General features: G+C 49.2%; 5 protein-coding genes and 2 long non-coding RNA genes across 25 annotated transcripts; 4 read left to right on the top strand and 3 right to left on the bottom strand.

Annotated features, from left to right (window-relative positions):
* The first annotated feature begins 19,672 nt into the window (after positions 1 to 19,672).
* Positions 19,673 to 56,413, top strand: HDAC7 (histone deacetylase 7). 8 transcript variants are annotated; one of them, XM_047865146.1, is made up of 27 exons: positions 20,097 to 20,447; positions 30,290 to 30,407; positions 36,394 to 36,444; positions 39,932 to 40,119; positions 40,257 to 40,347; positions 40,560 to 40,671; positions 41,313 to 41,428; positions 41,646 to 41,771; positions 42,106 to 42,197; positions 42,399 to 42,509; positions 42,651 to 42,831; positions 43,047 to 43,243; positions 43,480 to 43,653; positions 44,791 to 45,010; positions 46,357 to 46,490; positions 46,660 to 46,780; positions 47,041 to 47,090; positions 48,316 to 48,423; positions 49,445 to 49,500; positions 49,674 to 49,761; positions 50,838 to 50,957; positions 51,186 to 51,283; positions 52,476 to 52,594; positions 53,075 to 53,208; positions 53,520 to 53,604; positions 54,876 to 55,014; positions 55,187 to 56,413. In XM_047865146.1, exons 2-27 carry the CDS (start codon positions 30,356 to 30,358, stop codon positions 55,230 to 55,232), a joined length of 3,009 nt encoding a protein of 1,002 aa, XP_047721102.1. In that variant the 5' UTR covers positions 20,097 to 20,447; positions 30,290 to 30,355; the 3' UTR covers positions 55,233 to 56,413. The 8 variants fall into 8 exon arrangements, with proteins under 8 accessions (XP_047721109.1, XP_047721105.1, XP_047721103.1 ...); XM_047865153.1 differs by lacking the exons at positions 20,097 to 20,447; positions 30,290 to 30,407 and adding an exon at positions 19,673 to 19,734; XM_047865149.1 differs by lacking the exons at positions 20,097 to 20,447; positions 30,290 to 30,407 and adding an exon at positions 19,902 to 19,986 and having other exon boundaries at positions 40,290 to 40,347.
* A 994-nt stretch (positions 56,414 to 57,407) lies between these two features.
* On the bottom strand, positions 57,408 to 65,101 carry SLC48A1 (solute carrier family 48 member 1). Of its 3 annotated transcripts, XM_047865168.1 has the most exons (4): positions 64,852 to 64,936; positions 61,303 to 61,413; positions 59,264 to 59,431; positions 57,408 to 58,637 (listed from the first exon to the last, which is right to left on the bottom strand). In XM_047865168.1, exons 2-4 carry the CDS (start codon positions 61,349 to 61,351, stop codon positions 58,501 to 58,503), a joined length of 354 nt encoding a protein of 117 aa, XP_047721124.1. In that variant the 5' UTR covers positions 61,352 to 61,413; positions 64,852 to 64,936; the 3' UTR covers positions 57,408 to 58,500. The 3 variants fall into 3 exon arrangements, with proteins under 3 accessions (XP_047721124.1, XP_047721122.1, XP_047721123.1); XM_047865166.1 differs by lacking the exon at positions 61,303 to 61,413 and having other exon boundaries at positions 64,852 to 65,101; XM_047865167.1 differs by lacking the exon at positions 64,852 to 64,936 and having other exon boundaries at positions 61,303 to 61,485.
* A 6,996-nt stretch (positions 65,102 to 72,097) lies between these two features.
* RAPGEF3 (Rap guanine nucleotide exchange factor 3) lies at positions 72,098 to 101,707 on the top strand. Of its 4 annotated transcripts, none has more exons than XM_047865156.1 (28): positions 72,098 to 72,187; positions 80,294 to 80,506; positions 86,127 to 86,180; positions 86,265 to 86,371; positions 86,735 to 86,856; positions 87,002 to 87,170; positions 87,726 to 87,810; positions 88,144 to 88,204; positions 88,313 to 88,389; positions 88,580 to 88,726; positions 89,253 to 89,365; positions 89,672 to 89,760; positions 90,067 to 90,145; positions 90,352 to 90,502; positions 90,587 to 90,669; positions 91,490 to 91,529; positions 93,982 to 94,063; positions 94,396 to 94,542; positions 96,456 to 96,553; positions 97,024 to 97,149; positions 97,240 to 97,421; positions 97,653 to 97,743; positions 97,861 to 97,911; positions 98,838 to 98,925; positions 99,284 to 99,348; positions 100,222 to 100,276; positions 100,383 to 100,454; positions 101,281 to 101,707. In XM_047865156.1, the coding sequence occupies exons 2-28, from the start codon at positions 80,414 to 80,416 to the stop codon at positions 101,397 to 101,399; spliced, it is 2,646 nt and encodes an 881-aa protein (XP_047721112.1). In that variant the 5' UTR covers positions 72,098 to 72,187; positions 80,294 to 80,413; the 3' UTR covers positions 101,400 to 101,707. The 4 variants fall into 4 exon arrangements, with proteins under 4 accessions (XP_047721112.1, XP_047721110.1, XP_047721111.1 ...); XM_047865154.1 differs by lacking the exon at positions 72,098 to 72,187 and adding an exon at positions 79,431 to 79,812; XM_047865155.1 differs by lacking the exon at positions 72,098 to 72,187 and adding an exon at positions 79,431 to 79,812 and having other exon boundaries at positions 80,153 to 80,506.
* A 6,023-nt stretch (positions 101,708 to 107,730) lies between these two features.
* ENDOU (endonuclease, poly(U) specific) lies at positions 107,731 to 135,840 on the top strand. 6 transcript variants are annotated; one of them, XM_047865164.1, is made up of 12 exons: positions 107,731 to 109,270; positions 109,613 to 109,746; positions 110,142 to 110,220; positions 118,110 to 118,232; positions 120,532 to 120,600; positions 121,160 to 121,294; positions 121,769 to 121,940; positions 122,345 to 122,544; positions 125,733 to 125,846; positions 126,454 to 126,560; positions 127,301 to 127,443; positions 128,596 to 129,726. In XM_047865164.1, the coding sequence occupies exons 4-12, from the start codon at positions 118,115 to 118,117 to the stop codon at positions 128,714 to 128,716; spliced, it is 1,179 nt and encodes a 392-aa protein (XP_047721120.1). In that variant the 5' UTR covers positions 107,731 to 109,270; positions 109,613 to 109,746; positions 110,142 to 110,220; positions 118,110 to 118,114; the 3' UTR covers positions 128,717 to 129,726. The 6 variants fall into 6 exon arrangements, 5 of the variants coding, with proteins under 5 accessions (XP_047721120.1, XP_047721118.1, XP_047721119.1 ...); XM_047865162.1 differs by having other exon boundaries at positions 107,731 to 109,746; XR_007153746.1 differs by lacking the exons at positions 107,731 to 109,270; positions 109,613 to 109,746; positions 110,142 to 110,220 and adding exons at positions 112,756 to 113,144; positions 135,829 to 135,840 and having other exon boundaries at positions 128,596 to 129,000.
* Positions 135,841 to 136,345: 505 nt separating this feature from the next.
* LOC125169639 (uncharacterized) lies at positions 136,346 to 140,815 on the bottom strand. Its single transcript, XR_007153747.1, has 3 exons — positions 140,554 to 140,815; positions 137,140 to 137,259; positions 136,346 to 136,389 (listed from the first exon to the last, which is right to left on the bottom strand). It is a non-coding gene; the product is annotated as an uncharacterized LOC125169639 (long non-coding RNA).
* Positions 140,816 to 140,850: 35 nt separating this feature from the next.
* Positions 140,851 to 184,267, top strand: RPAP3 (RNA polymerase II associated protein 3). 2 transcript variants are annotated; one of them, XM_047865159.1, is made up of 17 exons: positions 140,851 to 140,941; positions 143,819 to 144,002; positions 145,015 to 145,155; positions 149,065 to 149,187; positions 150,003 to 150,130; positions 159,395 to 159,516; positions 160,233 to 160,303; positions 161,428 to 161,553; positions 162,493 to 162,620; positions 166,487 to 166,608; positions 168,008 to 168,078; positions 168,196 to 168,297; positions 175,104 to 175,324; positions 176,585 to 176,771; positions 177,597 to 177,694; positions 178,415 to 178,515; positions 181,106 to 184,267. In XM_047865159.1, exons 2-17 carry the CDS (start codon positions 143,850 to 143,852, stop codon positions 181,189 to 181,191), a joined length of 1,980 nt encoding a protein of 659 aa, XP_047721115.1. In that variant the 5' UTR covers positions 140,851 to 140,941; positions 143,819 to 143,849; the 3' UTR covers positions 181,192 to 184,267. The 2 variants fall into 2 exon arrangements, with proteins under 2 accessions (XP_047721115.1, XP_047721116.1); XM_047865160.1 differs by lacking the exon at positions 140,851 to 140,941 and adding an exon at positions 141,220 to 141,369.
* A 19,763-nt stretch (positions 184,268 to 204,030) lies between these two features.
* LOC125170353 (uncharacterized) lies at positions 204,031 to 209,376 on the bottom strand. The gene is made up of 3 exons (XR_007153994.1): positions 209,105 to 209,376; positions 208,528 to 208,677; positions 204,031 to 205,657 (listed from the first exon to the last, which is right to left on the bottom strand). It is a non-coding gene; the product is annotated as an uncharacterized LOC125170353 (long non-coding RNA).
* Positions 209,377 to 226,919: the final 17,543 nt, after the last annotated feature.

Raw genomic sequence — 226,919 nt, 5'->3', positions numbered from 1 at the left:
CGAGGAAGTGAGGTTTATGATACAGGCAGCACCCCCCAAACACAGCACGCAAAAATAACCGACCAAAGACACCGCGCTGTGATCTGTGAGTGGGGAAATTGTGCTCAATCCGTGTGTTTATTTCAGGATAAGTCTGCTAGTCTGGGGACCTGTAGACGTGATTTACTTTAATTTTTCAGCAGTATCTGACAAGACGTCAAGTGAAAGGCTAAAGTGTGTCGCCATGAGATGGAATAGTAGGAGAAGAATTAGGGATCGAGCTTGAAGGCTGTTTTGTCACGAAAGACGAACGGGCTTAGAGAAGGAAATCGCCAGCTACATACAAGGGCGTCCTCTGGCTGGAGAAGTGTGAAGAGAAGGGGCTCCTGGGTGGCTCAGTCCTTTACGCGTCTGACTTCAGCTCAGGTCATGATCTCACAGTTTGTGGGATCGAGCCTCACGTCGGGCTCCGTGCTGACAGCTCGGAGCCTGGAGCCTGCTTCGGGGGTCTGTGCCTCCCTCAGACCTTACGGTTACAATAGAGCGATTTTAAGTTCTCACAGTGCAAGCTTTGGTTCTATACCTGTGCTCTTCAGTAACGTCACCAGAGGTGACTGTTTAAATTCCAATTCATGAAAAAGTAAAATAAAAGCAGACGTTCAGCTCTTCCATTGCACTGGCCGCGTTTCCAGCGCTCCATAGCCCCAGGGCTGCGGGAACGGACAGTGCAAATTCAGGACGCTTCCCTCGTGGCACAAAAACCCATTGGGCAAGTGCTCGTCTGCACAGGGCATTCCCGTCTGGTACCAGCCGTGGGTGATAGGCTTCTAAATCACAGCTTTATCCAGAAGCTTCCCTTGACATCGAGCAAGGCTGTAACCGGACTGCTGTGAACAGGTCTGCCCCTTAAAAAAGACACAAAGGGAAAACACTCACAGGCCACGGGGTCGAGAGCTCGGAGCTTTACGTGGCATAAATAGGCCAGCGGTGTGCCGGGAAATATGGATTCCTTTGGCCCCGGGGGGGTCCAAGCAAACGGGGCCCGTCTGGACTGGCAGACAGAACCCACCAGTCGGTGGCTCCTGCTTCATGTGCCAGGGTGCCTTGGAGTTTCTCTGCAGCTTGGGGCCCACCTCCCAGCGTGGCCAAGGGGATGCCTCATTCTGCCGATGCCCTCTCGGGGATTGGTGCCGGGTACAGGCAAGGAGCCTGGGAGGCTCCCGGAGGAGCCTGTGCTCCAAGTGACCAGGAACCCGGGGGGGGGGGGGGGGGGGGGGGGGGGGGGGGGGGGAATGTGGAGCAGTGGCCGGTGGGGGTCACTGCTCCAGACAACTGCTTTGAATCTCCGTATTCAGACACGTCTTACAGGATATGTGAGAGTGCGACTGGTCAGGTTCCGGGGGAAGCGGACCCTGCAATGCGGTGCGAAGTACAGGGACTTTCCTGAAGAGTGGCCTCAGGATCGCCGGCTTTGGCGGCAGGGAAGCCCATAGGATCGGGGAGAGGGAGAAGTCCGGCTGCCGCGCGGTCTCAGTCATGGCCTCAACTGACCCTTATGGGGAGTTCTGAAACTGGGACGACCCTTCACCTTGCCCCAAGTTGGGGCGAGGAAGCCGGCTCTCGTATTCTTGCATTATTAGGTAGTCATTGGATGCAGGCGGTCTCCAGGAAGGGAGCGTGACCTTAACGGGACCTTGAGTTGAGCTAGGTGGCTCTTTTCAGCCAAGGGCAGGTAGGACGGGGTGGGGCTGGGGGGGTCTTCACATTCTGTACAACCAGGCAGGTCCTTTCAGAGCGGTTGCTCTGCCTCGGGGTGGTGGGGGAGGGGGGCAGAAGGCTTAAAGGCCCTGCCTTTTGGCTCTCTGATAGTTCCCGAGGTCCCTCCGGGAGGAGGGTGTCCCCAACCTCTCCCCAGCTAGAAACAATCTAGTGCTTTCTCCCAAATCATCTTGATCTTCACCACTAGGTGGTGCTACTGCCCTACAGGGACAGGTTTGAGCCACTTGCTTGGCTTCTTCTCCCCCCCCCCCTCCCCCACTGCTCCTCCCTCTATCTCCTGCTCTGCCTTTATCTCTGTGAAGGTGGCTGAGATCCAGCAAGGCTCTGGCTCCCTGCTGCTGGAGGCACCTGGTGCTGTTTACATCTCCTCATGCCAGGAACTAAGCAGGACGGACCAGGGACCTGCTGTCTGGCTTCCCAGACTGCCTCTGGAGTCACAGCCAGGGGAGAATCTGACACACCTTAGCCAAGAGCCCCCCCAAGGTTGAGCTCTTATGTCCTCTGGACACACTCGATGATGGCTCCAGGTTCCCTCTGAGATCCAGCCTGGTTGTGCAGTCCCCTTTAGTGCTTTCAAGCACAAGCACTGAGCTCAATGCTGGGGATACAGAGACGAATGACAGTCACTGCCCCCACAAGAGGTACAGTCCAATCAGAGAAGACAGACCTACAAACAGACCATCCCCCAGCGGCACAAGCAGAAGCCACCAAGGAGATGTCAAGCAGAACATTCGATGTCATGAACTGCTGGGTCCCTGTCCCAGCTCTGCCACCTGCTACCTGTGGGAACTTGGGCAAGTTCCTTAATGGTTTTGAGCTTCAGAATCTTCCTCTATAGAAGGGCCACGAAACGGTGTCTACTTCTAGGTTTGTTGTTGCGATATGATCTGGGTAAAAAGCTTATCACGCTACCTGGATGCAGCCATGACTCAGAAATGCCGGGCAGCATCATTACTACTTTGCAGAGCAGAGGGATGGTCAGATAAGTTTTCATTAGGAGCTGACATTGCTCCCACCCTCTGGCCACTCATCCAGAGGGACTCTCTGACCCCTCCTCCATATCTCAGCCTCTGGACTTGTGGGCACCTGCTCCTCAAATAGCTGTTAGAGCCAGGGGAAGGCATCACCGCCATCTGGCCACCAGAGGGCGGGTGTGCAACTTAATAAGCCAAAGCTAGCCCCTACCTACACAGTCGTGTTGGAGAGAAAAGTGTGGGGAAGAGATGGGAAGATAGGCACGTAAATCTGAAACTCATGGAACTCTAGTTATACTGTCCCCAGCTTCTTTCCATTATGGTCTTTCTTTACCAGTATCCGTTAGACACTTGCTCCTTTGGCAAGGTCCAAAGCCCACGGTGATCCAGCCTGTCTGCCTCCCATGTGTCACCGGCCAGATGTTGAAACTCAAGCTCCTACTGGGTCCAACCACTTGCCGCTCTCTGACCATGTGCCTCGGTGGTCAGCCTCCCCGCGAGTGGCTCTCAACGTCTTGGTCTTAGGACCCCCTTACCCTATTAAAAATAAGGACCCTGGGGCACCTGGGTGGCTCAATCGGTTGAGTGTCTGACTTCGGCTCAGGACACGATCTCGTGGTTCATGAGTTTGAGCCCCACGTGAGGTTCGCTGCTGTCAGCCTCTCAGCACAGCACAGAACCTGCTTTGAATCCTATGTCCCCCTCTCTCTGCCCCTTCCTGGCTTGTGCTCTCCCAAAATTAATAAATATTAAAAAAAAAAAAAGAGGACCCCCAGGGAACTTCTGTTTATGTGGGTTATACCTATCAATATTTGCCATGTTGGAAATTTAAACTGAGAAAATTTTAAACTATGTATTAAATTTTTAAAAACGTTAAATAACAATAATGAATGTAAGTTAACATAAATAATACATTTTTTTATTAAAAATAAACTTTCTCCATTGATGCCTGGGTGGCTCGGCTAGTTAAGTGTCTGACTCTTGGGGCGCCTGGGTGGCTCAGTCGGTTGAGCGTCCAACTTCGGCTCAGGTCACGATCTCACGGTCCGTGAGTTCGAGCCCCGCGTCAGGCTCTGTGCTGACCGCTCAGAGCCTGTAGCCTGTTTCCGATTCTGTGTCTCCCTCTCTCTCTGACCCTCCCCCATTCATGCTCTGTCTCTGTCTCAATAATAAATAAACGTTAAAAAAATTTTTTTTTTTTTAAAAAGTGTCCGACTCTTCATCTCAGCTCAGGTCTTGATCTCAGGGTCATGAGTTCAAGCTCCGCGTCGGGCTCCGTGCTGGGCGTGAAGCCTACTTAAAAAATGAAATGAGGGGCGCCTGGGTGGCGCAGTCGGTTAAGCGTCCGACTTCAGCCAGGTCACGATCTCGCGGTCCGTGAGTTCGAGCCCCACATCGGGCTCTGGGCTGATGGCTCGGAGCCTGGAGCCTGCTTCGGATTCTGTGTCTCCCTCTCTCTCTGCCCCTCCCCCATTCATGCTCTGTCTCTCTCTGTCCCAAAAATAAATAAAAACGTTGAAAAAAAAATGAAATGAAATAATAAACTTTTTCCAAAGGAAAACAAATTTAGTGGCGAGAAGGTATTGTTTTACCGGTTTGCAAATCTCTTTAATGTCTGGCTCAATAGGATGCAGCTAGATTCTCATACCTGGTTCTGCATTCCATCTGTTAGGATATCACACATCATGGAACCTCTAGAAAATTCCTGTGTACCCAGTGAAAGAATGAGAGTAACAAGGCAGACAATGCCTTAGTATTATTATGAAAGCAGTTTTGACCTCGCAAAGCCCCTAAATGGGGCTCAGCGGCACACAGGGATCCCCAGACTATACTTTGAGACCCTCACTGTACATTCTTGTACGCCCTCCACGCCCTCCTCTCATTGTTTATCCCCCCAGTTTTCTCATCTGAGCAAATTCCTACCACTTCTTCCGTTGCCAGCTCAGGCTTCACGTCTTTCACACGTTCTTCCTGGAACTTCACCGTGCTGTTTTACCCTCTTTTCCCAGAGGGTAGAAGGGTGCACCTCCTCCCACCCCCGCTTTGTAGAATGAAGTGTCTCTTGTAGTGGGTTTGAAATTTCTGTTTTGCCTTTGGGGCTCCCTGCCAGGCTGGAATAAGGGAGCGATTCCAAAAATGCAGCCAAATAAATGGACACATGAGTGAATGCATCCGAGGCAAGGTGCTGCCCACCTTCTGTTAGCATCTAAAAGATCTGATCTTCACAACAGACGTCAAGTGAAAAAAATTCTGCTCGGGTCCCTGCTGGAAAATGAAATGCAAACGGACTTATGCAAATTTAAACACCTTCCCTTGAACTTTGGAAACTGAGAAGTTAAGTCCCTGTGGCTTCAGAACCCATACGCTCACTAACCACCTCTCCCTAAAGCCTCTGCCACGTCCCCCTCATTCTGTGTGTGGACAGTTTGTTTTTGAACCAAAATGCAGAACCTCGTACTTGCCTCTATCCATAGGTATCTGACTTGATTTATCCCACATCTTAGCCTGCTCAAGTCCTTTGAATCCTCATTTTGTCATTCAATATTCCGACCATCTCCCCTGGCCTTATAGCTTCCAAAACTTAGGTCGGCGGACCATGTGCCAAATTAACCAAGGCAGAGCCGAAGACTACGCCCCGCTGCGGTGGACGTTAGCTCGCTGACCAGGAACGCTTCGGTTCAGTTGCTCACCGGGAGCGAGAGGAGGGGGCAGACAACGAGAGATTGTGTCTCGGGAGACGGGAGTGGTTGGAAAGGCTCAGGCGCCCGCAGGAATTGGGGGAACTCGTCAGTGCTTCCGCAGTCCACCCCTCTTTGGGACCCAACGTTATCACCCAAGCCTGAACATACCTGATCTGAGCCCTGGATCGGAGATCCCGGGATATCTGATATCAAGAATGCAGAGATGGATCACATATCAAATTCCCAGCTGGTTTGTTCTGCACATTCCGTCTGAGCTGGGCTCAAGGCAGAAAGGCCTCGTCTCCCAGGTGCTGCTTCTGAGGAGAGGGAGGCTGGAGGCAGTGGGCAGAATTCTCCTTCGGCACCCACACCTCAGTGGAGAGTGGAGAAGTCACGAGTAGCCCCGTCCCACATTCCTCATTTGGCTTCATGAGGCCACCCCACTGCCCTTTTCACCTGCACACAGAATCCTACAGGACACCTAGAAAGGCCCGGGCCACTCTGCTCCAACCCCACCTCATTGAAAATCCTGCCCATGCCTGTGGACATCTGCGGCAGCAGGAGGGTCAGGAGACGGCTGCCCTTCTGTGTCTGTGCCCGGCTCCCTTCATCCATTCGACGGGCAGGATGGGCCGGGCAGCTCAAGCAGCCCATCAGGAAAGGTTTGGCAGCCCAGGTCAGCCCGGCCTGGGTGCGGAGGACCGTGAGCACCAGGTTCAGAGTGCCAGGGAAACCCCTTCCGAGAGTGTCGCCTCAGTTTCCTCCAGCTACCCCCAGCCCCACCCCAAGTCCCTCGGATTTAAATGTCTTCCCCTCTCCCACCATGGAGCCCTGGGGCGAGGGCTGCAGGGAGGGGAATGTGGAACAGCCAGCCGTGGGTAGGGTGGGGATGGGGAGAAGTGATAAAGGGGATAGGAGAGAAGCCAGCCCCACTTCCTCTCTGATAGGACCCACCCCAGGGGCTCCCTGCCTTCTGCCCTGTGTACAGGCAGGCCTCCAGGTGGCAGGGGAGTGGACGGGAGGAAAGGCAGGATACCTGTGGCCTTTGGAGGGGACCCGTGCTCGCCTGTTGGTTCATTCTTTGAGCAAATGCATACCCAGGTCCTCCTACCCCAAACCAGCACAGTATTAGGCTAAGGGGGCAGCATAGACACAGGGAGCTCAGGGGCTCTCCCGCCCTCTCTCCTGCCTTCCTGGCTGCAGGGAAGCAGCCAAGCTAGTGAAGCAGAGCATCCTCTTCTGTAAGCAAAGATAATAGTGATACTAACCGCATAGGTGCTATGAAGCCTGAGTGAATGAAAACATAGCATTTAGAATAGTGCCTGGCGCTATCCTCTTCCTTGAAAGGAGCACCCTCCCCTCACCGCGCATCCGTGGCCAAGTCGTGGCTGGAGGAGGCAGAAGTTGGAACTCACAGGTGGGCCTGCCAAGGACCGGGCTGGCACTCCAGCGGTGCTCCCGGTCCTGCTCTCCCCCCTGGCTATAGCACCTGCTGGCAGGGCAGCTTTTGCTTGAGTGGAGCGCCCCCCCCCCCCCACCAAGGCAGGAGGAGCTGATGCGGGAGAGCCGGTTGACCATGCCTGGCTCGAGGGCACCCTGTTCCAGACCAGGGCTCTGCTCCACCCCATTATCTCCTCCTGCAAAGCCTCCTCCACCCATCAACCCCCAACCGAGATTATAGACCCTCAACTGTCTCCAACTGCTCTGATTCCGGGATAAGGGCTGGACACTTGTCCCCACTCCACACACTCCCTAGCAACCCCCACCTCTATCACGGGGTGTTGAGAGGAGGCTGCATGTTCTCTGGGAGCTAGGGAGCGGGGGGGGGGGGCAGATGTCCCAGGGACTGCCCCCGCCCCCCCCCCCATGGGGAGAGATCTAAAGTCTCCCTCGGGTCCTCCTCTTGATTCAGGGCTGCTCTGTCTTTCTTGTCCCTGCCTCTCTGTGTCTCCGGGCTGCGTTGGCAGTTTCTGCCTCTCTCGGTTGCTCTTCCCCCACCCCCAGAGCACACCTGGCTCCTCACATCAGATAACCCAACCACAGCAGCTCCCCTCACCCCTACTCGGCTTCCAGTAGCCCCCTCCTTGCCCCTTGCTCTCTTTCTCCACCTCTTCCTCCCCTGCCTCCCCCACATCGTAGCTCCTGACTCACCTAGATTCTGGGGTGGGGACAACAAAGCCTTATGGCCCTACTGGGTGATGAGGGCGTGAGAAGACAACTCTTTCTATCCCCTAATACACTCTCCACATTCTCTCTCTCCCTCTCTCTCCCTCCTCTCTCTCTCTCTCTCTCTCTTTCAATCACACACACACACACACACACACACACACACGGTGGAAACTCTATACCCCTGTGCCCTGAAGGAAACAGAGTGGGGGGCAGGGACTCAGCCTTGAGGTATGAGGAAAATCCAGCCTGAGGAAGTGAGGGGGTGGAGTGGGGGGTCGCAGAAAGGGGCTGCCTCTGGGGCTGGGGGTTCTACAGCTTTTAAGCCAGAGAAACTTCTTCCCTTTTCCAGGCCTTCCTGTTTGTGAGAGGTCACCTCTCGTCCTAACACCACAGGGTCTTCCCAGCAGGGCTTCCTTCGGGCCAGGTTCTGGGCTGGGGACCGGGGCAGGTTCCGTCTGGGCCATTCTCAGCCCCAGCCCCTGCCTCCCACATACCCCACCCCCCAACAAAGGCCAAGTAGGGAGCAGCTGGGGTGGGGGCTCGGGGAGAGCAGGTAAGTCATAGTGGGAGGGAGCAGTGAGGCACAGGGGCAGTGGGGCAGGGACTGGTAGGTGCCTGGGAGCTGGGGACGGACGTTTTAATGCCTCTCGACAACAAGTGAATCATAGGCAAATTATGTGGAAATGAGGGCATAAATAAAGATGTGTTATTTCAAGGCCCCAGTGTGCCGATGTATTAAGAGAGCCGAGGGGGAGGAACAGCGGGCTGCCCGGGCCGGATGGTGCCTGTAGGTGGGGCCCAGGTAGAGTTCCTGTGGGGGCTGTGGAGGTGGTGGCCCACTCCCATCTCCTGTCACCTTCGAGGAGACATGAAGCGGGTAGGTGGCAACCACAGCCCACCAACTCCTCCCCCAGAGCAGAGCGGTCCTCCCATCCCCTAAGCAACTTGGTGATCCCCCAACCCTCCCCTAACCTCCCCGGGGCCACCGCTACCCCCACACTCTGCTCCCTTTCCCCAGGGCCCTCTCTGGACTTCTCTGGGTCCTGTCCTCCGGGGTCTGCCCCTCCACGCCCAGGACGAGGCCCCTTCAGCCGCCCAGGGGCCGGTGAAGCTCCGGGAGCTTGGAACCCAGACAGGGGATCCGAGCTTCGCCCATGGGAAGAGCGCTGTGTGAACGTAGTGGACAGCACCTGGCACGTGCACAGAGCGCCATAAATAACCCCGCTGCCTGAACGGATCCGTGACCTCCTTGCCACAGCCCTCCTGGTCGCCCAGTCCAGGCTCAGGATCAACCTTCATCCCCACTCTCCGTCCCCACCGTGTTGACGATCAGTAAATGACCGGAAAAACATGTGTACTCACTCCCCTACATAATCAGCTCCTGCTGGGTATTTCCTTTTGATCTTTGTCTTTATGTCCCTGGTGGGTTTGTTTTTTTTTTAATACAGTTGCCACCACAGTGCATAAACAAATCGCTATTCTCCTGTGCTGCTCTATTGCGTTCATAAACATCTTTTTAACAGCTTCATAATTTTCTATTAAGTGGAAATATAATTTGCCTCACAACTTTCCAGTTGTAGGTGTTCAAATTGTTTTGAACTTTCCGTCTTCTACAGTGTGCGGTGGTGAGCATCATTATTCCACGCCCCCTCCTGAATTCTGGCTGTGGAAATCTAGTTGAGGGTACATTGGGCGGCATAATTGAGCAAAGGTGTATAGCTCTTACTATATATTGCCAAATTGATTTCAAAAGGGTGAAAGTCATGATTTCAAAACATGTCAATGTCACCACACTCTCACTAATGTTTGAAAACAGTGTCTACCTTCGTCTTATTTTATTTTTTGTTTGTTTTAAAGAGAGAGAGAGGGGGGGGCGCTCCTGGGTGGCTCAGTCGGTTAAGCGTCTGACTTCAGCTCAGGTCGTGATCTCACGGGCCGTGAGTTCGAGCCCCGCGTTGGGCTCTTTGCGGACAGCTCAGAGCCTGGAGCCTGCTTTGGATTCTGTGTCTTCCTCTCTCTCTGCCCCTCCCCTGCTTACAGTAATTCTCTGTCTCTCTCTCTCAAAAATAAATAAACATTAAAAGTTAAAAAAAAATAAAAGAGAGAGAGAGTGAGAGTGGGGGGGGGGGGAGGAGGGCAGAGAGAGAGGATCTTAAGCAGGCTTCACGCTCAGCACAGAGCCCGATGCGGGGGCTCAATCCCATGACCATGGGATCAAAACCTGAGCTGAAACCAAGAGTCAGATGCTCAACCGACTGAGCCACCCAGGCGCCCCAGCCTTCATCTTATTTTAATTGGCATTACTTTGATGACAATTAAGCTGAACATTCCCCTACCTCGCCTACTAGCTGTATTTCCTCTTTCCCTGAAGAGCCTTTGCTTTGCTTTGAACTTGAGTCTACCACTGTTTTAGCGTTCATTAGCAATTTGTGTGAGCTCTTTGTGTAAGAACAGCTTTAAAGCATCATCAGTTGCGACTGAGTGCTGATCTCTCCTCAACCTTCTCTTCCACTCTGGATTCTGACATGGCACTTCCTCTTGCTTCATTTAAATCTCTGACTGCTCCCTCTCAGCCTCCTCCCCTGGCTGCCACCCCCCTGCCCACCCAAAACCTTTGTTCTCTCAAGTTTCTGTATTTAGCCATCTTTCCGGTTCCCGTCCCCTTACCCCCCTCTTTTCCCTGCTCTTATGATCTCATCCACCCCTACCTACAACTCCAGCTCTCACTGGTGATCCCAGATCTTTATTTTGCCCTCCCCCCTCAGACAACTGTCCATCCAACATCCCCTGAGTGTCCCACCGGCCTCTACACACCACACATCCACAGCTTGACTCTGTATTCCCTCCAGATTCACGTCTCCTTCCATGTTCCCTAACTTTGCCGACTGAATTGCTTTGGGTTTGGGGTTGTGTTTGGAAGGGGAGAGAGGAGGGTAGGAGGCTAGCACACCTGGAGAGGAAATAGGTTTCTACCAACCTGCGGCTTAGAGCAAGAGGTCTAGGAAGAGGAGGAGAAGATTGGCTGTCTAGAAAGAGGCTCCTCTGTGACTCAGTTTCCCTGCTTGCCTAAATGTTAGGACTTGGTTCCAGGTCTAGCGGTGGATGCTTCAAAATCAAAGTGGGGGGCCTCCCTCATAGGACAAATTAACCCTTCACATGGACCTCACTGGCCCCCTCCTCCACTTCTGGGGCCCCTTCCCCAGCAAGGGACTAGAAGGGCTGAAGAAGAAATTCAGCTACCAGCCATCTAGACCTCTTCGGTGCACTATAGCAGCCGCTGCCAGCCACATGGGCCATGGAGCACTTGAAACGTGGCCCGTCAGAACTGAAATGTACTACTTGCACGTGTAAAATACACATTGGATTCCAAAGACTTAGTATGCAGAAAGGATGCAAAATAGCTCATTAACAATTTCTTGTTTCAATTACATGCTGAAATGATAATATTTCACATATATAAGGTTAAATAAATATAGTATTAAAATTGACGTCATCTATTTATTTTTACTTGGTGGTGGTGGCGGTTAGAAAATTTAAAGTTACACACATGGCTCACATTCTGTGTCTATCGGATGATGCTGGTCTAGGCTGTTCCAGCAGGAAAAGCAAGGGGCTCCAGGCTGAGAGGCAATGGTAGGTCATGACAGATTCTGACACGGACCCCACTGGAGATGTGGGCCAGCCAAAGTTCCAAACAGATGTCATCAACCGGTCAGGCGCCCAAGGACAGACTCTCAGTGGCCAGTCTCCCTCAGGCAAGGCAAAGCAAAGCAACATTTCTGGGATAACTTCTTTAATCCTGGACTTCATGAGGCCCTCTGACCTAGGCCTTGGCTCTCTAGAGTACACCCTTTTGGATGCCCCGTTACTCCAGGAAAACAGTCACCCAGAGCCACCCCAGCACTTTGGATCGCCTCACCCCAACAGTTCATGGAGAAGTTCTCCATCATTCCACTGGGGCCAGGCCCCGGACCCCTCTAGCAGCCCAGAGGCATCCTTCCTCCAGTTTAGAGTCTTCTTTCCCACCCACTTGGGCTTAGGCTCAGCCCAAATGTGGTCTGGGAAGGGATGAGAGAGGAAGGTGGGCTTGACATAACACTGGGCCTCTAGATACACTGCCTGCCCCGCATACATATTTTAAGCTCAGTTTCTAATGCCTGTCCTTCCTGTTGTCCCACTGATAGGGGAACAGAAAGGGAACAGGAGGGGGCCGGGGTGGTGGACATTGCCCCCTGGGCTGCTCTTGTCTGTCTCAGTCTCCCTTGCCTGTGCCCCAGCTGAGCCATAGGAGGGCACTGGGAGCGGGGCCTCAGTCTGCGTGGGTATGCCCTTCCCTCCCCCCTCCTGGATGGCTCCACCTCTCCCAGGTCCTGGCTGGGATCCGAAGGCCCCAGGCAAGTGGGGGAAGGGAAGCCACTCCTACTTTCCCAGCAGCTGCTGCTGCCTCTTCCTGTTTTGCTAAAAGCCTGGCTCTGGACCCAAAGGGGTGGGGGAAGTCGCCAGCCGCTCCCGCACCCCCCCCCCCAAGGTCAACCTCATCCCCCTGGTCTTCTTAGCTAGTTATTTATAGCCCCCTAGGCCCTGGCTGAGGAGCTGCATCTCTCCTCCCTCAAATGTCAGCAGCTGTGAACATTGCCCCAGGGATGCAGCCAGATGTGCGGATTGCTCCAGATGCACAGTGCCAGGATTCGAGAGAGGCGGCAAGGCCCTTTCTGCAGTGCGTTCGGGCATTCTCTGCAGCACAGTCCAGACTTCCCCCAAGTGAGCCGCCTCGGAGCCAACACCTGTATCTCGGGAAGGTCAGGAAAGGTTCCACATATTCTCCCCATTCCCACAGCCCTGCCAAGCTACTCTGTACATTCCAGAAGGGTCAGCTTGGGCTAGACTATCTGGATTTCTTTGCATAAATTAGGGCAGTATTTATTTTAAGCCTGAGTTTGTAGGGGAAAACTGTGACTGAGAGGGCCGGAGGGACAGGACCCTGTCCTTTATTACTAAGGTCCGCGTTGAGCTCTACCCGGAACAGAGCCCAATGTGGACAGACTCTTAATGAAGCGCTTCACCGGCCATCCAGTCGGTCCTCATGGCAACCCTAATGGGGCAGGCACTTTGGACCCCCGTCTGAGGATGAGGACATAAGCATCCCAGGGGTCAAATAACAACTCTAAGGTCGTGCAGTGGGCCAGCAACGAACTCCCGCCCAAGCAGCCTGACCCCAAACCCTTGCTTTTTGAACCACAACACAACATGCCCTCTCTTTAGCTGTTCCTTTACAGGTTTTTAAATGTTTCCTTGAAAGTTCAGTGTAGAGGAGCGTGGAGCCCAGCCTCAGGATCTGCCCAAGTGGAGAGGGGTGTCTTCTCTGCCTCCTGTGCCCTCCCACCCCTAGCCACTCTGGAAGAGCTAGAGTAAGGGATGTGAGGGAGACAGAGACTTCTAGAATCACTGCTTTAGGCACAGAGGGCAGCAGGTCAGAGCAAGGCCACTCCCCTAGCCCACCGGGACCCCGTGGTCCATCAGCACCCTTCTAACATGGAACTTCTGGGACTCAGACCCCAGCACGTCCTTGACCACATGGGTGTCAGAGACCCTTGATGGTCAGCCAGTTTTCTCCACTCCGGGCTCTTTTCGCCAGCCATATTCTGCTCTCCAGGAGACGCAGAATTCCTCAGTGATGGCGATTGTGGCTCCTTTGGCCTCTGTGCCCAATAACCTGGCACAGAGAAGATGCTCAATATACATGAAATTATGCTGGGTGAAAAAGAGGGTAGTGGTGGTCATATGTCAGTGGGGGTACTTCAAGGTCCTAGCAAGGACACTCCATTCACATCCTGACTAGCTAGCCTCACCCCAGCTCCTCGCTCCTTTCTTGCCTCTACACCCCTGGCCCACAGGGACGCAGTCTAAATCCTGAAAGACACCTCTAGGGAAGATTGGTATATGTCCCTAGGCCAGGACGTCCTTAAGGTCTTCCTAGAGATTCCGGTGCCAGCGATAAGTGCTTCCAAAAAAGAACCATTAAGACTTGTAAAAGTCGGCCCTGCCTTCCAGCCAGCACAGCCACTGGGGCTACAGAAGGTCCGGCTGGGGGCATGTGGCAAGGCCAAAGCCCCAAACTCACCAGTGGGTGGACCACAGCATCCCTGCGGGGGCCCACTGGAGCGAGTAATTGTGAGCTGGCTGCAGAAAGGCATTATGCAACTCAGACGAATTTCTTCTTGCTCATGATTAGAGTATGGCCCAGTGGCTGCCTCCCTGACCATAATCTCTGTTGGCACAGGCATCTCCGGGCCTGGGCAATGGGGGCTGTTAGAAGAAGCACTGATCTAGAAGCTGGGACACCTGAATTCTCTGCCTGTTCCCGTCACTGATTAACCGTGTCATCTCTGGCAAATTATTTCCCCCTTGGGTCCTCAGTTCCCTTATCTGTAAGAGGAATGGTGTGGATTCGATAGAGCACCCTAAACCTGACCATATCTTAGAACTGCTTGGGGAGCCATAGATTACTGAGCACCCCCCGCCCCGAAGAGTCTGATTGAGTCCGTGAGGGGGCCCAGAGATCTGTTTTTCACAGATTCTTCTAAGTGATTTTGTTATAATGTCAGCTTTGGGGGGCATCCTATAGACCAGATAGATAATCTTATAAATCTTATAAGGAGCAAAGATCCTAGTCAATGGAAGAGTCATACCAAGAGGTTCGAGGGGTTTGTCAGAGAGCAGGTGGTGGGGAGTGGGTCTCATCAGGATCCTCATTACTATAATTGCTATTTTGTTGCTGGTATTATTGCCACGGGGGGGGGGGGTGCTCAGTAATGCCCCACGGGGGGACGAGGCAGTGCCCCCATCTGCTTGTTCCCATCACTAATGGAGGTTCTGGCTTCAGGGGGCCCTGGCTTACCTCAAGGTTGGGAGTGCGGCTGGGAGAGGAGGGAAGGGTGGGTGGGGCCTCTTGGCAAGGGAACCTTTCTTTCCTTCTCTCCTGGGTGGAGTTTGGCTGGATGGGCTTTGGCACCCACCTCTGGGGCTGAGAGAGTGTCTTCCCACCCCTATTCCTCCCCCACTTTCTCATCTCAGCTGCCTCAGCCCGGTGACTGCCCCTTCTCCTCCTCAGGTCCTGACTTCCTCTCCAGATTCCTTCCGTCCTTACCAACCTCATTCCTGAGCCTCGCTAATCTGTTTGCCACCCCCCTGCTTCCTCGCCTCGCCCTGCGCCCTGCGCACGCCATTCACCCTACCTGGAATGTCACCCCCCTAACCCCACACTGATTCACATCTCTGGGCTCCTCCAAAACCCAGCTCAAAATTCCCTACTTCATTCGGGCCGTGATCTGCTCAGGTCTTTCCTCTTTGCTGCGTACTCACTGACGCTTGGAGTAACAGGATTAGAAAACTGCTTTCGACTCAGAAAAATAAATAGACGTGACCTAAACCCGCTCCCCTCATTGGATAGATGAGAAAACTGAAGCCCAGAGAGGTTGTGACTTGGCCAAGATCACACAGACAGTGAGATTTTAAAAATAGTTGGCTTCACCAGAAGCTTTCAAGGATTGTAGGTTTGTTTTGTTTCCTCGACACATTGTGATCAATATGAGGGCAGAGGCTGAGTTTTTGTTTTTGCCTTTAACCGTTCTTTATCTCCACTGTGGTGTGTGTGTGTGTGTGTGTGTGTGTGTGTGTGTTGTGTACCCAGGGGCAACTGTAATATTTCTTATGCTATCAGGACAATAATTCTAAAACTCACAGTGGTACAAATGCCTGAATAAGTACTTCACTTGCTCTCAGAATCAGCCCTGCGAAGATACTGCTGTTTTACACAGCAGAAATCTGACACTTAGAAAGGTGTGACCCAGGAAGTGAATGGCAGAACGGGGTCTAGAACTCAAGTCCCCTGACTTCCAGCCCAGAGCCCTGATTCTCCTGATATTCCCGGTTGGGGACCCAGAGTAGTCAAGGGGGGACCTCTGCCATCTTCTGCATTCATTCCGCTTTCTTTATCTTGGTGTTAAGGAGACCCTGTCTTTGGCTTCCTGCCCCTCCCCATCCTGTCCCACCGCTTTCTCCTTATGTCCCCCCATGTCGCTGTTGGTACATAGACACATGTACGTATACTAAGAACTGCAGGTGTCTAGGGCAACAGACCACAGGGGAAACCACATCACCTTTGTTGACACTGGAGGGAGGCAGGGGCCAGGGTAAGGGACTTGCTTAGTTCTCTCCACCTGCCTTAGTCCCCAGCATCATCTGAGCCATCTGGGCTTGTAACCATGCCCCAGCCTCTTCTTGACTTATCTATCCACCTCATTCTGGCCCCGGAGGATGTATCACCTCTTCTCTCGCATCCGGAAATCCCACGTGGGGGTCTGGCTGGCTGCACCCTAAAGCCCCACATACCCCCAATCCTACCTCGAATACTTACGTAGCCCCTCTAATCCTGCCTGTGCGATGCCAACAGAGACAGTGGGAACCAGGCATGGGACCGCTCGGCTGGGGCCAGGAGGGGGTACGTTTAGCATCTAGAATGTCCCCCGTAGGTCAGCCGAGTCCTCAGGTAACCAGGTTTACACTGGGGCAGGAGATCTGGCATTAGCTCCTCCATTGTTCTGACCTGCCACAGAGACTGCATAGGCTCTGAATCAGACATTCAGGATTAAGTCACTTACTGGCTTTGTGGACTTAGGCAAATCATTTTGTCTTTCTGAGCTTAAGTTTGCTCAGTCCAACAATGTGGGCAATAATGAGATATGAGTGAAAGGGCCTTGAATAGCACACTCTGCTAAAGGAGACGCTCAAATCCTAATTATCTTCCCTCCGTCCTTCCTGCCTTCTTGCCTTCCGCTTGTTATATCTGGTCCCCTGAAACCCTTTCTTTGGAGTTGGAGACCTACCTCCCCCATCAATCGGCGAATCCCGAACCCCGTGAACTGGCATTTGATCCCAGGTTTGGAAACTGGAATGCAAGGCCCAACCCAGTCCAATGAAATGGCCGTCCTCTGAGATTTCACCGAGGCCTTGGGGAATGAGCACTTTCTGACTGGCTTTGTGGGGAGTGTGTGGGAAGTGTGGGTTAGGGAGGGATCGTGGCTTTGGCCACCGCATCTAGAAGGCTGGGACAGGAGCGGTCTCAGAGCCCTGGGGTTTAGACCAGATAACTGTTTGGAGCTTTGAATCCTGGCACAACGGAGGCACCCAATGATATTTGTTGAATGAATGGATGGCCCCATCACTTACCAGTTGGGTAACTTTGGTCAGGTTTCTTAACCTTTGTGGGCCATACTTTAATCATGAGCATAACAAGGATTATTAAGGATAAATGATCTAATGTTTGCCAAAGAGGGTAGCATAGGGCTGCTACATGGAATATAGTCAGTTAAAGGTAGCCAAGTAAGGGAAGGAGAGGAGAAAGAGAAGGTCAAGTAGGCCCAGAAGCCCGAAGAGAAGCAGAAGGGGTGTGTCCTCGGGCTTTGTACTGGCCAGAGACTCTGGGAAGACTCAAGGGAACTAAGGCAGGTCCTATGGGGCTAATCTCTTCTGCTAGGTGTTTGGCTGAGCAGCCTGGGAGAGGCCTGACTCAAGAGCGTAGCAGAGAAACTTCCCATGGCAACCACGGTAGAGAGAGAGTGGTAACTTACGCTTTTCTGCCTCGTGTCTCTCAGGACCCCTGGAGGCTCCCTAACATATCCTAGCAAGGGGCATGTGACTTAGAAACTGGCTTAAGATCCTGCCTTGGGTGGGAGGGTGGCGATGGAGTGAGAAGTAAGCTGGCTGGTGAAGGAGGGACACAGTCCGGCTTCCCTGAGGCAGGTCTCACATGCTGTCTTCCTGGCCCTACTTTGGGGACAGAGAGTCCTGGTGTGTGTAGGAAGGTGCTGGACACTTGGGGGATAGACAGAGGCAGGGGGAGATACCCTTTTTGCTCAACTCTCTGAGAACTCAGTGATTAGGTCAAAAAGAAAAAGGAGGCTCACGAACAAATACATGAATGATGCACATGGTAGAAATGAGCAAACAAGGGCCCGATTTCAGTCCAGAAATAACTACGGGAGTCCTGGCGGGGGCATTAAGGTGGGGGGCATGGTGGGGCTAAAAGAAAGAGTTGGTGAGGTGGGGGGGAGAGGCTGGGAGTCTGAAGTAACCGAGCAATTTTTCTGGAAGCCGTGGGCACAGAGGAGAGATCTGGAAGGAGAGTCATCTGGTTTGGAGGTGAAAGCTGGGAAGAATGCACCTGAGGGAGAACGTGTGTCTTGCAGAGTCAGCATGGCAGTCATGGGAAAAAAAGGTGTCCGGCTAGGGGGATGGTCCTTGAAGGTCATGAACATCTGTCTCAATTCAACAAATAACTCATAGGGAGCTTGAATTCCGAGCAAGGCACTTAGCAAGACACTAAAAGAAATGCACCCATGACTAAAGGCAGTAGCTGGGCTCAGGGAACGTCCACTCTTGAACATTCTTGGGAAGGAAGAGAGTTGAGACACGTGGATGAAGGTCAGCGTACAGAGCAAGACTGTTGGTGGTGTGGGGGTGGGGTCCTTTGAAAGAGGAGAAGAATTCCTCTGGCTACGTGAATCCGGGAAAGCCTTCTAGAGATGGTGGTATAGACCCTGAGGATGGGAAAGATTTCAACAGGAGCAGCAAGGGACTGGGAGAGCATCACTTTTAGAGGAAACATGATGGGCCAAAGTAAGGGAGTAGGAAGGCACGAGGGCGTGATGCGGAGCAGGCAGCAGCCCAGTTTAGCTGAAATAATAAGAGAAATAACAACTAACATTACTGACTACTAAGTACCAGGAGGCACTGGGCAAAATAGCGAGAAAAAAAATGAAGAAAGGGATGGGGCACCTGGGTGGCTCAGTCGCTTAAGCACCTGACCCTTGCTCGATTCCAGCTCAGGTCATTATCTCACGGTCCGTGAGTTCAAGTTGGGCTCTGCGCTGACAGCTAGGGTCCTACTTGGAATTCTCTTTCTCCCTCTTCCTCTGTCCCCTCCACCCCACCTCGCGTGCACACACAGGCGCGTGCTCTCTCTCAAAATAAACGAACTTTTAAAAAGTTCATTTTACTTCTTTATAGAAGTGAAGAGAGGGAGGCAGGGTGAGAGAGACAGACAGAGACAGAATGTGCACAGTGTGTTGCCATGCTGTAGGAGGGCTTGGATGCCAGGCAAGGAGTACGTGAGGGTAAGTTAACATGAGCCGAGAGGCTGGATCTGCTGCCGAGTGAGCCGTGAGACAAGGAAAGCAACCGAAGCAGGAAGGCAGCTGCTAAAAACTCCAGGTAGCAACAAGTGCTGAGGCTGGGGCTGGGCTCACGCAAACAGGGGTCTGTGGTCAGAAGTTGGACCGGGCCATGGCCAGGCCCTCCCAGGCCACTGTGGACTCTTGCTTCCTATGTGGCATGGTGCCGCCTCTTCTACAGACGTTTCTCCTTCTGTAGAGTCATGAGACTCTTGGGGTTCCTAGGATAGAGGGAGGTAGGATGGGTAGGAAGTCAGAGGGAAGCTGCATCCTGCCTTCCAGAGGTGAAGCCTCACACTACAGGAGAGTCTAGTGTTGTGGGTGGTGGACCTCTCCCTGTCCCAGAGCCATTGGCTCGGTCTCCCACCCAGCAGATTGCCAGAGGCCACAGGGCGGATAGGCTAGGCCAGGAAGCACAATGGAGAGGTCCTCAGCCCCTGACCCCCGAGTCTGACCTTCTGGTCCTGTTAAGAGTTGAGGGTGGGGGGGAGGGGGGGGGCGCAGAGACTTGCTGCGCAAAGCTGGCCCCGAGCTGAGTTTATTAGCTGAGGGAGGGCTGGAGGCGGCTGCATTCCGACTCACAGACTGGAACATTTCTGTGATCCGCTGTAATGCACTGGGAGACACTGGGCACATTGCTGAAGTTTGACTCATAGGGACCGGGAGGGGGAAAGAAGGGGGGAGGGTTGTGGGGGGGAGAGGAATGGGAGGAAGAGAGGAAGAGGAGAGGAGGGAAGGAAATCCCTTGAGAAATTTCTTTAAAAAAAGAAAACTTTCAAAATCAGCACCACCCCCAACCCCTTTTTCTTTTAATAGGAACAGGCTGGACCCTTCTGTTCCCCTCAGCAGGCGTGGGGGGCGGGGGGGCGCGAGGGGGAGGCCTGGGCAGTGATTCAAATCAGATCCTGGAACTTTCCTCAGGCAAGTCGTGTTGGGGAGGGGTATGGGGGACGGGGGGGGGGGGGTGTCCGTCTGGGATTCCTTGCCCGGGACTTCGGAGTCCACGAGCGTCCCACTGTTTCTGTGTGCGGCTGTTTGCTGGTGGGCTGTACGTGCACGCACTTGCGAGCGCGGGGGTCCCTCCCAGAAGTGTGTCTGTGCGAATGATTCTGCCCTGTGTAAACAGGGCTGTGCGCTCGTGTACGCTGTGTATGCAAGGCTGCGTGCGCTCAGGTATCTGGGTTTCCGGGAATTGTGCGCGGGTCGGCGCGCCGCGCCTGGGGCTGGGCTGCAGCGCGGCGGCCGCGCGCGGGTCGGGGCCGCGTCCCGCGTTCCGGGTTCGGCGCTGCCTCCCGGGCCGCGCGGTGTGTCCGCCCGCCGCCCGTGCGCCGCGCCGGGCAGTGTCTGCCGGGGTGGTGTGTCCCCGGGCCGCGAGCGCCTGCCCCCTCCCTCCCCTCCCCCTTGGCCCGCTCTCAGACTCAGATAAAGCATTTCCTTCCATTGTCATCCTACCCGGCCGGCCGGGCTGCCAGGGCCCTCCCCCTCCCGGCCCCCTCCCTTCCTCTCGCCGTCTCTCAGTCGCTCTGCAGCCGCCGGCGACTGGGGGGATGTGAGGCCGGCGCCCCAGCCCCCCGCCCCGCCATGAGCCCCCGGCTCTGAGGGCCCCGGCCCCTGGATGCACAGCCCCGGCGCTGGTGAGTACTGGGCTGCCGCCCCCCGCCCCGCCCGCCCCGCCCTGCGCGCGGCACCCAGCGCCGCCCGCCCGGGCTCGGGCTCGGCTCCGGCTCCGCGCGGCCCGCGGGCCCGGCCTGGAGTGCGCCCCCCGACCGCGCCCGCCCCGCCCGGCTCCGCGGGGCTCTGGCAGGCCCCCGGCCGGGGCCGGTTCCGGGCCCGGAGGGCTCGGGCCTCCCGCGGGGCGCCCACATCCGCCCGCCCCGGGGCAGCGACAGGCCCGAGGGAGGGAGTTGGAGGCCCCGGGCCGCTGGCGCGCAGGCCCGGCGTCCCATCACCCCCAAGCCCGGGGAGGACCGACCGGTGGACCGGGAGGGAGGGACGGCCGCCGCGGCCCCGGGAGGGGGCGGTGCTCCGGGGCGGAAGGTTTGGAAGCGGGAGGGCAAAGGGCAGGACCCGCTGAGTTGGGGCCGGACTAGGGGCGCTGGACATCAGCGCCCCCATTCCGCGGGTCCGGGGAGGGCCGTACTCCGACCCCTCCGCGGCGGATTGGGGGGGGGGGGAGTGATCCCCGGGAGGGAGGGTCCGAGACTGTGAGGTTTCGCTGAGCACCGCCCCCCACCCTTGCTCACCCATCAGGGCGAAGAGACACCTGTGCCCAAGTGAGCTGCTGAGGTGCGGGCAGCGGTGCGGGAAGGTGGGGACCGCAGACTGTGTACTGAGGGGTGGGGAACAGGATGTGCGCCCCCCCCCCCCCCCCCAGGCCTGGGGTCTGTTGGTGCTAGGGAGTGTGAGCAGGGGGCAAATCTGGCAGCTGGGCTGGGCTCTGACTCCCAGAATTTCTAGGCCCGTGGCTAGGAGAGAGCCCTCTGGAGCCTACAGGCCCCCCAGTTCCCCCAGCCCCATTTCCTTCTCTCTGGCTGCCCGTTTGGATCTGACCTCCCCAGCCACTGCTGCCCCTCCCACCAACTCCCCGGCCATTCCCTCGTCTCTGCTGGCTGTCCTGCGTACACAGAGGCCTCCCGCTGCATCTGGACACTGGCTGTCTTGCTGCTGCCCATCCCATCCCACACCCACATTCAACATCTGCTTGAGGCCCAGCTCCGCCTGCCAGTTTTTAGGTTGAGAATGAGGCATTGGCCCTCAGTGGCCCTGCTGGGGACTCGACATCTGGACTCATCAGCCTGTTCCCAGAACTTGCACCAGGACCCATGGGGACCTTCCTCAAGACCATTGCCCAGCCACTGGGCTGAAAGAAAGGGGACTGTGACTCAGTTCCCTCCCCACTAATGGGGTACTTTGGCAGGCCATATGTCCCCACTAAGGACCCCATAGGCCAGGTCCCTAAAGTGCTTTGGCCGCCACACACTCTTCTCTCCTTGCACCGACCCCCTTGTACTTGCTGAGCCCCTTCTCTGGCTTCTGCAAGCCACTCCTAGCTCCTCATTGCTTATCATCTCATCCTCCTTACTGTCTGCTCTGTTCTCTCCACCCACCTCAGTAAATAAGTAGTTTTCTTCTTCTCTGGAGTCACCTCTGAGGGAAACTGAGGCACGAGCAGTCCTGCTGTGTTGTACCCAGTGAACCTGGACTGAAACTAGGTCTGGACCCGCTGCGGCTCCTCCCTTGCCTTTAGTCCTCTGATGTTCCTCACGGGCCCCGGGAGAGACAGGCTCAGTGTGGCCTCTTGGTGTTACATCTAGAATGGCCTTGGGGCAGTGTTCTTCTGAGGCCTCTGTGTTCTTAGCTTCAGTCTCTGGGCCCGTGTCTCTCTGGCCACTTGGTCTTCGGCTGGGATCCCGAGTCTGGCAAGATTGCATTCAGGTCTTGCACTGACCCTCCCAAGACTCTAAACTGATCGCTCTGCTTTGACGCTGAAGCTTAGTTTCCCCGTTAGTAAAATGAAGACAAAATCTCAGTTGCGCTTCCCAGAGCACAGAGCAGGAGAGGCTGACCCTAAGGAAGTGGATTGGCATCCAGTGCGAGGGCCATTATGCCACCCCCAACTTTCTTCAGGCAGCCGGGTGGACCCCAGCTTTCATCCCTGGTGGCTTCTGGGAGTGAGAGTTGGGACTTGGCCTTTCTCCATCCTCTCCCCCATCCTCACTGAAAACCCTTGGGAATGAGAAACTCCTGTGTGATGGGGGTGGGGAGTGGGGACCCTCATATAGCTGTGGGGACCCTCGTATAGCTGTAGGCACGCTTGTCAGGGACCAGGAAGGCAGAAGCTGGTGTAACCCCCAACCTCCTCTTTGTCTTCTTCCTCCTGGCCTCTCATTAAGAGCTGGGTAATTCTGAAGTTGGCAGGGGCCCGGGGGAAGATCAGCGAAGGCGAGGCCCAGGGTCACCCAGCCAGGGAATGGTAGGCTGAGTGGGGCTGGAACTAGACCTTACCTGACTCTGCTGGTGCCCATTCTCCTGGCCTTCCCCACCCCTGGCCTGGCTTAGGTCCTGCCCATGCCCACCTCTCACACGTTGGCCCTGGCGTGTTCTTAGTCATACTTGAGACTGGGGCCTATATTGACATATGAGCTATTGCTAGAAGCACGGCCAGAGTAAGGCCTGAGAGCTGGGAGGAGGGCATCTGTCCAGGACTGTGCATTTGTGTATGTTGGATTTGTTCACTAGATGGGGCACTTCCTCTGGGGCAGGAAGCTTTGATTTCCTGTGGTGGGGGCGTTGGTAGGATTAGGAGTAGGGGGCTCAGCTCTGGGCCATCCCTGGTGTTGTTTAGAACCACAGAGGGGCAGACTTTCTGTATAAGGCTGCTTCCCCTAACCCAGGGGAGGCAGGAAGGAGAGCATTGGTGAGGAGGCCCAAGCTGAGGCCAGAGAAGGAGGCCATGAGGGCAATGAGATGGTGTGTGTGTGTTGTGTGTGTGTGGGGGGGTGATAGTGGTGGGCAACACAGCAGGAAGCCTGGTCAGCAGGTGACCCTGCCGGGTATTGTGTTTCCCTGTGATATTTCCCCCCTGTTTCTGTGGTAACCTTCCCGGGGGACCCAGGCCTTCAGACTGCAGGAAGGTGCCCCCAGACAGCCCTTTCCTTAGAAGCCTAAGTGTTAGGAGGAGTCCCCAGATCGGGCCACCTCCCTAGCCCTTTTGGCTTCCAAGAACCGGGACCTGGGAATCTAGGTGAGTAGGCTGAGTGAGCACCGATAGGGGTGGTAGCTGGGTGTAGGTCCTTTTGCATCTCTTGCAGGGGGAGGGCAGGGACGAGGAGGGGCTGCTGGACTTGGGGGAGGGCTCAGAACCTCCCCTCATTCCATCTCTCCACTGTCCTCTTCCAGCAGCCCTCCCTCTACAGGGGGAAGGTGAACAGCCTGCTGCCTGGAGCAAGGGGTGAGGGTGGGGGTGGCAGAGGCGGGAGGGATGTTTTCATCGGCAGAGCATAGCTCCTTTGGTCCTGGATCGGTTCCCAGAGGGGAAAATAAGTTCAGGATAGTGTCTGTGTAGCGTGGGTCAACATGTGACGGGTGTGTGTGCACGCCGGGTGTGTGGTGGGGGTCTGTTTGTGTGCCCCTGGGCTGGGTATGTACATATGGTGGTTCTGTGGCAGTTTGGGATCCATGTGGTGGCTCTCTGTTGGGTGTTTTGGGAGTACACACACGTGTGGTACAGACGTATGTCATCTATATAGTTGTGCACCTTTGCAATTTGTGGCTCTGTGTGGGAATATGGACATGTTTTGGGGGAACGTATACCGGTGTAAGCGCGGCTTTTTAGTAGAAGTCCAGATGTTTGCTGAAAAGCACGATCTCATCCGTGGTCCTCAAATGCAAGTTCCTGAACCATTTGCTTCAGTCACCAGGGAGGATGTGAAAAAAAGTTCCTGAAGCCCCATTCTAGACCAGCCCAGAATCTGCAGGGTTGGGGCCTAGGAATCTGGATTTTAGCATGTGCTTCAGGTGATTCTACTGCAAAGCTGTGTTTGAGGACCACTGATCAGGCTAACCTTCCCATTTTTTCTTCTGAGGAAGCTGGGACCCGGAAAGGTGTGTGGTTTGTCCAAGGACACGGGGCTATGAAGAGGAAGATCTAGGACAAAACTCAAGCCTTTCGAGACCAGCCCAGGACTTATCCCTGCATCCTCTCTGTGCATGTGTGCGCACATCCACGCTTGGGATGATGCAGTGGGCCAGATGGGGCTGATGTGGACGCTAACTGGGGTTTGACCCCCCCGCCCCTGCTGCCGCCCCGGGTTCTAGGCTTCCTGACCTTTCTCTTTCTGTTACATCCTGCTTTCTCCTCCCTGACGAAATCCTGGAACTGTTGAGCATCTACCATAAAGGTGATGTTGGCAGCCAGGAGGCCCCATTTACTGAGCCAGTCATTCAGCTATTCATCCATTCATCGGGAGGCTTACTCGCCTTGCTGGGTGCCAGGTACTGGGCACTGAGATGCAGTAAACACATAGGCCTGAGCGCCTGACCTCAAGGAACTTCCACTTTAGTGGAGGAGACAGACAGTAACAAGTAAGCAAGTAAAGAAATGAGTGTATATATCTAGTTATACACTGTGATAAGCCCTAAGAAGGAAATGAACTGGGTGCAGCAATAGACAATAACAAGGTGGGATGTCCTTAGGGTGGCCCGGAGAGGCCTGAGAAGGTGACATATCAATGTCTTCTCTCACCTCCCCAGACTAGAAGAGGGCCCTCAGAGCTTCTGAGCAATGCTGGGGAACTGCCTGGATCCAGGTGGGGGACCTGGACTGAGCGTTGGCTCAGGGCTGAAGCCTGTTTCCCCGGCGTAGAGGGCAGCAGGGTCTCTGCTCCCCAAGCAGCCCCCAGAGGTTGGCCGAGGGGGAGAGGAGGAGGGGAAGCTGGACAGGGCCGAGATCGAGGCTGCTCCGCTGCTCCCAGGAACAGCCTTTTCCCTCCGTGGGGCAGAGGCCAGGGCCCTCTGTAAGTGTTGGGTGTTGGGAAGGCGGCACCGTCTCCCCAGGAGCTCTCAAGCACCACCCCATTCCTGACAGCAGCCTGCCTTCCTCCGGCCTCGTCCCCTTCCTCCCCATCTCCCCACCTGGGAACTCCCGTGCCAAGTCCCTCCTCTCTGGGTCTAGCCTGGCTGCCTCGGTAGCCGCTGGGATTTATTTGCCTGGCTTAGGAGTCACTGTGGAGGGAGAAGGTCAAGACTTAGAGAGGACCAGGCCCCGGAAGGGAGGATAGACCAGAGAGAAGCTCTGGGGTGCAGGCATCAGAGAGGACAGGGCAAGAGAGAGGGCTGAGGCTGGACAATCAGGGGTGCAGACAGGAGAGAAGGCGTGAACGAGTCCTTTGGCCGGGTGCCCCAGAGCCTCTCCTGGGCCCTTGGCATCTGCTCCCTAAGCTGGATGAGACTCTCAGCCCAGGGGGCAGACACCAGCTAGTCCCCCTGCAGGTCCTACCCCACCCCCCTCTCAGGAGGCTAACTTTCACATCCAGGAGCCTCAGACCCTCTCACCTCCACGCTGTTCTGTGGGGGAAGGGAGAAAGTGGGGGTGTTCCCTGGTGGACCTAGGAGCTGAGGCTGCAGGGAGGTACAGCCCTTTCCTTAGAGACCTAGTGTTAGAGGAGCCCCCAAGAAAGAGCAGAGCCCCTTCCTGCCCCTTCCCCCTGCTGCCTCCGTTGGCATTCTACTCTGGGCCTCCTTCAGGCTGCTCAGTGCACAGACCCCGTGGACGCCTTGAGCCTCCCAGGCCTTCCCTCTCAGGCTTAACCCAGGCCCCTCCATAACCCCCACAGCAGGATGGGGAGGGGACTTTTAGTAAGGAGGGCCTAGGGCGAGGCACGCCATTCCCACCCTGCCACCTCCCCACTTCCTTCTCCTCCCCCCCCTCCCCGCCCCCAGCCTGCAGGGATTAGAAACCCTGGTGGTCAGAGATGTTGGGCCTTCAGGAAGAGCCTCTGCCCTGGGAAGAACCAGGGCTACCCTCTCCCCCCTCAGGAGTACAGCTCAGCTCACTTCAGAGCCCATTCCCAGGAGCCCAGCTCTGGCTCCTGCTGTCACTCCCAGCCCAGGAAGTCCCATTCCTGCCGCCCCCAGCTCCCAGGAAGGCCGGGAGAGGCGGGGCAGGCTGGGAGCCACAGGTTCGGAAAGAGTCCGGGGTGGGGGAATTCGGCAACTGGGCTGTAACCGTCTTGTTTTGCTTGCCCCACAAACCTGCCGGGCATCCGCTGCACCCGTCGGGGCGTTCAGGTTATAGAACTGCTCTCAGAATGACAGGCTGGTGGCACCCGGTTGGGGCAGGGGGTGGGGGTGGGGTGAAGGGGGGAGCCCCAGGCAGGGGGGGAGCTGGAGGGTTAAAAATAGCAGCAGCCGGGTTTCGGTTAGCAAATGTGGAGGCGGGGAGCTGGAGGCGGGGCAGGAGGCAGGCAGTGTTTGCCCGCCGCACAGGGCTGTGTTTCCCCTGGGTCCCAGGAGTGAGTCACGGTGGAGACGCTGATGAGGTGCTGGCACAGCACCCCCCTCCCCCACCCCCACCGGACGAGGGGCTGAGTGCAGGCTGCATCTCCATGGTGCGAGGGACGTGCTTCTCTCTTCCAGACCGGCCGGGCCGTCTGGAGAGCGGGATTGTCTGATCTAGGGGCAAGAAGTGTACCACTCTGAGGCCAAAGACCTGGGTTTGATTCCAGATGCTGTGGAACCTTGTGCAAGGCTGTGAAGGCCCCTAAGCCTTCACTTCCTAGTCTTTCAAGTGGGAATTTTCTCAGATGCACACGTAAACACTTGGTGGATTCTAAAGCCCTCCACAGATGTGAATTCTCACCTGGGACCCTCCTGTGCCCATTGCAAAGCCCGGCAGAAGAGCCTTCCAGTAAGGGCGCAGAGGGAGCAATGGGATGACCTTGGCAGAGTCCCTATTTTTCCTGCAAACCGCTAAGTGTAACCTTGGGCAGGCACTTGGCTCTCTGTGCCTCAGTTTCTCCATCTCTGTAATGTGAAGGTTGGTAATGGTTTCGACCTCATGGAGTTGTTATGAAGATTAAGATAAATAATGTTAGTGCCATGCCTGGTATGAAGCCAGTGCACACAGAATATTCATCATTATTATTAATGTTATTGTTCATATTTTTGAAGGTCAGGGATAGGAATGTTAAAGACATGAAGAACAGAAACTGGGCCCAGCCCCAGTTCACAGAAAAAAACAGGCCAAATTCACTCTTCCAGATTCCTCCACCCATAAGGGCCTGGGTAGCAGGAGTCTGTAGCCAGAAGTCACAGGGTGGACCCCTTCTTCTCTCTTTCACTCCACTGCCCCGAGGCTCCCCCAGTGAGGCAGGGTGCCAGAGGACCCAAGGGTCTCGTCGCCAGCTGGCACTGGGAAGGGTCTGGGATGGGACCGCCCTGATGGCCCTGATGTGGAATACCTTGGCCGCGTCTGCTGGAGTGACCTTTATTTGAGCCCCTCCCTGGCAGCTCTTAAGACGAACATGAGGCAGGGGAGGGATGGGAAGGTCAGTGATGTCAGCAGTGAGTATTCCCAGCACTGTGGCCCTGGAAGAGGCAGGAGGCATTTCTTTCAGGAAATGATCATTATTCAGCCTACAGGCATTCATTAAGTAAGTCCTGACTTGGTGCCCAGCCCTGTGCTGGGCCTTCTGTGTGATTCAGAAGAGGCAGGGGATGCTAAGCTGTAAATAATGCAGAACCTCAGCGATCATAGGGTCCGAGAATACACTTCGTCGAGTCCATGAAAGCCCGCTGTCCTGGTTCTCATGGGAAGCAGAAGTTGAACCTTGACTTTGCTCCCCATTGGCTGTGACATCTGTATACTTGGGTGTGTACCTGTACATATACATTCGGTTTTTTTATTACAGAGGCAGTTCTTGTGCATCACAGGTGGTCAAACAACACAGACAAGCAACAATTTTTAAAATGAAAAACATCCCAGTCCCAGCAGTCAGAGACCACTGCCACAATACCTCTTCACACCTCCCTGTTTCCTGATGTGCCTTTATATGTCATATTTTCTATGAAAATGAGATTATGCTGCATACGCCGGTTTTTCAGTCTGTGATCTCCACCTCCCACTACAGTGAATTTTCATCGCACCAAATTCCCAGTTGGCCAGAAATTGTCCTTCACAGCTGGTCTGTCCAAATCAGTACTCAGGACCATACATCTGGCTATGGAGTTCCCTGAAGGCTGTGTAAAGCACCCTGGCTGGATTTGTGATCTGGAAAAACCCCGGCCGACCAAATCCCAAGGGCAGCCCTGGCCGCAGAAGGGAATCATGTCATTGGGAGAATCGTGGCCCGATAGACCTGTACCATCTTCCCAAAATAACAGGCAAAACCAGGGGGATTCCCGGGCACCACTGGGATGGAGATCTCTGGGTACTCAACTGTCATTATTAACGTGGGATCCCTATGAGTGCCAGCATTCATAGCTTATCACTATTCATGGACTCCTATCCGTGATGCCCCCAGGCCATGGTGCAGGCCAGGGGCTCCACAGTGGCGCCTGCTTTCCCCTGCCCCAGGTCCAATGGTACCGATGGCCTTCCGCCCTGTTCCTAGTCCCCAGGAGTCTGCCCTGAAGGTGGGTGCTCTGTTCCAGCACTGGTGGGTGCCTCCTTGTCTGCTCCCTGCCCACCGCCCTGCCTGTGTATGAGGCCTGAGGGAGAGAGGGAGAGAGAGAAAAAAGAGAGAGCTTTTCCTCCCAAGGGAATTCACTCCCACGTAGCCACTCCACGGGTGACTTCCTCTGGCTATGCAACCTGCCTTTTATACAGCCCTCGACGGCTTCCAGAGCGCCTTCACACAGCGTTTGACCCTGCATGGCAGCCCTGGGAGGTTTGCTTGTTTGGTTGTATCCTGCTGGAGGCTGCTTACAGGAAACAATAAAATAGTAACGTGTACATTTCAAAAAAAAAAACAAAACAGGGAAAACACAAGATGAAAAAGGAACTGAAGATACGGTTGGGAGTGCCTCCTGGAAACAAAAGGCATGTGAAGGGCACAGGCAGAGATGATTATCTCTGTTTTTATTTTTGTTGCCGTTGATGTTTTCTGGGTGGAATACTAGCACGCTGTGGGAACACGCTGCCCCTGGGAGTCACGCCCAGGCCTTCAGATGCTGCGACCCACTGTGTCCTGTGGCCCCTCGGTGGCAGCCCCTCACCACCTGGGGACGTGGTAGACCTGTGTGCTGGTGTAATGGTTACAAGCTTAGGCCCTAGAGCCCCAGAAACCCACTTACGCGAGCTGTGTGGCCTCTGCAAGTTTCTTAAAAACGCCACGCCTCAGTTTCTTCCTTTGTGAAAGGAGGTTGCTAAGGGTACCTACCATACAGGGTTTTTGTGAGGACCAAATGAGATAGTACCAGTAAGGTGCTTAGCATGGTGACGAGCACACAGTAGGCATTTGGTACACGGTTGTGGGTCATTACTGGCCTTACTCATTAATAATTATAATTAGAAAATAAGTAGTGATCTTAATCTTATTAATCTTATAACTTCAACTTCCCCCTGGCAGTCTCTGGAGTGGGCTGAGTGGCCTCCTGGGTGGCATAGCTGGGCGGAGCCAAGGAAGACGCATCTCCTGGCTCATGTGCAGTTGGGCAGAGGCAGAAGCAGGGGGCAAGCAGGAGTGGGGGACACACGAGGCCGGATCTGGCCAAGGAAGGCCCAGAAACGGCGGGAACAACAAGGAGGGCAAGGGAACGCATATGAGACCACGGAGGGAGAAGGAGCGGCTCCGAGAGGCAGCCCCAGGGCGGTGACCGTGCTTCCTGTTGGGGCAAGCGCTGGCCCTTGAGAAAGACTGTCTGGGGCTGGCTGCTAAGAGGGAGCAGCTGGTCTAAGTGGGGCGGCAGGGGCTGGGGGAGGGGACAGACAAAGGCAGAAACTGACAGAACCTCCACTCCTCTCCCCACATTACAGATGGGGCCCCCATCTTGACTGCTCAGGATGTTTTGCTTACGATAGGAAAGATGGTGGTTAGATACCATGGTGAACCTCGTATCTCAGGGATTGGAGCTGCTGGAGCAGGGGAGTGAGGGTAAGTGGGAACTTGGTCTTTGAGGGCTTTCAGGACCTGAGAAACCCTAAGGCAGTCTGACCAGGGGGCTGAGACTCCTGGAGCCTGTCAGCTCAGGAATTCCCTAGGTGCTGGGGGCAGGCCTGGCTGTAAGGAGAAGCCTATGGGTGACCGGAAGTGAATGCAGGCCCTCAGAATCCAGCCACTCTGAGCGAATAGCTCCGCCCCCACCTTTGCACCTTTACCCAGGACAGGCAGGGGAGACTGAGTGGTGGTCTGGGAGGCTCCCGAGGTGGGCAGGGCTCGGAGGGGCCCCTGGTTCTCTTTGCCAGAGGACGGCGAGGTTCCCCAGAGAGTGCCCGTCTCGGGACAGCTGCACACAACTTGGATGGCTCAGCTCCCCTGCCTCAGCGTCCAGTGGGTCTCCAGCTAGGAGGAGGCCACAGGGTGGAATAGAGGACCTGGGCCGGGGGGCGGGGGGGGGGGGGGGGGGGGCAAGGAGCCAGGAAGGACGCTTTCCCACCCCCAGGGAGCTCGAGCTGCCGCTGCCATGGTTACGTCTGCTTCCTGTTTGATTCATCTCAAACAGCAGAAGGGGGGGGGGGGGGGTACCGGCTCCCAGCTCGGGCCACCGCTGCGTGGGGCTGTTTACAACAGCCGCATGTGGGATTCCCAGAAAGAGACTCCAAACCGGACATCCTGCGGCTGCAAAATACCCAGGTGTCAAGAGCTAAAAATAGCTGCCCCAGGGCCCCAGGCGAGGGGAAAGGGGCACGCTCACCGCGGGGGTGGAGGGCCGGCCTGTGGCCTCACATCCAGCCTCCTGCGTGGCCCACAGCTGCCGAGCCACAGGTCCTCGATCCCCTTGCGGGGGGGGGGGGGGGGGTGCTGACAGGGGGCCTCTGTCTGGGCAGGCCGTGGCCCAGGCCACTCACCTGTGAGCCGGCCCACCCCCCCCCCCCCCCCCAGCCCCTCTGCCTGCCCAGCAGAGCTTGCTCTGGGACGCTCATAAGAGCCTCAGAGGGAGTTGGGAGCTCCTAGAGAAAGGGTGTAGCCGGCAGTGGAGAGCAGGGAAGATGAAGCCGATGCTCTTCTAAGACCCCAGTCTGTCACCCCTCCTCGTTCCCACATGCAGTCCAAAATCAGTGCTTGGAATCTTTGAAGTCAGCGGTTGCCGTCTATAAGTGGTTCTTCAGGATTGTCTTCACGGGGGCCCCAGAGAGGAAACAGGCTGCTTTTGCTCCCTAACCTCCCACAGGGCTGGGGTGTGTCGCGGGTACTGGTCTCTGTGGCGCTGTGTGATTCTTCTGTCTTTCCCTGGGCCCAGTAAGTCCCGCATTTGCTCCCTACCTGCCAGGCCTGCGGCCTGCGGGAGCGGAAGTGTTGGGGAGAGCCCTGGAGGGTATTGGTTGACAACACGGATTCTGGAGCCCAATTGCCTGGCTCAAGTCCCAGTGGCGCCACTTCCATGTGATGTGACTTCAGATGAGTTCTTTAATACTGCTGGGCCTCGGTCTACTGTCCTGTGTAATGGGGATAAAAACAGTAACCACCTCATACCTTTTGTTTTGTCTTGTCGTGAGCCTTAGATGAATTAGCAAAGGTAAGGCTTAGAACAACTGTCACACGGTGAAGTGTGTGTTTACAAAAGTTCAGATGGAAGAGAAAAGGAGGGGAGTGTGGTCGGGGGAGGCAGGGTATAGGAGATGGGGCAAGGAATGCAACGGGGAGAAAATGGACTGTGGTAGAACTAAGAGCAGAGGGTGCCACTGGGACCAGATGCTGAAATGCTTATGCTGGGAGGGAGGCAGCAGGCAAGTTCAGGGACAAATGGTATTAATCATGACCCCTAACCACATGCTAGGTGCTTCACACACAGTGTTGCTAATCTCAGATGGCCACTTCCAAGTAGATGTGATATTCTTTTTTTTTTTTAATGTTTATTTATTTTTGAGAGAGAGAGAGAGAGAGTGCAAACAGGGGAGGGGCAGAAAGAGAGGGACAGAGGATCTGAAGCAGGCTCCAGGCAGACAGCAGAGCCTGATATGGGACTCAGGACTCTGAGCTCTTGAACTGCAAGATCATGACCTGCCCTGAAGGACGCTTAATGGACTGAGCCACCCAGGTGCCGCCCCCCCCCCAAGTAGATATTCTTATTAACGTTACCGATGGGGCGACCAAGGCTTGACAGCTTACCTTGTGTCCCTGGCTCTCCCTGCACGTCACTGAGGGACCAGACTTTGAACCCACGTCCATCTGACCTCAAACCCAATGTCCTCTGTGCTGTGGACCTTCACGTTCCTCACTTTATGTGGCAGGAGTTTCTAGCCAGCGTGCAGCCCCCTGGGTTCTGGATAAATCTGAGCAGTAAGCAGCTTCATGCCAAGATAATGAGCAATAGAATTAATAATGAACAAAAGAATTTCTGGAAGGTGGGGGAGAGAGAAACTGTTCAAAAGGGTTGACTTTAAGGGAGTTCTGGGGAGTTGGATGACTGAGAATGTTCTTGTCTTTTACCTTTGGAGACTCTGAACATTTTTAGTATCGGCAAGTAGTCTACGTTTTAATTTTTAAAAAACTGTGGGCTGCATTTTAAACTCCTTGAAAGTGAGAACCAGGTTTCATTCATGTTTCCATCTCTTCAACCCCTGGAGCAGTGACTCACATGAAAGTACTTCATGCCTGCATTTGGGATTGACTTCTTGAGTTTCCCCTGCCCTGGTCTGGCCTGGCTGTACCGTTCACCTTCTGGGTGACCGTGACCTAGCCCCTTCCCCTCTCTCTTTCCAACTCTGTGAAGTGAGAGGGTTGGCCTGAATAATCTCCGAAGCCCCATCGGCTCCTAATGTTCTCAGGTTCTGTGACCTGAATGCCTTCGAGAGGCGCTTCTCCTTCGTGCTCAGCCCTCACTCTGTGTCAGAAGGGCCTGGCAACCATGATGTTCTTTCTCATGTTTATTTATTCTTGGATCTTCCTGAAGCCGTTTCACCCCCAGCTTTCATCTTCTCTGCCAGCCCCCATGCAGAGTCTAGCTTTGTCCAGCTTGTGTCAGGGAAACAGAACCAGAACAGTAATGTGGGGTGTGGAGGGAGCCAGCCCTGAACCCAGGACCTGGCCTCCTGCCGCTTCCTGCTTTCCTCTTGCCTCCTGGGGCCCAGGCCTTCCTGCGACTCCTATTCAGCTAGTCGACTCCTATTCAGCTAGTCGGGAGATCTGGAAGGTGGGGACGCCCTCACAAAAGACATCAGAGGCATTGGCAGGGGGCTTCTGGGTGGCAGTGCTCAGGAAGCCCTCTTCCTGACAAAGGGCCTAAAACACCTGGGAGAGCAGGTAAGCAGGCAGGGCTCAGGTTTCCAGCCACCTTGTGCATGCCCTGGGGCACGGTCACATCTGTGGGGCAGGTGAGGCCCAGGCCAACCAGATAGGAGTGGGAGACCAGCTGGCACAGGTGCTCAGGGGACAGAAGAGTGGCCCTGTGTCTGCTCTGGGGGGGGTGCAGAGCACCGGGATAGACTGGCATTTGGGGGCCCCTTTGGTCAGGTGATCTGGTTTGGGAAGGTAGGCTCGGGTGCTCATTGCCAAGTAACCTGCCTCTTCAGTCTGATGGCAGCTGCTTCCAAAGAAGGGAGAAATGGGGTGGGGAGGGCAGCCAGGATTCCAAAAATCAGAGCTTTCCACCCTGACTGGGAGCTGTGTGGAACAGGGTCCAGGCCTAGGCAGTGTTCTCAGTCCCTTGGGTCCATTCAGTCCTGATTTCATTTGTCTGGCCCCAGATTGGTGGTAACAGCACCCTGAGAGGGGACAAGGAGAAAAAGCATCCCCCAAATCATTGCCAAGCCTGGGCCATAGGATGTACACCTTTTGGTTTTTAATTCAGCCGTTTGCTGGGTGCTCTTAGATGCCATTCCTGTCTCTGGGACACGGGAGAGCTGCTCCACAGGTCTTATCTCTGTTGCTTTGGGCTCTTCTGCACTCATCGGCCGTCAGCACAGAACCAGGGAGTTGGGGGAGAAGCGGAATTTTTTCCAGGAATTGCTTTTGGAAGCAGCCGCTGTTGGCAACACACGCACACACATGCGTGCATGCTCCCTGCTTTTCTGAACAGAGTTTATATCATAGATCATCATCACAAAACATCCCTTTTGGGCCCGGTAACAAACACTACAGAGTTCAGGGCCATTAGTTTTTCTCCTATCCAGAGAGTGCATGGTGTCCCGAATCCACGGTTACCAGGGGAGCAAGGCTTGGCCCTGCTCCCAAGCGTGATTGCCACTGACCAGCCCTCAGGCAGGGACTGAGAGGAGGTAGGAGAGAATTCCCACTGGGAAGGGCTGGAGGCACAGGACTCTAAGCCAGGCACAGCCTGTGGGAACACACCCAGGAGCCCAGTTTAGAAACCTCTCTTGGGGAATCAGGTCCTGCAGAAGAAAAGAAGAGGTCCTAAGAGAGCCTAGGGTGGGGGTTACCATGTTCTGGGGATGGGCTGCTTCCTCCCACACCAGTGTTCCTTGGGGCTCACAAACCTTGAGAAATACCCATGCCACGTCCTAGGCAGGGGGCCGGGGAAGCCATTGCTGTTGAGTCACTCATTCCTACCAGAGCCTGTCATGCGCCCAGCAAGGTGTTAGGTGCAGACTGGCGTGGCTTCCAAATGGCAGCGTGGAGACCGTGATTCGTAGACTCAGTTGAGGTAGTGGACACAGAGTGGGTGCTCTGGGAAGGGAGCAGGAGGAAGGTCAGGGTGAATTTTGTGAGGAGGCCCATCGACTTGTGCTATGCAGACTTTGGGTAGGTGGACTGGCCATTCCCTACCACCTGGAGCATGGGACACTAGGGTTTGAGGGCAGTGATGGGAGGCTCCCTGTGCCTAGAGTTCTCCCTTCCCCCAGCGGTGCCTGCCTACAGGGAGTTCTCCTTTTTTCAGCCTCTGGAAGAGGAACTATGACTGCCCCTTAAACACAGACCCAAAAGAGCAGCACCCACCAGTTGCTATTCAGAAAATATCCCTTCTGCCCTGCACCTGGCCTGAGGAGGTCTTCTGTGTGTCCGTCAGGTGTGGCCTTCCGGTCTCCTAGACTCCTGTCCCCTCGGCCCTGAGCTGGGATAGCAGTAAGGAAAGGTGTCCGTCTTGGACAGGGGACCTCGGATCTGAACTCTGTCTTTGCCTACCCCAGTGGGCCTCTGGGCTCCTCAGGGCCTCCTGCCACGGAGCTTCATGGGTTCTGAATGGGACAGGGGGGCTCTGGGCTGGGCTTATGAGCCTGGGAGAGGTGACTATTCCCAAAAGAAAAGACTTCTGTTTCAGAAGTCCAAAAAGAAAAAACTGAGAGCTTCTTTTCTCTGGGGGAACAGAGGCTGCAAGACACAGGACAGGGCCTATGCGTTCCAGACGCCCCAGTTCACAGCTCCCACCATTTCTGACTTGATCTTCAGGCCATGACCCCGTCCGTCCCCGACTGTGGAAGCCTCCCCATTTCCACCTGCTCCCATCTGCTCCCACCTGGGAGGCCTCTGAGCAGCCCCCAGCTACCCTTCTCTGGGCCAGCTTCTCCCCATCTCCCACCTGCCAGCCTCAGCAGCCGTGCCCTCCCACCTCTGGCCACCTCCCCTTCTAGTCCTCTTTCCCTCAGGGTTGTGGGAGCCTGGGCCCTAGGAGGATGGTGTCTGAGCACATCCAGGAGGGCTGAGGGCACTGTTGGGGGAACTCGGGCCTCCTTGGGCCTGCTGTGGACCCGGCTCCAGCAGGCTGAGATGTTTGAGTCACTGGGTGAGTTGAATGAGGAAGGGAGGGCTGGCGAGTGCTCTCATTCTGCACTGGGAAGTCGAGGAAATGAATGGGATGGGGTCCTTGCTTTTTGGTTAGATCCTGGTGCAGATGCCAGTTTGGGAGCGCCCAAGCTGGAGTGGGACCTCCTGTAGTGGCAGGGAGCCTGCATGGCCTGGCCCTCTCATCCCTTCCCCACCCCTCCCCTGCAGCCCCTTCATGCCCTCTCTCTTCTCTCTACAGATGGGACCCAGGTGAGCCCGGGTGCCCACTGCCCCAGTCCCCCTGGCACAGGTAAGAGTCAGGCCCGAGGGAGCCCGTGGTGGGGAGTGAGGATGGAAGGGACACAAGAAGGGAGAGGAGCTGAAGGGGAGGGAAGCAGGGTAGCTGGCTGATGGGCCAGCGGGTTGGGAGGTTGGGGTTCTGAGGGTGGGGGTGAAGTTGGCGTAGGGGTGGGGTGAGGAGTGGGATAAGAGAGGCAGCCTCGGACCTAGGCTGGTCCCATTGCTAGGAAGCAAAACAGGAAAAGGAAAGGCACGATGCTCTTCTTGTCCTTGCTGGCTGCAGTGAAACAGGAAGGCAAGTAGGAAGCTACTGTTTATCCTCAGACCCCTGCCTCACATGAGGCTCCGGGCGAGGCGCCGCGTTCTTGTTTGTTGGCTTCGGTCCTCACACGGGCCCTGCAAAATGGAAAGGTGCCTCCTGCTGCTCAGGCAGGAGGGGAGGGTCCCCTCTCCTTGGTTCTCTCACCTCTCCTTGCCTCTGCCGCTCCCTGTCCCCTGTGCCGGGACTTCCGCTGCGCTCCCGTCTAGGCACGCCCGTGGGGCTGGGGCTGGAGGGGCTGAGGGCTGTCTTCCCCTTAGTCTCAGCCAGCGTCTGCAGAGGGCCTACTGGGTGCCTGACACCTAATGGCTACAGATGGTGGGGACAAATGGAGTCCGGGGATCCTCTGCGCCTCAGTCCTGGTTGTCCGAAAGATTACAGGCAGGTTGGGGAGAGTGGACACGCCAATAAAAAGGGAAGTGATAGGAGAATGTAGTATGTGACCGGTGCCACGCAAGGGACAACTGATTGAGTTCATCCCTTCATTCAAGAAACAAATTCACCACCTGTTGTCACTTAGTCCTCCTAGCTATGGAGATATGGAATTTTTTTAAATGTTTATTTAGTTTTGAGAGAGGGAGAGAGAGAGAGGCAGAGTGCAAGTAGGGGAGGAGCAGAGAGAGGGAGGGAGACACGGAATCCGAAGCAGGCTCCAGGCTCCGAGCTGTCAGCACAGAGCCCGACATAGGGCTCAAACTCACAAACGGCAAGATCGTGACCTGAGCCAAAGTTGGACAGTCAACCGGCAGCCACCCCAGCACCCCTAGACAGGTGATTTCTTTAAAAAAACACAGAAATCGGAAAAAGAAACAGAAACATTGATGAGCCCCATCTCTGTGCCAGGGTAACTTCCTAGGTGTTTTAGGGGGACGGACACAGAGATTTATTCATCGATTCAGCCGGTATTTATTGGGTTCCTGTCCTGTGCTGAGTACCGTTCTAGGCGCTGGGATAGTGAGAAGGAAACAAAACCAAGTTCCTGCCCTTGGAGTTTACCTCAGACGGTACCTGCCCACACTGTGCTTATAGGGCACAGAACTTCCAACGTGATTGGAGTCCAGAGGAGGGAGGGACACGGGGCACTGGGCTGAGTCCCGGGAAGAGGGAGGATTCCAGCCGGACTTGGAAGAAAGGGTAGGATTTGGAAAAGTAGAATGTGAGGGGTGAGGACAGTACCACCAGGGGGTCGTTGGGAGCAAAAGCTCAGAGGACAAAAGGTACGTGGGCTTGTAGCAGGACAGGAGCTGATGGCTGAGACGAAGGCTTGTGTTGGGACGTAGGAGACCACGAGAAGCCAGCTTAGCACCAGACTGTGGAGACCCCCATGTGCTAAGTGACCTTCACAGGTGTTCTCAGGGTTGCTGGCAGAGCCCCTCCCACATTCTCAGCTCAGAGTCAATCTGCTCAGCGTAAAGGATGGGCCCTCGCGGTCTGTGTGATGCTGAAGCGGCCAGCACCTCGTCCTGTGGCCTGCCTCAGGTTCCCTGAGGTCCCTCTTGCATCATCAGGGGAGTCAGCCCAGGAAGCCAGGACACCAGATGTGGGAGGACTGAGACCCTTCCTGGCAGGAGGGTGTTAGCATCAGAGGCCTAGACTCCATCAGACTGAGAATCTGGGTTCCCTGGGTGGATGCATGAACAAGGGGTGGGGACACGGAAGCCATGCATTGCCTGCTGCAGGGCACATCTGGGTACACAGCCGTCCCCTCCGGTCTCTTAATATCCAGAGAGTCGCGGTGGGCACCTCCCTGCTTGTCTCCATCTCCCCCGGTCAGGGCATGTTAGAGCAGGTGCCCCTTAGCAACCTACCGCGAGCCCTTCTTCCTTCGTCCACTGAGAAACTTCCATGAAGGCTGGTGACTTCCTGAAAGTCGATGGGAAAAAAGAGCTAGAGCAGTGGCCTGGGTGGGACCAGAAGCCATGCTCGCTGTCTCTGTTTCCTGGGTGGCTTTGGAGAGGTCCTTTCACCCGAGCCTCAGTTTCCACATTTGGGATAATGAAATAGTAATAACTACCTCCCAGGGCTTATAGGGGATTTCAGGGTGAAAGTGTTTTGCAGACATGCATACACATGTGCCATAGGTTTAAGGTAATGAGTAGTAATGGCTAAGTTGGGCCTGGAGACTGTGTTCCCTGACTCCCCAGCTGGTGCTTTGTCCCAGTGCCTTCCAGTCCCCCTCAGCCTTGGGCCAGGAGGGAAAGTCATCCCCTGATGAGGGATGCCTAGCATTGGATGAGCGGAAGGAGGCTTCTCCAGAAAGGTTCCCCCACTTGTGTGCTCTGTCCTAGGGCACCTGCTCTCACCCCTACCTGCTTCCCTTTCTCCAGGAAAATCACCCTGCAGACACTCCACCTCTGAGCATCCGCAGCTGCCCCATCCAGCCTGGTCCGGCTGGCTGTGTGGGCACACAACCTGGTCTGGTGGCTAGTTATAAATAGGTCCTGCACCCACGGCCTTGGGAAGGTACTCCTGGCCTCGGTGCAGAGGGTGCTTGAGAAGAGGCGGCTGAGCCTGCGGTTCTTACAGTGCCAGGCCCAGAGCTGGCCTGAGGGTGCCTGGAGGCAGGCCCCTGCAGATGGGCCCCGAGAGCTGAGGAAGCTGCCCTGCGAATAGGGCCGTGCAGGCTCAGGATGGCGGGGCAAGGCTAGCCGCAGGTTCAGGGCACTGCCTCTTTATCCTGTGGCCCGGGATAGAGTACCGGAGGGTGGCTGCTGAAAGAGCCCATGAGGCCCTCTAGGGCTGGTGGCTGAACAAAGGGGACCGTTTGCCCGCGGGCTAGCTGTTTTGAGTGCAGTTCATTAGGGGGCAGTCCGGCCAAATCTTCATTCCATCCGGGAAGAAGAGAAGGAGATGGCAGGGCCCAGAATGTTCCCCCATAGGGCTTGCAGCCCGTCACTGAATCCTCCCAGCACCCAGCCCCTGCTCTGGAGAGGCAACATATTTAGTGGAAAAGCACCGTGCTTGGAGTCAGAAGGCTCGATTGGAGCGCTACCTCGATAGCCTAACCTTGTATGGTTACATGACCTCCTTTCTCATGGGACCGCGGTGAGGACTGAAGTGAGGAAAAGGCACCTGAGGGTGGCTTGCCCTTGTCAAGTGAGCCTGGAGGAGGCTGCTTAGGTCCTGACCTTCTCCCTCAAACTTCCCTGCCGACCCTGCCCTCTCTGTGTGCCCCCAGGCCGCCTCAGGCCCCCAGCGGACACGCCAGGCCCTCAGCCCCAGCCCATGGACCTGCGGGTGGGCCAGCGGCCCCCGGTGGAGCCCCCGCCAGAGCCGGCGCTGCTGGCCCTGCAGCACCCCCAGCACCTGCACCACCACCTGCTGTTCGCAGCAGGCCTGCCTCAGCGCTCAGCGGAACCCATGAGGGTAAAGTCAGAGCTCCCCGCACACGCGGTGGCCTCGAGCTCCGCCCCCAGCCCCCCTCCCTCCCTCCCGCCTCCCCCAGACCCTCGGCTCAGTCTTCAACTCCTTGCCCCTTCCTGGGCGGCCGGCCCTGCCCACAGCTCCCAATGGACACACCGGTGCCCCAGTTGCAGGTGGGGCAGCAGGAACAAGAGCTGCGGCAGCTTCTCAATAAGGACAAGAGCAAGCGAAGTAAGGACCGCACGCGGGCTGGCATGGTTTTGCAGAGTGTGGGCGGGGCCTCGCAGAAGGGGTGGGGCCACGGGCTTGGCTCTCGCCTGAGCAGGCCAGGGCCCCTGGCCGCTTCGTATTACGCCAGGGGACGGGGGCAATGGGCGGAGGATGCGGCAGGGAGGCCACTGTCCGTCCACCCCCAACCCATTCGTGACTTCCCACCCCCATAGGTGCCGTAGCTAGCAGTGTGGTCAAGCAGAAGCTGGCAGAGGTGATTCTAAAGAAGCAGCAGGCAGCCCTAGAGAGAACAGTCCATCCCAATAGCCCCAGCATTCCCTACAGGTAACTAGCTCCCTCGCGTCCTCACCTCCTCTTCCCTACGGGTCAGCCTGTGCACGCTCGCTCGTACTCTCCCCCTCTGCCTCCCAGCTGCCCGTCACCTGACCCTTACTCCTCGCCTCTAATTATAATGCTGTCCCCAAACCCCTCCCCCACCCGACACCTGCCCCCTTTTCTCCTTGAATTATCTCTCCCCACCCCACCCCACCCGAAGCCCTTCGTACTCCGTCACCGAGACCCCGACATACCACGCTGGCTTTCTTCTTCCGTACGCGAGTCCCTTTTCTTTTTATGACTTTCCCTAAGCACCAAAAAAAATGCTGATTCCTGGAGCAGGTTCCTCCTGCTGGGACAAAGAGTTCCCAGTGTGACTGGGACCCAAGCAAGCCCTGGGACCCTGGCTCCTAGGCCTAGATCTGAGGCCTGCGTTGGAGGCTGCCTATAGGAAGGGTGGCCCAATGCTGCCACCTGGAGATGGCCCCTGTTCTTGTCCCGCCACACAGTGCCTGGCCCTGTCAGCTGCTGCTGCCTCCCCTAGCAGGTCCCGGGGGCCCCTGCTCAGGAAGAGCCCTTGCAGAGCCTTTGGCTGCCAGGTCTCTGGGCCTCTCCACCCCTCTGAAGCAACCTGTGCCTTCACTCCACAGAACTCTCGAGCCCTTGGAGACGGAAGGAGCTGCTCGCTCTATGCTTAGCAGCTTTCTGCCTCCGGTTCCCAGCCTGCCCAGTGACCCCCCAGAACACTTCCCTCTCCGAAAGACAGGCGAGTGGGACAGGCAGGGGGAGACCCTCTAGGGGAGTTAAGGGGTCAGGGCTTTGGACATGGGTTGGGAGTGTGGAGGGGTGGGAGGGTCTGGCTGGGGAGCAGAAGGTCAGCCCCCAGTGGCTTGCCTTCTCCCTGGCACTGCCTTCTCTCACCTTAACTCAGAGGTGACTGGGAGGAGGGAGGTGTGGGGCCAAGTAACGCTGTGCTCCCACAGTCTCTGAGCCCAACCTGAAGCTGCGCTACAAGCCCAAGAAGTCCCTGGAGAGGAGGAAGAATCCACTGCTCAGAAAGGAGAGCGCCCCGCCTAGTCTCCGGCGGCGGCCTGCAGAGACCCTCGGTGGTAAGAGCCAGCAGGGTGAGCAGAGGTGGCTGGTGTTATCCCTTTGGGTCAGGTCCCACCCAGACAGGGCTAGTGTGCATGGTCATACAGGATGTGTCCCACACACTTGCTAGGGGGGTGAGTTGCCAGCCCCCATACTGTTGGCTAAGCTGACGTCTGCCCAGAAGAAGGGTCACCTTCAAAAAAGTGTCCAGAGGCACTGGAGACCAGTGGCTGGCCCTCTTCTTGCCCTTCTGGGAAGAAAGCAGGAAGCAGAGGCCGCCCATTGGGGAAGGGGGACTGGCCCTGCTCTGGCCACGCTTGGCCTCTGACTGTGCTTCCCTCCCCGCCCCAGACTCCTCCCCCAGTAGCAGCAGCACACCAGCATCAGGGTGCAGCTCCCCCAATGACAGCGAGCAAGGCCCCAACCCCGTCCTGGGCTCGGAGGTAAGGCCTTGCCAGGCTGGGCTCTCCAGGGGGCAGGGGGGCCGTTCTGAGGCTCAGCCTTCTTCTCAGCGAGCAGCCCTGACCAAGCTGGGGCCACGGGGTCTGGGCAGCCTGGACCCGAGCCTCCTGGGGGTTCTGGGGAAGGCGTGCCCAGAGGTAGAGGTCTGGGACCGGTGACCCCTGCCCTGCTCCCCATGGCAGGCGCTCTTGGGCCAGCGGCTGCGGCTGCAGGAGACCTCTCTGGCCCCGTTCGCCTTGCCGACAGTGTCCTTGCTGCCCGCAATCACGCTGGGGCTCCCCGCCCCTGCCAGGGTGAGTGGCTGAGGCGCCCTCCCCCACTGCAAGCCCCCAGCTTCTGTTCGCTCCCTTCTCCTACCACCTCACCCTGGCACTTTCACCGCTCTCTCTGGGAGGGATCTTTCCCCCCTGTGACTTCTCCCTTCTTCTCTCCAGGCTGATGCTGACCGCAGGACCCATCCGACACTGGGCCCTCGGGGGCCGGTCCTGGGGAGCCCCCATGCTCCCCTCTTCCTGCCCCACAGCCTGGAGTCTGAGTCTGGGGGCCCCTTGTCCTCTCGACTACAGCCCATTCTCCTCCTCGATCCCTCAGTCTCTCACGCGCCCCTGCTGACTGGTGAGTTCCCAGGCTTCTCCAGGGGAGGGGCTGGTCCCTGCATCTTGCTAAGGGCCAAGCCCGGGAAGGGTCCCTTCCTTCCTGCCCCTCTGCAATCCCCCATCCTGCGTGTCTCCCTGCTGAGTCCCTGCCGCCTACCACCCCAAGCCTTTGCTTCCTTCCGTTCCTCCCTTTGGTTCCCTCCTTATGCCCCACCCCCACCCCATTCTTTCCAGTGCCCGGGCTTGGGCCCCTGCCCTTCCACTTTGCCCAGTCCTTACTGACCACCGAGCGGCTCTCTGGGTCAGGCCTCCACCGGCCACTGAGCCGGACCCGCTCAGAGCCCCTACCCCCAAGCGCCACCGCCCCCCCACCGCTGGGCCCCCTGCAGCCCCGCCTGGACCGGCTCAAACCTCACGTCCAGCTGATCAAGGTGAGGGGAACTGGGTAGGGGAGGTGATGAGGGGTTGCTTAACTGGACCCTGGGGGCTGAAAGAAGGGAGGGTGAGGATCTGGTGGGCCAGAGAGAGGATATGGCTCCTGAGGGCCAAGAGCTGCCTGGCTGCTAAAGCCCCAGCAAGATGAGCAGCCACCCAGCCCGGCCTACCGTGGCCCACTGCACACCTTGAATCCCAGCATGTGTTCTCAGTGGGCATTTCCCCTCCCCAGAGGCCAGCCAAGCCAAGTGAGAAGCCCCGACTGCGGCAGATCCCCTCAGCTGAGGACCTGGAGACAGATGGTGGGGGAGTGGGGCCGGTGGGGGATGACGCCCTGGAGCACAGGGAGTCAAGCCATGGGCAGCACGAAGCCAGAGGCCCTATTCCTCTCCAGCAGCACCAGCAGGTATGGCAGCGCCCGCTTCCCTGGGAAGGTGCAGTCGGGAGACTCTGGGGTCTGGCACAGATGGAGGGGAGGGAGCCAGGTTACCAGTGTGGGAGACAACTCCGGGACCCACGGTTACCCTATCGGATCCGCACCAAGGTGCAGGCCCGCACACCCCTACACGCATCCGGGCACAAGCGTGCGCGCGCATGCGTCCTCATACGCCCACGCCCCGGCAGCCCGGCAGTCTCAGGGTGCAGCCGTGTCCTTGTGCAGCAGTGAGGCTGGGCTCTCATGGAGCCACGCGCATTCCTGCCCTAGTACATCTCCCCTGTGACCCGTTGTACCGTGTCCAGGAAGGCGGCTGGGGCAGGAAATGGGGCGGAGCCAGGGCGTGCTCACAGCGTATGCGTTTGCTAGTGCTGCTGTGACAAGTAGCACAAACAGGGTGCTTTAAACGGTAGTCATTTATTGTCTCACAGATCTGGGGGCCGGAAGTCCAAGATCGAGGTGCCCTCAGGGTTGGTTCCTTCAAGGGCCGTGAGGAAAGGGGCTGCTCCAGGCCTCTCTCCCCACCTGCAGATGGCCACCTTCTCTCTGAGTCTTCACGCATCCTCCCTCTATGCCTGTCTGTGTACACATTTCCCCTTTTTATAAGGATGGAAGTCGTATTGGATTAAGGCTCACCCTGATGAGCTCATTTTAACTTGATTACCTCTGTAAAGGCCCCATCCCCAAATCAGGTCATATTCTGAGGTACTGGGCCAGGGGTTAGGACTTTGTAAACAGGAAGTGGGGGGACACAAGTCGGCCCATGGCACATGGTAATAGCCCACACATGTGCAATGGCTCACACAGGTCCCTGTGTCCTTGGGAAGTTGGCCCGAGGCCCCTTACCGGGGTTCTGGCTTTGGAGTCCCAAGGCTCCAAGGCGTTCTGGTGGAATAGCGTGGTCGTTCTGGGCTGCGGACCTTTGGGGGCATCGGCGGGGGCAGGGGGTTCAGCATTCAAAGGCCAGAGCCCAGCCAGGAGGCAAGGCTGGAGGCATCCTGGAATCTCTCCCGAAGGGGTCCTGCCTGGAGGTTTCTGAGACCTTGGGCAGAAGCATATGGAGCAGAATCCTGAGACCTGGAATCTGAGGCCCCCTGTGTCCCTCAGGTGTTCCTCTGGGAGCAGCAGCGACTGGCTGGGCGGCTCCCACGGGGAGGAACTGGGGACTCTGTGCTGCTTTCCCTGGCCCAGGGCAGTCACCGGCCCCTGTCCAGGGCTCAGTCATCCCCAGCTGCGCCTGCCTCATTGCCAACCCCAGAGCCTGCCAGCCAGGCCCGTGTCCTGCCCTGCTCAGAGACCTCTGCCAGGACCCTGCCGTTCACCACAGGTGAGGCCTGGATTAGAGTGGGGGTGGGAAAAGGGGCTGGGGGCACACGGGCTCAGGCACGAGTCCATGTCTGTGTCGTGGTGTCGCTCAGGACATTTTATGAGGCCACAGAGCACTTTCTGGGTCTTGTTAGGTCCACGTGGCGTCCCATGAAGCAGGTAGAGAGGGTGGTTGTTCTCATCTTACAGATGAGGAGACCTGGGCGCCGGGGACCTAAGGTGACACGGTTGCCAAATAGCAAGCTGACGGTCAAGCCAGGCCAAGAATCCGGGTCTCCTGGCACCCAGCTCAGATCTTTCAAAAGCGATTATTTGTTACGGTTGCTCTGCTTGTAAAAAGAGCTTAAAAGCATTTTAGAAATTTTATAAACCATGTAAAAACCTAAGAATGAAATAAAAATCACCAGCCAGTATCCCACCACCCCAAAGCAGCCTCTCCTGAAGGCCGCTGTCGTTCAGCCCCATCTTAATCCAGCTGTGTACAAACCCCGTCTACACACGGCCTGCGTGCTGTGCCCCGCCTTGTTCTGTGAACGTGTTACGAACACGCTGTGATGCAACTCGCCCGTAAAAATGAGATTTTTGGACTATTTCGTCACAGTATTCTATCTTTATTTTTTTCAAGATTTCTTCCGGGTTGGGCTACTCGTTTTCCCTCACGGGAACGTCCTTGTGAATAAACTTTCGTTCACCCCTGGTGTTGTTTCCCACTCTTAAGGAGTGGCATCCCTGGGCCAAGTGGTGTGAAAGTTTCGCAGATCCTGCTGTCCTGAGGCGTGCTGGACACCCACCGTGTGCGGGGCCCTCTAGGCGTCCCCGCTGTTCAGGCCGAAGCAGTCACTTCCCCAAAACTGCATCTGTCTTGTCACGTGGCTCAGTGTCACTGTAGGCTTCCCCCCTCTCAGTCTGGGGGTTTCTGAGGAATGTTTTTCTCCTCTCGTTCCCCCTTGGCCACCTATTTGGGTCGTGGCATCCAGCGTGAGACCCTGACATTAGGCCTCCTTTTGTTAGGCTCTGAGCTCCTGAGGTCATGGTGGATGCACTGGGCCAGGGGAGCAGGGACAGTGTGGCAGGAAGGCATCAGCTGTGTGGCAGCAGCATTAGCTGGGGTTGTGTCGTGTGTGCGCGGGGTGCCTGAGGCTGCCTGGGTTAGCGACCGGGGTGGGGGTGTGTCTGGGTGTGAGGGGCCGAGGGGCAGGATGGGGTATGCGGGATTGCGTGACGGGCGGGGGGGGGGGGCGTGGGGGGGCATGTCAGGTTGGCTCCGTGTGTGTGCGTGTGTGCATGCAGGCAGGGGCGGGGGTGGGGACTCCCTTGGGTCTGGGCCCTGAGCCCTGTTCTTGGCAGGGCTGGTGTACGACTCGGTGATGCTGAAACACCAGTGCTCCTGCGGGGACAACAGCAGGCACCCGGAGCACGCGGGCCGTATCCAGAGCATCTGGTCCCGGCTGCAGGAGCGGGGGCTCCGGAGCCAGTGTGAGGTGAGCGGGCAGGGAGGGGGCTGTGGAACCGGAGGAGGTGGGAGTGCTGGAAGGGAAGGGAAGGGAAGGGGGGCCCTGGAGCCAGTGGGAGATGAGGGGCCAAGCGGGTGGCGGTGATGGCAGGGAGGGGGTGAGCAGGGCCTTAGGAGCTCTGCGGGCCCTTCCCCAGTGTCTCCGGGGCCGGAAGGCCTCCCTGGAGGAGCTGCAGTCAGTGCACTCCGAGCGGCACGTGCTTCTCTATGGCACCAACCCGCTCAGCCGCCTCAAACTGGACAACGGGAAGCTGGCAGGTAGGGGCCTCATGGTGCCTGGGGTCCCCGGGGCCTCCACTGGCTCACCCGGCCCACTCATCCCCTGTGCTCTCTTGCCCCACCCCTGCCCGGCCTGTGCCCCCAGCATCCTGGGCATCCCCAGGCTGCCCTAGTCCCTCCGCTGCCCACTGCCCTCTTGCCCTGCGTACCTGGCCCCAGCCCTCTGCGGGCTCTCTGTGCTCCCAGCCGGGCCAGAGCCGAGAGGATTCAGCTCACACACACTGGGCCTCTCCCCACAGGGCTCCTGGCACAGCGGATGTTTGTGATGCTGCCCTGTGGTGGGGTAGGGGTAAGTGTGCCCGGGGGGTCTTGAGCGGCCGTTGCCACGGGCTCTCGGAGCTCCTCCCTTCTGTTCTCCCAGGCCCAGCCCCTACCTGCTTGTTCTTGTGGTTCTACCAGACCCGTTGGGCCAGGGGCTCTCCCATAATGCTCCTCTGCCGGCTAGAAGCTCCTTGTGGACAGGTGTGTCCTCCACCTATCAGTGTCTCCTGAGTGGGGAGCCCTGTGCCTTGCACTGAGACGGTGTGTGGTAAATGTCGAGTGAGGTTCAAAGAGCAGGGGATCGCCTCCCTTCGTAAGACCCTGGTGGTGGTCGGGATTGTCCCTTCCACGCTGGCCTCCAGGAGGTCAGGCTCCACGGCCTGGGGCTGTGGGGGTGCCTCCGGTGTCCTTGGCGACCCAGGCAATTCTCTCCCACTGCCCACCTTCCCCTCCTCCCGGCTCGCCCAGCTTCAGGGGCTCTCTGCCTCCTCTGGTGGTGTCCCAGCCAGGAGTGTGCAGGCACGGGATGGAGGCCTAGTTCTGGAGGGAAGTGGGAGCCGTAGCTGGGGGGCTGTTTGGGAGCCAGTCAGCGCCCTGTTCACAACTTCCCATTTCTTGCCACTTTCTGATTTTTCCAACTGTTGTTGCTTCTGTTTTCTCCTCCCTCCTCTCCCTCTCTGTCTGTCTCTCTCTCTCTCTTTCTCCAGCCTCTTGCGACTCTCTCTGCCTTCCTCGCCTCTCTTGGTCCGCCTCGCCCTCCCCATCTCCCCATCATGCCCCCCGGCCCCTCCCTAGCCTTGAGGCCCAGGGACTGGGTTTGGGGGGCCTCCCAGCCTGGGCTAGGGGCCCTGAGTGGAAGACAGTGGTGCAGACGGCCCCTCGAGCTCCGACCGTCCCGCAGGGCCTGAGCAGAGTCAGCTGGGGCTTAAAACCCCCTCCCGGTCCAAACCCCAAGTCCCGCCCAGGTAACGCCATGCCCCCTCCTCTGACTGGGGAGGCAGGCGCGATGCTGCCGGCAGAGTGCTGGCCAGATACGGGCTGGTGATATGGACTGAAGCTGGGAAGGAGAAGTCATGCTGGGATTGGGGGACACAGGAGGCCTTGCCTTTGGGTGGTGGGGCACTGGGGAGGCAGCGCTGTCTGCCCAGCTCCCTGCCCCTGGGGTCCTGGCCGTGGGGTGGGCACCGCCCAAGTGGGCCCCGGCTCCTGTGGGGGGCCTCTGGTGACGCAGGCCCTGGCTCTGGCCCCCACAGGTGGATACCGATACCATCTGGAATGAGCTGCACTCTTCCAATGCGGCCCGCTGGGCAGCCGGCAGCGTCACTGACCTTGCCTTCAAAGTCGCTTCCCGTGAGCTAAAGGTAGGAAGTTTGAGCTGAAGGTGGGTGAACCGCAGGGGACGCTGCAGGGACAGCCAGACCCGGAGGCCCAGACGTCTTGTTCCTCTGGGACGTCCCCACAGGGTTTTGGAAGGGAAATTGAGTGCTTGGGGGACTAAGCTGAGATTTGAACCTTAGGGTCATGTTGTTTGGTGGGGAGTCAAGCCACTGTGACCCTAGACCTCTGTCTCGAAGAGACACGGGATTATAATCGTTCAGGATCATTCAACACACAGACCCACGGGGTGACCCCTGGCGAGTTGCAGAGCACGTCTGGACCTTTGTCCATTGGCAAATTGATTCTTGGCAATACCGAGGGTTTTTTTATAGGCCGGTTGGTGCCTGTGCTTGTTTGCTCTGGGCTGGGCACCTCACGGGGGCCTGTGCTGAGGCCCACGCACCCCCCTGTCTATGAGCTCGGAGCCCAACGTGGCTTCGTGTTCATTTCTTCTCTTTGGAGGAGCGTTGCAGTTAAAGGCTCAGCCCTGGGTTGTAAATTTTGGTCTTGCCCTCCACAAGCAGGCAGCTTCACACAAGTTATTTAACCTGCCTGAGCTTCAGATTTGTCCTCCTCTGTGAACTGGAGATAATCATGTTTATCTCATGGAGATGTTGTAAGGATTAGATAACATTTACACTCATAGAGATGTTGGGATGAAACCTGGTGTTTGTAGAGTGCTTGGCACGGTGCCAGGCAGTAGATTTTGCCCAACAAATAGTAACTGTTGTTATAAAGTGATAACAGCCCGAATACACCAAGGTTGGCGGGGGGGGGGCGGGCGGGGGCGGTTTGTTTTCACATCCAGCCTAAAAGCAGAGGATGCCTGGCTCGGAGGCCCAGCACCGGGGCATCTCAGGTCCAGCCTGGCTGCGGTCAGATTTGCGGACAGCTGTTGTCCTGTGACCCCTACTCAAGGGATGAACCTCGGGTTGGGGGCAGCTTCACGGAGATGCGTCTCCGGGTGCTGACCCTTTGGTTGACGAGCATTCTTTCTGTTTCCAGAATGGTTTTGCTGTGGTTCGGCCCCCAGGACACCATGCGGACCATTCTACAGCCATGTAAGGCCGGGGGGAGGCCTTGGTGGGGGCGATGAGGTGGGGGGGGGCATTCCCCCTCCGTCCCCTGAGCCTTCTAGGGCTAGGCCAGGCCAGGGGCAGGCAGAGGAAGGAGGCTGGAGAGGTGGAGATACAAGGGGGAAATAGGCTGGCAACGCCTCTCTCTCTCCTCCCAGGGGCTTCTGCTTCTTCAACTCCGTGGCCATTGCCTGCCGGCAACTTCAACAACAGGGCAAGGCCGGCAAGATCCTCATCATGGACTGGGTAGGTCCCTGTTCCTAGCCCCTTCAGATCCGTGAGCCCTGTGGAAAGAGCCCTGAGCCTGGCAGCAGAGGATATGGCTTCCTGTCCTTGTTCTGCATCAGCCTCCTGAGCCTCACTTTCCTTCTGTGTAAAATGTGGGTGAAGATGACACCACATCAGGGGGTGGGAGGCCCAGGGGCGATGGTGTGGGGGGAAGGCCCTCAGCCGTGACAACCTCCCACCGTGGCAAGAGACATTTGAGTGCTCTTTGGCCTCTACTGGCTTCTTTCTGCAGATCTGATGATTTCTGCATTTCCGGTACAGTGGTAATAATGGCAATAACAATAACCGGTAACACCAACATGCTCCTAATCACATCTAGACGCTACAGTTTTACCTGTGATACGTTTGTTTGATCCCGGCTATAGCCCAGTTTCAGATGAGGAGCGTGAGCCCAGAGAGGTTAAGTAACTTGCACATAGCCACACATGTAGTAAGTTCTGAGACTGGGATTCGAACTCAGGCTCTTGAACCCTGGAGTACATGCATCCGTGCTAAACCCCTCTGCCCGAACACCCGTGCATGGGACATTCCTCTGCAGAAGGTGACAGTGGAAGAACTTTCCACACTTGTGCCCACGCACGGTCCTGTGAGTTACCAAGCGTCAGGCCACGGCTCTCCCTGGGAGGGGCGGCGCTGGGGTCCATGTACAGCTCCTCTGTAACTCAGCTTGGGTTCTCATCTCTCCATGACCTTGGATCAGACACGGTAGTGGAGGTTCCAGACACGCGTAATCCTGGATTCCTCCCACTTCTGCCACACGTTTGTCGCTCTTCCTGGCTGGCTGGTCCTTGGCACGTCTCCTCCCCTTCATGGTCTCACACCTGTGCACACATGGAGAGGCTGAGGCACAGAGAGAGCCAGTGGACTGCTTAGGACCACTTAACAGTGTAGCTCCAGGAACCCCAGGCTCCTCCCTGCCAGTCTAGGGTCCTGACCCTCAGAAGACGGACTCTGAGATCCCTTCTAACCTCCCCCGGTCTTCCACCTGTGTGCTTTCAGGCCTTCCCTAATCCATTGTCCATCTCCCTGCACAGGATGTTCACCATGGCAATGGCACCCAGCAAACCTTCTACCAGGACCCCAGTGTGCTCTACATCTCCCTGCATCGCCATGATGATGGCAACTTCTTCCCCGGCAGTGGGGCCGTGGATGAGGTAACCGCATGCCCCCTTCTGGCCCCGTGGACTCTCCTTCATGGCCCTGACTGTGCCTCTGTCACAACTAGCTGTGCGATCCTGGGCAGGTTGCTTAGCCTCTCTGATCCTCCGTTTCTCCACCTGGAAGTGAAGAGGCCAGATGAACTGGTCTTGTAGCACTGGCACCCTGGGATTTCTCTCTGGGACTCTGCTCCCCTCCTGTCTCTCTTGCTTCCTGTTTTCCAGGTGGGAGCTGGCAGCGGTGAGGGCTTCAATGTCAACGTGGCCTGGGCAGGAGGTCTAGACCCCCCTATGGGGGATCCTGAGTACCTGGCTGCCTTCAGGTGAGTGCTCTGGGGGAACAGGGGAGTTATGCCCAGCAAGGCCACCCTTTCCTGCCCCTTTCCCAGCAGTACCAGGCTGGAGGTGATCTGTTGGCTTGGCAGCCCATCCTCATCCAATTACTGGACATTTTAAACCAGTCCCAGGGTGGGCCTTCCAGACTGAGACAAATGAAAGGAAAGGCAGTGTTTACGCCTGCCTCTAGGAGCCTCCAGCCCCCATGGGAAGACAGGAAACTCAGAATGAAAAAGCCAAGGGTGCTTTATATAAAGTCACATGTTACCAAGAGCCGAGGTTCAACTGAATGCTGAGAAACAGGCAGGGTGGAGGGAGCACAGCTGCCACATTCAGTCAAAGAAAGCTGCCTGGAGGAGGTGGGCTTTGCACAGGAGAGAAGTAATTTATACTGTGGAGAAAGAGACCAAGCAGATGATGTCCATATTGGGGAAGTTGCTTTAGAAAAGGCAGTTTAGAAGAGAGGCTTTGGGCTCTGTTTAGGAACCCTTATGTGGTTCACTCCAGGGTCCCCATTCTGCATTTGAGAAAAGGGAACCCTGGAAGTAGGTTTCAAATACTTTTCTGGAAATACTCTCCATGAGAGCTGGACTGGGGTTCCTGGTATCTGTGTGCTCTGAGCCCAGGGCCTTGAAAGACATCCAAATGGACCTCAGAGTTGGGTAAGGGTGGAGGGAGGCAGCTGTGTGGAGGGTAAGGGTGGAGGGGGCCGGCAGGGGGAGAGGATGAGAGAGTGGATCTGGGTGGCCCAGGACGTCAAGAGAGTCAGCTCTCAAGTGACAAGTGGTCAAGTGTGGTCAACTCAGGCCAAAGTGGGTGGTAGCCAAGTTCTAGGTTTCTAGTCCCAGAGGCTTAGGGACCTGCCCCCACCATGGCCCCGCCCACCACACCCTGCAGACATACACACGCTCCCTCCTCTTTCCTTCCCTTTCTGTCCCATCCTTGACTCCTTCTGCCTCTTGCCAGTCAAGAGCTCGAGGTGGCTGAGTCCTTAGGCTGTGTAGGGACATGGGTGGCCAGCCAGGTCAAGGCGGTCACAGGGATCCATTTATCCTGCCGTTATTGGGCCTCTAGGAGTCCTAAGAACAGGATGCACACAGTAAAACTGGTGGGAGAGGGCCTGTGCCCCCAGCAGCTCTGCACAGAGTGATGAGCCCCCACATCTGGCACCCTTCACAGGATGGTTGTGATGCCCATTGCCCGAGAGTTCTCTCCGGACCTGGTTCTGGTGTCAGCTGGGTTTGATGCTGCCGAGGGTCACCCAGCCCCGCTGGGTGGCTACCATGTTTCCGCTAAATGTAAGGAGGGCCCCCAGCCCAGGGGGAGGGGCAGGGAATGGGGCCAGGCTGGGAGCGGAGGCACTGCCCAGGCTGGGTTGGCAGTTTTTTTGGGGGGGGAGGGGGAGATGGGAAGGAGCAGTACTCTCAGAACAGAGGAAGCCCGCTCAGCCTGCTGGGCTCAGGGCCTGGGGGGACAGAGAAGATGGTGAAGCTTAGTGGATAAGATAAGCCGGAGTCGATGCCCTGGGTTCCAGTTCTGGCCTTGCCACTTACTAGCTGTGGGCCTTATGCAAGTCCAGTCCCTTAGGCTCTGCAAGCCGTGACTGAAGCTTACGGGTAGGTTTTGCATGGGAGTCCGTGGGAAAGCCCTTGAAGTAGAGGTGTATGCATCTGGGGATCATTATAAAAAAGGAAGCAAGCAGGGCAATCACAGAGGTAGAGAGAGTCTGCCTCCCCTCCAGCCGCACCTCTCCTCTTCCTCCCCACCCAATCTTTTAGGTTTTGGGTACATGACCCAGCAGCTGATGAGCTTGGCGGGAGGTGCAGTGGTGCTGGCCTTGGAAGGCGGCCATGACCTCACAGCCATCTGTGACGCTTCTGAGGCCTGTGTGGCTGCTCTTCTGGGAAACAAGGTGAGTTGTCTGCTCCCGTCTGCGCATCTATAGGGCAGGGAACCCGGCTCCCCCAGGACTGCCCCAAAGGGCAGGCAGATGGAGTGCTTCCTGGAGGGCTTGCAGATAGGGTGGGGGTGGCAGGCCTGGAATGAGGGGGACAGAGTGGGTGCCCCTTCCCCAGGTCAAGTCTAGGACCAGTGTTTCCAACGGTAGGCAGAGTCAGGAGCACATGAATATTTGTGCCTGGAAAGCCAGGGCCCTTGGGGTAGGAGAGCTGGGCCTGTGGCTCCCTGAGAGACTGGTGGCTGATGTACTGTTTTCTTCTGTAGGTGGATCCTCTCTCAGAAGAAGGCTGGAAGCAGAAACCCAACCTCAACGCCATCCGCTCTTTGGAAGCCGTGATCCAGGTGCACAGTGAGTATAGAGAGAGGATGCTCCTGCCCTCAGACTTGGGAGAAGCTCAGGGGTCAGTTGCCCTCAGTAACCTGGGCCCCCTGGCTTCCAGTACCAGCCAGGTGAGGGTCTCTGCTGCAGTGTTGGAATGAGCTTCCTACAAATCACCCCAATAGTAATGGTGGGACTGCCTCCCTCCCCATGAATGGATACTCTTGGAGCCCTCCAGATGGATCCAGTGAGGACTACCATGAGTCAGGGAACCCCTGCCTCCTCCAGGCAGGACTGTCCTCCAATCTCCAGCCACAACCCTAGGCCAAGGCTGGGCCAGTAGCAACGGTTAGGCCTTTTGACAAAATCGCTGCTTCCTGCCTTGACCCTCAATCCTGGCCACAGGGTCTTGGGAGCGCTGCCTGCTCTGGGGGCTGGTTTTGGAATAACCTCACATTTGGAAAGCATTTAAAATTTTCACCTTCAACTTAGCATCTATGGAGCACTTTATGTAAAGACCCATGTTCAATGCTAGGGATACAAAAGTGAATGAAATAGATTTCCCCACATCCAGGGCCAGTTGGGTGAGTATACATAACAGTGAAGATGCCACTGGTACTTTGCATGGGTACTTCACACACTGGGCCAAGCCCTGGGCTGGGCATGTCCCATAGACATCATTTCTTACAACAGTCGGCAGGATGGTCATGTCCATGGCCTAGCGGGAGCAGTGGAAGCCCAGGGTGGGTAAGTGACTTGCCGACAGCCACACAGAGCAGCCGTGGTGGTGGTCAGCTCTCTGTGCTCTGTCCTTCCCACCTACCACGCTGTCCTGTCCTATGTGCTGGGCTGAGCATTGCTGGGGACAGCACATGAGTGAGATCCTGTGTTCCAGAAGGCTGGAGCTCGAGATCTGTGAGATGACTCTGATGCAGACCCCATCTAGGAGAAACTGAGCCCTCCTGGTGCTCTTAGGAACCCTATACCTATGGGAATGGGTCACAGGTGGCCTTTCACCCAAAGAGGTGGGAGAATGGCTTGGGCACCTGCTGGAGCCCCCTCATAGCCACGATGAATCTTCTCTGCTCACCCTGTCAGGGCTGCGGGGGGGCCGAGTAGGGGAACGTGTTCTGTTGAAGGCAGAGGCAGGTGAGAGCGTTGACCGGAAACTGAGGACACGCCCACTGCTGTCGGGCCCTTGGCCTGAGGGGTCCAGCCTTGATATCAGTCTAGAATGCATGGTGTGGCAGGGTGGAGGGGCTCGCTTCCCCAGCCCTTTCCGACTCCGCTTCTTGTCCCAGGTAAATACTGGGGCTGCATGCAGCGCCTGGCCTCCTGTCCAGACTCCTGGGTGCCCAGGGTGCCAGGGGCCGACACAGAAGAAGTGGAGGCAGTGACCGCACTGGCGTCCCTCTCCGTGGGCATCCTGGCTGAAGAGCGGTAATGCCCGACCCCTGGCCGACAGGCTCTCCACCCCTCGGACTCTTCCAACTTGAGGATCCCCGATCCTGGCACAGCCGCCCCAGCCTTCTCAGGCTTCCTGGGAGGTTAGGCTGAGGCCCTTCCTGCAGCCCTTGGCCCTCCGGCATCTCAATCCTTGTCTCTCCCCCAGGCCCTCACAACAGCTGGTGGAGGAGGAAGAACCTATGAATCTCTAAGGCTTAGAACGGATCTGCCTGCCCACCCTGCCCTTCGGACCTGGTTCTCTTCTAACCTCTGGCCATAGTACCCATTCCCGGAGTCTTCAGAGAGCCTTTGGGCAGGTAGTTGGGGCCAGAGAACGGCCCCTTGACAGTCACCCCAAGGAGCCTGAGAAGGGCCCTGGGTCTAGGATAGAGACCAGAGAGGACCCCGAGAAGAGGCAGGCTGGGCAGTCAGCCAGCCCTTGGTAGGGCTCTCTCAAGAACAGAGTCTACCCCTTTGGGGTGCAGGCCCCTGGCTGGGCCCCCCTTCCTCAGGACTGCACAGAGGAGGACTGGCTCAGTCAGGCTCACTGATAACCACTATTCTTGGCTCTGTAGACCCTGGGCTTTGCACACAGCCCCAGGCTCCACACAGAAATGTGAACTTGGCCTCAACCAGGGTGGCCCTTCTGAGGCTCTGAGGGCTGGGCCAGAGGGGGGGGAGAAGGGGATGGGTAGGAGGAGCCAGGGGGTCCCCTATACCTGAGTGCAGGGGGAATCCCTCTCGCCTGCTTCTTCAGATGACTCTGGAAGCTTCCTCCCCCCTCCCCCCGCCACTGGGCAGGGAGACAAAGCTCCTTCCAAGAGAGCGAGCAGTCCTTGGCAGGCCTCCCATCTGGTCCCTGCCCCTGCCAGAGGCCACCCTACGTCCGCCATCTCAGTGCCCTGGTGGAGCAGACAGGTGCTCTTGGAGTTCTGTGCTTCCTGAGCCAATGGTGCCAAACTCTTCATCTCCCCTCAGTAGCACAGCATGACCACCAGGGACCCCTTGGTCACTGCCCTCCTCCATGAGACTTCTCTCTTTCTGGGGTCTCCCTCACCCAGCTCTGACTCCTGCCCTCCATAGGACCAGCTCGGCTGAGGGGAAAGGGGGTGGGAGAGTGGATGCAAGACATGGGGGAGGGGAGGCTGCCCTGGCCAAGTCTTCAAGGATTCTGGGGTCCAGGCCTGGGGCCAAGAAGGAAAGTATTTGTGTGCTAGAGAGAGTGAGAGTATGTGTGTGTGTGTGTGCGTGTGCGTGTGCGCGTGTGTGCACGCGCGCGTATGTGTGTGTCTTCCCGAGGACCACCACCCCCTGTGTATGTATGCATGTTTTTGTAAAAAAGAAAAAAAAATGGAAAAAAAATCTGAACAATAAATGTTTTATTTGCTTTAAAGGTGCCTGTGGAAGGGCCTCCTGGGGGTGAGGGGGGCACAGCGAGCATATTATGGCTACACGGCACAGTGTGCGTCTCATTTGGTGTGGCAGAGGGACCAGGGTCGGGCTGCGGGCCGGCACGCCCTCCAGCTCCTTGCCCTTCTGTGACAGCTCCCTTGCAGGAAAAATCCATGCTGAACGCACCCTAGCGGCCCCCACCTGCCCATGGTGGGGTAATAAAGAGGCAGCGGCTTTGGTCTGGGTCCGTATACCCAAGGCCCACCGAGAGTGTGAGGTACAGATACACACACCCAGCTCACTAACGCATCCGCAGAGAGTGGCGAATCAGACCTACCTGGGTTCAAGTCCCAGCTGGGGGCTCAGGTAAGTCATGTCACCTCCTGGGGCCTCTGGTTATCAGTTAAAGGCTCCAAAAATAGACGCTGTTTATGGTCCCTTCCTGCTCGGATGTACCATCCCTTCTTAACATATACCGAGCTTGGAAGAGACCATGCATGAGGCAACAGGCTGGGACAAGCTCATCCAGTCACCAGAGGGAAAGGTGCCAGGCTGCCGACGCCCATCTTTATATAGTTCTGAGCCAGCCAGGTTCCTCCAGGCGGCAGGAGTAGCAGCTGCATCACCTCAGACCTGGCCCCGAGCCCTCAGCCTGGGAGAATATGAAGGGAAGCAGGTTCACCCCCTTCCTGTCTGTCCTGGCCTCTGGGGGGACAAGGCACTACCTCCCGCTGGTGGCGCCGAAGCCGTGCCTCTGGGCATCCTCGCCCCGGCTGGGATGGGCTGAGAGCCAAGCCGCTGGGCTCCCCCATGCCAAGAGGGGCCAGAGGGAGAGGGCCTCCAGCCCCTGAGACACAGATCTCCCCTCTACCCTCCAGGGCACAACTTGAGCTAAGGAGACCGGTTAACTAGAGACCCTCCCCCACTGCCCTTCCTGCCTACCGCTCCCACGGCACCTCCCCCACTCCCACCCCACAAGGAACCACCAGAGGCTATCTGATACAAATGGCTGCTGTATTTCTGCTAAAGTGACAGTGACACAGATAAGGCAAAGAGCTGAAGGGCAGGACACATCAGGTGGGGAAAGGGTAGACCGTGCAACATGGCAGCCTAACATAAAAAAGATCAATAGCTCCTTCCCTCCCGAGTTAGGTGAGCCCTTGTGACAGTGTATAGGCAGAAAAGCAGATGTCCTTCAGAAAGGAGATTAAAAAAGACAAAAGCTCTAGGTGAAGGGCAGTGGGCAGGGGCAGGGTCGGTGGGGTGTCTCGTGGCTAGGGATAATGCATGTGAGAAGGGATGGAAATGTACGGCTGGAGGTGCCCGGGCACGGAGCTGAGGGGTTCCTTCCAGCCCGCACCATGCTGCCCCCTTCCCCAAAGCCCTTCTGGGGGCAGGGCACCTTTCCCAGACACTTCGTCTGGCCTCGTTCAGGGAGTCCTGCTTGGGGAGGGCGGTATGTGTAAAAGAGAGGGCTTGGGTATGGCGAAGATGACTGGTTCTAGCACACTCATGGGAGACCGGCTCTGGGGCGATGAGGGACACTAAACTCTCAGGTCCCCAGGCCTTGGGAAAAGAGAGTCAAGTATTGCCATCCCTGGGATTGAGGAGTTCAGCTACCTGACTCTCAAGGACAACAGGATGGGGTGTTGGGGCTGGGGCCTGAGAGGCCTCTACTAGAGATCCCTTACTTGGCCTGACCTCCCAGGTTCCCAGCCTGGCCTGAGGGAGAGTGCCCCCAGGCATAGGTCACGGCTCACTGCCCTACCCCTTGACTCATTGCCCTGGCCCTCCTTGCGAAGATTCCTCACTGAGTGCTAAGAAAATAGATCCATTTGAAAAGGTCTAAAGCTGCCCTCCAGCCAGGCTGAGGAGGAGCAACTTGGCAGGAAGGACCCCTTTCCGCCGCACCCGGATCTCCCCCACAACGGGAGCAGGACATCTTCTGGGGAGACCGCAGTCCTCTTGCTGTGTATCTTCTGCCACAGATCTAGGGTTTCCTGGGGGGTGTGGCAGGCCTGTCTGGTGTCTCAGAGGCTGAGTCCAGGTCCTGAGGACCTTCGGGGTCCAGAAACCTCACCCCTCGGGTCAGAAGTCGCTGAGGATGCTGATGTCGGCGAAGTCAGCCCGGTAGCGGTGGGCATAAAGGCTGAGCAGGAAGGCCCACTTGAAGGAGATGAAGCTCCAGACGCAGGAGAGGTAGTAGCTGTTGGGGTCTGTGAGGCCTGCAGGGGACAGGAACCCAACCGCGACTTGAGAGGGCCTTGCCCTGGACCCCAGCCACCATGCCGCCAGCCCGGGGCCACCCCTCCCCACAAACTCCAACAGAGATGGAGTGTGATACCTGTTTTAAAGTATTCAGGGTTTGCAGGCAGGAGGTAGTGGGGATGAGGGAAGGTCAGGATTGGCCAAACACAGGTCTGTGTCCTGTACTGGGCCTTCCTGCATTTACCCTGCGCGGCTTCCAACCTGCTTGATCATTAGACTCCTTAGGGGCAGGAAGGGCCTTTGCCTGCTTGCTGGTCGCCGCCACCAGGGGGCGCTCCCATCCCAGAGCTGGGCGGAAGGACTGACCCGTTCTGCTAATAACACCCGTCACTGCGGACCTCCAGCGCGCACACCCCCGCTCAACGCTTCGCACGCAGTTCACTGAACCCTGCCACCCCTAGCGGTGGGTACTCATTCCCCTCCTTAACACTGAGAAAGCCCAGGCACCGGGAGGTTAAGTGATCTGCCGGAGTCCCTCGGACACAAGCTTTGGAACCAGGACCAGAATCCCGGGTCTGCTCCTAAGCCCCCGCCCCCCTCACAGTGGCCCTCCCATGCCCTTCCCTCCCTGACCCGCCCTCACTCTGGTGTCGGGTGATAGCCAGCACCAGGAAGGTGCAGAGGGTGGCGATGGAGACTGCCGAGAAGAGGACGCCCACGAAGAAGAAGCCACGCAGCCCTTTGAGCCAGGTCCTCCAGTAATCCTGCATGTACATGACGTGCGTCACCAGCACCCACAGCGCCAGCACACCTGCGGGGGACAGACTCGTCAGCCCAGGGAGCGAGCCACCGTTCCCTGCCCCCCCCCCTCCCCCCCCCCCCCCCCCCCCCCCCGCCCCACAGGCCTTCAGCCCCAGGGACCCCGGGGACCCCAGGGCCCTTTCTGTCCCAGAGGCCAGAGCTGTTTACATAATACTACTAAGATAATGTTGGCCTTTCACTGTCTCATGACTGCAGAGTGGAGTATTCTGGAGGCTCCAAGGCCCCTGGCCAGGACTTGAATGCAAAAGCAGATTAAGAGAATCTAGGTGCCTTCTGTTAAGCCAGATGTTGAAGTGATGTGCAAAAATAGGGAACCATGCCATTCTTCTCCCTAATTTTTTTGTTTTGAAAAACATGAATATTTCTTACACAAAAGTGTTATTTGTGGCAACGCAAGGTTATTTTTAATATTGCTTCAAAGTGCTTGAAAATGTTCTGGGTCTTAATTTCTAGTATGGTGCGTATGGATAGACAGAACCCACGTACACAAAATTTTCTCGGGGCTTCCCTACTTTTCAAGGGCGTGAAGAGGTCCTGACATCAGCAGGTTTGGGAATCAATGCAGTCCAGCCTGTTTTCTGAGGACCTGTGACTCCCTACCCTGAGGGCCACTGAGGGGGGAAGTGGCCCTCTCACCCTGATGCTCCTGCTCTACCTGGCCCTCAGAGGCCAAAACCCAGACACCTCGAGGCCTGTGGCTGACCTCTTGGCCCTTTCGCAACTCCCTGGACTGGTCTTGCAGAGTGAGGAAGCCCGGCAGGGAGACCCCCCCAATGCCACCCAGCACCCAAGTGGCCTTCTTGCTCTTGGCTAGACCCGACCTCACTCCCTCTAGTTTGCTGAGAGGGCGGGCCAGACACCCCAGCCTTTCCTGGGCCTGCCCTCGGGGCAAACTAAGATGCCAGCTGCCACTCAGCCACTACAATGAGTGCCCTCTGTGCCGGGCCGTGCCTGCCGGTGCAGCCCCATGAGTGGAACAAATACCAATGCCATTGGCAAGGGTCTGGAGCAGGGCCACGGGGTCCCAGCAAGGAAGGAATGAGGAACGCGGCAAAGCCAGCTGTAAGCTCTCTACCTGGGTGTGGGCTACACGGGCTGCTGGGTCCTAGGAGTCAGGAGACCTTTCAAAAAGACAGTCACACACACTACATGCAGAATAGCATATGTGCATAGGAAGGGTGGGCATCTGGTTGGGGAAAGTGGTTATCTTGGGCAAGGGAGAGAAGGAAGGGAAGTTGACAGGAGATTGGGGGTGGGAGAGTGCTTCAACTGAATCGGTGGTATTTTCTTAGGCCGGGTGCTAAGTAGAAGGGAGTTCATTAAATCATCTATCCTTTTTTACATGCCCAAGATTTTTCATATATATATTTTTTTAAGTTAGGAGGGAAAAAGAGGCTGGCAGGGGGGAGCATCATCACAGAACTATGCTCTGGTTATCAGCTCAGAAGCTGTCACAATTCAGGCAGCCTGGCAAGGGACAGCAAACCACGAGACTGGAAGCCAGGAAGCCTGGGGCCTGGCACCGCTGTGCTGCTCATGACCTCTCAGAGCCTTGTGTTTCCACATCTAGAAATGGGTGAACCCAGAGGTCCTGCCAGCGTGGAAACTCGGTGACGCCAGGCTTCCAGCCTAGAGAGGGCTCAGCCCTGCCAGCCCCGCCCCCAGCCTCCCCTCCCACCCTGTCTGATCTGCACTCTCCCAGCTCCGCTCCTCCCCACCCCAACCTTCTGCAGGGGTCTGGGGCCTGGACCGTGGGCGCCTCCAGCCCTGAGATCAGGGCGAGCGGGAACAAGCGTCTATCCATCCCCGCCTAGACAGCAAGCTGGAGCAGGCCAGAGGTGGCTCATGGCTTCGGCTTACATCTTATACGATCTGGAGCAGGGCATCTGGCCACCCTTCCCAGAAGCATCTCCCAGACCTCTCACAGGCATCCTAAGTTCATCTGGGGATGCCACTGGGTTCTAAAGGGCCCTAGGAAGAAGGCATATGGTCACTGAGCGCATCCAAGGAACAGTCTAATGGGCTTCTGCGTGGGGCCGCTCTGCTTACCCTCTTCCTCAGTCCTCCATGGAGGGGCCTGAGTAGAGAAGCTCTAAGATCTGTTAGCACTCAAGGATTCTGGAGCCGGCTCAGGAGAAAAATAAGGAGGTCAGAGTTATTCCTCTGTGACTCAGCAATTTCTGGGTTAGGAAATGCTGAAATAGGGGACTGTGGAAATGCCATCTCTTAGTCCACTGGCCGTGCTGCAGCAGGGCCCCCAGAACTCCCCCTCCCCCATGTACCAGAAAGTGCTAGGAAAAGGAAGATGGTCATTTTGGGTGTTCCACGTACTCGTTCTTTGTTAATAAGCAGGCACGATACCCACTTCTCACTTCCCCTGCACACAGGCCTTGCCTCCAAACACAAGCCACTTCTGGAAGCAGGCTCCCACCACTGCCCTTGGAACAGGGGCCCCTCCCAAGGTGGTCAGGAGCCTCCACTGGTCCCCTCCCACACCTCAGGCAGGAAGCAATTGTCCCCAAGGTCTGCTCTCTTCCCCAGGACGCTCTGGATTCCAGGAAGCCTGGTCTGTCCAATTCAGGGCTGAATGGACAGTTGCCCTGGCCTGCATGCCCTCACCCCTCACTCCTCACCCCACCTGCTTCAATGAGTGGAGCCCCTGCTCCACTTGGGGCTCACGGCTAACAGGATAAGGGCAAGGAAGGAACAGAGGTGGTCAGTGAGAGTATCACCAGTGGCTGGGTTGGTGAGGAGCCAGGAGGAGGCCAAGGGAGCCCACAGAGAAATTCAGGCAACTGGGAGCGCAGGCCAAGGCTCCGCTCTGTTCTTGCACCCCTGCCTTCCACCCCTGCCCTAGGGGAAAGCGAGGCCCCGGGCCCCAGTGCTCCTCTCCCTCTCAGCTCATGTGGGCCATTTAGATTCCTTGAGCAACTTTTCTGTTCTTTTTATCTTTCCTCGGTCTACCAGACCTGGGACAAGAGTCTGTGTTTCCCCAGGATTCCCACAGCAAAACCATTTCCTCCGCAAATGCCTTTCCTCCAAGCCGCTTCTTCCCAGACACCCATCAAGGTGGACGAGGGTGGGTCTCCACCCATGCAGGGGAGAAGGAGCGTGCTGGGGCTGCCCTCTGGTGACTCAGCAGTTTCTGCGCTGGAAAATGCCAAGTCAGAAGTGGGGTGCTCACAAGTCAGTAAATCTGCTGATGCTTCACCCCCAAAAGAGGAAGGAGGCTGACTGGCTGCAGACTCTCTCAGAACCCACTCAGGGTGGAGAGGGCAGGGGAGGGGGGGCCATGACCTGGCGACCCCTCCCCCCACCCGCTGCACCACCACCAGGCAGCCTGGCTCTTCTGTTGCCACCTCCTGCTCGTCTGGAAGGCCAGACTGTCGGGGAGGCACCGGCACCCTGCTCCAGCTGCTGGCTGGCCTAGCACCTCTCCCGGCAGGCCACACCACAGCCGGCCTGCCTCAGAGGCCAAGGGAAGCCTTCCCAGAGGGAGAGAGGGCAGAATTTGGGTCAGAGGGAAACCCCACACTCCCTGGAGCCCAAGCCACAGGACCTTTTCCACAGCCTTCCAAGAGGCAGCTGCGAAATGAACACTGCAGAGAGAGAGAGAGAGAGAGAGCGCTACACTAGCATTTCCGACCTGGAGGGGGGCCTCCAAGATCACCTCTTTCAGTGATACCTCCTCCCACAGGGGGAAGCTGAGGCCCAGGAGGCATCAAGGCGCCGAAGGTCACATGGCTAGGCGGGACTCAGCCCCCCTGGGCCAGACTCTAACACACTAGCTCTGATCCCCTTCCTCCTCAGCCCCAAGCAGCCCCTTCATCTCAGGTCTCAGTGCAGCCACAGGGCCTGGCCTGAAGACACCCCTTCCCAACGGGAAAGAAAGCAGCAGGGCCAACAGGAACAACACAAAACTTCAAGAAGAGAACCTTCGGGAACAAAGTAGCTGGGGGAAAGGGGGCGCAGAGGGGGAGCCAGGGGTCTGTAGATAACTGAGCAATGATGGGCTGGCTGCCTACAGGGAGGACAGAAACCCACAGGTGTGGGGGGGGGGGCGCATCTAGGTAGGCATGAGAGCATCCCAGCCAGGGTACCCTGTGCCCTGCCTTGGTGCCCCCCAAAGGGCTCCGTTTGGCATTGCTTAGGCTGTGGTTATGTATGCTCCTCTTTTAAGGCAGAAATCCCACCTCCCCTTCCTTGTCTACCAGGGATGGCACTCAGTAAACTTGGTGGCAATGAGTAAATACAGTTACTTTCAGTTAGTACATTTAGGACTCTTTGGGGCAGAGGATTTTAAGAACGGAATCAGGTCACCACATGCAAAAGTAATATCCTTATATGCATTCTTTCCCAAAGTTCTTTTCCCACACATATTATTTCATGTAGCTGTGTAACCCTGGGCCAGCTATTTATTTAAGCTTCAGTTTAAGCCTTATCTGTAAAATGGGCACAATGATAATGCCTACATAGGATTAATGTAAAGATTAAATAAGATGATAGAAACAGGTTGCTCTACACAGTGCCTGACACACAGAAAGTATTAGAAGGCAATGCTGGCAAGTAGAAATAACATGTTTTGTCTTCACGCCAATTGTACGACACAGAGAGGTTAGTTGCGTGCCCAAAGGTGCACAGCGAAGACAGCGCATTGGTGAGGACCCTGCCTCCACCAGCACCCTGACGTTCTCACTCTAGCGCTCGCCTCCCCTCTCCTCTTTAAAGCACAGAAAAGGCAGCCAGCGCGGGGTTCAGCAGACCTTGCCAGAGGAGCCACAGCCAAGGGGCGGCAAAGACATGCCGACGTGCTGGGAAGAAAATGTCCAGTTTCCATCAGATCCCTAGCGCGGTCCCCCCACCCCCCCCCACCCCGGTCTCCGCTGAGGACTCTATTTGGGGGTGGGGTCCGCACTGGCTGGAGGAGAGGGGCTTCCCCAGGAACCCCCAGCCCTCCTTTCCACTTACTCCTCCTCTGCCTCACCCGGCCGCCTGGCAAGGGGCGCTTGAGGAGCGGAGATCCCCCGGCACAGGCGTGTGTGTGTGGCTGGGGGGCCGCCTGGAGGGTGGCAGGGGAAGCCGGCGCGCGGGGAGGACGCTGTCACCCGGCAGCCCCGCCGGCGGCGCGGCAGGTTCGTGCAAACGGCGGAGGCGGGCCGAGGCGGGCAGGGGCGGGCTCGGGCGGGCATCGGCTCCCGCCGGCGCCCGGGCCCGCGCGGGGCCTGCGCTGCCCACGGACGGTTTTGGGTAAACAGCTCCCCGCCCCCGCCCCGGTCCCCGGGGCAGCGCGGCCCGCGGGGAGCCTCCGGGAGCAGCTGACAGCGCCTCCCGCAGCCGCGCGCCCGCAGCCGGGACCCAGAGCCCCCCTCCCCCCCGCAGCCGCCGCCGCCGCCGCGCGCCCCGGGGTACCTGCGAGCCCCCCCATGGCCGCGGTCCCCGGCTGTCTGTACACCACGGTCCAGACGAGGAAGATGGAGAAGCCGGCCGCGGAGCTAAGGCCGGAGTAGGCGGCGCGGAGGCCGAGCTGCAGGCGGGACGGGGCCATGGGGGCCGCGGGCGCCGGGCGGGGAGGGCGAGCGCCGCGACAGTCACAGGTGCAGGGCCGGGGCCGGGGCGGCGAGCCGCGCGAGCCGGGAGCCGGGAGCCGGGAGCCGCCGGCCGCCCCGCGCTCCGCCCCCGGCCCGCCCCCCGCGCCGCCGGCACAGCGCCCTCCCCGGCCGGAGGCCGCCCGCGCCCGGAACCTCGCCGCGCGGGGCCGGAGCTCCGCCAAGCGAGGCCGTTGGGCCTCCCGGCTGGTTTGGGGGGCGCCTGGTAACGAGGCGGGTGCCGGGGCTCGTCCGCGGACTCGATATTTGGGCCTGGGCGGGGCCCGGAAACACGTGTACACAAGCCGGCGGCGGTGACTGCTTTAACATGTTTATCTCAGTATAAAAGTCTCGCTTAAAATTCCCTGTCAATTTCTCCTTAAAAATTAAGATATAAAAATTGGGAAATAGGAACGTGCACAGTGGATAGGATTCCTTCCACCCTGCCCGGATCCACCAGATTCCCTCCCCCGGACTTTTTTACGCGCACCTCGGGGGATACTTCACCGTGCAGTATGAGAACGCCAGCGCTGTGATCATCACCTTGTAACCTCAAACACCTCGCTCACCCAGACAGCTTCCCCTTCCTTTCATCTCCACGAGCCTCATCCCCCCCTCCCCCACCCCAAATCCCTACCAAACGTCATCCCCACTCTCAGAATCTATAGCAGGAGTATATTGAACTACCACTGTGACCCCAACTTCCTACTGGGAGCTGGGAGGGAACATCAAACAGAACCCAGAGCCCTCAAGCACATACGATCTAGGTGGGGAGGGCCATCACATACCTGTGCAAAAGAAGTCGCCTGTATCTCTATTAGTTTCCTTTCGCTGCTCTAACAAATCACCACGAATGTAATGGCCTCAAGCAACAAACATTTATTATCGCATCGTTCTGTAGGTCAGGAGTCTAAAAATGGATCTCACTGGGCTAACATCAAGGAGATGGCAGGGGAGAATCTGTTTCCTTGCCTTTTCCAGCTTCTAGAACCACCCACATTCCTTGACTCAGGGTTCTCTTCCTTTATCTTCAAAGCTAACAATCACGTTATCCTGACCTCTGCCTGTGCTGTCACGTCTTCTCTCTTGCTGACTCTGCTGCCTCCCTCTTCCCTTGTAAGGACACTTGCGATTAAGAACCTGGGTAATCCAAGCTGGTTTTTCCATCTCAGGATCCTTTAATTTAATCACACCAGCAAAATCTCTTTTGCCATGTGAAGTAACATATTCACAGATTCTGGAGACTGGGGCATGGACATGTCAGGGAGGCAATTATTCTGCCCACCACACCCTTCCAGAAGGTAAACTCCGTGAGCCAGGGACCTTCTCACTTCCCCTCCCATGAACACCTCCAAGAGTGCCTGGCACATAGTAGCCCCTTAGTGAACATTGTTGAATATAGATGAATGCGGTGGATGAGGGAAGCATTAAGTAACGGTAAATGTGAGGGGCACCTGGGTGGCTCAGCCGGTTAAGCGTCGGACTCTTGATTTCGGCTCAGGTCATGATCAGGTCGTCACATGGAACCCCACGTGGGGCTCCTCGCTAAGCGTGGAGCCTGCTTGGGATTCTCCTTCTCTCTCTCCCTCTGCCCCTCCCTCCCCGCGCAAACGTTCAACCTCTCTCTCTCTCCAAAACAAACAACAGCAACGACTTAAAAAATAAATAATGAGGGGCGCCTGGGTGGCGCAGTCGGTTAAGCATCCGACTTCAGCTCAGGTCACGATCTGGAGGTCCGTGGGTTCGAGCCCCGCGTGGGGCTCTGGACTGATGGCTCGGAGCCTGGAGCCTGCTTCTGATTCTGTGTCTCCCTCTCTCTCTGCCCCTCCCCCGTTCATGCTCTGTCTCTCTCTGTCTCAAAAATAAATTAAAAAGTTAATAAATAAATAAATAAATAAATAATGATAAAGGTGATCATCACAAGGAGTCCAGGCAGGGCATGATTAATTGCCCAAGAAGTGATATAAACCATGTAAACCACATTTGCCTCACTTCAAAATAGTCTGGGGAGCTTCTTAAAAAAAAAAAAAAGACCGTCCATCCATGGCTTGGAAGGCATATTTTTATTTTAATTTTTTTAATGTTTATTTATTTTTGAGACAGAGAGACAGAGCATGAACGGGGGAGGGGCAGAGAGAGAGGGAGACACAGAATCAGAAGCAGGCTCCAGGTTCTGAGCCATCAGCCCAGAGCCCGATGCGGGGCTCGAACCCGTGGACCACGAGATCATGACCTGAGCTGAAGTCAGATGCTCAACCGACTGAGCCACCCAGACGCCCCATTGGAAGGCATATTTTTTAATGAGAAGTAATTTTCATGTGGTAAGCTCAGCACCCAACCCTTCTTGGGGAGCCAGTGATGGAGTCAGAGGAGGGAGCAAGCCCTGTGGTCCAGGGTGCGCTGCCATAGGTGGCTTCAGAGCTGGCTTACCGGAATAACACTCCAGGCAGAGGGAACAGCATGTCTGCAGCCCAGAGGGGAGAAATAACATGACAGATTCAGATTCAGGAAACTAGAAATAGTTTGTGGTCAGTGGATGGAGTGGTGGGTTTTGAAGTCAGAAAGGTTCTGAACATAAAGGGCCTTTGTGCTCTGCTCGGGAGGCTGTTCTCCTCGGGGGAGGGAGGTAAGAGTTCTGTGTTCTAGAAATGTGCCCAGAAACTAGCATGAGGATGAACTGCCTGTGAAAAGACTAGGAGTAGAGAGCTCATCCGGACAAGTCCTTCACCTGTCCTGTGCCTTAATGACCTCATCTGTAAAGTGGGGACAGCTGTGATATCTACTTTGAGTTTTGTGATGAGGGGCCGGTGCTTAGAAGAGTGCCTGTCACTTAGTAGATGCTCAATTAAATGTCAGCAAGTATGATTAACAGTAGCGGTATGACTGCCAGGGCAAGAGATGAGGGGAGTCTGAAAGGTGAGAGGCAGTGAGAATGAAAAAGAAGTAACTGACTTGGGGCGCCTGGGTGGCTCAGTCGTTTAAGCATCCGACTCCTGATTTCGGCTGAGCTCATGATTTCGCGGTTCATGGGTTGGAGCCCCGTGTAGGGCCCCACGCTGCTTGGGATTCTCCCTCTCTCTGCCCCTCTCCTGCGCGTGCTCTCTCTCTCAAAATAAATAAATTAAATTAAATTAAAAAGAAGGAACTGATGCCACGGCTATTGAAGCTATTTGAACCTTAAAGGTCGTATAGGAATTAATTAGCGGGGCAGACAGAAAGGAGGAGACCACAAATGTTAGGAGTAGACGCGGTGGGAGTATTGCAGAGCAGTGAGCAAACGTGTCATGCTGCGGTATGAGACTGTACAAGAAATGAAGGAGAAATAATGATCTAACCACAGCTGGCCCAGGTCGTACAAAATGGTTAAGAGCAGGCTGAAACTTCTTGATTGTAGAGGTGATGTGGTACTGTCGGAAGATCTTACACTCAGATGGGGGTCACCACTCACTGCGTGACCCTAGGCAGGTTCCCATAACTCAACTGAACTTTTTGCCAAGAACAGGCTCTATGTCTACACTCTCAAAATATTTGCTACTACACCTACGCGGCTACTGAGGATTCGATACGCGGCTAGCGTGACCGAGGAGCTGGATTTTTCATTGTTTTCCATTTTAATTTAAATAGCCACGCATGGCTAGTGCCTACCGTGTTAGACGGCACAGGGACTTCTCAGGACCTCCATCTGTATGATGGGAATGACGATGATACTTCATAGGCTTGTTATAACCACTGAGATACGTTGAGACACCGCAGTTAAAGTACTCGACACGGTAGCTCAACGAGTTTTCGTCGCCGCTCTTAAAATTGTTGTTATTGGGGCGCCTGGGTGGCTCCGTCGGTTAAGCGGCCGACTTCGGCTCGGGTCGTGATCTCTCGGTCCGTGAGTTCGAGCCCCGCGTCGGGCTCTGTGCTGACAGCTCAGAGCCTGGAGCCTGTTTCGGATTCTGTGTCTCCCTCTCTCTGACCCTCCCCTGTTCATGCTCTGTCTCTCCGTGTCTCAAAAATAAATAAAACATTAAAAAAAATAATAAAAAAAAATTGTTGTTATTGTCATCATTGAACAGGCGTAGCATGACACAAGCCAGGCCTTAGGAAGGTTATTTAGACTGTGATATCCAGGTTGGATTTGACGGGAGAAGAAAATCGGAGCAGAGAAAGCATTCATGAGGCTATTTCGGTGGCCAGGGGTGGCATCATTAAGATCTCACCTGGAGAGGGGCGCCTGGGTGGCGCAGTCGGTTGAGCGTCCGACTTCAGCCAGGTAACGATCTCGCGGTCCGTGAGTTTGAGCCCCGCGTCAGGCTCTGGGCTGATGGCTCAGAGCCTGGAGCCTGTTTCTGATTCTGTGTCTCCCTCTCTCTCTGCCCCTTCCCTGTTCATGCTCTGTCTCTCTCTGTCCCAAAAATAAATAAACGTTGAAAAAAAAAATTAAAAAAAAAAAAAAGATCTCACCTGGAGAAAGGCCATGAGAATGGGAACGAATGGAAGGATTCTGTTCTGTTCTGCAAAGTACGCGAGCATGCCCCGCACCTACACGTCTTCCTACGTCAGCTTCTTCTCCAAGGAAGGTACTTGCAGAGAGCACACGCCCATCCCAACCCGAGACAGACGGCACTGCCCGCTCCCCCAACAAGACAGATAGCCACTCTCCCTACTCACTAATGCTCACCATTAAGGGCTCTTCTTCTGGCACATTACCTATCAAATTTGAACTTGGAACACTTCCCAGTGTCCTTGCCGTTAAATTGATGCCATGGGATTGAGTTCTGAACAACGGAATCAAAGCGGAAGCAATGTGTGCCGTTTCCAGGCTGGACCCGTGAAAATCTTCCATGGGCCCTCAGTTCCCTATTTCCGTTCTTTGATGGTTTGAGGGGCCGCATGTTGAAGATGGCAGCACCACATGATGGCAAGAGCCTGGGATCCCTGAGTGAATGAATGAATGAATGAATGAAACAAAACCACTCATTCTGTCCTCGTGCAACTGTAATGGGAATGAAAACTACACCTTTGTTGTGCTAAACCACGGAGATTTGCAGGTTGTTACAGCTCATCTTGCTAAGCTAGTACACTCATCTCATTTCAGGTCATGTAAACATATCCCATTTGCATAACCTGTCTGGACTATCAGTCTCTCAGGAGTCGCTTTTAAATTGGGTCCCACCAATACTAAGACAGACTCTAAATCCCACCTGCAGGCATCTTGCCTCCTAAGACATTTCTTCCTCACTCCCCCAAAGCAGACACATTCCAGACATATATCTCCCCCACACTGTCCCACGTCAAGGATAACACCACCGAGCTGTATTCCAGTTGGCCAAGTTTATTGGACTTGTCAGGGCTCCCTCCTCCCTCTCCCGGACAGAGGGACCTCTCCTGCCCTCTGGGGCATGTCCTTGTTTACTATGGCTCCAGCCCCAAACCCCAGCATCATTTCTGAGTCCTCTCTTTCCTTCACCCCCACATCCAATTCATTAGCAAGGACAGTCGGGTCTGCCCTGTCCTTCTTCTCCTTCTCCCTGTCACCACCCTAGTCCAGCTGCCATCATCACCACCTGCTCACTTGTAACGGCCTCCTAACCGGTCTTCCTGTGCCCGTCCTCTCCCTCCAGTCCATTCTCCAGCCAGCAGCTGGTATGATCTTTTAAAACTAACAACTGGAACGTGGTACCCCCCTGCTTAATCCTTCTGTCGGCTTCCCATCTCTCTTGGGGTAAACAGGTCAGGGCCTTGCCAGCCCCCACTAATCCGACTGCTCATTCCAATCCCGGCACACAGGCCTTCTTTCGGTTTCTCGAATGTGCCAAGTTTGTTCCTGCCATGGGGTTTTTGGATATCTCTTCTCCGAGTGCCCATAAGATTGATGTCTCACCATCGTTCGTCAGCTCAGACTCTATTTCCGCAAAGAGACAATGCAGTCCCCCCTGTCTCAAGTACAATCCGCCACCTGATTTTATGTCTTTCATGGCATCTATCACTATGTGAAATTGTGTGTGTTTTCCCTTTGACCCCCACTTCTGGAGCCACCGGAATATAACCTCCAGGAGGGCGGGGGGCCTTATTTGTTAGGGACCACCTGCTCTTGGTTTGGGCCAGTCCCCTGGCCCAGGACTGTTCTGGTTTTACCACTAAAAGTTCCACATCCCAGGAAATCCCCTAGTGTAGGGCAAACGGTGATCGGCACGCTATTGCCTGCCTTCATTACTTCCGTATTCCCAGTACCTAGTCTAACGCCGGGTGCATGGGGAGGAACTCGATAAAGATTTGTGCAATGAATATAAGAACGGCCGGCTGTCCATTAAGAATTCTTCGATCCTAATGGCTCCTGGGCTGGCTCAGTTGGTAGAGCATCTGACTCTTGATCCCAAGAATTCTTCGATCCTAGCTCTAGGGGGCAGTCTCCTCCAACCTTGTGTCCTGAGACCCAGCGTTACAAGGTTGAGCTAAAAATCTCCTGTGCTTGAATTTAGGTAGTGAGTTCCACAAGATTCTCCCCAGACATCGCATGGCCCCCTTGCCCACCCCCAGCTTTTGTGGAGTTCAAGGCTGAGAACCCTGAATAAGATCCCCACCACACTCCATTCCCACCTCCTGTAGCTTTGTCTTTCTCCTGAGGCCAGGCTCATCGACCAGAGTGGAAAAGACTGTTCTAGAGAGGAGGAGCAGGTGACCTACCGAATGGGGCTCACTGTCTGGCCCTATCATGAGCATCCCAGCTGTCCAGACTGCAGGAAGACATTCTGAGTTGTGGGCTCACCAGGGGTCACCTTGCAAATCTCACCGCTTGTACTCCTCCCTGGGGCTGGGGCTGACTTCTGCCCCTGGAAGTGGGTGTCTTTGCTTCTTCGAGTGAGAATGAAACTAATCAGAGTCTGACTTTTTGCGGAGACCCCACTTCCTCTGCCTGCCCACGGACAGCCTAGAAGTCCACACAGTGGGCAGGATGCTGAGTGAGAAGATGCTCAGCACAAGCAGCAGGTGTCTGAGCTCAAGTGCTAAATTAGCATCAGAGGCTAAGCCAGAGGCAGAGGGGTGGGGAGAGGGGGAGTGTGTTTGCATCCGCACTACTGCTTGGGAGGGCATCCTGGGGCCCAGGCCTGCTAGTTTCTCCTAGCGTGCTCTGATGACCTTCATCTTTGGATCTGAGTCCCCGGTCACAGGTACCTGCTCCAAACTCTCTTTCCCTTTCCCTGTGGGGTTGCTATTGTGTGAGGAGGGAGGGAGGGGTGAGGGAGGGAGGGCTTGCCTGAACTTCACCTCCATATAGACTTACTCCCAGAGCTGTGGGGAGTGAGGGAACAGTAGGGCTGAGGGAAGGAGAGGAGCGTGCTGACCTTTCCCCACAGGACAAAGCCTGGCACAGAGTTGTATGCAGCTTGTCCTTTTGATTGGAGTTTGGTGATTGGGTTGATTGACTGAGAAAGTCACCACAGAAGCTTAATCAATACATGTGGGTCCCACTCCAGTCCAGCTGCAAGGGCACTGGGTGAAGTAAAGGGACTAGAAATAAGGCTGTCACCTGCACTTGGTCCAGGGCACAGAGCCCAAGAATAGTGGCCTCAAGAGGGCCACATTTAAGGGTGCTTCCTGGAAGAGGGAGGGGATAGACTAGAGATGGCCTGTGGCAGGGCAGGGCCAGGAATGGAGATTGGTCAAGAGCTGGATGGAAAGGTACCAGGAAGAAGACAGATGTGGGGGGAGCCACAAGGGAGGTAAAAAGGACCCACGCGGGAGACGGGGGTTGGGGGGAGTGGGGGATTCATTTACCTGCTGAACTCAAGAAACCTCTTCTGAGGACCTTCTGTGTTCAAGGCCCTGACTACAAAGGGTGTGCTGGCCTGAACAAGGTAGAGCCAGTTCCTGCCCTTTGGGAGCTCACATTCTCTTGAAGGAGGGGTCACTAATAATAACTGGGAAGTGATTGAATTTGGGCTGTGGGGAGCATCCAATGTGTGGCCCTGCCGGCCGTTGGGGGGGCAGCTGGTTCCCAGGGCCCCGGAAGGCACCTGCCTTCAGCTAAGGCCTGAGGAGCAGGGGCGGGGGGAGAACCGAAGGCATCAGGGAGGATTAAATCAGGACTCAGGCCTCAAGAGGCCTCTGTGGAATGAGAAGAGAAATGCCGAGGGAGGCTCTGTGCCTGTCCCTGCATCGTGTTTAAGTCGAGTACGCTGACTCTCCATTTCTCTGGAGGTAAAGCCTCTCGAGGAGGGGGCGGCGCCAAGGCCAAGGGCAGGAAGGACTTCCTGAGGCCCAGGCCTGGGGTGGGAGGTCTGAGCAGCCGGTGCTGCCTCCCTGTCCTGCAGGCCAAGACGGACACCAGGGGTAGAGGGAGCAACCTGTCTCTCTCTCTCAGTCACACCTGCAGATCTCCTCTCTCTCTTGTTTCCCTCTCTGGACCCCATCTTTGTAACCTCCTCTGGGCTGTTACTGTGTCCTCTCTGGAGGAAAGAAACGGGCAGTGGTTCTGACGTCAGATAGTTTTTGGACTTTTCAGCTTCTTCTCAGGCACCAGCCACTCCTGACTGGGATTTGGGGACAGGATTGGGGTCTGCTCTGATGCCAGGAAGGGGCTTCTCTCCATGGCCTGCGTGCCTGATTACCCACATCCCTGCCCATCCTTGGCCAGTGCTCTAGATCCAGAGAGAACTGGGCATTTCACAAGCAGGGACCAGGGCCCTCCTAGGAGCCCTCCCTTGGGCTCCTGCACCTGCTCCTGCTAGAACATTAAAAACACGAGGATGGGGCGCCTGGGTGGCACAGTCGGTTAAGCGTCCGACTTCAGCCAGGTCATGATCTCGCGGTCCGTGAGTTCGAGCCCCGCGTCGGGCTCTGGGCTGATGGCTCAGAGCCTGGAGCCTGTTTCCGATTCTGTGTCTCCCTCTCTCTCTGCCCCTCCCCCGTTCATGCTCTGTCTCTCTCTGTCCCCAAAATAAATAAACGTTGAAAAAAAAATTTAAAAACACGAGGGCCAAGTGGGTACAGCCTCTGAGTCCTGAACGAAGGCCACGGGCCTAGGATGGGGTGGAAGACCGGAGCTGTGCAGCGCTCCAGTGTTGGGAAGAGGCAAGGGGGAGGAGGCAGTGCAGGTGGTCAGCCTCAGGGAAAGGCAGGAGCAAAGGCAGGTGTGGGCTGGAAGCTGGGACAGAGCTGCAGGAGTGAAGGAGAAGGAGAGGCACTCTGAGCCTGAGGGACAGTGGCTACAGCTGGAATGGAGCTGCCGCTTCTGAACACTGATCACTCAAGGTCAGATGCAGTGTCTTCTGGGTATTCGGAACACAGGCGCGCGCACACACACACACACACACACAACCCTTGAGAAGCAGAAGCTGGCAGGGAGAAAGCGGCTACTAATTTATGCACATTCACATTCACAGAACAGCACATTTGCCTGCTGGGCAGGCCTGTTCCCTCCCACACAGCTCTAGACCTGTCCCTGCCTTCCCTCCTGCTCTCCCAGCCTCTCCTTACCCTCCGGCCACCACAGTCACCATCACGGGCCTGTTCCCTTGCCCCTGTCACACTTGACTGGTTTGAGCACCAGCCAGGAAAGTGTGGGGGGGTCCCTGTTCTTGTCTCCGTCAGCTCCCCACGGATCCCCAGCCCCATCCAGCCTTCCCTCCAGTTTGCCTACCTCCCCCACCTGGAGAAGGCAGGAGCCCAATGCTCTTTTCCTCCCGCTCCACCCCTGTCAAAGTGGCCCATGATCGGCTGGCTGTGACCTCCTAGTCCTGGGAAGGTTTGGCTCTGTGCCCATTAGCATTCCGCCTCCCTGCCTCTGTCCCCCACCCCCAGGAATGGGCAGGAAAGGATGGGGGAGCTGAACTGGAACCACCCTCAGGGGAAGGTGCCTGGGCAAGTATTGAAGGACTTTAATCTTCCAGATTCCAGGAGGTAGAGCCCCCGTGAGGGTACTGGGCTCTCACTCCTCCCGCTTGTGGATCAACCACAGCCAAGGTAGAATCCCAGGGATGCTGAGGGAAGTGGAAGCAGGCCCGGGTACCCCCGGCCCAGCTCTTCCATCGTCTGGTCTCCCCTTGTCTGCGGTCCCACCCGAGGCCTGTTAGTTAAATCTTCCTCTATCTTCCCACTGTCCATCCCACCAACTGACCTCAAATGACATTGGTTGAGACTGCCAGCAAAGTTTGCAGTCCAGGACAGCAGAAAAGAGTCAGTGACAGCGAAGCAGGAGGGAGATGGAACAAATTGCCCTGGAAGCTGGACCACCTGGGGCTGGAAAAGTAGCTCCTCTCCCTCCCCTGGCCTGGGGTGCAGGCCCTTGGTGGGCACCTGCTGGTCTCCCACGGTTCCTATTCATTTCATTGCCACCCCTAATCTTTCTTTTTTTAAGTTTGTTTATTTTGAGAGAGAGAGAGAGAGAGGCCATGAGCAGGGAAGGGGCAGAGAGAAAGAATCGCAAGCAGGCTCCACACTGTCAGCACAGAGCCCGAGCCGATGCGGGACTCGATCCCATGAACCGTGAGATCACAACCTGAGCCAAAATCAAGAAGCAGATGTTTCACCTACTGAGCCACCCGGGTGCCCCCCCACCACTGATCCTTACGTCAGGCATGGTACTGGGCAGGGAGGCCTGACCAGATCGGTGTGTGAAGGAGATAAAGAAAATTCCGCTTGGACCTGTGGTCCTGCAGCCCCCGGTCTGTCCAGTTGCAGATTTCCAGTTTTGAGCTGTATCTCTGGCACTCACGGTAAATGTCGCCGTGGAGTGAACCGAGGATTCCTGCGGCCTCGCACGGGAAAGAGTGAGGAAGGCGAGGCTGAGAGTAGCGATGGGAGGCGGTACAAGACGGTGTGGAGCGTGAGCTCTGCAATCCCGCTGCCCGAGTCTGGCTCTACCAGACTCCATCGTGGGGCTGTGGGCAGGTTACTTCTCCTCTGTGTGCCTCGCAGTGTCTTCCCTTGCGAGCAGAGAGTGTTCTGAGGCTTAAAAGGTAAAGTCTGCAAAGTGACTTAGCACCTGGCACACGGTAAGTGCCGGGAGAGGCCACCACCGTCCCACTGCGGTGGCGGCAGGGCTGGGGCATAAGGGATGAATGTAACAGATTATGCGTTGGTCGAATCAACCAGACCTGCTGGCTGATTTGATGTGGGACAAGGAGAGACAGAGGAATCCAGTTCCTGGCTCAGGCTGTCGTGGGGCTCCTGGAGCAGGCAGCTGGGAGACGCAGGGCAGGAGGGGGGAGTTCAGACATGCCTACCTAGAGGCACGAGGGAAGATCCGGGAAGCTGTGGGTTCAAGAGGACAGCTCAGCAAAAAAGCCTGGGTGGGAGGAATGCAGCCAAGTCAAAGCCAGGAGCCCGGAAGCTCTCCTTACCCATTTACTCTCCCTGATTATTGTCGGGGAGCCTCTGCACTCCCCTGAAGGGAACAGGGCAGGGTTAGGAGAGGTTCTGTCCTGGCAGAGAGCTCATTGTCTGGATAGACCAGCTTCCTCATCCGTCAAATGGGATAACAATCATACCTATCTCACAGGATTGTTGTCATGCTTAAGAAAGTAAGTGTATATAAAGTATTAGGAAGAAGGACGGATGCATGTTAGCAATTGTTATTATTTGTCTGTGCTAACACTCTTCCAGGCGTGGAGGAGGTGTCTCATGACGTCAGGGGAGGGTGAATGTTGTACCAGGGCCTGGCATGACTGTGCCCAAGATGTTCACTATCTGTCTTGGGATGTCTTACTCAGACACATTCCCCTAGTCCCCTGTCCCCTGTAGGCCTCAGCCTTATTTAAATATCTGCTGAGTGGTCATTTTACTAGCCAGCCCTCACCCAGGAATCCTGAGAAGGAAAAACCCGGCCCCATCACCTGCCTTGGTGGAAGGCAGGGGGCTTTGCCTGCCAGTAATAAGAATGAGACAAATGGAAGGTCCGGTTCCTGTGCCCGCCCTGGCCACCAGTCAACAGGCAATCACCCCAGCCATGTTCTCAGTCTCCCAGGAGAGGGGGAAATGGGGAAGAGATGTAAAAAAGAGAAAGGTAAGGAGAGAGTAGTGTTGAGAGAGAACATGGATTGGGGGAGGGGGTAGGTTTGAGACACTTCATTTTCACTCATTTGAATGACTTTTTTTGGAGACTTGCACCCCTCCCCCCCCCACTTCTACACACATGCTCCATTTCCCTGTCCATAGCTCCCTCTTTTAGGAGAATGAATACAATGTATGCACAGTGCAATACAGCACGAGGGGGGCGGGTTAGTGGAGCCTGGCAACCTGGGTTCAAGCCCCAGTTCATCATTTGCTAGCCGTGTGACCTTGGCAAGTCACTTAATACCTGAGCCTCAGCTGCCCCGGGCATATAAAGTGGGAATAACGCTAGCGCTACTTTCTAGGGTACTGGCAGAGATTAAATACATGAAGCCCCTGGAAGAGTGCCAGGCACTTACAGTCTATTGCGGCCTACAGGTACGCAGATGTCCCGCTCCATTTCCCAGTTCCTTTTCCACCTGCCCAAGCAAGGGCAAGTATACAGAAGAAATGGGGGATCCCTTTCTGACCCCACTGCCGGTCCCTTGAAACTCCTCTGTCAGACCTTCTAGATCAAGTCACTAGCCCCAGCACCCTAACTTTAACTGCTCCCCAAGCCCCCCTCAGTTCTCTTCTGCATGCACCCCTGTGCCCCAGCCTGTTAGCCTTTCCTCGCAACAACTAAGCTGTTCTCCCCTCTTCCAAATTCCCAGAACCGGGGTGGGTGGGTTTGGGCCTGGGGCTTCCCTCCTTCCTGAAAGGGGCATTTAAAACTCCACCACCATTTCTCAAAAGGTGAACCCAGCAGGGGTACCTGGGTGGCTCAGTTAAGCATCACATTCTTTTTTTTTTTTTTTTAATGCTTATTTATGTAGAGTTGGGGGGAGGGGCAGAGGGTGAGAGAGAATCCCAATCCCGAGCATGCTCCATACTGTCAGTGCGGAGCCCTGCTGGGGGGCTCCCTTTTACCAACCATTGAGACAAAACCTGAGTCCAAATCAAGAGTCAGACACTTAACCAACTGAACCATCCAGGCGCCCCAAGGAACTGACTTTTGATTTCAGCTCAAGTCATGCTCTCAGGGTTGGTGAGGTTGCACCCTTGCATGGGGCTCTGCACTGACCGCGAAGAACCTGCTTGAGATTCTCTCTCTTTCTCTGCCTGACACCCCGCCCCCAAATAAATAAATAGACTTAAAAAGATGTGAACCTAGCAGATAACCTTGGGGCATTTGCTCAAAGTACAAATTTTCCATTTCGTGCCAACAGAACTGAATCTGAATTTGGGGGAAGGGAGGATTTTTAAATACACATTAAAACTGAGATTTTAATCACAATTAAAATCCGTCTCCAAGAAAATAATCATCGGTGGGAGGTAGGGGCTCAGCGTCCCAAAGCAGGCAGGATGGTTTGTTAGACAAGTGTCTTCCCCAATTCAGGCAGGCTCAGCAGCAAAGAGAAAGGGACAAGGACTGGGACCAAAAAAAAGTGAGTCCTAGAAAGCTGGGACAAAAAAAGTGAGTCCTAGAAAGCTGGGAGCGGGGCGTGTAACTCCTTTCAAACCTTTCATCAACGTCCTCACCAATTACTGGGTGCTGAGGGAGTCGCAGTCCAGGAGCCACTGTCTCTCCGCCTCTCAGAAGCTGGAGTGGGGAGAAGAGGGCGGCTCTGGGCCATCTGCGAGGGGGTGGAAAGTGAAGCCCAGAAGGCGACGGGCCTTGGTACAGAGCTGCTGCGGACCTTGGAATCCCGAGGCTCTGCTTCCTGACCCCCTCCCCCCAACCCCCCAATCCCCCCCCCCCCCCCCCCCGCAGGCAGCAGTCCCGGAGCACGAGGTGGAGGCGTGGTTCTCTAAAACCCTCTCTCTTCCGAAGCTCAGCCACAACTCCGGCCCCACCCATCCTGGAAAGCAGTCCTTTCCTCTGGCCTCAGTTTCCCCACCCGTGCCCGTGTGGGGTGTGTGTGTGTGTGTGTGTGTGTGTGTGTGTCGGGCGGGGGTAGGGTGGGGAGAGGGATTCCCCACGGGAAAGCAGCCCAATCCCTCCCCCGGACTGAGACCCTGAACCGAAACAGGAGGCAGGACGCCCCCGGCCGGGAAGCGGCCCCAGCCCGGATTTCCCTCCCGGGTGGGGCCGCAATGACTCACCCCCCTCCCCCTTCCCCTGGTTTCCGTGTTTGCATTTCTCCTCCCGGCCACGTGGCGGCCTGCGCGGCCACTCGGCACCCCTACCCCGACACTCCGGCCGCGGCCGCCGCGACACACAACCCTGGGCCGCTCCTGCCCCCCTGGGGTTTCTCAGGCCTCCGACTGGTGCCCGCCCTACAACCCCGGAGTCCAGACTCCACCCCCGGCCCAGCCCGCCCCCTTCCCTGTGCCCTCCCCCACAGTAAGGCCGGGCGCCTCCTCCCTGCCCTCCCAGCCTGTCCCGGGGAGGGGAAGGGGGCGGGCAGCGTAGGGGGTGTGACAGCTCCCGCCCGGACCAGTGCCAGCTGCAGCCTCGCTTCGGCGCCCGGTGCCAGCTGGCTCATTCGTCTGGGACGGAGGCGGAGGCTTGGGGCTCCTTGCCGCTGGGGGGGGGGACTCCCCCCTACGCCCCCTGCCCTCAACCCACCCAAAAGGAGCCTCTACACCCAGCCGGTCGCCCTGGCAGCCAGTCCAGCTAGGAATTAGCCCTGTTCCGCTTCGCCTGGGGCTTACAGCCCGCACCCCTCCAGGAGGAGTAGGGGTCTCGATGAGGGTCTCCCCCTCCCCAACCTTTTGCTAGAGCCTGCAGGGCTGTGCAAGCTTGAGAAGGACCATGAAGGTGGGTAAAGTGGGGTCAGGGTGGGGAGGAGCAGGAGAGGAAGCTGACATGGTGGGTGGGGTGTTTGGGTGGGAAAGAGAGGGCTGGTCAGGGGTGAAGGAGAAGGGGCGAAGAAGGGTTGAGCTGCAGCTGCATTTCTGGGGGATCCAGTGAGTCGGTAGCCTCATACTGGGTGGTGGTGGAGATCCCTCCAGGGACATGGGCAGTGGGGTGGGGCAGAAGTCCAAAGAAGACCGGGAAGAAAGGCCCGATCTCCGGTCCGCCAGCTGGAGACCCCTAAGTGCGCCAGACCGGCAGGCCCCAGTGAAGGTCTTCCTGTCCCTCCCCCGGCTCCTGGCAGGGTTGCAGCACCTCCGCCTGACCAGTCCAGAGGACTCAGAGGAAGTGGTTCTGCCTGGGGCAGTTGTGCCCTGGTCCAGCTGCCCCAGTCCCAGTCCCAGCCCCGGCCCCATGGCTCTCTGCCTTCCTCCCTGCGTCACAGGTGGGCTGGCCAGGTGAGAGCCGCTGGCAGGTGGGCCTGGCTGTGGAGGACAGCCCAGCTCTTGGAGCATCGCAGGTGGGAGGCCTCCCGGACGTGGTGCCGGAGGGGACCCTGCTCAACATGGTGCTGAAGAGGATGCACCGGCCCCGGAGCTGTTCTTACCAGCTGCTGCTTGAGCACCAGCGCCCCAGCTGCATCCAGGGGCTCCGCTGGGTAAGTGCCCATCGTCTGTCGGGCCAGGGCCAGGCACCAAGGACTGCAGGAGGGCCTGGACTGGGAGAAAGAGCATGCTTCTGGGGGTGTGGGGGCTCCTGCTGGGCTGGACAGTGGGTCAAGCAGCTTGGCCGCTGTGCGCGTGGGTGGCTCACACAGCTGCACCGTGTAAGTCCATGTGCATGTGGTACTCGCGTCTTCCCGTTGTGGCCTGGGGGAAGGGGAGAGGGATTTGTCATTTGTGTCACCTCTGTGTGCCCTGAGGTGGGTGGTTGTGTGTTCTCCAGGTGGTGAGGGGAGGCATGTGTGAGACGCTGGGGGCCAGGTCAAGGTGGGAGGTGAGGTAAACTTGTTTATTGCTCTTGGTACATCACCGTGGCAACATTCTCCCTCAGTGAGCAACAGAACTGCGTCAATTCTGCTTGATCTTGGGGTGAGGTGGTCATGTGAACAGTGCTTGGCATCTGGCTTTGGGGGGCTCAGGGGGGGGACTCTGAGAAGTTTGGAGACTGGAGCTGGAGTCTCCCTTTGCCAGTGAAGAACATCCTGGAGCTTCGAGAATGAAGGAGAGGGCAGGAGGGGAAGAGCAGTGGGGGCGGGGTGGGGGACAGGATAATGGTCGCAGGATCCAAATCAGCGGAGAAGCTCTCTCCAACCACCCAGACTTCACCGAGTCCCTTCACCTGAGATTCAGTGAGATTCAGTTGTGTGTCTGTTCTGTTGCCCACGGGGACAGCATTGGCAGGAGGTTGGGGGAGGGGGCGCTGGTACCAGGAGGGAACTTGGGCAAAGGGGTCGAGGGAAAACCAGAGCAGACGACAGAATTGGGAGAGCTTGTCACTTATGTCTCTTGTCGTCAAGTCCCTTTGAGTGGAGTGACTACCACCTTCTGCGTCTTTCCTCCCACCTCTTGCCCAATGGCCTTTATATTGATCAAAATAGGAGGCTGAGTGAGAAAAAACAAGGTCTGCGGAGGTGATGGGCTCTTCCTCAGCGTCGGAACTGGGAGGATAATCTAGGTGTCCCTAGCTCTCCCCCCCAACCCCTCCCGCACTCCCTCCCTGGGTCTTCCTGGTCAGGGCCCTCTTGGGCCTGGGTCCTGCTCGAGATGGGGCTCTGGAGGGAGCAGGGGAGCTGGCCCCTTCCGGGCTAAGCTGTCTCCCCCACCCCACCAGGTCACTGGTAGTAGCTATTGCTTGGAGCCTGTGGGCTGGAACCCTCCCTCCCTCCTTCCCTCTCAGTCTATAATTACTTGTGCATTTCCTGTCCCCTTCCCAGCTTGTAGAGGCAAGGTGGTGAGTGGGGGAAAGGTCGGGTGCCAGGACAATGAGGTCACTGGAGGATCCCTTGGGACCCAGAGTCTGGGAAGGGGTGGAAGAGGCCGCCAGGCTGTCTCCTGACTCCCTCAACCCCCAGAATCAAAGAGCTGGGGTGCACGGGGAAGCCAGAAGGGCGATGTGAGGGTTGCTGGAGTGTAAATAGGGTGAAAGTCACAGAAACACAGCCCCTCTCTAGCCAGGTGTGTGTGGGATGGGGGGTGGGGGGTGGGGTAGGTGGGAATTGGTGATTAAAGGGTACTTAGATTTTTAGGGCTAGGGGCCTGGGCCACACCCCGCCCTGCTGACCGTCTCTGGGGAATGGGTGAGTGGGGTGGCTTCAGCCCGCTGCGGCTGCATTTAAGAGGTTTTGGGGACCGGTCAAGTCGCTCCTCTCACCTGTGAGAGGATTCGTCTGGCCTAGGAGGGGCTCACATGAGGGAAGAAGGGCTTGTCAGGGAGTGTGCACATGTAGGGTAGGGGGTGGATGTTGTAAGGGGTGGAGCCTAGGCGAACAGTGCTGGGAGTTATTCAGGCCAAGCCTGCCTCTTAGAAAACCAGGGGGAAACCCATCAACCTCCTGAGGTCTGAAGAGAGTACTTTCTGTTGCTACTAGATCAGGACAAGAGAAATGAAAGCAGGTTACAGGAGGGTGAGGTTAGACAGAGGACGGACTGACCATCGATGGCAAAAGTGACAGTGGGATGGGATGGAAGAACATCTCCTTTGGGAAGCATGAGAAGGAGAGGAGATCTTGTCCAATGCCCAGGAGCCAGAGAGGGATCAATTTATCTGGAGGCAGGGGCAAGATCAGGATGACCTCTGGGGGGGGGTCCCGTAATCTCAGAGAAGCCTGGGATGCTTCCCTTTGAGCGATTGTTTGGGGAGAGGTGGCCAGATTCTCTAACTCAGAAAACATGCTTTCACGCAAGCGTGTTCAAACAACGGTAGTAGCTAATAGTTGTATAATACTTGTGTCCCAGGCAGCATTATAAGAGCTTTACCTTTTTCATGTCAAGTGAGCCGACAATAGCCGTGTGAGCTATAGATACCGGTGTCATTGTCTCCTTTTATAGATGAGAGAACAGAGGCACAGAGTGGCTAAGTGACAGGTCCAGGGTTGTACATCGGCTAAGAGACAAAGTTAGGCTTCTGTCCCAGGTGACCTGGCCATGGAGTCTGAGCTCATGGTGCACTTTCTTTTGCTGTAAATGAAAACACTGACACCCCAAAGCATCACCCTTCCCCTTGCGTCCTCTCCCTGTCCCAGCACACACAGCCCTGGCCTGAGACCCTAGCCATGGCCTAAGGGAACTGGTCTGACAGGTCCCCACGAGGCCCTCTGGCTCTGTGCCTGCCCCTTCAGCGTGGCTCTGACACTGAGTGACAGGGAGGGAAGGAGGGGGGGTAGGCTATGGCGCTGGTGCAGGGAAGCTAGCTACCCCCTCCTCTCCTACCCTGCATCCTTCCTGTCCAGGCGGGAGAGGAGGCAGTGGTCAAGAGCCTTCCCCCCAGCCACTTCTTTCCAACTGAGAACCCCAAGCTGACGCTCGGGGTTATCACATCAGAGAGAGGGTCAGCCAAGGTACAACACTTCTTTGCATTGTGTCCAGGTAATAGGCACCCATCATAAAATAACGAAGTTTAATCGAGTTGCTTAACATTTACTAAGCGGTTACCACAAGCCAAGCATCGCTTTGAGTGCTTTATGTTATTAACTCATTTGATCCTCATAATTACCTGTGACAGAGCTACTATTATCATGAACCCCATTTTACAGATGAGGAGACTGAGGCAGAGAGGTCAATGAGCAGCCAGGGTCACACAACTAGCTGGGTCACACAACTAGGAACTGAGATTTGGCCGAGACACATGGATGGCGAGCCCATGCCCTTGACCGTATCCTGAATAGTACCCCCACCCCCAGCCTAGGAGGCTCCCAGTGCATATGGACGTAGTCCCAGAGGGACTATGACAAACCCACAGAACTTTGTTTAACGCCGTGTCTTCCAGACTTACTTACCCGTGGAACATTCCTGAGGGCAGAATTTACCCTTCCATAGCATGAAGTGGGACAAACATGAGGCAGTGGAGGTGCCTGGGAGATGGTGACCTGTGCTTTGGAATCAGACAGGCACAGTGTGAATCCTGGTGGCCCTGTTTACCCACTCTCAGGACAGGTTACGTAACCTCGGAGCCTCCTTCTGTCTAGCTGTGAAACAGCAGACAAACACCTACTTTCGGGGCCACTGTTGGTTATTCAGTAGGATCTTGAATTTCTGAGTAGTTGTGTGACTCAGGGTAAGTTACTTCATCTTTTCTGGGCTCCTGCTTTCCTTGGCAAATTGGGAGGGATGCCTTCAGGAAACTTCCTCACCTCTGATGGGTCAGAGCCTCCTTCTTCTGACCCTCCTGCTTATTCCCTGGGGCAGGGCAGGAAACGGTTTAAACAAGGCCTGGAGATCTGGGATCTGGGTTGTGAGCTGGCACCTCCCCTCCTGATGTGCCCTCCAGGGTCAGAATAATACCAGGAAGGGAGCATATGCTGGAGCCTGGGTCGTGGGCACCAGAGAGTTGGGGCAGGGACCGGGGCCACCTGGGCCTTTTGACATGAACAACAACAAGTCATTAGTGTTCAGCACTGTTTGTTCCAACACAGGGGGCTGGCTGGGTAGCATTCCTGCCCTTCCTCCTTCCCTGGCTCCTCCTCCTCCTCCTCCTCCTCATTTCCTGTTGCTAAGTCTCCAGGGCTCTGTGTCTGGCACCAGGCTGGGCCCCATGACCTGGGCAGGGATACCCTTGGGACACCTAGCGACTTCTGCCCAGCCCCGGGCCAGGCGCCTATGCATGCCAGACCTCAGGCCTCTGCCTGGCACACAGTGGGAAGATGCCAGGATGAGCAGAGGGGGTTCTGGCCCCAAGTCTGGTTGTACCCCAGCTTCCTTTTCAGGGGCTGAGTGTAGATGGGAAAGCAGGAGAGAGAGCTGGCGAGAAGGGGGAAGGGGAGGAACCAGGCAGGTGCGGTGGGTGGGGTGAGACCAAGAATGTGAGCACTTCTGGAATTTATGCACGGCTGTCTGGCCGTCCCAAGTACGCGTGACTGAGTTACACGGGCTCTTCACCCCAAGACTTCTGTTTCTTAAGTCAAAGAGGACGGACAATCCCTGTTCTGCCTACTTTATATCTGGTCCTATTCTGTAGAGAATCAGGACATCATGGAGGGAGACACACTTTGTAAACTATAAAGTGCTGCGCCTTTGGGAGGGCTCATAGAGGGTAGGGCATCTTGTCCAGAGAGGTCTACAAATTCCAGTTTTCAGGTGGCAGCAAAAGAAGGATCATGAGGGGCGCCTGGGTGGCTCAGTCGGTTAAGCGTCCGACTTCAGCTCAGGTCACGATCTCACGGTCCGTGAGTTCGAGCCCCGCGTCGAACTGATGGCTCAGAGCCTGGAGCCTGCTTCCGATTCTGTGTCTCCCTCTCTCTCTGCCCCTCCCCCATTCATGCTCTGTCTCTCTCTGTCTCAAAAATAAATAAACGTTAAAAAAAAAATTAAAAAAAAAAAGAAGGCTCATGAGGGGCTTTCCAGCAAGCAGCCCGCCCTCTGCTTCACAGATGAGTAATAATAGCTAACATGTACATATAACTCTTTTCCAGGCAGTGCTTTAAACATTCGGTACGAATCACTCACATAGCCCTTCCCAAAGCCTCTGTATTGGTATTACGAGTGTTTTATAGAGTTTATGGACAAGGAAACTGAGGCAGGGAGAAGTTAGCCATATGTTCGGGATCACGCTGCTAGGAAATGGAGGATCAGGGATTTGAATCCAGGCGTCTCAGGGTCTTGTGGTTGGGGACAAAGCCTGGCTCAGGATCAGGCCTTGTGACTCTGGCCCAGGAGCAAGTGTTCTAGGCCTCCCTTCCAAGCCACTCACTTCCTGGCCTATCATGGGCCTTCCTTACCTCCCATCCTCATGCTCTTCAGCTCTCTCCCCTGCACAGGTGTGGTTTACCTGGGAGCCTGGGCACACCTGGGCCCTGAGTAAGCAGAATGGGGAGCTCATCTGCGGAGGTGCAGTGCGTGAGTCTAGAAGGAAGGCAAAGTTCTGGTGATACGGTGGAAAGAGGCGGGTGCCTGGCATACAGGGGTGGTTGGGGAGAACTAGTGTATTTGTTGACTGAGTGTTTGGAGCTGGGGACTGGGCAGGGACTGAGAGAGACGGGGGAGGGCCGAGGTCTAAGAGCTGGATTTGAAGTCCTGGCACTAACGTGCAGACCCTCCCCCTCCTCCCGCCCCTGCCCTTAGACGCCACTCACGGACAGTGAGGAGTCCCTGGATTTCAGCGTGAGCCTGGAGCAGGTACCAGCCGGGAGGGGAGGAGCCGGGAGGGGACAGCAACGCCGGGGGTCAGGGCTTGAACCTGCTGTGCTGCCCCCGTCCTAGGCCTCCACGGAGCGGGTGCTCCGGGCCGGGAAGCAGCTGCATCGACACCTCCTGGCCACCTGCCCGACCCTTATCCGAGACCGGAAGTACCACCTTAGGCTCTATCGGTGAGTGGAGGCCTGAGCCGCCTCCTTGCCCACCCCCATTTTCTCTCCCTTTTGCTCTACTTTGGACATCGGGGCTGAGTCCTGCTTCTAGCCTAGGAAGGCACTCGTTTCTTTTTAAATTTTTTTTTAAGGTTGATGTATTTATTTTGAGAGAGAGAGAGGGAGGGAGAGAGAGAGAGAGAGAGAGAGAGAGAGCACGCATAAGCAGGGGAGGGACAGAGAGAGAGGGAGAGAGAAAATCCCAAGCAGTCTCCGTGCTGTCACCACAGAGGGAAGGCACCTTTCTGACGGAAAGTCTTCCTTCTGCCCTCCACCCTCCTGCCACTTAATTCTCCCTCCTCTTTGTCCCCTCACCTCTTGTAGGCAGTGCTGCTCTGGCCGGGAGCTGGTGGATGGGATCTTGGCACTGAGCCTTGGAGTTCATTCCCGAAACCAAGCCGTTGGAATCTGCCAGGTGCTCCTGGATGAAGGTGCCCTTTGCCATGGTGAGCCCGAGCCCAGGGTGGGGCCCCCGTGGGGCCGGCCGGTCCTGGGGAGCAGGCATCCGGGGGTGCCTGCAATTGCAATGGGGGCTTTGTACCCACGTGGCCTCAATTTCCTCTCCTCACACCTTGGGCCTCTGCCCTGCAGTGAAACACGACTGGACCTTCCAGGACCGAGATACCCAATTCTACCGTTTCCCCGGGCCAGAGCCAGAGCCCTTGGGAGTCCATGAGCTGGAGGAGGAACTGGTGGAGGCTATGGCCCTGCTCTCCCAGCGGGGGCCTGATGCCCTGCTCACTGTGGCGCTTCGAAAGCCGTGAGTCGGGTGCCCTGCACCCCACGATCCTGGGCCTCACGTGGCTCTCAGACTCTGTAGTTTCTCAGTTTCATCGCCGAGAGTTTCCCTTACTTCTCGCTGGGTCATCTGGAGTCTTCCTTCCCCACCTCTGAACCCGTTTCTTCCTCTGTAACTGTGGGTGGGGGGCACGGCACCTCCAAAGACCTGTCCGCTCAGGTGCCGCAGTGGCTGAGACGGGGGAGCTTTGGAGTCTGCAGGCGGGTTTGGGTTCAAATTCCAGTTCCGCTGGCTACTAGCTGGGTGGCCTTGGGCCTCTCCGTGCCTCTCCGTGCCAGCTTCCTCTTCTGTCAAAGGAGGATAACGATGCCCACATCAGGGGTTGTCATGAGGGCAGAAATAATGCACTTGAAGCGCCTAGCCCTTGTCTGGCACGCCGTGTGCACTCAGTGGTGGCTGGCCTGTTACGGGTAACAATCCAGCTGGCCTCGGGCCCAGAGCGTGGTGGGTGTAGAGGCTCCCGTGCCCTTAGACCCACGGTACACCGTGTGCCTCCCGGCCCTTCCGTGCCCGCAGCCCAGGTCAGCGCACAGACGAGGAGCTGGACCTCATCTTTGAGGAGCTGCTGCATATCAAGGCCGTGGCCCACCTCTCCAACTCGGTCAGTCTGCCCGCCCTCACACTCTCCCCAGGACCCCCTCTCCCTGTGAGCCCCTGAGGCCCCAACTGCTGGGCCAGAAGACACGTCCCTCGCCTTGTGCCAATGGCTGGGAAATGTCCATCTAATTTCTTGTTCCCAGCATCCTCGTCCAGAAATCCTTCTGCCTCTCTTAGCTCATTTCCTCCCCTTGCCCTGTATCCTGCTGAATCCCTCTCATCCGACCTAGCCACATCTCTGCCCCCGAGCACTTGTGTCTTTGGACCTAACCCCCCCGCCCCGCCCCGCCTCGTACCCTGGGCTCACCCCACTGACCCTCCTCTCCCCACCTCACAGGTGAAGCGGGAATTAGCAGCAGTTCTGCTCTTTGAACCCCACAGCAGAGCAGGGACCGTGTGTAAGTCAGACAGGGGATAGGAAGCTGGGCAGCAGGGACCTGGACGTGGCAGAGGCCATGGAGAAGTGGGGGATGCCCACAGGAGTGTCTGATCTGTGCTTCTCTCAGTGTTCAGCCAGGGAGACAAGGGCACCTCGTGGTACATTATCTGGAAGGGATCTGTCAACGTGGTGACCCATGGCAAAGTGAGTTCTTCCTGTCTCCCCAGCCCCTGGGTTGTACCGGCTTCCCTGGTCCAAGTCCTCCCAGGAAGTACCTTCAATGGACCCAAGGTTGCCAATCTCCAGCTTTCCTCCTGCCTTGGGGTTCTCCCACCGTGCATCTGTTCTGAGTGTTGGGGAGCCTGGCTGGGCTGTGACTGAGACCTGGTTGCAGGGGCTGGTGACCACACTGCATGAGGGAGATGACTTTGGACAGCTGGCTCTGGTGAATGACGCACCCCGGGCAGCCACCATCATCCTGCGAGAAGATAACTGTCATTTTCTCCGTGTGGATAAGCAGGACTTCAACCGTATCATCAAGGTGCCATTACTGGGGGTGGGGAGGGCAGGGGACATGGCAGGGGCATGTCTCTGGAGAAGTGGTAGGGGGTAAGGTAAGGGGCGTGGACAGAGAGGGCCTGTAAGGAGCAGGGAGAGGTAGGAGATGGGGGAACTTGGAGGTGATGGCTGGAGTATGGCCAAGTGAGGAGGGCCATAGCACATTGAAGAAGTTTAGCGAAACCCAAGAACTCCAGCTCAGTGCGGGAGACCGTGCGGGTAGGGGGTCACAGAGAGGTAGGGGACTAGGGTGTGAGGGGAGGCAGTGTAATGGAAAGGGGGAGCCACAGAGGGAGGCCAGTGAGGGATGGGTGGAGAGGGGCTCAGGCTGCATGATGGACAGGACTGGTAGGGCAGATCCAAGGCCATGGGCATGGAATGGGGTGGGAGGAGGGCCGAATGCCCTTGTGGGAGCCTTGTGGGTCTGGCATGGAGGTGGAGGGAGATGCTCTAAAATGGGGAAAGGAGCCATGATGTGTGCTGAGCACTGGGTATGGCTTGTTGTCCAGGATGTGGAAGCAAAGACCATGAGGCTAGAAGAGCATGGCAAAGTGGTGTTGGTGCTGGAGAGAGCCTCCCAGGGCGCTGGCCCTTCTCGCCCCCCAACCCCAGGCAGGAACCGGTAACATACCCGCCATGCTCCTTCTGCACCCCTTCTCTCTTGCCCACCTTCTCTCCTTCCGTTTCGCAGGCTTTCCTCCCTTCCTCCGTGTCCGACCCCCGCCTGCTGGCCTCCTGGGGATGGGGGGAAGAGGGGCACCCAGGGATAAGATGTGCCCCCCCAGAGCCAGCTTCCCCTCCAACCCCAAGGTGGGACAGAACTGGCAAATAGGGAAGAGTGAGATGATGTGATTGATTATTGATGTCTGTCCCAGATACGGGAGTGGGAGTGGTAGCACGTGTGCTATGGACTGGCTGTTTCTGCTAGGTATACAGTGATGTCTGGCACCCCAGAGAAGATCCTAGAACTGCTCTTGGAGGCCATGCGGCCTGATTCCAGTGCTCATGACCCAACAGGTAGGGGCAAGAGACACCCTACCTGCTGTGTGACTCAGCGGGTGGGCAGTGTAGTCTGGGAGAGGGCCAGGCACCCTGAGTCTGACCTCACTGGCTGCTGGGCTGGTCCATGTGGTCAGTCGGCAAGAAGTACTCGTTCCTGTGCTCTTGGTTTGGGTGGGGAGAGCTGTCACAGCGGCTGGACGTTGCTGGCACACTGCCCATTATGGGACCGGGAGAAGGGCTACTCCAGCTATGCCTATGTCAGTGCTCAGTAGACTTAATCTCTGAAGCCTCCTCCTGTCCCCTCCTGTCCCTGCCCTACAGAGACATTTCTCAGCGACTTCCTCCTGACCCACAGCGTCTTCATGCCCAGCGCCCAGCTTTGTGCTGCCCTCCTGCACCAATATCCTTCCAGCCCCGGGGTGACTAGGATGTCGTATGGAGCAGGGGGAAGGCATCCCTCACAGCATGGCTGTGCCGAACCCTCTGAAGTACCAGCCTCATGCCAAGGCCAGCTTGTCAGTGGGCCCTGGGCATCCTTGCCCCTCCTTTCCCGCGGTGTGGTGGGTGGTCTGGCTGGAGGTTGTGGTCCCCTTGACCGGTGCCCACCTTCCACGCGGAGCCCTCAGGAGGCAGTGAGCAGGAGCACAGCACCTACGTCTGCAACAAAAGGCAGCAGGTCCTGCGGCTGGTCAGCCAGTGGGTGGCCCTGTATGGTCCCATGCTCTACGCTGACCCCGTGGCCACCAGCTTTCTCCAGGTACCTGGGAGTGAGGCAGGGCTGGACTGGGCTGCCAGCGTAGATGCAGCCACCTCTGTGTTGATGAATCTTGGCTCCTCCCAGAAACTCTCAGACCTGGTGAGCAGAGACGCCCGGCTTTGCATCCTGCTACGGGAGCAGTGGCCGGAGAGGCGGAAACACCACAGGTAACGCCTGGCTCCCAGTCAACTTTCCATATGCATGCCAGGCAGTGCATCAGGGACTGAGAACAGCACCCCTGGGGCCAAACATGTGGCTTGAAATCCAAGCTGCACCGCCTGTAGCTGTGCCGCCCTGGGCACGTTCCTCCCACTCAGGGCTTTGGGCTCCAGTCTGGAAAACCAGGAGAGATCCTATCTCAGGCGGACAAAATGTTACCGCGCCTTAAGAGCACCGAGTGGTGCCTTGCACGCCCTGTGTGCTCCACGAGCGTCGGCTGGGGTTGCTCATTTGTCTAGACCTGCTCGTTCAATTAGCTGTTCTTACCAGTCCCCTTGCTGTCCACCTCACGTCATGTTCGTGCATTCTCCTGCATCACGCAGTCACTCCCGTGTCATTCTCATATCCCGAGTGCACCTGCTGTTCTCACTTCCTCCACTCTGCACATATTTATTACCAAGCATCCTCAGGGCTGGTTCCTGCTGGCCACGCCCGGTGAATTCCCTAGAGCTTATCTTGGCCCTCCCAGACATTCCCATGGGGGCAGGTGAGGTTCAGGGAGAGCTCACCTGCAGTGGCCCCTGCCCAGTCTGACACCTGGGGTACTTCCTTGAACTCTCCTTCCCCTGCTGGCCTGGGGAAATCCCAGAGTGCAGGCTCTGGGTTGCAAGCCCCGGCTTTGCCCCTCTCTAGCTGGTGCTTACCATGTGTGCAAAACTCTGAGCCTCTGAGGAGGGGGGGCGGGATCCGGAGCCAGCCCTCCCTGCCCCTGCCCTGCCCACGGGGGCCCCTGGTCTCATCTCACCTCCCTTCTCATTTGCTCCCCAGGATGGAAAACGGCTGTGGGAATGCATCTCCTCAGATGAAGGTGTCTGCATATGAACTGGCTCCTCTCACCTCTGTCTGGCCCCGGCTTTTTCTCTCTGCCCGCCTCCGGGACCACACGGGCCCCTCCGGCCCCCACCCCAGGGGCTCTGCCTGGGAAGGGATCCCCATGCACAGACACACCCCCGGGGCGGGGACAGGTGTTCACAGAGCACGAGCCATGTGTGGCACTGGGAGCTGGCCTGATGGGAGACACAGAGGCCCAAGGTCACCTCTCCACCCCTCCCTCACCCCAAGGGGCTTCTGTTGCATTTGGGAGGGAATCCATGTTCGCAGAGCCTGTTAGCAGTTCCCTGGGAGGTGAGGGGTGGTTGCCTGAAGGCAGCCTCTGAAGCCCAGGGTTCCGGGTGCCCAGCACTCTGGGAGCCAGAGATGGCCCATACCGTTCCCGGCGGGGGCCCACAGGGAGCAAAGGGGAACGAGCACAGGGGGCAGGAGCCGAGATTTCTTGAGGCATGGTAGGAAAAAAGACTGGAAAGGTAGGATGGGGCTGGTTGTGGGGAATGCTGCCCTGGAAAGAACAACCAGGCTCTCTGTGCCCAGCTGCCTGTCCCCACTCCTGCTCCTCCCGCTGGAGACTCTCACAGCTCCTCCTCTTCTACGGGCAACGCTTGCTCCCCCCTCAGGGTCTGGAACTTTCTTTCTCTGGTTCTCTGCCCACCTACATCCTTCCTATCTTTCTGATCTCAGCCAAAATGTTGGTTCTCAGAGAGGCCCCCCTCCCATCTCCCTATCGAGAGCATTCCCCACTCCCTGCAGGCCCCCTCTCTGCTTCCTCCAAGGTGTCTTCCATGATTCCCTTCAAAGCATTATGACCAGGTGGAGTCGTTTTGTTTCTTTGCCTACTTGCTTATTGTCTGTTAGTGTCGGGCACGTCCCACTAGAATGAGGGAAGGGCCTGGACCTCTGTTTCCCCAGGGCTCCCACACTGCCCGGCTCGTGCCTGATGCTCAGGAACTAGTGTGGAATCGCCCTCGTGTGCTGGGCACTGTGCTAGGCGCTGACAATGCGGTAGTAGGGGAGAGCCGCCCCCGGCCTTGTGGGGTCATAGTCAAGTGAGGGACAGAGCTGCTGAGCAGTGTCACGATGCAGGACAGGAAAGGAGGGAGTCTCTGAAAAGGGAAGGGCTAACTCGGGGTCAGGATCAGGGAGAGCGACCCCAGGAGCCGAGAGCTGCGGGGTGTGAGGATCAAGGCAGTAGAGGACTGCAGTCAGGTTCAAGGGGAAGGGAGTCCACCCGTTAGGGACCCTGCAGAAGGGAGTGTGAGAAGGAGCGAGGAGACCGGGGAGGCATGCAGGGGCCACAACATGCAGGGCCCCGTGAGCCTCGGTAAGGGGTTTGGTGCTTGTTCTCCAAACCATGTGAGCAACTGGAGGTGTTGGAGCCACGGATTGACAAGGTCAGATGTGTGTTTTGAGTAAGTCATCTAAGGAGCCTGTGCTTTATCCAGCAGACAATGATGGCCTTGAAGCTATATTAGGAAGCTTAGTCTGGCTCAGGTCACACAGATTGGAGGGGGAGGGCGGGAGGCGACCGAGGGCCCAGGGTAGAGAATAGTAGGGCCATTGTAACACATGAGGAGGGAGGCCACTGGGCAGGTGGAACAGGAGGTTGGCCTGGGCTGGGAGGAAGGGCGCAGAGGAACCCCCAGAACAAGATGACAAGCTGTGGGGAAGCCGGGCCAGGGGCGGGGGGCGGGGTCTGAACCTGGAGGATCTGCCGCCTGCAGAGCTGGAGGAGGAAGAGTCAGTACAGGCATTGGAAGAACAGTCGGGTGGGCAGAGGAATTGCGTTCTGGAGGCGTTTGCCCATCAGGGCTGCCCCATCAGCCCAGTGTTGGAGCCCAGTGAGGAGTGGCTGTGGGACTGGACAGGGCAGGTGACATGGGGGAGTAGAGCATTGGTGGGTAAGAAGGGAGGGAGGGAGGGAGGGAGGAGCAGGTTAGGATTCCAGCTGTGCCACATACAGCTGTGTGGCCTCATGCAGGTTATTAACCTCTCTGAGCCTCATTTATCTCCTCTATAAAATGGGAATAAGAATGATGATATTTTCATCAAAGGGCTGTTGTGAATAGTTAGACACTTAGAATAAGCCTGTGCTTAGCCTGGCGTGTAGCAAATAGCAAACTAGCGAATGTGAGCCAAAGGAGGAAGAGGAAGAGAAAACCAGGGCCAACAGCTGAGGTGTGCTCGTATTAGAACAGCCCTGGATCTATTTGGCAAAGGGGGCGACACACATGTACTGGGCACTGGCTTGTTTGTAGCCCTGCTCTGGCTCTTCTCACAGAGCCGTGGCGCCCGACGCCCGCTGGGGCTCGGATTCCGGCCGCCAGCAGACCCCATGCGTGGGCCCCATGCTCCCGTGACAGAGTCCTCTCCCTGGCTCTGCGTGCTCTCCTCTGTGTCCTCCGGGCCTTACCTTCTCTCCCTCTTAGGCCAGGAACATGCCTGTTTGGCTCCCCGGCCAGGACCAGCCCCTCCCCAGCAGCAACTGTGCCATTCGAGTTGGGGACAAAGGTTGGTGGTCCCAGCCGGCCAGGGCATAGCCTGCACCCTGCCGTCGTCACCCTTGACCTTAGTTTGCCTGGCCGAGGAGGGCACGCTGGACTCCTCGTGGTCTCTGTTCCCAGCTGCCAGACAGAGTCTGCCCCCCCCGTGTGTCCCGCCACAGCTCAGGGCCTCCCTACCTACTCCGTGCGGCGAATCCCCCCAGGCTTCCCCTTGTCACCTGTCCTGCTTTCTGGGGATCCCCCGCCCCCACTGCTACCATTGGTGCCCGCTGACTTCTGGGTAGGGGCACCAAGGAGCCCCTTCCTCCAGCTCAGCCCCGTCTTCCTTCCCCCTTCCAGTCCCCTATGTCATTTACCGGCCGGACCACTCAGTGCTGACCCTGAAGCTGCCTGTGACGGCCTCAGTGAGAGAGGTGATGGCAGCGTTGGCCCAGGAGGATGGCTGGACCAAGGGGCAGGAGCTGGTGAAGGTCAACTCTGCAGGCGGTGAGTTGTGTCTCTGGGCAGGGTGGCCCCGAGGGAGAGGCCCCTCGGATCCGTGCCTAGACTCCCCCCCATATTAAGATCATCATTTTTATCATATTCATCGATGTTAATGATGGTTAGCATTTAAGGGCGGTTCGTTATGTGTCTTCAAAGTGATCGGTGTGTGGTGTTTAAGAGCGTGAGCTGTGGAGCCTGCTGTCTGCATTTGAGCCCCGCCGTGTCTGTAGGTCCTTGAGCAGGATATTTAATCTCTCTGTGCTCTTTTTAACACCTGTAAAATGGGGCTGATGAGAGTGCCTACTTCATAGAGGAACCGTGAGCAGTGCATGAGCTCGTTTATTTAAAGGTTTAGAATAGCGTCTGACACAGCAGTTTGTACATAGGTTTTATTATTATCATGCTCATATATCCATTTAATCCGAGTAACGACCTTATTGAGATGGGTACTTTCATCCTGTTTGCAGACGGGGAAACTGAAGCTCAAAGGGGTTATAGGCAATTTTCCCAAGTCCACATAGTAAATGAGAGACTCTGGCTTTTGACTCTAGGTAGTCCTCATTCATTCTGTCAGCCGGCAAACGTATTTGAGAGCTAGTGGGCCAGCGAGGTGTTGGGAGATAGAGGCACCATGGCAGGTGAGATGGAGGAGCTTGATGGTTAGGACCAGAAACAGGACTCCCGGACCTGGGCTGGGATCCCAGGACCCACTGCTGACTAGCTGTGTGATCCTGGTCTGAGCAGAACGCTTATCGGATTCCTCGTCTGTCACATGAGCACTAAAACTGCACCTATCTCACAGGACTGCTGTGGCCATTAGACAAGATAACGTATATAAAACATTCAGCACGAGGAGGCACAAAGTTAGTGCTCAGAACGGGGCAGCGTGAGAGTTATTTAGACCTGCTTTCAGGGAACTTGGGCCATCAGAAACCGCTGCGAGTTCTCCGTGAAGGACACAGCCCCGGGGTTGACAGCTGGAGCCCAGGGTAGACAGGAATTAGGGGTACCCAAAGAATGAAGGCAAGGAGTGGAGGCCTGAAAAGCAAAACCTTCTCCCCCTTCAGGAAGTGGGGAGACAGGATGAAGTCATGGGTGCCTGTGCTCTGTTCTGGGAAGCACCGCCCTCTGGTGGCCATCTGGAGAATTACAGTTGTCCAAGGACTTGATTGACACCCTACTGAGGCAGAAGCTGTTTAGAGCACTGACCTTCAGATTGTTTAGATGGACTTCCATGTCAGTGACTCATATTTTGACCACAAGCCCCCTTCTATGTGTATATTTGCTTGTAAGTCATTTGCATATAGTCCTATACTAACATCGTATCAAGCTGCCTGCGACGTAAAAATGCAAAACAGAAGAGAAAAATAAATATGAGGTAATACTGTTTTGGACACATGGATGGTCTCGTATATCTGGCTTTGGTGGCTACTGGCCTACAGACTGGGGACTCGAACGTGACTAAAAACACAGTCTCGGTCAGTAGGAAGTGGTGAAAATCAACACTAAGACCTCTGTCAGGCATTTCCAGTTTTCAAAGGGCTTTTCTATGCATCGTATACTTATGGCCACTACTTCCATAAATTAGTTTATTAGACTCGTGAGTAGTCAGGGTAAGTCTTGCTGTCTCCATGTGACCAAGGAGGAAGCTCAGGAAGACTCCAATATTGCCCAAGCTCTGCCTGTCTCGCTAAGAGCCCTGTCTCATCTTCCTCGGGTGTGCTGACCTGGGCAGTGCGGGTGTGTGGGCACCTGCCCCTGTGCATTCAGAGCATCTGCCCGGGACTCCAACCTGGCTGCTGGCAGAAGGGGCCTCCCAGCCTCCCAAATGGGGCCTCTACCCTGCCTTCAGTGGCTCTCTGGCCTCCCTCTCTGCACCCCGACCCCTCCCAGCCCACTCTCTGCTCTCTTTGCAGACGCCATTGGCCTGCAGCCAGATGCCCGTGGTGTGGCCACATCGCTGGGGCTCAACGAACGGCTCTTTGTTGTCAACCCACAGGAAGTGCGCGAGCTGGTAGGAACAAGCAGGGTGCCAGGGAGGAGCTGTGGTTTAGGGGTGGCAGAGGTGGGTGCAGGGGAGGGTCATAGAGAGGGGAGAGGGGGGCCTGGCTCTGGCTGCTGCTGGACGTAAGGGAGAAGAGGAAGGAGTGGGCCTCAGCGGATGGGAAGGTTCCAGTTGCTGGGGAAGGGAGAGAGCCGGTTGAGAGCTCTCAAGGAGAAACAAGACCCCCCCTTGTTGGGGGCTCCCCCAGGAGACAGGAGCCGTACAAGGAGGGGGTCTCCGCACTGGGGAGCCAGCAGGAGACTAGATGCCTCTTTGGGAAGCCCTATGCCTCAGAGGCCCTTCCGTTCCTGGTAGCAGCCCTACCCGCCTAGACACCCCTTCAACCAAAGGCACGGAGTCTCCGCCCCCAATTCTCTCCTTCCCTGCGCCTGTCCCCTGGGTTGCTCAGGCACCCCTCCTGAGCTCTCTTCCACCTGCAGACCCCGCTCCCCGAGCAGCTGGGGCCCTCCGTGGGCTCTGCTGAGGGGCTGGACCTGGTGAGTGCCAAGGACCTGGCGGGCCAGCTGACGGACCACGACTGGAACCTCTTCAACAGTATCCACCAGGTGCGGGAGCAGAGAGGGGAGGGGAGAGGCGCAGACGGCAGGGGCACCTCGCCCGGTGTGGGCTGATCTCCCCTGCTGTCCCCCATCCAGGTGGAGCTGATCCACTATGTGCTGGGCCCCCAGCATCTGCGGGACGTCACCACCGCCAACCTGGAGCGTTTCATGCGCCGCTTCAACGAGCTCCAGTACTGGGTGGCCACAGAGCTGTGTCTCTGCCCTGTACCCAGCCTGCGGGCCCAGCTGCTCAGGAAGTTCATCAAGCTGGCTGCCCAGTGAGTACCTGTGGGGCCGGTGGGTGTGTGGCAGAGCCCTTGAGGCCACCTTCTCTCACATCCCCGTCCCTGCTCAGTCGAGCCCCAGGTCCCCACCCCATCTAGCCCCAGCCCCCACAGAGGCAGTGCTGGCCCAGCCTGGTCCTGGCCCCAGGCTGGCTGTTGCCTGGGTGTGGGGACTCCATGGGTGTGGCTGCTTCCCCTGAGGGCCTCTGGGTCTTCCACTCACAGCCTCAAGGAGCAAAAGAATCTCAATTCTTTCTTTGCCGTCATGTTTGGCCTCAGCAACTCGGCCATCAGCCGCCTGGCCCACACCTGGGAGGTAGGTATGATCTGGCGAGGTGGGGGGGGGGGAGGGCATGCCCATCCCGGGAGTCCCGGTTGGGGATGGGGCTCCCGTCCCAGAGCAGTGACCGCTCCATCTGCCTGTCCTTTGCAGCGGCTGCCCCACAAAGTCCGGAAGCTGTACTCGGCCCTGGAGAGGCTGTTGGTGAGCGCTGGGCCTTGGCTCCTCCTTCCAGAAACCCTGATTCTGGGCTTCCCAGCAGCCCTTCTACGTGTCTTTGGTCACTTCCAGGGTTTCCAGCCCTGGGTCAGAGCCTCACTCTCTCTGGGCTGAGAGTCTGGGCTGCTGGCCAAAGGACGGAGTGTGAGCATTATGAGGGAGCTGCGCAGTGCATTATATCCCTCAGTGCGGGGAGCATTGGCCGTGGCTATGACGTCCTGTATGAAGACCAGGACAGGGCCCACGTGGGGTCTGGCCTTGGGCTCTGATGCACCAGGGGAACATCAGGGGATCGCTGGTCTCCAGCGGACCTGCCTCAGGATCCTGGAAGCAAGTCCTGGCCCTAGACCCCACGGTGCACCGGGCCTGTCAGTGGCCCCTCAGGGGATGCAAGGAGGAGCCCGTGGGCTAAATTAGGCCAAATGATGAGGGAAGAGTAGGGGAGCCGACTGCCTCTCCCACTCCTCCTCCCTGCTAGGAATTGTTGGGGGGCTAAGAGGTTTGGAGAGTGTTCAAGAGAGAACTGGCACAAAGGTGCTTTTGTCAGCCTGGCTCTGAGCTCTTGGGAACAAAATTCCCTTTGCAGGCTCAAGAGGTTCAAAGGAATTTACTCGCTAGAGAGGGACAGGGGCAGAAACGAGAGAGAGAGAGTTTTGAAACCTGGAGGGCCCCTGAGAGACTAATGGCCGTGAATTTGCTTGGGGGGGCTAACCAGAGGCCAGGAAGCTGCGTGCGCGCTGGCTGGCTGAGTGCTTCAGGTCTCCTCCCGCCTCTGCAGAGCCCGCTGTGGTGAGACCTGGGGCCCAGGGGAAGCAGAGCTCTGAGAGGATGGTGTTTGCTTGTGTCGCGGTGCGTGGTGGGTCATGCTGAGCGGGGCCCTCCCTCGCTCACTGTGGCTTCTTCCCTCTCAGGACCCCTCATGGAACCACCGAGTCTATCGACTGGCCCTCACCAAGCTCTCCCCTCCCATCATCCCCTTCATGCCCCTTCTTCTCAAAGGTAATAGGACCAGAGCTTACCCTTCTGCCTCCGCCCTTCCAGTCCTGTGCCCGTCTGTATGTCTATCTGACCCTCGGGGTGCTGACACGTTGGGGGCACAAAGATGAGTGAGGAGTTCCCAGGCTAGAAGCAGTGTTGAGACATGCAGGCAAGTGCTGGTGACATCAGATGGTGTCTGATACGAGAGGCCTAAGGGATACAAGGAAATTGCTCCAGGAGGTCAGAGGGGAACCGGAGGAAGAGGGCAGTGTGGGGCTGGGACAGACCCAAGGCTCTCATTATTGGCCCTTCGCCTTTCCTGGGCTGCAGGAAGGGGAAGAGCTTTGGGGACCTTTAAGCAAAACCCATCTCTTGGCAGACATGACCTTCATCCATGAGGGGAACCACACGCTGGTAGAGAATCTCATCAACTTTGAGAAGATGGTGAGTTCAAGGACAGTGAGAGTCTGCCCCTAGAGTGGGCTGGGGGATATGACTGTGGCCGTGGAAGGAGGTGGGGGGTGGGGCAGGAGATAGTCTAAAGGTATTATTAATAATACAGCTATGGGGGTGCCTGGGTGGCTCAGTCGGTTAAGCGTCCGACTCTTGATTTTGGCTTCGGGGCTTGATCTTGCGGGTCGTGAATTTGTGCCCCATGTTGGGCTCTTCGCCGACCCTGCAGAGCCTGCTCGGGAGTCTCTCCCTCTCTCTCTGTCCCTCCCCGGCTTTGTGCTCTCTGTCTCTCTCCAAATAAATAAATAAACTTCAAAAAATAATACAAATACGAATACTTCTTTTATTTAAAAAAAATTTTTTTTTCAACATTTATTTATTTTTGGGACAGAGAGAGACAGAGCATGAATGGGGGAGGGGCAGAGAGAGGGAGACACAGAATCGGAAACAGGCTCCAGGCTCTGAGCCATCAGCCCAGAGCCTGACGCGGGGCTCGAACTCCCGGACCGCGAGATCGTGACCTGGCTGAAGTCGGACGCTTAACCGACTGCGCCACCCAGGCGCCCCACGAATACTTCTTTTAAATAGCCCCTGCTTCACTCCCTTGCATGGTGGAGAGGACAGCCTTTATCACCTCACCCTGCAACCAAGGCCCTCCAGGCCTCTTCCGCTCTAAGCCCTTCCTGATCTCTGTTCTTTCTCGCACTGCCTGCTTCCCGCGGGGCCGTTGGGTAGGCCGGGGCAAAGCAGACATGGCCCCATCTAGTCCCCGGGAGCGCCCCGCTCAAAGGGGGCTTGGTTACCAGCTGACCCACGGGCCACGCCAGGGTCCTGCCCCTCAGGCCTGGTCTTCTGTCCTCACAGAGAATGATGGCCAGAGCCGTGAGGATGCTGCATCACTGCCGAAGCCACAGCAATGGTGAGAGGGCTGATAACCCTGCTAGGAGCCCCCGCCCCACCTCATCCCCTTCCAGGCTCTGGCTCGGCCCAGTCTCCCTGACTCCCCCCCCACTCACCCCACACAGTGCCCCTCTCACCGCTCAGAAGCCGCGTCTCCCACCTCCACGAGGACAGCCAGGCAGCCAGGACATCCACGTGTAAGTGGGGCAGGGCTGGGTGCTGACAGGTCAGCCACGGCTGGCGTTTACAGGCACTTGCACGTATGATGCCCTGAGCTCTCCCCCACACCTCTGTGATGTAGGTAGAATTTATCCCAGCTTACAGATGCACAAACAGGCCAGAGCACTGAAGTGACTTGGGCAAGGCCTGATTTTTTTTTGGTTGGTCTTCAGCTGCGTGAAGTGGGACTAAATCATAAGCCACGGTTCATGTAACACTGTCATCATCGGCCCTTTATTTTATTTTATGTATGTATATATTGTGATAATATGATGAACACCGCTGGGCCCCAGCCAAGTGTGAGCACATTGACAAGAGCTTCCCCTCCCTACAGACCGTTTCCTCTTCCTGTGCCGCTAGAATATATTTATTTAGATATATTTATAAATATGTAGACATATATACCCACACGTGTACGTGTACGTACCTCTTTAACGTGCTTCGTAGATATGTTATGAGCACAAAATATTCTTTAGTTTCAGTTGTTTTTGAATTTAGTAAAAGGAGTACTATGCTGTATGGAATCTTGGGGACTTGTTTTTTTCTGAGTCTGAGCTCTTAACCACCCTTCTGCTCCAGACCGGGGCGGGGGGTGGACAGTCTTCAGGACTGGCTGTGGGAAGCGGCCGGGTGGGGGGGTGGAGGGCAGCAAGGGTCGTTTGCTCCTTGTGGGAGAAGGGATGGGCTCTACCGAGTGGCATGGGTGCCCCCCCCACTCTCCTCCCCACCCCCACTCCCAAGTGGCATGGGTGACCCCCCCCTGACCACTCTCCCCTACGCCCTCCCCTTCCCCCACCCCCACAGGCTCCGAGCAGTCGCTGAACACCCGGAGTCCAGCCAGCACCTGGGCTTATGTCCAGCAGCTGAAGGTCATCGACAACCAGCGGGAACTCTCCCGCCTGTCCCGGGAGCTGGAGCCGTGAGGAGGCTGGGGCCCGAGCGGGCACTTCCCGTCAGGAAAGCCAGGGCACGCCCGGGGCCAAGAGGCCCACAGGCTGGCCACAGCTGGGCAGGGCTCTCCGCAGAGTGGACTCAAGGCCCTGGAGCGGGCAGCGTGGAGGCAGCTGTCCCCTGTGATGACGGGTGGCCAAGGAGGACCTCGGAATGGAATGAGCCGGGGCCCAAGGCCAAGGAATGGGGGGCAGAGAGACCCTGGAGTGGGTGGGAGAGCAGAGCAGGTGCTGGGACTCTGGGTTCAATAGAGAGCTCTCCACACCAGGTTTTTCCCAGATTCTGTGTCTTGTGGCTTTGTTGTCAGGCCATCTGTAGGCGGTTTGTTTTCGCAGCGGACAGAGGGAGCCTGTCACATCTGTGCGGTGGCGGGTGTGTGGCAGGGGCAGGGTGGCCGCCTGGGGAGGGGCGCGGGGGAGGGGCCATCCTGCTTTTCTTCCCAGAGCACAGGAGATAAACAGTCGGGTGTGGCCAGGGCTGTTCCTACGGGCAGGGGGGCAGGCGTGATGGTCCCTGGGGAGCCTTACCATTAACATGAATTAACCCGGATGCTGTGTTCCCAGGCCAGCCCTGTTGGGGCATGGCAGTGAAGGCGACACCCTCCCAAACTCAAGAGCTGAGGAGGAGGTGCTGCGCTCCAGAGTGGACCCAGAGAGGCTGACAAACGGTCCCGCTGGTCTCTGGGGTCCAGGCAGGGCGCCAAGATGGCTGACCGCCATCTAAACCTAACCCCCTGACCACAGGGGCCGGAGCGGCTGCTGGAGCCTGGAGCCCCTGTCAGTGGCTGGCCGGGGCGACCCTTGGCTCTCCAGTGTGGTCTGCGAGCACTGTCACAGCCCAGCTGTGACTAACTTCCTCCACCCTCGCCTCCTGGCTGCACTTGCTGTCCCTCTCTGCCTGCAGCACGTCTCAGCCTGTTGGGTGGTCCTCACCATGAACCGAGGCCTCAGAGAAGCGGCAGGTGATGCGTAGAGAACACTGAGGCCGAGGCTTCGGAGGGGAGCCCATCCCTTTCTGAGCCACAGCCGGATCCCGGGAAATCCAGTCTCTTCTCAGGGATGAGAATGGTCCCAGCAAGCTCCGTCAGCATTCAGTCCTTCCCTCCCCTGCCCTGCAGCAGCCCCCTCTCTCCCCAGGGCCTCCTTCCTCTCAGCGGGGGGAGGTGCCCTGTCTGGCCCGGAGAAGGATCTCTTGGCCTTGGGGATGACCCCAGAGTAGGTATTGAGCAGCCGGGCCCTAGGGCGTCTGGAGGCCATGGGCCCATACCTGGAGGTGGACTAGACAGCTGGTGTGGCTCCGTACTCGCTCAAGTCCTCCTCCCCTCACCCCTGCACTGCCAGACCTCTCTTCTCCCTGTGGTCATGGACACACACACAAACTGCTTCCGGAGAGAATTAGAGCCCTTCACAGGAGGCGGCACAGATGGGATCGTACCTCAGGTTTCTGAGTGAACGTGAGCAAGTTAAGGAACAGTTCTCCGCTTCCATTTCTCCATGGGTAAGGTGGGTGTGATGGTCTCAGTCCAGCTCTAAGTGAAAAGCAAGTCGAACTATAGCTCTGCCTCAAGGGCCAAGGAGACTGCCTCGGCCCGATGGGGTGGGTGGCAGCAACGGGGTGAAGCTGGGCAGAGCCCACTCCTCCAGGGAGAGCCTGGGTAGGGCAGGTGGCAGGGTGCCCAAGCCCGTTCCCTTGCCTGTGGGTGGAGATGCAGGACTACGGGGCACGGAAGCTGCCAGAGCTGAGCAATCATGACATGAGGCCCCAGCCTTGGTGAGTCAGGACTCCCAGGGGCTCGCTTCCCCCCCTGAACGCACTGTCTGCTGGGGTTTGGTCAAAGGCCAGACCGGCCTGCCAGCCACAGCCCTTCACCATCCTCTCAGACCCGGGGGCGAGACCGGCTCTGCAAAGACAGCGTGGAAGCCAAGCGTGGTCGGGGCTGGTGTCCTCGTCAGCATTCCTACTTGTCTTCTCTGGGGTCACATCGATGTCCCTTCTGCCTTGAACCACCCCACAACCTCCCAGCTGCCTCAGTCCCTTGGACACGCCTCTCGAGCCTGTTGGGAGAGGCTTTGCCAAGAAAACAGTGCCCAGGACGGGCAGGAAGTCACAGACGGGGCTCTGGAGACCCCGGTACCTGGGCTGGGTCACCATGGAGGAGGGAAAGGCTCCAGGTCACGGTGGCTTCTTGCTCTTAGGGCCACACCACCTCTGTCTCCCTGACCGCCTAGGCATGGGGGTGCTGGGGGGCATCCTCTCGTGTCCTAGCCGCCCAGGCCGTGCTCGGGGGGCTCCCAGGTGGTGTCCCGGCTTCAGGACAGCTGTGGCGGGTGGAGAAACTCGTGGGACTGCTGGGAGAAGAAAGTATAAGAGAAGGCCTTTAAAAAAAAACCCTCTCTTACCTAAAAGGAGGTAAAGCAGAGAGGGAATGTGCGCGCGTGTGCACACGTGCTCCGAGAGGAGGAACAGAATATAGCAGATCACTCTTCCCCTCCGGTACACCCACGTACTCACCCCTCCCTCACCCCTGACCCCTCGCTTCCTTGTGAAGGCCGGGACGCTAATTGTGGGGTGCGTCCAGGGAGGGTCACGCCTCTCCAGCAGGCCGAGCAGGATCTGGTGAAAGGGTAGGGCAGGCCGGGAGCCCAACCGTCGGACCTTCGGTCTCCTCCAGCTTTTCTCCCTGGGAGCCAGCCCTCCTCTCTCTCTCTACGAGCCCTGGGCCTCTGGCCGCTAGGCTTCCCAAGCAGCAAAGATTAATCTCAATATTGCTGTTACTCAATAGTATTTCCCATGCTGATTTAGATTTGAAGAGTTTTCATCCTCTCCAGCATACTTTCACCTCTATTATCTTATTTTTATGCTGATAATAAGGCAGGTGTTTTTGCCTCACCCCACCCCCATTGTACAGTCAAATTGAGGCACAGAATGATCTGCCTAAGGTCACAGAGCTGGCTAATAAGCAGGTGGACTGGTGGAGACTGGGTGTGTTATCAGCTGGGCCCGTGCCATGGGCTTTAGCTCACCCCTGCCCTTTCCTGGTGCCCCTGGCGCTCCAGATGCAATCTCCCTTGAACCCCAACATTTTCTTCTCTTATAGGAACGGGCCCAGGCATGGACATTCCCCCCTCCCTCACTTCATGTTTGAAATCTTACATAGTAGGGGCTCTGTGAATGAGACAGGCAGTCCTGGCCCTCATGGAGCAGACCACCCACCCAGCCAGGCAGACAGACAGACAGACACAGAATGAGGCTGTCAGAAGGGACAGGATGCACAGAGAGCAAGTCCAGAGAGTGGAGGGTGCCTAGGGCCGTGCGGTCTCACTGCTCACCCCCAAGCATTTAGGCACAGCTCTGCCTCGCAGAGTTGGGGGTTCTCTCCACTTACCACTGGTAAGAGCGACTGAGTATCCTGAGCATCAGACAGGTATAGTGGCTGCTGGCCGGGGCAAACTCTGGCCTGACGGTTGTTCTTGATTCCTTCTTCCCTCCCACGGACCAATAGACCAGAATGTCAATGCATTTCCAAATGTATCCTCACGCCCTGCCCCGTACACAAGTGCTAGGCTTCTCACACAGCTGCCGGAGGTGGGCGGAGGGGGGCCTGGGCCTGACCTAACAGTCCCCTTAGGCCTGTCCAGTTGCCCCAGACAATCCAGGTATCTGCCCCTGAGATTCTAGACTCTTCAAGACCCGAGCCCCGCCCTCCTGTTGCTCAGCTGGACATGGCGCCTTGTGGCCCCGGTGATGAGCGGCTGTTGTCCCTCCCTGTGATGATGAGAGCAGATCCCTCTGAGAAGCTGAGTCTGACTCAGCTGTGCTTTCAGAGCATCTTGTTAGTCATGCCTGGGGCCTTCCTGGAGCAGGTGGCCCCGCTGGGGCCAGAAGGGATGCTGCTGGTGGTAGGTGGAACACTGTGGAAGGAACATGGGCCCAGTGACTCCCAGAAGAAGAGGAAAGCTGCGTCCAGAGCTCAGATCCACTTTTTAAGGGAAGGTGTGGGATTCTAGTTGCTTGCATATGTTTAGACTTCGACCAGCGTGGACGCTGGGTGAAGGAGCCCTATGTATAGGGCCTCATCTGACTCTGCCCGACATTTTCTCAGCCCTTGGGGAGAACTCAAGGCCTCAGTTGTCTGGCTGGGGTGTGAGGTGTGGGTAGCCGGAGCAGTTGCTGGGTTGCTGAATGGAGGAGAATGCAGGCTTTCCTGGCACCAAGGGGACTGTAGCCATCAGACGGGTGGAGGGAGGGTGACTTTTTGCTGGGGTCATGACAGCAAGGCATTTTTAGCTTACTCTGCCTTCCAGAAAGGTGCCCTGTAAACCAGAGCGCAAGGTGGCACAGGTGGGTGTCAGGGCAGCCCTCCGTGGGTGGCAGCGAGTGGAGCCAGAGGGGCCTAGGCCTCAGCGGCTACGTGGCCTTGGGCAAGTCCCTTCCTCTCTTTCCCTTGCTTTCCCGATTTATAAACAGGGATATTGACTAGAAGGGTTTGGGTTGTATTCCCACTCTCAGTGTCTTGACTTAGGCTGTGCAAGGCAACGGGAGATGAGGGGGCAGCGACCCCTCTTGGTCATAAAGCTGCGACTCTCCGAGCATCTTCCCAGTGGTGGCCTCCAGCCAGGACGGAGTGTCAGCTGCGAGCAATTTTTTTAGAAGGATTTTCAGAGAGTCCCCTACCCCTAAGTATTGCCTCCTGCAGCCTGCCTGAGCTCTGGTTGTCTGTAGAAGGTCCCTGTTGTGTAGATACATAACTTGGGAATATCATCAAAGAGATCACAGAGCCATGGATTTGTTCCCCCCTGATGCTCCTAGCTTCCCCCAGATCATGTCATGGGGCTGCAAGCCCCACGCCCAGAAAATAAGCCACCCCCTTTGGCAATCAAACCAGGTGAGCTCGACGGTGCGATTCATTGAAGTCATTCCCCCAAACTTGAAAATACTCAAAAGCACATTACATTTTTAAAATACAAATTTGTTCATGGAATTATAAAAAGAAATCACATGATGGAGAGTTTAGGTTAGGAAAACTGGCACTTTCTCATGCTTTATGTCTGTCTTAAATGTTATTTTTTCACAGAGGCGTCCCTAACCATCCTATCTAAATTAGATCTTTTGTGGCCCTGCATTTTTTAATTGAAGTATAATTAATCTACAGTGTTCTATTCGTTTCAAGTGTACAATGGAATGATTCAGCAGTTCTGTACATTACTCAGTGCTCATCATGATAAGTGTACTCTTAACTCCTGTCGCCTGTTTCACCCATCCCCCCCCCCCCCCATTTCCCCTCTGGTAACCATCGGTTTGTTCTCTGTCGTTTTTTATTTGTCTCGTTTTCGTTGGTTTGTTCATTTGTTTTGTTTCTTAAATTCCACATATGAGTGAAATGATATTTGTCTTTCTTTCTCTGACTTCACTTAGCATAACACATTCTAGATTCATCCATGTTGTTGCTAATGGCAGGATTTCACTATTTTTTATGGCTGAATAATATTCCATTATGTATATATGATATATATAATACACACACACACACACACACACATACACACACCACTTCTTTATTCATCCATCTATCTATCAGTGGATACTTACGTTGCTTCTGTAAGTTGACTATTGTCAACAATGCTGCAATAAACATGGGGGTCCTTATACCTTTTTGAGTTAGTTTCTGTTTTCTTTGGGTAAATACCCAGTAGTGGAATTACTGGATCACCTGGTAAATCTATTTTTAAAATTTAGAGGAACCTCCATACCGTTTTCTATACTGACTGTACTAGTTTGTATTCCCACAGTGTATGAAGGGTCCTTTTCTCCACAATCTTCACTAACGCTTGTTATTTCTTGTCATTTTGAGTCTAGCCATTCTGACTGGTGTGAGATGATATCTCATTGTGGTTTTCATTTGCATTTCCCTGATGATGAGTGATGTGGAGCCTCTTTTCATGCGTCTGTTGGCCATTCTTATGTCTTCTTTGGAAAGATGTCTATTCAAGCTCTGCCCATATTTTAACTGGGTTGTTTTTATGATGTCGAGTTGTGTAAGTTCTTTATATGTTTTGGATATTAACCCTTTATCAGGCATATCATTTACAAACATCTCCAATGGTTTCCTTTGCCACGCAAAAGCCTTTTATTTTGGTGTAGTCCTAATAGTTGCATTTTGCTTTTGTTTTTCTTGCCTCAGGAGACATATCTGGGAAAACGTTCCTATGTCTGATGTCAAAGAGATTACTGCCCATGTTTTGTTTTGTTTTTCTAGGAATTTTATGGTTTTAGCTCTCACATTTAGATCCTTAATCCATTTTGAATTTATTTCTGTGTATGGTGGAAGACAGTGGTCCTGTTTCATTCTTTTGCATGTAGCTGTCCAGTTTTCCCGGCACCATTTATTGAGGAGATGGTCTTTCCCCCGCTGCCTATTCCTGCCTCCTTTGTTGTAGATTAATTGACCATAGATGTGTGGGTTTATTTCTGGGCTCTCTGTTCTGTTCCATTGATCTATGTGTCTTTTTTTTTTTTTTTTTAAACACACACTTAACCTGGTCTTGCTATGTGTCAGGCACTGTTCTAAGGGCTTTGCAAGGATTAACTCATTCAATCTTCGCAGAATCCTTGTCAGGTGCTCCTACTTTCTCTATTTTACAGTTATGGGGAGAAACCAAGGCACAGAGAGGTCAGGAAGTCCAGCCAGGCTGGTACAGCTGGCGAGTGGCAGAGCTGGGATTCGAACCCAGGCGGCTTGGCTTTTGAACCAGTGGTCTCGGCATTGTGTTCTGCTCCCCCAATCACAGCTTGCAGTGTGCTTTGTCCATGCTCTCCCTCCCCCTTTGGCAGCGGAGCTCCCTGTCCTCTCATCCACTTTGCTCAGCAAGGTCAAGTGAATGAACAAAGGCTGAGAGAGGGGAAGTGCCCATAAGCTAACTACCTTAGACACTAATTATGATACTTTTGACAGATTGTGGATCTTCACACCATGGGTAGGAACCACTCCCGTCAGTCCCAACGTCGTCTTTGTGAGGGCGGAACGGCCAGCTGTGCCAACACACCTGGGGCAATTGGCCAGTGAGGGGCCTCTTGCCAGTGCCTGGCTCCTGCTTGGCTGCTCCCGGCTCCTCTGTCTTGCCCTTACCCTTGCTCACTCCCTTGCCGTCTCTCTGAACCTCCTTATCTCTGTCTGCCTGTCTCATCCGCTTCTCTTTGTTCCTGTCTGTGCCTCCAGACCCTCCCCCAGACTACTGGGGTTTGAGGACACGAAATAGAAATTTTATTTCATGAACACTATTGGGCAGTGTAAAACCAACATCAGCACGGCTGGCATAAGATGTAGGCAGATGGTTACTTCGGGATCCTAAAAAGCAGTTTAAGTTGAGTTATCTGTTATGTCGTGGGTTCGGAAGCTGCTGGAATCCCGGGTCCTGTCTGATCCCTGCAGCGGTGGTGCTAAGGGGTGGCTTGGGGGGTTAGATGCCCCTAAGTTTCCATTAGTTCCAAACAAATATGCAATAATGCCAAAAATGGTGTGTTTGCTACGAAAACGTAACTACCCAGTGAATGCCTACACCCCATTTCTACCCACTGCCCATAAGCCGCCCACCCTGTGCATACTCAGGAGCCTCCAAGCCTCAGACAGGGATCCGTCTGCTCTCTGTGTTGCTCATTATCTTCCATCAAGCCTTTATAACAAGTGGGGCTGGAAGGCTTGGTTCCTTCCTTCCTTCCTTCCTTCCTTCCTTCCTTCTTGGTCCCTTGCACATGTTAACATGGTTACTGAAGATACATTCAATGACAATACAAAGTGGCAGAGGGGATCCAGAAGGCAGACTCCCTGTCACAAAGAATTTCAGAGGTGAGCTGAAGAAACAACCTGTATGGATGAAAAGTTAAATGGCAGGGCAGGGGCTAACCAACACCACATGGGCAATAACACCAGAGGTGTTGTGATATGCCAGACGCGCCCAGGACAAATATCAAGAGCTGAGTTCACAGGCAGGAGGGGTTACCCTGGCAGGAGGGCTGAAGTCAGGCTGTGTGGAAGGGTGGGTTTGTCCCAGGACGGGAGGTGAGTAGGCCATGGACAGTAGCGGGGAGGGCACTACAGGCTTGGGGTTTGGCCAGCAGAACCAGACGCACAGCCTGGGACTCTGACAAATGGCCTGGGTGGCGTGTCTGACTCATGCATCCGGGGCAGGTGGCGAGTGTGATGCTGAATATCAGGGCTGCCCACGAACCTAAAAAGAAATGCCTGGAAATCCAACGGTGGCACACAACATACGAACCCATGCGAACGAAAAACACACACGGAGCCGTTCTAAAACACATTCAGTAAGGCATAACTACAGACGAGGGTGGTTCACAAGCGACCGGATGTGGGTGACCGTCTTGGGTCTCGACCCTGGGTACTTCCAGGCCACAGTGGCATGGAGGCTGGAGATCTAGCACCTTTAGGTGCCGGGGGTCCCCTTGGGAGGTGACTAGGTCTCACCTGCGCTGGGCCAGCTGCAGGGCCCTTCCCGTTCTGGTCTTGTGCTTAAGTGACCCAGCCTCGGTTTCGCAGAGGACAAGGATGGTGGGTAGGCTGGCCTGGGTCAGTCCCTCCCATAGCCTGTTGGTTCTGAGACCACCCCCCCCCCCAAACACCTTGGTGGCCCAGAGACGCGTGGGGTCTACTTCAATCAGCAGTCTAATGCTGGGCCATCTCTGTCCTCTGTCCCATTTAGAAACCAAGGTTCTAAGAACAGCTTTCCAGCCCAGCCTGAATCCTGCCCATCCAGTAAACGGCATAGCACCAGGCACACGGTGAGCCCTCAGTAAATACTTGCTGATGGAATGCTCATTGCTCACACTGCTGACAGCCCGCCTGCCTCCTGATCCTTGCCCAGGTGGCTTCGTCCTCTAAACCTCCACAGCGGCACGCAATCCTCACTTCCTGATGGAGAGGAGGCCCGCCCCCCCCCCCCCCCCCCCGTTGGTGCTCTTATCACGGGCGCACCATCTCCCGCGCACCTCTCCCCACCCCCTCCCTGCCCTCTGTCACCAGAATGCAGCCTCCTGGGCCTCCCACCTTGCTGGCTGGCCCCACGGCAAGAGCTTTTGATCAAGGGTGGAAAGCCCACATGAAGACCCAGCCGGTGAGAGAACTCAGAAAGAGGAACAGCAGAGGTTTCTGTCTAGACCAGCTGCTGTCTGCAATACCATTTAATGCGTTCATCTCTATGTACACACGTACGTGCATCTAAGTTTATCTAGGAGGCATCTTCGTGTGAACGTACAGATGTGTGTTCATACATTGGCGGGTGGACTTTTTTCCTCCTGTCCTATACTTGTGGGCATGTCAGTGCGTCTTGGGATGTAGAGTCCTGGGGTTTGGGGATCCGATCCGGGGAGTGGGGATGAGCAGCCCCGAGAGGCACAGAGGCATTCAGGTGGAGGCGGGATAGCCTCTCAGGATCGCGTAAGGGCTTGCAACACCATACTTTAGTTGCCACTGAGTCTGAGTGCAGACCCCCTTGCATAGCAACCCAGACACGATTAAGTGGTTGTTGATGCGTTTTGCGAGACAACGGGACGTCAGTGCCCCTTAGGATGGCCTCTGGTGGGAAGCCCCACTGCATAGCTCACCGACGTGCTCCCGACTGTGTCTCCCAACCATTCTGGGCCTCAGTTTCCTCATCGGTGAGTGAGGATAACAACGGTACCGTTAAGGGTTGCAGGGAGAGTAAAGGAGAGGGTGCACAGGGGGCTTCGTGTGTGACACGTGACACATGCTTCATCGGTGTTAACAGTTGTCCTCAACGTTGGCGTTGGTAGTTCTTGCTGGGGGACCTGGGTCTGAGAGAGCCGGGTCCTCTGATGTGCCCTCTGGCTCTATGGGGTCAGTCTCAACCGTCCCTGGCTCCCAGCCTTGCTCCTGGCCTACACTTCCCCTGTTGGAGGGAGGCACTCCTGCCCCAGAAGCTCTGTCCCACAGGCAGGTCAGCTGGACAGTAGGGCCACACCGGCCGGGCTCGACAGCCTGGCCTTAGCCAGGGTTCACCAGGCCGGGCCCTTGAAGGCACCGTCCACCCCGAATTCCGAGGCGTCATTCTTCTGGCCCAGCCAGTGACAGTCTCCTTTATTCCCTAAACTAACTAGAGTCTGAGATCTGATCCTGTGCTGCCCACCCCCAGAGGCCGCGGGTTCTGGCTGGCGGGGGTCGCTGCCTGCTCTCGGCTTGTGCAGACGAAACTCAGGCAGGCCGAGCAGCCTTTCTGCTCCTACTCCTTCAACTGGCCTCCCCCCTCCAGGAAAGGGCCAGGCGGACTCGTCAGCTGTGCTTCTGCTGTGAGTCCCTCGAGAGGTGGCTTGCCGCAGGCTGTCCCCTGCACCCCGGAGACCCCACCTGTGGCCTCTTCTCCACACGGCGCAGGTGGAGGACCGTCCCTAACCCTGGGCCGGGGAGGGAAGCCCCGAAATGAACTTGGAAGGGATTGTCAGGTCCAACCCTGTCATTTCAGAGATGGGAGACTGAGGTCAGAGAGGGGAAGTGTCTCACATTTCAAGCACACTGGCTGAGGGGGACACGCTCTCCTACTTCACCCCTGGCAAAAAGTCACTATAGAGTAGTCTCAATCGTTCATCAATTGTGCCTTTTCATTCGAGAGTTTTCTTCTATTGAGAGGGCAGAATCTCCATGCTGCGTTCTTTCTGGAACAGGGCGTTTTAGCAGATTTTACCTTCAATAGGAGGGAAAATGTGGCAGCCCCAAGTTCCTGCACTTCTGCTCTTGGACTTGGGGAGCAAGGATGCTGAGAAGCCTCATCTCTCTGGGGAGGGTCCTTGGGAAGATGAGTGTAAGGGATGCAGGGAGCAGGCTGCTGGGCCCCCAGGAGAGGAAGGGTGGGCCCTCTGGCTCCCTCTAAGGCCTCTTGCCCATCCCTGGCCTGGATGACCGTAAATCGGGAAGCTGTGAGAACCTGGAACATGTAAAACCTGAGCTGCTGACTCAGCAAGAGTTAGAGACCATTTGCACACTATTGCTGGGGTGGCTGAGCTCTGTGTGGCTTGATGTTAACAAGGGCAGCCCCTCTTCCGGACCCACACCTCCTATATCTCTCCTTCCGCTGCCCCCCACGCTTGCCTGAGCACTTACTGTTTTTCAGACCTGTAATGACCACCTTTCTATGTTCCTCATATTAAGCCCCAGGAACTTAAAGATGAAGTGAGGCTGTAGCTCCTTGGAAAGTCAGGCCTGTGGCTTGCAGGTGGGTCGGTGTTTGGAGGGCATCACCCAAAGATAAGCCCATCAGTGCTCCCAATTTGGACAGAGGACCCCCCCCCCCCCCCAAACTAGATCCATCTTGCTGTGACTGTTTGCATGACCTATTTTTTTGGCTACAAACAGCTAGCATTACCTGTTCTAAACATCTGGAATTACCTGCCTGCTTAGTCACCTTCCCTCTGGCTTCAAACAGCTGCAGGGCCCCACCCCCTCTCCACCTCCTGTCCATCTAGGGTCCCTCCCTCCCTTTTTTCTTCCTGGAAGGATCTGGAGGTACCAGATCCACAAGTTCCGATGCCTTTAAAAGGACCAGCCTGGGAAATAAGGCTCATTTGAGAGCTGTGACGTTCACCTTGACTCTAGTGAAAGTCCAACAGCCAGTCCCCTTTTGGCCTCCAACCGGGCACCATGAGGGCCTGTGTGCCCTTGATAGTGGCCATGCTCTGCAGCCTGGCCTGGGCTGGTAAGTCGTTATCTGGTGGGGGTGAAAAGCGTCCTGCCTAGAGAAGCAGAGAGGTAGGGAACTTGGTAGAAAGTGAGGGTAGTGGGACAAGAGAGGGTCAGCTCTGTTCTACAGCCATGGAGCATCTTAGACCTGTCCCTGTTAGAGTATAGGAGTGATCTCTGGGGTGAAGGGGACTGTGTAAAGGGGGCTGCAGGGCTGATGGACTAATGTCATGACTTGACTCTTGTCACTCATGACTTGTCACTTCTTGACTCTTTGGAAGACCAGCTCCAAACATCTCTTAGTCCAACCTGACTTGTGATCTCACCAAGGTTTTGTCTGCGGGCTCACTATGTGGTATAAGGCTGGGGCTGGGGCTGGGGCCTGCTGGGTTTGAGTGGCCTGGTTGCCTTTGGTCACTGGCTCCACTGCCTGGGGTTGGGTGAGGTTGTCTGGGAGCAGGGGGGCGGGGGGCGGCGACTGGAAAAGCCCCTGACCAGGAGGTGGGCCATGTGCTCTCCCAGCTGTACAAGTGGTCAGAGGAATGGCTCTTTGACCCAGTGTCAGAGGGACCAGAGCACAGAGAAGGGTCCCGCCTGCAGTTACTAAGCGGTGCTGAAGGTGGGACCAGCGGCTTCCTGCCTGGTAGCTGTGCAAAATGCTGATGCCGATGTGTTAATTGACGGTTAATGGGTGAGTAGGAACGGGTGCCAAGGGAGGGGGCCGAGCTGAGAGGTGTGTGGGGAATTCTCCCCTGCCGGAGGAGAAAGAATCAGAGCTTGATATCCATCCCACCCAACCCAGGTTGTTCCTATATAGGGTTGTTGTAAGGATTAAGATAATGTATAAGAAGTACCTTACTCGGAGTGAGATCTCAATGAACTGGGTTTTAAAGAAAATTTTAATGTTTATTTATTTTAGAGAGAGAGAAAGAGAGAGCAGGGGAGGGGCAGAGAGGGAGGGAGACACAGAATCCAAAGCAGGCTCCAGGCTCCGAGCTGTCAGCACAGAGCCCGATGCTGGGGCTGGAATTCACGAACCGTGAGATCATGACCCGAGCTGAAGTCGGTGGCTGAACTGGCTGAGCCACCCAGGTGCCTCCAATGAACTGGGGTTTTGGTTATGATTATGCTTATAAATATTCCTGGGCAAAACTCCCTCTTGGAGTCCTTTCCAGTCAGGTTATGTCTAAGGAGACCCCTAGCGGGATGCCCAAATGGAAAAGGTTTGGAGGAGAAAGCTATTCCCAGGCTCCCTGCACCGGGACGGACCGCCTCTACTCTGGCACCCACAGCAGAACAGCTGGGAGTCAGCTCTGTCTGGGCCCTGGGTGGTGGACAGCCAATAAGGGAGGGCATGAGACCTTTTAGCTTAGCGTGAAGGAGTGGCCGCTGGGTTGGCACATCCCAGTCTCAGGAGAGGAGAGCGGCTTGAGACATTTGGTCCCCGGGCGGACACCCCTGAGGGCAGAGGCAACAGTGGCTTCTGAAGTGCAGGTGGACCCCTGAGTCTGGGATGGTGATCTGATCTGGCCGTGGGGTGGATGGGGAGGTGAGGAGGGGCCAGTGGGCGATGCCTTCTTTCCTAAGGTGGGAGGGAAGAGGCTCTGCTCTTGTCTCTCCTGGTTCCAACATCTCAGAACTGAGATTCAAGAATGTGAATCAGATGAAGGAGTCACTGCCGGCCTCAGGACCTTGGTTGTTTCAAGTGAACTGAGGCAGGAAGCTGGTCCTAGAAATGAATCTTCTTGGTTGACTAGGTCTCCAGGGAAACAGCGTCTGGGGCTCCTGGACAGGCACGGATGTAGGATGCCCCAATCATCAGACGGCCTAATATAATAGGGACATTCAGGCTTGGGACCAGACTCTCTTGGTGGGCAGCATGGATAGGGAGGGGGCATTCTGGCATATGGAAGTCTTGAAGAGTGCAGAGAAATTTAACATTTCATGGGAGAGGAGGAGAGGGGGATGGAGGGAAAACCTGAGATAGAAAAGGCTAAAATGAAGAAAGGCAGAGGCTCAGAGAGATGAGGCAGAAGGGCAAGGGACAGAAGGTTGCTGAAGCAGTGACTGCACCTGACCAGTGGGTGAGGCACACAAAGAGCCTTGTGTGGCCTGGAGGCACAGGGCGGGGATGCTGGAGTGAGGAGTCAGGGTGACTAGTCCACCGAGTGTCCCCAGGACAGCATAGCAAGGCGCCTACGAGGAAAAGTTCCTCCTACCTCCCCCCCCTCCCCCCTCCAATCCCCAGGTCATCTGGAAGAAGACCAAGTTTACAGGGAACCCCTGGAAGGGGGTTCTTACTGGGGACAAAGTTCTTGAACAGAGATGAAAAAGTCCCCGCAGCCAGGGCCAGTGGGGGGTGTTCTGAGCTCCCCAGAACAGACCATTCACTTGGGGCCTTCTCAACTGGTGCCAGCTGCTGGAAAGAAGTGAATTCTCTCCTTGGACTCTGCTGATCTGGCCCATTGTAAATGTTGCCCTGATTTGTCTGGATTTTCTCCCTTTGGATTCTGGGTGTACTGCCAGGCTGACCGAGCGGGCAGCTGACCAAGCCTTCCTCCTGGCCTGAAAATTTCTCCTTAAGATCTCTGCATTGGGGCTCCAAGGGAGCATCATTTAGATTCAAGAGGACTTCCCCTGAGCCCAGTGGCCTTGGGCCTGGTTGTTTTTTTTATTTTTTTTTTTTAACGTTTATTTATTTTTGAGATAGAGAGAGACAGAGCATGAACGGGGGAGGGTCAGAGAGAGAGGGAGACACAGAATCTGAAACAGGCTCCAGGCTCCGAGCCGTCAGCACAGAGCCCGATGCAGGGCTCGAACTCAAGGACCGCAAGATCATGACCTGAGCCAAAGTCGGCCGCTCAACCGACTGAGCCACCCAGGCGCCCCGGGCCTGGTTGTTTTTAAGGACAGTCCAACGGATCAAAGGCCTGCCTTCCTGGCCACATTGGAGGCCCTGTGCGCAACTTGAGGCTGCCTCAGGATCTGGTTAACCTTGACTTGACACCTCTTTGAGGTAAAGAACACAGGCTCACAGCAATGACATCACCGTCAGCAACATAAATGCACCAACACCCCAGCCCAAGGGATGGCCCAGCTGAAACTCGGGGAGGGAGTCAGCTAGATTACGTATGTCGACAGGGAAGACTGCTCCAGCCTGTCTGAACACTTGCCACGTTGAAGGTGGGCATGGAATATTGTCAATGTGCATTTATCGAACACACGCGGCCACTACGTGTCATGTGCTGTCTAGTGCTTTACCAGTATCCACCCATTTCATTCTTACAAATATTCTATGAGATGGTCTCCATCGTTATGACCCCTTCACAGATAGGGAAACTGAGGCACAGATGGTCAAATAACTTGCCCAAGATCTTGTAGCTGGAAAGCCAAAGAACCAGAATTCCAGCTCCCTGCCGTTGGGGCACCGGGTCCGGTTTCTCAACCTCCCTGCCATTCCCCCCTCATTAGCACAGGATAAACCCGCCTCCCGGACCCCAAACCAGTAACTGAATCCATATCCCTAATATTCACCTCCCATCTCCCACCCACTCCAGGCTTAAGTTGAGACACCGTACCTGTGTGCAGTCACAACCGGACCCAAACCCCACATCTAATCTGAGGCAAAACTGGGATAATTTCCCTTCTCCTGACCCTGACACATTCGTCGACCCTGAAGTGGTCTTAAACCCATCCCCCACATTCCTCATCCAAACGTGGAGACAAAATTCTTACTTTTATCAACAAATGTAACTCCAGCCCAAATCCCGGTCTTAGCTCTTCGTCTCAACCTAGCCTAATCCCAACTCTGGCCCAAGTGAGGTTTCCGTTTCCGAGTTCATTCAAATTCCGATGCTAATAGTCACTCTGACTCTGATCTTGACCTCCTCCGTAGCCCACAGCCTGGCACCCAAGCCCAGCCTTCGCTAAATCCAAACCTCAGGAACCTCAAGTGGAAACAGAGACTCTGTAATTACCCTTAAAGCTCAAAGTGGAAGGAAGGGGCCCCCAAGGCCAGCTGTCACCCTGGTGGGGCTTGCGTCTTTAGGAGTGGTAGTGGGTTTGTGCCATTGCTTTCAAGAATTTTTTGTCTCATGCCCTTCATGACTGAAAATTTGCTTCTGCAAAAGTCATCTGGCCGGAGCTAGGGATGTGGCCTGTGGTTCCATCACAGAGCCTATTCCAGAACCCAGATCTCACCCGTACCCTCCTTGTACCCCCCCCCCCCCCCCCAGCATGAACTAATTCAAACGCATTCCAAAGGCTAGCAGAAACAGAAAGCTGCGACCCAGGGGGAAACAGGGTGTGGGGAAGACCGGAAGAAGGGGAGCAAAGAACAAAGCAGCAGAAGACATAAAAGGGGCAGGATGAGAGGAAGGGGGTGGCAGAGGGGAGAGGGCAGGTGGGATCCCTGGGGCGGGAGTGACTCGCCTTCGACGGGTGAAGCGTGGCCTGTGAGTTACGACCAGCCCATGGACCTCTTTCTTTGGTCTGCCTGACTTTTTTCTTTTCTTTTTTTTTTTTTAAATCGGGAAATTTCACCTAAAAATGAAGGCTTCTCTTGAAAAACTAGAGGCTCTGGCAACACCGAGCCTGCGTCCCGACATGGCAGCAAGTGACTGGAGCTGAGAGTGGCTGCCGATTTCAGGCAGAGCATCCCTGCCAAGTTTGTCACGGTCCCCACCTCTTCCTACCGCCCGCCCCACCCCTGCTTCTTTACCTGCTTCTACTAGTGGTCTGGTCTCAATAGGCACTTGAGTTTGTGAGCCTCATCTGTGTTACGAGCCCTGCAATACACAGTGGGTGGAAGGCGGTGAGGACGAGGCTTATGTCATGCTCGGGAGGCTACGCGTGTATCTCTCCCTTGCAGATAGCAGTGATCTTCCCTGCTTCCCCGTCTGCAAACCCTACTGCAGGGGGCACCTGGATGAGGAGAATAGGAGCCTCACAGCACTGAGTTTGTGACCTTCACTGTCCACAGGAAAAATGGAGTCATGTGCGTCTCGCTGTAATGAGAAATTTAACCGGGATGCTGCTTGCCAGTGTGACCGCCGGTGTCCCCGGCACGGGGACTGCTGTGAAGACTATGACCAGCTGTGTACCGGTGAGGCTCCTTGAGGAGTGAGGGCTCTGGGAGGCACAGCACGCCAGGCCAAGTCCAGGCGCATGCCCAGCCTGCCTGAAGGGACACTGGCTTGGGCATCCAGCGGTTCATCGCGGGGTTCAAGACTGATGACAGGGCTCAGAGGGCCCGAATGGGGACACTGAGGCACAGAGCAAGGGTCAGGGATTTGGCCACTATTCGTCCCAGGTATTTTAGGACGTCCCCATTGTAAAACCCCAACGTAAAGGAAAATAGATAGCATTTACCTGGAGTATATGTCTGAACTGTCAGGATTAACAGTCCTATCTGGGAAGTTTAAGTAATTCCCCCAACAGCAAAATGACAGCAAACGTTAATATAGTGTGAATTACGTTACCGATTGTTATTCAACACGTTAAATCGCAGAAGTGTAATAACGGTATCGAACTTCCCGATGCTCAAGCCACCGGGAAGACTGCGCGTGTCACAGTACTGTTGTGACTCACTCTACTTGTCCTATAATGAGTGGACCCAGTGGCTGCAACATCTCCAATCTGTCATTCCCTGCCTAGCGATTGAACGGGACACGCACCACCCTCAAAAGCCAATTGTTTGACTGCTATGCTAACAACATAGTTTTAAAGGAATCGTTTGAAAAAAGAATTTTGAATAATTCCCCCGCTTGGGTGCCTCCAGTGTTGTAGAGCACCAGATAAATGGTCTTCTGCTTTGTGACACAAAGCCTTGCTAAGTTCACTGCCAAACCATGTGCCCTGCTTCTCAGTTTGGTAAACGTGATCACTGAAGCCAACGGTAGGTAATGGCCAGCAAGACCACCGCATACGGTTGTGCAGGTTGTGCACTGCACAAGGCCACCTGGCTGAGAAGGCAAGCTGGACCAAAATTGAATCGATACCCTTCTTGCTGAGCCATGTGCCCTGATGAAGAGCTCGGTCTGCCGAGAGGAAGGAGTACCTTTTCCTAATTTTCCCGAAGTAAATTCTGGTATCTGCTGACCTGGCCATGTGTTCACTGAGCTGCTTCCACTCTGAAGGAACCCTTGTTCAATTTACACAAAAACACCACCAGCAGAAGTTCTGCTGATCAGGCCCAGGTAGGGAAACCCAGGTCCGGAGCTCACTGCCAGAATCAGAGCCTGCCCTTTTCCCCTACCTTGTGCCCTATTCAGGAGACACAGGAGAGCCCGTTCACCTTGGACCATTGGGCTGGCATTTCACAGCAGAGACAATACTTGGCTTTGGAGCCAGTCCATCTCCATGTCTCTGATTTGCAACGCAGAATCCTTTCCCCACAGAAAAAAAAATATAGACGATGCTCACGCTCCAGACTCTAAATCAGCCCTTGAAAGTCCATTTAGCATAACATTGGCTGCGTCAAGAACCCTGCGGATTGCCAGCACTTAGAACACGCAGCCTGGCGCGAAGTAAGTGATCAGAAGATATCGGTTGGCTGAATCAATCAGCCGACCCACGGTTCTGATGGTAATAACACAACACTTTCCAGAAAGCTCACTAACAGATTCTGAAGTACTTTGTAATAGTGTTGCTTCTTTGGGGCAAATTAGCGCCTGGGAGAGGAGCTCAGAGTCCCCAGGAGTAGCCTTCCTCCTCCTCCCCACCCCGCACTCCACCCACCCTGCTCTGCCCAGAGCTGGGCTGCAGTCACACAGCCTGCAGGCCAGGGAATAGGGCAGCATTAAGAACGTGCGTTTCTGCACACGCCCTCCCCCCAGACAGTCTCTGTGGCCACTGCCAAGTGTTGTAAAGAAAGAAGGGAAGTTGGTATCTCAGCAAACAGTTCTCCGTCCTGGAGGGCCTGGGTGGAGTTCACCCTTGACTCTGACGGGGAGTTGTTATAGGTAAGGGATGTTCTAAGTGAGTGAGGGCCTTGTCATTTGGAGAATGTCAAGCCTGTCCATCTACCAACTTAGACTAAAGAAAAGTCATACGAAAATCAGAGTTTTCAGCCCAGAAGGCACCACCTCTGCCACCCCTCCCCTTTACACAGATGAGCAAATACAAATAGATCTCCCGCTTCAGCCGATCCCGCCGAATACCTGAATGCTAACGTGGCAAGCAAGAGTTGTCCCCTGCGGAGATTCCTTTCGCTTTTTATACAGTCTGCAGCCATTTTCAGTCTGTCTCCTTCTTCATGTGGGCCTTACCCCCTGCGCCTCAGCCCCTGTTTTGTATTCTCTGCCGCTGCACTTCTTGTCCCTGAGGTTGGGGGATCTGAGAACCGAGATAAAGGGAAGGGACCCCACGGGGGTGGTTGGCGACTTTCTTTCTCTGACCTATAGTGGAAGAGGACCCCAACGAGCCAGAGCCATTCCTGGAGCTGGAGGAAGAGACAGAGGCCCCAGCGAGCCGTAAGTTGGCCTTCCTAAAGCGGGGCCCTCAGGCCAGAGGAGGGGGGACATGAAAGGGTGACAAGGAGGGGTCAGCCATCCCGGTGGCCACAGGCCCAGGCCTAAGCCAGATGGACACCCCCCCGCCCCCCCGCCCCGAACCCAGCACCTGGAGGTGGTGAGAGGGCTGGCCTCTGCAGCCTGGGCTGTAGGCAGGAAGGGAGTCTGAGGCCTACAGAGGGAAGGGGGAAGAGATTTTATTTTTAGAGTGGGAAGATTATAAAAACAACAGGCCAGAAAGTAGAGTTCGGCCTCTCTGAAAGGGCTTCCGGACTGCGAAGGGTGTGCACCAACTTAGCTTGTTTGTTTTCCTTCCCTGGAGATCTGGAATAGGAGTGCACAAGGGCGAGGGCGAGGCTGGGGGGTTGGAGAGGGCGAACTGGCCGTCGGATGGAGGGGCGCCCTCTAGTGGTCCGCCGCGGATACGCGCGCACACACAGATACACACATAGACACACACACACACACACACACACACACACACACACACACACACACCCGCCCTCCCCTGTTTTCTCAGACTTGTACTCGGCGCCCAGCTCCTGCCGGGACCGCTGCCAGGAGGCCTTCGACAGGCACCAACCATGCCACTGTGATGCCCGCTGCCCAGAGTTTGGGAACTGCTGCAAGGATTTCGAGAGCCTGTGTGGCCACGGTCAGTCTCCTGCTCCCTTTAGCACAGCCCGAGAGACGGAGGAACTCTCCAGAGCAGTGGTTGTCCAGGGGGTGGTCCCTGGACCCTGCAGCAGCAGGAACACCTGAGGATTTATTAGAAATGCAAACTCTGGGGCTTCCCCCTGACCCACTGTCAGAAACTCTGGGGGTGGGGCCCCCTGACCTGTTTTAGCAAGCCTTCCAGGGGATTCTGGTGCATGCCCAAGTTTGAGAACCTCCCCAGAGGAGGGGGCGGTGTGGACACTGTGTGGACATTCTGTGGGCAAGGCCACGTGCTGATTTTAAGTATCCTTTGGGCCCCAGGCCCCTGCCCTCCAACCACGAGGGTGACCCATGCGGCCTGTCTCCCTGGCTGCCGGCTTCTGGAAGTTGCCCAAGAGAGGGGGCACGCAGATCGCTGCCTCCCCCGCTGGGCCTGCCTTGGGCTGAGATACCCCTCCCGAATTCCTTCTAGAGGGCTTCTCCTACAGCAGTGACGCCATAACCAATGAGGAACTGCAGAGCATCTCTGAGAAGATCTACAGGGCAGACACCAACAAAGCCCAGAAGGAAGATGTCATTATTAACAGCCAAAACCGCATCTCGCCCTCGGAGACCAGAGACCAAGTGGACTGCTGCCCAGAGCCGTGAGTTCTCGTCACTCCTCTTCCAGCAAAGTTCCCCCTACCCGCTCCCACCCCGGCTTTGCTTTCTTCCCTGCCCCCGTTCTTCTCTCCTCAAGGCGGGAAGGATCAAAGGTTGAGGAAAAAAAAAAAAGGTCTCCAGAGACAAATAAAGTTGTCTTGAGGGACTGTGGGTGTCCCATTGGGAGGGTTGCTGTGATTGGGCCGATAATAGAACTGACCTTCCAAGAGCTGAAGGGGAAGAAAAGAGTGACCTCACGTACACCCTTGGAGATCGTCTGGAGTCCCTGTTCTGCTCCCCAACCCAACCCTCCCCTGCCTGCCCTGGCCTGTCTGGCAGCTCCCATGGGGGGGGGGGGTTTGCTCCATGTTCGGCCTCTCACTGGGCCTCCCTCTGCCTTCCCCAGGCTCTTCACATATGTCAACGAGAGGCTGTTTTCCAAGCCAACCTACGCCGCCTTCATCAACCTCCTCAACAACTACCAGCGGGCCACGGGCCGTGGGGAGCACTTCAGTGCCCAGCAGCTGGCCGAGCAGGATGCCTTCCTCAGAGAGGTCATGAAGACGGCAGTAATGAAGGAACTCTATGCCTTCCTCCATCACCAGAGTGAGTGAGCCTCCCCAGGCCCCAGGAGGCGGTGCTGAGGACGCGGGTGTCTGCAGGAGAGCCTGCCAGCCCTGGGGCTCCATGGTGGGGAGGCAAAGAGAACAGGTGGGGACCATGTAGTGGCCAGTGGATGCCTGCGAGGGGCAGGGAAGGGCCAGCGAGGAGCCCAGGACAGACCGTGGCCCTGGGGGGCTGAAGAAGGCCTCTGTCTGGCTTGGAGGTCGCCTCTCTTTTTGATCTACCCTTAGCTGCCTCATTTATCCCCGCCACTCACTGCTTCAGTCTCAGGGTCTCTGCAGGATGGGGAGTCACCCCACTCCACCCCACCACAGCCGCTCCCAGGGGCAGCGCCACTTTCTGGGCACGTAGGGTCCCTGATTCTCCTCTCTCCTTTTTCTGGGGAAATAGCAACAGAAAATCACCAAAAGTTCAGAGAGGGACGTTCTCCCGGGAGGGGTTCTGTTTGGAGCGGCTCCAGGCAGGGACACATTTGAATCAGACCAAAAAAAGGTTTGAGCCTCAGGACTTTTTGGCATGGGGTTGTGTTTGTTAGGGTCGTGCAGATGCCTCTCGTGAACTCTAGGCAGCTGGGCTCTGCCTCGTGGGCAGCTCTGTCCAGGTCTTTCCCCTGCCTCAGAGCCTCTGCATTCCACCCGCCCACCTTCCCTTAAGAGTGAGTGACACGCATTTTCAGGTAAAGCCGGTGACACACAAGTAATCCCTGTGAAGAGGGCGAGAGCCGGCACCGCCCCCTGGTGCTCCTCTGCAGTAAACACAGGAGAGAGTCTTGGAGGTCAAGGCAGCCTTCCTGCTTGTCAGAGGAGAGAAGCGGAGGCTCACACAGGCTAGGTGACCTGTCTGAGACCATGAGGGAAGTTGCGAGTTCTCTGGGACCCAGGGATTCGATACTGGGGCCAGGCTGTTCCACTACTTATCCTGTCCTCACCTCTCTCCCTGTCCAAATCCAGACCGTCCTTCCAGGTCTAGCTCACATCCCACATTGCTGAAGCTGCACCTGCCCCAGCTCACTGCTGGCTTTCAGCATCTCCTCAGAGGTCAAGGGTTTGCGGTGGAGGGGGGGGTTGGGGTAGCCCCAAATCGCCTTGGGCTGGAGAGACCGTGCCACTTGTCGGGCAAATGATCTTCCCTGTTTGAGCCTTATCTGTGAAATGGGGTCTCGGCAGATTAATGCATGTAAAGCACCGAGGGGAAAGCCGAGCACCGGGTAAGTGGTAGCCCTTCAGGTGGTGAAACCATTGTCTTATTTCATGTGTATTCTTTCTTGTTTTCCGGCTGTGCTTTAAGTCCTTGAAAGGACGGAAGATGTCTGGTACCTCTTTGGTAGCCTCCAGCACACAATTCTGGGCGGCAGGCAGTCGATATCTGATGGCTCCCTAAATTAGAACTCCAGCCCCAACTTTTCCCCGCTGCCTCTCTGACGTCTCACGTGGCTCTCACGGCATCTACTCAGAACTTAGTGGGGAGAGAACTCACGCTTCCCAGCTCTTCTTCCAGACCTCCTTCCTCGGGCTGCGCCATCCCATCAGTGACACCACAGCTTATCCCAATGCTCAGGCCCAAACCCCGGGAATTATATTCAGTTCTTCTCTTTACTTCACAGCTCCTCACCTCCAACTGCCCCATCAGTAATGTCCAGCACATCCTCCTTCAGGATCAATCTCCCTGCTTCTCACCCTTCCTCCATGGCTGTCACTGCGGTTTCAGACCTGGACAAGGCGTTAGCCTCAAAACTGGTGTCCCTGCTGGATTTTTACATATACTGCCAGAGTGAGCCTTTGAAAACAAAGCTATCGCATAATTTCCCTGCTTAAAACCTTTTGGTGGCTCTTTGTCCTCTCAGAAGCTATAAAAGAGTCGAGAGACCAGTTGCGTAGGTAACGATCACGTGGGCTCACGGGCCATGTTTACCGGTCATTAACTGTGTGATCTTGTGTGAGTTACATAGCCTAGATCTGCCTTGATTTCCTCATTTCTAAATTGGGGATAATTAGTATCAACCTTATGTGAACCGTCAGTGTGCGGACTGAAAGCACTTAAAACATTTCAGGCACATAGAACGCACTCGGTATGTCTAAAATATTTTTGTATGATTACTTTTTGGCTGACACCCAGCTTTCTTGCCATGGCTTGTGTGGGGGGCCGCTGCCTACCTCTCAGACCGCCTCTCCTACCACTCTCCCCTGCAGCCCACTATGCTCTGGCCACACTGACTTTTTCTTCGCTCTGAACACGAAGCCCAAGTCATCTTAGAGCCTTGTACCTGCCGCTCCCTCTACGTGGAAGAATCTTTCCCCCTGGTTTCACATGGCTGACTCCTTCAGGTCTCTGATTAGTGCTACCTTCTCTGAGAAGCCTTTCTGATCTTCTTTTCTAGAAGAGCCCCCTACCCCCACCCCACCTCCAGTCATCATGGGATGCTCTGCTTTATTTTCTTTATGGCACTTTTTAACGTTTTATTTTATTTTTGGGACAGAGAGAGACAGAGCATGAACGGGGGAGGGGCAGAGAGAGAGGGAGACACAGAATCGGAAACAGGCTCCAGGCTCTGAGCCATCAGCCCAGAGCCCGACGCGGGGCTCGAACTCACGGACCGCGAGATCGTGACCTGGCTGAAGTCGGACGCTTAACCGACTGCGCCACCCAGGCGCCCCTTTATGGCACTTTTTAAAAAAAATTTTTAAAAATGTTTATTTATTTTTGAGACAGAGAGACAGAGCATGAACGGGGGAGGGTCAGAGAGAGGGAGACACAGAATCCGAAACAGGCTCCAGGCTCTGAGCTGTCAGCACAGAGCCCGACACGGGGCTCGAACTCACAAACCACGAGATCATGACCTGAGCCGAAGTTGACTGCTTAACCGACTGAGCCACCCAGGCACCCCTATGGCACTTATTTTCAATCATGTTGTTTAATATTTGTCTCTTCACTGGAACGGAAACCATGAAGGCAAGGATCTTGTCCTTGCCTTTCCCTGCTGGATCCTCAGCCTTTATCTGGCTTGGCACAGAACAGAAGCACTGTGCATAGTTATTGAATACACAACTGAATACATATTTGATGGTTGAACCCGTGTGTCTCTTGATGTGCGGAGCAGGCGACCCTGCCCTGCTTCCCAGGACCTGGTCCCACCTTCTCCTCTCCTAAGTCCTCTGTGTTCCTCTCTGCAGACCGCTACAGCTCGGAACAAGAGTTTGTCAGTGACTTGAAGAACATGTGGTTTGGGCTCTATTCAAGAGGCAACGGAGAGGAAGACTCAAGTGGCTTTGAACATGTCTTCTCAGGTGAGACTATTCTGCTTGGAAAGAAAGAGTTGGAGGAATGAAGGGAGCTTCCCTCAGGAGCAGGACGGCATTGGGCACCGATGAATCGGCAGCCAAGCCAGCTAACGGGGAGGGACACGTCTGAGGAGCTGTTTTTGAAGAACGGTCTCTTCTGGAGTATCTGGAGAGGAAAGGAGACCAGATACTGGGGCTCCCCAAGGGCACACATAGGAAGGGAGATGTGTTTGGGGGGTATGCCCGTCTACCTCTGGATGGTCCTCTGCTTTCCAAGAGGGCCATGGGCTTTCTCCTCACTGTCCCACCCCATGAAGCTCCCACCAGGTTTGGCTTGCTCCTGGGGAAATGGCTGAGAGGAGTATCCAGATTGATCACCAGGGCCAGCCAGGAGGAGGAATCCTCCCAAGAGCTTGAGCTGAAAGGGTTGGGGGGGAGGCTTTCCTAGGTGAGAGTTAGGGATGTGTGGGATGCTGGGAAGTCAGGGCAAGGGACTGAGCAGGTGTGCATGCTACAAGCCAAAGCCTGAAGAAGGGGGACAGCCTCGGCATGGGAGGGGCCGTAGGGGTTGGAGGGGAGGCCCAGATCACCCACCTTGAACTCTTTATTATAGGTGAAGTCAAAAAAGGCAAAGTCACTGGCTTCCATAACTGGATCCGCTTCTACATGCAAGAGAAGGAGGGCCTGGTTGACTATTACAGTCACATCTATGACGGCCCTGTGAGTACTGAGTGATGACCCCAAGAGCTGAAGAAGCCTTATGAGTAGTCAGACTTCCTGCCCTCACTCTGCACTCCAAATAGCCAGACTTGCCTCTCACCATGACTCTCATTGGCCACCTAGTGGGGATTGTGAATATGACTTCCTTATCTGCTGGAGAGCACGTAGGCAGCTGGGACCCCAAGATCCCCTTCTAAACACTGAAGGCTCCAGACTGCAGAGGGCAGGAGGCAGACAGCGCCATCTCTGGATGCGAGGCTGAGGGGAGGGGAGGAGTCTCAGGGCGGGGAAGACCGCTCTCAAAGATGTGCCATTACCCCCTTGCCTGAATTTCCTTAGAAGGTGGCCTTGGCTGGAAGTTTCAGCCTGGCTAGTCTGAGTTCAACCCCTTACATTTTATAAAAAAGAAATCTTTGCTGCCCTGTGCCAGGAAATAATTTGGGGGCAATACATTGTCCTCCTCCTCCACACGTAATGGCCACAAGAAACAGAGCTCTGGCTGTCAGTCACAGGAATGTTGGCTCTGGCCTCCCTGGGAGATGCACACTGGCAGCTCCAGACGGAGGATGCCGACACCTTAGCGGGCCAGACTGTCTCTTTGGTCGACGTGAAGAAGCCAGCCTCCCCAGAAAACTCAGACGGGCCATTGCCAAATCTTGGCTGGCTGCTAATCGTTTGCCACGTCTCTGTCAGACCCCACTCTGTGGTATTCACCAGGCCCTCTCTGCTTCTCTCCACAGTGGGATTCTTACCCCGACGTGTTAGCCATGCAGTTCAACTGGGACGGCTACTACAAGGAAGTGGGCTCAGCCTTCATCGGCAGCAGCCCTGAGTTTGAGTTTGCGCTCTACTCCCTGTGCTTCATTGCCAGGCCCGGCAAAGTGTAAGTACTGGGCCGGCCAGGCCCGGGGAGCAGGCTGGGGCCACACGTCATCCTCAGCCAGGACCGTCGGGAGAGCTGGGTTCTGTGACTCCGTGGCTCGGACAAATCACCCTTCTGGACCTCGGTTTTCTCACTTGTGAAATGGAGTTGTTAGATAGGACTGGTGGTTGCCAGGGACACCTGAGTGGCTCAGTCGGTTAAGCGTCTGATTCCTGATTTCAGCTCAGGTCATGATCTCACGATTCGTGGGACTGAGCCCCACATTAAGCTCTGCACTGACAGTGAGCAGCCTGCTTAGGATTCTCTCTCTCTCTCTCTCTCTCTCTCTCTCTCTCTGCCCCTACCTGCTAATGCACATGCGTGCTCTCTCTCAAAATAAATAAATCAACATTAAAAAAAAAAAAAAAAGACTGGTGGTTGCCAAACTTTACCTTAGCAGCAGAACCACCTGTGAAATCTTATGCAGAACCTTCCTATATAAAACAGTGAGGGGCGCCTGGGTGGCTCAGTCGGTTAAGTGTCTGACTTTGGCTCAGGTCAGGATCTCAAGGCTTGTGGATTAAGGCCCTGTGTCGGGCTCTGTGCTGACAGCTCGGAGCCTGGAGCCTGCTTTGGAGTCGTTGTCTCCCTCTCTGTCTGCCCCTCCTCTGCTCTCTCTCTCTCTCTTTCTCTCAAAAATAAACATTAAAAAAAATAAAACAGTGAGAAAATGGAGCTGCCCTGGCACCCTGAGCCTCTCTCTTTGGCCCCCAAGGCTCCTAGTGGGAACCTGACATCCCAGAGAGTATAGCTAGAAACCACGGGGCCCCATGCATTCCAACATTTGAGGATTTGGGGTCCTACTACTTCTAAAACCCTAACAAGACATTTCATTTCTGGGGGGTTCAGCCCTAGAGTCTGAGATTTTAGAATAATGCTGTTCTGGAGGAGATGAGGAGCAGTGTTCTTTAAGAAGATAGAAAATAAGGCACAGATTTTGAAGGGCTGCTTGTGCTGGAGGTAGTGGCTGAAATAAAGCTGTGGCAGGTCTCTTAAAGGCTGTTCAAGTCCGGGTGGAGCCCTTCTGCATGGGTCGGGCTTGATCTTCCTAGGCAGGGGATGGGTGCGGAGAGATGTGATGGGCCCCTCTGACTTGGCCGTCTTTCCCCACAGGTGCCAGTTAAGCCTGGGTGGATACCCCTTGGCCATCCAGACCTATACGTGGGACAAGTCCACCTATGGAAATGGCAAGAAATACATCGCCACAGCCTATGTGGTATCTTCCACCCAATAGAGCTTGGAGGCAGACAGGGGCATGAGGACAGTGGGAGCTCTTGCAAGACTCAGGTGCTATCTGCTCTGGGCTGGAGGAGGATGGGGAAGACTGGAGGGGGGATTCCCAAGTCTAAAAATGCCCTTATGGGAAAGAGGGAAAAGAAACAAGTAAGAAAAATGCAGAGAAACTGTCAAATCTTTGTGCTGTAGCATTTTGGAAATAGAGTCCAGACAGAGAAGATGGGAGCCCTCCACAGCCCTTTGCCCTGATGGATACAAGTCCTTGACGTCTCTAGGCCTCATGTTTCCTTTGAATGTAAAGGGAAGGAGTTTTCCCCCTTTCCTTTTTGGGTAGGTTGGTGAGAGGGCAAACCTGACGGTATCGTTACCATGAAGGTGTTTTCAATTGTTCTTAAGAAGAACAGCAGATAAAAATTTAAGGTCACTATAACGGCTGTTATCATACACAGCTTTGCAAACTGAAGTTCAGCCCTATCTCAGGGCTTCAAAGGACTCTGGTCATGGAAATTAAGCAGTGGCCGTTTGGTCTTTTCTAGGGTTATATCCTCTCAGAACAGGGTCTGGGAGAACGCTGATGCCTGATGGAGAGGATAATGGGTTGGCACTGGGAGTGAACCTGGGAGGGAGTGAACTTCTCCGGGCCTGGGTGTTTTTGCAGCCAGCTCAGTGCCTGCATCAAGAAGCATTCTACTTGTTTAGTGCAGGTGCAGAGGTGTATTTTGACCCCACATATTTTGTGAAAGAGTCCCCCAAATGGGAAGAAGATTTTGCATCAGAACAAAGGAATTCACAGCTTGGTGGCATTAACAGTTATTTTAAGGGCTTATCCAGCAGCCATCATTTTACTCTGGAATTAAAGACCAGGGAGAGTGGGACTCCCTCTTCCAACCTCAGTCACGCATTTCTCCCTGACCTCAGGGAGAACCAGATACTGTCTCAGGGAACTAGGTTTGAATGATGGTTTACAGCGTTCGAGTCTCCAATTAAAGTCATTAAGAAAACCTGAAATCTGTCCCTTCTTTGTATGTGACCCCACCCAGGTGTCTGTCTCCCTCCCTGCCTTTTCCCTGGAGCAGGGCTGGGAGCGATGCTGCTGGCTTCAGTGTCTCTTCAGGATGGTGTGGGAATGCGGTATCTTGAAGTCCTTGAGGACTCACCAAGTCTCTCTAGCCAACAGGGGAAGGGAGTTCTTCCTGGTGGATTTGTAACGGGAAGACTGGAAGGAGTGTACTTATGGCTTCTGGTTCCACATATAGGGAGCCTGGAAGTTACTACTCCATCCTACCAACAAATACAACGCTGAACAGACTGAAATAGCAACAACTCTTCTTGGATCTGGAAGAGAGGAGAGGACACAGGCAAACAGATGTCCTTAGGATTGGAAAGTCAGGCAAATAAAGATTGGAATAAGTTTGGAAAGACAGCTTACTGGGGCGGAGACTCTCAGGCAGAAACCATTGCAGAAGGCAGTGACAAGACAGGAAAATCTGAACTGCAGCTGATGAATTGCCTGATGGAGAGGCGGTACAGACTAATCTGAGAGTCAAAAACTCCAGGAACCCAGTCACAGGGGGATGCCACAGTATTGTGAGATTTACCTCTTGGAGTTCCGCCAGGTCCCATAGAGTGTATCAGAGAGAAACCCCCTTGGGCTTCTGGCATAGGGAGGAGAGGTGGAATCATTTTGAAATAACTAGAGCACTCTGTCCTTAACAAAGCCTGCCTTTGGGGGAAACTTGTTAGCCAGAGGCTAACCTGCTGAAATATTATTAGAGCCTAACTGATCTGGGGAAGGGAAATACTCAAATCAACCCACTTTAGCCATCCTCTCACACACAAAGGGGGAGAAAAAAACCTTCTGAGAAACACTCATGAAATTCTCAATCCAGAGGCACAGGCTCACTAAAAGACTCAGCCACAATCATTGTAGGACGTTTCCCCTCTCCTCACACCTCACCACCACATTACTAAAGGCCTATTTACCAAGCCTGGCAATCAGCAAAGCATACCAAAAGGCAAAGTAACATAATTTGAGGCTATAGGGCAAACATCAGAAACAGACATGGCAGGGATGTTGGAATCATCAGATAAGGAATTTAAAGCAACTGATTAATATGTTAAGGGCTATAATAAATAAAGTAGACAGCATGCAAGAACTGATGGGCAAAATGTAAGCAGAGAAATGGAAAGCCTAAGAAAGAACCAAAAAGAAATTCTAGAGATGAAAACACTGTAACGGAAATGAAGAAAACCTTTGATGGGCTTATTTAGCAGACTGGACACATTTGAGGAGAGAATCTCTGAGCTTGAGGATAGCTCAAAAGAATCCCCCAAACCAAAATGCAAGAGAACAAAGGCTGAAAAACATCCAAGACAAATATCCAAGGCCCGTAGGACAACTGCAAAAGGTGTAACATACACATAATGAGAATACCAGAAGGAGAAGAAAGGGAGAAAGGAACAAAAGAAATATTTGAAACAATAATGACTGAGAATTGCCCCCAATTAATGACAGACATCACCAGAGATCCAGAAATTTCAGAAAACACCAAGCAGAATAAATGTCAAAAAAACCCAACTCTACTTTGACATATCATATTCAAATTATAGAAAATCAAACATAAAGAAAAATTGTGAAAGAAGCCGGGGGTGGGGGGAATCTTACCTACAGAGGAACAAAGATAAGAATTACATCTGATTTCCCCTCAGAAACCATGCAATCCAGAAGAGAATGATGTGAAATATTTAAAATGTTGGCAGGAAAAAACCCACCAGCCTAGAATTCTGGACGCTGAAAAATTATTCTTCAAAATGGAAGGAGAGATAAAGACTGTCTTTTTTTTTTTTTTGAAGACTTTATTTTTAAGTGACGTCTGTACCCAATGTAGGGCTCTTACAACCCTGAGATCAGAGTCACATGCTCTTCTGACTGAGCCAGACAGGTGCCCCAAAGACTTTCTTAATTAAACAAATTTTTTTAAAAGAAGTTCTTTGGAGAGAAGGAAAAGAAGAAGTGAAACGTGAAGATAAAGTAAAAACTTTTATTTCTCTTATTATTAATTTCTCTAAAAGACAACAGTTTGTTCAGAATAACAGTAGCAAGTGCTCACTTCGGCTGCACATATACAAAATAACGACAGCAATGTGTTCTATCACATATATTATGCATATATACACACACACACACATACTTATGTATACTTGTATACATATATGTATTATGGATATATATGTATATATTTATCCTTACATATACATGAAATTAATAACAGGTACAAGGGATGAGAGGAAGGGATTAGAGTTATTTTGTTAGTATAAGGTACTCCAATTGCCCATGATGTGGCATAGTGTTATTTGAAAGTGGATATGGATTAATATTGTAAATGTATATTGCAAAATCTAGGATAATGATTTTAAAAAGTAAAAAAAAAAAAAAAAGAAATATAATGGATCTACTAAGAAAGGAGAAAAAATGGAATCACATGAAAAACTCAATTAAGAATATAAAAGCCAGGCTCAGAGCCTGGAGCCTGCTTCAGATTCTATGTCTCCTTCTCTCTCTGCCTCTCCCCTTTTGGCACTCTGTCTCTCAAAAATAAATAAATGTAAAAAAAATTTTTTTTTAAAAAGAGCATAAAAGCCAGAAAAAGAATGGGAAACAAAACTAGGAACAAAGACCTAGGACAACAAATAGAAAACAGTATTGAATATGGTACATATTAATTCAACTATATCAATAGTCACTTTGAATGTCAGTGGTCTAAGTGCAACATATAAAAGAGATTGTCATAGTGGATCAAAGGGGGGTGGCTCAGTCGGTTAAGCTTCTGACTTCAGCTCAGGTCATGATCTCATGCTTAGTGAGTTTGATCCTTGCATCTGGTTCTGCACTGGCAGCATGGAGCCCTCTTTGGATCCTCTGTCCCTTTCTCTCTGCCCCTCCCACCCTCAAAAATAAATAAAACGTTAAAAAAAACCCACAAGAATCAATTATATGTTGTCTACAAGAAACCGACTTCAAATATAAAGACACACATAGATATAAAGTAAACGGATAGAGAAAAAAATACCATGCTAGCACTAATCAAAAGAAAGCAGGCATCACTATGTTAATTTCAGACAGACTAGACTTCAAGTAAGGAAAGTTATCAGGGGAAAAAAAAGGGCATTACATAACGATAAAGGAGTCGACTCTCCAAGGAGATATAACAATTCTTTGTATTTTTTAAAATGTTTATTTATTTTGAGAGAGAGAGAGAGAGAGAGCATGCACGAGTGGGGGAGGGGCAGAGAGAGAGGGGGAGAGAGAGAATCCTGGGAAGTGGGGCTCAAACCCACAAACCATGAGATCATGACCTGAACTGAAATCAAGAGTCAAGGCACTTAACCTACTGAGCCACCTAGGCACCTGGAAGAAGTAACAATTCTTAATGTGTATGCATATAACAACAGCATGAAATTCCAAGAGGCAAAATCTGATAAAATAGAAGAAACAGATGAGTCCAGTATCATAGTTGGAGATGTGAATATCTTATTCTCAGAAGCAGACAGACCTGGTAGGCAGAAAATCACTAAGGACAGTTAAACTGTCCATCAATCAACATTGAATATCATTGACATCCATAAACTATTCCATCCAACATTCATATTCATATGGATCATTCACCAAGATGGACCACATTCTGGCCCACAAAATACTCTTTAACAAATTCAGAAGAATAGAATCCTACAATGTCTGCTCTCAAAAGATAACAAAAGATAACTGGAAAACCCTAAAATACACGGACATTAAAGAACACACTTCTAAATAACATGAGTCAAGGAAAAAAAAATCTCAAGACAAAATTTAAAATATTTTGAACTAAATGAAAATGACAATACAACTTACCAGAATTTGTGAGATGCAGTGCTTAGAGGAAAAAATTATAGCATTTAATGCATATATTTGAAAAGGAGAGAGATCTAAAATAAATCATCTAAGTTTCCACCTTAGGAAACTAGAAAAAGAAGAGAAAATTAAGTAAAACATAAGTAGAAGAAAATAAATAATAAGAATTAGAGCAGAAATCAATTAAATTGAAAACAGGAAACCAATAGAGAAAATCAATGAAACTAAAAGTTCTTTGAAAAGATCAAAAAAGTTGACACGCCTCTAGCTGGGCTAACCAAGAAAAAAGGAGAGGACACAAATTATTAATATCAAAATGAAAGAAGAACAACACCACAGATTCTATGGAAATTAAAAGGATAATAAAGGAATACTATGAACAACTCTAAGCTCATAAATTCGATCCTAGATGAAATGAATGACTTCCTTGAAAGATGCAAGAAATAACAGATGATGTGAATAGGCCTATATCTATTAAAGAAATAATAATATTAATAGCCTTCCAAAAGAGAAAGAACCAGGCCCAGATGGGTTTCCTGGTGAATTTTGTCAAATAGGTAAGGAAGAAATTTAACCAATTTTCTACAATCTCTTTCAGAGGATAGAAAAAGAGGGAATGCTTCCTAAGTAATTCTATGAGGTCAGCATTATGCTGATACTAAAACCAGACAAAGACATTACAAGAAAAGAAAACTACAGACCAATATATCTCATGAACATAGATGTAAAAATCCTCAAAAAAATTAGTAAATAGAATCCAAAAAACAGTATAAAAAGAATTATATAAATCTTGTGATTTATACTTGTGACCAAGTAGAATTTATTCCAGGTATGCAAGGCTGGTTCAACATTCAAAAATCAATTAATATAATCTAGCACATCAACAGACTAAAAAAGAGAAATCACATGATCATATTAATAGGTGCAAAAAAAGCATTTGACAAAATCCAATGCCCACTCATAATAAAAGCTCACAGTAAACTAGGAAAAAGAGGAAACTTTCTCAACTTGATTTAAAAAATATACAAAAAACTTACAGCTAACATCACACTTAATACTGAGAAACTTGAAAGTTTCCCACTAAAATCAGGTACAAGGCAAAAATGTCCCCTCTCACTACCCTTTTTCAACACAATAATCTTTTTAATGCAATATGGCAAGAAAAGGAAGTAAAAGGTATGCTTATTGGGAAAAGAAGACATAAAGCTATCTTTATTCACAGATGACATGATCATCTATGTAGAAAGTCTGAAAGACTCAACAAAAAACCTCTTGGAATTAGTAAGTGCTTATAGCAAGGTTAAAGGATACAAGGTTAATATATAAAAGTAAGTTGGTTTCCTATATACCAGCAATGAATAAGTAGAATTTGAAATGAAAAACAAAATACCATTTACATTAGCATCCCCCAAAATGAAATAAGTATAAACCTGACAAAATATAAGATCTTTATGAAGAAAATTAAAACATTTTGATGAATAAGATGTAAAAATAAGTAAAGGGATAGATATTCCATGTTCAGATAGGAAGATTCAATATTGTCAAGATGTCAATTCTTCCCAACTTGATCTATAGATTCAATGGAATCCCAATCAAAATCCCAGCAAATTATTTTATAGGTATTGACAAATCAATTCTAAACTTTATATGGAGGGGCAAAAGACACAGAAGAGCCAACACAATATTGGAAGCGAAGAACAAAGTTGAAGGACTATGCTACCTGACTTCAAGCCTTACTATACAGCTACAGTAATCAAGACAGTGTGGTGTTTGGTGAAACAAAAGACAAGTAGTTCAATGGAACAGAATAGGGAGCCCAGAAATAGCCTCGCATAAGTATTGCCAATGATTTTTATAAAGGAGCCAAGGTAATAGAATGGAGTTAAGATATTTTCAACAAGATTCTGGAACAACCAGACATCTACATGTAAAAAACATCCGTCTAAACAAAGGTCTCATACCCTTCACAAAAGTTAACTCTAAATGGATCATAGATCTAAATGTAAAACACAAAACCATAAACCTCCTAGAAGATAACATACGAGAAAACCTAGATGGCTTTGGGTATGGTGATGCCTTTTTACATACAATACCAAAGACATGATTCATGAAAGACAAGTTGATAAGCTATACTTCATTAAAATTAAAAACGTCTGGTCTGTGAAAAACAGTAGCAAGAACATTGGTGGAGAAGTTACAGACTAGGAAAAAATATTTGCAAGATACACATCTGATAATAGACTGTGTTCTTGGTAAAGTATACAAAGAACTCTTAAAACTCAACAACAAGAAAACAACTCAGTTAAAAAATGGGACCATAACAAACACCGCCCCAAAGAAGATATACAGATGGCAAATAAGCATATGAAAAGATGCTCCACATCAAATGTCATCAGGGAAATGCAGATTAAAACAACATGACACCACTATAGACCTATTTGATGGCCAAAATCTGGAACACTGACAACACCAAACGCTGGTACTTATGTGAAGCAACAGGAACTCTCACTCATTACTGGTGGGAACGCAAAATGGACAGTTACATTGGAAGACAGTCTGGCAATTTCTCCCAAAACGAAACATACTCTTACCATATGATCCAGCAATTATTCTTCTTGGTATCTACCCAAAGGATCTGAAAACTTATGTCCACACAATAACATGCATGTGAATGTTTATAGCAGCTGCATTCATAATTACCAAAACTTGGAAGCAAACAGGATGCTCTTCAGTAGGTGAATGGATAAACTGTGGTCCATCCAGACAATAGAAATAATTCAGCGCTAGAAAGAAATGAACTATCAAGCCATGAAAAAACATGGAGGAACCTAAAATTCATTATACTGAGTGAAAACAAGCCAATATAAGAAGGCTACATCTGTATGATTCCAAGTATACGACATTCTGGAAAAAGGAAAACTATGGAGACAATAAAAAAGATCAGTCGTTCCCGGAGTTGCAGGTAATGGGGAGGGATGAATAGACATATCACAGAGGATTTTTAGGACAGTGAAAATATTCCGTATGATACAATGATGGATGTATTGTTGTTATAAATTTTTCCAAACCCACTGTGCAGTACTAAGAGTGAACCTTTAGTTAAACTAAAGTTAGACTCTGGGTCTTAGTTAAACTAAGTTAAGACTCTGGGTGCCTGTGATGTGTCAATGTTAAGTTCATCTTTGGTAAAAAATGGCACTATTCTGATGACTGATATTGATAATGAGAGAGGCTAGGTATGTGTGGGCAGGAGGTATATGGGAAATTTCGGTACCTTCCTCTCAGCTTATTGGAACCCTAAAGCCTCTATAAAAAAAAATAAAGTCTAAAAACAAAGATTGGAAGGAGCACTGCACATAGATTATGGGGTCCGGTAAATGGTGACTGGTGATCCCCAGCTCTTGTAACCAGCCCCCTTGACCACATCCACAAGGAACGTAAGGACGCTTCTGGATGTAGCTTCTGTGGTTGTGGGAGTTGACCGAAGTGAGGGAGGAGGAGGAGATAAAGAGAGATAAAAAGAGAGTTCTTACCTGTAAACAGATGATGTAGGTCACAGATGATAGGAAAATGCCAGGTATGAAGGAATACCTCAGGCAAGTTAAAATTCAGATGGATGAAACAGGGCCTCATCTTGTCCTTCCTCAGGGGAGCTAACAGTCAAATGAACAAGACAGTGAGTCAGTAGAACACGGTGGCCATAGGTGCTGGCTCTGAAGTCAGAATGGCCAGGTACCTCACCAAACCCTGTCATTTGCTGGCTGTCTAGGCAAATTTCTTAATTATTCAGATCAGTTTCCTCACTGGTATGATGGGGATAATATTACCATCACGTTGTGAGGTAAAAAGTATAATACGCTTATTACTTACGATAATGCTTACCTGTCTCGCTTATTACACAGATTTCATTTTTCATGAAGAGAGGTAGCTCATGTTCCCTGTGACTAACCTTAACATTCATCTACTGGTGCCTAGTACTCATCCTCCTTACAGACCTCTTCAGAGGTATTCCAGGCAGTCAAGTGGGAGACAGAGTCAGAAATGTAGGAGTAATCACATCCCAGAGTCTGGATCTTAGCTTTGCTAAGGAGGGAGGGGCAGGAATTAATATTTAAGATCGCAAGCTGTCCCAGACTGTGCTAGGTTGGGTTTTTACATACATTTTGCTCAGTCTATTAGTTATTTCTATCTTTACCATTTTAATTTTACCTAGGCAACTAAGGCTTAGGTTAAGCCACATTCTCAGTAAGTAGCAGAACAGGGTTACAAAATTTAACCCCTTTCCTCTGGCTAGAGTGAGCTTGGATTTCGAGCAGTATTGACTCATTTATGTGTTTGTCATTCTTTCAAAGAATACTTACGAAGGCCTATGAGAGAGGTTACTAATTTCCCTTCAATATCTGCTCTCCTCTTGTTTTTCCTGAATTGTTTTTAGACGAGCAACATAACTTCCAAGAGTAAAAACTTCTCTTGCAGCCAGGAGTGGCCACGTGTCTAAGTCCTGGCCAGTGGCATGGAAAAAGGAGTGTTCTTAAAGGCCACTATTCCCACTCTGCCCCTTCCTGCTGTCTGGATTGCAGATACGATGGCTGGAGCTTAAGCATCCATCTTGAGCCACCAGGGAAGCCATATGCTGAAGATGATGGAGCCATAAGGTTGAAGGTGCCTGGGTCTGACACTGAAATTATCATACCTGTGGAGAAATAGGTTCTACTTACATAAATGGGTTAGGAAAAAGCTTCGGGCAGAAAGCCACCACCATGGGGCGAAAGCACCCGAGGCTAGGTAGCGAGATACTGTAATGGGATCATGAGTGAAATTCCTTTCCATCTGACACCAATGTACCTGATCACAAACTCCACTTGCCCCCAGGCCCTTTGCTTCTTATACGAGTTAATGATTACTATCTGATAGTTTTCTTCACATTCACCATGTATGTAAGATCTTGAGAGCTCAAAAAATATGGAGATGAAACCTCTGTGGGGGGCTCTTGTCTCCTCCCTGACATTAGCCTCTTTCATATTCAATTCTGCATCCACTCTCTTGCTGGACAAGAGAGAACTCCAGACTCAAAGTCTGTGACAAATACCAACCCTGGATTGCTCATATTCAGTCTTCTTTTATTTGAGAGAGAAATATTCTCTCATGTTTAAGCTACTCTTATACTGGGCTTTATCTCACATGCAATTAAACCCCATACATAAATTGTTTTATTTATTTTTTTTTAGAGAGAGAGAGAGCACACAAGGGACAGAGCAAGGGAGAGAATCTCAAGCAGGTTCCACACTGTCAGCTCAGAGCCCGATGTGGGGTTCTACTTCATGAACTGTGAGATCATGACCTGAGCTGAAATCAAGAGTTGGACGCTTAACCAACTGAGCCACCCAGGAGCCTCTAGTATTCCTTTTCTTAAGATTCGTATTAACTTTCAGAGTGTTTCCTTATTTAGCTATTTTGAAGATGTCGATATTTTTTTCAGACATTAACACCATTGACAAAATTAACACCATTCATAATCATTAATTGCAGCATTTTACTCTTGCAATAATAAACATTTATATATACTTCCACTATTAGAAATTCAACATATAGAACACATAGAGACACCTTTTTGAAAGTGACTATTCAGATATTAACAATAAGTGCAATTGAGATGACTGGGGTTTGTTTTCCCTAAAAAGAAATTAATTAATGAGACATAAAAGCATAATTTACCAACCTTGTTGAAAACTATTTGAAGACATGTCAACAGAAGTGGGGAAGTCTGCACTCTAGAAAAGAACTTACAATGGCCCATGTCTGGGCTCACAAGAGAGAAGGCGGTCATTACAGGCATAGCTGATTTTGGTAGAACAACGTGAGCCTCAGAATTAGGTAACAAAGGCCATCAAGACCATTTGATTTAACTCCTTTCACTTTGCTTCTGTACTCACTAAGAAATTGTCTATTATGTGACTTGAGAGGAAGAAAAATAGGAGGGAGGATTCACTCAAGGGTCTATGAGGTTTTACTAAAGGAGCCAGCAGCCCCCATCCCTCTCATCTCAATTGACTCTGGTAGAATTCATTTAAAAAAATAGATTGCTTTTGTTAAGAACATCCACAAATCAATATCTGTTTTAAAATGATTTATTATAATTGAAAACACAAAACCAAAAGGATCATTTCATTAGTAAATACGTTGATGATACACTCGATGATTTGACTATTATGATGTGAAAATACAAAGATACTATATAAATATACAGTGGGAAAGATGAGCTAATGATCTGCCCTTGTAAGAGAGGACCCCAGGGTGGGTTTTCATTGATGATTATCTGGATTAGTGGCTCCCAGTCTTAAATGAACAATTGTATCCTGTGCTTTAAAAAATCAGGATTCCCAGGCTGCACTGGGAATTAAATCGGAATCTCTGGGGACAAAATCTAGAAATAAGATTTTTTTTTTTTAAATGCTCCATAGATGATTTCAAAGTTCAGTCAAGCCTGAGAGCCACTGAACTGGATTTTGAGGCTAATGTCTGAGATCACTGAGTTGTTTCGAACTGACAGGTTTCTTTGCTTCCGTTTGTTTTCATGGACTTTTGAAATTATTTTTGTTTTACAATTTTAGAGTTGTCCTGAAAAATTAAAGAAAGCTCACTCATACAGGAAGCAGACGCAAGAAATGTTAAAAGGTTCACATTCTTTCTTCTTTGTAAGCCAGGGCACTCTAAAGAGAAACCTTAGTACTGACACACGACCAAGAAAGACTCAGAGTCAGATACACTTAGAAAAGCAGAGTTTACTCGCAAAAGTGAAGAGAGGCAGACTGAAGAATTGGTTTGTCAAATACAAGTACTTACAGGAAGCAAAACAAAACAACCTTGCACATTTGTCAGAGTTACAAGATTACACAGTTTGTTCAGATAGAGAATCAGTAACTTTCTCAGATGATTATCGTACTTACAAAGGTCGTGACCTATAGACACCCGCAGGGCAAATATTCAGGATGAAATCATCTTGAGGGGAGTCCAAGGAAATAGTCAAGGAGTTATTATTTTGGCAATCGGAACAAGTCAGGGTGACTCTGCAGTTTTGGGGTTATCTCCCGTGAAGTTTAGTTATAGTGGAAGCAGGCAAGGCGTCTGATTCGGCTTTAACGCACCTGTCAATTCTCTATGTACCCTGAGAAGAACCGCGCACTGTATCTGACCTTCTGCGCATGCTCCGCCTGGACGCCAGGGGGCGGGGCGACGGCACGCGGGGACTTGTGGGAAAGCTCAGGAAGGCGGGGCTCGGCGTGAGTTGCTGCGAGCCTGGGATGCCGGCCTTGCGGGCAGTAACGGCCTAGTGAGGTGAGTCGGCCTTGTCGTTATCGCCGGCTTTGGCAGCCGACGGGGCTTTTGGGGTCGCGTGGCTCGAAGGGGGCGCGCGGCCGTGGGTCCCGGGTGAGGCGGAGGGCGTGAGGGCGTGAGGGTGGGCGGCGAGGGCGCGGCGGTGTCCAGGGTAGCGGCGTCCCGGGTGAGCGTTCCGGAAGGGGCTTGCTCCGCGCGCCCGGGTCTGGACGGCCTGCTCTGCTGACCGTCCCTCCACCCCGGCTGCCCGGGGTACTGGGCGGGTTTGCGGTGGTTGGACCGCAGATCCACTCTCCCGAGAGAACTGCGGTGGGGCACGCCCCCTGTCGGCGTCGGTGTGCAGTGTTCGCTCGGATATTGAGTGTGAAAGCGATACGCCCCGCGCTGGAAGTTTCTGGGTGCTTGCTCGGACTCGAGCCTCGTCGCAGGTACCGTTGGCAGCCATTGCGCCTGCGGGAGCAGCAGAGGTGATGAATGAAATGGAAAAGGGTTTCGACGCTTTGCAGCATCACAGTGGCTTGCTGCGGCCTTATTCCTATTTTTGAGCCCCCAGCAAAGCGCTATACTGGTTTCGCTTTATTTTACTTTTTCAAATGAGATCTACATATGTGATCAAACATGGGCACTGCCTGAAAAGAATCTTTTTTTTTTTTTTAAATTTTTTTTAACGTTTTATTTATTTTTGAGACAGAGAGACAGAGCATGAACGGGGGAGGGGCAGAGAGAGGGGGAGACACAGAATGGAAGCAGGCTCCAGGCTCCGAGCCATCAGCCCAGAGCCCGACGCGGGGCTCGAACTCACGGACCGCGAGATCGTGACCTGGCTGAAGTCGGACGCTTAACCGACTGCGCCACCCAGGCGCCCCTGAAAAGAATCTTAAACTTAGTTTAGGTTCTAGGGCCAGGCTAGGGGTCAGAAGACCTATCTGCATTTGCAACCGTTAGAAAACTTAATTTTTCTAATTTCTCTCTCTCTCTTTCTACTCCCCCACTCCTCTTAAGCTTTGAGTTCCCTCCCACCTTTTTGGGAACTTTGTCCCATCACTCACCCTTTTTCCTAGATTTTATCTTGTTTCTCTTCGCCAGACTATACTCCTGAGCAATCTTAGATTATTACAGAATCACGCTAATCCCAATATAATCTCATTTACTCAGCATCTCATTTTACTTCCACTTTTTCTTTAAATCTCAATAAAATTCTTAATAAATCTTTACATGACCAAATATAATGCACTTTCATTCCTCTTAGATGATCTTTGTGTCATTTGGCACTGCTAACCTCTGTCACCTTGAACTCTTAAGAATTCTATTCGGTGAAATTACTCGCCCAAGTTTTCCTACCAACTCTCTAGTTGTTGCTGCCTAGTTTTTCCTATGTGTGTTGGCATCTCTTCCTCTGCTTGTTCCCCAAATGATAGTGTTTTCCAGGTTCCAGTCCTTCCCCACCTAAACCTGTAGTTACAGTGATTAAGCATGTCCAAATCCATGATTGCAATTTCCACCTTTATGCTAGCGACACTCAAATTTGTATCTCTAGCCCTGTGTGACTACCTATAAGTACCTACTGGTTATATCCTGATCTTCCATAAGCACCCAGTTCAGCATATCTCAAACTGAGATATTTGCCTTTCCTCTTGTCCTCCAATCCTGAAGCTTTTTCCTTTTCTTTCTTTCTTTTTTTTTTTAAAGGTCTAAAGAAAAATTTTTTAAGTAATCTCTACACCCAATGTGGGGCTTGAACTCATAACCCCAAAATCAAGAGTCACATGCTCCACCAACTGAGCCAGCCAGGTGCCCCCTTTTTTTCCTTTTAAAATTGTGATCCAGACTCAAAATGGCACTACTCATTTAACGAGGCTCCCAAGCCAGAAATCTAAGACACTGGTTAAGTCCTCTGCTCCCCCACTCCTTATGTGAATCAGTCATCAAGTATCTTTTATTTTCCCACTATAATATTTTTCACATAGCTTTCAGACCTCATGGCATGGCATTTCAAGACCTGTCCCATAGCTACCTTGGCCTTCTCTCTCATCATTCTCTTAGTCCTTCAGTCTGCCTGCCCACTTCTCCATGGTTAATCACTTGGCTGGCCTATTTGAAGCTTGGCTAGTTACTGCAACTTTGGGGACTCTTTCCTTGAACCCACCACCCTACCCACCATCTGATTTATGCCTGTCCTTTGTTGTCAGTCCCACAGCATCTCTGTGTACCTCTATTTAGCACAGTTGCTCTCAACCAGGAGTTAATTATGCCTCCCAGGTGACATTTAACAATGTCTGGAGCACTTTGTCACAGTCTGGAGGGGAGGGGGAATACCGCTACCTAGTTGGAAGAGGCCAGAGATGTTGCCAACCATCTTACAATGCGTAGGACACATCTCCTACCACAAAGAATAATCTGTCCCAAAATATTGATAGCCCTAAGGTTAAGAAACCCTGCCTAGCCTAATATTTTGTTGCTCAGTACTCGATTATTTTGCTTCCTTCTCCACTAGACGTAAGACCTTGTCTTGTTTTTACAGGGCCTGTCACATAGCAGAAGTTCAATAAATTTTGAAAAGGAGTAAAGGAGATAATTAGGATTAATTTATAAGCTAGAGATGGGCAGACAGTCTGCTACCATGGGCTACTTGCTAATTTCAGTGATTTCCTCATTGCCTTTCATTTACATTGATTGCAGCAACTCCCAGACTTGTCTGTCTTTCATTTGTTCATTCAGCAAACATTGATTCATCTAAAAAATAATATACTGATGTTTTCTTTCTTCAGCATCACTTTAGGCTCTCCTCTATGTTTTTTGACCATTTATGAAGTGGTAAAAAATAATTAGCTAAGCTTCAAAAAAATAAACCAAATATTTTTGTTTAATTCTCGTCAGAGATTGGTTGGTTAAAACTCTGCAGGCCATAATGACTTCGACAAATAAAGCAATTGAATTACAACTACAAGTGAAACAAAATGCAGAAGAATTACAAGACTTTATGAGAGATTTAGAAAACTGGGAAAAGGATATTAAGCAGAAGGATATGGAACTAAGAAGACAGAATGGTGTTCCTGAAGAGGTAAATTTCTTAATTAAATCCTACTTTAGCCTCCAGCATAACTAGTTTAAAGAGAAGCAGAGCCATTAAAAAATTTTTTTTAATGTTTGTTTATTCTTGAGAGAGAGAGAGAGAGAGACAGCACAAGCAGAGGAGGGACAGATATAGCGGGAGACACACAATCCGAAGCAGGCTCCAGGCTCTGAGCTGTCAGCACAGAGCCTGACACGAGGCTTGAACCCATGAAGCATGAGATCATGACCTGAGCCGAAGTCTGATGCTGAACTGACTGAGGCACCTAGGTGCCCCAGAGCACAACTTTTTAAAATGTTTTGTGAAAATACTGAATTTGAAGTGATTTGCTGCCTGTCGGCATTCTGAAAAATTCTGCTTTTTAAAGTCTTTGTAATTATTTATATTAATTACATGAAGACGTTTTAAGACTTAGCGAATAGTTCCTGAAAGGAAGGCCATGTGATAATTCTTAAGGTAAATGAGTAACATCATACAATATTTAGTGTGTATATATATATTATACAGATCGTATATGATTATATACTTCATGATATGTTAACATACACTATTAGCGTAAAATGTAGATGGTACAACCAAACGTTTTTCTTAAGAGTATGCATTTAAATATGGATAGCTTTTTCATACTAATGATGTGGAGGCAGTTCAGTTTGCTGTTGTACTACTGCTAATTCATTATAGTAAGGCTGAAGATCAGGCAGGTTTGGAAGTGTGCGTTTAGGATTGCAAATTAAATGTATAATGAAACTTTCTAGATTCTAACTTTTCTTGTGACTAAACAATGTTCAACATTTGTCAGAGAATGAATTTAACATTTCAGGCATGAATTATTATAAGTGAAGATAGTAAATTGATGTTTTTACATACTTAAAAAATAAAAAGTACTTCCTACTTGAAGGTATAATTTAGTGTGAATTATAAACATTGCTGGTTACACAAAAATGTAATTAATAGAGCAGGGCTTAAAACGTTGTGTGTGTTTTTTTTCCCCTGTCCCTAGAATTTACCTCCTATTCGAAATGGGAATTTTAGGAAAAAGAAGAAAGGCAAACCTAAAGAGTCTTCTAAAAAAACCAAAGATGAAAACACAAAAAACAGGATAAAATCTTATGATTATGAAGCGTGGGCAAAACTTGATGTGGTAAGTTAATCTACTCTTGTGCTTCTTAGTATTTGAATAAAGTTATCTTAGAGTTAGCTAAGAGTCATGGGTTAAATGAAAAATAAAGTTCTTATGCTTGTTTTTGTCATTTGGATTGTTTTATGTGGATACAAATTCATTCATAGTGCTCTTCAATTTGCTACGTTATTTTTTTCTCCTGCAGCCCTCTTTCAGTGTATAGTGGCTAAAACAGCCAGTGTTCTTTTCTTTTTTTCCTATTTTTTTCTTCCTTTTTTCTCTTTTTGCAAAAATAATATGTAGAGGTCCAGTGTACTCTTCTTCCAGTTTACCCCAGTGGTTATATCTTCCTTAACTACAGTGCAGTATCAAAACCAGGAAATCGATATGGTACAATGTATATAGTTCTGTGCCATTTTATCCCATGAACACTTGGGTAACCACCATGGCATTTAGAACTCAAAAATATTGCATCGCCACAAAGATCTCTCTTGTGCTGTCTGTTAATACTTGCACCCACATCCCTCCTCCCCGCCGTCTCTAATCCCTAGACAGCCAGAATTCTAAGATAGTAATAACTCCCAGAAAAGAAGGACTCTGCTATATGTTTTTATAGACTGAAGGACCTAATACTGGCTGAGAGGGAATGTCTTAGTGTCTAGTCTTGGGGCTGTGGCTATGGGACAATAAAAGTAGGCCTATCTTTTTTTTTTTTTTTTTTTTAATTTTTTTTTTAATGTTTATTTATTTTTGAGACAGAGAGAGACACAGCATGAACGGGGGAGGGGCAGAGAGAGAGGGAGACACAGAATCGGAAGCAAGCTCCAGGCTCTGAGCCATCAGCTCAGAGCCCGACGTGGGGCTCGAACTCGCGGACTGCGAGATCCTGACCTGAGCTGAAGTCGGGCACTTAACCAACTGAGCCACGCAGGTGCCCCAAAAGTAGGCCTATCTTGATCCCCAGAGAATGGGCTTCACCCTTCTAGATGAGGGTAAATCTGTTTGCCTCCCATCTCCCACACGTAACACATGGTGTAACTGGAAAATTACCACCAGTACTCTGCCTCTGAACCCTCTACGTAGTGCTTCAAGCAGCCATCATTAGGTCAGCCTGTGAAAGGCAATCTGTTGGTCAGCCTTATTCTAGACTCTCACCCACCTTAAGGGTTGATTTGGTTTGATTGATCTGAAATATATATTCCTTTTTAGTCTTTCTGAAAGTGTTAATGTAATAGTCGATTTATACAAAAGAGTAAGTGAAGATATATGGTCTAAAGCATAATAATAAAATGAATATGTGAGCCCACCATATAACTTAGAGAGAATTTTTCAGTCCTGTTGAAGCTACCAGTGTGCTCCTTTCCTACCCCATCTTCTTTTCTCCCCCTCTACTTCCATAGATAACCACTCTTGTGATTTTTGTGTTTGTTATTTTATTTGCACTTTACTGTTTAACATTTTTATTTGAGGTTATACATACAGTAAATGAAAAAAATCTGAATTTTTGCTCATATATATACTTGAGAAACCACCATCCACATCAAGATATAAGACATTTCCAGCATCTCAGAAACCTCCCTTTTCAGTTGATTGCCCCCCAAAGGTAGCTGCTGTTGTGATCTCTAATATTTTAGATGAGTTTTGCCGGTTATGGAATTTCATATAAATGTATCATATAGTATGCACTCTTTTTGTTTAGCTTTGGTTGCTAGCATTATCTGACATTGATCTGTATTGTCAGTAGCAGTAATTTCTTTTTTTCATTGCTGATCAGAATTCCATTGTGAGAGTATATCACAATTTGTGTATCCATTCTTCTGTTGACATACATTTGGGTTGCTATTATGAACAAACCTGTTATGAACATTATTGTATGTGTCTTTTGATGGATATAAGCATCCAGGGGGAATTTGCCAGGTCATACTTTATATACACATTTAGGTTTAGAAGATACTGCTTAGTGGTTTTCCAAATTAGTTGTATTTTTCTTAATGAAACCAAGGCTAATTGACTCAAGATGGAGCTGGCACTATTAATTAAATAGTTTGCTATCTGTTTCAGTATTGTCCTGATGTAAGAGAAGTATGGTTTTAGGTCTTGGATTTATTACTGTGGGAAATGATACTTTCTGAACATGACTTTTACTCTGCTGAGTATTATATAGTCCACTTTTCATTTTTTGTGACCTTACCCCTCATTATGTAGCCTTTTCCTTTTCATAAGGTGGTATCTTATAATGCTTTTTCTTGAAAAGCATCATCTCAGATCATTACCTAGAGAGGTGCTTTCTACACAAACGTTTGTTCATTCACAGATACTGATTGAGCTCCTGTTTTGAGATCTGAGCATCGTGCTTTAGTGTCCTGCTGCTGGTGGTGTTATACACATATAAACATAGCAGGAATGGATAATCTTGTCTCGTTAATGTTGGTAGGGTGGTGGTATTTGTGGAATCTTCATGCTAACACACAGCTAAGCTTCAGTCTATCTCTTAATGTTCATTCAGTGTAACTAAGCATAGATTTTATTTTTTAATTTGTCAATACTTTTTTTTTAATATAAAATAGTATGCTGTTTGTTAAATGCAAAAACGATTTTGTTTACATAATTGAAGTTTTTGTTTAAATGAGCTTTAGTGGGGGTGCTTGGGTGGCTTAGTCGGTTAAGCATCTGACTTCGGCTCAGGTCATGATCTCACCATTCATGAGTTGGAGCCCTGCGTCAGGCTCTGCGCTGACAGCTCAGAGGCTGGAGCCTGCTTTGGATTCTCCCTCTCTCTCTTTCTGCCCTCCCCCACTCACACTCTGCCTCTCTCTCCCCAAAATAAATAAAAACTTTAAAAAATATTTAAATGAGCTTTAGCGAACTCTTTAATGCTTACTAGTTTAAAATCTCTTTGTAAAAACCATTCTTTTATCATATATATTTAAAATATATTGATGGGGTTCATGAGATGATTTATTACCATGAAAGGAAAGTGTGATCCCAAAGAGATTGGGAATTGCGGGACTAGCATAATACATATTTTCTTTGATAGTCTGCTATATTTTTGGAATTCGCTGAGAAACAATATAACAGCCGCGGACAGAGGAGTCAGATTTGCCTGGGTTCAAATCCTGACTTGACCACTTATTAGCTGAGTGATTTTGAGTTAACAAACTTCTGTGTTTTGGTTCCTTGCAGTGGAAAATGGGTAACTATACTTACCTCATAGGTTTTTTGACGATTAGGAGTTACTGTGTTCTGCAAGCAGTTTTTAATGTTTTAAGATTAAGGAAGGAAAAAGCGTTTTAGTAAAAAACACTCTCTTGGCTATTGGTTGTTTATTATATTAATTTGGGGTTATTTGCAAACTTTGGTTATGTCAAGCTAATACCTCACTACTAATAGTTTGTGACTTAGGGGTGTTTTGTGGACCCTATTGACTTAGCTTACTTTATGTGTTCAAAGGTAGATTCTTTTTTTTTTTTTTTAATTTTTTTTTTTTCAACGTTTATTTATTTTTGGGACAGAGAGAGACAGAGCATGAACGGGGGAGGGGCAGAGAGAGAGGGAGACACAGTATCGGAAACAGGCTCCAGGCTCTGAGCCATCAGCCCAGAGCCCGACGCGGGGCTCAAACTCACGGACCGCGAGATCGTGACCTGGCTGAAGTCGGACGCTTAACTGACTGCGCCACCCAGGTGCCCCAAAGGTAGATTCTTTAAGTGGTTTGGATCTTGGTTTTCTAGGGTACATTTTTCTCTGGATATAATCCTAACCAGGAGGGGTTATTTGGGTTGAAAGCAACTTAGACCTTTAGGTCTTTAGGTGATAACAAGCTAAGTTCTATTGAGTGTCTTTTTTTTTTTTTTTTTTCTTTTTTTATGTCTTCTTTATTTTAATGGTCATGTAGTTATGAACACTAAGTTTTCCTACTTACAATTTCAGGACAGCATCCTTGATGAGCTTGATAAAGAAGAGAGTACCCATGATTCTGTGTCTCAGGAATCAGAGTCAGAAGAAGATGGGATTCATGTAGATTCACAAAAGGCTCTTACTCTAAAAGAAAAGGTATTCTTTAGGTTAGCATTAGTTTCCTTCATGTAAGCAGGATATGTAGAAAATCACATGGCTCCCAGTATTTCTTCAACATAGTTTGGGGGGTATTCAAATTTTAAGTTTTTATTGGCTGTACCCATATCAAGAGAGAGTAGAGCTTGTTGATTAGGAATGTATGCTCTGAAACCAGATTACATGGGTTCAGATCCTGTGACAAGTTCTTTAAATTGCTTGTAACTCAGTTTTCTTAACTGTAAATATCAGATTAATATTATTAGTAAATTTCAATGGGTTATTATGAATATTAAGGGAATTATTATATGTAAAGTGCATGGACTGTACAGAGAGTCGTTTTAGGATTTTTTGTAGTAGACAAAAGTAACTTAAAATCAGCGTGACATGAGTATTAAATTCCACTCCTCCGTATCACAGGCCATCTTTGGTTACTTTTTGGAATGTTAAACATCCCTCTTTGGAAAAGCCTTGTTATAAAACTAATAATGCTTTTCAAAAAGATGAAACTCTTTTCAGATTAAACTTCATCTTGATGCCTTTCTTTTGTTACATTTCTGTGGGTTGTTGTCAGTAAAAAGTGTATAGTGCTAGGTGTGTTACTCATTTTTCTACCAGGGCTTTTGGATTGTGCCCATACTATGACTATATAGTGAATTATCAGCATTTGTTGAAAGACCGTTTTGCTTAATTCTCTTTTCTTTACTGTTAACCTTGATTACAGAGCTAATGAGTTAGAAAGCTATGCATAATATTGAAAGCAAATGTCTCTGGAATTCTGTGCCAGTATGTATCTGACTCATATGCTTTTTCAGGGCAATAAATACTTCAAACAAGGAAAATATGATGAAGCAATTGAATGCTACACCAAAGGCATGGATGCTGATCCGTATAATCCTGTGTTGCCAACAAACAGAGCGTCAGCATACTTTAGGTTGAAAAAGTAAGGCATTTCCATAATGTTTGTGAATATTTTATGTGTGTATCGACACTGATTTAAGAAAAGAATCTTTCATACACTCAGGCAATGACATAATATTCAGAGATAAGCCTTGAAAAGTTGTAGAGAAACTCCAGACACATATTTCTTCTTTTTTTTTTTTTAATAGTGTTACTGACTTTTTATTCTCATTACTAAGCATAGTAAAACAAACCTACAATCATTTGCTTTCATTATAATTTCTTGAACAAAAGAGCATTTGGCAGTATTAAGGACATAATCTTAGAGCAGTCTTTTAAATGAAATCAATTTGGCTTTATAAAAATTTCCCACATGGCCTTTCTTTTCCAGATTTTCAACATAAAGTGGTAAAAATTTGTCCCAAATTTTGGCATTTGCATGCAGAGTAGCATTTGGGAACCATACATCATAAAAAGATAACTGTCATCTTCCCTTGAAAGTGGGGATGGGGTCTTCATTTTTTTTTTTTTTCTTCCAAGTTTTTATTGAAATTCCAGTTAACATACAGTGTAATGTTAGCTTCAGGTATAGAATGTAGTGATTCGTCACTTACATACAACACCTGATGCTCATTACAAGTGCACTCCTTAATATCCATCATCTGCTTAACCTATCTCCCCACCCCAGCCTAACCCACCTCCCATCCAGCAACCCTCAGTTTGTTCACGAAAGTTAAGAGTCTGTTTCTTGCTTTGTCTCTCTCTCTCCCACCCCAGTTCATTTGATTTGTTTTCTAAATTCCACATATGAGTGAAATTATATGGTATTTGTCTTTCTCTGACTGACTTATTTCATTTAGCATAATACTCTCTGGCTCCATCTGTGTTGACGCAAATGGCAAGCTTTCATTCTTTTTGATGACTAAGTAATATTCCGTTGTGTATAGATACCGTATCTTCTTTATCCATTTATCAGTTGATGGACATTTGGGCTCTTTCCATAATTTGGCTATGATAATGTTGATATAAACATCAGGGTGCATGTATTTAGTATTTTTTAATCCTTTGGGTAAATTTCTAGTAGTGCAATTGCTGGAATTTAGGGTAGTCCTCTTTTTAACTTTTTGAAGAACCTCCATCTGTTTTCCACAGTGGCTGTACCAGTTTGCCTTCCTATCAGCAGGGTAAAAGGGTTCCCTGTTCTCCACATCCTTACCAACATCTGTTGTTTCCTGTGTTGTTAATTGTAGCCATTCTGACCGGTGTGAGGTGATATCTCATTGCAGTTTTGATTTGTATTTACCTGATGATGAGTGATGTTGAGCATCTTTTCATGTGTCTGTTAGCCGTCTGTACGTCTTTGGAGAAATGACTATGCATGTCTTCTGCCCACTTCTTCACTGGATTATTTGTTGTTTTGGGTGTTAAGTTTGATCAGTTCTGTATAGATTTTGGTAACTAAACCTTTATCAGATATGTCATTTACAGATATCTTCTCCCATTCTGAAGATTGCCTTTTAGTTTTATTGATTATTTCCTTTGCTGTGAAGAAGCTATTTTTTTAAATGTTTATGTATTTATTTTGAGAGAGAGCACAAGTGGAGGAGGGGCAGAGAGAGAAGGAGAGAGAGAATGCCAAGCAGACTGTGCCCTATCAGTGCAGAGCTCATCACAGGGCTCAATCCCATGACCACCAGATCACGACCTGAGCCAAAATCAATAGCCAGATGCTTAACTAACTGAGCTACCTAGGTGCCCCCAGAAACTTTTTATATTGATGAAGTCCCAGTAGTTCTTTTTTGCTTTTGCTTCTCTTGCCTCAGGAGACATGCGTAGTAAGAAGTTGCTATGGTTTAGGTCAGAGAGGTTGCTACCTGTGTTCTCTTCTAGAATTTTAATGGTTTCCTGTCTCACATTTAGGTCTTTCATCCATTTTGAATTTATTTATTTTTGTGTATAGTGTAAGAAAGTAGTCCAGTTTCATTCCGCATGTTGCTATCCAGTTTTCCCAACACCATTTGTTAAAGAGGCTTAAAATTTTTTTTTTTTTAATGTTTATTTATTTTTGAGACATGGGAGAGAGACAGAGGATGAGCTTGGGAGTATGAGCATGGGAGAGAGAGGGGACACAGAATCCGAAGCAGACTCCAGGCTCTGAGCTGTCAGCACAGAGCACAGTTGGGGCTCGAACCCACGATACATGAGATCATGACTTGAGCCGAAGTCAGATGCTTAACCAACTGAGCCACCCAGGTGCCCAGAAGAGGCTGTCTTTTTTCCATTGGATATTCTTTCCTGCTTTGTCAAAGATTAGTTGGCCATATATTTGTGGGTCCATTTCTGGGTTATCTATGTGTCTGTTTTTGTGCCAGTACCATACTGTCTTGATGACCACAGCTTTGTAATATAACTTGAAGTCTGGAATTCTGATGCCTTCAGTGTTGCTTTCTTTTTCAAGATTGCTTTGGTTATTTGGGGTCTTTTCTGGTTCCATATAAATACTAGTCTTGTTTGTTCTAGCTCTGTGAAAAATGCCGGTAGTATTTTGATAGGGATTGCATTAAATGTGTAGATTGCTTTGGGTAGTATAGACATTTTAACAGTATTTGCTCTTCTAATCCAGGGGCATTGAATGTTTTTCCACTTTGTGTTGTCTTCAATTTCTTTCATCAGTGTTTTATAGTTTTCAGAGTACAGATCTTTTACATCTTTGGTTAGGTTTATTTCTAGGTATCTTACGATTTTTGGTGCAGATGTAAAAAGGATTCCTTGATTACTCTTTTCTGCTGCTTCATTATTGGTGTATAGACATGCAACAGATTTCTCTATGTTGATTGTGTATCCTGCGACTTTACTGAATTGTATATCAGTTCTAGCAATTTTTTGGTGGAATCTTTTGGGTTTTCTGTATGGAGTATCATGTTATCTACAAATAATGAAAGTTTGATCTCTGCCAATTTGGATGACTTTTATTTCTTTTTGTTGTCCGATTGCTGAGGCTAGGGCTTCCAGTGCTGTGTTAAATGACAGTGGTAAGAGTGGACATCCCTGACTTGTTCCTGACTGGAAGAGGACAAGCTCTCAGTTTTCCCCATTGAGGATGGTATTAGCTGTGGGTTTTTTTGTATAGGTCCTTTGTGATGTAGAGATATGTTCCCTCTATCCCTGCTTTTTTGAGGATTTTTTTTATCATGGATGGATGTTGTACTTTGTCAAATGCTTTTTCTGCATTTATTGAAAGGATCATACGGTTCTTTTGCTTTCTTGTATTAATGTGGTGTATCACGTTAATTGATTTGCAACCACCTTTGCAGCCCAGTAGTAAATCCCACTCGATCGTGGTGAATGATTTTTTTAATGTATTGTTGGATTTGATTTGCTAGTATTCTGTTGAGAATTTTTGCATCCATGTTCATGAGGGATATTGGAGCTTAGTTCTCTTTTTTAGCAGTCTTTGTCTGGTTTTGGAATTGGGAATGCTGGCCTCATAAAATGAATTTGGAAGTTTTCATTCCATTTTTATTTTTTTGCACTAGTTTGAGAATAAATAGGTATTAATTCTTCTTTCAGTGTTTGGTAGAATTCCCCTGGGAAGTTGATCTGGCCCTGAACTTTTGTTTATGGGAGATTTTTGATTATTGATTCTTTGCTGGTTATTGGTGTGTTCAAGTTTTCTATTTCTTCCTGTTTCAGTTTTGGTAGTTTATATGTTTCCAGACATTTTTCGATTTCTTCCAGTCTTTCAGTTTGTTGGCATATAATTTTTCATAGTTTTTTTCTTATAATTGTTAGCATTTCTGTGGTGTTAGTTATTTCTCCTCTCTCATTTGTGATTTCATTTATTTTGGTTCTTTCTCTTTTCTGTTTGATAAGTCTGGCTAGGAGTTTATCAATTTTACTAATTTTTTCACAGAATCAGCTTCTGGTTTCATTGACCTGTTCTGGTGGTTTTTTAGTTTCTGTATCCTTTATTTCTGCTGTAATCTTTATTATTTCCCTTTTTCTGCTGGCTTTGGGCTTCATTTGTTCTTTTTCTTGTTGCTTTAGGTGTAAGGTTGGTTGTTTATTTGAGTTTTTTCTTGTTTCTTGAGATAGGCCTGTATTGCTATATACTTCCCTCTTATGACTGCTTTTGCTCCATCCCAGAGGTTTTGGACCGTTGTGTTTTCATTTTCATTTGTTTCCATGTATTCTTTTATTTCTTCTCTGATTTCCTGGTTGACCCATTCATTCTTTAGTAGCATGTTGTTTAACTCCATGTATTTGTGGTCTTTCCAAATTTTTTCTTGTGGTCGACTTCAAGTTTCATAGCATTGTGGTCAGAGAATATGCATGGTATGATGTCTCTCTTTTTGTGCTTGTTGAGGCCTTATTTGTGACCTGGTATGTGATCTCTTCTGGAGAATGTCTCATGTGCATTTGAAAACGATGTGTATTCTGCTTTGCAATGAAATATTCTGAATATACTTGTTAAGTCTGTCTGGTCCAGTGTGTCATTCAAAGCTATTGTTTCCTTACTGGTTTTCTGCTTAGATAATCTTCCCATTGCTGTAAGTGGGGTGTTAAAGTCCCCTACTGTTATTGTATTATTATCAATGAGTTTCTTTAGGTTTGATATTAATTGTTGTACATATCTGGTGCTCTCATATGGGGGCATAAATATTTATAATTGTTAAGATCATCTTGTTGGATAGTCCCCTTATTATGATATGGTGTCCTTCTTCCTCTCTTGTCTTCGGTTTAAAATCTAGTTTGTCTGGGGCGCCTGTGTGGCTCAGTCAGTTAAGTGTCCCAATTCTTGATTTGGGCTCAGGTTATGATCTCATGGTTTGTGAGTTCTGGCTACACAAAGCCTGCGTGGGATCCTGGGAATCCTCTCTGTCTCTGTCCCTTGCCCGGTTGCACACATGCGTGCATTTTCTCTTTTGAATAAATAAACTTAAAAAAAATAAGCAAAATCTAGTTTGTCTGATACTGCTACTCTGGCTTTCTTTTGACTTCCATTTGCATGATAGATGGTTTTCCATCCCCTCATTTTCAGTCTGCAGCTGAGTCTCTTATAGATAGCATATACATGGGTCTTATTTTTTTAATCCATTCTGACACCGTCTTTTGATTGGAGCATTTGGTCCACTTACATTTAGAGTAATTCTTGATAGATATGAATTTAGTGTTATTTTATTGTTGTTTCTGGAGATTTTCTCTATCCATTTCTAGTCTTTGTTGCTTTTGGTCTTTTCCCACTCAAAGAGTCCCCCTTAATATTTCTTGCGGGGCTGGTTTAGTGGTCACGAACTCCTTTAGTTTTTGTTTGTCTGGGAAACTCTTTATCTCTCCTATTCTGAATGACAGCCTTGCTGGATAGAGTATTCTTGGCTGTATATTTTTCCCATTTAGTGTGTTGAATGTATCATGCTACGCCCTTCTGGCTTGCCAAGTTTTTGTGGAGAGATCTGCAGCTTGGCCTTATGGGTCTTTGTAGGTTAGGGACTTCTTTTGTCTTGCTGCTTTTAGGATTTTTTTTTTTTTTTTAATCACAGTATTTTGCAAGTTTAATTACAATATGTCTGGTGTTGGCCTGCTTCTGTTGATTTTGATTGGAGTTCTCTGTGCCTCCTGGATTTGGATGTTTATTTCCTTTCCCAGATTAGGGAAGTTTTCAATTATTATTTCCTCAAATAAACCTTCTGCACCCTTTTCTGTCTTTCTTTCTGGGACTCCTATGATACAAACATTACTACATTTGATGGAATCACTGAGTTCCCTAGTATTCTCGTGATCCATAATTCTTCTCTTTTGTTCAGCTTTATTATTTTCCATTATTCTATCTTCTGTATCATTTATTTGTTCCTCTGCTTCTTCCATCGTTGTGGTCATTACATGCAGTCAAATCTCAGTTCTTGCATTTCTCATTTCTGACTGTTTTTTAGCTCTTTTTTCTCTGTGGTACGGCTGTCCCTGATGTCTTTCATGCTTTTCTCAAGACCACCAAGTATCCTTTTAAGTGTTGCTTTAAATTTTCCATCAGGCATATTACTTATGCTTTTTTTCCATTAGATCTCTGTTCAGGATCTTTTCTTGTTCTTTCTATTGGGATGAATTCCTCCATGTTGGTATTTTGTCTGAGTCTCTGTCTTCTCCTCTGTGTTAGAAAAGCCTGTTATGTTTCCTGCTCCTGAGAGTCATGGCTTTGTGAAGAAGAGGTCATATAAGTGTCCAAGGCCTGGAGCTTCGGGAAGTGTCTCTGGTGTGTGCTGCATGCACTCTGCTGCTGGGTTTTGGCTGCTCTGTCTTTCAGGTCAGTCATCTGCAGAGGCTCTCCTTGCCTGCAGTGGGCAGTGTTTGTATTAGCCAGAGTATGGGGAGTTTTAACTAGGTGTGCTTTGGTCCACTTATTAAATGAGACCTAAGTCTACTTCCACTAGAACCAGAGCTTTGCAGAACTCTGTGGCCAGTAGATGTGGTGCATGCAGAGGTTTCTGCTGGCTTTCTGAGGAAGGGGCCCGCTGCTCTGCGACTTAGGCACTCTTGCCTGAGAAAAGCAGTGCCAGTGGAGCACAGGTGGGTGTGACTTGGTGTGAGCAGGTAGGGCAGCCAGTGTTGGCACCGTGTTGTTTACTGAAGTTGGTTTATGCTGGGTGGTAGGGGAGGGAACTGGTGTCAGCCAGCTCCTTTGTCCTCAGAGAGGGTCTCTGTGCTCTCAGGGAAGCATTCCAGACGAGCAAATAATTTTCCCTTGTGCATCCCAGGTGGTTTTCAGATTGCTGGTTTCATGCTCTTTCCATGTTGCCTGCCTGGAGCAGTGCAGTGCACTTTGGGCTCTGTTGTAGCCAAGGCTGCTGACTTTTAAAACTCCAGACTTTAGGGACCTGGTCTGGTGGGGACCCTCGCTGGTCTTCTGGAGGAGGGTCTCACTGTGCCAGGATGGATGCAGTTTTGACCAAGAAGGGCAATCGCTGTAGCTCAGGGTCATGGGATTTGGAGCAAAGCAGGTTAAATAGCCAGTGTCTGGGTTAGCTGCCCTCAGTCAGTGTCTCTGTGCCTACGTTGAGAGGTGTGGGGGGATGGAAATGATTCTTTCATCCCCGGAGAGGCCCCTTTTTGAAAGCCACCTCTCATAGATATGCTCCAAGAAGAGGGAACAATTTTAGGGGATCCTCAGATCACTGTACTGTCTGCCCCAGGGTTGTTTGCCTGCCTGCCCTCCAGGAGTAGGGCAGTGCCCTTCAGGGCTCTATCCCAGCCCTGCCCTATGACCTCTAAAACTCCTGGCTTTGAGCCCTGCTGGTTGCAGAAACTAGAAAATTAGTCCCTTGTTTTCCAAACCAGTGGCTTTGGGGAAGTGTTCTCCCCGTGCGTTTCCCGGTGTGCTCTCCTCTCTGTTATCTTTCTTCACCACCAGGGCTTCCTCCCTATATCCATTTTCCTGGTGCTGGATTGTTGGTTGCCTCCTTTCTTTCACTCTTTCCTTTTCTTCTCCCTCTTTCCTCCCTTCTCTCCCTCCCTACCACCCTTTTCTCCCTTCCTTAAAGCAGTGATAATGTTGACAGTTTTGTAGGTTTCTTGGGGTTGGGTCCCAGGATGTATATATATGTTCTACTTACATGGTGATGACCAGTTGTACAAGTAATGCAAAGGTAGTTGTATAAGTTTATGTTCTCATTAGGAGTATGTGTGGATGCTTGCTCCGTGTCTTTACCAACACTGGTAGAATCGGGCTTCTTAATTGTTTTCAGTCAAGTGGGTGCAAAATGGTAATTCACCTTGGTCTTAATTTGCATTTCCACAACTGCTAATGAGGTTGAACATCTTATATATTTATTTGCCACCTGTATTCCTTTGTTTCCCTGTGAAATGCCTGTTTTGTCTTTTGGGCATTTTTCTGTAAGTCTGTTTTTCTATTGATTTTTAAGAATTCTTTCGGGATACTAATCCTTCAGTGTTTTGTTTATAATAATTATTTTCCCCCAATCTGCAGCTTTGCTTTTTTTCTTTCTCTGTGAAGTATCAATGAGCAGAAATTCTTAATTTAATATATTTCAATTTATTGATTTTTTTTTAGAGGTTAGCACTTTAAAATATATAATTTGTTACAACAGTAGTTTCCCATGCTGAGCTCATAGTAGTCTTCTATATTTTCTTCTAAAAGTTTTTAAGTTTTAATTTTCATGTTTAAGTCTGTATGTATGCTGAAGGTAGAAGTCTAATTTCACATCTTTTCATATGACTATTTCACTCATGTCAGTCTTATTTATTGAACATCCACACTTTCCCCATGGATCTGCAGTGCCACCTTGTCGTATGCTTAGTTTGCATGGATCTCTTTTTCTTTTTTTTATGTTTATTTACTTATTTTGATAGGGCAAGGGAGGGGCAGGGAGAGAGAGAATGCCAAGCAGACTCCGCACTGTCAGCACAGAGCCTGATGTGGAGTTCAGTCTCATAAACCATGAGACCATGAACCGAAATCCACTGAGCTCAACCCACTGAGCCACCTAGGTGTCCCACATGGATCTCTTTTTTCATCATTCTGTTCTCCAGTTGATCTGTTGCCTATCCGTATAACTCATTCCATACTAACTTTAATTGCTATAGCATTATAATAAGTCTCCATATTTGGCATAGGACATGTATTCTTACCTTATTATTTTTTGGGAATGTCTTGGGTATTCTTGGACTTTCGCTTATCAGTGTAAATACCGGAATCATCTTGTCAAACTCCTTGAAAAATTCTGTAGGTATTTTGATTCTAATTGCTTTGGATTTATAGATCAGTTTGGAGAGAATTATATTGCTATGGTTTTGTGACTTAGTATAAATCATGAATATGATACATCTTCACTTAAGTCTTTAATGTTTTTGAAGACAGTCTTCAAATGTTCTGCATATGGGTCTTACATATCTTTTGCTAGATTTATTTCTGGTTTTTTTTTTGTTGTTGTTGCTTATCTTTAGTAAAGCAGTCACCTTGCAAACTTTCATTATTACTAACAGTGTCTCCAGATTGTTTTGAGTTTTTTAGGTAGACCATCACATCATCTGAGTTTTGTTCCTCTCCAGTCTTTTAGCTGTATATTTCTTTCTTGTGAAACTGCATTAGCCAGGACCTCTAATATAATACTGACAGAAAGCAGTGGTAGTGGGCATTCTTTTTCCTTTAGAGGGAATGTTACTTACGTCTCACCATCATGAATTAATGCTTTTCAGTAGCCTTAAGTAAATAAAAGAAGATGGTATTTCAGAAACAAATTTTGAAGTTTTGGTTTGACAAATGAATATTATTAACTTCAACTTTTTTAAATTGCAGATTTGCTGTTGCTGAGTCTGATTGTAATTTAGCAATTGCCTTGAATAGAAGTTACACCAAGGCTTATACAAGACGAGGTGCTGCTCGATTTGCTTTGCAAAAGTTAGAGGATGCCAAAAAAGGTATTAATATTTTCATCTTATTATTATCTAAAACATTCTTTAATAGTTTAACTTAACAGATGCTATACAAAGAATACTAGGTAATCACAGTTAGTACCCTCAGAGAGCTTTCTGTATTTGAAGAAATCTCATTTTTGCTACTTTGGGAAGGAATGCATTATTTGCCACCAATCAGACTTTGGTTCAAATTCTTACTCCACTGTGTATTAGCTATGTGACCAAGGGGAAGGTTGTGGGTCCCCAATGATTTTCAGTTTTTCAGCCGTAAAATAGGGATTAAAGCATCTTGTTGGATATCGTGAGGCAGAGAGGCACGGCACATAGAGTCCTTGACATGTTTTTGTTCATTTGTAAAGTCTAAGCCTTTTGTTACTCCATAAAATAAGTTTGTGTACTATAAATCATAAAATCTGAATAAAGTTGATAATCTAATAGGATTCTGCTGTTTCTGGTTTTAAGATGTACAACTTAATGATAGTAAGTGTCCTTCCTGGGGCTGGTGGAAGAGGGTGATTTGCAAGGGATTCTGTTAGGATTTTGTTTGTCTTGGTGGAGAATGGAGATAGTCCAGTAACCTCCTGTTGGTTAGTATTTCTTGGTTCCTCGTAATTTTGCTGCAGGATGCATGCCTGTTTGTCACATGTAGCAAATGATTGTTCTATGGAATTTTTTAATATCTTGTCTTTCACATATTCTTTATCTTCAAATTTACTTAGATTATGAAAAAGTATTAGAACTAGAACCAAATAACTTTGAAGCAACGAATGAACTCAGGAAAATTAATCAGGTAAAACATAGTTATGTAAGTGCATTACTTAACATTTATTTAAAAGGTTTTTGCATAGTCTTTGTACCATAGATTACTTAATATAGACTTTTTTTAATTTTAATTCTTTGTACTGTACAGTTTTACTAAACAAATTTGCAAGCTAGAGGAAGTAGAATAGTTCAGGATCCCTAGGAATCATCATTTAAAAAAGTCATCTGAGAGACACCTGACTGGCCCACTTGGTATAGAGTATAAGACTTTTGATTTTGGGGTTGTGAGTTTGAGCCTCACTGTTGGTGTAGAGATTACTTAAAATCTTCAAAAAAAATCACTGGAGGTTTTTCAACTCCTGCTGCTTTATTTTTTCCCAGATGACAATTATTTTTCTTTATCCCCATAATTTTTCTTTTTGGCTTGTGCTGTTATTTCTGTACTAAGTTTTTGCATATTTCTTTGATTTTGTTAGTTTTAAGTTGTTCTGTATTTATAGTTTATATCTTAGCAAAAACAATACTAATTTTTTAACAGTAAGAAAATACTTAAAAAGTTTTTTGTCAAATTATAGTGTACAGTTACATATTCCTTTCACTTTGCTGTTGAATCAGAGTTATAATTATTGTGCTGTGCATTGAAACTTTGAGAAAAAAGTGACAATGATTGGGGAAAATCTGCTTTTAAATATTGCCGTTACTTATAGCACATAAAATCTGTTGATAAATATATCAACTGTCTTATAATTGTGAACTGTGTTATATATTTTTGTATTTTGACTGAGGTCAAGTAATGACTGTGAATATGAAGTTTGAGAAATTTGGTGATGTCTTGATTATCCGTTTATTTTTGAAAATAGTTTCTAGGATGATGCCTGGCCTGTGTAGAATTTCAGTAAATATTTGTTGGATAAATAAATGAACAACTACCATTAGTGATTTTAATTGGAATAAGATGTGTATTAAATTTATTATGTATTTGTTTTGTTTTTTAATTTGAATTAGATTTTGAATTAGAGTAAAAGATATTATTTCAGTATTAATTTGAAATGTAGAAATTCTAATATATTTGAGTAATTTAGTATTTCACAATGAAATATGTATGCATCTTGTATTACTTGTTTTATTTTAGTGGACTACTGTGTCTCCTAGGCTTTAGCATCCAAAGAAAATTCATCCCCAAAGGGAGCTGATACAATGATTAAGACAACTGAAGAAGAGAAAAAGCAAATTGAACAGCAACAGAATAAGCAGCAGGCCATTTCACAGAAAGATCTGGTAATCCAGAGGGATTTCAACATACATATGTTTTGTTGAATTTGCTCTTTGTTTCTTGTTCATCTGTTTCTGTCTTCTCTAATATTTAAATTCTTCAGTAGGAGTTGCAAATTACACTAAAAACCTCTGGAGCTTATAATTCAAAACTTGAGTAATTGATGACTTGGCACATAATTAAAAAAAAAAAACATAGTTTAGGGAGCAAATTACTCTGATTATTTTAACATATTTACATATAGATGTAAATTTAGCATAGAAATAAGTTACAGTTCATTCTTATATATAATTATTTTTCCACTAATTCACACTAGACTGTTTCTGATAAATCCGTTTAGAAATCGTGAGTTGAGATTTAATTTAATATATCTATAGTTTTTCATGGATCCACAGAAAATTTTTAATAAATACTTATGGAATGATTATTGATTGTGATAAGCCTATAAATGAATGTTACAGGGTAATCTGGTATGCACATTCTAATATGGTTTAATTTATCCTGTGTTTAGACATGTTAATGTTACCAAAGAATGAACTGTACAATTTTGGTACTCTGTCCTTTCACAAAAATTACTTGGGTTATGAAATTCTATTGTGCAACCTTTGGTATAACTAGAGTATAATATTTGAGCCTATATTACAATGTGTTTTTAAATTTAAGCTTTAACATTTAATTAGTAGAATAATGGTTAATGCTGCAAAGTAGTATAGTAGTGTATGTTTCTTTTTAGTTCTGAAAAGAGAAGAATGCCATTACAAAAAACCACCTAAACTAACATTCTAAAGCATATATCATGGACTAGATTTTTAACATTAAAATATACTTTAATTACTGGTTTAATATTGTTGAGTATTCTCGTAGTGTTTACTTAAGATTTGAATTCAACTAAGTTTTTGGCATTTTTTTTTCGTTCTTCTTTATATTTCTCTCCAAAATGATAGGGGAATGGATTTTTCAAAGAGGGGAAATATGAAAGGGCAATTGAATGCTACACTCGGGGAATAGCAGCAGATGGCACTAATGCCCTTCTTCCGGCTAACAGAGCAATGGCCTATCTGAAGATTCAGAAGTAAGTGTTGGATGTACTTAATAGCTTTTCAGGGTGAAAATGAAATTTACCATAAGTTGGCTTATTAGATAGACAATTAAATAAAATATAATTTATTTACTCCTGAGCATTAAATTTATTTTTTATTAAAAATTTTTTTTAATGTTTATTTTTCACAGAGAGAGCATAAGTGGGGTAGGGGCAGAGAGAGAGACACACACAGAATCAGAAGCAGCTGAGCATTAAATTTAAATGAGAGAGAGAGAGAGAGAGAGAGAGAGAGAGAGAGACTGAATATCAGTATGTATTCGGTAAATATTAGCTCTTGTTATTATTTTCCCACTATTTTTGTTTTTTTTAATGTTTATTTTTGAGAGAAACAGAGACAGAATGTGAGTGGGTTAGGGGCAGAGAGAGAGGGAGACACAGCATCCCAAGCAGGCTTCAGGCTCTGAGCTGTCAGCACAGAGCCCGACGCGGGGCTCAAACTCATGAGCTGTGAGATCATGACCTGAGCCAAAGTCGGATGCTCATCCGACTGAGCCACCCAGGTGCCCCTATTTTCCCGCTTTATTTATTTAAAAAAAAAATTTTTTTTAACGTTTTATTTATTTTTGAGACAGAGAGAGACAGAGCATGAACGGGGGAGGGGCAGAGAGAGGGGGAGACAGAATGGAAGCAGGCTCCAGGCTCTGAGCCATCAGCCCAGAGCCCGACGCGGGGCTCGAACTCACGGACCGCGAGATCGTGACCTGAGCTGAAGTCGGATGCTTAACCGACTGAGCCACCCAGGCGCCCCTTTTCCCACTTTTAATAGTCTGCCATTACACAATTTAACATTAATTGTTTCATGCGTGTTATTCTGAATTAATGATTTAAAAATTATTAAAAAAAATCTTTTTAATGTTTATTGAGAGAGAGACAGCTTGAGTGGGGAGGGGCAGGGAGAGAGGGAGACACAGGCTTCAGGTTCTGAGCTGTCAGTAACAGAGCCCGATGTAGGGCTCAAACTCATAAGCTGTGATATCGTGACCTGAGCCGAAGTCGGATGCTTAACTGACTGAGCCACCCAGGTGTCCCTAAAAATTATTTTAACCTCAGAACCTTTTGGGCACATTTTTATCTGGAAGTGTTTTATATATGCATATCCATACATCACAAAAGAGAATTGTTGCCATTGAGATAAGCTGATTGATTATATATATACAGCTGAAACTTGGTCCTATGGTACTAAACAACTGTTCGGGATGTACTCAGGGGTTCCAAGTTGGACAATCAGGATAATATCTGACGGCAGAAACTGTGTCTCATGGTTCTTTATATCTGTTGTAATAATATTTTATACACTAGTGACAGAATTTAAGAAAAAACCATGTAAATACTTAAAATAGGGATTCGTAGTTACCTTGGTGCCATGGACCCCTTTGGCTGCATGGGGAACCTTCTTCAGAATAGTATTTTTCCATGTATAATTACATATTTGAGAGTACAAAGGAAATCAATTTTATTGAAACAGTTTTTAAAAATTTGTGATATAGTGATATACATACCACAACAAAATGAGAAACTACATTTAAAATATAGGCGAATTCAGGGTGCTGGGGTGGCTCAGTTGGTGAAGCGTCTGACTTCTTGATCTCAGCTCAGATCTTGATCTCAGGTCTGTGAGTTCAGGTTCTATGCTGGACATGGAGCCTACTTTAAAAAAAATACAGGTAAATTTAAAGCTAAAAATTTTTTTTAAAGACATAATGTGAAACTTTAGGTTTGGGGTGATCTGTGACATCTTCTTCCACATACTGATGAACTGATAAGTGTGGATAGGAAATACCCAAAAAGGTGCACAGATGATTGTGTTCCCATTGTGATAACACATGACCTTACTCTTTGGCATCTGAATGACTGCTAGGGACAGAGTTGCCCGATAGTTGGCCAGTTAGGTCATAGGAGCATTTATAAACAGGGATTCTGTGATCACATACAAACAAACAGCAGGTTAAATTACTACTGTAATTCTGAAATAGTGGTGAGCATAAATAGTATTTTGAGATGTTTGTAACAGTTGTAATGTGATATGAAAATATCAGTGATACTTACTAGTGTAAAATCACCTACTGCTTTTGCTACCATGGTTTATTGTCTGCAGTTATAATGGAAAGAAAAGCTAAATCCCATTTAAAGTAAGTAACTGAAAATAAGCATGTAGTATTTTTTCCATTCAGCTTTTCACATCTCTCAAAGGACCTCAGGTTAGGAATTCCTGTCATATAAGTAAATTTTGTTTATATATATCCTCATTTAAACTAACAGACAAACATGGGGTGCCTAGGTGGCTCAGTCGATTAAGCATCTAACTTTGGTTCAGGTCATGATCTCGTGGTTTGTGGGTTCGAGTCCTGTGTTGGGCTCTGTGCTGACAGCTCGGAGCCTGGCGCCTGCTTCGGATTCTGTGTCTCCGTATCTCTCTGCCCCTTGCCCGCTCTCCCTCTTTCTTCTCTCTCTCTCTCTCTCTCTCTCTCTCTCAAGAATGAATAGATATTAAAAATTAAAAAAATAGACACAACTAGAGATATATTATTTTGATCAGTGAGAGTGAAGAATAGGTTGAGAGGTGAAAAATAGGTTGAGTGTCCCAGTTCAGGTATAAAGGCACAAGAGTGGAAAAGTTCATGTAACTTCTGAAAGGGCAAGTGGTTCGTATTATGACTGTTATGTAGGGTCCAGTGATAGAGATAAGGCTGGAGAGCCAGACAAGCCCTTGGCTTTGTGCTCTTTAAAGTACTGTACCCTGAAAAGTGAGGGGGCCATGCTCATGTCTTGAATGGGAGAATGACCTAATCAGCAAAGTAGAAAATATATTGGTAGAGGCATAGGGCACACACATTTGCACATATACAGACATACTCTTTCTTTCATTGAAAAGCGAATTAAAGGATTAAGGGATGTTTAAGTTCATTAGAAATTTTATTTTGTTCTTAGGAGGTCTTGTTTCAAGGGTAGGATAGCAGTCATGTAGGCCTTGGGGAGAATGTAATCACAGGAGATTCTCCTGTTTTAGAATATTTTTATTATGAAATTTTTGCAGCTTTCATGAAAGTAATATAATAAACTTCATGTACCAAATCATCTAGTTTTAACAAGCCGTACTTTTTTTTGTTACGTTTAGCTTTTTTCTCTCTGAATTATTGTAAAGCAAATCGTAGGTATTATGACATCTAATCCCTAAAGGATTTTTTGTACATAACCACAATACCATTATCATGCCAAATAAATTTACAGTAATTCATTAATGTCATTTTGAAATATAGGAGGGTCTTAAGTTTTTGGGTTTTTTTTTAAGGTCTCCTTAGCTTTTTGTTTTTATAGAGCACTACCCAGTCTGACTGAATTGATAGCTGGTTGCATGGTTGAGTAGAATTTATGAAAAGCGTTAGATGATATAAGGAGTCCTAAGTCCCATGGTCTTGTTTTCCTTAGGTGGTGTCTATTGTGGGTAAATATTCATGAAGCTGTATTTGAAAATTAGTGCCAGTTCTAATTGTTAGTGTAGTACTTATGTGTACTGCACGTAAAGTTAGAGGGGAGGTAGGCTGCCAGCAGTGGGATTCTTTCGTCTGCTCTGCTTGTGCTTTACCATCATTCTATTGCATCCTTCCAGCACACTTTTTTCTGGCTTTCTTTTAATCTGGTACCTTTTCCCTCCTTACCAGATGGTCCCAAGTTTTGGTGAGAATGAAGAATAAAAAAGAAATGGTCTTCCTTCAAAGACAGATTTGGGAGTTTTTAGTTGAAATAATATGCCTGCTTTTTACATTAGAAACTCCAGTTTATGTGAAGTTTTTCTATAAGCTGCATTTTCCAGTTGGTAATTTTGTCGTGTTTAATAGATATGAAGAAGCTGAAAAAGACTGCACACAAGCTATTTTATTAGACGGCTCATACTCTAAAGCTTTTGCCAGGAGAGGAACGGCAAGAACATTTTTGGGAAAGTTAAATGATGCCAAACAAGGTACGACTGTTTTATGACAACTGTCACTCACTTGTCCTGATGAGACTGCCAAATTACAGAAGCAGAGATTCATGTAGCTTTTGCAGGGTTCAAGAATACAGAACTTAGAGAAGTAAATTTTTTTTCACAGTTTAGATCATTCATAGTTTGCATATTTGGAGGAATATGGCTTCCGTAGTGGACCTGATTATCTTTTACTTTAATAGCATATAGTCTAATCTGGCTAACTGCCAGTGGAAATTAATGAATAATTTGAATTATCATTTAAAAGGAAAAGGCAGAAAGAAAAGGGAAGGGGATCAGCTGTTCAGGGTTAGAGGATAATGTGGAATCTGGAGTGATGTGCCTTTTTATTCTTGGTACTAATTATTTTTCCAGGATCTGTCAGATTTTAAGTATTCATTCTGTTAGTTTCTTTAAAGAACCAACTTGGTTTTATTGTGTGTGTTTTCTGTTTCATTTTATTTCTGCTCTTTCTTCAGCTTTGTTTAGGTTTAATTTGCGTGTATTCTAATACTTTGACATCAGTACTTAGATTTTCAGCCGCCTTTTCTCATATGTGCATTTAAATATGACAGTTTCTCTCTAAGCCTGGCTTTAGCTGTAGCTCATGCATTTAAAAAATGGTAGTAAAATATACATAACGTGAACGAAATTTACCATCTTAACCCTTTTTAAGTGTACAGTTCAGTAGCATTAAGTACGTTCACACTGTTGTGCAAGCATCACTACCAGACATCTTGAGAACTTTTTCATCATCTAATCCTGAAAATCTCCCCATTAAATAAGAACTTCTTGCCCCCCCCCCCCCCCCCTTCCAGCCCTTGGTAAACCACCATTCTACTTTCTATCTATGAATTTGACTATTCTGCATACGTTATATAAGTCGAATCATGCAATATTTGTCATTTTGTGTCTGGCTTATTTCTTTTTTTTAAATTTTTTTAACGTTTATTTATTTTTGAGACAGAGAGAGAGCATGAATGGGGGAGGGGTAGAGAGAGAGGGAGTGTGTCTGGCTTATTTCACTTAGCATAATGTCTTCAAGGTTTAAGGCTGAACAATATTCCATTATATGGTCTCTTAGATTCTATCTTACATTTGCTGAGTGACCCTGTCATTCTTTAATAGTGTGTGTGAGCTTTGGTGAGTTAGATGACCTCTAGGTCTTATTTGTATCGTCTGTAAAGTGGCGTTGTGATGAGGGTTACATAAGAATTCACATAACGTAACTAGAATAGCACTTAGTAAATGCTTAGCTCTTACTGTTGCTCCCCTGTTTCTAGCATCCTGAGTAAAACTTCTTGAGATAAACATGGTTATTAACTAAATGTATCATGTCTTGAACTCCATAAAGTATTTTCACTAATTTATTGTAGTTCTTAAAAATTCACTTTAGATTTTGAAACTGTTTTACTTCTGGAACCTGGGAATAAGCAAGCAGTAACTGAACTTTCCAAAATTAAAAAGGTAATGTGTTCTTTTCACCAAAATACGGTCTCATTTTCTGAAACAGAAACACATTATCTGTTAACATAAATAACTTGAGGATATTTTGATAGTCATGCTTACAAATTTATTTTCAAGGACTTAATTGAGAAAGGACACTGGGATGATGTTTTTCTCGATTCTGCACAAAGGCAAAATGTGATAAAACCTGTTGATAATCCATCTCATCTTGGGTCAACTGTAAGTGAAAAGCACTTTTCTTTCGTTTTTTTTCCATTTTAAGTATCAGTGTTGTATTAATACGAGTTGGAAACAAACTGTTGAATTAATAAACTCTGAAATGTTGAAAGTTCTTAGGACCATTTTTAGAATCTTTAAAAAACACTTCTTAGGATTATTGACATAATAAAACTGGAGAAAATTCAGCTATTTAGAATTCTGGTATAACTTTTTCAGTGACTTAATTTAGCGGTATAAATTTAAATATTTCCATATGTTTTCTGATATTAAAGATATTTGAAGTCGTTTTACATTTTATAATAATTAAATATTTTTAATTGCTAGTACCATTCTTGTTCGAGATTATGATTTTATTATAGAGCTTTGCCTCTTGCGTGGGGTTTGATCTAAAATCAGCACCTGAGTTCAACCACAACAGAAATAAGGTGAATGTGCTTTGCATGTCAACTCCTACTGTTCACATCCTCTGCAGGTGGAGGTGGTAGGTGCACTCCCCAGGGCCACCAAGATGTGGGAGGTAGAGGTGGCTTGTAGCGCATGAATGGTGATGAGCGGGGGGCATGGAGTAGGACGTGCAGGATGGTCCTGGTAAGGGAGGAAGTTCTCTTGCATCCATATTGACCTGCAGAACAGAAGTGAAAGCTATGTTGATATGACAGAAGAACCAATACCAGCAGCAGCTGAAACCCAAAAAAGCAGGTGTCAGCACCTGCCACCTTTCCTACCACCAGGTTGCAAGAGAGCAGCATCATGCCAGAAAACGCTACCCTTCCCACTGGGTGTCACCTACAGCTTGGGGGAATAGATGCCAGGAGGTTAAACGACTGTCACCATCCGTCACTGCTCATGTTTGCGAATGTAGAACAGCAAGGGGTCGCATCCTAGAGGATGAACACAAGTAATTACAGACTAATAAAGTAGCATTTCAGACAGGCATTCGCATCCCTCCCTCTCCGTGGCCACAGAAGGTTGTTATTTGTATATTGAGAAGAGAACGAATGGGAATCAAAAGCCCATACTCTGCACGTGGAATCATAGCCACTCCCATGGAAAAGTTCTGCCTGTCAGCCCTGACTTCCCTCTGTGTCCTTCCAAGACAAAGAAGTCTTTTCTGGAAGTTCTGTCAATGGCCTCAGACCTCTGGTTGGATAGGGATGTCTGGAGTCTTACAGGGGAACTGAGAACGTGTTTTCTGAGAGGAGCGTGTTACTTGTAAATGTTAACTAAGCTCAGTTATATTTATGTTAATTTGTCAATTCTGATTTTTAAGTACACTGTGAGACACAGTGATTATATTCTATGGAAAAAGACAAAAATTCTAAATGATAGGGTCAACACAGATGTGTTTCAGCTTCTAGTATAAAACTCCCATGATGTATCACGAGGGGTGGTAGTTCTAACAGTGACTCAGGACACAACAGAACGTGCTCATGTGAACGCAACTGAAGGACTTTGTGGGGAACTGGCCCTGCAGTTTTAACTGATTTTCTTTCTTCATAACTTCCATTTCCAGTGTACGTTTTGTAGCACAAATACGTGACTTCTGATAATTAAGCATATTTTTACCCAGGGTACAACTGGAGGGATTCCGTGTAGCGCATCTGCCACCAGAGAAGGAGCAATGATGAGTTAGGAAATTTACCTAAGACCATTCAAAATGGCACAAAGCACACAATGTAAAGTTGGAGGGATGAGGTTTCACATTTTCCAGTTGTGAGGATTACCGCAGACATTCTGAACAGGGTAATTGTCTCACTGGAGACAGGAAAGGAGGAAACAACAACGATCCCACATAGAGGAGTTCTTGGGAGTCAGCCAGGCCGTGAGACTTCAGTATGGAGTGTGGTGCCATCCTCACTCTTCTGTTATTCCCAGAAATGCGTGGTAAAAGCCCTAAGGTCCTGAGCCTTTAAGTGCTTTTGGCTTCTGGAGGCACAACCAAGACAACAAGCTGAAAACAGAGAAGCCTGGAGGCTCCTGAGCTAAGAGTTTGGACTTTGAAAATAAGTAACGCAGCAGACACACCACACAACACACAAAACAGAGGTAAGGCCAGGAGAGGGTGCTGTCCAAAAAGATGAAGGTTTCCCGGAAGAGTCACAACTGAAAATGACTGCAGCGTTTCTCTTGTCCTCTGTACCCTTGGTAGAGACAGAGCTGCTGTTCCTCACGGGAGCAGCACCAGCTTCTGGATCTGATAAAGGCCCTAGGAGGACTGGAGGCCTATTGTGATTTGCATAGATTGTGCAGAATTAAAACAACCCCCCATTTATTCCTTCACCATCTTAAACTCTCTACTCTCAGGTCCCTGATCAGAAGCAGAGAGTTTTTCACATGTTCAGGTGACCCCCAAGGATAAGGGGGAGACCTGTCCCTTTTACTTAGTGAAGACACCACAGGGCCCTGGTTCGGGTGTTTTCATAACTCATCAAACAACTGTGGACAGCCTGGGGCTCAGTCAGCTGGAAATAAAGTTAGAGGTGTGCCTCGTGGCTCGAAGAATCCAGCACATGGTCTTTGTACAATGCACATGTGCACAAGTGGTATGTCCACCTTGCTGTAAACAGCCTCATTCTCTCTGAGAGACACCTGCTCCCAGCTCTGTGTGGGGAAATGGCACAGCCCATCGCATGTATGTCCTGAGAAACCTGAGGATCGTTAAAATGTCCTCAGTCAGGTTTATTACCCTAACATTGCAAAGCCCTCAGTACTATATCTACACCTTAAAAAAAAAAAAAATATCAGCACCTACGGCAAAACTGTAGTATATGCAAATCGTCCTTAAAAATATACCATTGCACATTGTTTTTGGTATACTGTAGTATTTTTCATTAAGTCCAACAAAGCCAGTTTTTCCCCCTGCAATATTAGAAGGAATAGCTGGCGTGAATTTAGCAATTTGTTCTGTGCTGGATCTTTAAAGTTACTCATTTAGGGCAAATATATATATATAAGTATATATATATATGATATGACTCTATGGTAATTTCTAACATTCACATATACAGAAGAGTACACAAGACAAATTAAGATTTAAAAAATAATTATAAAGTGAACACCCATGAAATCAGCTAGGTCAAAACTTGAAAGGTGTCAGCCCCCAAAATCTCCCTGTGTGCCCCTCACTGCTCGTGATTCTCTCCCTGCCTCCTGGAAGTAACTGTTACGCATGGCAGATACTTTGAGAGAAATAATTTTGTAAGGAAGTCAAAACAGATACTTTGTCTTCCTTTTACAAAGGAAGAAAGGCAAAGAAAGTTTGTCAAGTTCATATTTCAGGTTAGTAACAGAATTTCTTAGTTTAATGCTTTTCCAGTGTTGTTGTTGTTTTTTTTTTGTTTTTTTTTTTAACATTTATTTATTTTTGAGACAGAGAGAGACAGAGCATGAACGGGGGAGGGGCAGAGAGAGAGGGAGACACATAATCGGAAGCAGGCTCCAGGCTCCGAGCCATCAGCCCAGAGCCTGACGTGGGGCTCGAACCCACGGACCGCGAGATCCTGACCTGAGCCGAAGTCGGACGCTCAACCGACTGAGCCACCCAGGCGCCCCTCCAGTGTTGTTTTTAATTCCACACCCAACGTGGGACTTGAACTCAGGACCCTGAGATCAAGAGTTGCATGCTCTACTGATTGAGACAGCCAGGCGCCCCCTAGTGTTCTTACTGTGACTTTATTCTGAGACTACTTGTTCATATGCCAGGCATAAACCTAGTAGCTTTTATACATTGTATTCATTTTCATACATTATGTTAATGTGCTGCTATTCTGTTCTTTTCAGTAAAGGTGATCAGATGTTTAATTAAAAGTGGTTTAAACTTTTACATCTTTGTAAGATGTTTTCACAAAAATTAATTCACAAAGTTTAAAAAGCTTTTGTCAGACTTCGTTGTCCATAATTATAAAAACATTGACACGTAGTAAACCAAATATCTGTGTATGTGATGTACCATGGCCAGTGTGCCCTGAGGAGCTTTTATATATTTGTTAGGTTCTCTTCTCCCTCACTTTAAAAATCAGTTTATGTTAATAGTTTGAAAACGCAACATGTATTTAAATCTTTTGTGGGAAGACCTCAAAACAAAACAAAACACCTCTATGAAATGAAACATCTGAGGTAAACCATTCTGTAAATGATCCCAAACAAAATCAGTATCCTAGCGGGGAAGGGAAAATTGCTGTTTATTTTTATAATAGGTCTCTATAGTAAAAAAGTGGGTGTTATTTAAAAAATCAAAGATGCAGTTTGATGTAATGTTTTTAAGAGTTGATTTTAGTCCCTCTTCATAAACTTTGAAGTCTTGGGCCAGTTACCAAATCCCTGTGTGATCCTTACTTTTTCTCCTTGAGAATAACTCACAGGTTAGTTTAGATCAAAGGAAATAATACCGATTAACGCTAAGGCAGTTTTAGGTGAAATAAATATTAATTTCCTTTTCAGGAACCCGATCACGGGAAAAGTGGTCAGGAAAGAGAGGAAAGCCCAGGACGTGGAGAGAGTCCTAGGATGATTTTAGTCGAGTGAGAGCCTAGGCCAGGGAAGTCTCTGTTTCAAGGGCTGACAGCCTGAGAGCACTTCTGGCAAATCTCTGGAGAGAATGTAGAAGAGCAGTGATGTAGATTATCTGGGACCGGGGGCTCCCTAATGGGTGGTAGTAAATGAAGCGTTTCCTGATCTCATAGCCTCTGCTGAAATACTTTATTTTCATTTCTCTGTTTTCCTGTAGCAAAACTTTACCTTTCTACCTGGTACTTCCCATCTCTTTCTCCCTTTCTGTTTATTATTTTTCTCTTCCTTTTCTTGAAATGGCCATATTCATATAGAGCTAAGTAAAATGTCATGCATCTAAATTGAATTTAAAAAAATGGTTAATTGAAGCTTTCATATATTCTTTTTTTTTTCAACGTTTATTTATTTTTGGGACAGAGAGAGACAGAGCATGAACGGGGGAGGGGCAGAGAGAGAGAGGGAGACACAGAATCGGAAACAGGCTCCAGGCTCCGAGCCATCAGCCCAGAGCCCGACGCGGGGCTCGAACTCACGAACCGCGAGATCGTGACCTGGCTGAAGTCGGACGCTTAACAGACTGCGCCACCCAGGCGCCCCGAAGCTTTCATATATTCTTACATCTTTCTGTAGTGCTATCTTTTGTGTTTGACTCCTGTTAACCAGCATACTGTCATTCCCCCTGCCCCCCTAACCATCAGTAGTCCTCAGCAGCTCCCAGTGGGAGCTGCCTACACTTAATAGAGACCACCGATTAGGAAATTTTAAAATTGGGATCATGTTGACACATCTGTTGTCAGTGAAAGTATTTGGCTTTAAATGGGACTATGTTGATTTAGTTCAATGATTATTGCCTGTCAGAAATGACAGTTTATTTTGCAGCACTAACACATGCCCATTCTTGGTTAATATCTTCGTAGAAAACTGTTGCTGTTGATTTTTCTCAGCAAAGGGAAGGCCTTAGCTTAACGTAATTGCACTTTAAATAGAACTGCTACTGTGATTCTGTTAACAAATTTGCTAATGGCTTTTAAAAGTTATATTCATCCAGTAACATTTGGTCGTTAACTGTTAGTCTTAGCTGTGTTAATAGAATGTCTGCATTTAACATTGAGTTTGTATGTCATTGAGTTCAGTATATGTGTCAAAAAAGTTTTTTTTTTTTTTAATCTTTGTTTATTTTTGACAGAGAGACAGAGCATGGGCAGGGGAGGGGCAGAGAGAGAGGGAGACACCGAATCCAAAGCAGGCTCCAGGCTCTGAGCTTCAGCCCAGAGCCTGACGCAGGGCTTGAACTCACAAACCATGAGATCATGACCTGAGCCAAAGTTGGATGCTCAACCAACTGACTGAGCCACCCAGGCACCCCCCAAAAGTTTTTATATCTACAACGTTTTGATTTAAAGTTCAACCATACAGTTGGAATGAACACTTAGATTATATTGAAGAAAAATTTTTTATTACTAACAGAGTATTATATGTAAACTTAAGAAGAAATTGAACATGTTTGACACAGTGACTGAAAGAGTGAACCCTATTTATTTTATTAAATTAAAAACCATATGGTCAAGTCTGACCAACTTCGTGAATATATTTGGCAGATCTTTAATCCTTCGCTGGTTTTATCCAGCTGCTACATATTAGAAAATCGACTTCGATTTTAATGTTAGTCTGTTTCATACAGAATACTAATTAACTGCCTGACCTTTTTCTGCGTGTCTTCAGTTAGCCCACTGTAGGTTTGGCTATCATTTTTCTTGGCTTTGTTGCCTGTAGGATGAAGTCCAAACTCCTTGACATGACGCATAATTCCTTTATAAACTGCCTTTAAGGAGCCTTTCAGGCTTTGTCCATACCACCACTCCTCCCCTTGCACCAGCCCCATTGGACTTCTCATATTTCCACTGACCATGCAGTGCCCTTCCACATTGCCGTTCATGTGTCCTTTTTCTGTGAAGCCTCCCTTGTTCTCTTAGCATTTTGTACTTCACCTTTTATAACATGCATCCCATTGTCTTGTAATTATGTATAGGAGCATCTCTTCTTTCTCCCATTTAGACTTCCATATGGTAGGGACTGTGCATCTTTTTATTCTTTATATTCTGAGAGTATGACTCCTGTGTGTCTAACCATCAAATTGAATTTACTTACAACTGTTAGTCTGGGAAATTAAAATCCAAGTACATTCTCAAAATACGTAGACAATATCAGCTGTAAGAACACTGCAACCTTTTAATTTGTGATCCTAAAATAGAAAACCCTAATATGTTGATTTAAAGAATTGATTTTAATTGTTTTAGAAACCACTCAAGAAGGTTATTATTGAAGAAACTGGTAATTTGGTACAGACTATTGATGTGCCAGATACTGCTGCTAATAACATTACTCTGGCAAATGGGATAGCAAGTGCAGGCGCTACAAGTAAGAAAAATTCAAGCCAAGATGACCTTTTGCCCACAAGTGATATTCCAAAAGCAAAAGTACTGAAAATAGAAGAAATCAGTGATACTTCAGTCCGGCCGTGAGTAGAAGAAATACTCTTATTTTATACTCATCTGGAATGGTTATAATTCACTAGAAAGTTGATATTACTGATGAGACTTCTGGTTTGTGCTCATCACCAAAATTCTTTGAACTGCCCAACTTCACATTCTAGTTTTTCTTTTTCATTTGTACTTAACTGTAAGAGAGGGTTCGTTTAATGTGTGATCACTATTCCTATACTATAGTGGGAGAGTTAGAAATAAGAAAGTATCTTGAGCAAATTGATTCTGTGCATTTTTGTTCTAGAACTTCAGTGTATGTATTTCACTTTTTAATTTAGAAAAATCTTTAGTTTCTTTTTTATGAAAATTTTTAATGTTTATTTTTGAGAGAGAGAGAGACTGAGAGTGCACACAAGTGGGGGTGGGGCAGAGAGAGAGGGAGACACAGAGTATGAAGCAGGTTCCAGGCTCTGAGCTGTCAGCACAGAGCCCGATGTGAGGCTCGAATTCACGAACTGTGAGATCATGACCTGAGCCGAAGTCGGACACTTAACTGACTGAGCCACCCGGCACTCCTAAAAATCTTTAATTTTTTAAAAGGAAGCTTCATAAAAAGTGTAGAATTTAGTCATCGTTATTCTAGTCATTAATACATAAGATTATTTGTGGGCTCCTTAAATTATGCTTGGAATTTTAAAATAGTCATATGTATGCTTAATGGTAAGAACATAAAAGATATAGATTAATTAGGTTTATTTTGGGATGTTGAAGCTTTATTCATCCATTCTTGTATTGCCACTCAGCAATCCTATTAAAAGTTTTTTTTTTAATGTTGAATTTCAGTGGTTTTATTTAAAGTGATAGTGATAAGTGATTTGAGGAAAACACTAAGTAGGCAGATATTTTTTTTAAAGGAGGAAGCACTTAGTGTCTTGGAGTATCTTTCTTGACACGTGCTAATTCAGATTTTGGAAAGGCTGAGTTGTGAGTGTATGTGATGTAGTAATGTCGTATGTAGAAATGGTGTGCTTTAAAAGGTGACCAGGTTATATTAGCCCTGTAGATGAGAATAGTTGTTATATAGCCAGTATGTGAAAATTTGCAAAAGTATTATCTGTCTTACCAAAAATACAGATATTGACAGCTAAAAGAATTTGCTATGTGCAGAATATAAATAGTTACAATAATATATTAGTAAAGTCAGAAATTAAAAAATCTCTGTTGATGTCTCCTTATATAAGCTTTGACGATTTGTGGTTCTTTTCTAATTGTTTGATGCCTCTGAAATATTTCAGACCCCAAGTCAACCTGAAACAGGATGTATGTCAGTCTTTCAGTGAGAAGACTTCTATACAGATAGACAGAGCACCTGCTCAGTTTATCACTACTGTTCTTCCTCCTGTTCCTGCAAACTCGTTTCAGCTTGAATCTGATTTCAGACAACTTAAAAATTCCCCAGATCTGTTGTATCGGTATGTGAAGGTAAGAAAGAGGAAGCTAGCAGTTCTAGTTAAGTGAAAGGTCAGAGCTGCTTTTGTCACTATATAATAAGAGTACTGTATTTGCTCTTGTGTAAGAGGGTTGTAGAGCACTTGCTGAATGCATATATTACCCTGGCCAGACTATTTTAAATATTTGCAACCAGGAAGCCTTTGGAAATAGGTTCTGTGTTAAATTCTGTGGTCTAAAATAACTTAATCTAATTTGAAAAACCATAACCTAAACTTAATTCTTCATTCTTCTTTAACTTCTTTAAGAAGTTAAAATACATTGAGTGCCTTCCATGTGCCCCAAGCAACTGCTTGCAATATTTAGGCAATCATTCTCCTGAAAATGAGCTCTTATTTACTCCCAGAAAAAGAACAAATCTTATGAAATTGACCAAACAATGGATTTTAGCATTGTCTTTCTCAAGTGTGATTACAGTAATAATCCCTTGCAATTTTCCAGAACGCAATTACTTCTAAATACATTGTCTCATGTAATTCTATTTTTTAAACTGTCTGGTTATTTTTATTGCTCCTTGCGAGCACTCTCAAGTTTCCTGTCTCTCCTAAGGGGGTGTACATCTCCATCTCTCTGTTCATGAGATTTTTCTCTGCCTTGAGCAGAGTGATTATCTTACAGTGCCTCTAACTTTTGTTCTATCACAGTTACGTTTCACTGTGACCTCATTATTACTCAGTAAGGACTAATGCATAATAGTTATTCTTTACCATATTCACCTAAGCAATTGTTATATACATAATTTGTGATATGTGAATGTTGCCATAATGTAGTTTTCTAACTCTTTATATCGCTTCCAAGAAAATTGAACCATCCATGTATCCTAAGTTGTTTCAGAAGAATCTAGATCCAGATGTATTCAACCAAATCATTAAAATTCTGCATGACTTTTACATTGAGTAAGTTGAATTTTTTTCCCTTATACCTGCGTATTGTAATGTTATGCTGTTTCTAGTGATTTGGGAAAGTCATTCTCTTGGATTTCATTATTACTACCTTCTGTATAACTAAATCAGCTTTCTAGTAAATTTCAGCATTACAGAAGTTGTAAAAAGGTGAGAAGTGCAAGCAATAAAAAGAGAAATGACTAGGTAGGAGGAAAAAGGACTTAAACATTTTAAAAAAATTTTTTTTTTAGCGTTTATTTGTTTTTGAGAGACAGAGAGAGACAGAGCATGAGCACGGGAGGGGCAGAGAGAGGAGGAGACAGAATCTGAAGCATGAAGCATGCTCCAGGCTCTGAGCTGTCAGCACAGAGCCAGATGTGGGGCTCGAACTCACAAACCGTGAGATCATGACCTGAGTCGAAGTCGGACACTTAACTGCCTGAGCCACCCAGGCGCCCCTTAAAAAAACTTTTTTTAAAGAAAGGAAGGTGTAGAAGTGACAGATGTGATAGCAAGTTAATAAAGTCTGTGCTAAGCTTCACATTTAGGAATATTGTAATTTCTTCAGTTGACGATAAATCTCTTCCTTCGGGCACTTAAAATATGGACTGTATCCAGGGAGAAAGATTAATGGAGGTCTTATTTCTATATAATTAGAAATACTGTGTTAGAAAAAAAACAGAATTAAATGAGCTACTTTTAATCATTTGTTTTATATTTGGATTATTTCAGGAAAGAAGAGCCATCACTCATCTTTGAAATCTTACAGAGACTTTCTGAACTAAAAAGGTTTGATATGGCAGTGATGTTTATGTCAGAACCTGAGAAAAAAAGTAAGTTCTGTGAAGAAAGCTTTTCCAAATCTCTTTATTCTGACATGTTCCTTTATGTTTTTAACAAACAATAGGGAACATGTATTGAATATTTACTATGTATAAGGCGCATACATTTAAATTTAATCACAATTAAGTTAAATTGAATTAAGTGAAATAAAATCTTTTAATCCTGACAACAGCGTTATGAGTTGTAGGTGTGATTATCAGTTCCCTTTTACACAGGTGGAAACTGAGGCATAGAGAGGTAAGGAACTTGACCAAGGTCACCTAGGTAGGAAGTCAGACCCAGGATTCAACCTTAGGCAGTCTGGCTTTACAGTCTGGACTCTTCTTGAAAATGCATCCGAGCATAACGGTGGAGAGCCTGCTGTCGTGGACCACGTAAAGGGTACCTACCACAGGAGCAGGTAACTGGGCATGAGTGCAAGGAGGTGGGACTCATACTATGAGAGTGATTTTCTTGTGTTTGATTTCAGCTGAATCCTCAAAGAAGCACAGGAGTTGATTAATGAAGAGGGTGGGGAAGAGTTTTGACCCAGGGAGTGACGTATGCAGAAGTTCTGAGGCAGGAGAGAGCAGACTGAATTCAGAAACTAAAACAGTACAGTGCAGCTGGATTATGGGGGGGGAAATTGGCAGGTGATGAGCCTGCAGAATTGTATTCCTTATTTATTTCTACATCTTGGTCTTTACCATGAGGTGTCAGCTTAGGGAAACCTGACTAAAATCGAACTGTGTGGGAACTTCAATTACTTAGAGTTTGGGACTTTACTTAAGTTTTAGGAAAAAGAGAAAGGTATTAGAATACAAGAGTACCGGTTGTTTAGTTTTAAAAATAGCAAAAACTGTGTACCATTTTCATATACCTCCTGGACTAAATGTACTTTGGGCTCCTTTTCTTGTTTATGTTTCTCGCAGCAACATTGAGTCTGAATCACTAAGAAAAATACATTTTACATTGTACTTAGAGAAGTGGACATGTAATTTTACATGAACTTTTTGGGTAGAGTTTAAAAAGTAAAAGACGTTTCTGTTTTAAGTCAAAAATTGCCCCTGAAATTCCTTAAAAAATATTGGCTTCTCTTAATTACTGTTCTAATCTTTTGTACTACTTTTTTTCCTGCTCCACTATACTGACTTTATATCTTTAGATATATCAAGCTAGTAAACTTATTTTGGCCTTCGGCGCTCTGCGTTTGGCCATTGCCTCAGCCTAGAATGTCTTCCCCTTGCCTACTTCTTCACTTCATTCAGTTTTCACCTGAGAGTTGCCACCTCAGAGGCACCTTTCCTCAATAGACCTACTCAGAATAACTGCTCCCCTGCCCTCCCTCATCACCTCTGGCTTCTTACCCTGCTTCGCTTTTTCTTCATAGTATGTAACTAGCTGAAAATATTTCCTGTATTTGTTTATTATTTTTCTCTCCCTGTTAGAATGAAAGCTCCCTGAGAACAGGATCTTTGTGTACCTTGTTCTCTAGGCCTCAGGGCGTAGAACCGTGCTTAGTGCATAACAGCCTGTCAGTATAAATGCATTGAATAAAGGAGTTTCTTGCTACTGTCATGTGGGAAGTTCAAGTGTATTCAAAGAATGTGAGTTGGTTCCTTAGACTGGCCTACCAACAGTACTGTCTTGGTTGGGTCACCATTGCCAGCCAAGGGGAGCACCAGGGGAGCATCCGCGGAGCACCTGGAATGGCTCCTGGCATGTAACTAAGCATTTAATTAATATTTAGCTGTTGTTATCTGTTGTATCATTAACAACCAGTAGCTGGTTTTAATGTTGAGAAATACATGAACTATAACGAAGTTTTCCAAAGTGTTGAATGTGGGCCATTCAGTGGTATGAAAGGTGATTTTATATGATTTATAGGCAAATTCTGTTTTATTTTTTTAAGTTTATTTTTTTATTTTGAGAGTGAGAGAGCACACAAGCAGGGGAGGGGCAGAGAGAGAGAGAGGGAAAGAGAATCCCAAGCAGTCTCCATAGTGTCAGCATAGAGCCTGACTTGGGGCTAGAACCCACAAACCATGAGATCATGGCCTGAGCTGACATCAAGAGTTAGACGCTTAACAGACTGAGCCACCCAATCGCCCTGTTTTAACTTTTAAGGGTTACATATTTTATTAGATATTATAAAAATGTATCACTCACATGATTTTGTGATGTTATTAGGAAGTTTTAATTTACAGTAGTGATACAGAATTTTCTTTTAAAATAAAATGGTTTCAGTTTGAAAAACAGTTAATTGAAATATTAAGTAACTAAAAGTATACTTATTACACAGGCAAAAGTGTTTAAGGTAGTACAGAATCGGTTAAGTTTAATCTGCAAGTTTAATGTTATTGAGAAAGTAAGGGAATTTTTTTTACAGAATATTCTGGTAAGAAATGTCATTAGTTTCCTGTGTTTTTTTCTCAGATAACCTTTTTAAATATCTGAATTAGAATTTATAAATAATCCTAATGATTATTGCTTTAAAATATGAAGAGTTTTACTTGGCAAATCAGGTTATTGCCTTTAATTTTTGTTTCACTTAGTTTTTAAAAAATGGAGATTAAAATGATTCTTTTCTCTTTTTTTCAGTTGCACGTGTGTTGTTCAATCACATAGACAAATCAGGATTGAAGGATAAGTCTGTTGAAGAACTTAAGAAAAGATATGGTGGCTGATTTCCATTGTTTACTGAAATTATTGTCTTTGACTTTCATATGTAAATTTTTTTTACTGAAAATAAAGTATTTTGCTTTTGAAGAAAATGAAATCATACAGGAAAGGACTATCTGTAGACGTAAGTTAATTATACAGTGAACTGTGACTTAAGTAATGAGAAATGTCCTCAAGTGAACTATTTATAAGTCATTTTCCAGAAATAAAAATATAATGTATACTTATGAAGATCAATATTTTACGTCATTTAAAATTTTAAATCTACATTCTTCAGTACCCCATAATTATAACAGTATTTTTATATTTTCATGTTTTTGTAGCCATGTGACAAGGTTGCTTCGTTAGCATATGAATAAAGTTATATTGGTATAGAGGTTAAGTAGATAAACAGTTTCTATAGTTTTAATATCATTATGCTAGTTAAGTAATATAAAATTATTTAATTGCAGGGTGTATAATTTTAGTATTTATGTTGAAAGGACACTGTTAACCAGACTCTTTGAACAGGTTAATCAGAGTCACAGCATCCTTCAGTTTTCATGCTGCAGGTTTTTTTCCTCCTGATACCCACATTTATGTCTTCTAAAGGCAGACAATTATCTAAAGTAAAGTGTAAGAATTTTAAAAACTAAGAATGTTTAAAGTTGTAATTAGCATGGAGCTTGCGTGTGTGTTTGCGTGTAAGTGTGGTGTCTGTAAAGCTTCTGAAAGCAAGGCTGGTATTCTACTCATCCTTGTTTTACATACTACCTGGCACAGTCCTTTGCACATAATAAAGCACTCAATTGGTATTTACACAATTTAATTCAGTTTTACCATAGGAATCAACTTTAGTAAATGTTTAAAATAGCACCCTAGCAAATTTTGGGCATACTGTAAATGTTAAAACTAAGTTAATTTTAGAGGCCATCAGGTTGTTAAAATATTAGGTCACCATTCTGTAGCTGTTATCAGCATCAGTAAGACAAATTTAGGACTTTTATTTTATACTGTTGGTTATTTTGTTACATCGTACATATGCTTAAAATTGCTTGAGTAATAATCGTACTGTGTTTACAAAGATAATTTCCCAGTTCATGGTATGCATTATTAAAATGATCATAATTTGTGTAGTTTCCGTATTTTACAATACACTTAGGATAGAGCTCGTTAGTGTTACGCATTGCTAAGTGTATTCTATTTTGGCCTATGGAAAGGCAATGAAATTGAGCCTTTTATGTATAGCTTACACATAAGCTACAAGTATTGAATTTTGAATGACTTTAATGATTTTGATGTACAGAAGTGCATTCCAAAGGCAAAAATGTTCTTTATTTTCTTGAGTGATCCTTAGAAAAGGCTTACAAACTAGTTAGGGCAGGTAGTGTGATTGCCTTTTTTCTTAGGTTTTTAATTTTAATTACAGCGTAGTTAACATACTGTTTAACATACTGTATAACATAGTATAGTGTTCTATTAGTTTCAGGTATAGAACAGTGAGTCAGCACTTCCATACATCACCCTGTGCTTATCACAAGTGTCATCCTTAATCCCCATTCCCTATTTCACCCATCCCTCCATCCACTTTTCCTCTGATAATCATCAATTTGTTCTCTATAGTTAAGAGTCTGTTTCTTGGTTTGTCTCTCTCATTTTCCTTTGCTCATTTAGTTTAAGTTCCACCTATGAGTGAGATTATATGGTACTTACCTTTCTCTGACTGACTTCACTTAGCATTATACTCCCTAGCTCCATCCATGTTGTTGCAAATGGCAAGATTTCATTCTTTTTTTATGGCTGAATAATACTCTATTTTATATATACACCACATCTTCTCTATCCATTCATCTATCGATAGGTGATTGCCATTTTTAACACAAGAAAAGGAGATTTACAGGGTAAATGGTTCCATGATTTCAGAGCTAAAAAATAGCAGAACAGGTTCAGAATATAGTGTCTTCTATTTGTAACCTACAGCTATTTGAACTAGTCCAACCTGGAATATTTATTTTGCATTACTTCCGTACAGACTGTGGACTGACTGAAGTATGGATCCCAAAATTTACTTTAGAGTTTGTATTAGTTTTAATGTTAGCCTGTTTTTCCCCAGAGAAGATTTCATGTAGTGGTTAAGACAAAGGTTTGGAATCAGACTTCTCATATTTGTATTCTGGCTTCATTCTTCTGGCTTTAGGGCCTTGGACCAATCACTTTGCTTTGCTTTGGTTTCCTGAGCTGTGGAATGGACATACTAGTAGTTTCTACCTCATTGGGTGACCGTGAGGATTAAAGGAGTGGACACATTTGTGTTTGGAACGGAGTCCAGATATATAGCAAGCACTTTAGGTTACTATTGTTATTATTATTATAGTTACCCTCATTTCCTGAAAGTTGTTGGAATAAAGTATAGTCTTTAGGGAATGTCTTATTGTTGCCTTACTGCAAAATAGCACAGTGGTAAAGAGAGTCATTTTGTATTCCGAGTGTACATCCTATTTGCACTTAAATTGCTTGTGACTTCAGACACATTGCTCAACCTTCCTAAGCCTCAGTTTCTCCTTACATAAAATTAGAAAAATAGTAAGTGCCTCCTTCAAAGATTCTTGGAAAGATAAATGTGCTGATACATATAAGCATTTAATACAGTGCCTGTCATATAGTGCTTAGTTATTTTTGTTAATAATAGTAATATCACTAATTGACATAAAAACACAAAAGCAGAACTTCCCAAGTGATTTCTTTCTAAAAATCTAGTTCTTCACTGTTAATAATATCTCCTTACTTGATAGCAACATTTAAATCATAATCTTGCATTATTGACAGAAATACCACGCCTACCATTTATTGACTTCCTCCCAGTCTTTTTATTTGCATTAATTTCAACAAATGGGTACAGTGTACCCAAGTCCCTACCATTTCAATAATTTATGTTAATGCGTTTGAGAAAGATTTTACTCCCAACCTACAAATCTATTATTTGTGTCAAGAGAAAGCATTTCTGAATACAGTACCAAAGCTCAGTTTACCTTTTTATAATTTCTTAATGTTTGATATTTGTCAGAATTCTGTTTAACATTAAAATATTTAATGTTAATTGAACTATTGTTTGACTGATTCATTCATTCATTCATTCATTCATTCAACAAGTATTTATTGAGTACACATCTAATGCCAGGCGCTAGTAGGCACTGGAAATACAAAATGAACAAACTAAAAATGGGTTTTGCCTTCACAAAGCTTAAAAGGGTGTGGGGGATAAAATAAACAGTATGACAGCTGTTATGACAGGTAATACGAGGGGGTCATGGGAAACAGCAGGAACAGATGCAAAATACGAGCCCTGTTTGACAAACTTCAATTTGGAGCATGGAGTGGGAGCTAGACAGCGGTAAGAAATGAAGCGGGAGAAGAAAGCCGGGCCAAGATCATAAGAGACGTGGACTTTCCCGTGAGCGAACTGGGAAACCAGGGAGGATTCATGTAGAGGAGTGGCCGTCAGGTTTGTATCTTACAAAGTTTCCTTTGGCTGCTGTGGGAAGCACAGTTGCATGGGAACTCTGGAGTCAGGGCAACTTGTCAGACTTTTTGGGTGATTAAGGTAAGAGATGGTGAGTACTAGCCATAAGGAGAGAGAGAAGTGGTAAGAATGGAGAAATATTTAGGAAGTAGAATAGATGAGACCTGGCTCTGGATCCAGGGCCTCCACATGAAGCGCGTCACTCCAGCGAGCGCCCGTTCGCACCGACTGCCTAGGGAATGGCACCCCTGGACGTACTGTGAATGCTTCCTATCGGTGCAGCCTTCTGATCCTGTTGTGGAACGAGTATTGGGGTGAGAGGTCGAGAAGCAGAAGGAAGCATTGAGGACCATGCCCAGTTTTCCCCCCAGAGAGTGGTGGTTTCATTCGCAGAAATAGAGACCACAGAGGGTGACACAGGAATGTAGGGGACTAAGCACTGGGGAAAACCAGACACAGCTTCTACCCTCAGGTGACTCTCAGTGTAGCTAGGGAGTCCAAAAAACTGGCAGTTAACAGTACGGTGCTACGTCTCCTTTCTTCTGGGGCTGCGACTTGATGTGGCGCGGATGGCAGGTATTTTGTGACGGCTCGTTTTTACAGAGGTAGTGAAATCTTGTTTTCATGCTTTTAAAAATCCGAAATGGTATGGAAAGTAGACTTTCAGGAGCGTCTGCTTTTGAAAAAGGTGTGAGAGATTCAGTTTCTTCTGAAGTGAGTTATGAAGCAGGTCACATTAAAAAGTAAAGCAAAATTTTGGGGCACCCGGGTGGCTGTTGGTTAAGCATCTGACTTCGGCTCAGGTCATGATCTCATGGTTCGTGAGTTAGAGCCCTGCATCGGGCTCTGTGCTGACAGCTCAGAGCCTGGAGCCTGCTTTGGATTCTGTGTCTCCCTCTCTGCCCCTTCCTTGCTCACGCTCTGTCTCTCAAAAATAAATGTTAAAAAGAAAATTAAAAAATAAAGCAAAATTTCTAATTCACTGGAGAATCACACCATTCACAACTTTTTCCAGAATAGTTACTTGAAAGGGAGAAGAGTGAAGCTATACATGGTACAGGTTATTTCAAAATCACTTTGATTATGTTTTGTCAAATAATTTGGGGCAACAATAGGACTTGATTAGCAATTCTTTTTAACATGATTGTTTTGAATTCTATAAAGGTTTGAAAATTCAATTATTTCCCTCTCAAGTGAGGATGGAAAGCGTCCGTCTACATTAGCCCTAAGAGCAGCCTTTCTAACGAGATGGATCATTTGTTTTATATAGCAGGCCATGTGCACTGCTGATTCTAACCTGTTCGTGAGGAGCCGAATTCTACATCTCTCTTCTGAAAACAGCTGCTCCTGAAGTCGGAGCACCTCAAGTATCTGGAAATAATCCTTCATTGGCTGATGCTTACAATGGCATTTGAAATTAAGTAAAAAACACCTCTGGGTAATTTTATCCAATAAATGTTCATCTATATTTCTCTTAGAATATCCATATCTAATAACAGAAAGACAAGACATACACACACACCCTGCCATCAACAGAAACACAGCTTGTGTGTGTACACAGCCCTTCCCTGGTGCCACACTGAACTTCCACTCTGGAGGGGACCACGGGTAGCAGTGCGGGGTGGTGGTGGTGTTGGGGGGTGGGGTGGGCTTGGTCTGGGTGCCTCTGGGCCCTCCCTGTCCCGGGACACGGGGCTGTGGGTAGCAGATCTAAGAAGATACTCTTTGAGTTTTTGTTGATCTGTCTGACTGCAACCAGCCAGTCCAACGCGGGAGGTAGGACACCGTCGATTCATGGAATCAGTACTGTGCCTTTACAGCGACTGGTGCTGTGTTGATGGCGGCAAAGCAAGCAGGACTGTGTGTCATGAAAGACCCAGCAGTGGAGGGACTTGACTGGTGATTCTGGAGCTGGAGATAATGGGGATAGGCAGGGAAGGCTGCGTGAGGAGGTCCGAGTGCCTGGAAGGGCATAGAGGATCTGGTTCGCTAGAAGAGAGGTGACCCTAGCTGCCAGGGTTTACGGATGGACAACAAAGTGGCAGCATGGAAACCGCTAGTGACAGTTTCTGAATGGGGCAGCAAAGCCCAGTCCTGTTCCCTCAGGAGATCCCTTGGGGGAGAACCGTGAGTAGTAGAGTTGTCCTCTGGTGCGTCTCCTGGAGGCTCTTGTATTTTCACATGACATTGTAGCATTTAAACTTCACACTTTTCAAATACCAGCCGGAGGGGTCAGAGAAAAAAAATCAAAGGAAACAGTCATACAATCCACGCGGATGGAACTACAAATTTAGGCCTCATTAGGATCCTTCTTTTGGTTTATCATCTCTTCAGGGAATAGTATAAATGAGGAAGTCCTGTCTGAGTTCTGTTTCAATCTACTTTACTGCTTGCCTTGCCGACTGACATTTAAAATCACCAAAGCCAATGAACACATTGAAGATGACGCTGAGGCTGAGAGTCGGGAGAACAGTAGTTTCATAAAACTAGGGCATCCTTTGGGAGATGTGGGACCGAAGAACAGGATAAAATGAGATTAAGAGATTGGGTAGAGACAGGAAGAAATATTGAAAAATATGTAAAGATGTCATCAATAATAGAAGATTCTCAGCTGCTAGTAAGTTACTGAAATCTGTCAAATGCTTTTCTGACCTGGTCTGCCTCTCTTTTAGTAATGAGTCTCTCACCACACAAGCTTGCTTCCTCCCTCAGCATGGAGACTGACTTGCATACAGCAGAGCAGAGTAGGCACTCGATGAACACTTCACTGATTGAAAGGTGAGTAAAGCTCAAGACAGTTGTCGCTGAGTCCTGTCCACCAACACCAGGCGGAAGCAATTGTAAATTAATTTGATCTTACAAAAGGAGAATTTTAAAAGCAGCCATTCTATAGCCAGAGTAGTGGAAACACACAAGGGCAGATGACTCAGTCATTCTATTGATCAGGTACCAGAATGGAATTTGCAGTACCATTCAGAATACATCTGGAACTCTGTCTCAAAGAATCAGGGCCATAGTAGAAAGTGGGTTATTTATTTTATTTATTTGTTTTTTTAATGTATGTTAGAGTGCGAGCAAGGGAGAGGCAGAGAGAGGGAGACACAGAATCCAAAGCCGGCTCCAGGCTCTGCGCTGTCAACATAGTGGGGCTCGAACTCATGCCCTGTGAGATCATGATGAGCTGAAGTCGGACGCTTAACTGAGCCACCCAGGCGCCCTGAAGGTAGAGTTTGTATCATACGTGCTCTGGTGCTGCATGGCATTCAGTTGCTCCTTTGTGACCCTTGAAACTATCCAGTGAGATATATAGGGCAGCTGTTAGGTTAAATTACTTGCCCAAAGTCGTGTGAATTGCGACATAACTCAAAACTCTGTGGTGGTTCTAGAAACTTCAATCAGGTCCCCACTCATGGAATCCAGTAATGATCTCATGACTCAACTCGTAGCACCACAAACCATTGAGTGGTGGCTCAGTGGGAACTAGAGTTAGTCTGCATATCAGTGGGATTATAGACATGTAATGTGATTTCTTTCAAGGGATGGTTTCCAAAGCACCTTACTTGGCACATAAAATGAAGTTAATATTTGCTGAATAACTGAATGAATGAATGAAGCGCTATGGAATAAGATGAAGCTTCCAGGCGAATAGCCTTTTAATTGGCTCAAAGCACTTGCCTGAACACTAAAGACCTTTCATCATCAATGAGGCTTATTTTAATTCTGTTTCGCAGGATTGTGTTCAGAGAACTTCACCCCTCCCCCAATGTTCTTTGAATTTTAAATGAATGCGGAAAGGGAATAGGAAGTTTGGTTCTCATGTGGAACTCTCTTATTGGTCATAACAATTCAAAAGGCTTAGTGATAATGTTACCTGCCATTTATATGCATTCTGTTGTGTGTGCGGTAGCACTGTACCCGGGGCTTTGCACATACTATCTCCGTCCTAGGAACAGGCTCAGAAAGAAGTTGCTCTGGGAAGCTGGGAGTTGAACAGAGGTTAGTCTGACTTAAGACACTCATACTCTTCCTTCCACACTTTAGTCACTGCCAAGCTCTCTCCCCAATAACACAGAAGTAGGGTGACTGGAGACACAGGCTGGCAGCTGGCATTTCTTTGGTATCACTGCCACCCACTGCATCTTCAGAAAATAGCGCATGCATGACAGACAGCATGCTGATAGGAATCCAAATGAGAGTGAATTTTAATTTCTCAGCAAGATGTTGGCTCTTCAGCGTCTGTAGAAATCTCCTCGCACTTTTAGCAAACGCGAAGGTCTAACCTTTGATGGTGTTGTTCCGTATTGAAACCTGGGAGGAGGATATGGGGAAGGGACAGAGTGTGGCCAAGAGTTTGTTAAGTCTGGTCCTGCGTGAGTTCTTCAGTTCATCTTGTTGACTAACAGGTCCTGCAGACCTCCTCTGTGCCGGGCATCAGGGTGGTTGGCTTCGGGAGCTGGCACACGGGAAAGGGTATTGTTAGTGTTTGTTTGAGCCCCGTTATGAGCCATTGGATTCACTCTGTCTTGGCCAAAGTCATCTGACATCCCTGGATGTGTTCACACAGGGAGGCTGTGAGGTCACTGGGCAAATGTCCAGCCAGGGAGCACACATCAAAGTCAGTGCCCAGCTGTGGCTACATCAGAGGCTCCATCTTTCCACGCCAAGCAGAATCCCTTTTTCCACAGCGTCACAAGATCTTTCTAGGGACTAGGAGGGTGTGCGTGGGGGTATTCTTCCTCCCTTCAGTACTTTAGTACCTGGGACCGGGATCTAAAATAAAAATAGACTGGACTTTGAAGAGGTCACAAAATGCAGTTAGAAATGAGTGTGTAGAAATGGTCTGTCCTTCTTTGGGACAGAGGAGAGAGGAGCGTGTGTGTGCGTGTGTATGTGCGGTGGGAAATGGCTAAGGGTCTGTATATGATATTCAGGTCTGTTTTAGCTACTGGCCATCTGTTTCTCTTCTACTTTCTTTGCTTCCCATTTTCCATCATCAAGAAATTGTTTTGATTTTTGCTTTACGGAGTCCATTTAAGTAATAAAATATGGTGATTTGGGTGTTTCTCACTGGGATAATTTCAATGTGCATGTTCCATAACATCAGAGCAAAAACTATGATAACTATGAAGTCAAGGCAGATCCAGGATTATGGTAAACTGGTGCATTTGTCATGGCAAAGAGCCAAGTTGGGAACAAGATGTTGTCATAGTTTTGTGGTCATTGGTTCAATATCCTGAAGATTATGCCATGTTCAGTCCTCTTTTCTACTCCTTGAACCAAGCCTTTTGTGAGTGCTTAAACATCCTTGAATTCTCTGTGATTGGTCACTGCTCATTGGGCAGAAATTAGCTTATTAGGATGGCAAAAGGACCAAAGGGAAGGACTCATCCATTTACTGCCTAGCAATAAAGTGATGTGCCAGGCTGTTTCTCCAGCTGAAGTTGCTACTGACCTGATTTTAGCCCTAAAAGCCTGTAATTTGAGGCCCAGGGCAGTATTATCTCTAGAGTCTAACAGTGGTAGAAACTCCGCTCGGTTATAGGCTGTCGTGTCCTCAGCCCTGGGCCTGGATTAGGCGGCCACCGAGAAGTGCCAGAGGGCCCCTTGCCAAGTACATCTCCCCACTGGCTTGCTGCAGTGCCTGAAAAACCTATTCCAGACCTCTTGGAGACAAACAGTTTTACCTTGGCCCGGGCATTATAATTTGAAAGAGCTAATTGGCCCATTAACAGAGATGATTTTATCTCATAAAATCCATACCACCCTCAGGCCTTGGAGAGGATGATGCTAAAAGGATCCAAAGGCAGACTTGGGAGGCCAAAGCCAGGGTGAGATTCCAAGTAATCCAGAAGTGTAGGGAGTGACCTAACTAGGGCAACTGGAGAAGGAGAACAGGAAGGCAAATGGACCCTGTCTACCTTCCACAGGCTCAAAGTTTTTGCCTGAGTGGGGCCTGGAGACACTGAGGTCCTAGGCTCACAGCCTTGATGTAAGTATCCATGGGTCTCCAGGGTGAGTGTTCTCCTGGGTCAGTTCAGTGTTAGGTACTCTGGTTATTGTTACTCCAGCAAACACTAGAGCAAGGTGGTGGGAGGGAAGATTCAGTAGGATGCTGTAAGTGGCTCCCATCTACCTTCAGCCCTATTGCAAACCAAATAGCAAGGCCATCTGAAGCCCTCACACGGCAGAATCCAGATTCAAATAGATTTCTGTAACTCACCAGGAGAACTTCAAGGGCTCCAGCTCTAGTGGGTCATCCATTTCTTGGTTTTCCCCAGACATAGCCTGAGCCTCCTACTTGTGTCCCTGGAAGACATCATCTTCCGTTGGGTCCCAGAAACACCCACCCTGGAGTGTTTACACGTGCACAAATCCCTCCTGACTGCTCCTTGTCAGCAGCTTCTATGGACAGCTGAGGCAGGCTTTCTGGCCATGGCCACCCTGTGACGACTTCTTCTGGCTTCTGCACCTCCCACAGCCTGCTCAACCCAAAGCGTGGGCACAGACCTCTCTGTTAGCCTCCCAAACACAGGGGATACTAGAAGGCGAAGCTTAACAAGACTTCATCCAACATATGAGGATGCCATCAGAACATTACAGGCCAGAAAGAGAACTTGAAACCAGGCATCCCCGCTCTTGGAGTCCACTGCTTTCTTGCATGGTGCCCCTCCTCAAGTCCAGAATTCTCCTCTCCCAGCTGGCCCAAGCCAGATAAAGCAAAACCCAGGTGCCCTCCTCTAACAGTCTGTGCAGAGGGTAATTTTGTGAAGGTAGCTTTTACATTTGAAGGCTCGGCCTCTCATTCTGTAGCCTCTGCTCCCGGCCCTGGATTACTCCCATCTTCAGGACTTCTCAGAAAGATGAGTGGGTAGGCACTTAGCCTTAGATCTGCTTGACCAAAACGCAACTGGTCTTTCTCAGAGCAATAGGAAAAACTTCCCAAGAGAAAAACAAAGTCCAGTTAATACAGAATGCGCAGAGAATGCTTGTGATTCCCCAAATGTTGGCTTTAATTAATTAATTAATTTATTTATTTATTTTAGCCTTGTGTCTTACATTGGGTACCTGGGATTTGACTTAGCCCTTTTTACACTTGATCTTAGCCAAAAGGCCGAGAAGCGATTGACTTAGCCCTTTTTACTCATCCTTTTCATCTTCTTTTCCACCCAAGAAAGCCTGATTTGGGTCATCAGAGTAAGTCAGAATGTTCAAACTGAGTGTATAGTCTGTCAAACTTTAGCCTTTGCCGTCTGAAATGTTTCTAAGTCAGGCTGCAGCGCCACACTTGATTTTGTCATTGCTTTCGGTAGAGCAAAGCAGAACAAAGCTGTCACTAACTGAACGCACAACATCATTAACCGCCAGAGAACTGTGAATCCAGACCTGGTAGAGATTCAGAAAAAGAATAAAGCATCTAGGGGAATGAGGGTCCTTAGATGAACTTGGAAGCTCATGTTAATAGGCCAAATTGACTGGCTTGTAAATGACCTGAATTCAGGATTAAGATTTTCATTACTATTGTGATCAATATTGATGTTAATGACATTGTCCTTAACATTTGTTAGAAGGAAAGCAGAGTCTCATTTGCACGTATAATTACTTTTTGTAGATCTGCTTTTCTAAGCTGGAGCTGTATGATTATCATTTTTTAAAGGACTGCATTATTAACTTTGATCCAGGAGATGGCAGTGTGCTTTTTGTGTTGCGACTTGGATGTGCAATCTTCTACCTCCTTTTTTCCCAGGAACTGAAATGGATAATAGGGCGGGGCATTGTGAAATCCACGATGTAATGTGTTCATTGGTTCACTACATTAAAACAATAACACAACGTTGAGTCTGAGTTATAGGACTGGGATTATATTTTAAATTCATAAAATTAATGTGGTGGGTTTTTGGGTTTTTGTTTTGTTTTGTTTTGTTTTGTTTTTTTATCAAGCAAATAGTCCATGCTTAATCCTGTGCCGGATTTTCAGCAGGTAGAGTAGAAATATCAAAAGCTATCATTGCACTAAGAGCCTTAAAACTTAGATGTGGAGTCACAAGGCTAATAATAGTAAAACAGAAGATAGTTATGTATTAAATGAATTAGGAGTTAAGAGGAAGGAGAGATTGCTGTGGCCTGACCTCAGCAAGACTTTTCAGAGGTGGTAATTAAAGGGATGGGTCGGGACTTTTGGATAAAGCTGGTGTCTCAAGCACATTTAGTTTTCTTCCTCTCTCTCCTCAGATCTTACAAAAATAGTAGTAAATAATTACAAATGAATAAATCATAAACAGCAAAAAGAAAAGCAATTGGGGGTTAGGAAATGAGATATCAACAAATTTTGGAAAGATGAAGGCGGAGGGTGTTAGAGAAAGAATTTGCATGAAGGAGCATATGGAAGGTGTTGTGGCTGAATATGATGAAGTCCTAGCCCCCAGTACCTCCCAACGTGACTGTCTTTGGAGATAGGGTCTTTAAAGAGGCAACTAAGTTAAAATGTGGTCATTTTAATCCAGTGTGATTGTTGTCCTTATAAAGAAAAGATTAAGGCACACAGAGGGAAGAAGGACAACCACGTGGAGACACATGGAAGAAACAGCTCTCTACAAGCCAAGGAGAGAGTCCTTCGGAAGAAACCAACCCTACTGACACTTTGACCTTGGACCTCTAGCCTCCGGAATTGTGAGAAAATGAATTTCTGCTGTTTGAGCCACATTATCTGTGGTACTTTGTTATGGCAGCCCTAGCAAACTAATCAGAATACATTCCAGAATGCTTGAGAGACTCTGAAACAGGGAAAGGGTAGGGTAGGTGTCTTTCATTAAATTTGGGAAATTCTTAGTCACCATTGCTTCAAATATTTCTTCTGCTTCTTTCTTGTCTTTCTGGTATTCCTGTTATGTGTATATTTGTAATTGTCCCATGTTTCTTAAATATTCTATTTTGTCTTTTTCACTCTTTTTTCTCTTTGCATTTCAGTTTTAGAAGTTTTGTGTTGGACATTTAGGTCTATGATCCATCTCGGGTAAGTTTTTGTGAAAATTTCACTGGCTAATTGCACAGACCAGATCTTCCAGCATTATGCTGTATAAGACTGGTAAGAGGGAACATTCTGCCTTGATCCTGATTTTAGAGGGGAAGCATTCAGCCTTTCATCATTAAGTATAATGCTAGATGCAGTTTTTTTTTTAATGTAAATACTCTATTAAGCTGAGGAAAGTCCCCTCTATCTTCTATTTGTATTTCTGTAAGTTTTTAAAAAAATCAACAAGGGGTGTTAAATTTTTTTGAATGCTTTTTCTCTATTGATTGATAAGATCATTCAGTTTTTTTTTACATTAGCCTTTTTATATAGTGGATTACATTGATTATTTTTTGAATATTGAACTGGTCTTGCATCCCTGGAATAAAGCCTATTCATGGTATAGAATTCTTTTTGTATCGTGTTGAATTCCATTTGCTAGTATTGTGTTAAGGATTTTTTTTTTTTTTACATTCATATTCATGAGGGTTATTGGTTTCTGTCTTTGTATTGTCTTTGTCTGGTTTTGGAACTAAGGTAATAGTAGTTTTATAAAACAAATAGAGAAATGTTTTCTCCTCTTATATTTTTAGGAAGGGATTATGTAGAATTGGTGCTAATTCTTCCTCAAACATTAGATCAGATTTTCCAGTGAAACAATCTGGGCCTGGAGATTTGTTTTGGGGGGATTTTTAAATGACAAATTAAATTTCCTTAATACTATAAGTCTAAAGTATTTCATATTGAATGATAACGGTGGTTTGTGTTTTGATTCATTTCTTGTCAGTTGTCAGATTTGTATGTATAGAGTTGTTTATAGTATTCTCTTATTATCCTTGAAGTAATTTTGATTATGTTAAATTTCTTAAGGTTTGTTTTATGGCCCAGGATATAGTATATGATTTGTGGGCACTTGAAAAAGCTATGGATTCTGCTGTTGTTGGGTGGAGTATTTTATAAATTCCCAACCTGTTGGTAGACAGTGTTGAGTTCTTCCATATCTTGCTGATTTTTTATCTAGTCCTCAACAACTGTTGAGAGAGGAGTGTTGAAATCTCCAACTATAATGGTGGATTTGTCTATTTCTTATTTCAATTCTATTAGTTCTTGCTTCACATACTTTGCAGCTGTCCTGTTTGGTACATACACATTGCAGATGGCTATGTCTTCTTTGTGGATTGATCCTTTTGTCATTAAGTAATCTCATTCCTTTTTTCTAGTGGTTTTCTTTTTTCTGAAGTCTTCTTAATATAGGCACTCCTTTGATTGCTTTCCTTTGATTAATGTTTACATGATATACCTTCTTCTGTCCTTTTACTTTCAAATTTCTTATATCATTATGAAGTGAGTTTCTTGTGATCAGAATTTGGTTAGGTCATGTTTTGTAATCCAATCTGTTGATCCCTATCTTTAAATTTGTCTGTTTAGATCATTTATATTTAATGTAATTATTGATATATTAGGATATAAGTTTGGCATTTTATTTTTTGTTTTCCATTTATTCTTATTGTTTTTCATTTCTGTTCTCTTTTTCTTGCCTTGTGTGTTATTGGAACATATTCTAAAATTCCATTTTGATTATTTCTGTACGTTTTTAAAGTTTATGTTTTAATAAAGCATTTTATTGGTTGCTTTAGGTACTACATTATATATACACATAATTTATTGTAGTCTACTTGTATTGTCATGTTACCAATTTGAGTGAAGTATAGAAATCTTACCTCTCTTTATGTCTCTTCATACTCCCCTATTTATAGCATAACAGTCTTGTATATTTTTTCTACATATATTTAGAACCATAGCAGACAATGTTATAATTCCTGCTTCAACCCTCAAATATAATTCAGAAAGCCTATTGTAGGAAATAATGTTATATAGGAAAAATGTAAGAAAATAATGTAGGAAAGCCTGTTGTATTTATTTAGTTTTTAATATTCCAGGGTTTCTTCTTTTATTGTTTTCTTTCTGTTTAGAGAATTTTCTTTAATCAATCTTTTTGGACAGGTCTCCTGATAAGAGCTTAGTTTTCCTTCATGTGAGAATTTTTTGATATCCACATCATTCTTGAAAGATGTCTTCACTAGAATCTGGTGAACCTATTAGATTCTTGGTTGATAGTTCTCTTCTTTCAGCACTGAAAAGTACTGTGCCTGTTCTTTTTGGTCTCTGTGGTTTATGATGAGAAATCCAATGTCACTGTAATTTTCCTATAGTTAAGTTGTCATTATTCTCTGGCTGCTTTCAATATTTCTAATCTATTAATTCATTTATTCTGTAATTTCTAATGTTCTTTCAGTTCATTGTTTCTCTCCTATGTTTCCTCCTGCTGTTGAGCCCATCCACTGAGATTTTTATTCCAGTCATTGTATTTTTCAGTTCTCAAATTTCCACTTGGTTCTTTACATCTTCTGTTTCCCATTTTTTATTTGTTTTAAGCATGTTTGTAATTGTTTGTTGAAGTTTGTTGTCCTTTTCAGTTTGAGCACTTCCTATTTCTTTGTATAACCAGTGATTTTTAATTGAAACCTGGGCATATTCATATCATGTATGAAAATCTGGATCTTACTTAAACCTGCTTTTTTTTTTTTTTTTTTTTTTTAAATGTTTTATTTATTCTTGAGAGAGAGACAGTATGAGCGGGGGAGGAGCAGAGCAAGAGAGGGACACAGAATCTGAAGCAGGCTCCAGGCTCTGAGCTGTCAGCACAGAGCCCGATGCGGGGCTCGAACTCACAGAGGGTGAGATCATGACCTGAGCTGAAGTCAGACGCCCAACCAACTGAGCCACCCAGGTGCCCCTAAACCTTCTTTTTTAAACTGATTTAATTTGACACTTCTCTGGCAGAGATGTGGGTGGGGGCACCACCACCCTGTTACTATCAGGTGGAAGTAGAATTCTGGGTTCCCCATTCAGCCTCTGTATGAGGATGGGGATTCTTCATACTGATGGGTGGATATGGCAGTGTCATTTCCTCATGTGGTCTCCACTGACACTGTGATGGGGCAGTCTCCTGATTGCTGAGTGGTGGTCAAAGTCCTGATACTCCATTAGGCCTCCTCTGACACCATCCCATCTGGGAAGGGGAGTGGGCACCTCCTTATTGCTGGGTGGGGGTTGAATGGTCTCCATTTGATACCACGAGGGGTTGGCATGCTTGTTACTGGCCAGTGGGGATAAAATTCCTGGCCCCCTACTTGTCCTTCTCTCCTACTAGCCCTCTTGGGTGTTGGAGCTCCTCATTAGAGTCTGGTGAGGGTGTGAGCCTAGGCTCCCTACTTGGCTTTTTCTGGTATGGATGAGAGTGGAGCCACAGATTTTTCTGTGGTGTTTGTCTGGAGCAGAGCTCTGTTATCTAAAAGTCGGTGCTTTGTTCGGCTGCTCCTTTCCTGGTCCTTGGCAAACTTTTGGGGGCCTTATTTTGATCTGTGCCCGTTGGTGTTTCTGGATTGCTGATCTTTTCAGCAACATGTTTGGGATGTGTGAGGCAAAAAGAAAACTCAGGGTATTCACTACTGTTTTCTTTGGGTCCCAAAGTCCCTAGTTGATCTGTCTCATTCTACTTTTCAATCTTTGTATATTTGATTTATAAGTAATGTCCAGGGATTTTATTTGTATTTAGCAGGAGAACTAGGGAAAGGTACACCTATTACTAATAGTTTAAAAATATTTTTTGTACTTTTAGACTTAATCTCCTCCAGAAGCTTAAGTCAGAATCTCTGAATCATGTTTGGTTCCTCACTTTCCCTCATTTTCCATTGGTAAGTCCTCTTGGCTGTATCTCTGAAACATATTCAGATCCTCTTCTCTCCATGTTCACTTCCATTAGCCAAGGTCAAGTCAGGATCTCCTTCCTAGACCACTACGGATAGTAGTAGTCTGGTTTCCCTGCTTCCATTCTTGCCCCTAAACCTATTCTCTTACAATTATTACAGTAAACTTTAAAAAATATAAACCACTTCATGCCACTACCCTGATTCAGTACCTCTAAATGGTTTTTTATTGCATTTTGAATAGCATGCGAACTCCTTATCCTACTTTGTTAAGTCTCCAAATGATCTACCCCTTGCCTACATCTCTATCTGTATCTCTTCTACCCCTCCTTTAAGTCAAAATGATCCCATCTTACTTACCTCATTTTTCCTGCCCGGTACTTCTCTCTAGGACCTGCCTCAGGGCCTTTGCCTCAGGGCTATTACAGAGCCTAGAATGCTCTTTTCCCAGATCTTCACAGGGTTCTTTTGCGTATGTGGATTCTGTCTAAAACATCATCTTCTGGGAGAAGCTTTCCTTACCCCCTCTCTTACCTAAGTAACTTTCTATATCAACGCCCTATTTAATTTCCCTATCTATCTATCCCTAATGTTTTCTGGTATATTTGTTTCCTAGCCATCAGTTCTCTTCTCCCTATGAGATATAAACTCCATGAGATCAGGGTTATTGCCTATCTTGTTTTCTGAGATGCACTGGAGACACAGTCTCTAAATAATTTTTACTAATTGGATGAATTCAATCAACTCCTAGCGAGCTAGTTATGTACAGAGGTCTATGTTGGGTATAAGATAATTTTTCATATTGGACATACAGAATCTGACCACTGGCCTTTTGTTGTAGATATCTTGGTCATCTTTTATAAAGCTGGAAACTGAGGCTTGAGGAGACTCAGCACTTTTCCCAACATTAGTGAATTCAGTTCTACCGTCATTTACCGAGGGCCCACTATATGCCAGACACATACGTGGCTCCAGGAACACAAACATGAACAAAGCAGGGCTCTTACCCTCTAATTTCTCACAGTCTGGTGTGGGAGACAGAGCAGAAAGCACTAACAATACTACAATGCGATGTGTGAATAAACTGTGGTAAACCTTATTCTCAAGGTAGGAACAAAACACTAAGAGATAAAGAAATTGTGTGACTAATTTTGCTGGACGGTTGGATGAAGATTTTGAAACGCTTTACAGAGAACACGCCATTTGAGCTAGGCCTTCAAAGATGAATAGGATTTTGCCAGGTGCAGAAGGGGTGATAAGAGCTTTCCAGACAGAAGAGGAGAGGAGATGTGGAAGCAGAGGGGCCAGTGAGCTGTTTGAGAGCAGGCTGGACTTTCACAACACTTATTAAAGTCAGCATTAAAGTGAATCTGGCCCAAGAACTGCATGAATAGACTTTAATTCTTTTCTGAGTTAATAAATATTTGATCTGTCTCCAAGAGTCAATGAATGTTTGCTTTGTCTAAGATTTTACTTCCAAAGTTGTTTGTGGTTTTCCCTCAATCAGCCTCTTCTGTTTGAATGAACTGTCGTTGCACCACGTGGAAGTGGGGATAGGATCATGGTAAATTCACAAACGCCCTCGCTTGCTTTTTCCACAGGCTTGGCATGGTGTGGTGGACCGTAGTTAGGGAAGGCTTTCTTACCCTCTGCTGGTGTGACCACATAGCATGAAATCCCCGAACTAGGAACTCTTGGCTGTGGATTCAGTCTTGCTGGGCGGAATGCAAATATCACTGGGAAGAGAAATACAGAAAACCGTTATGAACATTAACATCGTCCTGAGAGTGAACCGTGAGCCTCTTCCTTCCGTGGTAGCCAGTGTCCTTCGGGAACCGAGGGAATGGGCACTTGGTTGTAGAGGGAAGACGAGAAGGAGAATATACCAAATATATGCCAGAAATACACAGAGCTGGGTGCTCTGGTGCTTTTGGCATTTTAAGTTCCTCAACGCTGTTCTAATTTTATAGATTGGGTCACTGGGGCACGTGGAAGTTGAGTAGCTCGACTGAGGTCATACTTCTAACAGTAACAAAACTGGAATTCAAAACCAGGTCTGTTTCCAAAGCTGGATTGCCTCTCGGCACCTGCCTTCTATAGTAGGTAGCATGTGGTCACACGGCGGGGGTGGGGTGGTGACAGTGAGCATGGTGGGAAAAAAAATGGCCAAGACATAGAGTGGGAGGCCAAAGGTCACTCAGTTCACAGTCACACTTTGGGCTGACCCTGAGGAAGGATAGCACTGTCTCTCCAGTCCAGGAGTTGTCTCTTTGACCTCACGGATGTGCCACCTATCTAGAGAAGTTGGAGGGACAGAGCCGTTATCTGGATAAGCCGACAAAATTCTTGGCAAAATAAAACTGTACCAGATAACTCTTGAAAGCGGCCCGCGTGCTTGCTTCCTACAGTGTTATCTGCGGCTTGGAGATAATCAGAAAACCTTTTCCATCAGATGTCATATCACAGATGAGAAGAACAGTGTGAAGGAAGGCAACGTGTGAATCAGGCAAACAGTGTTAGGTACAGGCGGGCTTAAACCCGTTGTCCCTCGTCCTTGGGAAGGCCGGTGTGATTCTCTGCCAAGTTCCCTTGAACTTGCTCATCCCTTGAAAGCATGAAGCAGGAGTCTTCAGGATCTGTCACCCGGAGACGAGGACTCTAGTCCACAGGGAAATGGCCTCCTGGGGGTGCTACGCACGTTCGTTGTCCGGAGATTAAAGGAGATTGTGCCGCGCTGCCACATGAAGAAGCCATTGTGCAGCTTGTGGGTAGGGGCGCCACACGCACATGCGCCCGCACACATGCACACACATGTGCCCGCACACACACACCTCCAGGGTGCATGCCCATCTCCCCCTTCTTGTATTGTATACACGCGAGTGAGCTGTGATGCTGCAGTGCCTCTGGGGAGTCTAGCCCACCCCACCCAGCTGGGCTCTCCCAGCATGCAGCGGGGCTGGGAGGTAGAGGACTCTGCACCTTGGGTCAGTGTCAGCCATCAGTCCATTTCTGGATACACCGTGTTGTGACGTCTTCCCAAGAACCGGAAGCTAGGTCCCGTCCCCCTTTTCACTACTTCAAGGAGCGAGCATTTTATTCAGTTCCAGTGACATGTACCTTGAACACATCAGTGCTGTAGACTACGTGGCCAAGGAGATGCTGTTGGCTCCTTCTTACACTGACGATAAACTCTCACTTTCAGCATCGGGTAGGATCTCTTTGTTCGTTTCACTCCAGCCGCTTGAGTCTCCTTTCTGTTGCTCAGACATGCCTGAGGCCCTTGCCTGGAACTCTCTTCCCGCCTCAGCTTGGGGGTCATCTGAAGTGCTCGGCATTGGGTTTGCAACTTAGTGACAAATGTTGTATTTTATTATTACCGGGAGTGAATCTAATGAGAAGGTAATAAAACGTGCGGGCTGAGGCGGAGGTGGAGGGCAGGCTGCCTCAATGACGTCTAGTGTGGGACCCGTTTCAGACAGGGGAGCTCTATCCGGCCGATGATGCCCCTGACCCAAATCAGCAGACCAATTGGAAGGAGAGGCATCCGTGATGACGGTCCTCACGGGCATCATGGTAACAGAAGGACCTTACTCGGGTTCACCTTGCCCCCAGTAGCCTGTTGTCTAACTTCCCCGCAGCTCGGGAATCCTGTTCCTTCTTAGAGGGGAGGCAGCAGCCCTCTAGCAGCAAGCTCACGGTGGTTAGCGATGCCAGTGAGTGGCTTTAAAAATCTGATGTGGCTGAGATCACCTTCTCTCATTTTGAGTCTGGGTCACGTATAGGAAGAAACATACTAGCCCTTTATCTACCGTCAATTCCGATTTCATGCTTCCTTCTGCATGCGCTATCTAAATTAAATCTCCACTCCGCTAGGGAGCCCTCTGGCTTCTGGCTCCTATTTTTGGAATAGTAGTGAAGACTCCTCCAGAAAAGGAGGCTCTCGGGCTCCTGCTGTGGTCTGGGCTCCCCCAGGCTCTGCATGTCTGAGGGTTAGTGTTTCTCGTTTTCTTGCCACGGGGATATTTATTGTTCAGCTGGTGACACCAGTGGTGTCTTGAAACTAAGCACTGGTCCACCAGTAATTCCAGGCCCTGTCCCCAACAGGCTCTGAAGCCAGAGTTCCAAGGACAGCCCTGAAGTTCTGCCTTTCATGCTCGTCTGGCTCTTTTTTTTTTTTTTTTTTTTTTTTTTTTTTGCATGAGTAGATGGACTCTCAACAAAGAGTGACATGTAATAAATAGCAAGCGAGAGATCTGTAGGGGTAAGGGGCAAGAAATGGGTGTTGAAAGATTTACATACTGGATTGAGAATCTTGCCGAAGGCCAGCTGTTAACAGTGCTGAGCTCTGTTGCTATTTTCAGTAACCCCTGTGGGTAGAGCTAGGGGCTGGGCGATGCTCCTGTAGGCCAGGTATGCGGAGGTCTCCCTCACAGGGCTGAAGGGAACTGCCAGATGGGGGCGTGTGGCAGGACCAAGGGCCTGTGACTTGGTTTTCCCTTGGAGTACTTGTCCAGGATGGCCATGGCCACCCCTGGGTCTGGCTCCCAGGGTTGGGCGATTACGCTTGAAAATTCAGGTCCACAAACAGATAGAAACTTCTTTCTTCGGTTCCCTTCAGCAGATCTCGGGCATACTGACATTTTCAAGAGGACTTTACCAAATTCTTTTTTTTTTTTTTTTAGCGTTTATTTATTTTTGAGACAGAGAGAGACAGAGCGTGAATGGGGGAGGGTCAGAGAGAGGGAGACACAGAATCTGAAACAGGCTCCAGGCTCTGAGCTGTCAGCACAGAACCCGACGCGGGGCTTGAACTCACGGACCACGAGATCATGACCTGAACCGAAGTCAGCCACTTAACCGACTGAGCCACCCAGGCGCCCCTGACTTTGCCAAATTCTAAGAGCAAACATAGAACACAAATGAAGCATATATTGGAGGCAGACAAAGTTCAGCTTGCACAGTCCGGGGGTCGTGACATCTGGGTAGCCTGCAGCACTCTGCTGTCCCTTCTGGAGTCCCCTAGTCCCAGCAGCCGGACTGCCTCCATGCAGAGGGCACCTGCCTTCTTCTCTGATGCCACAATCTGCTTTCCCAGATGTAAGTACCTAGCCTCCTTGCCACTTTCAGTTCTTCGAGTTCAAGGCCAAGGGAAAATGCTAATGCTGCCTGTCCAGTAGGGACTTCCCACTGAGTTTTGGGTTCTTGTCCAAAAATGGGTCTTTCTCCAGCCACCTGGGAAGATGGTGCGTTTCAGGTGAAACCTCTGCTTAGAAAAAGCAGTTTTGTTCTTGACATGTCCAAAGGAGGAAACAATAACTAAAAGTGTTCGTTCAAGAACTACCCACTTACAGCTTTGTGGAGGAAGTCACTGATAAATGGTGCTCCGCTGGGAGATCTGAAGAGTGAAGGCCTGGAAGGACAAACTTCCTTCCAGAGTTGGGCAGACTCTCTTCCTCAATGCCTTTCCCAGAGTGTCTGTTTTGGGGTCCTCCATTCACACATTTAGTACGTTTCTGGATTGTCAGCAATTATGCCCATGAGTTTTGGTAAGCTTCTCAGCAGGTGGGTTTTCCACCTTTCATGGGGCAGGAAGAATCTTGTCTCTGGGGGGCAGGGGCTGGCAGAAGGTATTTCCTCAACTGTGAGATGAAGGGTGTGTTGGACGGGTGGGACGGTCTTCCCAGTGCCTGTTATATCTCAGTGAATCTCTTCTTTTCCTAGCCTTTTCTACCAAACCTTGCTTTCTCACTTTTTCTTTTTCTTTTCTTTTTTTGTTTTTTGCAATGAAGAAAAGACAGTCTTTTTAATTTTTGTTATTTTTTATATAATTTATTGTCAAATTGGTTTCCATACAACACCCAGTGCTCATCCCAACAGGTGCCCCCCTCCATGCCCATCACCCACTTTCCCCTCCCTCCCATCCCCCATCAACTCTCAGTTTGTTCTCAGTATTTAAGAGTCTCTTATGGTTTGCCTCCTTCCCTCTCTGTAACTTCCCCCGCCCCTTTCCCTCCCCTCTGGTCTTCTGTTAAGTTTCTCAGGATCCACATATGAGTGAAAACATATGGTCTCACTTTTTCTTGATCCAGGACTTGGTCAGCCATTCACATTTATGACATCACCTTACTATCTTGAGGTGGTGCAGTTCCAGTGCAAAGCAAGGAAACTTGGATGTGTTAGTTGACAACTCTGTGTGCCCGCACATGTGATCCCTGGCCCCCCTCCGCCAAGGTGACCTTCTCAGAGGTTTTAAAGGGGACACCAAGTGAGGTGGCTGAAGGGAGAGCTGGTTGATGTGGGCCACAATGAGTCGGCACAGGCTGGCGTCATTGTGGGTAGTGGGGTTGTTATGCCCAGAATTCGTGATCCCCAAAGACCACCAGGGAGCCGAGTCCGATGCAAAAGCAAAAAGAACCTTTGTTCCAGCTAGCTCGAGCTCAATCTCCTACCTGCACCGACGCAGTGGTGAGATGCCGGGGAGAGAGAGCGAGTTGACCTGAGCTGAAGTTGGACGCTTAACCGACTGAGCCACCCAGGCGCCCCAGAGAGCGAGTTTCAAAAGCACAAAGGTTTTATAGGGGTCTAGGGGCAGTTGGTGAGGTAATGGCTGTGGCCTCAGCTGATTGGCTGGGGAAGGGTTGGAGTCCCGGTCGGCAGGTCTCTGGGCATGTTTTGATCGGGAAGTTTGAACGGGTGAGCAGGAGGTTACTCAAGGGGAGGAGGCGTGGTTTGAGGTTTCTGCCATTTTCCCGGAAAGAGGGCATGTTGGGGACATAGTCACTCGAGGTGGAGGACACAGAACAAGATGGAGTCGGCCGGCGTATGTCCGCCCTTTCAGGGTATGAACCCAAGAGTTATGCTTGACAGGTGTGAAGAGGCAGCAGGGGGGCAGGGCAACACTTCAGGGGGTGGTGCTCTGATGGGCTTGTGACCGGCCGTGTCAGGTTGTGGAAGCCAGAGATGAAAACAGAAGGGAATAGGTTGTGAACGTTCTCCGGCGCCAAACCCAGGAGCCTGGACTACGTTCCAGAGACAAAGGGGAGCCTTTGGAGGGATCTGAGCTCTGAACTAATCTGATGAACCCGCCTTCAGGAAATCGGTCTGGCTGCAATGTGTTAAGCCGATTATATTAATTTTAATGACAGAGTTGTAGACAGCAGTGTATCGAATGAGGAATTCATAACGTGTAAATAGTTTATTTGCAAAAGCATAGCTCGGACATTATGTTGTAATGTAAGGCGGGAGAATATCGTAAGATGCTAATGGATATATGTGTGTTTTTTCTCCTGGAATTCACTTCTGACTCTTCCACATTTAGGCAATTAGTTGGTCCCAAAGGCCTGCGCCCCATGTCACTGCAGCACCAGGGCCACGGGACTCGAAGGGTCTTGTAGGCAGCGCCCCGTTGCGAGCAGACAACTTGGTCACCAGAGGAAACCCTGTCCCACGGCAGCCTGGCACTGTGAGATTCCAGAGCTGTGGCCGAGCAGGAAGCCTGCACTTGTCCTCCCGCGTGTCTCCTCCTCTCTCACGTGACTGTCACACTCACAGTACTTCTGACACCAGGTGCGGCCAGGTTTCTGCACCAAGCAATTCTCCGACACCATCTACCTCCAGGTAGCACCCTATCTCACGGGCTGAGGGCTCAGTTGCCTGAGACTGCCCCTACTTCAGACGGCACTGCACGTAGTAGGTCTCCGGGTGACCCACACCTTCTGTCTGACTTGGCTACACATCAGAGGTTCCCATGACGTCCTCCGCCTTGGATTTGATTGTTTCCTAGAACAGCTCACAGCACTCCAGAAAACACTTACTTATGTTCACCTGTTTACTATATAATAATGGATGTGCTAAAGGACACAGATGAACAGCCAGATGAAGAGGCACCTAGGGTGAGGTCTGGGAGAATCCTGAGCGCAGAAACTTCTGTTCCTGTGGATTGGGCTGTGTCACCCTCCTAGTATGTGACGTGGATGTGTCCACCCACCTAGAAGCTCTCCTAACTCCATACCTTGGGGCGTAGGCACGATCAATTATTAACTGCGTATCCAGCCCCTCTCCCCTTTCTGGAAAATGGGGGGGGGGGTGGTGGTGGTGGTGGGAGAGGGCTGAAAATTCCGAGCTTCTCATCATGGCTTGGTCTTTCTGGGGACTGGACCCATCCAGGAGCCATCGAGGAGTCCACCAAAAGTCACCTGTTTAGAACAAAAGACACTATTACTCAGAAAATTTCATGGAATTTAGGACATCTGTGTTAGGAACTGGGGTCAGAGACCAACGATTAGAACAAAAGTGCTTTTATCACTCAGGTATCCACGAGGGTTTTAGGAGCTCTGTGCCAAGAACAGGGGCAGAGGCCAATATTTTCTATTTTCTATTATCTCACAGCGGCACACCCCAGGGAAAGCATCAAGAAGGAGTGCTTCCACTTTCCCAGGAGAAGGAGGATTTAAAACAGAAACCAAGTGGGGCGCCTGGGTGGCTTAGCCGGTTGAGCATCCAAATTCAGCTCAGGTCAGGATCTCATGGTTCGTGGGTTCGAGCCCCGGTCAGGCTCTGTGCTGATGGCTCAGAGCCTGGGGCCTGCTTCAGAGTCTGTGTCTCACTCTCTCTGCCCCTCCCCTGCTCACTCTCTGTCTCTCTCTCCCAAAAATAAATAAACATTAAACAAAATAAAAAATAAATAAAATAGAAACTAAGTTGAGTTATAAAAAATAAAGTTATAATTTTTGACACCAGGGTATATAGGCTGAGGTTCATACCTAATACAAGGTCAATTTAGCTATCGTGACAGATAGTAGTTTACATGGCTGTTTGAGTAGCTGATAGAGGCAGTTTGCTAGGATGATTTGCAAATCTGGTAGGGATTTTAAGCCCTTTTCCTCAGGGTGATGGAAAGAGCCCTGGGCTTAGGGGCTCTTATGGTCCAACACTGCCTCACATCAGTACCACATCTGTAGGCTAAGATTGCCACAAAAATACAGGACACTCCATTAAATGTGAATTTCAGGGGCACCTGAGTGGCTCAGTCAGTTAAGCGTCTGACTTCGGCTCAGGTCATGATCTCATGGCTTGTGGGTTCGAGCCCCATGTCGGGCTCTGCTCTCAGCTCAGAGCCTGGAGCTGCTTTGGATTCTGTGTCTCCTTCTCTCTCTGCTCTTCCCCTGCTCACATTCTGTCTCTGTCTCTGTCTCTCTCTCAAAAATAAATACACATTAAAACAATATTTAAAAAATGTGAATTTCAGATAATGAATAATGTTGGGGACATACTTATACTAAAACATTATTTGTTATTACCTGGAATAAATTAAACTAGGTATCCCGTGTTTTTCTCCCCTTATGTCTGGCCCCCTTACTTAGGGCAAGTCATTTAAACTCTTGGAGCTTCGGTTTCTTTGTCTGAAAGATAGAGAGTGCTTTGCTTTATGGTGCTGTGCTGATCCCTGCAGCAGGGGGGATGTTTTTCTCCACTTTCTTAGGGTCCCTGGCTGGGTCCAAAACTTGAACTGACAAGGGGAAAATCATACAAATTTATTGAAGATAACTCTCACGTGACATGGGAGACTTCATAAGGAGAGGAAGGCCCAAAGAATCGGCTAGATCTGAGTATTTTTACATTAGATGTGATGAAGAGTGAACAGCCATGGAGGACTATGTTAGAGTGAGGTGTAGGAGGTAAGTGTAGGAAGCTGGGAAAACCTAGGGAGGCTTGCTTGTTAGGATTTCTCTCCAGGTCCCTTCTTCAGAGATAAGGGTGCTCCTTGCCTCCAGTGACAGGGGAGGGCACCTCCCACAAGAGGGTTTTATGACCTGTTTCCAGAAGGATGGAAGGAAGATCATGGTGGCCTTCCTGCTCAAACTCCTTCAGCTTAAAATGTTGGATATGCCAAGGTGCCACATTTTAGGGTAGCATGTCTGGAACCCCATCATTCCAATAGTTAAAGTGATCTAGAATCTATAGTCTTATGCACTCCTAGAATAACTCTGGTCTGTGTGGAGTAGGGCAGATGCAAGTTTTCATTCTACTTAATAGATGTGTGTTCTTGGATATCCATCATAGATAGTGATATCTATCTCATAGTGTACTTATGAAGTTTAAATGAGTTAATGAATGTGAAGTGCTCAGCTCTGAGCGTGGTACGTTGTAAGTGCTCAATAAATAATACTTAGTTACTACTGCAGGTGCATAAATATGCTGCAACATTATCAGGCTAAATCAGGAAGGCTTGCTGAGTGCTCTCTCTGCACTAAGTGCTGCTGGGCACTGTCTTTTCCTTCCAGTTAGTAATCAGAAGGGGACAGAAATTGGCAAGTTTAAAAGGGGAAGCAATTTACACCTCTTCCTAAGTATGTTAAGAGACAGAGATAACACCTTTGTGAATATTTTTGAAGAGTCTAAAAAAATTTCCTGAATCTTGGTCCATTCAATAAACTCCAAAGAAATCAAAAGCTGATGCCTACATTTTACCGCAGGCAAAAACATCCCTCATAAACAAACTGGGGGTTCGATGCAGCCTTAGATGTATCACCACCCTGAGGCTAAAGCTCTCCCTGTTTATTAAACCAAACAGACGCAATCTGGGTCACAGCATTAGCGAATGGCGAGCCAGCCTTGCCTGGTGCTCTACCTCCCTGAGCACAGAGGGAGAAGAGAAATGCATCAAACAGAGCTCATCAGAGCAGTTTCGAGAGAGGCTCGGATACCTTTCAAAAGAAGAAAACATGAAGATGTAACCACACGAAAAGGTAGAAATAAAAGCTAGGGAGTAGTGGCAACAGAAGCATCAGGTTTTAAATAGTTTTGAGCTTGTTTAAAAACTGGGAGTATTTGTGTAGCTGCCTCTTCACTCTCAGTGTTGGCTTTTCAGGGACCTCAGAGACTTACTGGAGAAGGGGACAGATAAGCAGGTGCCTAACCGTCAGAACCTGCAGCCGGCAGACAAACAGAAAACCACTTCCTCCCCAGTCCCTTTTCCGAAGCCCTGAGCCCACCCGGACTCCACCTGCAGGTTTCTGCAGCCGCTCTCCTTTCTCCCAATCTTTCTAGTGTTTTCTTTACCGACCTTTTCCATCCCGAAGCTCTCACAATCCAATCTCCGTGCCGCTCGCTGCCTTGTGAGTCATTTTTAACATTTGGTAGGTTTCATTGCTGAAATAATCATGTCTCTCATGGAATGGAGGTGCTGGGCCATGGAGTCGAGTGAAGTGAATATCTGTTTATGGGGTGAAGAACACATTTACATCAATCACAAGCTGCATAGTCTGAGCTGACATATAAGATGCCCCTTGGGAGTGACTGCTTTTTTGCTTGGTTTTTTTTTTTTTTTTTTCAGTTGAAGTACTTGTCATTTCATTTCATATTTCTTTAGATGCAATCAAGGCATGTTAGTGAAAATGCATGAGTCAAACATTTCTTTAAAAAAACAACTGCTTTCAGACAACATAGCCTGTGGAAGTCAGATGTATTTTCGTATCTTATGGTAAATACTTGCCTATGGAGAAGCCTTATTATGTAAATTCATCTGCATATGCAGTGGTGAATAATTCCTTGAAACCGTTGGTTGGGTTATGAAATCGTCTCACAGGTTGAAAAATACATCATGCTTTCTGCTAAAAGTATGTATTTCCCCCCTTTCTTACTTGTGGCTCCTGGACAGCAAAACCCAGGGTCCTCTGGGAAGCCTCCTGCGTTCATTAGTCTGGTTTCTCTGGTGAATCTCTTTAGACTCCCTTGTTATCCCCAAGCGTCTTTCAGTTTGCTCTTTTCTTATTTTCTCTTTCTTTCCCCCCCGAAAGCTTACATGAAAGGTCCATCATTAGAGAGCACAGGCTGACTGTGTCCCATCATGGGCTCTGTGTGGTCTGGAGTTGGGGAGTTGCAGGATAAGCAGTGAAGGTGGCAGCCTGTGGAAGTGAGGCTGACCTGGTTAAGCAGGTGGATGTAACCAGATCAGTCACACCCTCACGCCCTCCGCTTCTACCCTCTGCCCTCCCACCTCCTCCCACTGTGCCCGGTACTTAAGACAAAGGCACTAGAAAGAGCATGGATTTTGGAGTCACACAGACCTGCCTTTGCGTCCTGTCACCTCGTAAGCTGTGGGACCTGGTAAGGCACTTGGTACTCCGGGGCAGGGTTTCTTTAGCTGAAACACGAGGAGGGTGCCATATGCCCCGCTTTGCCAGGGCCAATCTTGGTTTATGCTTTGTGTCCTGGCACACTTATGCATAGCGTCTCCATTCAACATCTCAAGCGTCCTGAGCAGATTCTGTGGTGACCCTACAAAAGGGAGTAATTCTTACTTCCTGTTGTTGTGGTAAGGATGGCATTTTTTTTTTAATTTTTTTTTCAACGTTTATTTATTTTTGGGACAGAGAGAGACAGAGCGTGAACGGGGGAGGGGCAGAGAGAGAGGGAGACACAGAATCGGAAACAGGCTCCAGGCTCTGAGCCATCAGCCCAGAGCCCGACGCGGGGCTCGAACTCGCGGACCGCGAGATCGTGACCTGGCTGAAGTCGGACGCTTAACCGACTGCGCCACCCAGGCGCCCCAAGGATGGCATTTTAAGCATCTACTATGGTGTCTGCTGCATACAGCCTCGAGATGGTACCTTTTGTCGTTATTAACGATGATTTGAAATGATGCTCCCACCTACTCTAAGTGATTTACTTGATGTGGTAAGTCCATACATGAGCTTGGAACAGAAAAGTCTGTTTCACACTCTGGAATCCATTTAGATTTTATGTTTCGTGTTAGAAATGGAATTAACTCCCACCGTGGTGTTTTAGGACCTCAATTAAATGTAAGATTCACAAGAATGAGTTCACCAAAGTCAGAAGCGGTAATGATCAGCTTGGATTGGAACGGAGAAGAGAAATTAGGCACATTTTATTTCATTTTTTAAAAGGAAAAAAAGTTCTATTTAAAACAAAAACAAAACAAATGAACATTCCCAGAAGGGTGGAATTAATCACAGGCATAGATTGCGTTTTCAAAAGAAATTCTCCTCGCTGAACTCTTTGGGTAGAGGCAAGAGCTGAACACTTTGGTAACAAAGCCCAGAGGTCAGAGGTCTTCTAGATGGGTGAGGTGTCTTAGCAGAGAGGAGGGGCCAAGTACTGCTTAAGGCAAAACATATATATGAGAAATTCTCTATAGTGGACAAGGCAGAGGGATTCATGGGAAGTTTGTTAGGGAGAAAACCAAGGGTTGGCGCAGTTTGGTTTCTTTCTAGAGTCGTGAACTAGCTGCCAGAAGTATTAACCTCATGCAGGTGCCAGACCCTGAACTAGACCCTGGTAACATGGTAATGTGGCACAAAGTGTGTGGACTACAGAGAAGGAGACAGACACATGGGCAACGGCAGGACTCTGCACTATGGTACTGGCATGCTGGGAAGGTTATGATGGGCTAGCTGCTGTAACAAACACCCCCCAGCCCATGACTCAGCTCGGTAGGTGTTTATTTCCCTCTTGTATTACGGAGTCATGCAAGTGGTTGAAAAGCAGTCATCATATGGCTCCAACAGTCTCGATGGCCTTGGAGTTTCTCTTCTGGGTCCTCAGCATCCAGTCAACAGATGGAAGGAAGAGCAAACTGGAGTGTTGCACAGGAAGATATTTTTGGGCTAGGCTTGAAAGTGGTGACCACAGGCCATTTGTCAGAGGTTAGTCACATTGCCTCCACATAATGCCATGGCTGGACAGCCACTTTCTGGAAACAATTCTACATGATGGAAGGGGAAGGGGAGTATTTGTCTTTGTTAAACAGTGAACTGTTTTTGGGACTTACACACTGAGGATGAGTGTGTAACGGGAGCTCAGAAGAGAAATAAAGCCAACTGTGTGTGTGTGTATGTGTGTCTGTCCATGTGTGTGGTCGGAGAGGGAAGGGAAATTATAGCAATGGATGGCTTTCCAGAAGAATTGATATTTAAGCTGAGTTTTAGAGAGAAATAAGATTTAAGTCAGAAGGGCGGGGGGAAGGGACAGTTTAAATAGTAGATGCAGCATGTGCAAAGGCACTGGGGTATTCATTCATCTAGCCAACAAATCTTTATAAAAGTGCCTTTAAGGTGCCTGGAATCCTTCCAAATACTGGGAATGCATACATAAGATAGACAAGTTTTTCCCCCTCATTACCCTATACTCTAGTGAAGGGAGACAAGCCATCAGCAAACCAGCAAAAAGTCCACAACTCAAAAACTCAAGTAGCATGTTACTTGGGGGAGAACTGCATGTTCTTAAGTAGGACTAGAGCTAAGGGTGCATGTTGAAGGTGGTGGTGCAGGACGTGAGAAATGATGAGACCGGAGGAGATAGGAAAGGCCAGCCAGAAAAGGGCCTTTCATGCACGAAGGAGCATCAGGAAGAGGAGCTGGGCTCAGCTTTGAATTGTGGAGAGTCCACCTGCCTGCGGATGGACTTCAGGTGTGGCTGCAACGAGGCTGATCGTGAGGCTGCTGGCATGATGTAAGTGTGAGGTGATGAGGCCGAGGTGGGGAGGATGGAAATGAGAGCCGTGCCAGAGGTACAGGGATAGGACCAGGTTGTCACATCATGGGGACTAAAGAGAGGGAGGGCTCCAGGACGACCCCTCGACTCCTCTCCCCTCCCTCCCAGGTCTCAGGCAGAAAACAGTTTGGTCCAGTCATTCTAGTTTGTGCACACTTTTCTTTTTTTTAAATGTATTTATACAACATCACAGAAAAAAAAAATCCAATAAAATAAAATAAAATTTCTACCCTGCCTGTTTTCTTTTATTAGATAGTTGTGGGTACACATTATTAACTTAATGTTATTTGATGTATACATTTCAGTTAGTTGGCTTAACTATTTCCATTTCTTCCACCTGTCCTGGATGGAGGTGGCCTTTAAAGTCGCCTGACCAGGGAACTAGCAGAGGGAAAGCCTTCTTCCCCAGGATCTCTGAGCCAGGCTGGAGCCAGAAACACCCTCCTGGGGTGTTCCTTTCTCTTCACCTCTTCACATTTCACTTTCTTTCATCCTTCAAATGATATGGTCCAACATTCTTCATGGCCAACACGGAATCCCAGCTAACATCTTTGGTTTTGAACTAAAATTAAGAAAATAAATAAATATCAATGGGTGGTTTAGAACTGAGTTGCCATTCTAATAGAAGTGTACAGATATATTTGGGGGCTAGGAAAGAAAAAGAGTATTGAAGTAACAAATGCAATTATGATTACACAGAACAGCTTTCCTAAAGACCAGAGCTTCAATCTTCGTATGTTTTTAAATTAACTTACAAATGAGGTGATTAAATGTGCCTATTCTCTGATTACAACGTTGTGCGCGGCCGTGGGTCCTGGCATTTTTCGCATGCAATGTTACAGTAATGCTTTGCAATAAGAACATGGCTGTCTTCTAAAAGAGATTTAAAATATTTCTCAGAATAAATATGAACATTAACTAGGAATAAGACTGTTAGAAAGAGAGTTCCATCTCCTAAGGTATATCATTAGTAGCAGTTGTTTTATGTTTAAGACTTTCCCCCCCTTAGGTAGAAAAATGGAACCACAGTAGTCAAGGCAGAACATTATGCTTGTCATCTTCTGGATTCAAATGATTGGGCTCTAACCTTAGTGTAGTGAAGTTTCACAGATGAAATGAGTTGCCAGAAGTGCAACTCCTTGGAGCATGGAGAGAGGGAGGAAAGGCATCAGAAGGGCATCCCATGACAACTGTACTCATGCCAAATGTTCTGGAAATGTGACAGATATTGCTGCTAAGGCAGGGGTTCAGGTTGTGGAGCATTCCCTCTGGGCAGCACCAGAAGATGTCACTGTGAAAGGAGTTGGGCTCCTACACCTGCGTGTTGGCAAAGGAAAGGAAGCAGGAACTTTGGAGACTGACTTGTTTTCTTAGTGAAGCTAGGCAGAGATCAGAAGCTTGAAACAAACAGTCCTTCAAAGTTCAAGGTGTCCAAGAAAGAAAACTCATTTCCTTTCTGTTGTGTGTTTTTACTGAGAAACTATGTGCTAGATATGATTATGAATTTAACACTAGTGTTATTGGTTGCTTATTTATTTATTCAAAACCACACTTATTGAGTGTCTACCAGGTGCCAGAAAGTAGATTTGATCCTAAGGATCTAAAGATGAATAAAGTATAGTGTTTTACCTTCCGAGGCTCAAAAGCCCAGCAGGAAGTCATTTAAACATATAGGTTTAATTTGGTAAGATAAGTGCTAATAGAGGTGTATATAAAACGCCAGGGGAAACAGTGCTAAGACCAGCTCAGTGAAGTTGGGGAAGTTTTCATAGAGGCTACGATATTTGAGTAGATAAAACTTATCTTCCCGTGTCTGTCTAAACTCCAGTGAAAGTCAATAAACATGAACAGATTTACTAATTCAGTGCTTCTTCTCAGCTACCCAAATCACAAAAGGACAAGAAAGTGGTTTCCAAACCTGGCACCCATCAGATTCACCTGTGGAGTTTAACCAAATTTCTGTGATGTTTAAACATATGAAAAGACTTTCAACCACCCTCACCATAAGATAAATGCAAATTATTTGTCAGATTGGTAAAAATCTATAAGACCCATTTTGCTTGTGAGACTTACAAGGGAAACAGATCCTTTCATGTGTTGGTGGTGGGAATGCAATCTGGTACTTAGCAGAGGAAGATGACAATACATTATAGAATAATAAATTAAAGAAGAATTTATTCTTTGGTCCAGAAATTTCACTCCTAAAAATGTATCCTAAACATATGCCTGCGTAAGTACAAAATAACACATGTGCAAAAGGTATTCATCATGATTTTCTTTCTTTCTTTCTTTCTTTCTTTCTTTCTTTCTTTCTCTTTCTTTCTTTCTCTTTCTTTCTTTCTTTCTTTCTTTCTTTCTTTCTTTCTTTCTTTTCCTTCCTTCCTTCCTTCCTTCCTTCCTTCCTTCCTTCCTAAAGTTAAAAGTATTGGAGATAACTCAAATGAGCATCAATAGAGGGCTGGAGGATAGGTCATAATATGGCTACTCAGTGGAGCACTATGCAGCCATGAAAGGAATGAGGAAGATCTTCATGTTACTGATGTGAAGTGCCACCCAGAATACTTTCAGTGTCAAAAACAAAAAGCAGAATGAGGACCTGTTGTGTGCCATGCTACTTTTGCTCAAGAAGGGAGGATATAAGAATTTATGTATTTTTTTCTTTTTTTTAAATGTTTTATTTATTTTTGAGACAGAGCATGAGCAGGGGAGGGGCAGAGAGAGAGGGAGACACAGAATCGGAAGCAGGCTCCAGGCTCTGAGCTGTCAGCACAGAGCCCGACGTGGGGCTCGAACCCACAAACCACAAGATCATGACTTGAGCCAAAGTCGGATGCTTAACCGACTGAGCCACCCAGGCGCCCCTACGTGGTTTTTTCTTAATTTTTTTTCCACAAACCATTGGAAGTTTAAATCAGAAAACTAATAACAATGGTAACCTATCTAAAACTTTTGAAAAGTCTTCTTTATTTCAAAAATAATCTCAAAGTTAAAGTAAAGTTGCAAGTCTGGTGCAAATAAGTTTTTTTCATAATCATTTAGAGTACATTGCTGAAATAGTGCTTCCTTCACCCTCCAAAATTTAGTGTGCATTTCCCTGAAATATAGTACAATCATTAAATCAGGACATTAAAACAGAAACATGTACGTGTGGATCCCTAGACCCCATTCAGTCTCTGAGTGTCCTTTAGAACAAAGAATCCCTGCTGAGAATCACATGCTATGTTTAGTGTCAGGTTCGTTAAGTCTCTTAAAGTCTGGAACAGTTCCTCAGTCTTTACTTCAAGACCCTCTGAAGATTTTGAATATTGCATACTCATTATGTCGAAGAATATCCCTTGATTTGGGTTGTCTGATGTTTCCTCATGATTAGGTTCAAGGGTGTGCATTCATCACAAAAATGATGTGTGTTCTTGTTACATAAATTTGAGCTGTCTCATGACTGATGATGTCAACTTTGATCATTTGATTGAGGGGGTCCACTATCGTTACTCTTTTTCCCCTTGTGATTAATGTGTAGTGGGTAGGCAGGGACTTTGAAAGTGTGTAAATATCCTGTTCCTCAACAAACTTTTGATTGATTAATTTGTATCATGGTTTCCTATTTTATTCATGGATTATTATTTGTTACTATCATTATTTTGAGGCTCAAACTGTGCCAAATTCGATGAGTAGGAGCCTCTTTAAGATGGCTTCTGGGTCCTTTTGAGATGGTTTCATTATTCTTGGAGTACTTCTTTGCTTTTTGGCACATGGTATTCTGATGTTGGATTTTTCCTGCCCAGCCCTGGAATCAGCCACTTCTCCAGGGATACCTGGTTCATTTTACTGGAGAATGTTGGAGATTTACAAACTAAGATTTATGTGCTAGCTGTACTTGTTATTATTGGGGTGTCTGCTCTCAGGACAAATCAGTGGACAAATGAATATATATATATATATATATATATACATATATATGTTTGTATGTATAAATTTACATCTATATTTATTTCTATGTCTATGAATATATTTTGAAAACTGAGGTCAGCTTGATAGCTCCAGTTTCTAGTTAATATCACAGGATTCATTCTACTTTTCTCCCTTTCTATTGTTTGTTACTCCCTTCTCTGACACTGAGAAACTTTGGTTGCCATTTTCCTTAATAGAGTCATTTATTTGCCCAATCCACCTGTACGTGACTAATCTTCCATCTCCTATCTGCTTAAAGTAAAATCTCTGTATTGTTAACTTTGAATTGGAAATTTCCATATGAACATATGATTTAAAAATATACATATGTATATTTCCCCCTGCCTTTATCAATAGAAGGGCCTGAAAGCATTGATGATCCAATGGCAGTGGGTACCCCTAACACCCAGATTTTGGTTTCTAACTATCCATTCCTACTGAAAGGAACCAGGACTCTTTAGAGAAATGGTTGATTCTGGGCCTGGGTGAGCAAGGGAGCCTGGAATACCTTGCTTGCTAGAAAAGGAGCCAATTTGAAGAGGGGGCTTACAGGACAAAAATGGAATAATTTGAGCTTCAAAAAGAGTGACTGCAATGGAATGAAACATGCTGACCATATGAATTGTAAGTCTATAAAATGATACTCAGAAAAGAGAAAATTGAAGACAGAATGAAACAAACAAAACACCATTTGTTACCTACTCCTTACTCTGAAAAGTGATAATTCAAGATAAATAATTATTTACCTTGCGTTTCCAGGAGGAGCAGGTGATGAAATAAATCTCTTTCTCTTCTCTCTCTCTCTCTCTCTCTCTCTCTCTCATAAAGATAGCCAGCTAATAAATATAGAATGAATGATAGAAACAGAAAAAAAATCACATGTTTTCAACCCCTAATGAAGGAATTGATTAGGGTAACAATCATCAGTGAGTGATCAAGTCATTAGGCAATATATTGATGGAGAATTGGATACTTTAGTGAAGCTGAAGTATTACTCTACAGATGATCTGATGGTTTAAAAAGAAAATGTAACTTCACAATGGAGGGATGAAGCTATCTCTGGCTTACCAATAATGGTTCAATTAGATATGATATACTTCGTGATGTGTTGCAATATCAAACAGCATAAATAATGATATCTCGCCTAAAATGTTTAACCTGAATGTTATCCAGCCTCCAGATCCAAACTCTAGTTTACAGGGAATGCATGCATGAGAGGAATAAGTTACATGACACTACAGATCCAGAAATTGGGCCATTCTGAGGGACATCTGGCCTGGTCTCTCTACCAAGTTAATGTCATGCCAAAGAAAGGGGCAAGGGGAGCATTGTTTTCAGTTACAAACGACGTAAGGGATATAAAAACCGAATATAGCATAGATTGGATCTTTGTAGTTCTAAGCTGGGTGTAACATACATTTTTGGAGCAATTAATAAAATTTGAATAGGGATTAGATATTAGATGATAATAAAGAATTATCATGGTTTTTAAAAGCTATATAATGGTGTTGACTTTGACAAGAAAAATGTTCTTATCATTTATTTAAAATCCTTTAGTAAAAATTGATGAGTCAAATATAACAATGTGAACAACTCTGAGTCTAAATAATAGCTATATGGGAGTGATTATACTCTATTTTTCTATATGCTTGAAAATATCCATAATAAAAAGTTAAAAATAATTCTGATTCCTAGTTTCCAATCCAGACCTACTGAATGAGGCTAAACCCTAGTTGGCATCTCATTTGATCAAATATGCTATCTCAGTGAGGGAATGGATGAACAAATGTCCTTTTCACTTGTGTAATCTTCAACAAATACTGATCAGGTCCCTACTGAAGGCCACGTACTTTTATAGGTCCTAAAGATTCCGCAGTGAGCAAAACAGAAACGAGGGATCTTAAACCCATGGAGCTTAGTGTCTTGCCTTCTCCATAGTGGAACTCTTTAAAACAAACAAACTTTTAAAAGTTGTTAAATACAACACAAACACAGAAAACAGACGGGCCGCTTAATGACTTGTTGGAGAGTACCACCCCTGCCCGATGCACGACCCTGCCAGCCACCCAGACTCTTTCACGCCCCCAACCCCCAAGTCACAACCCTCTTCCTTTTCAGAAGGGTAGGTTTTAGAAGGCGATTATAAGGATTAAAGGCAAGTTAGATTATAAGGATTAAAGGCAAAGTTCAGAACCTTGCCCTTAGAATTCTTCTGGATATCCTCTACTCCTCCAAAGTGAGGTTTTGCATTTTTTCCTTTGGTTCAAAAGATGTTAATCTCAACGTTTTAGCAAACAGTAAAATTCAGACATGCATTATTAGGCAGGTGATTTTCACTTTATCTTATCAAGTAAATGGAGCAGCTCTGGCGCAGACTCACTCCTGAGTCACAGCTAATTCTGAGAACATAATGTCATGAAGGATCTTCAGATGCAAAGCATAATTCTATCACGGTGGGATGAAGAAATTAAAATGTTATTTCAAATAACCTCAGCGCCAGCTTCAAATGAATGAAGTTATGGTCTCAAGAGACTGTCTGCAGTGTTATTATGTTGCAGTGATGTTAGAAGGTGACCTGAGGCATTGCTCGTTACCTGGGCTGGCTGAATCAAATGAGAAATAAGGTTTTCTCTTTAAAAAAAAAAAAAATCAGAGAACTTTAATCTTCTCCACATTTTATTTGAATTTTTTTTTTCCTTTTCTAATTTAAGTCTTTCAGTTTCAGACCTGAAATATCATAAAGATGGGTGATGTGTTCCCTGCCCGACTGTTCTCGGAATGCCCGAATCTTGGTAACAACACGAGGATTGAAAAGGAAAGATACGTGCCTTTCATTTGGAAGTTTCAAAGCTCTCATGCTAGGGGGCTTTATTTTTTCATTTTTTTAAAAGCTTATTTATTTATTTTGGTGAGGGAGGGGCAAAGAGCAAGGGAGAGAATCCCAAGCAGGCTCTGTGCTGACAGTGTGGGGTGGGGGGTGTGGGGTGGGGGGCAAGGAGTTCGAACTCACCTGAACCAAAATCAAGAGTCAGATGCTTAACCCACTGAGCCACCCAGGTGCCCCATACTAGGTAATTTTAAATGCACGATAACGTACCATCTTCACCAGGCTGTTGTGTGCACTGGATAAAATAAGCACGTGGTGCAGCTCGGGGTACCCCCCAGGAGTCCAGGAAGAATTTGGGGGGCAGCTGGGGTGGAGGGGAAGGGTTCCAGACTGGGTGGGAGCTGGGTTCCCCTTCCAGCAATTCCATTTCCTACCAGCATGGCTGTGGGCCCATCTATCCATGGTGAAGCCTCAGTCTCGTCATGGGTAAGTGCGGGCAGATTTCTCACAGGCATGGTGAGGTTTTTTTTTTTTTTTTTATGTTTTTAATTATTTTATCTTATTTTATTATTTTTTAAAATTTACATCCGAGTTGGCATATAGTGCAACAAAGATTGACCCATTTAGCCCATCCCCCTCCCACAACCCCTCCGGTAATACTGTTTGTTCTCCGTATTTAAGAGTCTCTTCTGTTTTGTCCCCCTCCCTGTTTTTATATTATTTTTTGCTTCCCTTCCCTTGTGTTCATCTGTTCTGTGTCTTAAAGTCTTTTAGATGAGTGAATTCATAGGATATTTGGCTTTCTCTGACTCACCAATTTCACTTAGCATAATACCCTCCGGTTCCATCCATGTAGTTGCAAATGGCAAGATTTCATTCTTTTTGATTGCCGAGTAATACTTCACTGTGTGTGTGTGTGTGTGTGTGTGTGTGTGTGTGTATATATATATATACCACATCTTCTTTATCCATTCATCCATCGATGGACAGTTGGGGTCTTTCCATACTTTGGCTATAGTTGATAATGTGCTATAAACATGGGGGTGCATGCGTCCCTCCAAAACAGCACACTTGTATCCCTTGGATAAATACCTAGAAGTGCAATTGCTAGGTTGTAGGGTAGTTCTATTTTTAATTTTTTTGAGGACCCTCCATACTGTTTTCCAGAGTGGCTGCACCAGTTTGGGATGCTGTGAGTTTTAAGGGGGACACCTACCATGACTTAGTGCTTACTGTGGCCCACTGTGCCCCCTCACACCTGCTGCCTCATGTATTTTTCTCCATGTTTCTACCCTCCCCGTGTTACTCATGAGTCACTAGAAAACGTAGGAAGCTATGTATTTTTTTTTTAATTTTTTAACGTTTATTTATTTTTGAGACAGAGAGAGACAGAGCATGAACGGGGGAAGGGCAGAGAGAGAGGGACACAGAATCGGAAGCAGGCTCCAGGCTCTGAGCCATCAGCCCAGAGCCCGACGCGGGGCTCGAACTCACGGACCGCGAGATCATGACCTGAGCTGAAGTCTGATGCTTAACCGACCGAGCCACCCAGGCGCCCCTGTATTTTTAAAAGGTGGCATTTGCCATATCGACTGCTACCCTCTCGGAGAGGAGGCATCTCAATTGCATCCTGAGTCCTCATTTAAGAGAGTTTTAATCTCTTTCAAATTACTTACTCTCTCGAAACCTTAATTTCCTCACGTATAAAATGAAGATAAGAAGAGTACCTCCCCACTGGGCTGCAGTGAGGATTAGATGAGAGAATGGGTTTTTGTTTTTATGAGTGGTGAGTCAGGAACATTTCACAAAGCCTTGAGCCCGGGGCCCAGCTGCCCGTGTGGGGAGAGGACCCCCATGTCACCCCTCTTGATATGAAGCCTAAACCCTGGTCGTGGAAGCGGCAGCTGGGGCTACAGGGTGACGAATGTGGCTTGCGGTATGCGACAGGAACTCCTGCTCGGGGCCAGGCTTCCCACGGCAAGACCTGGAACACATCGGAGAGAGATGGGGAAGACACAATCCTATTACCTTTCTCTTTCTATCTATCACTGCCTCTCTCTAGTCAATAAATGTCTCCCAGCTAGTGCCTCTCAGCAACTTCCTTGGGGTTTAGAGCTTGACACTTTAAGTTTTAATGAGGAATAATAGCCACATTAGGCTCCTTTTTCCCCCCCTTGTGCAAAGCCTTATATTTGTTTGCTTTCTGGAAACAAAAACAAAAGTGTATCATGTTGTCAGTCTTGGGCTGGACATTAAATAAAAACAGCCAGATTGGAACAAAATGCCAGCAATAAGCTCTGAGGTGTCAAAGAGTGAGCTTCCTGGCCCCCGAGGCCCCCCCCGGAGGCCCTGGGAAGTGCGGCTTCTCACAGAAGGAGGATGAAAGTCTTAAAGGGCCTGCTGTACCAGGCCCTTGCCATTGGGCTATATTCTCAAGTTGTTTATTGCCTACATTTTATATCTCTTCCCGGTGCTCCTTTGAATGCGGGATGTGTGCTCTGGGGACCGTCATCTCTCCTGAATATCTTCTTTGCCTGCTGGCCTAAAGTTCTGTCACTGGCCATTATCCCCAGAAAGTCCCGCTGTTGAGGGGCTGCCCGGAGGTGTTCTGTTCCAATGGCAAAATCCAGGGGAGAGGTTACACATTCTATAACGTTCTTTCTCACCTGAGAGTTTTAAGCGGTACCTGCAATTTCATCTAAAGGGATGGTGATGAGGATGTTACCGCTTACACTTGCACGAACACTTCATTGCTTATAGAAATAGAACGGTCTCGTGGCTTCATGGCATCCCTACGCAGCAGGCTGGCCAAGAGACGTTGCTCCAATCTTACAGATGAGAAAATAGATTGGAGGCTTACGCAGCTTACTTGACACATAGTGGTCAGTTTGGGCTCAGCAAAATCATCAGACCAAGAGTATAAAGTAGGTCCTGAGTTCACTCTGGGGTCTAGTGGTTTTAGAAAGAGAATCTTTGCTTGGATGGAAGGAAAGTAGTATTTATTGAGCCACCAGGGCACCAGTGATCAGCTATTTTACCTGTATTCTTTCATGGTGGGTGACCGCCTTCCTTTGTTTTTATGTATGAATTATCCCCGCTCTCAGGAAGGTTATGTGGCTAAGAGGTGGAGGTGGATTTAAGCCAGTCTTCTCGGGGCACCTGGTTGGCTCAGTTGGTTAGCGTCTGACTTTGGCCTGGGCCATGATCTCGTGGTGTGTGAGTTCAAGCCCCACGTCGGGCTCTGTGCTGACAGCTAGGAGACTGGAGCCTGCTTCGGATTCTGTCTTCCTCTCTCTGCTCCTCCCCTGTTCATGCTCTATTTCTCTCTCTGTCTCTCAAAAATAAATAAACATTAAAAAAAAAAAAGTTAAACCCGTCTTCTCTTACTTCGGAGCTCAGAACTGCCAGGGATTGTGGAACACAACTCTTGACTAGACTTTGCTAGTGGGGCCATCAAAACTGGGCTCCCCTCAAGCAAGGTGGTCTTGGCTGGGCACAGCTGTGTGCAAGCCCAGCCCAGCTGTCCCAATATCCACAAACGTTCTGTGATGAACTGTACCCACCGCCTTTATGGATACTCATGGCAATCCTGTGTTAACATTACTGTTGACAATTTAATGTATTTACGCTCCAGGCCATATTTCTTCATGCAGTTGTCAAATCATTTAAAAAGACATTTATTTAGGCCTATTATTAGTTACGCTCTGTCTGACTGATAAACACAATCTGTTAGACTGGCTGGTACCAAAATGTATTTATTATTAAAACATTGCTGAAATATAACCAATTTCCTGGTTTCTTGGGTTTACATGAAATCTCATGGTATTGATATATTATCCACTCTAATATGCGAATGTTTAGTTAGGCTCAAAATAAATCATTTTGTCTTTCTTTGTAACTCTTTGGCATGAAGTTTGTTTGGCTTAATGGCTTGGTTAGATATCCCCATAGCAAACTCTTTTATAACTCCATATATTTTTTTCTCCAAAAGAAGATAGAAGTTATAAATATTCATGGGGCAGGAGGCTGTGGGAAAAAGCAATTTGCAGCTCTTGGTAACTTTGGGGCGACCATGCACAGCATCAGAGAATGGGGAAGAGTTGTCTTATGGGCAAATGAGTATGGTTATTTATTGGAGAATCAGCACTCAGGGTAAAAGTCCAACAGATTTTTTTTTTTTTTAAACTTGCCACCACATCCTTTTTCTTCAAAGTTTTGAACTACTTGATTCGCGAAGAAACTATATTTAGGTAGTTGCTGCTGAATCGAGTTTTGAAGTGGGCCCTTATGTAAAGTTTCTTTCCTCTTTAAGAATTTTGAGCTTAGGGAGAAGTGAAGAAATATGGTTCCATCCTCTTGATAGAGGTCGAAAAGGTGAAGTGACTTGTCTAAGGACACACAGCTGGTTGGGGCAGAGGCAGAATAGATATGGTCTCCTGACTCTGACAGGGCTATTGTTTCTGTTCCAAATGTGGTGAGCTCGCCTGTGTAAGAAACAGGATCTTCGCATACTGATTAATGGAAAGTTGCCACGCATGAGTGGTAAGTTACCCACACGTGGGTGACTGGTTATATATATTTTTATAATGGTACATAGTTGTAAAAATTTCAAACAATCTGAATACGTATTAAGTATCTAAGAATGAAAGCCCACCTCTTCCTGGTCCCTTCTGGTCTCACTTCCCAGAACTCATCACCAATAGCTTGGTCTATAGCCATCCAGATTTTTCTATGCACATTTAAAACTCTTCTCTGTTCCCCAAAACACACAAAATTTACTTTTTAAATTAAAATTAAATTGTTTATATATACCTAATCTTCTGTTGTTGTTGTTTTCTTTTTTTAATGTTTATTTATTTATTTTGAGAGAGCGTGCAAGTGGAGGAGGGGCAGAGAGAGAGAGGTAGGGAGAGACTGAGAATCCCAAATAGGCTCTGCACTGTCAGCACAGGGGCTCGATCTCACAAACCCCGAGCCAAAATCAAGAGTCGGACGCTTAACTGAGCCACCCAGGCACCCCTGTTATTTGCTTTTTCATAACAAATTTTTTAAAAAGTCATCATGATCAATTTCATAATATATTTCAAGAAAATAGATCATGGGCTTCTTTCCATGTCAGTATATACAACCCTATCTTCTTCCTTGTGCAGTTTTCCAGTAAGTAGAACAGAATATATTTAACCAGTGTCCTATTGATATAAACCTTGCTGTATTCTATTGCCAATTTTTAAAAATTATACATCATGACCATGGCATATGCTGTTTGCAGATCACAACACCATACAGCCTGCCTTTCCCTTCCCCTTATAATTTTAAGAGTCCCTTCTACCCACCTATAATCATCATTCAGTCTTTGGTTCGATATTTCCAGTGAGGCGTTACAATCACTGCCAGTATATGCTGGGTACAATGCAACGTGCGGCTCTAAGATTCTACTGGAGATAATTTGTGTTCCTGTAGTGATTCAGAGTTTTGCAGAGCTGTAGGCTCATTATTAAGAATAGAACAGCCATTATTCTGTAGAAGCCAGGCAGGGCTGGTTATTAGAAGCTCAGACTGAAAAATGTCAGAGTCAGTCACCAGGAACTGCACATCTGAAAAATGCTGCTGCTAATTCTTTGTTTACTTTCCTTTTTTAAATACAAGAGTAAAGGAAGTTAGTGTCTGAAATTAACAAACTTAAAAAATTCTACATATTAGCCCTTATGTCATTCATAATTCAACAGCCATTTATGGAGTGTGTACTCTATGGCAGATTCTGTATTAGACCGAGGCTTCAACGCACATCACACATGGCTTCCACCCTGAGGTGCTCCAGACTCTGACGCTTAAAAAGACATTGTGTTCTTTGGTAGATATTGGCTGCTTTGCTAATTTTTAAAAAAGGGAAGAAAGAGGGGCTCCTGGTTGGTTAATGACTTAATCACCCCGAAGACCCCATCTCCTAACACTTACCCCCTTTGGGGGTAAGGATTCAACATATGAGTTTTAGGGGCACAAACATTTATAGCAATAGACACAGTCCTATCTGGTTAGAGTCAAAGAACATGGGACCCCATTTTTTAAATGACAACCATTTAATGGACTGGAGGCATTTCACCTCATTGTTACAGCTATCTTCTCTCTATCCCGTAATTCTGGGTTTCCAGCCAACATTTTGTATGAGGAACAAATGAGCTTCACCTTGGCTTGTCCATTCATGGCCATTGTGCATCCTTCAAGATTTTACTAACCTTTCCTCAATATGAGACTATAAGACAATAGCTAGCTTTGGCTCAGGGTGAATGTGTTCCATGTGGATTCAAAGTTATTGATACTCATTTAAGTCATGTTTACCATTGTAGTGACTGTTCGCACTTCTATCATATCACATAGTTATCATTTCTTTTTTTGTGGTGGGAAAAATTAAGATCTGGTCTCTTAGCGAGTTTGATGTTCATAACGTGGTACTGTTGTCTATAATTACCACACTGTGCATTAAATCTCCAGGGCTTATTTATCTATTAGTTGCAAGTTTGTGCCATTAAACAGCATCTCTCCTATTCCCTTACCTCCAGTTCCCGGTAACCACTATTCTACTCATTGTTTTTAAGAGTTCTTCTTTCTTATATCCTTTGGGTAAATACCTAGTAGTGCAATTGCTGGGTCGTAGAGTAGTTCTATTGTTAACTTTTTGAGGAACCTCCATACTGTTTTTCACAGTGGCTGCACCAGTTTGTATTCCCACCAACAGTGCAAGAGGGTTTCCTCTTCTCCACGCCCTTGCCAACATTGGTTGTTTCCTGTGTTGTTAATTGTAATCATTCTGACAGGTGTGAGGTGGTATCTCATTGTGGTTTTGTTGAGCATCTTCTCGTGTGTCTGTGAGCCATCTGGATGTCTTCTTTGGAAACGTGTCTATTCATGTCTACTTCCCATTTCTTACCTAGATTATTTGTTTTTTGGGTGTTGAGTTTGATGAGTTTCTTATAGGTTTTGGATACTAATCCTTTATCAGGTATGCCATTTGCCAATATCTTCTCCCATTCTGTAGTCCGCCTTTTAGTTTTGTTGATTGTTTCCTTCACTGGGCAGAACTTTTTATCTTGATGAACTCCCAATAGTTCATTTTTGCTTTTGTTTCCCTTGCCTTCAGTGACATGTCTAGTAAGAAGTTGATGTTGCCAAGGTCAAAGACGGTGCTGTCTGTGTTCTCCTCTAGGCTTTTGGTGGTTTCCTTTCTCACATTTAGGTCTTCCGTGGAGTTTGAATTGTTTTGTATACCATGAATGGTTTTGTATACCATGTAAGAAAGTGGTCCAGTTTCATTCTTCTTCATATTGCTGTCTAGTTTTCCCAGAACCATTTAATTAAGAGACTATCTTTTTTGGATATTTTTTCCTGCTCTGTTGAAGATTAGTTGACCATAGAGCTGTAGGTCCACTTTTGGGTTTTCTATTCTGTTCCATTGATTTATGTGTCTGTTTTTGTGCCAGTGCCATTCTGTCTTAATGACTACAGCTTTGTAATATACCTTGAGGTCTGGAATTGTGATGCCTCAGCTTTGCTTTTCTTTTCAAGATTCTTTTGGGTATTTGGGGTCTTTTGTGGTTCCATACAAATTTTAGGGTTGTTTGTTTTAGCTCTGTGGAAAATGCTGCTGGTATTTTGATAAGGATTGCACGACTAGGTATTTACCCCAAAGATACAAAAATACTGATTTGAAGGGGCACATGCACCCCAATGTTTACAGCAGCCCCCCTGGCCGGGAGTAGCTGAGTGGCCAACATGGACACAAGGAAAGCAGTGGCCATCACCCACGCTGGGTCGATGCCAGGCCAGACTAGTCTTCCATCAACTATTTTACAATGACAATAATTGTTATGTGAATGTGTTCCAAATGTAGTGATTCTAACTTTAATAATTCCATCCAACCAGTTAATTTTTCAATTAAAGCAGCAATATCCCGACTGTTTTAATGACCTTCCTCATTAACAAAAAAGTGTATCAGCATGCTCTCCCAATCCGTATGGATTTATTTATAAATTATATACCCATGCCACTATATCAATATGTTACCTATATTACAAGGTATGCATAAAAGAGCAATTGAAAAGGATGACATAAAGATAACAATAAGTGACTTTTTTCTTATTTTATTCATTACTAGAACAGTATCACTCAATTAT

Source organism: Prionailurus viverrinus, chromosome B4, assembly GCF_022837055.1.
Source record: "Prionailurus viverrinus isolate Anna chromosome B4, UM_Priviv_1.0, whole genome shotgun sequence".
In the NCBI taxonomy this organism is placed as follows: Eukaryota; Metazoa; Chordata; class Mammalia; order Carnivora; family Felidae; genus Prionailurus; species Prionailurus viverrinus.
This window is presented reverse-complemented; position numbering and strand designations above follow the sequence as displayed.

What these genes read in the sequence shown, in the direction of transcription:
- HDAC7 (XM_047865145.1), top strand. Translation starts at nt 19,917, where the DNA reads ATGATTCTGCCCTGTGTAAACAGGGCTGTGCGCTCGTGTACGCTGTGT. An exon ending in GGCTCCCCGCCCCTGCCAGG is followed by an intron (nt 42,510 to 42,650) that starts GTGAGTGGCTGA and finishes TCTTCTCTCCAG; the next exon opens with GCTGATGCTGACCGCAGGAC. An exon ending in TCACGCGCCCCTGCTGACTG is followed by an intron (nt 42,832 to 43,046) that starts GTGAGTTCCCAG and finishes CATTCTTTCCAG; the next exon opens with TGCCCGGGCTTGGGCCCCTG.
- SLC48A1 (XM_047865166.1), bottom strand. Translation starts at nt 64,987, where the DNA reads ATGGCCCCGTCCCGCCTGCAGCTCGGCCTCCGCGCCGCCTACTCCGGC. An exon ending in GGCCATGGGGGGGCTCGCAG is followed by an intron (nt 59,432 to 64,851) that starts GTACCCCGGGGC and finishes TGTCCCCCGCAG; the next exon opens with GTGTGCTGGCGCTGTGGGTG. An exon ending in GGCTATCACCCGACACCAGA is followed by an intron (nt 58,638 to 59,263) that starts GTGAGGGCGGGT and finishes TGTCCCCTGCAG; the next exon opens with GCCTCACAGACCCCAACAGC.
- RAPGEF3 (XM_047865154.1), top strand. An exon ending in TTCATCAAGCTGGCTGCCCA is followed by an intron (nt 97,422 to 97,652) that starts GTGAGTACCTGT and finishes TTCCACTCACAG; the next exon opens with CCTCAAGGAGCAAAAGAATC. An exon ending in CATGCCCCTTCTTCTCAAAG is followed by an intron (nt 98,926 to 99,283) that starts GTAATAGGACCA and finishes ATCTCTTGGCAG; the next exon opens with ACATGACCTTCATCCATGAG.
- ENDOU (XM_047865161.1), top strand. Translation starts at nt 113,090, where the DNA reads ATGAGGGCCTGTGTGCCCTTGATAGTGGCCATGCTCTGCAGCCTGGCC. An exon ending in CTGCAGCCTGGCCTGGGCTG is followed by an intron (nt 113,145 to 118,109) that starts GTAAGTCGTTAT and finishes CACTGTCCACAG; the next exon opens with GAAAAATGGAGTCATGTGCG. An exon ending in CTTTGAACATGTCTTCTCAG is followed by an intron (nt 125,847 to 126,453) that starts GTGAGACTATTC and finishes TCTTTATTATAG; the next exon opens with GTGAAGTCAAAAAAGGCAAA.
- RPAP3 (XM_047865159.1), top strand. Translation starts at nt 143,850, where the DNA reads ATGACTTCGACAAATAAAGCAATTGAATTACAACTACAAGTGAAACAA. An exon ending in GCATACTTTAGGTTGAAAAA is followed by an intron (nt 150,131 to 159,394) that starts GTAAGGCATTTC and finishes TTTAAATTGCAG; the next exon opens with ATTTGCTGTTGCTGAGTCTG. An exon ending in AACTTTCCAAAATTAAAAAG is followed by an intron (nt 168,079 to 168,195) that starts GTAATGTGTTCT and finishes TTTATTTTCAAG; the next exon opens with GACTTAATTGAGAAAGGACA.